The sequence below is a fragment of the Botryllus schlosseri genome, chromosome 3, assembly GCF_051294905.1.
Source record: "Botryllus schlosseri isolate E-star chromosome 3, Bs_hap1, whole genome shotgun sequence".
NCBI lineage: Eukaryota > Metazoa > Chordata > Ascidiacea > Stolidobranchia > Styelidae > Botryllus > Botryllus schlosseri.
Genome location: NC_137238.1, coordinates 16,572,088 through 16,860,445, shown reverse-complemented (window position 1 = coordinate 16,860,445; position 288,358 = coordinate 16,572,088). Strand labels below are relative to the sequence as shown.

The 288,358-nt window shown below is 40.5% G+C and overlaps 5 protein-coding genes and 4 long non-coding RNA genes across 15 annotated transcripts; 5 read left to right on the top strand and 4 right to left on the bottom strand.

Moving 5' to 3' along the window:
- Positions 1-58,864: 58,864 nt before the first annotated feature.
- Positions 58,865-249,714, bottom strand: LOC145434972 (uncharacterized). Its single transcript, XR_013913655.1, has 2 exons — positions 249,162-249,714; positions 58,865-59,453 (listed from the first exon to the last, which is right to left on the bottom strand). It is a non-coding gene; the product is annotated as an uncharacterized LOC145434972 (long non-coding RNA).
- Positions 74,212-75,447, bottom strand: LOC145434959 (uncharacterized). The gene is made up of 3 exons (XM_080312200.1): positions 74,598-75,447; positions 74,416-74,542; positions 74,212-74,348 (listed from the first exon to the last, which is right to left on the bottom strand). The coding sequence occupies exons 1-2, from the start codon at positions 74,806-74,808 to the stop codon at positions 74,448-74,450; spliced, it is 306 nt and encodes a 101-aa protein (XP_080168326.1). The 5' UTR covers positions 74,809-75,447; the 3' UTR covers positions 74,212-74,348; positions 74,416-74,447.
- Positions 77,086-117,620, bottom strand: LOC145435880 (uncharacterized). Of its 3 annotated transcripts, none has more exons than XM_080313143.1 (33): positions 116,592-117,620; positions 115,506-115,616; positions 114,300-114,401; positions 113,640-113,838; positions 111,948-112,129; positions 109,630-109,707; positions 109,437-109,567; positions 108,963-109,064; positions 106,724-106,883; positions 105,701-105,812; positions 103,791-103,914; positions 102,752-102,914; positions 100,711-100,866; positions 100,210-100,347; positions 99,161-99,293; positions 99,000-99,104; positions 96,751-96,928; positions 96,036-96,184; positions 95,189-95,307; positions 95,049-95,134; positions 93,937-94,011; positions 93,012-93,165; positions 92,837-92,959; positions 90,537-90,657; positions 88,761-88,985; positions 87,956-88,097; positions 85,915-86,063; positions 84,731-85,117; positions 83,131-83,216; positions 82,916-83,073; positions 80,931-81,102; positions 78,882-79,040; positions 77,086-77,457 (listed from the first exon to the last, which is right to left on the bottom strand). In XM_080313143.1, the coding sequence occupies exons 1-33, from the start codon at positions 116,610-116,612 to the stop codon at positions 77,191-77,193; spliced, it is 4,767 nt and encodes a 1,588-aa protein (XP_080169269.1). In that variant the 5' UTR covers positions 116,613-117,620; the 3' UTR covers positions 77,086-77,190. The 3 variants fall into 3 exon arrangements, with proteins under 3 accessions (XP_080169269.1, XP_080169270.1, XP_080169271.1); XM_080313144.1 differs by having other exon boundaries at positions 99,090-99,104; XM_080313145.1 differs by lacking the exon at positions 99,000-99,104.
- On the top strand, positions 103,820-105,923 carry LOC145435882 (uncharacterized). Its single transcript, XR_013914087.1, has 2 exons — positions 103,820-103,953; positions 105,720-105,923. It is a non-coding gene; the product is annotated as an uncharacterized LOC145435882 (long non-coding RNA).
- LOC145434961 (uncharacterized) lies at positions 168,252-176,257 on the top strand. The gene is made up of 4 exons (XM_080312201.1): positions 168,252-168,384; positions 171,501-171,614; positions 172,470-172,574; positions 174,954-176,257. The coding sequence occupies exons 1-3, from the start codon at positions 168,280-168,282 to the stop codon at positions 172,551-172,553; spliced, it is 303 nt and encodes a 100-aa protein (XP_080168327.1). The 5' UTR covers positions 168,252-168,279; the 3' UTR covers positions 172,554-172,574; positions 174,954-176,257.
- On the top strand, positions 215,820-273,410 carry LOC145434939 (serine/threonine-protein kinase stk11-like). 5 transcript variants are annotated; one of them, XM_080312163.1, is made up of 11 exons: positions 215,820-215,998; positions 234,033-234,083; positions 235,904-235,954; positions 237,771-237,821; positions 240,989-241,039; positions 254,021-254,071; positions 257,950-258,000; positions 262,416-262,466; positions 265,875-265,919; positions 269,943-270,816; positions 273,131-273,270. In XM_080312163.1, the coding sequence occupies exons 1-10, from the start codon at positions 215,920-215,922 to the stop codon at positions 270,794-270,796; spliced, it is 1,335 nt and encodes a 444-aa protein (XP_080168289.1). In that variant the 5' UTR covers positions 215,820-215,919; the 3' UTR covers positions 270,797-270,816; positions 273,131-273,270. The 5 variants fall into 5 exon arrangements, with proteins under 5 accessions (XP_080168289.1, XP_080168285.1, XP_080168286.1 ...); XM_080312159.1 differs by having other exon boundaries at positions 215,821-215,998; positions 269,943-270,788; positions 273,131-273,410; XM_080312160.1 differs by lacking the exon at positions 234,033-234,083 and having other exon boundaries at positions 215,821-215,998; positions 269,943-270,788; positions 273,131-273,410.
- LOC145434974 (uncharacterized) lies at positions 216,014-229,800 on the top strand. The gene is made up of 2 exons (XR_013913657.1): positions 216,014-225,194; positions 225,262-229,800. It is a non-coding gene; the product is annotated as an uncharacterized LOC145434974 (long non-coding RNA).
- Positions 241,046-248,971, top strand: LOC145434973 (uncharacterized). The gene is made up of 2 exons (XR_013913656.1): positions 241,046-248,705; positions 248,752-248,971. It is a non-coding gene; the product is annotated as an uncharacterized LOC145434973 (long non-coding RNA).
- Positions 273,411-280,973: 7,563 nt separating the features above from the next.
- LOC145436509 (uncharacterized) lies at positions 280,974-281,531 on the bottom strand. The gene has a single exon (XM_080313873.1). It carries the CDS (start codon positions 281,529-281,531, stop codon positions 280,974-280,976), a length of 558 nt encoding a protein of 185 aa, XP_080169999.1.
- Positions 281,532-288,358: the final 6,827 nt, after the last annotated feature.

The following is a 288,358-nucleotide window of genomic DNA, read 5'->3' as shown; positions in this document are numbered from 1 at the left end:
CACTCCGAAAGTTACATCGAATGAGCCTATCGGCGTATTCCTAGGTATTGTAGTTTAGGAGATATTGACAGATTTATACATTTTTGGGGGTATGAAAATTTCTGAAAAGTTCAATTCGACCAAGATTTTTCTATGTTCCCGAAGGCCTACAGCTACAACTCCGCTACCAGATTGTAGCACTCCGAAAGTTACATCGAATGAGCCTATCGGCGTATTCCTAGGTATTGTAGTTTGGGAGATATTGACAGATTTAGACATTTTTGGGGGTATGAAAATTTCTGAAAAGTTCAATTCGACCAAGATTTTTCTATGTTCCCGAAGGCCTACAGCTACAACTCCGCTACCAGATTGTGGCACTCCGAAAGTTACATCGAATGAGCATATCGGCGTATTCCTAGGTATTGTAGTTTAGGAGATATTGACAGATTTAGACATTTTGGGGGGTATGAAAATTTCTGAAAAGTTCAATTCGACCAAGATTTTTCTATGTTCCCGAAAGCCTACAGCTACAACTCCGCTACCAGATTGTAGCACTCCGAAAGTTACATCGAATGAGCCTATCGGCGTATTCCTAGGTATTGTAGTTTAGGAGATATTGACAGATTTATACATTTTTGGGGGTATGAAAATTTCTGAAAAGTTCAATTCGACCAAGATTTTTCTATGTTCCCGAAGGCCTACAGCTACAACTCCGCTACCAGATTGTAGCACTCCGAAAGTTACATCGAATGAGCCTATCGGCGTATTCCTAGGTATTGTAGTTTAGGAGATATTGACAGATTTATACATTTTTGGGGGTATGAAAATTTCTGAAAAGTTCAATTCGACCAAGATTTTTCTATGTTCCCGAAGGCCTACAGCTACAACTCCGCTACCAGATTGTAGCACTCCGAAAGTTACATCGAATGAGCCTATCGGCGTATTCCTAGGTATTGTAGTTTGGGAGATATTGACAGATTTAGACATTTTTGGGGGTATGAAAATTTCTGAAAAGTTCAATTCGACCAAGATTTTTCGATGTTCTAGAAGGCCTACAGCTACAACTCCGCTACCAGATTGTAGCACTCCGAAAGTTACATCGAATGAGCCTATCGGCGTATTCCTAGGTAGTGTAGTTTAGGAGATATTGTCAGATTTAGAAATTTTTGGGGGTATGAAAATTTCTGAAAAGTTCAATTCGACCAAGATTTTTCTATGTTCCCGAAGGCCTACAGCTACAACTCCGCTACCAGATTGTAGCACTCCAAAAGTTACATCGAATGAGCCTATCGGCGTATTCCTAGGTATTGTAGTTTAGGAGATATTGACAGATTTAGACATTTTTGGGGGTATGAAAATTTCTGAAAAGTTCAATTCGACCAAGATTTTTCTATGTTCCCGAAGGCCTACAGCTACAACTCCGCTACCAGATTGTAGCACTCCGAAAGTTACATCGAATGAGCCTATCGGCGTATTCCTAGGTATTGTAGTTTAGGAGATATTGACAGATTTAGACATTTTTGGGGGTATGAAAATTTCTGAAAAGTTCAATTCGACCAAGATTTTTCTATGTTCCCGAAGGCCTACAGCTACAACTCCGCTACCAGATTGTAGCACTCCGAAAGTTACATCGAATGAGCCTATCGGCGTATTCCTAGGTATTGTAGTTTAGGAGATATTGACAGATTTAGACATTTTTGGGGGTATGAAAATTTCTGAAAAGTTCAATTCGACCAAGATTTTTCTATGTTCCCGAAGGCCTACAGCTACAATTCCGCTACCAGATTGTAGCACTCCGAAAGTTACATCGAATGAGCCTATCGGCGTATTCCTAGGTATTGTAGTTTAGGAGGTATTGACAGATTTAGACATTTTGGGGGGTATGAAAATTTCTGAAAAGTTCAATTCGACCAAGATTTTTCTATGTTCCCAAAGGCCTACAGCTACAACTCCGCTACCAGATTGTAGCACTCCGAAAGTTACATCGAATGAGCCTATCGGCGTATTCCTAGGTATTGTAGTTTAGGAGATATTGACAGATTTATACATTTTTGGGGGTATGAAAATTTCTGAAAAGTTCAATTCGACCAAGATTTTTCTATGTTCCCGAAGGCCTACAGCTACAACTCCGCTACCAGATTGTAGCACTCCGAAAGTTACATCGAATGAGCCTATCGGCGTATTCCTAGGTATTGTAGTTTAGGAGATATTGACAGATTTAGACATTTTTGGGGGTATGAAAATTTCTGAAAAGTTCAATTCGACCAAGATTTTTCTATGTTCCCGAAGGCCTACAGCTACAACTCCGCTACCAGATTGTAGCACTCCGAAAGTTACATCGAATGAGCCTATCGGCGTATTCCTAGGTATTGTACTTTAGGAGATATTGACAGATTTAGACATTTTTGGGGGTATGAAAATTTCTGAAAAGTTCAATTCGACCAAGATTTTTCTATGTTCCCAAAGGCCTACAGCTACAACTCCGCTACCAGATTGTAGCACTCCGAAAGTTACATCGAATGAGCCTATCGGCGTATTCCTAGGTATTGTAGTTTAGTAGATATTGACAGATTTAGACATTTTTTGGGGTATGAAAATTTCTGAAAAGTTCAATTCGACCAAGATTTTTCTATGTTCCCGAAGGCCTACAGCTACAACTCCGCTACCAGATTGTAGCACTCCGAAAGTTACATCGAATGAGCCTATCGGCGTATTCCTAGGTATTGTAGTTTAGGAGATATTGACAGATTTAGACATTTTTGGGGGTATGAAAATTTCTGAAAAGTTCAATTCGACCAAGATTTTTCTATGTTCCCGAAGGCCTACAGCTACAACTCCGCTACCAGATTGTAGCACTCCGAAAGTTACATCGAATGAGCCTATCGGCGTATTCCTAGGTATTGTAGTTTAGGAGATATTGACAGATTTAGACATTTTTGGGGGTATGAAAATTTCTGAAAAGTTCAATTCGACCAAGATTTTTCTATGTTCCCGAAGGCCTACAGCTACAACTCCGCTACCAGATTGTAGCACTCCGAAAGTTACATCGAATGAGCCTATCGGCGTATTCCTAGGTATTGTAGTTTAGGAGATATTGACAGATTTAGACATTTTTGGGGGTATGAAAATTTCTGAAAAGTTCAATTCGACCAAGATTTTTCTATGTTCCCGAAGGCCTACAGCTACAACTCCGCTACCAGATTGTAGCACTCCGAAAGTTACATCGAATGAGCCTATCGGCGTATTTCTAGGTATTGTAGTTTAGGAGATATTGACAGATTTAGACATTTTTGGGGGTATGAAAATTTCTGAAAAGGTCAATTCGACCAAGATTTTTCTATGTTCCCGAAGGCCTACAGCTACAATTCCGCTACCAGATTGTAGCACTCCGAAAGTTACATCGAATGAGCCTATCGGCGTATTCCTAGGTATTGTAGTTTAGGAGATATTGACAGATGTCGACATTTTTGGGGGTATGAAAATTTCTGAAAAGTTCAATTCGACCAAGATTTTTCTATGTTCCCGAAGGCCTACAGCTACAACTCCGCTACCAGATTGTAGCACACCGAAAGTTACATCGAATGAGCCTATCGGCGTATTCCTAGGTATTGTAGTTTAGGAGATATTGACAGATTTAGACATTTTTGGGGGTATGAAAATTTCTGAAAAGTTCAATTCGACCAAGATTTTTCTATGTTCCCGAAGGCCTACAGCTACAACTCCGCTACCAGATTGTAGCACTCCGAAAGTTACATCGAATGAGCCTATCGGCGTATTCCTAGGTATTGTAGTTTAGTAGATATTGACAGATTTAGACATTTTTTGGGGTATGAAAATTTCTGAAAAGGTCAATTCGACCAAGATTTTTCTATGTTCCCGAAGGCCTACAGCTACAATTCCGCTACCAGATTGTAGCACTCCGAAAGTTACATCGAATGAGCCTATCGGCGTATTCCTAGGTATTGTAGTTTAGGAGATATTGACAGATGTAGACATTTTTGGGGGTATGAAAATTTCTGAAAAGTTCAATTCGACCAAGATTTTTCTATGTTCCCGAAGGCCTACAGCTACAACTCCGCTACCAGATTGTAGCACACCGAAAGTTACATCGAATGAGCCTATCGGCGTATTCCTAGGTATTGTAGTTTAGGAGATATTGACAGATTTAGACATTTTTGGGGGTATGAAAATTTCTGAAAAGTTCAATTCGACCAAGATTTTTCTATGTTCCCGAAGGCCTACAGCTACAACTCCGCTACCAGATTGTAGCACTCCGAAAGTTACATCGAATGAGCCTATCGGCGTATTCCTAGGTATTGTAGTTTAGTAGATATTGACAGATTTAGACATTTTTTGGGGTATGAAAATTTCTGAAAAGTTCAATTCGACCAAGATTTTTCTATGTTCCCGAAGGCCTACAGCTACAACTCCGCTACCAGATTGTAGCACTCCGAAAGTTACATCGAATGAGCCTATCGGCGTATTCCTAGGTATTGTAGTTTAGGAGATATTGACAGATTTAGACATTTTTGGGGGTATGGAAATTTCTGAAAAGTTCAATTCGACCAAGATTTTTCTATGTTCCCGAAGGCCTACAGCTACAACTCCGCTACCAGATTGTAGCACTCCGAAAGTTACATCGAATGAGCCTATCGGCGTATTCCTAGGTATTGTAGTTTAGGAGATATTGACAGATTTAGACATTTTTGGGGGTATGAAAATTTCTGAAAAGTTCAATTCGACCAAGATTTTTCTATGTTCCCGAAGGCCTACAGCTACAACTCCGCTACCAGATTGTAGCACTCCGAAAGTTACATCGAATGAGCCTATCGGTGTATTCCTAGGTATTGTAGTTTAGGAGATATTGACAGATTTAGACATTTTTGGGGGTATGAAAATTTCTGAAAAGTTCAATTCGACCAAGATTTTTCTATGTTCCCGAAGGCCTACAGCTACAACTCCGCTACCAGATTGTAGCACTCCGAAAGTTACATCGAATGAGCCTATCGGCGTATTTCTAGGTATTGTAGTTTAGGAGATATTGACAGATTTAGACATTTTTGGGGGTATGAAAATTTCTGAAAAGGTCAATTCGACCAAGATTTTTCTATGTTCCCGAAGGCCTACAGCTACAATTCCGCTACCAGATTGTAGCACTCCGAAAGTTACATCGAATGAGCCTATCGGCGTATTCCTAGGTATTGTAGTTTAGGAGATATTGACAGATGTAGACATTTTTGGGGGTATGAAAATTTCTGAAAAGTTCAATTCGACCAAGATTTTTCTATGTTCCCGAAGGCCTACAGCTACAACTCCGCTACCAGATTGTAGCACACCGAAAGTTACATCGAATGAGCCTATCGGCGTATTCCTAGGTATTGTAGTTTAGGAGATATTGACAGATTTAGACATTTTTGGGGGTATGAAAATTTCTGAAAAGTTCAATTCGACCAAGATTTTTCTATGTTCCCGAAGGCCTACAGCTACAACTCCGCTACCAGATTGTAGCACTCCGAAAGTTACATCGAATGAGCCTATCGGCGTATTCCTAGGTATTGTAGTTTAGGAGATATTGACAGATTTATACATTTTTGGGGGTATGAAAATTTCTGAAAAGTTCAATTCGACCAAGATTTTTCCATGTTCCCGAAGGCCTACAGCTACAACTCCGCTACCAGATTGTAGCACTCCGAAAGTTACATCGAATGAGCCTATCGGCGTATTCCTAGGTATTGTAGTTTGGGAGATATTGACAGATTTAGACATTTTTGGGGGTATGAAAATTTCTGAAAAGTTCAATTCGACCAAGATTTTTCGATTTTCCCGAAGGCCTACAGCTACAACTCCGCTACCAGATTGTAGCACTCCGAAAGTTACATCGAATGAGCCTATCGGCGTATTCCTAGGTAGTGTAGTTTAAGAGATATTGCCAGATTTAGACATTTTTGGGGTATGAAAATTTCTGAAAAGTTCAATTCGACCAAGATTTTTCTATGTTCCCGAAGGCCTACAGCTACAACTCCGCTACCAGATTGTAGCACTCCGAAAGTTACATCGAATGAGCCTATCGGCGTATTTCTAGGTATTGTAGTTTAGGAGATATTGACAGATTTAGACATTTTTGGGGGTATGAAAATTTCTGAAAAGTTCAATTCGACCAAGATTTTTCTATGTTCCCGAAGGCCTACAGCTACAATTCCGCTACCAGATTGTAGCACTCCGAAAGTTACATCGAATGAGCCTATCGGCGTATTCCTAGGTATTGTAGTTTAGGAGATATTGACAGATGTAGACATTTTTGGGGGTATGAAAATTTCTGAAAAGTTCAATTCGACCAAGATTTTTCTATGTTCCCGAAGGCCTACAGCTACAACTCCGCTACCAGATTGTAGCACTCCGAAAGTTACATCGAATGAGCCTATCGGCGTATTCCTAGGTATTGTAGTTTAGGAGATATTGACAGATTTAGACATTTTTGGGGGTATGAAAATTTCTGAAAAGTTCAATTCGACCAAGATTTTTCTATGTTCCCGAAGGCCTACAGCTACAACTCCGCTACCAGATTGTAGCACTCCGAAAGTTACATCGAATGAGCCTATCGGCGTATTCCTAGGTATTGTAGTTTAGGAGATATTGACAGATTTAGACATTTTTGGGGGTATGAAAATTTCTGAAAAGTTCAATTCGACCAAGATTTTTCTATGTTCCCGAAGGCCTACAGCTACAACTCCGCTACCAGATTGTAGCACTCCGAAAGTTACATCGAATGAGCCTATCGGCGTATTTCTAGGTATTGTAGTTTAGGAGATATTGACAGATTTAGACATTTTTGGGGGTATGAAAATTTCTGAAAAGGTCAATTCGACCAAGATTTTTCTATGTTCCCGAAGGCCTACAGCTACAATTCCGCTACCAGATTGTAGCACTCCGAAAGTTACATCGAATGAGCCTATCGGCGTATTCCTAGGTATTGTAGTTTAGGAGATATTGACAGATGTAGACATTTTTGGGGGTATGAAAATTTCTGAAAAGTTCAATTCGACCAAGATTTTTCTATGTTCCCGAAGGCCTACAGCTACAACTCCGCTACCAGATTGTAGCACACCGAAAGTTACATCGAATGAGCCTATCGGCGTATTCCTAGGTATTGTAGTTTAGGAGATATTGACAGATTTAGACATTTTTGGGGGTATGAAAATTTCTGAAAAGTTCAATTCGACCAAGATTTTTCTATGTTCCCGAAGGCCTACAGCTACAACTCCGCTACCAGATTGTAGCACTCCGAAAGTTACATCGAATGAGCCTATCGGCGTATTCCTAGGTATTGTAGTTTAGGAGATATTGACAGATTTATACATTTTTGGGGGTATGAAAATTTCTGAAAAGTTCAATTCGACCAAGATTTTTCCATGTTCCCGAAGGCCTACAGCTACAACTCCGCTACCAGATTGTAGCACTCCGAAAGTTACATCGAATGAGCCTATCGGCGTATTCCTAGGTATTGTAGTTTGGGAGATATTGACAGATTTAGACATTTTTGGGGGTATGAAAATTTCTGAAAAGTTCAATTCGACCAAGATTTTTCGATTTTCCCGAAGGCCTACAGCTACAACTCCGCTACCAGATTGTAGCACTCCGAAAGTTACATCGAATGAGCCTATCGGCGTATTCCTAGGTAGTGTAGTTTAAGAGATATTGCCAGATTTAGACATTTTTGGGGTATGAAAATTTCTGAAAAGTTCAATTCGACCAAGATTTTTCTATGTTCCCGAAGGCCTACAGCTACAACTCCGCTACCAGATTGTAGCACTCCGAAAGTTACATCGAATGAGCCTATCGGCGTATTTCTAGGTATTGTAGTTTAGGAGATATTGACAGATTTAGACATTTTTGGGGGTATGAAAATTTCTGAAAAGTTCAATTCGACCAAGATTTTTCTATGTTCCCGAAGGCCTACAGCTACGATTCCGCTACCAGATTGTAGCACTCCGAAAGTTACATCGAATGAGCCTATCGGCGTATTCCTAGGTATTGTAGTTTAGGAGATATTGACAGATGTAGACATTTTTGGGGGTATGAAAATTTCTGAAAAGTTCAATTCGACCAAGATTTTTCTATGTTCCCGAAGGCCTACAGCTACAACTCCGCTACCAGATTGTAGCACACCGAAAGTTACATCGAATGAGCCTATCGGCGTATTCCTAGGTATTGTAGTTTAGGAGATATTGACAGATTTAGACATTTTTGGGGGTATGAAAATTTCTGAAAAGTTCAATTCGACCAAGATTTTTCTATGTTCCCGAAGGCCTACAGCTACAACTCCGCTACCAGATTGTAGCACTCCGAAAGTTACATCGAATGAGCCTATCGGCGTATTCCTAGGTATTGTAGTTTAGGAGATATTGACAGATTTATACATTTTTGGGGGTATGAAAATTTCTGAAAAGTTCAATTCGACCAAGATTTTTCCATGTTCCCGAAGGCCTACAGCTACAACTCCGCTACCAGATTGTAGCACTCCGAAAGTTACATCGAATGAGCCTATCGGCGTATTCCTAGGTATTGTAGTTTGGGAGATATTGACAGATTTAGACATTTTTGGGGGTATGAAAATTTCTGAAAAGTTCAATTCGACCAAGATTTTTCGATTTTCCCGAAGGCCTACAGCTACAACTCCGCTACCAGATTGTAGCACTCCGAAAGTTACATCGAATGAGCCTATCGGCGTATTCCTAGGTAGTGTAGTTTAAGAGATATTGCCAGATTTAGACATTTTTGGGGTATGAAAATTTCTGAAAAGTTCAATTCGACCAAGATTTTTCTATGTTCCCGAAGGCCTACAGCTACAACTCCGCTACCAGATTGTAGCACTCCAAAAGTTACATCGAATGAGCCTATCGGCGTATTCCTAGGTATTGTAGTTTAGGAGATATTGACAGATTTAGACATTTTTGGGGGTATGAAAATTTCTGAAAAGTTCAATTCGACCAAGATTTTTCTATGTTCCCGAAGGCCTACAGCTACAACTCCGCTACCAGATTGTAGCACTCCGAAAGTTACATCGAATGAGCCTATCGGCGTATTCCTAGGTATTGTAGTTTAGGAGATATTGACAGATTTAGACATTTTTGGGGGTATGAAAATTTCTGAAAAGTTCAATTCGACCAAGATTTTTCTATGTTCCCGAAGGCCTACAGCTACAACTCCGCTACCAGATTGTAGCACTCCGAAAGTTACATCGAATGAGCCTATCGGCGTATTCCTAGGTATTGTAGTTTAGGAGATATTGACAGATTTAGACATTTTTGGGGGTATGAAAATTTCTGAAAAGTTCAATTCGACCAAGATTTTTCTATGTTCCCGAAGGCCTACAGCTACAACTCCGCTACCAGATTGTAGCACTCCGAAAGTTACATCGAATGAGCCTATCGGCGTATTCCTAGGTATTGTAGTTTAGGAGATATTGACAGATTTATACATTTTTGGGGGTATGAAAATTTCTGAAAAGTTCAATTCGACCAAGATTTTTCTATGTTCCCGAAGGCCTACAGCTACAACTCCGCTACCAGATTGTAGCACTCCGAAAGTTACATCGAATGAGCCTATCGGCGTATTCCTAGGTATTGTAGTTTAGGAGATATTGACAGATTTAGACATTTTTGGGGGTATGAAAATTTCTGAAAAGTTCAATTCGACCAAGATTTTTCTATGTTCCCGAAGGCCTACAGCTACAACTCCGCTACCAGATTGTAGCACTCCGAAAGTTACATCGAATGAGCCTATCGGCGTATTCCTAGGTATTGTAGTTTAGGAGATATTGACAGATTTATACATTTTTGGGGGTATGAAAATTTCTGAAAAGTTCAATTCGACCAAGATTTTTCTATGTTCCCGAAGGCCTACAGCTACAACTCCGCTACCAGATTGTAGCACTCCGAAAGTTACATCGAATGAGCCTATCGGCGTATTCCTAGGTAGTGTAGTTTAAGAGATATTGCCAGATTTAGACATTTTTGGGGGTATGAAAATTTCTGAAAAGTTCAATTCGACCAAGATTTTTCTAGGTTCCCGAAGGCCTACAGCTACAACTCCGCTACCAGATTGTAGCACTCCAAAAGTTACATCGAATGAGCCTATCGGCGTATTCCTAGGTATTGTAGTTTAGGAGATATTGACAGATTTAGACATTTTTGGGGGTATGAAAATTTCTGAAAAGTTCAATTCGACCAAGATTTTTCTATGTTCCCGAAGGCCTACAGCTACAACTCCGCTACCAGATTGTAGCACTCCGAAAGTTACATCGAATGAGCCTATCGGCGTATTCCTAGGTATTGTAGTTTGGGAGATATTGACAGATTTAGACATTTTTGGGGGTATGAAAATTTCTGAAAAGTTCAATTCGACCAAGATTTTTCGATTTTCCCGAAGGCCTACAGCTACAACTCCGCTACCAGATTGTAGCACTCCGAAAGTTACATCGAATGAGCCTATCGGCGTATTCCTAGGTAGTGTAGTTTAAGAGATATTGCCAGATTTAGACATTTTTGGGGGTATGAAAATTTCTGAAAAGTTCAATTCGACCAAGATTTTTCTATGTTCCCGAAGGCCTACAGCTACAACTCCGCTACCAGATTGTAGCACTCCAAAAGTTACATCGAATGAGCCTATCGGCGTATTCCTAGGTATTGTAGTTTAGGAGATATTGACAGATTTAGACATTTTTGGGGGTATGAAAATTTCTGAAAAGTTCAATTCGACCAAGATTTTTCTATGTTCCCGAAGGCCTACAGCTACAACTCCGCTACCAGATTGTAGCACTCCGAAAGTTACATCGAATGAGCCTATCGGCGTATTCCTAGGTATTGTAGTTTAGGAGATATTGACAGATTTAGACATTTTTGGGGGTATGAAAATTTCTGAAAAGTTCAATTCGACCATGATTTTTCTATGTTCCCGAAGGCCTACAGCTACAACTCCGCTACCAGATTGTAGCACTCCGAAAGTTACATCGAATGAGCCTATCGGCGTATTCCTAGGTATTGTAGTTTGGGAGATATTGACAGATTTGGACATTTTTGGGGGTATGAAAATTTCTGAAAAGTTCAATTCGACCAAGATTTTTCTATGTTCCCGAAGGCCTACAGCTACAACTCCGCTACCAGATTGTAGCACTCCGAAAGTTACATCGAATGAGCCTATCGGCGTATTCCTAGGTATTGTAGTTTAGGAGATATTGACAGATTTAGATATTTTTGGGGGTATGAAAATTTCTGAAAAGTTCAATTCGACCAAGATTTTTCTATGTTCCCGAAGGCCTACAGCTACAACTCCGCTACCAGATTGTAGCACTCCGAAAGTTACATCGAATGAGCCTATCGGCGTATTCCTAGGTATTGTAGTTTAGGAGATATTGACAGATTTAGACATTTTTGGGGGTATGAAAATTTCTGAAAAGTTCAATTCCACCAAGATTTTTCTATGTTCCCGAAGGCCTACAGCTACAACTCCGCTACCAGATTGTAGCACTCCAAAAGGTACATCGAATGAGCCTATCGGCGTATTCCTAGGTATTGTAGTTTAGGAGATATTGACAGATTTAGACATTTTTGGGGGTATGAAAATTTCTGAAAAGTTCAATCCATCAAGATTTTTCTATGTTCCCAAAGCCCTACAGCTACAACTCCGCTACCAGATTGTAGCACTCCGAAAGTTACATCGAATGAGCCTATCGGCGTATTCCTAGGTATTGTAGTTTAGGAGATATTGACAGATTTAGACATTTTTGGGGGTATGAAAATTTCTGAAAAGTTCAATTCGACCAAGATTTTTCTATGTTCCCGAAGGCCTACAGCTACAACTCCGCTACCAGATTGTAGCACTCCGAAAGTTACATCGAATGAGCCTATCGGCGTATTCCTAGGTATTGTAGTTTAGGAGATATTGACAGATTTAGACATTTTTGGGGGTATGAAAATTTCTGAAAAGTTCAATTAGACCAAGATTTTTCTATGTTCCCGAAGGCCTACAGCTACAACTCTGCTACCAGATTGTAGCACTCCGAAAGTTACATCGAATGAGCCTATCGGCGTATTCCTAGGTATTGTAGTTTAGGAGATATTGACAGATTTATACATTTTTGGGGGTATGAAAATTTCTGAAAAGTTCAATTCGACCAAGATTTTTCTATGTTCCCGAAGGCCTACAGCTACAACTCCGCTACCAGATTGTAGCACTCCGAAAGTTACATCGAATGAGCCTATCGGCGTATTCCTAGGTATTGTAGTTTGGGAGATATTGACAGATTTAGACATTTTTGGGGGTATGAAAATTTCTGAAAAGTTCAATTCGACCAAGATTTTTCGATTTTCCCGAAGGCCTACAGCTACAACTCCGCTACCAGATTGTAGCACTCCGAAAGTTACATCGAATGAGCCTATCGGCGTATTCCTAGGTAGTGTAGTTTAAGAGATATTGCCAGATTTAGACATTTTTGGGGGTATGAAAATTTCTGAAAAGTTCAATTCGACCAAGATTTTTCTATGTTCCCGAAGGCCTACAGCTACAACTCCGCTACCAGATTGTAGCACTCCAAAAGTTACATCGAATGAGCCTATCGGCGTATTCCAAGGTATTGTAGTTTAGGAGATATTGACAGATTTAGACATTTTTGGGGGTATGAAAATTTCTGAAAAGTTCAATTCGACCAAGATTTTTCTATGTTCCCGAAGGCCTACAGCTACAACTCCGCTACCAGATTGTAGCACTCCGAAAGTTACATCGAATGAGCCTATCGGCGTATTCCTAGGTATTGTAGTTTAGGAGATATTGACAGATTTAGACATTTTTGGGGGTATGAAAATTTCTGAAAAGTTCAATTCGACCAAGATTTTTCTATGTTCCCGAAGGCCTACAGCTACAACTCAACTACCAGATTGTAGCACTCCGAAAGTAACATCGAATGAGCCTATCGGCGTATTCCTAGGTATTGTAGTTTAGGAGATATTGACAGATTTAGACATTTTTGGGGGTATGAAAATTTCTGAAAAGTTCAATTCGACCAAGATTTTTCTATGTTCCCGAAGGCCTACAGCTACAACACTGCTACCAGATTGTAGCACTCCGAAAGTTACATCGAATGAGCCTATCGGCGTATTCCTAGGTATTGTAGTTTAGGAGATATTGACAGATTTAGACATTTTTGGGGGTATGAAAATTTCTGAAAAGTTCAATTCGACCAAGATTTTTCTATGTTCCCGAAGGCCTACAGCTACAACTCCGCTACCAGATTGTAGCACTCCGAAAGTTACATCGAATGAGCCTATCGGCGTATTCCTAGGTATTGTAGTTTAGGAGATATTGACAGATTTAGACATTTTTGGGGGTATGAAAATTTCTGAAAAGTTCAATTCCACCAAGATTTTTCTATGTTCCCGAAGGCCTACAGCTACAACTCCGCTACCAGATTGTAGCACTCCAAAAGGTACATCGAATGAGCCTATCGGCGTATTCCTAGGTATTGTAGTTTAGGAGATATTGACAGATTTAGACATTTTTGGGGGTATGAAAATTTCTGAAAAGTTCAATCCATCAATATTTTTCTATGTTCCCAAAGCCCTACAGCTACAACTCCGCTACCAGATTGTAGCACTCCGAAAGTTACATCGAATGAGCCTATCGGCGTATTCCTAGGTATTGTAGTTTAGGAGATATTGACAGATTTAGACATTTTTGGGGGTATGAAAATTCCTGAAAAGTTCAATTCGACCAAGATTTTTCTATGTTCCCGAAGGCCTACAGCTACAACTCCGCTACCAGATTGTAGCACTCCAAAAGTTACATCGAATGAGCCTATCGGCGTATTCCTAGGTATTGTAGTTTAGGAGATATTGACAGATTTAGACATTTTTGGGGGTATGAAAATTTCTGAGAAGTTCAATCCATCAAGATTTTTCTATGTTCCCAAAGCCCTACAGCTACAACTCCGCTACCAGATTGTAGCACTCCGAAAGTTACATCGAATGAGCCTATCGGCGTATTCCTAGGTATTGTAGTTTAGGAGATATTGACAGATTTAGACATTTTTGGGGGTATGAAAATTTCTGAAAAGTTCAATTCGACCAAGATTTTTCTATGTTCCCGAAGGCCTACAGCTACAACTCCGCTACCAGATTGTAGCACTCCGAAAGTTACATCGAATGAGCCTATCGGCGTATTCCTAGGTATTGTAGTTTAGGAGATATTGACAGATTTAGACATTTTTGGGGGTATGAAAATTTCTGAAAAGTTCAATTCGACCAAGATTTTTCTATGTTCCCGAAGGCCTACAGCTACAACTCCGCTACCAGATTGTAGCACTCCAAAAGGTACATCGAATGAGCCTATCGGCGTATTCCTAGGTATTGTAGTTTAGGAGATATTGACAGATTTAGACATTTTTGGGGGTATGAAAATTTCTGAAAAGTTCAATCCATCAAGATTTTTCTATGTTCCCAAAGCCCTACAGCTACAACTCCGCTACCAGATTGTAGCACTCCGAAAGTTACATCGAATGAGCCTATCGGCGTATTCCTAGGTATTGTAGTTTAGCCCTTTGTAACCGGCCGGCCTACTGACCAAAATTTTACTGCATCCACAAAAAATAACGATAAAATGTCATCCATATGGCTTAAATCGACGCCCAATATATTGCCGTAAACCTGAAGTAGCCGCCTAGCGGTCTGAGATACTCTCACGGCTCAGACGCTAGAGGGAATAACGTTATGCGAGAAAATGTTTGTGATTTTATTGAAAATAAAATATAATTTTGTTCTTCTATATCTCCTGACGTCATACCTAGGCCCTCTTTTGGTATATGGCCACCTGATTGCCTTCCGCATGAATCTCTACGTTCTAATGATACATTACACGCTACTATAGCGCTTCATAGCCCAGCGCTACGATCTTGGAAAGGTAGGGATGATAAGCACAATCACGCGGCCGCCGCCGATGAGTAATCGATTACGTAATCTCGTATTCTCGCTGAAGGCAACGCGCGTGCAGCTCTACATAACATAGTAACTGCCTGCGCAATTTTCCCTTAGATCGTATATATCTCCATGCTATTGAAGTGTTATCCAACCCCAGTTGCTTGTTATATGTAACTTGCAACTGCATAATAGATCCGTAAGTATACACATATTGCCTTATTCGGCACTGCCCAGCGCCCATATACGCTCGAAAAGTCATTTCACGTGTTACATTATTGCTTTATTTCACATCAATTTGAACTGTATTCTACACGGCTAGTGTTCCATGTATGATCAACAGTATTCATAGAAGCCAACAGTAACTTCGTGTGTCATCTAAGACTGATATATAACTGCCTCTATATGATGTTGTTATTACAGGCTCGGGTACCAAAATAGCCTAACTCGCACGCTTATTTGTGTAGTGTTAGGGCTGGTGTTGGCTTTCTTATACAAAACTAAGCTTCATGATAGGGATATTGATGAATATGTCAGGATAATGGCTAACCATACGTACAATTTGCTATTGCATGAAGCAATTGTACATCTGTTTGAAACTGCAGCGAGTCGGGTGATCTTACGCAGCCATGATTTTCACGTAATAAGCTATGCTTCTTTCACGTCAATTTGAAACATCTTCTACGTGCTAATCTTCGATATAAGGACTTTCATAGAATAGTATGACCAACAACAAGTCATAGAAGATAATTGTAATTGGTTATATCACATCTAGAACGGAAGATACAATGGTTTATATTTCAGGCGGTCATTAACGCGAACATCATTATAAATTCAATTTTGCGGGAAACGTTTTTGCGTGTTTTATCTGCATTTCAAGCAGGATATACATTGCAATAATAGGTTATACATAGTCTGATGTATGCGTATTTATAAGAGCTATCCATACAAACCGATTGCAATAGTTTATGACCAATACAGGTCTAGCTATCTTCGATTAAATACCGACTCTTCTGTGTTAAACAGTCGCGGTCTAGTATACTAGACCGCCGGTCGCAAAGGGTTAGGAGATATTGACAGATTTAGACATTTTTGGGGGTATGAAAATTCCTGAAAAGTTCAATTCGACCAAGATTTTTCTATGTTCCCGAAGGCCTACAGCTACAACTCCGCTACCAGATTGTAGCACTCCAAAAGTTACATCGAATGAGCCTATCGGCGTATTCCTAGGTATTGTAGTTTAGGAGATATTGACAGATTTAGACATTTTTGGGGGTATGAAAATTTCTGAAAAGTTCAATCCATCAAGATTTTTCTATGTTCCCAAAGCCCTACAGCTACAACTCCGCTACCAGATTGTAGCACTCCGAAAGTTACATCGAATGAGCCTATCGGCGTATTCCTAGGTATTGTAGTTTAGGAGATATTGACAGATTTAGACATTTTTGGGGGTATGAAAATTTCTGAAAAGTTCAATTCGACCAAGATTTTTCTATGTTCCCGAAGGCCTACAGCTACAACTCCGCTACCAGATTGTAGCACTCCGAAAGTTACATCGAATGAGCCTATCGGCGTATTCCTAGGTATTGTAGTTTAGGAGATATTGACAGATTTAGACATTTTTGGGGGTATGAAAATTTCTGAAAAGTTCAATTCGACCAAGATTTTTCTATGTTCCCGAAGGCCTACAGCTACAACTCAGCTACCAGATTGTAGCACTCCGAAAGTAACATCGAATGAGCCTATCGGCGTATTCCTAGGTATTGTAGTTTAGGAGATATTGACAGATTTAGACATTTTTGGGGGTATGAAAATTTCTGAAAAGTTCAATTCGACCAAGATTTTTCTATGTTCCCGAAGGCCTACAGCTACAACTCTGCTACCAGATTGTAGCACTCCGAAAGTTACATCGAATGAGCCTATCGGCGTATTCCTAGGTATTGTAGTTTAGGAGATATTGACAGATTTAGACATTTTTGGCGGTATGAAAATTTCTGAAAAGTTCAATTCGACCAAGATTTTTCTATGTTCCCGAAGGCCTACAGCTACAACTCCGCTACCAGATTGTAGCACTCCGAAAGTTACATCGAATGAGCCTATCGGCGTATTCCTAGGTATTGTAGTTTAGGAGATATTGACAGATTTAGACATTTTTGGGGGTATGAAAATTTCTGAAAAGTTCAATTCCACCAAGATTTTTCTATGTTCCCGAAGGCCTACAGCTACAACTCCGCTACCAGATTGTAGCACTCCAAAAGGTACATCGAATGAGCCTATCGGCGTATTCCTAGGTATTGTAGTTTAGGAGATATTGACAGATTTAGACATTTTTGGGGGTATGAAAATTTCTGAAAAGTTCAATCCATCAAGCTTTTTCTATGTTCCCAAAGCCCTACAGCTACAACTCCGCTACCAGATTGTAGCACTCCGAAAGTTACATCGAATGAGCCTATCGGCGTATTCCTAGGTATTGTAGTTTAGGAGATATTGACAGATTTAGACATTTTTGGGGGTATGAAAATTTCTGAAAAGTTCAATTCGACCAAGATTTTTCTATGTTCCCGAAGGCCTACAGCTACAACTCCGCTACCAGATTGTAGCACTCCGAAAGTTACATCGAATGAGCCTATCGGCGTATTCCTAGGTATTGTAGTTTAGGAGATATTGACAGATTTAGACATTTTTGGGGTATGAAAATTTCTGAAAAGTTCAATTCGACCAAGATTTTTCTATGTTCCCGAAGGCCTACAGCTACAACTCTGCTACCAGATTGTAGCACTCCGAAAGTTACATCGAATGAGCCTATCGGCGTATTCCTAGGTATTGTAGTTTAGGAGATATTGACAGATTTATACATTTTTGGGGGTATGAAAATTTCTGAAAAGTTCAATTCGACCAAGATTTTTATATGTTCCCGAAGGCCTACAGCTACAACTCCGCTACCAGATTGTAGCACTCCGAAAGTTACATCGAATGAGCCTATCGGCGTATTCCTAGGTATTGTAGTTTGGGAGATATTGACAGATTTAGACATTTTTGGGGGTATGAAAATTTCTGAAAAGTTCAATTCGACCAAGATTTTTCGATTTTCCCGAAGGCCTACAGCTACAACTCCGCTACCAGATTGTAGCACTCCGAAAGTTACATCGAATGAGCCTATCGGCGTATTCCTAGGTAGTGTAGTTTAAGAGATATTGCCAGATTTAGACATTTTTGGGGGTATGAAAATTTCTGAAAAGTTCAATTCGACCAAGATTTTTCTATGTTCCCGAAGGCCTACAGCTACAACTCCGCTACCAGATTGTAGCACTCCAAAAGTTACATCGAATGAGCCTATCGGCGTATTCCTAGGTATTGTAGTTTAGGAGATATTGACAGATTTAGACATTTTTGGGGGTATGAAAATTTCTGAAAAGTTCAATCCATCAAGATTTTTCTATGTTCCCAAAGCCCTACAGCTACAACTCCGCTACCAGATTGTAGCACTCCGAAAGTTACATCGAATGAGCCTATCGGCGTATTCCTAGGTATTGTAGTTTAGGAGATATTGACAGATTTAGACATTTTTGGGGGTATGAAAATTTCTGAAAAGTTCAATTCGACCAAGATTTTTCTATGTTCCCGAAGGCCTACAGCTACAACTCCGCTACCAGATTGTAGCACTCCGAAAGTTACATCGAATGAGCCTATCGGCGTATTCCTAGGTATTGTAGTTTAGGAGATATTGACAGATTTAGACATTTTTGGGGGTATGAAAATTTCTGAAAAGTTCAATTCGACCAAGATTTTTCTATGTTCCCGAAGGCCTACAGCTACAACTTAACTACCAGAATGTAGCACTCCGAAAGTAACATCGAATGAGCCTATCGGCGTATTCCTAGGTATTGTAGTTTAGGAGATATTGACAGATTTAGACATTTTTGGGGGTATGAAAATTTCTGAAAAGTTCAATTCGACCAAGATTTTTCTATGTTCCCGAAGGCCTACAGCTACAACTCTGCTACCAGATTGTAGCACTCCGAAAGTTACATCGAATGAGCCTATCGGCGTATTCCTAGGTATTGTAGTTTAGGAGATATTGACAGATTTAGACATTTTTGGGGGTATGAAAATTTCTGAAAAGTTCTATTCGACCAAGATTTTTCTATGTTCCCGAAGGCCTACAGCTACAACTCCGCTACCAGATTGTAGCACTCCGAAAGTTACATCGAATGAGCCTATCGGCGTATTCCTAGGTATTGTAGTTTAGGAGATATTGACAGATTTAGACATTTTTGGGGGTATGAAAATTTCTGAAAAGTTCAATTCCACCAAGATTTTTCTATGTTCCCGAAGGCCTACAGCTACAACTCCGCTACCAGATTGTAGCACTCCAAAAGGTACATCGAATGAGCCTATCGGCGTATTCCTAGGTATTGTAGTTTAGGAGATATTGACAGATTTAGACATTTTTGGGGGTATGAAAATTTCTGAAAAGTTCAATCCATCAAGATTTTTCTATGTTCCCAAAGCCCTACAGCTACAACTCCGCTACCAGATTGTAGCACTCCGAAAGTTACATCGAATGAGCCTATCGGCGTATTCCTAGGTATTGTAGTTTAGGAGATATTGACAGATTTAGACATTTTTGGGGGTATGAAAATTTCTGAAAAGTTCAATTCGACCAAGATTTTTCTATGTTCCCGAAGGCCTACAGCTACAACTCCGCTACCAGATTGTAGCACTCCGAAAGTTACATCGAATGAGCCTATCGGCGTATTCCTAGGTATTGTAGTTTAGGAGATATTGACAGATTTAGACATTTTTGGGGGTATGAAAATTTCTGAAAAGTTCAATTCGACCAAGATTTTTCTATGTTCCCGAAGGCCTACAGCTACAACTCAACTACCAGAATGTAGCACTCCGAAAGTAACATCGAATGAGCCTATCGGCGTATTCCTAGGTATTGTAGTTTAGGAGATATTGACAGATTTAGACATTTTTGGGGGTATGAAAATTTCTGAAAAGTTCAATTCGACCAAGATTTTTCTATGTTCCCGAAGGCCTACAGCTACAACTCTGCTACCAGATTGTAGCACTCCGAAAGTTACATCGAATGAGCCTATCGGCGTATTCCTAGGTATTGTAGTTTAGGAGATATTGACAGATTTAGACATTTTTGGGGGTATGAAAATTTCTGAAAAGTTCAATTCGACCAAGATTTTTCTATGTTCCCGAAGGCCTACAGCTACAACTCCGCTACCAGATTGTAGCACTCCGAAAGTTACATCGAATGAGCCTATCGGCGTATTCCTAGGTATTGTAGTTTAGGAGATATTGACAGATTTAGACATTTTTGGTGGTATGAAAATTTCTGAAAAGTTCAATTCCACCAAGATTTTTCTATGTTCCCAAAGCCCTACAGCTACAACTCCGCTACCAGATTGTAGCACTCCGAAAGTTACATCGAATGAGCCTATCGGCGTATTCCTAGGTATTGTAGTTTAGGAGATATTGACAGATTTAGACATTTTTGGGGGTATGAAAATTTCTGAAAAGTTCAATTCGACCAAGGTTTTTCTATGTTCCCGAAGGCCTACAGCTACAACTCCGCTACCAGATTGTAGCACTCCGAAAGTTACATCGAATGAGCCTATCGGCGTATTCCTAGGTATTGTAGTTTAGGAGATATTGACAGATTTAGACATTTTTGGGGGTATGAAAATTTCTGAAAAGTTCAATTCGACCAAGATTTTTCTATGTTCCCGAAGGCCTACAGCTACAACTCCGCTACCAGATTGTAGCACTCCGAAAGTTACATCGAATGAGCCTATCGGCGTATTCCTAGGTATTGTAGTTTAGGAGATATTGACAGATTTAGACATTTTTGGAGGTATGAAAATTTCTGAAAAGTTCAATTCGACCAAGATTTTTCTATGTTCCCGAAGGCCTACAGCTACAACTCCGCTACCAGATTGTAGCACTCCGAAAGTTACATCGAATGAGCCTATCGGCGTATTCCTAGGTATTGTAGTTTAGGAGATATTGACAGATTTAGACATTTTTGGGGGTATGAAAATTTCTGAAAAGTTCAATTCGACCAAGATTTTTCTATGTTCCCGAAGGCCTACAGCTACAACTCCGCTACCAGATTGTAGCACTCCGAAAGTTACATCGAATGAGCCTATCGGCGTATTCCTAGGTATTGTAGTTTAGGAGATATTGACAGATTTAGACATTTTTGGGGGTATGAAAATTTCTGAAAAGTTCAATTCGACCAAGATTTTTCTATGTTCCCGAAGGCCTACAGCTACAACTCCGCTACCAGATTGTAGCACTCCGAAAGTTACCTCGAATGAGCCTATCGGCGTATTCCTAGGTATTGTAGTTTAGGAGATATTGACAGATTTATACATTTTTGGGGGTATGAAAATTTCTGAAAAGTTCAATTCGACCAAGATTTTTCTATGTTCCCGAAGGCCTACAGCTACAACTCCGCTACCAGATTGTAGCACTCCGAAAGTTACATCGAATGAGCCTATCGGCGTATTCCTAGGTATTGTAGTTTGGGAGATATTGACAGATTTAGACATTTTTGGGGGTATGAAAATTTCTGAAAAGTTCAATTCGACCAAGATTTTTCGATTTTCCCGAAGGCCTACAGCTACAACTCCGCTACCAGATTGTAGCACTCCGAAAGTTACATCGAATGAGCCTATCGGCGTATTCCTAGGTAGTTTAGTTTAAGAGATATTGCCAGATTTAGACATTTTTGGGGGTATGAAAATTTCTGAAAAGTTCAATTCGACCAAGATTTTTCTATGTTCCCGAAGGCCTACAGCTACAACTCCGCTACCAGATTGTAGCACTCCAAAAGTTACATCGAATGAGCCTATCGGCGTATTCCTAGGTATTGTAGTTTAGGAGATATTGACAGATTTAGACATTTTTGGGGGTATGAAAATTTCTGAAAAGTTCAATTCGACCAAGATTTTTCTATGTTCCCGAAGGCCTACAGCTACAACTCCGCTACCAGATTGTAGCACTCCGAAAGTTACATCGAATGAGCCTATCGGCGTATTCCTAGGTATTGTAGTTTAGGAGATATTGACAGATTTAGACATTTTTGGGGGTATGAAAATTTCTGAAAAGTTCAATTCGACCAAGATTTTTCTATGTTCCCGAAGGCCTACAGCTACAACTCCGCTACCAGATTGTAGCACTCCGAAAGTTACATCGAATGAGCCTATCGGCGTATTCCTAGGTATTGTAGTTTAGGAGATATTGACAGATTTAGACATTTTTGGGGGTATGAAAATTTCTGAAAAGTTCAATTCCACCAAGATTTTTCTATGTTCCCGAAGGCCTACAGCTACAACTCCGCTACCAGATTGTAGCACTCCAAAAGGTACATCGAATGAGCCTATCGGCGTATTCCTAGGTATTGTAGTTTAGGAGATATTGACAGATTTAGACATTTTTGGGGGTATGAAAATTTCTGAAAAGTTCAATCCATCAAGATTTTTCTATGTTCCCAAAGCCCTACAGCTACAACTCCGCTACCAGATTGTAGCACTCCGAAAGTTACATCGAATGAGCCTATCGGCGTATTCCTAGGTATTGTAGTTTAGGAGATATTGACAGATTTAGACATTTTTGGGGGTATGAAAATTTCTGAAAAGTTCAATTCGACCAAGATTTTTCTATGTTCCCGAAGGCCTACAGCTACAACTCCGCTACCAGATTGTAGCACTCCGAAAGTTACATCGAATGAGCCTATCGGCGTATTCCTAGGTATTGTAGTTTAGGAGATATTGACAGATTTAGACATTTTTGGGGGTATGAAAATTTCTGAAAAGTTCAATTCGACCAAGATTTTTCTATGTTCCCGAAGGCCTACAGCTACAACTCCGCTACCAGATTGTAGCACTCCGAAAGTTACATCGAATGAGCCTATCGGCGTATTCCTAGGTATTGTAGTTTAGGAGATATTGACAGATTTAGACATTTTTGGAGGTATGAAAATTTCTGAAAAGTTCAATTCGACCAAGATTTTTCTATGTTCCCGAAGGCCTACAGCTACAACTCCGCTACCAGATTGTAGCACTCCGAAAGTTACATCGAATGAGCCTATCGGCGTATTCCTAGGTATTGTAGTTTAGGAGATATTGACAGATTTAGACATTTTTGGGGGTATGAAAATTTCTGAAAAGTTCAATTCGACCAAGATTTTTCTATGTTCCCGAAGGCCTACAGCTACAACTCCGCTACCAGATTGTAGCACTCCGAAAGTTACATCGAATGAGCCTATCGGCGTATTCCTAGGTATTGTAGTTTAGGAGATATTGACAGATTTAGACATTTTTGGGGGTATGAAAATTTCTGAAAAGTTCAATTCGACCAAGATTTTTCTATGTTCCCGAAGGCCTACAGCTACAACTCCGCTACCAGATTGTAGCACTCCGAAAGTTACCTCGAATGAGCCTATCGGCGTATTCCTAGGTATTGTAGTTTAGGAGATATTGACAGATTTATACATTTTTGGGGGTATGAAAATTTCTGAAAAGTTCAATTCGACCAAGATTTTTCTATGTTCCCGAAGGCCTACAGCTACAACTCCGCTACCAGATTGTAGCACTCCGAAAGTTACATCGAATGAGCCTATCGGCGTATTCCTAGGTATTGTAGTTTGGGAGATATTGACAGATTTAGACATTTTTGGGGGTATGAAAATTTCTGAAAAGTTCAATTCGACCAAGATTTTTCGATTTTCCCGAAGGCCTACAGCTACAACTCCGCTACCAGATTGTAGCACTCCGAAAGTTACATCGAATGAGCCTATCGGCGTATTCCTAGGTAGTGTAGTTTAAGAGATATTGCCAGATTTAGACATTTTTGGGGGTATGAAAATTTCTGAAAAGTTCAATTCGACCAAGATTTTTCTATGTTCCCGAAGGCCTACAGCTACAACTCCGCTACCAGATTGTAGCACTCCAAAAGTTACATCGAATGAGCCTATCGGCGTATTCCTAGGTATTGTAGTTTAGGAGATATTGACAGATTTAGACATTTTTGGGGGTATGAAAATTTCTGAAAAGTTCAATTCGACCAAGATTTTTCTATGTTCCCGAAGGCCTACAGCTACAACTCCGCTACCAGATTGTAGCACTCCGAAAGTTACATCGAATGAGCCTATCGGCGTATTCCTAGGTATTGTAGTTTAGGAGATATTGACAGATTTAGACATTTTTGGGGGTATGAAAATTTCTGAAAAGTTCAATTCGACCAAGATTTTTCTATGTTCCCGAAGGCCTACAGCTACAACTCCGCTACCAGATTGTAGCACTCCGAAAGTTACATCGAATGAGCCTATCGGCGTATTCCTAGGTATTGTAGTTTAGGAGATATTGACAGATTTAGACATTTTTGGAGGTATGAAAATTTCTGAAAAGTTCAATTCGACCAAGATTTTTCTATGTTCCCGAAGGCCTACAGCTACAACTCCGCTACCAGATTGTAGCACTCCGAAAGTTACATCGAATGAGCCTATCGGCGTATTCCTAGGTATTGTAGTTTAGGAGATATTGACAGATTTAGACATTTTTGGGGGTATGAAAATTTCTGAAAAGTTCAATTCGACCAAGATTTTTCTATGTTCCCGAAGGCCTACAGCTACAACTCCGCTACCAGATTGTAGCACTCCGAAAGTTACATCGAATGAGCCTATCGGCGTATTCCTAGGTATTGTAGTTTAGGAGATATTGACAGATTTAGACATTTTTGGGGGTATGAAAATTTCTGAAAAGTTCAATTCGACCAAGATTTTTCTATGTTCCCGAAGGCCTACAGCTACAACTCCGCTACCAGATTGTAGCACTCCGAAAGTTACCTCGAATGAGCCTATCGGCGTATTCCTAGGTATTGTAGTTTAGGAGATATTGACAGATTTATACATTTTTGGGGGTATGAAAATTTCTGAAAAGTTCAATTCGACCAAGATTTTTCTATGTTCCCGAAGGCCTACAGCTACAACTCCGCTACCAGATTGTAGCACTCCGAAAGTTACATCGAATGAGCCTATCGGCGTATTCCTAGGTATTGTAGTTTGGGAGATATTGACAGATTTAGACATTTTGGGGGGTATGAAAATTTCTGAAAAGTTCAATTCGACCAAGATTTTTCGATTTTCCCGAAGGCCTACAGCTACAACTCCGCTACCAGATTGTAGCACTCCGAAAGTTACATCGAATGAGCCTATCGGCGTATTCCTAGGTAGTGTAGTTTAAGAGATATTGCCAGATTTAGACATTTTTGGGGGTATGAAAATTTCTGAAAAGTTCAATTCGACCAAGATTTTTCTATGTTCCCGAAGGCCTACAGCTACAACTCCGCTACCAGATTGTAGCACTCCAAAAGTTACATCGAATGAGCCTATCGGCGTATTCCTAGGTATTGTAGTTTAGGAGATATTGACAGATTTAGACATATTTGGGGGTATGAAAATTTCTGAAAAGTTCAATTCGACCAAGATTTTTCTATGTTCCCGAAGGCCTACAGCTACAACTCCGCTACCAAATTGTAGCACTCCGAAAGTTACATCGAATGAGGCTATCGGCGTATTCCTAGGTATTGTAGTTTAGGAGATATTGACAGATTTAGACATTTTTGGGGGTATGAAAATTTCTGAAAAGTTCAATTCGACCAAGATTTTTCTATGTTCCCGAAGGCCTACAGCTACAACTCCGCTACCAGATTGTAGCACTCCGAAAGTTACATCGAATGAGCCTATTGGCGTATTCCTAGGTATTGTAGTTTAGGAGATATTGGCAGATTTAGACATTTTTGGGGGTATGAAAATTTATGAAAAGTTCAATTCGACCAAGATTTTTCTATGTTCCCGAAGGCCTACAGCTACAACTCCGCTACCAGATTGTAGCACTCCGAAAGTTACATCGAATGAGCCTATCGGCGTATTCCTAGGTATTGTAGTTTAGGAGATATTGGCAGATTTAGACATTTTTGGGGGTATGAAAATTTATGAAAAGTTCAATTCGACCAAGATTTTTCTATGTTCCCGAAGGCCTACAGCTACAACTCCGCTACCAGATTGTAGCACTCCGAAAGTTACATCGAATGAGCCTATCGGCGTATTCCTAGGTATTGTAGTTTAGGATATATTGGCAGATTTAGACATTTTTGGGGGTATGAAAATTTATGAAAAGTTCAATTCGACCAAGATTTTTCTATGTTCCCGAAGGCCTACAGCTACAACTCCGCTACCAGATTGTAGCACTCCGAAAGTTACATCGAATGAGCCTATTGGCGTATTCCTAGGTATTGTAGTTTAGGAGATATTGGCAGATTTAGACATTTTTGGGGGTATGAAAATTTATGAAAAGTTCAATTCGACCAAGATTTTTCTATGTTCCCGAAGGTCTACAGCTACAACTCCGCTACCAGATTGTAGCACTCCAAAAGGTACATCGAATGAGCCTATCGGCGTATTCCTAGGTATTGTAGTTTAGGAGATATTGGCAGATTTAGACATTTTTTGGGGTATGAAAATTTATGAAAAGTTCAATTCGACCAAGATTTTTCTATGTTCCCGAAGGCCTACTACTACAACTTCGCTACCAGATTGTAGCACTCCGAAAGTTACATCGAATGAGCCTATCGGCGTATTCCTAGGTATTGTAGTTTAGGAGATATTGACAGATTTAGACATTTTTGGGGGTATGAAAATTTCTGAAAAGTTCAATTCGACCAAGATTTTTCTATGTTCCCGAAGGCCTACAGCTACAACTCCGCTACCAGATTGTAGCACTCCGAAAGTTACCTCGAATGAGCCTATCGGCGTATTCCTAGGTATTGTAGTTTAGGAGATATTGACAGATTTATACATTTTTGGGGGTATGAAAATTTCTGAAAAGTTCAATTCGACCAAGATTTTTCTATGTTCCCGAAGGCCTACAGCTACAACTCCGCTACCAGATTGTAGCACTCCGAAAGTTACATCGAATGAGCCTATCGGCGTATTCCTAGGTATTGTAGTTTGGGAGATATTGACAGATTTAGACATTTTTGGGGGTATGAAAATTTCTGAAAAGTTCAATTCGACCAAGATTTTTCGATTTTCCCGAAGGCCTACAGCTACAACTCCGCTACCAGATTGTAGCACTCCGAAAGTTACATCGAATGAGCCTATCGGCGTATTCCTAGGTAGTGTAGTTTAAGAGATATTGCCAGATTTAGACATTTTTGGGGGTATGAAAATTTCTGAAAAGTTCAATTCGACCAAGATTTTTCTATGTTCCCGAAGGCCTACAGCTACAACTCCGCTACCAGATTGTAGCACTCCAAAAGTTACATCGAATGAGCCTATCGGCGTATTCCTAGGTATTGTAGTTTAGGAGATATTGACAGATTTAGACATTTTTGGGGGTATGAAAATTTCTGAAAAGTTCAATTCGACCAAGATTTTTCTATGTTCCCGAAGGCCTACAGCTACAACTCCGCTACCAGATTGTAGCACTCCGAAAGTTACATCGAATGAGCCTATCGGCGTATTCCTAGGTATTGTAGTTTAGGAGATATTGACAGATTTAGACATTTTTGGGGGTATGAAAATTTCTGAAAAGTTCAATTCGACCAAGATTTTTCTATGTTCCCGAAGGCCTACAGCTACAACTCCGCTACCAGATTGTAGCACTCCGAAAGTTACATCGAATGAGCCTATCGGCGTATTCCTAGGTATTGTAGTTTAGGAGATATTGACAGATTTAGACATTTTTGGAGGTATGAAAATTTCTGAAAAGTTCAATTCGACCAAGATTTTTCTATGTTCCCGAAGGCCTACAGCTACAACTCCGCTACCAGATTGTAGCACTCCGAAAGTTACATCGAATGAGCCTATCGGCGTATTCCTAGGTATTGTAGTTTAGGAGATATTGACAGATTTAGACATTTTTGGGGGTATGAAAATTTCTGAAAAGTTCAATTCGACCAAGATTTTTCTATGTTCCCGAAGGCCTACAGCTACAACTCCGCTACCAGATTGTAGCACTCCGAAAGTTACATCGAATGAGCCTATCGGCGTATTCCTAGGTATTGTAGTTTAGGAGATATTGACAGATTTAGACATTTTTGGGGGTATGAAAATTTCTGAAAAGTTCAATTCGACCAAGATTTTTCTATGTTCCCGAAGGCCTACAGCTACAACTCCGCTACCAGATTGTAGCACTCCGAAAGTTACCTCGAATGAGCCTATCGGCGTATTCCTAGGTATTGTAGTTTAGGAGATATTGACAGATTTATACATTTTTGGGGGTATGAAAATTTCTGAAAAGTTCAATTCGACCAAGATTTTTCTATGTTCCCGAAGGCCTACAGCTACAACTCCGCTACCAGATTGTAGCACTCCGAAAGTTACATCGAATGAGCCTATCGGCGTATTCCTAGGTATTGTAGTTTAGGAGATATTGACAGATTTAGACATTTTTGGGGGTATGAAAATTTCTGAAAAGTTCAATTCGACCAAGATTTTTCTATGTTCCCGAAGGCCTACAGCTACAACTCCGCTACCAGATTGTAGCACTCCGAAAGTTACCTCGAATGAGCCTATCGGCGTATTCCTAGGTATTGTAGTTTAGGAGATATTGACAGATTTATACATTTTTGGGGGTATGAAAATTTCTGAAAAGTTCAATTCGACCAAGATTTTTCTATGTTCCCGAAGGCCTACAGCTACAACTCCGCTACCAGATTGTAGCACTCCGAAAGTTACATCGAATGAGCCTATCGGCGTATTCCTAGGTATTGTAGTTTGGGAGATATTGACAGATTTAGACATTTTGGGGGGTATGAAAATTTCTGAAAAGTTCAATTCGACCAAGATTTTTCGATTTTCCCGAAGGCCTACAGCTACAACTCCGCTACCAGATTGTAGCACTCCGAAAGTTACATCGAATGAGCCTATCGGCGTATTCCTAGGTAGTGTAGTTTAAGAGATATTGCCAGATTTAGACATTTTTGGGGGTATGAAAATTTCTGAAAAGTTCAATTCGACCAAGATTTTTCTATGTTCCCGAAGGCCTACAGCTACAACTCCGCTACCAGATTGTAGCACTCCAAAAGTTACATCGAATGAGCCTATCGGCGTATTCCTAGGTATTGTAGTTTAGGAGATATTGACAGATTTAGACATATTTGGGGGTATGAAAATTTCTGAAAAGTTCAATTCGACCAAGATTTTTCTATGTTCCCGAAGGCCTACAGCTACAACTCCGCTACCAAATTGTAGCACTCCGAAAGTTACATCGAATGAGGCTATCGGCGTATTCCTAGGTATTGTAGTTTAGGAGATATTGACAGATTTAGACATTTTTGGGGGTATGAAAATTTCTGAAAAGTTCAATTCGACCAAGATTTTTCTATGTTCCCGAAGGCCTACAGCTACAACTCCGCTACCAGATTGTAGCACTCCGAAAGTTACATCGAATGAGCCTATTGGCGTATTCCTAGGTATTGTAGTTTAGGAGATATTGGCAGATTTAGACATTTTTGGGGGTATGAAAATTTATGAAAAGTTCAATTCGACCAAGATTTTTCTATGTTCCCGAAGGCCTACAGCTACAACTCCGCTACCAGATTGTAGCACTCCGAAAGTTACATCGAATGAGCCTATCGGCGTATTCCTAGGTATTGTAGTTTAGGAGATATTGGCAGATTTAGACATTTTTGGGGGTATGAAAATTTATGAAAAGTTCAATTCGACCAAGATTTTTCTATGTTCCCGAAGGCCTACAGCTACAACTCCGCTACCAGATTGTAGCACTCCGAAAGTTACATCGAATGAGCCTATCGGCGTATTCCTAGGTATTGTAGTTTAGGATATATTGGCAGATTTAGACATTTTTGGGGGTATGAAAATTTATGAAAAGTTCAATTCGACCAAGATTTTTCTATGTTCCCGAAGGCCTACAGCTACAACTCCGCTACCAGATTGTAGCACTCCGAAAGTTACATCGAATGAGCCTATTGGCGTATTCCTAGGTATTGTAGTTTAGGAGATATTGGCAGATTTAGACATTTTTGGGGGTATGAAAATTTATGAAAAGTTCAATTCGACCAAGATTTTTCTATGTTCCCGAAGGTCTACAGCTACAACTCCGCTACCAGATTGTAGCACTCCAAAAGGTACATCGAATGAGCCTATCGGCGTATTCCTAGGTATTGTAGTTTAGGAGATATTGGCAGATTTAGACATTTTTTGGGGTATGAAAATTTATGAAAAGTTCAATTCGACCAAGATTTTTCTATGTTCCCGAAGGCCTACTACTACAACTTCGCTACCAGATTGTAGCACTCCGAAAGTTACATCGAATGAGCCTATCGGCGTATTCCTAGGTATTGTAGTTTAGGAGATATTGACAGATTTAGACATTTTTGGGGGTATGAAAATTTCTGAAAAGTTCAATTCGACCAAGATTTTTCTATGTTCCCGAAGGCCTACAGCTACAACTCCGCTACCAGATTGTAGCACTCCGAAAGTTACCTCGAATGAGCCTATCGGCGTATTCCTAGGTATTGTAGTTTAGGAGATATTGACAGATTTATACATTTTTGGGGGTATGAAAATTTCTGAAAAGTTCAATTCGACCAAGATTTTTCTATGTTCCCGAAGGCCTACAGCTACAACTCCGCTACCAGATTGTAGCACTCCGAAAGTTACATCGAATGAGCCTATCGGCGTATTCCTAGGTATTGTAGTTTGGGAGATATTGACAGATTTAGACATTTTTGGGGGTATGAAAATTTCTGAAAAGTTCAATTCGACCAAGATTTTTCGATTTTCCCGAAGGCCTACAGCTACAACTCCGCTACCAGATTGTAGCACTCCGAAAGTTACATCGAATGAGCCTATCGGCGTATTCCTAGGTAGTGTAGTTTAAGAGATATTGCCAGATTTAGACATTTTTGGGGGTATGAAAATTTCTGAAAAGTTCAATTCGACCAAGATTTTTCTATGTTCCCGAAGGCCTACAGCTACAACTCCGCTACCAGATTGTAGCACTCCAAAAGTTACATCGAATGAGCCTATCGGCGTATTCCTAGGTATTGTAGTTTAGGAGATATTGACAGATTTAGACATTTTTGGGGGTATGAAAATTTCTGAAAAGTTCAATTCGACCAAGATTTTTCTATGTTCCCGAAGGCCTACAGCTACAACTCCGCTACCAGATTGTAGCACTCCGAAAGTTACATCGAATGAGCCTATCGGCGTATTCCTAGGTATTGTAGTTTAGGAGATATTGACAGATTTAGACATTTTTGGGGGTATGAAAATTTCTGAAAAGTTCAATTCGACCAAGATTTTTCTATGTTCCCGAAGGCCTACAGCTACAACTCCGCTACCAGATTGTAGCACTCCGAAAGTTACATCGAATGAGCCTATCGGCGTATTCCTAGGTATTGTAGTTTAGGAGATATTGACAGATTTAGACATTTTTGGAGGTATGAAAATTTCTGAAAAGTTCAATTCGACCAAGATTTTTCTATGTTCCCGAAGGCCTACAGCTACAACTCCGCTACCAGATTGTAGCACTCCGAAAGTTACATCGAATGAGCCTATCGGCGTATTCCTAGGTATTGTAGTTTAGGAGATATTGACAGATTTAGACATTTTTGGGGGTATGAAAATTTCTGAAAAGTTCAATTCGACCAAGATTTTTCTATGTTCCCGAAGGCCTACAGCTACAACTCCGCTACCAGATTGTAGCACTCCGAAAGTTACATCGAATGAGCCTATCGGCGTATTCCTAGGTATTGTAGTTTAGGAGATATTGACAGATTTAGACATTTTTGGGGGTATGAAAATTTCTGAAAAGTTCAATTCGACCAAGATTTTTCTATGTTCCCGAAGGCCTACAGCTACAACTCCGCTACCAGATTGTAGCACTCCGAAAGTTACCTCGAATGAGCCTATCGGCGTATTCCTAGGTATTGTAGTTTAGGAGATATTGACAGATTTATACATTTTTGGGGGTATGAAAATTTCTGAAAAGTTCAATTCGACCAAGATTTTTCTATGTTCCCGAAGGCCTACAGCTACAACTCCGCTACCAGATTGTAGCACTCCGAAAGTTACATCGAATGAGCCTATCGGCGTATTCCTAGGTATTGTAGTTTGGGAGATATTGACAGATTTAGACATTTTGGGGGGTATGAAAATTTCTGAAAAGTTCAATTCGACCAAGATTTTTCGATTTTCCCGAAGGCCTACAGCTACAACTCCGCTACCAGATTGTAGCACTCCGAAAGTTACATCGAATGAGCCTATCGGCGTATTCCTAGGTAGTGTAGTTTAAGAGATATTGCCAGATTTAGACATTTTTGGGGGTATGAAAATTTCTGAAAAGTTCAATTCGACCAAGATTTTTCTATGTTCCCGAAGGCCTACAGCTACAACTCCGCTACCAGATTGTAGCACTCCAAAAGTTACATCGAATGAGCCTATCGGCGTATTCCTAGGTATTGTAGTTTAGGAGATATTGACAGATTTAGACATATTTGGGGGTATGAAAATTTCTGAAAAGTTCAATTCGACCAAGATTTTTCTATGTTCCCGAAGGCCTACAGCTACAACTCCGCTACCAAATTGTAGCACTCCGAAAGTTACATCGAATGAGGCTATCGGCGTATTCCTAGGTATTGTAGTTTAGGAGATATTGACAGATTTAGACATTTTTGGGGGTATGAAAATTTCTGAAAAGTTCAATTCGACCAAGATTTTTCTATGTTCCCGAAGGCCTACAGCTACAACTCCGCTACCAGATTGTAGCACTCCGAAAGTTACATCGAATGAGCCTATTGGCGTATTCCTAGGTATTGTAGTTTAGGAGATATTGGCAGATTTAGACATTTTTGGGGGTATGAAAATTTATGAAAAGTTCAATTCGACCAAGATTTTTCTATGTTCCCGAAGGCCTACAGCTACAACTCCGCTACCAGATTGTAGCACTCCGAAAGTTACATCGAATGAGCCTATCGGCGTATTCCTAGGTATTGTAGTTTAGGAGATATTGGCAGATTTAGACATTTTTGGGGGTATGAAAATTTCTGAAAAGTTCAATTCGACCAAGATTTTTCTATGTTCCCGAAGGCCTACAGCTACAACTCCGCTACCAGATTGTAGCACTCCGAAAGTTACATCGAATGAGCCTATCGGCGTATTCCTAGGTATTGTAGTTTAGGAGATATTGACAGATTTAGACATTTTTGGGGGTATGAAAATTTCTGAAAAGTTCAATTCGACCAAGATTTTTCTATGTTCCCGAAGGCCTACAGCTACAACTCCGCTACCAGATTGTAGCACTCCGAAAGTTACATCGAATGAGCCTATCGGCGTATTCCTAGGTATTGTAGTTTAGGAGATATTGACAGATTTAGACATTTTTGGAGGTATGAAAATTTCTGAAAAGTTCAATTCGACCAAGATTTTTCTATGTTCCCGAAGGCCTACAGCTACAACTCCGCTACCAGATTGTAGCACTCCGAAAGTTACATCGAATGAGCCTATCGGCGTATTCCTAGGTATTGTAGTTTAGGAGATATTGACAGATTTAGACATTTTTGGGGGTATGAAAATTTCTGAAAAGTTCAATTCGACCAAGATTTTTCTATGTTCCCGAAGGCCTACAGCTACAACTCCGCTACCAGATTGTAGCACTCCGAAAGTTACATCGAATGAGCCTATCGGCGTATTCCTAGGTATTGTAGTTTAGGAGATATTGACAGATTTAGACATTTTTGGGGGTATGAAAATTTCTGAAAAGTTCAATTCGACCAAGATTTTTCTATGTTCCCGAAGGCCTACAGCTACAACTCCGCTACCAGATTGTAGCACTCCGAAAGTTACCTCGAATGAGCCTATCGGCGTATTCCTAGGTATTGTAGTTTAGGAGATATTGACAGATTTATACATTTTTGGGGGTATGAAAATTTCTGAAAAGTTCAATTCGACCAAGATTTTTCTATGTTCCCGAAGGCCTACAGCTACAACTCCGCTACCAGATTGTAGCACTCCGAAAGTTACATCGAATGAGCCTATCGGCGTATTCCTAGGTATTGTAGTTTGGGAGATATTGACAGATTTAGACATTTTGGGGGGTATGAAAATTTCTGAAAAGTTCAATTCGACCAAGATTTTTCGATTTTCCCGAAGGCCTACAGCTACAACTCCGCTACCAGATTGTAGCACTCCGAAAGTTACATCGAATGAGCCTATCGGCGTATTCCTAGGTAGTGTAGTTTAAGAGATATTGCCAGATTTAGACATTTTTGGGGGTATGAAAATTTCTGAAAAGTTCAATTCGACCAAGATTTTTCTATGTTCCCGAAGGCCTACAGCTACAACTCCGCTACCAGATTGTAGCACTCCAAAAGTTACATCGAATGAGCCTATCGGCGTATTCCTAGGTATTGTAGTTTAGGAGATATTGACAGATTTAGACATATTTGGGGGTATGAAAATTTCTGAAAAGTTCAATTCGACCAAGATTTTTCTATGTTCCCGAAGGCCTACAGCTACAACTCCGCTACCAAATTGTAGCACTCCGAAAGTTACATCGAATGAGGCTATCGGCGTATTCCTAGGTATTGTAGTTTTGGAGATATTGACAGATTTAGACATTTTTGGGGGTATGAAAATTTCTGAAAAGTTCAATTCGACCAAGATTTTTCTATGTTCCCGAAGGCCTACAGCTACAACTCCGCTACCAGATTGTAGCACTCCGAAAGTTACATCGAATGAGCCTATTGGCGTATTCCTAGGTATTGTAGTTTAGGAGATATTGGCAGATTTAGACATTTTTGGGGGTATGAAAATTTATGAAAAGTTCAATTCGACCAAGATTTTTCTATGTTCCCGAAGGCCTACAGCTACAACTCCGCTACCAGATTGTAGCACTCCGAAAGTTACATCGAATGAGCCTATCGGCGTATTCCTAGGTATTGTAGTTTAGGAGATATTGGCAGATTTAGACATTTTTGGGGGTATGAAAATTTATGAAAAGTTCAATTCGACCAAGATTTTTCTATGTTCCCGAAGGCCTACAGCTACAACTCCGCTACCAGATTGTAGCACTCCGAAAGTTACATCGAATGAGCCTATCGGCGTATTCCTAGGTATTGTAGTTTAGGATATATTGGCAGATTTAGACATTTTTGGGGGTATGAAAATTTATGAAAAGTTCAATTCGACCAAGATTTTTCTATGTTCCCGAAGGCCTACAGCTACAACTCCGCTACCAGATTGTAGCACTCCGAAAGTTACATCGAATGAGCCTATTGGCGTATTCCTAGGTATTGTAGTTTAGGAGATATTGGCAGATTTAGACATTTTTGGGGGTATGAAAATTTATGAAAAGTTCAATTCGACCAAGATTTTTCTATGTTCCCGAAGGTCTACAGCTACAACTCCGCTACCAGATTGTAGCACTCCAAAAGGTACATCGAATGAGCCTATCGGCGTATTCCTAGGTATTGTAGTTTAGGAGATATTGGCAGATTTAGACATTTTTTGGGGTATGAAAATTTATGAAAAGTTCAATTCGACCAAGATTTTTCTATGTTCCCGAAGGCCTACTACTACAACTTCGCTACCAGATTGTAGCACTCCGAAAGTTACATCGAATGAGCCTATCGGCGTATTCCTAGGTATTGTAGTTTAGGAGATATTGGCAGATTTAGACATTTTTGGGGGTATGAAAATTTATGAAAAGTTCAATTCGACCAAGATTTTTCTATGTTCCCGAAGGCCTACAGCTACAACTTCGCTACCAGATTGTAGCACTCCGAAAGTTACATCGAATGAGCCTATCGGCGTATTCCTAGGTATTGTAGTTTAGGAGATATTGGCAGATTTAGGCATTTTTGGGGGTATGAAAATTTATGACAAGTTCAATTCGACCAAGATTTTTCCATGTTCCCGAAGGCCTACAGCTACAACTCCGCTACCAGATTGTAGCACTCCGAAAGTTACATCGAATGAGCCTATCGGCGTATTCCTAGGTATTGTAGTTTAGGAGATATTGGCAGATTTAGACATTTTTTGGGGTATGAAAATTTATGAAAAGTTCAATTCGACCAAGATTTTTCTATGTTCCCGAAGGCCTACAGCTACAACTCCGCTACCAGATTGTAGCACTCCGAAAGTTACATCGAATGAGCCTATTGGCGTATTCCTAGGTATTGTAGTTTAGGAGATATTGGCAGATTTAGACATTTTTGGGGGTATGAAAATTTATGAAAAGTTCAATTCGACCTAGATTTTTCTATGTTCCCGAAGGCCTACAGCTACAACTCCGCTACCAGATTGTAGCACTCCGAAAGTTACATCGAATGAGCCTATCGGCGTATTCCTAGGTATTGTAGTTTAGGAGATATTGGCAGATTAGACATTTTTGGGGGTATGAAAATTTATGAAAAGTTCAATTCGACCAAGATTTTTCCATGTTCCCGAAAATCTACAGCTACAACTCCGCTACCAGATTGTAGCACTCAAAAAGGTACATCGAATGAGCCTATCGGCGTATTCCTAGGTATTGTAGTTTAGGAGATATTGGCAGATTTATACATTTTTGGGGGTATGAAAATTTATGAAAAGTTCAATTCGACCAAGATTTTTCTATGTTCCCGAAGGCCTACAGCTACAACTTCGCTACCAGATTGTAGCACTCCGAAAGTTACATCGAATGAGCCTATCGGCGTATTCCTAGGTATTGTAGTTTAGGATATATTGGCAGATTTAGACATTTTGGGGGGTATGAAAATTTATGAAAAGTTCAATTCGACCTAGATTTTTCTATGTTCCCGAAGGCCTACAGCTACAACTCCGCTACCAGATTGTAGCACTCCGAAAGTTACATCGAATGAGCCTATCGGCGTATTCCTAGGTATTGTAGTTTAGGAGATATTGGCAGATTTAGACATTTTTGGGGGTATGAAAATTTATGAAAAGTTCGATTCGACCAAGATTTTTCTATGTTCCCGAAGGCCTACAGCTACAATTCCGCTACCAGATTGTAGCACTCCGAAAGTTACATCGAATGAGCCTATTGGCGTATTGCTAGGTATTGTAGTTTAGGAGATATTGGCAGATTTAGACATTTTTGGGGGTATGAAAATTAATGAAAAGTTCAATTCGACCTAGATTTTTCTATGTTCCCGAAGGCCTACAGCTACAACTCCGCTACCAGATTGTAGCACTCCGAAAGTTACATCGAATGAGCCTATCGGCGTATTCCTAGGTATTGTAGTTTAGGAGATATTGGCAGATTTAGACATTTTTGGGGGTATGAAAATTTATGAAAAGTTCAATTCGACCAAGATTTTTCCATGTTCCCGAAAATCTACAGCTACAACTCCGCTACCAGATTGTAGCACTCAAAAAGGTACATCGAATGAGCCTATCGGCGTATTCCTAGGTATTGTAGTTTAGGAGATATTGGCAGATTTATACATTTTTGGGGGTATGAAAATTTATGAAAAGTTCAATTCGACTAAGATTTTTCTATGTTCCCGAAGGCCTACAGCTACAACTCCGCTACCAGATTGTAGCACTCCGAAAGTTACATCGAATGAGCCTACTGGCGTATTCCTAGGTATTGTAGTTTAGGAGATATTGGCAGATTTAGACATTTTTGGGGGTATGAAAATTTATGAAAAGTTCAATTCGACCTAGATTTTTCTATGTTCCCGAAGGCCTACAGCTACAACTCCGCTACCAGATTGTAGCACTCCGAAAGTTACATCGAATGAGCCTATCGGCGTATTCCTAGGTATTGTAGTTTAGGAGATATTGGCAGATTTAGACATTTTTTGGGGTATGAAAATTTATGAAAAGTTCAATTCGACCAAGATTTTTCTATGTTCCCGAAGGCCTACAGCTACAACTCCGCTACCAGATTGTAGCACTCCGAAAGTTACATCGAATGAGCCTATTGGCGTATTCCTAGGTATTGTAGTTTAGGAGATATTGGCAGATTTAGACATTTTTGGGGGTATGAAAATTTATGAAAAGTTCAATTCGACCTAGATTTTTCTATGTTCCCGAAGGCCTACAGCTACAACTCCGCTACCAGATTGTATCACTCCGAAAGTTACATCGAATGAGCCTATCGGCGTATTCCTAGGTATTGTAGTTTAGGAGATATTGGCAGATTAGACATTTTTGGGGGTATGAAAATTTATGAAAAGTTCAATTCGACCAAGATTTTTCCATGTTCCCGAAAATCTACAGCTACAACTCCGCTACCAGATTGTAGCACTCAAAAAGGTACATCGAATGAGCCTATCGGCGTATTCCTAGGTATTGTAGTTTAGGAGATATTGGCAGATTTATACATTTTTGGGGGTATGAAAATTTATGAAAAGTTCAATTCGACCAAGATTTTTCTATGTTCCCGAAGGCCTACAGCTACAACTTCGCTACCAGATTGTAGCACTCCGAAAGTTACATCGAATGAGCCTATCGGCGTATTCCTAGGTATTGTAGTTTAGGATATATTGGCAGATTTAGACATTTTGGGGGGTATGAAAATTTATGAAAAGTTCAATTCGACCTAGATTTTTCTATGTTCCCGAAGGCCTACAGCTACAACTCCGCTACCAGATTGTAGCACTCCGAAAGTTACATCGAATGAGCCTATCGGCGTATTCCTAGGTATTGTAGTTTAGGAGATATTGGCAGATTTAGACATTTTTGGGGGTATGAAAATTTATGAAAAGTTCAATTCGACCAAGATTTTTCTATGTTCCCGAAGGCCCACAGCTACAATTCCGCTACCAGATTGTAGCACTCCGAAAGTTACATCGAATGAGCCTATTGGCGTATTGCTAGGTATTGTAGTTTAGGAGATATTGGCAGATTTAGACATTTTTGGGGGTATGAAAATTAATGAAAAGTTCAATTCGACCTAGATTTTTCTATGTTCCCGAAGGCCTACAGCTACAACTCCGCTACCAGATTGTAGCACTCCGAAAGTTACATCGAATGAGCCTATCGGCGTATTCCTAGGTATTGTAGTTTAGGAGATATTGGCAGATTTAGACATTTTTGGGGGTATGAAAATTTATGAAAAGTTCAATTCGACCAAGATTTTTCCATGTTCCCGAAAATCTACAGCTACAACTCCGCTACCAGATTGTAGCACTCAAAAAGGTACATCGAATGAGCCTATCGGCGTATTCCTAGGTATTGTAGTTTAGGAGATATTGGCAGATTTATACATTTTTGGGGGTATGAAAATTTATGAAAAGTTCAATTCGACTAAGATTTTTCTATGTTCCCGAAGGCCTACAGCTACAACTCCGCTACCAGATTGTAGCACTCCGAAAGTTACATCGAATGAGCCTACTGGCGTATTCCTAGGTATTGTAGTTTAGGAGATATTGGCAGATTTAGACATTTTTGGGGGTATGAAAATTTATGAAAAGTTCAATTCGACCTAGATTTTTCGATGTTCCCGAAGGCCTACAGCTACAACTCCGCTACCAGATTGTAGCACTCCGAAAGTTACATCGAATGAGCCTATCGGCGTATTCCTAGGTATTGTAGTTTAGGAGATATTGGCAGATTTAGACATTTTTGGGGGTATGAAAATTTATGAAAAGTTCAATTCTACCAAGATTTTTCCATGTTCCCGAAAATCTACAGCTACAACTCCGCTACCAGATTGTAGCACTCCAAAAGGCATATCGAATGAGCCTATCGGCGTATTCCTAGGTATTGTAGTTTAGGAGATATTGGCAGATTTATACATTTTTGGGGGTATGAAAATTTATGAAAAGTTCATTTCGACCAAGATTTTTCTATGTTCCCGAAGGCCTACAGCTACAACTTCGCTACCAGATTGTAGCACTCCGAAAGTTATATCGAATGAGCCTATCGGCGTATTCCTAGGTATTGTAGTTTAGGAGATATTGGCAGATTTAGACATTTTTGGGGGTATGAAAATTTATGAAAAGTTCAATTCGACCAAGATTTTTCTATGTTCCCGAAGGCCTACAGCTACAACTCCGCTACCAGATTGTAGCACTCCGAAAGTTACATCGAATGAGCCTATCGGCGTATTCCTAGGTATTGTAGTTTAGGAGAGAGGCTATTGGCAGATTTAGACATTTTCGGGGGTATGGAAATTCATGAAAAGTTCAATTCGACCAAGATTTTTCTATGTTCCCGAAGGCCTACAGCTACAACTCCGCTACCAGATTGTAGCACTCCGAAAGTTACATCGAATGAGCCTATTGGCGTATTCCTAGGTATTGTAGTTTAGGAGATATTGGCAGATTTAGACATTTTTGTGGGTATGAAAATTTATATAAAGTTCAATTCGACCAAGATTTTTCTATGTTCCCGAAGGCCTACAGCTACAACTCCGCTACCAGATTGTAGCACTCCGAAAGTTACATCGAATGAGCCTATCGGCGTATTCCTAGGTATTGTAGTTTAGGAGATATTGGCAGATTTAGACATTTTTGGGGGTATGAAAATTTATGAAAAGTTCAATTCGACCAAGATTTTTCTACGTTCCCGAAGGCCTACAGCTACAACTCCGCTACCAGATTGTAGCACTCCGAAAGTTACATCGAATGAGCCCATCAGCGTATTCCTAGGTATTGTAGTTTAGGAGATATTGGCAGATTTAGACATTTTCGGGGGTTTGAAAATTTATGAAAAGTTCAATTCGACCAAGATTTTTCCATGTTTCCGAAGGTCTACAGCTACAACTTCGCTACCAGATTGTAGCACTTCAAAAGGTACATCGAATGAGCCTATCGGCGTATTCCTAGGTATTGTAGTTTAGGAGATATTGGCAGATTTAGACATTTTTGGGGGTATGAAAATTTATGAAAAGTTCAATTCGACCAAGATTTTTCTATGTTCCCGAAGGCCTACAGCTACAAATTCGCTACCAGATTGTAGCACTCCGAAAGTTACATCGAATGAGCCTATCGGCGTATTCCTAGGTATTGTAGTTTAGGAGATATTGGCAGATTTAGACATTTTTGGGGGTATGAAAATTTATGAAAAGTTCAATTCGACCCAGATTTTTCTATGTTCCCGAAGGCCTACAGCTACAACTTCGCTACCAGATTGTAGCACTCCGAAAGTTACATCGAATGAGCCTATCGGCGTATTCCTAGGTATTGTAGTTTAGGAGAGAGGCTATTGGCAGATTTAGACATTTTTGGGGGTATGGAAATTCATGAAAAGTTCAATTCGACCAAGATTTTTCTATGTTCCCGAAGGCCTACAGCTACAACTCCGCTACCAGATTGTAGCACTCAGAAAGTTACATCGAATGAGCCTATCGGCGTATTCCTAGGTATTGTAGTATAGGAGATATTGGCAGATTTAGACATTTTTGTGGGTATGAAAATTTCTGAAAAGTTCAATTCGACCAAGATTTTTCTATGTTCCCGAAGGCCTACAGCTACAACTCCGCTACCAGATTGTAGCACTCCGAAAGTTACATCGAATGAGCCTATCGGCGTATTCCTAGGTATTGTAGTTTAGGAGATATTGGCAGATTTAGACATTTTTGGGGGTATGAAAATTTATGAAAAGTTCAATTCGACCAAGATTTTTCTATGTTCCCGAAGGCCTACAGCTACAACTCCGCTACCAGATTGTAGCACTCCGAAAGTTACATCGAATGAGCCTATTGGCGTATTCCTAGGTATTGTAGTTTAGGAGATATTGGCAGATTTAGACATTTTTGGGGGTATGAAAATTTATGAAAAGTTCAGTTCAACCAGGATTTTTCTATGTTCCCGAAGGCCTACAGCTACAACTTCGCTACCAGATTGTAGTACTCCGAAAGTTACATCGAGTGAGCCTATCGGCGTATTCCTAGGTATTGTAGTTTAGGAGATATTGGCAGATTTAGACATTTTTGGGGGTATGAAAATTTATGAAAAGTTCAATTCGACCAAGATTTTTCTATGTTCCCGAAGGCCTACAGCTACAACTCCGCTACCAGATTGTAGCACTCCGAAAGTTACATCGAATGAGCCTATCGGCGTATTCCTAGGTATTGTAGTTTAGGATATATTGGCAGATTTAGACATTTTTGGGGGTATGAAAATTTATGAAAAGTTCAATTCGACCAAGATTTTTCTATGTTCCCGAAGGCCTACAGCTACAACTCCGCTACCAGATTGTAGCACTCCGAAAGTTACATCGAATGAGCCTATTGGCGTATTCCTAGGTATTGTAGTTTAGGAGATATTGGCAGATTTAGACATTTTCGGGGGTATGAAAATTTATGAAAAGTTCAATTCGACCAAGATTTTTCCATGTTCCCGAAGGTCTACAGCTACAACTCCGCTACCAGATTGTAGCACTCCGAAAGTTACATCGAATGAGCCTATCGGCGTATTCCTAGGTATTGTAGTTTAGGAGATATTGGCAGATTTAGACATTTTTGGGGGTATGAAAATTTAGGAAAAGTTCAATTCGACCAAGATTTTTCTATGTTCCCAAAGGCCTACAGCTACAACTTCGCTACCAGATTGTAGCACTCCGAAAGTTACATCGAATGAGCCTATCGGCGTATTCCTAGGTATTGTAGTTTAGGAGATATTGGCAGATTTAGGCATTTTTGGGGGTATGAAAATTTATGACAAGTTCAATTCGACCAAGATTTTTCCATGTTCCCGAAGGCCTACAGCTACAACTCCGCTACCAGATTGTAGCACTCCGAAAGTTACATCGAATGAGCCTATCGGCGTATTCCTAGGTATTGTAGTTTAGGAGATATTGGCAGATTTAGACATTTTTGGGGGTATGAAAATTTATGAAAAGTTCAATTCGACCAAGATTTTTCTATGTTCCCGAAGGCCTACAGCTACAACTCCGCTACCAGATTGTAGCACTCCGAAAGTTACATCGAATGAGCCTATCGGCGTATTCCTAGGTATTGTAGTTTAGGATATATTGGCAGATTTAGACATTTTTGGGGGTATGAAAATTTATGAAAAGTTCAATTCGACCAAGATTTTTCTATGTTCCCGAAGGCCTACAGCTACAACTCCGCTACCAGATTGTAGCACTCCGAAAGTTACATCGAATGAGCCTATTGGCGTATTCCTAGGTATTGTAGTTTAGGAGATATTGGCAGATTTAGACATTTTCGGGGGTATGAAAATTTATGAAAAGTTCAATTCGACCAAGATTTTTCCATGTTCCCGAAGGTCTACAGCTACAACTCCGCTACCAGATTGTAGCACTCCAAAAGGTACATCGAATGCGCCTATCGGCGTATTCCTAGGTATTGTAGTTTAGGAGATATTGGCAGGTTTAGACATTTTTGGGGGTATGAAAATTTATGAAAAGTTCAATTCGACCAAGATTTTTCTATGTTCCCGAAGGCCTACAGCTACAACTTCGCTACCAGATTGTAGCACTCCGAAAGTTACATCGAATGAGCCTATCGGCGTATTCCTAGGTATTGTAGTTTAGGAGATATTGGCAGATTTAGACATTTTTGGGGGTATGAAAATTTAGGAAAAGTTCAATTCGACCAAGATTTTTCTATGTTCCCGAAGGCCTACAGCTACAACTTCGCTACCAGATTGTAGCACTCCGAAAGTTACATCGCATGAGCCTATCGGCGTATTCCTAGGTATTGTAGTTTAGGAGATATTGGCAGATTTAGGCATTTTTGGGGGTATGAAAATTTATGACAAGTTCAATTCGACCAAGATTTTTCCATGTTCCCGAAGGCCTACAGCTACAACTCCGCTACCAGATTGTAGCACTCCGAAAGTTACATCGAATGAGCCTATCGGCGTATTCCTAGGTATTGTAGTTTAGGAGATATTGGCAGATTTAGACATTTTTGGGGGTATGAAAATTTATGAAAAGTTCAATTCGACCAAGATTTTTCTATGTTCCCGAAGGCCTACAGCTACAACTCCGCTACCAGATTGTAGCACTCCGAAAGTTACATCGAATGAGCCTATTGGCGTATTCCTAGGTATTGAAGTTTAGGAGATATTGGCAGATTTAGACATTTTTGGGGGTATGAAAATTTATGAAAAGTTCAATTCGACCTAGATTTTTCTATGTTCCCGAAGGCCTACAGCTACAACTCCGCTACCAGATTGTAGCACTCCGAAAGTTACATCGAATGAGCCTATCGGCGTATTCCTAGATATTGTAGTTTAGGAGATATTGGCAGATTTAGACATTTTTGGGGATATGAAAATTTATGAAAAGTTCAATTCGACCAAGATTTTTCCATGTTCCCGAAAATCTACAGCTACAACTCCGCTACCAGATTGTAGCACTCAAAAAGGTACATCGAATGAGCCTATCGGCGTATTCCTAGGTATTGTAGTTTAGGAGATATTGGCAGATTTATACATTTTTGGGGGTATGAAAATTTATGAAAAGTTCAATTCGACCAAGATTTTTCTATGTTCCCGAAGGCCTACAGCTACAACTTCGCTACCAGATTGTAGCACTCCGAAAGTTACATCGAATGAGCCTATCGGCGTATTCCTAGGTATTGTAGTTTAGGAGATATTGGCAGATTTAGACATTTTTGGGGGTATGAAAATTTATGAAAAGTTCAATTCGACCAAGATTTTTCTATGTTCCCGAAGGCCTACAGCTACAACTCCGCTACCAGATTGTAGCACTCCGAAAGTTACATCGAATGAGCCTATCGGCGTATTCCTAGGTATTGTAGTTTAGGAGAGAGGCTATTGGCAGATTTAGACATTTTTGGGGGTATGGAAATTCATGAAAAGTTCAATTCGACCAAGATTTTTCTATGTTCCCGAAGGCCTACAGCTACAACTCCGCTACCAGATTGTAGCACTCCGAAAGTTACATCGAATGAGCCTATTGGCGTATTCCTAGGTATTGTAGTTTAGGAGATATTGGCAGATTTAGACATTTTTGTGGGTATGAAAATTTATATAAAGTTCAATTCGACCAAGATTTTTCTATGTTCCCGAAGGCTTACAGCTACAACTCCGCTACCAGATTGTAGCACTCCGAAAGTTACATCGAATGAGCCTATCGGCGTATTCCTAGGTATTGTAGTTCAGGAGATATTGGCAGATTTAGACATTTTTGGGGATATGAAAATTTATGAAAAGTTCAATTCGACCAAGATTTTTCCATGTTCCCGAAAATCTACAGCTACAACTCCGCTACCAGATTGTAGCACTCAAAAAGGTACATCGAATGAGCCTATCGGCGTATTCCTAGGTATTGTAGTTTAGGAGATATTGGCAGATTTATACATTTTTGGGGGTATGAAAATTTATGAAAAGTTCAATTCGACCAAGATTTTTCTATGTTCCCGAAGGCCTACAGCTACAACTTCGCTACCAGATTGTAGCACTCCGAAAGTTACATCGAATGAGCCTATTGGCGTATTCCTAGGTATTGTAGTTTAGGATATATTGGCAGATTTAGACATTTTTGGGGGTATGAAAATTTATATAAAGTTCAATTCGACCAAGATTTTTCTATGTTCCCGAAGGCCTACAGCTACAATTCCGCTACCAGATTGTAGCACTCCGAAAGTTACATCGAATGAGCCTATCGGCGTATTCCTAGGTATTGTAGTTTAGGAGATATTGGCAGATTTACACATTTTTGGGGGTATGAAAATTTATGAAAAGTTCAATTCGACCAAGATTATTCTACGTTCCCGAAGGCCTACAGCTACAACTCCGCTACCAGATTGTAGCACTCCGAAAGTTACATCGAATGAGCCTATCGGCGTATTCCTAGGTATTGTAGTTTAGGAGAGAGGCTATTGGCAGATTTAGACATTTTTGGGGGTATGGAAATTCATGAAAAGTTCAATTCGACCAAGATTTTTCTATGTTCCCGAAGGCCTACAGCTACAACTTCGCTACCAGATTGTAGCACTCCGAAAGTTACATCGAATGAGCCTATTGGCGTATTCCTAGGTATTGTAGTTTAGGATATATTGGCAGATTTAGACATTTTTGGGGGTATGAAAATTTATATAAAGTTCAATTCGACCAAGATTTTTCTATGTTCCCGAAGGCCTACAGCTACAATTCCGCTACCAGATTGTAGCACTCCGAAAGTTACATCGAATGAGCCTATCGGCGTATTCCTAGGTATTGTAGTTTAGGAGATATTGGCAGATTTAGACATTTTTGGGGGTATGAAAATTTATGAAAAGTTCAATTCGACCAAGATTATTCTACGTTCCCGAAGGCCTACAGCTACAACTCCGCTACCAGATTGTAGCACTCCGAAAGTTACATCGAATGAGCCTATCGGCGTATTCCTAGGTATTGTAGTTTAGGAGAGAGGCTATTGGCAGATTTAGACATTTTTGGGGGTATGGAAATTCATGAAAAGTTCAATTCGACCAAGATTTTTCTATGTTCCCGAAGGCCTACAGCTACAACTCCGCTACCAGATTGTAGCACTCCGAAAGTTACATCGAATGAGCCTATCGGCGCATTCCTAGGTATTGTAGTTTAGGAGATATTGGCAGATTTAGACATTTTTGGGGGTATGAAAATTTATGAAAAGTTCAATTCGACCAAGATTTTTCCATGTTCCCGAAAATCTACAGCTACAACTCCGCTACCAGATTGTAGCACTCAAAAAGGTACATCGAATGAGCCTATCGGCGTATTCCTAGGTATTGTAGTTTAGGAGATATTGGCAGATTTATACATTTTTGGGGGTATGAAAATTTATGAAAAGTTCAATTCGACCAAGATTTTTCTATGTTCCCGAAGGCCTACAGCTACAACTTCGCTACCAGATTGTAGCACTCCGAAAGTTACATCGAATGAGCCTATCGGCGTATTCCTAGGTATTGTAGTTTAGGAGATATTGGCAGATTTAGACATTTTTGGGGGTATGAAAATTTATGAAAAGTTCAATTCGACCAAGATTTTTCTATGTTCCCGAAGGCCTACAGCTACAACTCCGCTACCAGATTGTAGCACTCCGAAAGTTACATCGAATGAGCCTATCGGCGTATTCCTAGGTATTGTAGTTTAGGATATATTGGCAGATTTAGACATTTTTGGGGGTATGAAAATTTATGAAAAGTTCAATTCGACCAAGATTTTTCTATGTTCCCGAAGGCCTACAGCTACAACTCCGCTACCAGATTGTAGCACTCCGAAAGTTACATCGAATGAGCCTATTGGCGTATTCCTAGGTATTGTAGTTTAGGAGATATTGGCAGATTTAGACATTTTCGGGGGTATGAAAATTTATGAAAAGTTCAATTCGACCAAGATTTTTCCATGTTCCCGAAGGTCTACAGCTACAACTCCGCTACCAGATTGTAGCACTCCGAAAGTTACATCGAATGAGCCTATCGGCGTATTCCTAGGTATTGTAGTTTAGGAGATATTGGCAGATTTAGACATTTTTGGGGGTATGAAAATTTAGGAAAAGTTCAATTCGACCAAGATTTTTCTATGTTCCCAAAGGCCTACAGCTACAACTTCGCTACCAGATTGTAGCACTCCGAAAGTTACATCGAATGAGCCTATCGGCGTATTCCTAGGTATTGTAGTTTAGGAGATATTGGCAGATTTAGGCATTTTTGGGGGTATGAAAATTTATGACAAGTTCAATTCGACCAAGATTTTTCCATGTTCCCGAAGGCCTACAGCTACAACTCCGCTACCAGATTGTAGCACTCCGAAAGTTACATCGAATGAGCCTATCGGCGTATTCCTAGGTATTGTAGTTTAGGAGATATTGGCAGATTTAGACATTTTTGGGGGTATGAAAATTTATGAAAAGTTCAATTCGACCAAGATTTTTCTATGTTCCCGAAGGCCTACAGCTACAACTCCGCTACCAGATTGTAGCACTCCGAAAGTTACATCGAATGAGCCTATCGGCGTATTCCTAGGTATTGTAGTTTAGGATATATTGGCAGATTTAGACATTTTTGGGGGTATGAAAATTTATGAAAAGTTCAATTCGACCAAGATTTTTCTATGTTCCCGAAGGCCTACAGCTACAACTCCGCTACCAGATTGTAGCACTCCGAAAGTTACATCGAATGAGCCTATTGGCGTATTCCTAGGTATTGTAGTTTAGGAGATATTGGCAGATTTAGACATTTTCGGGGGTATGAAAATTTATGAAAAGTTCAATTCGACCAAGATTTTTCCATGTTCCCGAAGGTCTACAGCTACAACTCCGCTACCAGATTGTAGCACTCCAAAAGGTACATCGAATGCGCCTATCGGCGTATTCCTAGGTATTGTAGTTTAGGAGATATTGGCAGGTTTAGACATTTTTGGGGGTATGAAAATTTATGAAAAGTTCAATTCGACCAAGATTTTTCTATGTTCCCGAAGGCCTACAGCTACAACTTCGCTACCAGATTGTAGCACTCCGAAAGTTACATCGAATGAGCCTATCGGCGTATTCCTAGGTATTGTAGTTTAGGAGATATTGGCAGATTTAGACATTTTTGGGGGTATGAAAATTTAGGAAAAGTTCAATTCGACCAAGATTTTTCTATGTTCCCGAAGGCCTACAGCTACAACTTCGCTACCAGATTGTAGCACTCCGAAAGTTACATCGCATGAGCCTATCGGCGTATTCCTAGGTATTGTAGTTTAGGAGATATTGGCAGATTTAGGCATTTTTGGGGGTATGAAAATTTATGACAAGTTCAATTCGACCAAGATTTTTCCATGTTCCCGAAGGCCTACAGCTACAACTCCGCTACCAGATTGTAGCACTCCGAAAGTTACATCGAATGAGCCTATCGGCGTATTCCTAGGTATTGTAGTTTAGGAGATATTGGCAGATTTAGACATTTTTGGGGGTATGAAAATTTATGAAAAGTTCAATTCGACCAAGATTTTTCTATGTTCCCGAAGGCCTACAGCTACAACTCCGCTACCAGATTGTAGCACTCCGAAAGTTACATCGAATGAGCCTATTGGCGTATTCCTAGGTATTGAAGTTTAGGAGATATTGGCAGATTTAGACATTTTTGGGGGTATGAAAATTTATGAAAAGTTCAATTCGACCTAGATTTTTCTATGTTCCCGAAGGCCTACAGCTACAACTCCGCTACCAGATTGTAGCACTCCGAAAGTTACATCGAATGAGCCTATCGGCGTATTCCTAGATATTGTAGTTTAGGAGATATTGGCAGATTTAGACATTTTTGGGGATATGAAAATTTATGAAAAGTTCAATTCGACCAAGATTTTTCCATGTTCCCGAAAATCTACAGCTACAACTCCGCTACCAGATTGTAGCACTCAAAAAGGTACATCGAATGAGCCTATCGGCGTATTCCTAGGTATTGTAGTTTAGGAGATATTGGCAGATTTATACATTTTTGGGGGTATGAAAATTTATGAAAAGTTCAATTCGACCAAGATTTTTCTATGTTCCCGAAGGCCTACAGCTACAACTTCGCTACCAGATTGTAGCACTCCGAAAGTTACATCGAATGAGCCTATCGGCGTATTCCTAGGTATTGTAGTTTAGGAGATATTGGCAGATTTAGACATTTTTGGGGGTATGAAAATTTATGAAAAGTTCAATTCGACCAAGATTTTTCTATGTTCCCGAAGGCCTACAGCTACAACTCCGCTACCAGATTGTAGCACTCCGAAAGTTACATCGAATGAGCCTATCGGCGTATTCCTAGGTATTGTAGTTTAGGAGAGAGGCTATTGGCAGATTTAGACATTTTTGGGGGTATGGAAATTCATGAAAAGTTCAATTCGACCAAGATTTTTCTATGTTCCCGAAGGCCTACAGCTACAACTCCGCTACCAGATTGTAGCACTCCGAAAGTTACATCGAATGAGCCTATTGGCGTATTCCTAGGTATTGTAGTTTAGGAGATATTGGCAGATTTAGACATTTTTGTGGGTATGAAAATTTATATAAAGTTCAATTCGACCAAGATTTTTCTATGTTCCCGAAGGCTTACAGCTACAACTCCGCTACCAGATTGTAGCACTCCGAAAGTTACATCGAATGAGCCTATCGGCGTATTCCTAGGTATTGTAGTTCAGGAGATATTGGCAGATTTAGACATTTTTGGGGATATGAAAATTTATGAAAAGTTCAATTCGACCAAGATTTTTCCATGTTCCCGAAAATCTACAGCTACAACTCCGCTACCAGATTGTAGCACTCAAAAAGGTACATCGAATGAGCCTATCGGCGTATTCCTAGGTATTGTAGTTTAGGAGATATTGGCAGATTTATACATTTTTGGGGGTATGAAAATTTATGAAAAGTTCAATTCGACCAAGATTTTTCTATGTTCCCGAAGGCCTACAGCTACAACTTCGCTACCAGATTGTAGCACTCCGAAAGTTACATCGAATGAGCCTATTGGCGTATTCCTAGGTATTGTAGTTTAGGATATATTGGCAGATTTAGACATTTTTGGGGGTATGAAAATTTATATAAAGTTCAATTCGACCAAGATTTTTCTATGTTCCCGAAGGCCTACAGCTACAATTCCGCTACCAGATTGTAGCACTCCGAAAGTTACATCGAATGAGCCTATCGGCGTATTCCTAGGTATTGTAGTTTAGGAGATATTGGCAGATTTAGACATTTTTGGGGGTATGAAAATTTATGAAAAGTTCAATTCGACCAAGATTATTCTACGTTCCCGAAGGCCTACAGCTACAACTCCGCTACCAGATTGTAGCACTCCGAAAGTTACATCGAATGAGCCTATCGGCGTATTCCTAGGTATTGTAGTTTAGGAGAGAGGCTATTGGCAGATTTAGACATTTTTGGGGGTATGGAAATTCATGAAAAGTTCAATTCGACCAAGATTTTTCTATGTTCCCGAAGGCCTACAGCTACAACTTCGCTACCAGATTGTAGCACTCCGAAAGTTACATCGAATGAGCCTATTGGCGTATTCCTAGGTATTGTAGTTTAGGATATATTGGCAGATTTAGACATTTTTGGGGGTATGAAAATTTATATAAAGTTCAATTCGACCAAGATTTTTCTATGTTCCCGAAGGCCTACAGCTACAATTCCGCTACCAGATTGTAGCACTCCGAAAGTTACATCGAATGAGCCTATCGGCGTATTCCTAGGTATTGTAGTTTAGGAGATATTGGCAGATTTAGACATTTTTGGGGGTATGAAAATTTATGAAAAGTTCAATTCGACCAAGATTATTCTACGTTCCCGAAGGCCTACAGCTACAACTCCGCTACCAGATTGTAGCACTCCGAAAGTTACATCGAATGAGCCTATCGGCGTATTCCTAGGTATTGTAGTTTAGGAGAGAGGCTATTGGCAGATTTAGACATTTTTGGGGGTATGGAAATTCATGAAAAGTTCAATTCGACCAAGATTTTTCTATGTTCCCGAAGGCCTACAGCTACAACTCCGCTACCAGATTGTAGCACTCCGAAAGTTACATCGAATGAGCCTATCGGCGCATTCCTAGGTATTGTAGTTTAGGAGATATTGGCAGATTTAGACATTTTTGGGGGTATGAAAATTTATGAAAAGTTCAATTCGACCAAGATTTTTCCATGTTCCCGAAAATCTACAGCTACAACTCCGCTACCAGATTGTAGCACTCAAAAAGGTACATCGAATGAGCCTATCGGCGTATTCCTAGGTATTGTAGTTTAGGAGATATTGGCAGATTTATACATTTTTGGGGGTATGAAAATTTATGAAAAGTTCAATTCGACCAAGATTTTTCTATGTTCCCGAAGGCCTACAGCTACAACTTCGCTACCAGATTGTAGCACTCCGAAAGTTACATCGAATGAGCCTATCGGCGTATTCCTAGGTATTGTAGTTTAGGATATATTGGCAGATTTAGACATTTTGGGGGGTATGAAAATTTATGAAAAGTTCAATTCGACCAAGATTTTTCCATGTTCCCGAAGGTCTACAGCTACAACTCCGCTACCAGATTGTAGCACTCCGAAAGTTACATCGAATGAGCCTATTGGCGTATTCCTAGGTATTGTAGTTTAGGAGATATTGGCAGATTTAGACATTTTTGGGGTATGAAAATTTATGAAAAGTTCAATTCGACCAAGATTTTTCTATGTTCCCGAAGGCCTACAGCTACAACTTCGCTACCAGATTGTAGCACTCCGAAAGTTACATCGAATGAGCCTATCGGCGTATTCCTAGGTATTGTAGTTTAGGAGATATTGGCAGATTTAGACATTTTTGGGGGTATGAAAATTTATGAAAAGTTCAATTCGACCAAGATTTTTCTATGTTCCCGAAGGCCTACAGCTACAACTCCGCTACCAGATTGTAGCACTCCGAAAGTTACATCGAATGAGCCTATCGGCGTATTCCTAGGTATTGTAGTTTAGGAGAGAGGCTATTGGCAGATTTAGACATTTTTGGGGGTATGGAAATTCATGAAAAGTTCAATTCGACCAAGATTTTTCTATGTTCCCGAAGGCCTACAGCTACAACTCCGCTACCAGATTGTAGCACTCCGAAAGTTACATCGAATGAGCCTATTGGCGTATTCCTAGGTATTGTAGTTTAGGAGATATTGGCAGATTTAGACATTTTTGGGGGTATGGAAATTTATGAAAAGTTCAATTCGACCAAGATTTTTCTATGTTCCCGAAGGCCTACAGCTACAACTCCGCTACCAGATTGTAGCACTCCGAAAGTTACATCGAATGAGCCTGTTGGCGTATTCCTAGGTATTGTAGTTTAGGAGATATTGGCAGATTTAGACATTTTTGGGGGTATGAAAATTTATGAAAAGTTCAATTCGACCAAGATTTTTCTACGTTCCCGAAGGCCTACAGCTACAACTCCGCTACCAGATTGTAGCACTCCGAAAGTTACATCGAATGAGCCTATCGGCGTATTCCTAGGTATTGTAGTTTAGGAGATATTGGCAGATTTAGACATTTTTGGGAGTATGAAAATTTATGAAAAGTTCAATTCGACGAAGATTTTTCTATGTTCCCGAAGGCCTACAGCTACAACTCCGCTACCAGATTGTAGCACTCCGAAAGTTACATCGAATGAGCCTATTGGCGTATTCCTAGGTATTGTTGTTTAGGAGATATTGGCAGATTTAGACATTTTTGGGGGTATGAAAATTTATGAAAAGTTCAATTCGACCAAGATTTTTTTATGTTCCCGAAGGCCTACAGCTACAACTCCGCTACCAGATTGTAGCACTCCGAAAGTTACATCGAATGAGCCTATCGGCGTATTCCTAGGTATTGTAGTTTAGGAGATATTGGCAGATTTAGACATTTTTGGGGGTATGAAAATTTATGAAAAGTTCAATTCGACCAAGATTTTTCCATGTTCCCGAAGGTATACAGCTACAACTCCGCCACCAGATTGTAGCACTCCAAAAGGTACATCGAATGAGCCTATCGGCGTATTCCTAGGTATTGTAGTTTAGGAGATATTTGCAGATTTATACATTTTTGGGGGTATGAAAATTTATGAAAAGTTCAATTCGACCAAGATTTTTCTATGTTCCCGAAGGCCTACAGCTACAACTCCGCTACCAGATTGTAGCACTCCGAAAGTTACATCGAATGAGCCTATCGGCGTATTCCTAGGTATTGTAGTTTAGGAGAGAGGCTATTGGCAGATTTAGACATTTTTGGGGGTATGGAAATTCATGAAAAGTTCAATTCGACCAAGATTTTTCTATGTTCCCGAAGGCCTACAGCTACAACTCCGCTGCCAGATTGTAGCACTCCGAAAGTTACATCGAATGAGCCTATTGGCGTATTCCTAGGTATTGTAGTTTAGGAGATATTGGCAGATTTAGACATTTTTGGGGGTACGAAAATTTCTGAAAAGTTCAATTCGAACAAGATTTTTCTATGTTCCCGAAGGCCTACAGCTACAACTCCGCTACCAGATTGTAGCACTCCGAAAGTTACATCGAATGAGCCTATCGGCGTATTCCTAGGTATTGTAGTTTAGGAGATATTGGCAGATTTAGACATTTTTGGGGGTATGAAAATTTATGAAAAGTTCAATTCGACGAAGATTTTTCTATGTTCCCGAAGGCCTACAACTACAACTCCGCTACCAGATTGTAGCACTCCGAAAGTTACATCGAATGAGCCTATTGGCGTATTCCTAGGTATTGTAGTTTAGGAGATATTGGCAGATTTAGACATTTTTGGGGGTATGAAAATTTATGAAAAGTTCAATTCGACCAAGATTTTTTTATGTTCCCGAAGGCCTACAGCTACAACTCCGCTACCAGATTGTAGCACTCCGAAAGTTACATTGAATGAGCCTATCGGCGTATTCCTAGGTATTGTAGTTTAGGAGATATTGGCAGATTTAGACATTTTTGGGGGTATGAAAATTTATGAAAAGTTCAATTCGACCAAGATTTTTCCATGTTCCCGAAGGTATACAGCTACAACTCCGCTACCAGATTGTAGCACTCCAAAAGGTACATCGAATGAGCCTATCGGCGTATTCCTAGGTATTGTAGTTTAGGAGATATTTGCAGATTTAGACATTTTTGGGGGTATGAAAATTTATGAAAAGTTCAATTCGACCAAGATTTTTCTATGTTCCCGAAGGCCTACAGCTACAACTCCGCTACCAGATTGTAGCACACCGAAAGTTACATCGAATGAGCCTATCGGCGTATTCCTAGGTATTGTAGTTTAGGAGAGAGGCTATTGGCAGATTTAGACATTTTTGGGGGTATGGAAATTCATGAAAAGTTCAATTCGACCAAGATTTTTCTATGTTCCCGAAGGCCTACAGCTACAACTCCGCTACCAGATTGTAGCACTCCGAAAGTTACCTCGAATGAGCCTATCGGCGTATTCCTAGGTATTGTAGTTTAGGAGATATTGGCAGATTTAGACATTTTTGTGGGTATGAAAATTTATGAAAAGTTCAATTCGACCAAGATTTTCCTATGTTCCCGAAGGCCTACAGCTACAACTCCGCTACCAGATTGTAGCACTCCAAAAGTTACATCGAATGAGCCTATCGGCGTATTCCTAGGTATTGTAGTTTAGGAGATATTGGCAGATTTAGACATTTTTTGGGGTATGAAAATTTATGAAAAGTTCAATTCGACCAAGATTTTTCTATGTTCCCGAAGGCCTACAGCTACAACTCCGCTACCAGATTGTAGCACTCCGAAAGTTACATCGAATGAGCCTATTGGCGTATTCCTAGGTATTGTAGTTTAGGAGATATTGGCAGATTTAGACATTTTTGGGGGTATGAAAATTTATGAAAAGTTCAATTCGACCAAGATTTTTCTATGTTCCCGAAGGCCTACAGCTACAACTCCGCTACCAGAAAGCTAACGAAGAATACTATGTGGGTCTATTTTTAGAAACTAAGCATGATTCCACTGCAACCTGGAAAAATATCAATAAACTAATTATGCACCGGAAGAATAGTAACAATGATTCCAAGCAATATCTCAAATAGAGTTAGAGAATGATTCAACTGCCAGACACCCTGACATCATTGCAATTCGTCTAAACAGTTTGTTCACCTCAATAGGCTCAGAACTGTCTAGCCATTTACCCAGCACGGTCCCAAAATATCAATATTCGTCTCCTAGCCAAGATAACTCAATATTCCTTACTGATTGTGATGAATTTGAAATGTCTGCAACTAATTTGTCCTTAAGAAGGAGCAAGTCATCTGGTATTGATACCCTTTCCACATCACTCCTTCAACACTTAACACCCATTTTATCAAATCCACTTTGTGTTTTTTTTCAACTTCGTGATTGCTAACGGCATGTTTCCTACCCACCTAAAACAAGCAAAGTATATACCGATCCATAAAAGCGGATCAAAGAATTCTGTTGGGAACTACAGATCTATCTCTGTGCTGAATTGTATAGCTACGAAAAATTGCTTTGCCAGAGAATTTTAGACTTTTCTAAAAAACAGCCAATTTGGATTTACAGCCAACATGAATACTACTCATGCACTCTTAGATATGACAAGCAAAATCTACAAAGCCAATGATAATAATCAACCATCTTGCTGCATCTTTCTTGATATAAAAAAGGCATTCGACTCTGTAAATCATACTGTTCTGATCAAAAAACTTTCTTTATGTGGCATCCGAGGTACTGCCCTTGACCTAATATCTGACTACCTACAGGATCGTACACAGAGAGTCTATATCAGTGGTTCTTAACCTTTTTTTCCTCCAGCGCCCCCTTTCAAAAATTATCTTGCTCCAGCGCCCCCCAACTTCATATTGTGAGGAATGTAATAAAGACAATGAGTAAGAGGGAGGGCCGTAACAGCACTTCGTCAACCCCCCTATAAACGATTGCCTTGCGCACCCATAGCGTGATAAACTAAACTTCTGAGGGCTTCGCCCCCACGAACCCCATAGCGTGATTTCGATGGTCAGCAAAGTTTGTGTGGCCTGGTCGCCCTAGGTACAAAAATTTCACTAATTAATGATTGAAATTGGTCAGTATGATCGGGAATTGCATGTAAATTGAGATCAATTTTTACTCTCTCTCTGCTCACGTAAACAGATTTACCCGTAGAGCTGAGTGATGTGTGTTTAAAAAGGGAGGACCCCTCAATAATAATTATACATCTTCGGGCGTATACCCGTTGGCAGGAACGAAACATCACTTAGTCAGGCCCCCGAAAAAACTTGGGTCTTGGGCCCCCATAGGGTGATAAACCGACCGCCCTTCCCCCCTCACGTTGTTCGCTTTTGCCACGGAATCAGCTGTACTGTTTAGCGAGCCAGTGCGATGCGCGAAAACTTTCGATAATTCATGCTAAAATCGGTCAGTAAGACCGGGGGTTGCAAATATATTGCTATCAATTTCTTGTCCTCTCTGCTCACGTTACCAGATTTACCGGTAGAGCTGAGTGAGATGCAATGTTCCCTCAAAGCTGCGCACGTGCGCAGTGCTGACACCGTCTCTGCGCACAGAAAATCTACGTTGCTCACAACAAATCCGAAGTTATGACCTTTTATTAGTCGTTACGCACTGTTGTCCAAGGGTCAGCGCAGTGAGTTGTTGAGTGTGCGCAGACTCATCAAAACTTGAAGCGAACATTGTGAGGTGTCTTGGAAACTGTAGGGCCCGTAACTAATAGTTAAACATATTCGGGCGGGCGAACCCGTTAATATGACTTCGTTGCATGATGTTATTTCGTGACCTCCTGTCTGCAATATCAAAAAATATAGAATCGCCCAACAGGGATATCGCCCAACAGGAATATCCCTGTCGCTCAATCGTACTAAACTAAGAGACACACACGATTTCAAATTGGTATTTCTTCACTGGCATGTACTTTTTCCCTGCCAGATGGAATTCGTGTTCTGGGGTTCAGATGATTGCCAAGACAGGAACATTCGGTGCCAGTCATTTAGGCGCCCATGGACAATTAAACCTATATGTATTTTGAAGGCTATATATAACGAAGTTTTCGGTGTTAATTTGCTCTGAATACTCATTAAGGATATGTCCTATCACCACATCATCTACTGCGAAGCCATTTTTCTCCAGCGCCCCCCATACCGCCCCCCTGAGCCCAGCGCCCCCCATATCGCCCTCGGAGCGTTTCCGCCTCCTTCAAAATCGCCAGCGCCCCCTGGGGGGCGCTGGGAGCAAGGTTAAGAACCACTGGTCTATATCAATGGAACCTTCTCTGATGAAAGAGTCTTGACTTGTAGTGTACCTCAGGGGTCTGTCCATGGACCCATCTTGTTTTTGTTATACCTTAATGAACTTGCAGGGGCTTCTAAATTGGACTGTACAATGTACATTATTTGCGGACAATGATTGCTTCACAGCTAGTGCAAATTCCACTACCGATCTCCGTTTGCTGCTGAATAAGGAACTCCCAAAAATTTGTAGCTGGATGACTTGTAACAAACTTACAGTAAACCCTAAAAAAAACTCAAATTATCCTCTTCGACCGATCACGAAGCAATTCTAGCAAGGAGTTTTCTGTTACCATTTCCAACAGCGAGATCAAACCAGTAGAATCTGTAAAATATTTGGGAGTTATGATGGACCTCAGACTGTCATGGAAACCTCATATTGATGCTCTCTGTACCAAACTGTCTTGTGCTGTGGGTGTCTTATATAGATTGAGAAAACTAATGCTTTGTCACGTTCTGCGGCTAGTATATTTTGCTATATTCCATAGTCATATGCAATTTGTGTATGGGGCTCCGCATGTAAATCCTATCTTAGACCTCTAGAAGTTTTGCAAAACCATGCTGTTAGAGCCATCTGTGGATTTTGTCGACGTGAACGATTGTCACCAGGCTATAAAAAAACTTGGCATTCTAAAACTGAATGAGCTATATCACTACGAGCTAGCCAAAATGATTATAACGCAGAGCGAATGTTTGTACATGCTATATTTGTGGTTTATCTGACTCCAGAAGGTTAAGTTTACAATTCGCTGCGTGTTTCTTCTTTTGACGGACCGGCGTAACCGCGCCGTACGGCCTTGTTGGCTGACGTACCACGACATGTCTATTGCACACTTATTCGATGGATCACACTGACGAATATATTTTATTTCGGTATCCACGACTGGTAACTTTATTGAATCACGTACGGCAATGCAATAGACTTCCGAATCAGCGAATAATGAATGAATGAATATCTCTCCGTGGTATTACCTACGCATATCTCTCATAGCCACGAAAGAGAGTAGGGGAGATGTGGTACCGATGGATCACTGGGACCGAAAATACTTGAAAAATTCTCCATAGCCTCTCATAGCCACGAGACAGAGTACATGCACAAAACATCGTACGATTTCATATTTTGTTATCTACGTTCACACGACAAAATATACGACTCACAAAGGTCTTATCGGGTCTCAGTTCTACAACCCTGTCCAAAGCCCTGACGTGCAATACGTGAGAGAGAGAGACAGTTTTTATTGAGCAAAAAATTACATTCAAAAACAAAATACATGTTGCAGCGATACGGTTCCTTAGGGACCATCTAGTCAGCTGCAGCGATGGAGTACAAAAATCGTCTTTTAATAGAGTCTCGCGTCAAGAATAAATTAAAAACAGGTAGAACAGTAGTAAGTTGGAACAACAACAGAGTAACAGGCAACAATAATAAAGAAGTAAACTAAAGAATGAAATGCAATGAAAACAAAAAATAAATAGAAGGTGGATAAATGTACAGAGTTGTCAGTTCAAATTCTAAAAAAGAAACAATTTGGCAACGTAAGATTATCAAATCCAATATACGGCAATTACAATGCAAATCTAACTAACTTCAATATGACAAGAGTAAATGAGATTTAAATTCGCGACAAAAGGCTGAAAAAGACATTTCCCTCATGGCTAAAGGAATGTCATTCCATATTTTTGGACCATGATATATGATTGATCTGCGGCACTTACTATTCGTCACACGAGATACAAATAATTTTTTGGAAGTCGATGACCGAGTACGGTGTGTATGTACGACACTAGATGGCGTGAACATATCACTATAGAGACTGTAGGATCATAGTGTCCTATATGGTGTCGACACAAGCAAATCTCACGGTTCAATGAAATTGTATCACGTCACAGTTTCCATTTGGCTACAGGCAATTTGACGGTCATTTTTGACCGGCTCGCCGAGCATTAAATTTGGTGAAACGGGTATCAATCGAAAGCTGACTCTGCACTGATTACGAAAATATAAATTTTATTCCGCTCGCGGCCCTGGAACCCTCACAATCAGCCTCTAATTTTTCATTGTTATGGAGATTGGCATTGGGACGCAACAATGCTGTCTGGCGAAACGAGAGACGCAACAATGCTGTCTGGCTGCTTTTTTCTTGAGCTACACTTTCGTTTCGCCAGACAGCATTGTTGCGTCACACTGCCAATCTACTCGACAATGAATAATTTGGGGCTGATTGTGGGGGTTCCAGGGCCATGAGTGGAATAAAATTTATATTTTCGCAAGCAGTACAGCGTCAGCTTTCGATTGATACCCGATTCATCAAATTTAATGCTCGGCAAGCCGGTTAAAAATCACCGTTAAATTGCCTGTAGCCAAATGGAAACTGTGACGTGATACAATTTCATTGAACCGTGAGATTTGCTTGTGTCTACACTAGAGCCCGACCGATTATCGGCTCGCCGATAATATCGAGTCGATATCACGCTTGGAGAGAAATATCGGTATCGGCCATTGAAGGTAAAAAAATATCGGCCATTTTCGTGACGTCACAACATGGTGGCAGGGAGTCAGAGAAGTCGATTGGAGACGTGAGGACGGTAAATTATAAAAATAAATGGCCAAGCTGCATGTAGTGCATACTGCATACAGGGTAGTAGGCGTGCCTATCTGAAAAATATTACAGATAACTAACCACCGTTATGCCCCACTGACTTCATGGGATTCCCCCTGTAGTAATCGATCACCAAAGGCAGAGAGCAGCTGGATGGATAGTTGTCTGCAGAAGAGTTCGATCAATAAGAGAAATGAGAACTTCAATCATGCTGCACTGACCCTCGTGATGATAGAGGAAAGCGTCGCGTCGAAACATTTTTCTGAAGATAGTGCTATTGGTTCGGTACCAACAAAGCTAATTATACCAGTGTTGTATGAAGTCGTCTGACTGAGGCCTGCGGCCGGCTGCGGGGCCACCATGATAGGAAATATGCGAGCATAGAGGTCAAGAAAATCAAGCAAACGTGGAGTAAAGCCAATAATTGATACGAAAATTATTTATTCCATGATGACATTGGCCAATTCTGACAGAAGAGCGTAAAATATTGATCAATTGATTGTTGAAGTGCTGGTCATGGTCAAGGCCCAAGGGGGATGGGTGGAGCAGTTGCAGACGTGGACAATTTGAGTTGTTTTGCATATTCTCTTCAGCTATTTGTTAATGATGTGCTGAAGGTTCCAGGTTCACTGCCAGAAGAATATCAATATTAATATCAATATTTGGTGAAACCATTGAAGGAAAGATCCCCTGCAAGGGAGCGGTGGAACCGAAATGAAGAAAGATTTCCAATTCTTGCTGTGCCACTAACTATGGTACCAAGTGAAAGACTGCTCACTGTGTTTAGTACTATATACATCATTTATGGAAGACCACAGAAGTTCACTCCTTGGAGAAAGGGCCGAGAAATTGTGCTTCATGAACTGTAATCTGCAACTGCTGGATTGGTGCTTTTGATATATTTTTATAGCCCCTAGATCATTTTTTTCATGTTCAAGCATATCAATGGCTGTAAAGTTGTTGAAATAAATGCTCTAAGGTGTTAAATATGGGCCTTGAGCTAGATTCCATATCTTTTGAATATCGGCTGAATATATCGGTGTTATCGGTGGAGGTACTGGATATCGGTCTTATCGGTATCGGCTCAGAAATCCAATATCGGTCGGGCTCTAGTCTACACCATATAGGACACTATGGTAGGATGGAGTGACGACTGATTTAAATGCCTAATTAATATTCATCCGCAACATATTTTGTTTGCGTGGTTTTTCAGCAATTATCTTGTAAAAATGGATATTTATGGTATTTTTGCCCATAATACTATAAATATGAGATATTATACCGGTATTAGTGCATTGATATACCGAGTTATCTATATAAGTTGAACTACTCTATTTACACTGCGCGCAATAATATTTTCAACTCCCTTTAGATAGGTCACGCTCCGCTTTGCGGAGGGAGCTACCCATTGTTACGTGTACCATTAATAATCCCACATGGAATTCAGACGGTGGAAAGTTGAGTGTTTGGTTGGTTTAATGCAGGGGTCGGCAACCTTTTGCTAGTCGCGGGCCAAATTTCAGGTGCACAACATTTTGGCGGGCCGGACCGGAATTTTTCTTTATACTATAGTTAACAGTCACGTCGGTATATATTACCCTACAATGCTGCAATCTCAATCATACAAATCACAAAAAGAGCAATACACATATATTTACGCTTCAACAACGCATGATAAATGTGACACTTTGCGCAGCTTGCTTTGTGATAGATTTTCAACTTCTGGCAACAAGTCAGATGAAGCTAGAATCAGGCCATATTCAGAATGTGCGTTGGGATACGTGATCTTAGCTTGCTCTTCGTGAATTTCATTGTTGAAAACTATTGTTCACATGCGCACGTGCTACCAAAAGTTGATGCTATTTCTTTTGCATTGTTGGTCAAGCTGAGATGAAGACCCATTTCAAGAACGTACTCTTTGTCAAAGTCAATCAGCGATATGCTCTTTGTATGAAATTTGTCATTCAATTCAATTGCATGGCATTTCAAATGGGCCCATTTGAAATTTTCTGGCAATGGTATTGGCGCCCACATTAACCGGAGTACTGGGTAGTCAGAATTTATTTTGTACAGAACGAATGTCGGAAAAGTGGATGGAAATTCATTAATTAAATTTGGTATATCACAGTTACAAATGTATAGTGCTGGTAGGTTTACTCTCCTCCAGTATAGGAAAGTGAGCTTATTTAGTTGTTTCCCCCTGAAGTTGCAAATTCAATTTGTTTAGATGTGACGGTAAAAGTTCTACGAAAGCAAGATTAGATACCCATTTTCGATGACAAGATTATGAGTCGGCGATGTTTGTATTTTCAAGGAAAGTTGCTATTTCATTTCTCAGTTCATACACTCGTGCAAGCATCTCGACGTGACAAAGCATGTCCCCGTTTTGCCAGTGACACTTGCAACCGACGGGTTTGCCCAAGACACAGAAAACTTCAGAAGAACGCATATTGCTTGGAATGCCGAACAGCTTCTTGTAGTAGAAGTGCTATATGTTTCGTTGTTCTTGTGTTTGAAATATACGTGACAAAGCAATGCTTATTGGGGTAGGCCTATCTTTACTATTGCTTTTGGGTCTGCATTCATTACAGTGGAACATATTGACTCAAAGGCTTTTCGCGTGCGCCTTGTCAGGAGTTGGCGACACAAGAGGAGCTTACTGAAATATAGACATACGAAAACCAAATTGGCAAAATATGACGTAACAATGCAATGATAAAAAGGATCGCTAACAGCTGTACCGGTACTCCGGTAGTCATAACAAAGTGACAAGAGAAAATCAAATCATACAAAACACAGACAATTAGCGGTATTTTAATTAATATTTTAGGATTGCATATATAGGCCTACTCTTTGTGCTTGTTATTGTGCCGTTAACTCATTGAAGCGGGCACACGGGGGATCTTTGAGGTGATGGATTCTGCTGTGGTGAATGTGGTTCTGAGAGAAATAGTCCAGTTCAGTACCACCAGTAACATTTGAGGTATCTCTGTGTTTCTCTGAGAGCTATTAAGGTGATTAACATTTAAAAAGTGGTATTCTGCGACTCACGCAGCAGCCTGATTCTAAAATCGGAATATGACGAACCCGGACCAGTACGGGGCTCGTTCACTTTCGGACCAAAAACCCTTTTCCTCCGTAACGCTGTACTGAGTTTGGTCCGAAAGTGAACGAGCCCCCTAGGTGCGTGAATTACATGTTCCGGAATCATCATCCGTAAGTGGAAGAAAACATTATAAATTTTGACATTTTTCGAAGCAGTGCTGCATTGCAGATTGGAACTCATTACGAAACGGCGGGCCGTATTCTTGTGGTAGCTAATCATTTCGTCGCGGGCCGGACGATTTCGCTTGGCGGGCCGGATCCGGCCCGCGGGCCGTAGGTTGCCGACCCTTGGTTTAATGCATGCTTATCGATGGGAATGAGTCGGAGTATTTGAGGTTGAATACTTATAACGGACTCTGTGACTAATTGGACGTCTTAATATGTTTGGCCTGATTAGTGAATATCTTGGATACTTGCGTGACGGTCTTGCGTTTGTTGCCGTACGAAGCGATGAATATACCGGTATATAATCGCTGCACAATGCGCACGGTCGGTGAATACCAGCCATGATTTATGATATAATAGCTATTATAGTGGCGTATTATATGATTATAGAAGATAACAATAATAGGGCAGGCGATGAAAATGAAACGGCATTTCGTTGCAGGCGAAGTGGGTATTATGGGAAGGTGTGTCGTCTGATAACCTGCTGGAGTTGTAACCTGAGTCCCACGTATTGTGTGGCTGGGTAGATATACTTAGCTCTTTTCGTAGCAGACGCACGTCCCTGCGTTTAGTCCTTGATCTGACAACTTCAACGTGAATGCAACGACAGGATTGCCTCAGATAGATATATTGGTCGAATATGCATGGAATATATACAGTAGGATATCGCAGATGAGTCTAGCTTGTAAAATGAGATGCACGAGCTGATAAATGGCAAGTCACGTGGTAGCGAGAAGAAAGATATAAGTCACGTGATATACAGATATGGGCGATGTTCCGATGTACCATAATGATGTTGTATCTTACAAAGTGTATGAACCGTGAGAGGGCGCAGGGCGTCCCACATCGCCTCCTGCTAAAAAGGCGTGATTATAGCGACAATACAAAATGAAATTTACATGCATTGGATAGCAGTACAATTACGAGACGTAATAATTGCAACGGATATCACATAGTGTGTGGTTTAACGTGGTAAGGCCGAAGTGTGTAGTTAATAAAGTATTGGTAGAAAGGCGATAACACCAGTTTAAAATGCAATATTGTAGCCTGATGTTGCAATATTTATACAACATGATAGCAATGAAACCATATATGAGATAGTGTATTGATAACACGTTAAGGGTTAGATTAAATATAGTCAAAATGGCGAATTGGTCATATCTGAGGCAATTTTTGTGTTTTATTAAAAGAACAATAAACGAAAGAAGAAAAAAATATGTACACAAAGGAATTGACATTAGGTCTGTGTAGTATTATCACTAAGCTTCTAGCTGTCTACTTAGACAGATACTTTTACAAGTCGGACTCGAAGTGTATTCCCCCAGACCACATGCTTGTCTGTCATCAAAACAATCCGGAAACCCATCGCATGATCAATCAAGCATATCATAACACCACATCTCCCTTTTTTAGGGGAAGAGACATCAACACTACTTACATTATATACAAGTCACAATACAGCAGCGATAACAATATATACAAGGTGACACTACCCCTGCAAGGTTAGCAAGAGCAGGGCATTTGCACTTAACAGACAGAGTCACCAGGGAGGTAGACTACTCCCAAGGTGTACAACAGGTTAGGGGATTATTCTGCCCCTGATCTTGAAACCTGTGTGTGATCAATATTGCTCAATAAATCGTTGTGGCGGATTTCTAATTCTCGAGGATCGTCTCGCGGGATTCTCTCCGGTAGGTTCAGATGAACCGTTGGCTTCTTGACGGTGTCCTGGTTTCTTCGACGCTACAAGACAATATTCAACCGGTTTATTCTGATGCGGAACAGATGGTTTGGGTTCCTCCGGAGGGTTGTACTTCCGTAAGTGTTTTCGGTTACGCCTCATTAGTCCATTGTTCGTCTCAACGATGATCGCTCTAGGATTTTCATGCATCTCCTTGATGATACCCATCCTTTCGCAATCAGGAATGTATACATGGTCTCCAATTCCGAATCTATCATTCTCAACCACACGATGTCTTTTATTGTAACTCGCAGCCATTTTCTGTCTATACTCCGTCTCCCTTTTTCGAAGATCTTCGACATCAACAGTCTGTGGCCGTAGCTGGTCAGGATGACAAATCACCTTTGTCTTCAATCTGCGTCCCATGCTCAATTGGGCGGGCGATAAGCCGGAGTGCAAGGGCGTGTTCCTATAGTTCAGTAGCGTCAGATAGACATCATCTGTTTTCTTGAGCAGGGCCTTTATAGTTTGTACTCCTCTCTCGATGAAGCCATTGCCCTGGCTATATTTTGGAGAAGAGGTGAGGTGCTGAAAATTCCAGGCTCTGGAGAACTGAGAAAATTCAGAGGAAACGAAGACCGAAGCATTGTCCGTAAGCAAGACATCACAGATGCCATGATGAGAGAACACATTCTTGAAGTGAGAAATTGTGTCCCGTGACGAGATCGTTTTCTTTACTGAGAACAGTTCTATGTCTCTGGAATAGTAATCCATGATCAAAAGGTAGTACTTGTCCTCCAGTTGGAAAAAATCAGCAGCAATTCTAGCCCATGGGCGTGTCGGAAATTCGGTCCCCATCATCGGTTCAGTTCGATCTCGTCGATGCTTTTCACAGCGGTTGCAGTTGAGTACTGCATGTTCAATGTCTTTTGAATAACCCGGCCACCAGCAAGCTTGTGCTGCAAGTTGTCTGGTCTTGGTTACTCCAAGGTGCGATTGGTGAAGGTGCTTCAGAACATCTTCGCGCAACGGCGGTGGTATGACGAGTCTGTTGCTTTTTAGCAAGAGATTGTCATGTACTGTTAACACGTCTCTGAGATTCCAGAAGATACGCACCGGTCCATTTAAAGTTTCTTTGTTCTTTGGCCATCCTCCAACAACATATGTCATAACAGTCGACAGTGTCTTGTCTTCTTTAAGAGCATTCTTTATTTCTTCCAGGCGTCGGTCAGTAGCAGACAGCCCGCTGACCAGCGCACGCACACATGCTTCCGCTTCCTTGTGAAGATCGGTGTCTTCGATGCCATCCGTTGTCGGCAAAGGGCATCGTGATAGCGCGTCTGCTGTGTACATCGACTTTCCTGGCGTGTGGAAAATTGCAAAGTTATAGGACATCAGCCTAATTTTGAATCTTTGAATTCTGACAGGTAATTCGTCAAGCGATTTCGTTGAGAGCAGAGGCACTAGTGGCTTGTGGTCAGTTTCAACTTTCAGATCTTCAATACCCAGTAAGAGTTCTCTCCAGTGCTCCATTGCCCAAGTGATTGCCAAGGCCTCTTTTTCTATCTGGGCGTACCGTTGTTCAGTGTCGCTCATTGATCTGCTGGCATATGCGACCGGGCGAAGGTTATTGTCATCTTGTCTTTGCATCAGAACGGCACCAAGGCCGTAACTGCTGGAGTCAGCTGAGAGCACAGTTTCCCTGTCTGGGCAATACATAGCTAATGTAACATCGGAAGACAGATCGCGTTTCACTCTTGCAAACGATTCCTCTTGTGACGGGCCCCAGTACCACTCAACCTTCTTCGCCAACAATTCTCGTAACGGCTTGGTCAGTTCCGCTAGGTTGGAGCTAAACTTCATGAGCTGGTTTGCCATTCCCAAGAACCTGCGAAGTTCAGTCTTATCAGTAGGAGCAGCATAATTCACAATAGCCTGCACCTTCTTTGGATCTTTGCTGATACCATCTTGGCCGATGACCTGACCGAGATATTCAAGTTCAGTTGCAGCAACGATGCATTTCTTCTCATTTAGAGTCATGCCAGAGCATTTTAGACGGTCCAATACAGCCTTCAGCGTCTCATCGTGCGTAGTTTGAGTGCCAACTACTAGGATGTCATCCATATGGCAAATCACGTTTGGGATTCCTTGCAGGATTTCACTGATACGTTTTTGGAACGCTTCCGGTGCGCTCGAGATGCCAAATGGTAAGCGACGAAATCGATATCTCCCAAACGGTGTGATAAACGTTGTCAACTTTCGACTTTCAGGGGCGAGCTCAATTTGATAAAATCCAGAGTTTGCGTCCAGCTTAGTGAAGACCGTCCCCTTTGACAGTTGCCCCAAAGTGCTTTCGACTGTAGGCATAGGGTACAGCTCCCTTTTTACCCCATTATTGAGCTTGGTTAGGTCTACACACAGTCGCACCTTTCCGTCTGGTTTGGCTACGACTACGATTGGAGCACACCAATCTGTAGGTCCCGTCACTTCTTCTATGATACCGAGCTCTTCAAGCTTATCTATCTCCTCTTTGAGTTTCTGGCGCAATGGGGTTGGCACACGACGTGGCAAATTCAAACAGAAGGGCTCAACGCCGTCTTTCATGTGAATAGTAAACGGCTCTCCCAGTTTGCCAATGCCTTTAAATAGCTCTGGGTATGCTTTCTTGACGTCATCTTTGCTCCGCAAACGACTCTCAGGGGTAAGTTTGACTGCCCTGATGGATACTTGAACATCCTGGCACTCTTGAAGAAGTCCAAGTTCCAGTATAGCAGGAGCGCCAAGGAGTAGCTTATCCGCATCCGATACAATGTAGACTTTCTCTGTTAACGCCTTGAAGTCGGAGCTGAGTTTCATCCGTACAAAACCAACAGTATTGAGAGGTTGTCGATTAACTCCAATGAGCCGTCTATCAGATTTCTGTATAGGCCCATATTGTCTCTTGTACAATCGCCGCGGCATGACAGACACTTCTGCTCCAGAGTCAACAATCCATTTCAGAGTGTTGTTAACGACTCTCAACATGATAGTCCACTGGATAGTCTTAGTAGCCTGTGCTGAACCTACCGATGCTTCTGCTTCCTGGGTTTCGCCCACACTTCCACACATTGCGTCTGGAAGTTCTTCCTCGTCATAACACTCAGCGCTTGGTTCTTCCTCAATCGTTTCGCTATCCAGCACGCGTACATTTCTACTTCTGCACCTTTCCTTATAATGGCCCGTTCTACCACATCTGTAGCATTTTACTGAGGCTGCTGGACAGAACCCTATGCCTCTTTTGTGTCGTCGACCGCAAAATGTGCAGTTTATTACAGGCACACTTTCAACTGCAGGCTTCTTAAAAGTTTGAGGTCTCGCTTTGTTGGCCACCGCTTCTATTGCTGTAGGTGCAGATCTCCGATCAGCATAGCTCCGTCTCGTCTCCTGTGTAGTCACAACGTCGATAATCTTCTGAGACGTTAGCTTGTCAAAGTCGATTTCCGATAGCTTGTACAACATCTCAGAATCATCTACGCACCCGACAATAAGTTTAGCCCGAACGGTTGCGTCGTACACTGCTGGAGGAAATTGGCATTTTCGTGCAGCCTTTCTGACTGCATGTACCCAAGATGCAAATGATTCACCCTCTTTGCGTTGTAAGAAATGGAAGAATTGAAGGTGTGCTTCAAACCTGCCATCCCGAAACTTGAAACGTTCATCAAACTTCTTCAAGACGGTATCAAGGTCAGTTTTGTCTTCTGCTGCAACTGCTTCCACACCGTCTGATTCTGCGACTGCTTCAGCAAACACGAAATCCTCGTATATTTCCTTTCCTTCTTTTCCTATGAATTGCCGTAATAATCCAACTTTCTGGCGCCCAGGTGATTCAGCATGACCTGCTGCATCGATAAAGATCAGGAATTTCTTTTTCCATTCCAGCCAGGCTTCTGCCTCATTCACGGCGCCTATTATTGTGAGATCCCCCGGACCTAATACAACGGCCGCCATAATCTAGTTATTAGGCTAGTTCGAAGTTATCCGCTTCCACCATGTAGTATTATCACTAAGCTTCTAGCTGTCTACTTAGACAGATACTTTTACAAGTCGGACTCGAAGTGTATTCCCCCAGACCACATGCTTGTCTGTCATCAAAACAATCCGGAAACCCATCGCATGATCAATCAAGCATATCATAACACCACAGTCTGGCGAATGCGTCATACGCTAGAACAAATTGGTGGTAAATCGTAAATCGAAAATGAGTGTCTGTTATTTGTAAATGCAATATCTTATAAGCGGAATGTAGTGTATGGTGTGGGAGTATGTTAAAGTCAAAACTACTTTTGAAATCAATCGAAACACGTGGTATTAGAAGATAGGAAGTAAAGAAAGTAGGAAACTGATGTCTGGGTTTTCTAGCGACCAGAGACTGCTTTTATGAGTCAATGGAGTTGAATAGAAAAAATTACTCAAATGATGGTCTGGTAGTCGAACCGCTTAAAATGGCGAGATTTGTGGGAAATTTCCTGAACCATTAAGATTAATGACCAACGGAATAGTCACAAAGACCGGGGCCCGAAATTATGCGAGCCGTATATATTTTCGGCAAGAACAGTCGTATTGACGGATTCGCTAATGGGTAGCATATATGAATGAATTTCAAAATGCTAATAAGTCCGCATGGGAGAGATAGATAAAAGTACATGAATCATAATCGCGTATATAGGGATTACGAAATTCGCCGCGTTTGAAAAGTGAACAGTCCATCAGTCTTTCGGAAGACCGAACAATTATTTATATAAAGTTAAGCCATGCACCGTGGGCCGCGAACCTGCCTGGAATAATTAACAGTCAATGCTCATTGCTCATTAAGGATTGTATTCAGATCCAATTAGTTCACTCCGCCAAGGTTAAAACGCGTATCGCCTGGTGTGCGAATATTCTTCACAACTGTTCAAGTCGGCTTTAAAATGCGTATAATACGTGGTTTTACCAAAGCGCCATACGGAACTTGAAATTCCCGTAATGTCTGATAGGGCGGCGTCGGGTTAGCGGAGGTTGTTGTGTAGTAGAGTGCATTTCGGCGGTTCGCGATAGACCCGTGGGCAGACGACGACGAATCTGGGATGCAAAAGCAATATCGGCAGCAAGATGATATTTCACAAGGTGGTAATTAGCATAATATCATAGCAATAATGGCGATGACAAATTGAAAGAAAGTAAAATACAAAAACACATCGTTTGTCAGTGAACCAGATATGAGGTGGTGAAAATCTGCACCGATATAGGGAGTATACGCTATAATGTAAGCGTAAGTATTAAGTATTGAATCGATTCCATACGTGACGGAGCGACGCAAGGCGGTTGTACAAGCCTTGTGAGTAATTTGAGCTTTCAAGTAGAAATGATAAAAATTAACGGAATCTCGAAGTGAAATGGGATTATGTCGGGTTATCCGGGTGTTTTGATCAGATCAAAAGTATAGTAATGGAATATTAGCATCAAAGCATGTCAAGATGAATGTAATCGTGGCGTAACGCGGGGACTTCGTCATAAATTACGAAGTAACGTCGTGAAAGTAGAATGTACAAAATGTAAAGAGAGGAAATAGCAATAGCTTAAGTAATGACAAATGTGTGTATTGTTAGGTAGCCTAATGGCATTGTTAGTGTTTAGTGCTGCGAACCGAAGTCAGGTCGAAAAAAAGTCCCTAGCGATGTACATTGTACACAGCATGGTATACAACAAATCCATACACATTGATGAATCTGCGCGCCATATGCTATCCAGATATATAAAAAGGTTTCCGGAAATAAATTGGCGTGATTTAATCAAGAATTTGGTCCACTAACGGATCGAAAGAAGGGATAAAAATAGTAATTAATCATCACTGCACGCCACTTAACATATCGCAAGTGTATGAATGTGCGCCCGCTACTTCAATAATGTGCTTCGAAGACTTACACATGGCAATGCCTAATGACGTATCGACCGGTAAGATACATCTAAAAAAACAGTAAGTATTAGGTCAAATTCCCTAATACCGGATAAATAATTCATCCAACCGTATATACACTAATAGTGTCCGATCGTGGATCATTTCGATAAAAAAAGCGTACGGGCGAGACGCGAGTCGACCGAACTTCACCTCAACTTCGTTATGTAATGACGGAAGTTTATAGCATGAGTTAAAATCGCATGTTTACAACCCATAGATTCCCCGGCCGGTAGAATCGCTGAGTCACGCACAAGCAATTCCCATGTCTAAAAACGATTTGGCGAGATAACATGGCCAAACCCACTCATTACACACGATCCTAGGAGCAAAAGTGAAATCGTAGACCCGGTACTTCGACCATAACCTTAATTAACGAGTTCCCCGTGTAGCGATAATATGGGCAACGTGATATTCAAAATTTAACAGATTCGTGACTAAACAAACGTTTCACGGATAGGTGACAAGATGTCAGTAATAGGTGGCCATGCCATGAAATGTACAATGTACAATGTATAAAGGTAAAAGATATGTATAGCTAACCGCATGTAACTATAGGTTGCAAAATCTGAGTATGTTCAGATGACATTATCGCGGGTAAGTATATAAGGACGTAAATTACGGGAAAAAAAATGACAATTTGTCACCGTGTTAAAGCGACCTTATTTAAGTATAGGTAATTAGAAGTAAGCGAAAATGTCAAAGACCTAGTATAAAGAAAGTAAGGAAGTCAATGTTGGAAGAAAATAGGGAAGTAACTTCCGTATTTATTAATTCCAGCAAAGCGCTGAGTTAGAAGTAACGCTAATATGTGATTAAAATCGAATTATGATTATGGGTAATTGTAGCAAAAGCGAGGTTATGCGAATACGTGTAGTGAGATAAGATGAAGTTGCGTTATGCAGAGTTAAGTTAGTTATAAAATCCCCCTTCCCAGTGATACTGGTATATTTCAATAGTTAAGCCGAAATCTAAATTGTCGGTTAAAAAGAGCCGATTTTGCCGCGGAACATCATATAGAATCCCGATGGAATGCTATATGCTATAGTCCGGCGAAAAGCCGCGTCACTATTTTTATCGAAGTAACATTGACGGTATATAGTTACGGTAGTTAAAAAGGGTAGCGCTTAAATACGCGCGGAAGTCAATGTCGCATGAATGACATATGAAATCACAAAAAATAATATCCTGGAATTAGTAGTTATGTTCCACGGAGATGCCGTGAATTAAAAAAAAAACGAACAAAAAATAGATTTGTAAATAACTAGGGTGGTTGGAAGTGATTTACGCGGTAATATGAAGGTAGGAAAAACCGCAAAATTTATAAGCAGAATCGAAATGGGGGTGTTAAACAATCAAACAACTGTAAGCAAATGGTATGTTACACGACTAAGGTAGGCTATTCGTGCGAAAGTGACGTTGTAGATATGGAAATAGTGAATAGTGAAACGGTAGTAATTATTCGATTTCACGGGAGAGAGAAGCAATTTTACCGGGCGATCGAGAGTGTAATTCCCGACGAGGAATGGATGTGATACTTTCGTTAGAAAGCAAAACGCTAAGATTCAAATAATAGTTTTTAAGGCCGTAATATAAAAACGAAACCAATGCACAATGTTCTGTCAGTGTCAGAGTATCACTCAAATCTGGTTCTCTGAATGTCATGGCGATGAATATAGGAACACAAACAACGAACATAATTATATGGAAAGCACGAATCGAGCAATAACGAGGAAATTTGCTGCTAGCCGATAAAGCCAAGTGAGATAAATCATTCTCACTGCAAAATGCATTCCCGAAATTCGAAGTCAAATAAACGGATTTACCGTGTAAGGTTGGAAAAGTCCTGGATGGCTCCATAGCAGTTGTTAGTCCAATTGTGTAGGAGGCGATTCGTCCTTCGTTGAAGCTGAAATCATCTCACGAGCGTGCACCATATGGGAAGGTGTGTCGTCTGATAACCTGCTGGAGTTGTAACCTGAGTCCCACGTATTGTGTGGCTGGGTAGATATACTTAGCTCTTTTCGTAGCAGACGCACGTCCCTGCGTTTAGTCCTTGATCTGACAACTTCAACGTGAATGCAACGACAGGATTGCCTCAGATAGATATATTGGTCGAATATGCATGGAATATATACAGTAGGATATCGCAGATGAGTCTAGCTTGTAAAATGAGATGCACGAGCTGATAAATGGCAAGTCACGTGGTAGCGAGAAGAAAGATATAAGTCACGTGATATACAGATATGGGCGATGTTCCGATGTACCATAATGATGTTGTATCTTACAAAGTGTATGAACCGTGAGAGGGCGCAGGGCGTCCCACAGTATGCCATATCAAGGTCCTTCTGGAAGGCGTCATTCAGCAGAATCTGTTTTAACTTGCCGACGAGAAAATATGAGTCAATGCACTTACCGTACTATTGGAGGACATTGCTAGAATTAGCGAGCTATCTTCATGTACTGTTCCGGTATGGTAATTGTTATTTGATTAGCAAAACGGAAATAAAATTCTGAGTATTATGCTTTCACAGAAATTTTGATTCCTTTATAACCGATACTTTTTCGTAAAAGTTATGGCCGAAGAATCATTGTGGGAGGATTGGGAATCCATCACCGAGGAGGAAATTTCCCAATGCTTTGAAGGATTGGATGAGTGGAGTGGAATAAGTTGTGACGTCTGTGAAGCCATATTTCCCACCGTAAGGGAACTCAAGAAGCACGGGAAAGTGCATAAGCTCCCGTCACCAACTGAGCAAATTGACATCGACCGAATAATGGACATTTTGAAGATTGCTTGCCGTAATTGTCATTCTATTTCCAGGTGTGGACCACGATTTGAGGAATTGGATTTAAATCTTATTGTTCCACTTGTCAAACGCTTGAATGCTGTGTTCTGTGACGTCGGTACTGATGGTATTTATCAATACTACTCCAACATTTGCCAGCAGGCAAGCAAACTTCTTGGACTGCAGCATCAGCTTCTTGCTGCATCTTTGCTCGTGAAGATTGTTGGTGCACTTGTTCACCAAGCTGAGGAAAAAGTTTCCACTGCAAGAATGTCTGGTATCAATAGCAGGGAATCGGGTATGGTATATTGTACCAAATCTGGAATATTTTTGTGCCTCACTGTCTCTGGCAACTCTTTTCTTGGAAAAGGTATCTTCCTTTCTTTCTATATGAATAAATATATCAATTGGAATCGTTTGGTGCATTGGTTTCTTGATCTGAGTGAGAGATACCTTTATGATTGTGCTACATCTTTCAGGCAAATTTAGCTTAGGCAGAGCTCCCACTTTGAGTTGCTTTCTGGTTTTGAGCTGACGAATGATGTCGCTCTCCTCAAAATCATTTTCGCAGATTGCGGCTCTATTATAAATTACACTGTTAATTCTGTTGAAGTTGAGACAGCTGCTTTACTTACGTCTCCTTATGGAGCAACGTCTTGATACGATCTCCTTTTGAGGGTCCCTGATGGAAAGAAGGAGGCTGGCCATTGCTGCGTGCTGCTTCTGGGCCGCTTCATTCCTTAACAGCTCTGGTCTTCGTACCGTTAATAAGGACCTCTTACGAGATTGATCACTACGCGGAATGTTCACATAGGTACATCCAGGGATAGCGCAGTTTTTGGCCATAATTGCCGCGGAGGATCTATTATTTTTAACTGCTAAAGACGCGAAATGTACAACGGGATATAAGACAATGCGATGTAGCCTAGTGAACAGAAAAGAAGATGTCAAAACGAACAAGTACAGTCTTCCAATGTAACATAGGCCTAATGCCCGATGAAACAGTGTACGATATTGATCTTTTGGATGTAGTGATAATCTTTTCGTCGCTCTTTTTCATCCGCTTTCCGTGTAGTCTATTCGTTTTTTTCATCGGTTGCTTATGCACAGAAAATAGTTTGGGCAGTTTTGTATCGGTATCAGCGGCTTTCAGCGGCCACTCAGTTACCGCATAAAGCCTTATCAATTATAGCATTGTCTACGAGTTTACGGGATTCGGCCGCGGAGAGTTTATCGCTGAATAAGGCATTGCGGGAAATTGATTTTAAACGTGTTCTGGGTGGAGGCCAGTTGTGAAATTTTTATAGTGAGAACATATTGATGCTTCCTCGTAACTTGCAAAATTTGAAACGTCTAGCTAGAATATTTCCACCCTTTCTCGGCGGTCAAATTCGTCCATGTATTTCCGAAATCGCCTATACTTTTACATGTAAAATAGGACAATCGGACTCTCGCGAATGGAATTTTACTCCGCAAAGTCAAGCGTGACGGATCTAAACATAGAACAATGGGTCGTCGCTCCATCCTACAGTCTCTATAATATCACTAAACAAACTTGGGAGATCACCTCGATCATACTTATACATCAATTTAGCAACCTCTAGAGTGCAGAGGTCCTTTACTGTCAAGATGTTCAGGGATTTATATTTGGGGGAGAGTCGTTCCCGTTCTTTCATACCACTGATGTATGTAATTGCCAAATTTTGAAGTACTTCGATTTTCGAATAGTACGTTTTGCAGCTAAGTCCCCAGAAGACTATGCCATAACTGAGCTGACTATGAAAGAGTGAGAAATATAAATTTCTAAGCACAGGTCTTGGGAGACTGTGTCTTGGACGAGAAAAAATCCCTACAACCCTGGAAAGTTTAGTAGTAATTTTATCGATATGGGATTTCCATGATAAATTATCGTCAATGTGAATTCCAAGGTACTTGACACAGAAGATGGGGTTCACATTTGTATTATTCAGATTCAAAAATGGAGAGAAGAATGTAACAGGACTAGGCTTTTGGTTAATGATTAGAATTTGTGTTTTAGACGGATTTATGAGTAGCTTGTTCGCATTCATCCAGGAACTTATTCGATGCATTTGGGTGTGAACTAATTCTTGCAAGATTGGAAGCCGAGACATACAAGCATGTGTCATCCGCAAAAAGTGTCGTGTGAAAAGGAGAGCATGCGATCAAGTCGTTCAAGTATATATTGAACAGTAACGGTCCAAGGACCGATCCTTGTGGGATGCCACAGGTAACTAACGATGAAGCAGACTTGACAGAAGATAGATCATCAACATATTGCATGCGGTTTGATAGATAAGATTTTAATAGATTGTGCTGAGAGCCTCTCACCCCATATCGAAATAGTTTATCGAGTAAAAGACTGTGGTTTACTGTGTCAAAAGCTTTTTGAAGGTCCAGAAAAATACTACAGCCAATTTCATTTTTAGATATTATTGAATAATATTGAAGAAGGTTGAGTACTGCTTGGTTAGTATTGCAGTTGGTACGAAAGCCAAATTGGTTAGGATACAGTAGAGGTTCAAAGTACTTATATAGACGTGTATGGATGAGCTTCTCAAACACTATAGCCATGCAAGATAAGACGGATATAGGCCTATAGTTAGACATATCACTTTTGTCCCCTTTTTTATGAACTGGAACCACCCTTGCAATTTTAAGTGAGTTAGGGAAAATTCCATTTTCTACACACTGATTGAAGAAGTGGCAGATGTAGGGTGTAATAGCTGGTGTTATTACTTTGAGCAGCTCAACTGGTAACTTATCGTAACCCTCTGCCTTCCCACCCTTCATATTTCTAATTATATCATGAATTTCTGGTTCATTGGTAGGCACCATGAACATGCTGTTAGTATTGCTCTGGAATGGAGGCAAGATGCATCTGTTGTGCGAATTTTTACACTTCAAAGCAAGATTTGGACCAATTGATGTAAAATATTTGTTGAAAGTGCATGCTATTGATGCCGGATCAGATATCACCAGCCCATTTTCATCGATAATTTGGGATGGTTTGGTTGATTTACGTGGACTGTTCTTCTCTCGCTGAATGACAGGGGGTAGACTGTCACATCACTATTCAGAAAAAAACACCGCACTCTCCAGAAATAAAGACTCGACAGAATTTATTACACCACGCGAAAGAAGCAATCGGCAAAAAATGTCACAGTGAAAGCAAAAGCGCGAAGGGACGAACCCCGATTGCGGATGACTTCATCCATTGACCGAGTAGGCTTTGTAGACCTCGTGAAGCTTCGATCGGAACCTCGCCTCGAGTTCGTCACATCGTTTCCGAACGAGGTAGTTGGCGAAATCTCGTTTTCCCATCGAAGCCGCGAAGCTTTCCGGCAACCGGGCATCGGGATACGGACATCCAGAGACGGACTCACGCTGACAGGAGGGCGTCGCGCCCGGTTTCACTTTCCGTTTCGCTGGTTTCCCAAATTTCTCCTCCCCAGTTTTTGAAAGCTTCATCTCGGCCTGCCAAGGGAAGGGAACGTTAGTCGGGGTTGTGATGACTCGAACCCGACTTGAGATTTTTTTGTGGCTCGACTTGACTTGAGTTAATTTCATCATTGTAACCAAGTCACAAGTCAATCTAATTATTCAACGGTTTGATTCGAGTCAAGTCGAGTCATTTTCAATTCACCACCGAGTCAAGTCCAAGTCAGCGAGGAGAGGGTCGAGTCCGAGTCATGGTATCATGACTTGAGTTCGAGTCAAAGTCATTGCGTTGACTGCTCAGTTTCCAGTTATACCCACTTTTCACAACTCTTCTTGGTGATATCTAGGGCAAGCTTTTGCTACTTTTGCAATTTTTTTTTACAGCTTCCGGCAGCTTCCTAAATATTCTTAAGATATGTAGAATGCTGTTTTAAGCTGTTTGAAGGAAGCTTACAGTGCAAATTTTTGCAACTTTTGTCCATATTTTTCATGCAACTTTTTGCAACTTTCTCGATTTTTCATGAAAGTATTTTCGATTTTGGTGAAATACACGGCCAAATTCGACTGAAACACCATAAATCAGCACCGAAGTAAGGCTTTTACGGGTATTTCGGGAGCTGAGCCGGAAAATTGACCTTTTTTTTTAGTCAGTCAAGCAAAATGTGGTCAAAATGCAATTTCTGCAACTTTTTTCGAAAATAAACGATGAATATATGCAACTTTCCACGGATTTACCTGCAACAAAAACTTGCCCTAGTGATATCGTATGATTCGCAGTTAAAATACACTAATTTTCTCACTTTTAGCGGTTTCTGGTCGCATTTTCAAGTACCAGTCCCAATAGATGAAATCCCAATGGTGCGGTTACTTTACTTATTTTTCGAAATTACAATGAAATGTCTCACTTGACCGTCTGAGTCTTGAGTCATAGGACTCGGTTCGAGTCATGCGAAAAGACACGAGTCCAAGTCGAGTCATCAGAAAATCGCGACTCGAGTCATCACAACCCTGGTTATTTTCCTAAAATATGAAAAATGAGTTGACTCGACCTGAGTCCATTTATGTATTGACTCGACTTGGACGCGAGTCATTGCGCATCACAGGAGCAAGACATATAAAAGACGTTGTTACTTCGAGGAATACTAGAGCTACCACATTATTCGTTATTTCGTCTATCAGTAGAGCCACTGGAAAATAGGGCCACAAACTCCTAAGAGTGAGGAAACTAGTGAATTAATATTGCGAGGCATTCGATAACACCCAAGCAGATTTGGTTGGTCACGATCTGAACTGGAAAGTGAACAGTGTACATAATGACTTTGACTCCCCAACTCAGGGTGGACTCGTTGATTAATTGCAAATGACTCCACTTGAGTCAAGTGAAAACGAAAAAAGTGAGATTTGCTCGTGACTAAGAACCTCGCGACTTAGTTACGATAACGTTTTCGTATTCCGGGCACCTGGGGCTGGAGGAGGTTTTTGTGCCACCATTTCGCATGGATCACCGAACGGCGATACTCGTGCTTGATTGAATTCAGTCTACGAGCCAGCTGCTTGATGCCGCGTTCCTCTTCGGAGCTTAGGTGCTGTTCGCTCATCCACGACGAGAGAAGGATCACCTGAACACTCAAGTAGTTAATGATTTTTATGACTAATATTTTTTTATATTTCCATTAATTTTTTTTTCATAGAAATTCACGTCTGAGCAACAAAATTTCAAAACATCAATGGCGCCCTATTATTTTAAACCTTTGGATTAGACTCGAAAATTTTCGTTGTCTCGAGTAAATTTGTGTATTGAGTCGATTAGTACTCCCGTAATTTCGCATGACTCGACTAAGCTGGGTTGTACCCAAGTCACAAGCTTACGAGTCACAAGTCAATCTAATTTTATAGTTTTGACTCGAGTCAAGTCACCAAGCAGATGGTCGAGTCCGAGTCATGGTATTATTTATCGAGCCCGAGTCCAAGTCATTGTGTTGACTGCTCAGTTTCCAGTTACAGTCTTGTTAAAACCACTTTTTATATTATGTTTGGTGATACTGAATGGTTCGCATTTATAATATACTAATTTCTGTCACTATTAGCAGTTTCTGGTCACATTTTCAAGTAACAGTACCAACAGACGAAATCCCAACAGTGTGGTTACTTTACTATTCTTCGAAATTACAATGCAATGTCGGTCTGAGTCTCGAGTCATATGACTTGATTAGAGTCATTGAGTCCAAGTCGAGTCAACAGAAAATCGTTATTCGAGACGTTCTCGAGTCGAGTCATTACAACCCTGCGATCAAATCATATGACTCACATTCATCACATTCTACATGGCTTCAAAGTCTCGTCTATCAGGACCGACAATTGAAAAATATATCCTGAAAATGTCTTTATCTGTTTGAATGAACATGCTTCGAGTGAGAAAAATGAGGATATTATGAATCCGAGGCTCGAGTTGCGATTTTTTGCTGACTCGACTTTTTTTCAAATGCGTAAAATGACTCGACTCGAGACCATTTTTGTATTGACTCGACTCGAAACTAGGACGGCCAAGACAGACGTTTCATTGTAACTTCGATGAATAGTTTAGTCCCCACATGATTGGTATTCGTCTATCAGTCCTGATACTAGTAATGATAGAGCCAGAAACTGTTAAGACTGAGGAAAATTACTATATCATGAATGGGAGCCATTCTATTTCACAATAGCCGGGTTGGAAAAGTGGGTTGAACCTCATTGAACTGAAAACAGAACGGGGAACACAATGACTTGGACTCGAGTCAAAACTCTGACTCAAACCTCTACTAGATGACTTAGACTCGGACTTGACTCGATGGTGAGTTGAAAATGACTCTTTTTGACTCGAGTCTAAACTATAAAAGTGAAATTGACTTGTGACTCGGGACTTTGTGGCTTGGATACAACCCTGGATATATCAAAACCACATTTGTACAAATTTCCATACAGACACAATCAGTGAAAACAATTGCAAAATAAGTGTCACTGAATAATTAGTCTATTAGTTGTTTGATTTATTGTTTGGTAATTTAGAGAACTATAAACTTATCTATTCTCTCAAACAGTGTCCAGCAGTCCATACAAACCATGTTTACTCTCAGCTCCTCAAAATCGTCCAATTTGTAGCTAGCGGCCCCCTTTGAGGTCGTTGACGCCCCCAGGGGAAAGGGGCGCTGGCGCTCATTTTGGGATTCATTGGTTTATTTAGACAGCTTAACAATTTCATGGAGCCGTGACTTATATTTTAAAAAACAAATCTAATTTTTCATTATTAAATTGAACGCTTTCCAAGTCCAATAGCTTTGCTTCCAGACATTGGAATTGAACCAAATTTGATGTCGAGCGTTTTTAACCAACCAAAAAATTTGATCAACTAAGCAGTAAAATTTGAAAAAAACGTACTTTAGAACAAACCGACAATTCACGCCAAATAATTTCACTTTGCGTCATAGCTATAGACCGGATACGTGGGTCGCCCCTCTCCAAAACTGGCTCACCTCCTTCCTGGGCAGCACTAACGGAGCGATTGTCTGCAGTGAAACTTTGTCGCGATTGGTCGACTCTTTGGGAGGTCGGCCCAAGGAAGCAACGTCAAGCCGTTCCAGGACTTCCTGCTCACGGTGCAGACAGAGAGACACAAAGACTTGCAGACTCGCGATCAGCAGCGTTCTGAGTTAGAATTGAAAAATGTTGAAATGGCATGACTCGAGTCAACATCAACGGAGACTCGAAATAACTTATGACTAGGGCGATTTTTTTTTGACCTAAAAAACTGAAGATTTTGACCTAAAAAATCTAAATTTTGACTTTTTTTGACCTAAAAAAACTGAAATTTGACAAAATTTTGACCTCACGTATGCAAATTAGGTGTTTTCGCACATAATGTTAAAATTGTACTACTTATCTTCATTTCTGGTTGGAACTGTCTGTCCTTACAAAGTAGATTGGCCTGAAAGAACGTTTTTGGCTCAAAAACTGACAAATTTTTACATGAAAAAACTAGTATTTTAACGAAATCTGGCCCTATGAAGAATTGCAGTAGTTACATTACGTATTATGGTGGAATAATTAAAATTTGTTGTAGTACAACGAAAGATACTTTCCTACATTCTCGGGTAGAAAGTGTTTGTTTTGTTTGTTTGTTTTGTGGTATTCATGGTGTTTGTCAACTACTATGGTCATTTACACCAGGCCGATATTCTTCATTATTTTCTGTAACTGCCAACATATAGCACGGCCCACTTCTAGGCTTTTTTGTAAGACACCGCTTACGCGGATGAGGTGGCGAGGAGGAGCCTAGGTAAACCTCCAACACTTAGCTATCGGAATTATGAAGTCGACCTCGGTCGGAATCGAACCCACACCCATTGGTGTTGCAGCCCCGGATTATACCACTGCGCTATCTCGGGTAGAAAGTGTCTGTTCTTACTAAGTAGCTTGTCAAGAATGGAGAAAGAACGTTCAACAGCAGCAGTTGTTAGCTGACAACACTGAAGTTGTGTGCACACTGCTTGCTGGTGATGCACCGTGTTGCTTCATTCTGACAATGTTGTCTATATCACAATTTTTCAGCTTGCGCTTCTTGCTGTAAGAACCATGCAATGCCCAAGCAGTCTTGCTTCAGTTAGGATATTGCAGTACGTTGACCATAAAACCATGTCACTATTTGTTGCATTTGACCGTTTATGATTCACAATGAGCAGACGATGGGCCGTTTACAACGGTAGGCCTATAAAGTAGGCTACAGGCTGTAAATTATCAAATGATAAGTTCACAGACAGCGCAAAATCTACGATACAAACTAAATGTAGAGGTCAAAAAATGTTTGATTTTGGAAACAATTTTGACAAATTTTGACCTAACGCTACAATTTTGACCTAATTTTGACTTTTTTTGACATGTCAAAAAAAAATCGCCCTACTTATGACCTTAAACAATTACGTGATTCGACTACAGGATTGTATTGACTCGATTTTTTGGTGACTCGAGCATAGTTGAAAAAAGTCGGTACAACAGGATTTGAACTCGAAACAGAACAGTGAACACAAAGAGTTTGACTCGGACTCGAGTCACAACACTATTAATTCGGACTCGACCCTCTACCCACTGACTTGGAATTGACTCGGTGGCGAAATAAAATGACTCGACGGGACTCGAGTCAAAACAATAAAAGTGGGATTGATTTGTGACTCGGAAACTTGTGACTTGGTTACAACCCTGGTCGACTCGAGTCAAAATTTAGAGCCACTTGAATAGCAGTGACTTTGAATATATGCGTAACCGGAATTGAAAATTTTTGAAATGACTCGATTTGACTAGGGTTAAAGTTGACTGTTACTAGAAATGACTCATGACTTGAGGGCAGCGACCCTGACAATTTGCGTGACTTAAAATTGAAAAATTCATAAATTTCATGACTCGAGTCAGCTTGAACGACTCGAAATAACTTGCGACTCAAATCGAAGCGTGTCGCGTACGCCACCTGTTCGTAGAAGTCTTGTAGAACACGATGAGGTCGTGTATCTGCATAAAGCCGATTTGCAAGAGGTATCGACGGACGTGTCTGTTCCCCCAAACGTTACGAACGGCGACGTCTTGCGTTCCGAGCTGCACGTCTGGCGTATGTCTCGTCACGGACAACTGAAAAACGTCCTAGGTCACGCCGAGTTGACCGGGGTACGTAATTAGCAAAGTCACCAAATCGATCAGCGAGCAGAGGAGAGCCTGCGAAAGTGGGAGGGTCTTCGACAGACACCGGAGAGTCTCCTCGTTCGAACATAGATCTGAAATCAATTATATCGACGCCAGTTATTTTGTTGACTTAAAAAGGGAACATTATGTACTAAAGATGAAAATTTTGACATTTTTTGACATTATAAAACTTCATTTTGACATAATTTTACCCTCGAGTATTTAAATTAGGCAGTGTGGCACATAATTTTCAACATGAAGAGCTTCTTGGAGGAACAGAAATTCAATATACAATTGAATAGTATATTCATATTGAAATGAGCCCGAATATTTTCGGCTGACACTCGTCAGGGATAATCGTCAGCTGACGAGTGTCAGCCGAAAATATTCGGGTTCATTTCACCATGAATATACAATTCGATTTTAAACTTGTATTGCGTTTCTCAATCTCTCGTTGCAACAGTCTGCCCTCACGAAGTAGCTTGGCAAGAAGAGATAAAGAACGTTCAGCAGAAGTAGTTGTTTGCTGGCAACATTAAAGTCCCTTGTATACTGCTGGAGTGCTAGTGGCACACCTGCTGCTTCATACTGAAAATGTTGTCTACAACGTGTGTTTTACACCGCAACCCATATCTGACTTAACATATCTCGAATGGAGTTAGAAGAAATAGCATTTCTGTAAAGTCGTGAACTCGTGATCCCACGACAGCAGAGTTTATGGCTGCGACTGCGTGTTTATGGTGAAACATGTGTTGATAGTATCGATCGAATTAGTTGATCAAAAGCGGTCACTCATGGCTTGTTTGAAAGAAGAGACCTCTGTCGCAGTGAATTCGCACTAGGTATACGTTGTGGAGCCAATAATAGGGTTACCTTAGTCCTCTTTTGGGAGTATTTGTCCTCTTTTTGGAAACTATACTTGGAGGACGCCCAAAGGTCCAATTTTTTGAGATTTTTTCGTTAAATATAAGGCAAAATTCGACTGAGACACATTAAATCAGCACTGTAGTAACGCTGCGGCGGCTATTTCGGGAGCTGAGCGGGAAAGTTGACCTTTTTATATTTATTTCAGTCAACCGACCACGAGGTGTGAAAAATTTATCATTTTTTCAGGATTTTACTCTGGTATTGTAAGTCTGAAAATTTCGAAAAAGTGTCCTCTTTTCATATATCCAGAATATGGTAAGCCTACTCTATAAGTAAACCAAACTCCATTTTTACAAGGTTTTCCCGTTTTCTTGCTTATATACACGCTCGGTTTCCCTAATCTCATGTAGCTTCGTGGCGTAGTTAGTTACGCGTTGACATTCTGAATCCGACGATATATTACTTGTCGGTTTCGTATCCCATTGAGGTCGTGTTTCACAGTTTTGAAAAGTGAAGCAAAATTTTTCGGAGAAAACGCCAGTGACAGCAGGTTAATGTGATGTAGAACTAGCTTTATATTCTGTATGGTCGCATAAAAGATACATATTTGAACTGCCCAAATCATCTACACTGTTATGACGTCATATTCTCGGATATTCGAATCGAATAGTAACACTGAATTCAGAATGGAAAATCACTAATGCTCTCAGTTTTGACCATACTCGTCATCCCGCGTTACCTTGCAATCCCGTGAGCGCCTGATGAGTCGGCAGCAACATCCCGTCCTTATTCCAATGCGGAAAAACCACCGCGGTCGACTCTTCACTGGGGGTTAAAGGTGAAGGGTCAAAGGTGTCATCGGGAGGCACTGGGGCATCGACAGGTTGAAAATCAAAACCAAGTTCTTGGAGAAGCTGCGACGACCCTCTCGCTTTCGATACGATATCGGGGAGGAACACAATCGGACGGTCCGTGTTGGAATCGGCCGTCAGCCGATCCATCGATTCTTCCAAGAGTTCCATCAGAGCCCCCACGACGTCACGCTTGGAAGAATGAGACGCAAGACAGCCGGCCAACCGAGAGAAACGCGACTGCAGTTTTGATAACGCAGACTCCGGACTCACGACTATAAAGAAATATTGCGAGCCAATTTAAGGGGGCTAGCAGGTTAAAAACCTAATTCCGCTATGCTAGATACAAAAAAAATGGTCCCACTCCGCAGATTGTGGATTTGCAGGAGCAAAAAATGCACCGACACGGAAAATGCAAAGTCTCAAAATTTTGAAGCTCTTTTTCTGATGTAACGCCTTTTTTAGGAAGTACTAGGACAGTGCAGCGCTACACTAAAATTTTAAGTTTTATGTGCTACCCATTTTGTAGAAATTCCATTTCGAAAATAAAAAAATCAAATTTTTGCCATAAATTTGTTGTAAGTATGCTGTGAAGTTCTGTAACTGTTAAGCATGGTGGACTAATGTCAAAAACTTTTAGCATAGCACGTGCCTGAATGCCAGCTTTCCGAAGAACCTTGTGCGAATCATTTAGGACAAATATTTCATACGAATGTTTGCTTTACCATGATGCGACGTAACAAAATTTTATAATTGAGAAAAACGCTAACAAACATTTGCAAACTAAAAAGTCGCCATATATTTTACAGGATATCGGACGAATCTTGTGATCTTTTTGTAGGAGCTTGGGATAAAAAATATCCCTCCCCTCTTTATCAAAGGAAAAAAATGCCAAATAAAATTGGAATTTTGAAATTTTCAGTTATTGTTTGGGTGAAAAAAGGCCACAAGGTCATAGCAGAGATACAATGTTAATATTACCAAACAGAAAAAACTGAAAAGTTGGATTTTTTTGTAACTTTTCGACTTGCTAGTGCCCTTAACATATCCAAATTGACCTTTAAACACAAACCTTCATCGACAGTGGGTTTCAAATGCAGGTCCGTGGCTCCTGCGATGTCCAACGAAGCATGAAGCTGCGACCTCCGCACCTCTGACAGATCCACTGTGACGTCACAACCAACGGCCACGAAACACGACCAATAAACTGGGTCCGAGTACCTGCACATAATTTACGATTAAAATTGAAATTTTTTTCACTTTTTCACTTTTAGTTTAAACTTAATTTTATTTAATTTCTCCAACGCTTCCAAACCATAACCCTTTGGGGCCATGGTCCCTTTCAAAATACGGTACCGTGAAAAAAATATGAACACCCCCGTTTATCATCTGTAAATCTACTTCACTGCAACCGCACAGACCAGTTTATTCATTGAAAATGACATTTCTCACATTTTTACAAAATTTGAAAACAATAGCAGGCCCAGGTTTTCAAAGAAAGCCAAGGTGTAAAAATGGTTGGCAAACCCTTGTTACAGTGGGCAATCCATGTTTCTTAAGGCGGTTCAATAATCGAAGAGCCATATTTGTATACGCTAGAGGGTGCATGCTTGACTACATTTCTTGGTCAAGCCCAATGAATATTCTGGATATATCTATCATAGGGTGCTGTATGTATCAATAGTAATCAGCCCACCACACGTTCCCCACTGTATTTACCGATCTTGTTGGGTGTTCGACTGTCTTGTTCGTTATACTGCTATATTGCATTGTCATTTGGTTATAAGGAAAATAAAAAAGGTCGAATTTCAAAAATTGGTCTTGATATGTTATGTCAAATATCAAATAAATAACTTCTATCAAAATTTTGGGATGATGCACCCTTATATGGTCAAGCAATTTCACCGAACGAGCTGAAAATAGCTAACCGCTCACACTAGAGAACTGGAGAAGCCCAATTGTCCAAGTAACAGGACTGACTGACGAAATACCTATACTGTGGTGACTATACTATTCTTCGAAGCTACAATGGAATATCTGTCTTGGCCGTCCTAGTCGAGTCAATACAAAAATTGACCCGAGTCAGGTCATTTTACGCATTTGAAAACATGACTCAAGTCAAGTCGCCTCATTACAACCCTGCCGAGCAGTCACATCGTTTTGTCATGTCAAGGGCGACTTTTTTGTCAGGTCAAAAAAAGTCAAAATATGGTCAATATTGTAGCGTTAGGTCAGAAAATGTCAAAATTGTTTACGAAGACAAAATCTTTTTGCAACCACCATTTTTTTGGTATCGTAGATTTTGCACTGTCAGTGAACTTATCATTTGACATTTTACAGCTTGTAGCTTACTTTATAGGCCTGCCTTTGTAGACGGCCCATTGTCTGCTCATTGTGGATCATGAAAATTGAAATGAGACAATTAGGTTGACATGGTGTTATGCTCAGCGTACCGCAATATCCTAACTGAATCAAGACTGCGTGTGCATTGCCTGGTTCTTATATCAAGAAACGCATGATGAAAAATTGTGATGCAGACAACATTGTCAGAATGAAGCAACACGGTGTGTCACCAGCAGTGTACGCAAAACTTCAGTGTTGTCAGCCAGCAACTGCTGTTGTTGAACGTTCTCTCTTCATTATTGGCAAGCTACTTAGTAAGGACAGATACTTTCTACCCGAGAATGTAGGAAAGCATCTTTCGTTGCACTGCAATAAATTTCAATTATTTCTACTATAATACATGATGTCACTACTGGAATTCTTCATAGGACCAGATTTCTTCAAAATGAAGTTTTTCATGTAACATTTGTCAGTTTTTGAGTCAAAAAAGTTTTTTCAGGCCAAACTACTTCGTCAGGACAGACAGTTCCAACCAGAAATTAAGATAAGTAGTACAATTGTAACCTTATGTGGTAAAACACCTAATTTGCATACGTTTGGTCAAAATTTGGTCAAAATTTGTTTTTTCAAGGTCAAAATATGTCAAAATTTTGATTTTTCAGGTCAAAATCTTTCTTTTTTAGGTCAAAATGATTGCCCCAGTCATGCCAATTCCACTTACAATACTAAAAGTGCGTCCTACTTTCCAAAACCATTACGAAAGAACGAACCGTTCTCTGAGAAACTTTTTCGCGCGGACAACGGCCCTCGAGACTTTCTCTCCTTTCTGCAGCGCGTCGTAGAAATGGAAGAAGAAAAGATCTTTCACCGTTTCCGGAACGTTCCAGAGTTGACTCACGACGATCGAAGCTCCTTGAAAGAGGTTCGGTTAACTCGATTGTTTTACCATCCACAATTTGACAGCTTTTCCAAATAGAGAACAATTAGAATTCGAAACAGGGTTGTAATGACACGAGTCATGACTCGACTCAAGATTTTTCGGTGACTCGACTTGAATGGAGTCAATTTTTGTATTGACTCGACTTGTATTTGAGTCATTATGCATGATTCGAACCAAGTCATGTGACTCGAGACTAGGACGGTCAAGACTGACATTACATTGTAATTTCATAGAATAGGAAAGTTACCATATTATTGCATCATTGCACGTGATTATTTTTGACAAATTATTCGACTGAAAAAGAGTTCGCATAAGGCACGATTTACTTTCAACTCACAAGGATTATTGCTCCGTGTGCAGCCCGAATATCATATTTCAGAAGTCTATTGACAGTCATATAACCTTCCATGACATCAAACTATGCTTTTTAATATTTTTTGATATGACGAAAAGATAGGGGCGATATTTTTCACGGTCATCAAGGGGGTGTAAGTTTGAGAACCACTGCATTAGAGTCATGTTGACATGGTTCAAGATTGGGTAAATTTTGATTTTTGAAGGTGCGCCATTCCGCAAGGTCAAGAAGATTTGATCTGACAACTAGAAATAGCTATTTGTCAATGTATGCTACCGACCTGCGGCGAGAAACATATCGGCAAGAAAATTCGTGGTCTGCGCGTTTGTCTCTTTGTCCCCATCCTGTGGACAGTCCGGCCAACCGTGCCCGCACGACAGAACCAGCAGCCGGAGGTCGCCGTCAAATTGAACATTTTCGAAATCCTCCGAACCAAACAGATAACTCGACTCCGAAGTTACGCCGTTGTGCGATGGGAGTTCGTCGGGAGAGAACGCCAAAATTCCTGCCGATGGAAGCTCAAGCTGTTGGAGGGTCAAAAGCGGACCTTCACAAATTGCCAATCCAGTTGGCTGACGGTCAACTAACTACTGGTGTTAGGAGTAGCTCTTGTTTTAGTTGAGTAATTTGAAAATTGAGAAGTTCTAGTTCTAGTTGGGAATTTTGAAATGTGAGTAGTTCTAGTTCTAGTCGCAGATATTAATAAGTAAGTAATTCTAGTTCTCTTTCTAGTTACAAATTTTTGAGAAGTGAGAAGTTTTAGTTCTAGTTCTACTTCTAGTTGTAGATTTTGAAAAGTGAGAAGTTCTAGTTCTAGTTCCAGTTGAAGACTTTTTTTAAAAAGCGAGTAGTTCCATTTCTCTTTCTAGTTGCAGATTTAGAAAAATGAGAAGTTCTAGCTCTAGTTCCAGTTACAGATTTTGAAAAGTGAGTAGTTCTAATTCCAGTCCTAGTTAGCATCATCATCATCATTGGTTTATTAGCAATTTTATCAGTTCAATACACCACAAAAAATGCGATACAATGAAAAGAAAGGAAGATGTCGAAGCGACAAGGAGTTCTCTATTGAATCGGACACCCACCTTGGCCTAGGCGATGTAAAGAGGAGGCATGCACACTGAATGAAAGTAAAGAAGATTGTATAGAAAAAGGAAGCGACAAGAAATAGGGCGGCATGTCATGGGAAGCGAGATCGATAGGTCAGTCGTGATCCGGTAATTTTGAGGATGGACTGTATTTATTTAATAGTAATTGCTTGTATTTCGACTTGAATGTGGACATGCTCGTCGACTGCCGGATGGCCGGCGGGATACTGTTCCACACATCAGGTCCGGCATATTTGATACAGCGATGATCTTTTCGGTCGATCATATGATATTTGGACGACGTGGACGCGCGTGTGTTGTACTTGTGCGCTTCTGATTCAGAGGTAAAGAAGTCATTGAAGTAGACAAGTGATTAGGTCTAATTCCTGTTCTAGTTGCAGATTTTGAAAAGTGAGAAGTTCTAATTCCAGTTCTAGTTAGCAGACAAGTGATTAGGTCTAATTCTAGTTCTCAACTCACACAACTCACTATTTGCATTTCAAATCAAAACTTGATATTTGTGTCTATGACATCATAGAGTACGCGACTTCGGAATCTAGAATTTCTCATTCCCTATGATGTCATAATATGCATTGAACATATCTAAGCATTGCTCTTTTTGCGTTACTTTCGCTTTGACACCTGATGAAGGAGCAGCGCTCTGAAAGCTCGTGTAACTAATAAAGTTATAGGCTATTCATTCGCAAGTGGACGTTAAATAGTGTGTGAAAACTACCAAGGTCTTGCATTTTGAAATGTGAGTAGTTCTAGTAGTTTCAGCTGCCCTTTCAAAATAAACCAGTTGTCGATGCCCTAGAAAACACCTAGTTAAACTCCAGTGTTGTAAGGTCTTAGAGGTCAACTTTGGTGAATTACATGATGTCAACGAGGAAGAATCAAGTGTCACTTTCGAACTCCCTCCGCTATCACTCGGCGGCCAAGGCTGTCCCAAGAAAGAGCATCAATTTTACCTTTCGCCAAATCTGCAAATGTGGCCACGTGAAGCACGGTCGAACTCCGCAATTGCTCGGCGAATTCCCTCTTTGTGGCCTCCTCCCCGACGGTTGCCGTGACATTGAAATATTCCGCGACCTGCCACGAGTCAAATGTCGAGTCAATGTTCAACTGCGACTGACCCATTAGGGCTGGGCAGAATCAAGTATCTGAGTCGAGAATTAGAGTATCGCTTGTTATGATGCTGGTATCAAAGATGTGGAAAGTTTAAACAGGCGTCTTTCAGGATACCACAAAGAGTACAATACCAGTTCCCTATCACAAGGCAATTTTTAATTTTTCAACTACACTTATCCATAATTGCACTTTGTGACAATGCAGTTGGCTGTTCACGACAGATATGCCATTGCAGTGTAAAATTCTCGATTTGGAAATAATAGTATCTGCGGTGACATTAGGGTTAGTTCGGATATCAATAATTTTCACTATCCGGATAACGGATATATCCGGATATTTTGGAATTTATCTAACCGGTTAACCGGATAATAACTGCTAAAAGACAATCGATTTCATTAGGTCTGCATGTAAAACGGATCGCAAAATCATTACACAGTGTTATTGTAGAGTACCTACCTACGCGCGCAGTATGAGCGAATACGAGAAAAACCACGCAAATTTAATGTTCACTGCTTCTGCAATGCCCTCTCTATAAAGCACAGATGCATCAATTGTGGGATCCTGTAGCCGGGACCGGAATTTTGTAACAAAGAGTCCACGTTCATTGAATGCTTTTTCAGCTTCCACAGAAGTGGGCTGAATAGAAAGCAGCGCTTCGTAGAGAGTCAAAAGGTTGGCAGGTCGTACGCCGGAAACTTCAACGGCTTTACATCCTTTTGACCATCCTTATGTTTAGGTTTGGAGTACTAGAAAGACGACTAGCTGATACTGGAATTGATGCCGACATGATACCTCGCTCTAATTCACGTGATCAGGCACGCAGCCAGCCGAAAATGTAGGGGGATTGAAATAAAATCAGGGGGTTTCGATCTTTTTTTTCGAATTAATCATCAGCGGAAATCAATTACGCTTGCACGCACGCACATTTTTGCGAACATTCGATGTCATTCAGTTTCGCGGTGTCACTCTCAGAATCACTAATTAGAATACACTTAACGGCATATCGTCAACAAGCCACGGAGAGATAGGAGGCAATGCATGCTGGGTCCGAGATGGTTAGGCCAGCGATTATATCGTTCGTAGGCCTATTGCAGATGCGATTGTGTAGGTCAACGATAATATCGTGAGCACCAAGCCAATCAAGATGCGATTGTGCAGGCCAGCGATGGAATAGTGTGTACACTGCACATGGCCTATTGCAGATGCGATTCTTCAATCCAGTGGAACTATCGGCTTGTTGAAGGCGCGATAAATCAGGCCAGATACGATAGCCGAGCGCGCGGCAATCAATGACCTAATTTAACGATCTTCTCAGCAGGAGATCGCGTCACATTACATTGTGCAATGTGTACCGACGCATCTCGCTAATTGGCAACACGCTTCTCGTTAATCGGCCGCGCCAACACTGAATACGACTTATTGAAGCTTACTAAAACGTGTAAAATGCATTAGCAACGATTCTTTTTTATCCGGTTAACCGGCAGAAAAATATCCGGATATCAGATAGTGAAAATACCTGCGGTTAACCGGTTAACCGGTTAACCGTTATCCGGATAATCCAACCCTAGGTGACATGTTCTTTCATCATTTATTATAGATCAGCCAACCGTAAATACTATGACTTGAAATCCTGTGTAGCTTTGTAGGCCTACTACATGATTCCTATCGGATATTGAGATACGAACAATCGAAGTTTACATCTTTCCACCGTGAAAACTAGTAGCAAATCTACTTCTTGTTAATAAATTAATTCTTTAATTAATAATAAATATATATTAATAATAATAAAATTAATTCTTCCTCTTAACGCTCTCTCTTTCATGCTGGTGACGTCATATTTTGTGATACGATTGTGGATGTACAGTGTTCTTTCCAATTCTCTACTAGTTGCTGACGATTACCCCTGACGAGTGTCAGCCGAAAATATCCGGGTTTATTTCAATATGAATATACTACTTAATTGTACATTGAAGTTCTGTACCTCCAAGAAGCCCTTCAATTAATTCTTAGTAACAAGGGACTTATAGCATCGATACTCGAAAAATTCAACTCTGACTTGTCAAATCAAACCATTGTAATTAATACTTAATTCAGATTGGAACACTCATTTTGTCCAGCACTAAAACCGATCGTCACCTACCCTTTTACACTCGTGCAAGGCGTGCGGCAAACGCGAGGGTGGTGACCAGCTGCACCCCTCGTATTGTAGCGAACTCGGGAACGACGGGCTCCCCACCACCGAACACTTTTGTTGCCTGGCAACCTGGAAATACGCAAATCAGGGGGTGTTGTGTTTTAACGTCTTTCCAGCGCACCTGCTTGTATGGAGGGGGGTAGCGGGCGCAAGTGAGAATGTTGGTGCCAGTCGCGGTTTCCGTGACGAGTTTCGATGTCTCGGAGGCGAAACCGGCGATTTCAAGCGATTCGATTTCCTCTGGCTTTGAGTAGGACTTCAACATTTCGCTTTTTCTGGAAACGAAAAATATTTTGCAATCATTAGATAGTAGAGTTGTTTTTTTATAAATGTGTGTTGTGATTCGTATACTCTTTTGTATTGAAGCAATCGTGCATCATGTAATCATTGCTTTTCTAATCATTAGTTTCCAACTCCTCTGTTACTTAAATCGCTACTGTTAGTGTTACTGTTCTATTTGATGCCGAGATTTAAGTTAGTAAAAGCCAACGAAACAAGAGTCTTCTGTTTACTGGTACGACAATGTGTAACTCAGACAGACATGGTCAAAATAGTACAGTACTATTCAAATACAGTTCGACCATGCAGATGCGTGTATTCTTATTTGATAAAAGTACACCACAAAACAGTGGGAATGTAAAGCAAAAAGCTTTGAACCGGGCTGAAAATCATATTGTTAACAACGTAAACTACGCTACCAACGTAAACTGACACAATGCTACTGTTGATTTGTACCATTATGCGACTGCATGGATCATCATTATTTTATTGTGATCACTCAATGACAAAGTAATGCATATTGTGCTGTAACCTAACGACATCAAATGCAAACCTGCCTCCGAATGACGCGTGGAGCAATATTTTTATTATAGGTATTATAATACAATTTGATAATTACATTTTTGGAAGATACAGTCAATAAATATGGTACCGTATGTTAATATAGTATTATAATATATAATTTGATAATCAACTAAATATGGTATCTTTTTTTCTGTAAATGCAGTCATGGTCAATCACATCAATTTCACGAACACATATTTCACCTGAAATCTTCAATTTTGTCGAATTTTGGTCGCGGAGACTTTGGAGCCGGTCCAGCCACATTTCGGGGGGTTGAACTGGAAAACATGTGACATGAGTCGCTTATAAGCACTATTTCAGTTTTGGTGATGGGCGATTTAGGACGCAATTGTCCCGCGGATCTCAGTGAAATTTGGTATGAAGGGAGTTCTAGTGCGACTGTTACAACTTGTGGGAGGTAAAAGGTTCGCTACAGGAATGGTTGGTAATCTGTGGTCCTTGAGATCATTGTCTAGATCTACAAGACAATAGATTCGGGCGCAATTTTTCGTTGACTTGTGACTCGGAACCTTGTAACTTGGCAACAAGCCAGCGTATCGCAGCATACAAAACATGTAATAAAAAGTATATACAGACAAACATACACACATATACACACTAGGGGTATTTAAAAATGACTTTTTTTTCTCAAATCATACTGGCTACTTGATAAAATTGTTAGGTTACCTAATTTAAGCCTACACACCAAATTTGGTTCAATTCCAACCAGTGGAAGCGGAGTTATTGCCGTCAAAAAATTTTGATTTGAATAAAATAGTATTTACGGTGAGCACAAGTATGATAATTAATTAAAGAATCGGTCACCGTAAATACTATTTTAATCAAATCCAAAAATTTTCGACGGCAATAACTCCACTTTCACTGGTTGGAATTGAACAAAATTTGGTGAACATCGTTCCTATAGACAACGTAACACTTTAATGGGGTGAACAGAAAATTTTTAATTATTTTAATTATTGATTTTTATATAATAAATCGAAACTTTCTTCTCCTGTAGCAATGCGGCTACTGGCTTGAATTGAACCAAATTTGGTGTGTAGACTTAAATTAGGTAACCTAACAATTTTATCAAGTAGCCAGTATGATTTGAGAAAAAAAGTCATTTTTGAATACCCCTACTACACACATGTACCTTAGTGGAAATTACGTATTTGTGAAGCCCAGAGCATTGTAAAAAATGCAATAAAATAGGTAGGGGCAAAAATGCAAAATAATCTCCGATGTGATGTAGAATAGGCATTATATTCTTTGTCGGTTTTGCTCAGATCTATAGGTATAGAAAAGAAATTCGAACCTCAGCAGCGAGAAATTCATCGTGACGTTGAAGATCTCTCCGAAGAGTTTACCCGTCGTCGGATTGGTGAGAGAATCGAACGGAATCTGCAACGACAAACGTTAGATTGACAGACATTTTACGAAGAGCATCATCATCACTTGTTTCAGCAATCCGTCTGCGACAACGACAATGTTTTCTCCTTCTTTCGGGAAAACATCCTCCATCGGATGAATCAGTACCGAGTACAATTCCTCCAGGGTCGATAATTGTGCTTTCTCTGAAACAACGGTTTGTTTAAAAAATCAGTAATTCCCTGACAACTTCTTTCTGTTAATTATAAGACAAAGTTCTATGAAAGTGCGATATAAACATTGTACTCCTGCATCTTTCAAGACCAAAACCAGATTGGCAAAGTAAGCTATTCTAGGCTCGTTTGGTGAAATTGCACAACAACTAGAGGCTGCACGAAACCAAAATCATGATATAATATAGTATAATACGGTATAGTAAATATACTATGAGCCTATGTATAACACGCACCCTTGAAATGGCGTGTAATTTCTGGGAAAAAGCATTTACAGATGTATAGTACGCACCCTGCATTCGCAGTACATGGATAGTTATGTTTTAGTATTCGATGTCATTTTGTTTTGGAAAACCAACTCAGCAGGAGATTGCTTGCTGCTATGCAGCGCAGTCGCTAATTGGCAGCGCGCAACTCTGATGTTACGAATTAATGGGCAGGATGGCTGAAAGCGATGCGCCATTAAAACAATCGTGAAGAAAGGTGTGATTTCAGATTATATTTCGAGGCAGGTTTTTTTCAAGGCTTGTTGTGCCAATGCATAATACGCACCCCCCGATTTTAGGACAAAAAGTCTGCAAAATTTTGCGCATTATACATGGAAAATTACGGTAACTGCGTAGTTCAAATCAGTAACAGAAAAGCTCAAAATTTTCTAATTGCGAAACTATGCCACAAAGATCGTGACGTGATCGACGCACCTCCCCGCATCGGCCCCTCCCCGGCCCCGCACTCCCCGCGATGTGTGACTTTCGGTGAGTCTCCCGATGCCAAGTTTTTCCGTGTCGCGCTTGATTTTTCAAAGGCCGGCAGACGGACTTTCGCTCTTCGCCGCTGGGACGGCAGATTTCTGCAAAGATTTCACTACTTTAATCAAAATACGCCAAGTCTGTGTCTACATGAGGAATTCGTGTATCATTTAAAAATAGTACATTAAGCATAAGCTCTCTTTTTTCCTCGATTATTCGAAATTTCATGCCGGTGACGTCATATTTTGTGATATGATCGTTGATATACAATGTTCTTTCCAATTCCCAACTAGTTACTGACGATTACCCTGGCGAGTGTCAGCCGAAAATATTGGTTCATTTCAATATGAATATATTATTCAATTGTATATTGAAGTCCTGTACCTCCAAGAAGCTCTTCCATATAGTTAAACAGATAAGAGAGTTCAAGAGCTTATTTTCACAACTATCGGTCCTTATGAAACTTGAATGAGTCATATAGAATGTTTCGAGTCATATGACTCGGGTACAAGTCGAGACAATACAACAAAATGTGTCGAGTCGAGTCATTTTCCATTTTTAATAAAATGACTCGAGTCAAGTCGAGTCCACGAAAAATTGCGACCCTGCTGAGCATTTTGATCAGCTGTTTGTCACAATGGCGACTATATCGGGTATAAAAACAGACCTCGGTTCTGAATTGTAGAAGTTGCATAGATGCGAAGCCTCTTTGTTTCTGGACGATATTTTCGGCAATTTGTCGACGAGCGTCTCTATTCTTGGTCGTGTCTCGTAAGGCTTGGCGTCAAATTGAGAAGACAAGTAACTTTTCCGCACGCCGTCTCGGACCGCTTGAATCAGCAATCCTAAAAACAGGAGGGGCATAGTATGGTATTGTATGGAATGGGATAGTTCCATACCCCATAGCTGACTCATTTGTTCCTTAACATCTAGTTACAATTTTCGATACCATAGCAACATTCTTTCATACCATATTTGCAAAGCTTCTTGGAGGTACAGAACTTCAATATACAATTGAGTACAATATTCATATTGAAATGAACCTGAATATTTTCGGCTGACACTCGTCAGGGGTAGTTGCTGACGATTACCCATGACGAGTGTCAGCCGAAAATATTCGGGTACATTTCAATATGAATATACTATTCAATCATACCATTTTTGATGGATTTTCATACTTGCTGAGTTGCCAAACATGTCAGATGCTATTCTATTTTTGATGTTTGGAAAATCTACGCCATTTCATACTAATTAATTATTTTAGGTTCTCAAGTATATTGGAGCTCGGATCCCAAAACTTTTTGAACAGGTGTCCGATTCCGAGAGAATATAAATATTCGAACTTCATAAACACGGTGGTCACCGGCGCGGAATAAAAATTAATCCAATTTGGCAGAAACTGTGTAGATATAGTTTCAGCTCTAATTTAGATAATCTAAATCAGGGGCGGGCAACATACGGCCCCCGGACAGTTTCCTGTCTTACATGATAATGTGACTCGCGGCCCCGATCTGCCGCGATTACCCACTTCTTGCTTAAACGTCAAATTTTTGTGACTGTATGTTATTATATAGCCTTAGTGTGTGCGCACCGTGCAGGAGTAGAGCTTACGGAATAGTTCGTCGAAGCGACAAGACTTGCATTATCGGCATTTACCATGTAGTCAACCCTAATGAATTGATATCTTGGTAAATTTGCGGTACCGGAAGGAAAGGAAAGGACGTAGTTTATTTTTGTCCTCGATGTTTTTGCGACATATACACCGACTCATGATACACATACACACGATCTGCGCATAAGCATACCATGAGTGCATGATGTGCATATGCCGCTTGACAAGGAAGTGCAGATATAGCCTTTACGGCTTTCCAAGTCATGCACCACCCCTCCATGCTATCCCAGTAATGCATGAGCGCCAAGCAGGGAAGCCATGGATACCAGTGTTACTAATCAGGTCTTTGGTCTGACCCGGCCGGGAATCGAACCCACGACCTACCGATCAAGAAGCCGGACGCTTAACCATTACGCTATCTTGTCGGGCTTATCGAACGCCTTGAAATCTTAATGAAGGATTGCACCATAGTGTCCTGCATTGTGTGGACACAAGCAAATCTCACGGCTCAGTGCAATTGGTTTACGTCACACTTTTCATTAGGCTAAAGGCAATTTGGCGGTAATTTTTGACCGGCTTGCAGAGCATTTAATTTGATAAAACTGGTATCAATCAAAAGTTAACTCGGTACTGATTGCGAAAATCTAAATTTTTCATCTGCTCGTGGCCTTGGATGAAACAAAAATCGCCTCGAATGTTGCATTGTAACAGGATTTCATATTGCGACGCAACCATGCCGTCTGCGCAGCTCAGGAGCAAGTGCGCACGAGAGTGACAGTGTGAATGCTGAATCGGTTGAACCGCAACCCTTGGCCAGTACGCTTGCGGTTTGCGATGCTCTCACTTGCTCCCAGAGCGCATGGTTGCGTCACAATACCAAACTTCGTTACAATGCGACATTCGAGGCTGATTTCGGGGGGTTCCGGGGTCACGAGCGGAATAAAATTTATTTTTTCGCAATCAGTAGCGCGGTAGCTTTCGTACCCGGCAAATTTGATTGCACCGTATGTGTTGATTGATCAGAGAGAAGCAGACATGTCGGCGTCTTTATGACAATGCCGTTCTCAAATCTGCATTGTCTTCGTCATTATTGGCGAGAAATGGCTTTGAAGTGACATTGCTGTCGTTCAAATAGGCTAGATTCGTTAAATGCGATTTATTCACTGTATATGTGGATGAATGGGCGAATAATGTATCGATTCAGCAATCCGGCCCCTCGACTGGAGAAGTAGCATGTCCCTGATCTAAATCCAACTCTGATACTATATGGGAGAGCATAAAAATAAAAATGATAGCGTACGAACCTTCTGTACATAATGTGAACGTAAGCACGAGAGCTCGAGAAATCTCAGGCAAGAAGGAATTCGATTTCGAGACGACCAACTCACACATACTCGAATCTTGGACTTCTGAGAATTCAGAAAACTGTAGACCGAGAAAACGAGAATGGAAGAAAAGAATCTACTTTCTTCCTCCGAAGTGACCCCGACATCTGGTATTTTTGGCGGTTCCCCTCTCATCAGACGTAACTTACGTCTGCGCCACGCTTCACCGAATGCGACAGACAGTTTTGCGTCGCCCAATTTGTGGAAAATAACCTGAATTGAAAGTTTTCATTTCATTTTATCGGTCACGGACGCAGTACCTCACTTTTTCAGAACACTTATTATTAAATAGGGCAATTTTTTTCACATCTCGAAATAAGTCAAAATTTGTCAAAATTGTAGCGTTTGGTCAAAAAATTGCAGTATCGGTGAACTTATCACTTGACATTTTACAGCTTGTAGGCTATTTTACAGGCTAACCGATGTAGACGGCCCAATGTCTGCTCATTGTGAATCACAAACGGTATAGGTTGACATGGTGTTATGGTCAACGTGCCGCATTATCCTAACTGAGGCACGACTACGTGGGCATTGCCTGGTTCTTATATCAAGAAACGCATGATGAAAAATTGTGATGTAGACGCCATTGTCAGAATGACAAAACTTTTCGTTTTTTCGTGTCATTTTGCCAGTTTTTGAGTCAAAAAAGTTTTTCAGGTAAAAATACTTCGTAAGGCCAGACAGTTCCAACCAAAAATGAATATAAGTTGTGCAATTCTAACATTATGCGGGAAAACACCTAATTTGCATATGTTGGGTCAAAATTATGTCTTTTACGGTCAAAAAATGTCAAAATGTCGACTTTATAGGTCAAAATTTCCTGATTTTTAGGTAAAAAAAATTCGCCCTAATAATAACCAATATGCTTGTCAAGATATATACGGTACCATTTGTTATATCAGCTATGATACAAAGATCACGCCCGTTTGATGATGAAGCCAAACTACAATGCCAACCAAACTACAATGCGCTTACAGAATCACCGCCTGTTGACAGACTCTTTGAGCAACTAATCAGAAAGCTAGTAAGCTCATTAACGTTTTTATCCATAATGCATAGAATGAGACAGCGAGACGCATCAATTTTGAGATTTTCCAAATTTTGGATAACCCTGAAGTCAAAGTTTTACCTGCATCGCGACGTAGCACTTCTTCAACATCTCTTCTTCCTCGTGGAAATACCGACAGCCGTTGCGACGATGCAAAAATATGTGACTTTCTTGAAACCGGATCGTTTCGTACAAGATTTCCGAGGCTTTTCGAAGTTCCTTTAAAACACAAGTTGCACATGAGACACTGAGACAGGGGGCGTAATGTTAGAATGACCAGAGAGATATATTTAATCACCAAGGCCAAAAAAGGCACGTGAAGAAGGTTTATTATGCATATGACGCGAAAAAAAGGTCAACTCAATGGAAAGGAGATGCGGAAACCGGTTTTCTGAGCACCTACTCGTAAAAATCACCTCTCTTTTTTAGTCAATTCACCCGCGATCAGAGTTGGGTGAAAATATTTTCTGCTTTAATGTTCTCTTTTACGAATCTGTAAATATGGGGGGCGAAAATATGGGGGAAATGAGTCGATGAAGGTGGAGAACTGGTGGTCTAACAAGACATCTAGAACTATCCAACCTTGTCAGACATCGAGTGTTGGTAGTAAAGAGCCAGTTCGAATTGAACTTTCATCTGCACGGACTTTTTGTTGCATTTGCTCGCTAGCGCCACCGCCTGTTCGCAGTAGTACGCGGCGTGAGTGAATCGGTTTTCCGCAGCGAACACGCTCGAGATCTGAGAATAGAGACATACAAGATCAAAACTAGTAGCTGACGATTAGTGCTTGTTTAGATTAGAATTAGAATTACAGCTACAATTTACTGCTGTCAGTAATTGTTACGATACGAGGCAGTGAAGACCAACGTGATTTTTACAACAACGCAACCGCTCCCTGCAACGCATAAAGACGTTCTTCCTGCACTTCAAAGAAGTAACGTAGTTTACGAACATAAGAGCCACTGTGACTGTGGCTATGTGGGAAGAATGTGAAAACGTTTGCAGGAACGCATAGAACGGCATATCCCTAAATTTATTAGAGAACGCGCAACACGATAGGTGAAAAGATCACCTTGGACTCATCTACTCAAGATGATGCTGAACAATTACAGGCGAAAAATTCTGCCGTTGGCAAACGTCTGTTGGTAAGCCCGCTTGTTCGAAAAATTATCGAGACGACAGATTTAACGTCGTTGGGAGGGGAGTTACACTTTCATTTGTATGCCTTAAAGTCAGCTTTTATCAAAATAAACCAGCCAAGCCTGTGACAACAAAATGAGTTTGTGTACCATCAAAAAATAGTACATTAAACGCTCCCTTATTCGAAATTTCATGCCGGTGACGTCATGTCTTGTGATACCATTGTTGATATACAATGTTCTTTCCAATTCTCTACGAGTTACTGACGAGTACCCCTGACGAGTGTCAGCCAAAAATATTCGGGTTCATTTCAAGATGAATATACTATTCAATTGTAAATTAGAGTAGAATTAGTATTATAGCTACACAATAAAAATTACAGCCAAACAGCTTTTTTCCAAATTAAAACACAATTAGAATTACTGAATTCGCGAATACTTGAAAATTGAATTGAGTTCGGTTAATTTCAAATCATAATCCATTCCTATGAGCGTAAGGTTAGCAAACGCCTGTACAGCAAGCTTGACTCGTTTTGCGCTACGGTATACAGTTTTCCTGTAGCATTTACAGAACATCCAGGAATTAGATCAGAATTGAAATCAGAGAACAGAAACATTACACAAATTAGATACAATTAGAGCTATGAAACATTTCGTTTCAATTGACCTACTAAGACAATTAGAACTGGCTAGTTTTCGAAGTCTGTTGACAATGGTCAGCCGAAAATATTTGGGTAGGCTATATTTCAATATAAATATAGGCCTATTACCCACTGAAATATGAAAAATTAGGACTTTAGGCAGCAGCCGAATATTCTAAGTAGAGGTCGACCGATATTGATTTTTACAGGCCGATACCGATACCGATATATCGGCTCACTCACAAGGCCGATACCGATATCATAGGCCGATATTAATATGGAAGGAGCAGAGATCAATTTCACCAAAAATACAATATATTAGGCAAGATGGCAGTTGTGCATGCCACAGAAAGCTGAACAACAAACGAGAAAACTGAAATTGAAAAGAATTATTCCTCGATTGTGCACATTCGATGAAATTTGGGATAACCCAAAAAGCAAAATATGATACAGAATTGCAGATCAGTCCAGAATAGGTAGATTGTAATGCAGGAAGCATTGTTTCTCTGCATGCTCACCCAGCTAAACTCGTCCTGCAAGGGTAAATCTGTCATATATCGCCCTTTGCGTCGTCGATTTCTTGAGGTTGAGAACACAGGGCATTGAATTTCAGAAATTTTTGAATTTTTTTTAAATATAAAATAGCGGCCGCGATATCGGCCTTCATAGGCCGATATCTATAATAGGAAAAGCTCTAATTATCGGCCTCGATAATCGGTCGACCTCCAATTACAAGTCTAAATTTCGAATTTCCCAGGATTTTAGGTGACAGCCCCAGCTTGATAGATTCAAGTTCCAAAGTCGGTTATATCGAATGAGAACGGAACTAAAGCGTCGCAATACCTTCCACATGCACATGCACTCCGGCTCGAGATCGTCCAATGAGCGACTCAGCTTGTGGGCATACTCGAACGCTTTTCGAGCTTCGTCTATTCGCCGCAGCCCGAGAAGGGCCTCCCCCCTCGACAAGGCAGTTTCCATGATCAGCTGTGGTACTTTCGTACGCCTGCAAACGCATTTTCAATAAGCGTCAAGTAATAGTGTCAGAGTTCAGACATGTAGGCCAACAAACCATTGGATTTAAAAAAAATACGCAACCAGAACTAAAATTAGAACCACACACTTTTCGAAACTCGCAACTAGAACTAGAATTAGAACTAACGACATTTAAAAAAAACTTCAATCCGTAATTAACAAACTCAAACAAAACTAGTTAGATTCAATTCTGAAACAACTCATTACAAACAACTCGGCACATGGACATCAGTACCGGTATGAACTTTCGACAACCACTTTGGGGCTACTTGTGCAAACTACTCATTTAGCTAATTGACGGTCAATAACTAATCGTTTTATGAGTAGTGCTAGTTCTAGCTGCGATGACACGTGCTTTCTGATTCTTCTGTAGGTAATTTTAGAACTAGAACTGGAACCACTCAGCGCATCTAGAACTAGAACTAGAACTACTCACAAATTTGAAGCTAGAACAAGAACTAGATGCGCTCACTTTTTAAAATTCGCACCTAGGACTAGAACTACATTTATATAGCTTATTTTTCAATTCTGCCACACTATTACGTCACACCTTTGCTAGGGTTACTATATTTTGAGACCCGAAAAATAATACATGGTTTGACTAAAAAAAGGTCATATATGGTAACCCTACCCTTCGTGACGTCATCGAGCCCGCACACGTACGGAAAATCAGCATCCGCAGCCGACTACTCACTTTTCAATACCTAGAGCTAGCAATAGAGCTACTCACTTTTCAGAATCCACATTTAGAATTAAAACTAGAAATACTCATAAAACCATTAGCTAGTTAACCGTCAACTATTTAGATTGTTAGTTTGTACAGGCCAGTCATAGTTTGAAAACTTACTTTGCGAGTGCAGCTTGCTTTTGGAAGCAGTCAAGCGCGGCAGCGTAATCCCCTCTCTTCAACCAGACGCTGCCTTGGCACGAGAGAGCCGATGCAGAATCGAGCAGATACGTGTTTTCTAAACCTGCCAAATCAATCCGGCGATCAAATTGAAGTGCTGTTTGTAAGTAGCTGAGTGATTCGATTCTCAATCGATGATTACGTTGCCAGTCAAGTCGAGTATTAGAAGGTCACAACAGGATGAAGGACGTGTGAAGTTCAAATAGTCACCTTCTATGCAACCACACAAAATAATAGCACTTCTACATCAGATAAAGACAATATGGTATTCTTCTGACTATAGTGGGACCGATTTCATATTGAACTTTGTGACAATGCTGTAGTTTGATTATGACTTCACAGAAATGTAACCTCGACTGACACGCATAGCTTTGTTTGACGTGATACCTTCAATCCAGATTTAAAGGGTTCCACAGAAGAAAATAGTATAAATTGCTAAACTACGGATAGATACGATTACGCTTGGTCAAGCAGTGTCTCTTATTGCTGAGCAATTTAAAAGTAGCGCATCCTGTAGTGCTGTAGCTGGCGACTCGAGAGTTAAAATTCAATATAATTGGTCGCAGTTGAAAGCAAGTGTCGCACTGGAGCGACCCCTAAACAATCCTCAAAGTCTGAAAGGCATTGCTTCAACAATGGCGGCGCCGCAACACCATGAACAAAATAAGCGATTGTTGGGAACAATGACGATTTTCAAACTCTGAGGGCTGGTTGGTTCCATTGGCCTCACAAGATTCTAATTTGTAGGTCTATATTGGGAATCAGTGCGACACTCGCTTTTGATTACGACCAGTTAATAAATTCCAACGCTCGGGTCGCGAGCTATAGCACTACTAATTACGCTGCTTTTAGATTGCTCAGCAATAAGAGAGACTGCTTGCCCAAGCGTAACGACGGGATTTGCAGGAGTTGCGTATCTATCGATAGGTTTGTAATCTATAAAAATAGCGTCGAAATTATAATTACTGTGTATAAATAAACTCTTAGTGACTAGGAACATATAATTTCAGCATTCAATAAATCACCTCACACTACTTAACTCGAATGATTAGAATCAATACTCGATCCAGATTGGAATACTCCAAACATTGTGTCCAGCTATAGCAGGGCCGGCCAACCCGTGGCCCGCGGGCCACATGTGGGCCGCGAGAAGGTTTTGAGTGGCCCGCGAGGTAATTTCCGAAATTTCTAATATCATCAAAAATGGATTGCACAGATTGTGAACTTGCAAGGCCAACCAAAAATTTGATTAGTCTGGCCGCAACACTTGAGATGTGATGACTAAAATATCAGTTTCGACTCATTGACAGATCCATCAACCATTCACATATTGGTAGCTTATATCTTCGTACACTACAATAAAGCAGAATAATTTGCGGTAGATTTATCAAAGGTAAAATTTTTCTACAAGCTTGGCGCAACATGTTGTCACTCGTTTTTAATATTGTTGCCCTTTTGTGAAAATGGAAGAACACCCAATGTATCAGATTGAGTGTAACTATATTCGCGATTATGAGACAAAGTTTCGTTCAACATATGCGACCTTGGGTTTTCGCTCGCAGTAAGACCGTCGACTATGAAACCTAGGCACGAAATGATTGACGCATGTTGGTCGCAGCTTTTTATAACGATATGTCCATGCGCCGAATAGCCCAGCCCTCGCAAACTTGGCCCAACGATATACAGCAGGCCCGCAATGTAGTCAAGTGACAATATTATTGAACTATGAACTTCAAAAATTTTTCGCGCTTCGCGCGGATAGTGGCCCGCGCAAAAGTTCGTCAATCGAATGTGGCCCTTTGGCTGAAAAGGTTGGCCAGCCCTGAGCTATAGTAACAAGTTTGACTCACCCCCAGATTGATTTTGCAGAGCCTCGCTCAAGCGCAACCACTCCTTGTAACGCTGCAGGGCTTTGTTGAGGTCGTCGCAAAGCTCGTGGAGATCGCCCAGGATGAATTGAGACTGACAAGAGGATAATGATTTACGTTTTGACATCACCAAGATTCTGATTTGATGTCGCCGGAAGAAAAATATTATTTGCGATTCGAATTCAATTAAATTGTGGTTAGATTATATCAGTCGGTTGCAAACCTGTGGGTCGCGAGTCACAGGGGGTCGTTGGGATTTGCTCTGGGTATCGCGGAGAAGACAATTAAATACCAGCGACTACTACAAGAATGTGAATTCACTGGGCAGTATCGGTAGCCATTTCTGAAGAATTTTAGATTATTTTTCAAAAAAGGCAAAACAAATTTGAGGGATGCAAGCCTGGCAAACAAGATATCAGTTGAAGCATGACTTCAAAGCACCACCTACTATAACGTAAGAATGGTGACGAGCTACTACTATGAAGATTATGGCGAGAAATCCCTGATGGCAAATAGAAAAACTTTAGTGTTCTCCATAAGCCCAAATAGATATATCTGGTGATAAATACATTGCAGAAATCAGTAGGGCGAGGATTTGTCTTTCCAGGAAAAGTAACCGACAGGTTTTTGTTGTTTTGATACCTATGGCGTTTTGAAAACTATGGTCCATTACACCTGGCTATTAATTCTTATTATTATTCCTGATCCGCCGACCTGTAGCATGGCCCACTTTCGTTCTAGGCTTTTCGTAAGACACCGCGACCCACAAACGAACAAGATACAAAACTTGATATCACTTGTGCTGATTTGTGAATGAATTGTATAAATGAGCATGTGCTTCAACAGAGTGGCAACATAATTGCTGTTACCGAGAACATAGTCGCCAACTTCCCACATTTATATTTTGATCTCAATTAGATTAGATGAGATTGTGATAAGATTAGATAACATTTAGATTAGATCAGATGAAGACTAGGTTAGATTAGAATTGCATCGTGGGATCACCTGAAGCATCCCGGACACGTCTGACGATCTCTGGCCGAAGATAGGTTCGGAAAATCCGAGCGTTGGAACCGACCTAGCGCGAAATCCATCTTCGTGATTGAAAGAGTTTGGAACTGGGCTGGGTGGCGACATCTCGACGTTCCTGATGACTTTTTCGTATCTAAACGAATGCAAAATGTTGTGGGATTCGATTTTGAATCGGACATTAGAGTAGAGTTGAAAAAATTTTGAATTTCAAAAATTGTCTTGCTATGTGATGCCAACTATCAAATAACAACCTTTTGTCAGCACTACCGACGATTTGTATACCGGTACTGCTAAATGATTTGTATCCTGTGATAGGATCAACCTAGGTTTACAGACTTCTACAGTCAAAAATACTATAAAAACTATGAATCTCGTTACTAAATTAACTGTATGTGGCAAGGAAGGCATGATTTTAGGAATAGGAATAGGACGTAGGCCTACTATATTTTTCCCCTTGTTTTTTTGCGGCATATACACCAACTCATGCTATACACACGCAAGATCTGTCCATATGCATACCATGAGGGCATGCTGTGCATATGCCGCTGGACAAGGAAGGTGCAGATACTGCCTTGTAAGGCTTTCTAAATCTTGCACCAACCCTCCACGTTATCCGGGCAATGCTGAGTGCCAAGCCAGGAAGCCATGGGTACCAGTGTTAATAGTAAGCTCTTCGGTCTGACCCAGCCTGGGATCGAACCCAAGACCTAAAGATCAAGAAGCGGAACGCTCCACCATTACGTTATCTTTACGGTCGGTTTTTGAGTACTCAAAAAAAATCATCAATTACTACTCAACTCGAACCATTAGAATTATTACTTGATTAAGATTTGAGTACCGTAAACCGGGGTAACATTGGACAATTTTCAACAATTCCACTCTGTATCTTGGAAATGCTGGGGTGTAGGGGAGGCAAGTTTTGTGTTTTTCATGGGTCATGGAGCAAAGATTAGAATTACCTAATCCAAAATCTTCATGGTCATGAATAAATACCTTATTTTCGTAAATTATCCGTGTCCAAAGTTACCCCTGCATGTGGGGTAACTTTGGACAATGTACTTTTCTGTATGCCTTTACACTCTATTGTTTATGAAACCTCGTAAATAAGGCTTATTTGGCAAGAGTTGATGAGTGAAGTGGCTAAAACTGAAACAAAATAGTTTATGTCTGGCCTATTGCATGATTATTACCTAATCCACCCCCGCCCCCGCCCCCCCCCCCCCAAAAAAAAATTAGGTACCGTAGTTTATGAAGGGTAATGCTCCCTTATTCATCCCTTATCTCAATTTTCCCTCATGCCTTCACCAATTGGGACTTATAAATAACATATATATGGTGATGAGGGGTATCCCACTGGCAGTGTCAGCAACTGACAGCAAACATTAAGAATGTTACCGTGAATTATTGCTGATTTCAAATATGTTACTGTTCTTTAAAAGAATCACTTTCCCTTTATTATGTCCTCTGATGGATATATTTGTCATGATTTACGATATCCCATATTCAGCAGGCACGTCTTTAGGAGTATGTGATAAGTTTTTGAAGTAGCTTGCTCCCGATTACAATCTCTCAACTCATTGCCTACCCATTTTTCATATTTTGGCAAACTCTTAATTTGTTGACCGTCTCATTACATTTTAAAAAGCCATCAGGCCAGTCATAATGACTATAGTTGACGATACACTTTGACACAGATGAAGCAGCCACTTTCCAGAGCTCTCAATATCACATTTTCCACTGTCCAAAGTTGCCCCGTTCTGATGAAATTTGACGGGGCAACTTTGGACATCACATTTTCTTGTATTGATCCAAGGGTGAGCCCACTGAGATTTTTTCCATGGATTAAGACTACTTAGAGGTATCTGCTGCCAAGTTTTGAATCTATGAATCACATGCTATCTATGTTTGGTTGTTAGAAGTTTAATGGCCATCAATTTTGATGAAATTGACCCCCGCCATTAATTTATCAATGTTGGGTCAACTTTAACTTGTAGTGAAATGAATCCATCTTTTATTGAGACTACTTGTGGTACTCTTGCCTCATGAAAAAGAATTGGACATCCAGCGGCGACCATTTTCCATCAATAACCATTTAGATCTTTTACTGCTTAGTGTCCAAAGTTACCCTTAAGTCCAAAGTTACCCCGGTTTACGGTACTCCATTCACTGTGCTCAGCCCTAATCGCAAGTACGCGGTCGCTACGGAATTCACCTTTCGGCCATTCCGATGGCTTCGTCGTAAAGTCGCATCGACTTAAACGAGATGCAGAGGTTCAGCAAGATGTTCGCCTCCATGTCCACCGACCAATGTTCTCTGAAAACACACACAGGTCAGTTGTTATGTATCAGACGGAAGTAAATTTGAAAAGTTTGAAACAGCTGTCATTATAATTATTACCTCAATTTTTATTACAAATTGTCTTACATTACAATTTTCAAGTACCGGTGATTATTAGGCGAATTTTTTTCCATCTAAAAATCGGAAGATTTTGACCGAAAAATTTTTTGACATTTTTTGACCTTAAAAAACTAATATAATTACAACAAAATTTTGCTCTTAGGTAAGTAAATTAGGCGTATTCGCACATAATGTTAGAATCGAACTACTTATTTTCTTTACTGGTTGAAACTATTACTCAAAACATCGTGACTCGAGTCATTTACAACCCTGGTGGATCAGCAGCACCTGAACTTTTCTTCGTCTCCGCCCACAGCAGAGAGAATATCTTGTCCGACGGCGAGCAGTCGCAGAAAATACGAAGCAGCCTCTGGATGACGATCTTGATCCAGACACAGCGACGACAAGCTGAGATAAATCTGACAAAGTTGAAACAAAATTTAGCGTTTGCGAACGAACAATCGCAACAAGCAGACCCGACCTTCGTCTCACACGAAATATCCCCCACTCTGAGAGCGTAACTCAAACTGGACCTGAAACTTTCAATCGCTTCTTCAAACTGAAAAGATATAAAACACGTCTCAGTATCGAGTCAAATTATTGAAATCTACAGCAGTGATCAGCAAAACAAAGAAAATTATCTCTGCATTTTCTAATTAATCAAATATATCCTGCCTAATTGCACTACGTAGCCTACTCAAGGGGTTGTGTTTTGATAGTAGGCTACTTCTAGTTGACAGATTTCGATGCAAAACTAATGGCTTTTGGGACTTTGGATTCTGTAATGTTTGTGAAAAGTTTACATCGCTTTTATAAATTCAATAGTATATTCATATTGAAATGAACCCGAATAATTTCAACTGATACTCATCCTGGGTAATCGTCAGCAATTAGTAGAGAATTGAAAGAACATTGTATATCAACAATATTATAACCAAATATGACATCACCCACATGAAATTTTGAATAATCGGGGCGCGAAGAGAGAGCTTAAGCTTAATATGCTATGGTACACAAACTCCATCTGTAGGCACAGACATCGTTGGTGTATTTTGATAAAAAAGCAGCAATACTGAGACTAAACCTGCCTCCAGAAATCTAGTCACGGTACTGAGTTCTCGAAATGCTATTCTACATCGCAAGAATGAATTAAATACCGTAATTTTCAGAATATGGTGCGCCCCCATGTAAAATACGCACCCTTAAAATGACGTGTATATTCTGGGAAAAAGCCTGTACCCATGTATCGTACGCACCCTGCATTCGCAGTACATGAGTACATGAATACTGAATAGTTGTGGTTTACTAGTCGATGTTGTTCTGTTTTGCGATGTCACTGTTGAACAAGTATGACATAACCATCGCTAATCATAATACAATTAACGGAATTGTCTCTAAACTAGAGCAGACAGTAGCCAAAGCCTGCGAGGTCGGCGACGTGATAGTTCAGACTAGCGACACACGACACCTTGCGCAAGAGGCCTATTACAATTACAGATGCGATTGCTCAGGCCAACGGTTATGTCAGCCGCACCAGTCCTGTTGGAGATGCGACTGATTACGCAAGCATTAATATCTTGCGCACATGGCTCTTGTGTATGCTAATATCAAGGCCTGTCGTTGACGCGATGAATCAACAAGGATTGCCGCGCAAGGTTGTAGCAATCAGCGACCTGATTTCGCTCGCGTACAAACGACAAAACCACTCAGCAAGAGATCGCGTGCTTTGCAGACGACTCTCGTTAATTAGAAACACGCTTTTCGTTAATTGGCTACACACTTCTCTATTTGGCAGCGCGTTACACTCTATGATACGAATTACGGGGCCCAATGGCTAGAGGTGATGAGCGATTTAAACAAACATGAATAAAGGTGTGATTTCAAGTTTTTGATGGCGGGATTTTTTTTCAAGGCTTGCTGTACCCATGTATAATACGCACCCTCCTATTTTAGAGCAAAAAATCGGTAAAATTTTGCGCATTATACATGGAAAATTATGGTACATTACTTTCCCTACCAACACCGTCCGTATTCTACAGCGATTGACGAAAAAAATACACTTGAATAGGTCTAGATAGAAATTTTGGGTTAGTCCTAGTGATACATTTTGCAAATTCGGAAGTGGCTACTTAAGCAGAGCAAGGACCGGAGCCGGACTGGATATGCGGCCGGATTTTCTCATTTTTAACCGGAACCGGATCAGTACTTTTTGTGAGACTACTGGAGTCGGATCTGAGCCGAATCAGTACTTTTTACTAAGAATATGACAGCCTTACTCTCTTCCAAACTCCACCAAACAGTTGAAGTGAAACGTCCATGGAAATAAACCACATGCTAAGTCCAAGTTCACATAATTACTTCAGATAAGGGCTGAGTTTGATCATTCAGTTTTTAATGTCCTGTTTGCATTGTTTCAATCAATACTCGATACTGTCCTGTGAGTAGACAATTATTATTGGAGTTTTTTGGACTTCGGATCACGGTTATATCTAGAATCCGGCCTTAGGAGCCAGACCGCAGTCGGGACAGAGCATTAAAACAACAGGATCGTAGTAGGACTCGAGAATTTGTCAATCCGCTCAGCAGTGTTAGATCTAGTGGCTACCACCGATTAACTACTAACACTATGGGGCACCCTTGACCAATTCTTGATTTTCAATCTAGTATTACTTTTCTATTTAAACTTGAAGTAGTAATGACCAGGGTTATAATGACTCGACTCGAGACAGACTCGAGTCTCTATTTTTTGCTGACTCGTGTCATTTTCTCAGATGCGTAAAATGACCACTGGAAACCCACCTTCTCGATTCCTTGCTGGCTCTGACCGAGAACGAAGAGAATTCTCATTTTGAGATCTTCGTCGACCTGCACGTCGCCTTGTTCGCAAATGAGAAGCGCGACTTTCATCGAACGAATGGCCAGCGTGAATTGAATCTCTCGTTGTAGACTCTCGCCGAGAACGTACAGTTGCGTCACAACGTCTGCCAACAAGTTGTGAAAGTTAGACGGTAGCAAAGTAGACCAGCGAGCACTGAGCAGGGTTGGAACCAAGTCAAAAGGTTCCGAGTAACAAGACTATGTCACTTTTATAGTTTTGACTCGAGTCAAGTCGAGTCATTTTCAATTCACCACCGAGTCAAGTCCGAGTCCAAGTAAGTGAGTGGAGGGTCAAGTCCGAGTCCAAGACATTGTGTTCACGGTTCAGTTTGGAGTTCAAACCGGTTCAACCCACTTTTTTCAACTTTGCTCGAGTAATATAGAATAGAACAGCCCTCATTTATAATAAACCGGTAGTAATTTACCTCAGTCTTAACGGTTTCTAGCGCTATTTGCAAAGTATCAGGACTGATTGACGAAATACCAATAAAGTGGTGATTGTACAATTCATCGAAGCTTCAATGTCTGTCCTGGCCGTCCTAGTCTCGAGTCATATGACTTGGTTCGAGTCATGCACAATGACTCGAGTACAAGCCAAGTCAATACAAAAATTGTCCACACCTATTGGAGTGTACGTATGACTAATTCCATTATAATTTATTTGTTGTTTTTTTGAATTCTGGATCCATTAGAAAAAATTAAATTGAAAAATTTCCAGCGATTCAAAATTCTCTTGTCACTAGGTGGCGCTGCATGCAAACAAGTTTAAAATCCATATTTTCTGCTTTAATCATGGTGGAGAATCAATTAAAATGTCCAATTATACAATTCTGGGGCCAAGGAATTGAAAAATAATCAACTTTTTCGCTCTAAACTCAAAGGAAAAAAGGTAATGGACTAAAAAAAATTGGGGGGGAAGTGCGGACTTGAAAATCCATGTAGGATTTCGTTCACACAAAAAAAAATTATTGCAAAATTTACTTTGAAGCAGTATGATCGATAAAGAATTGGATTTTCAAATTAATCTCTATTCCACAAGAAAATCACAAAAAAATTTGTCTTTGCATTGCGTTATTGGTCATAATAGTAGTTGTGGTGGGCAGCATTGCATTTTAAAGATTTTTGCATGCAGCGCCACCTAGTGACATGAGAATTTTGAATCGTCTTATCTTTTGAACGGCTGGAAATTTTTCAATTTAATTTTTTTTTAATGTAGCCTACCCAGAATTCAAATTAAAACAACATTTTATAATAGGCCTATTGGACAACTCTGAGGGTATGCATTACAGCCTTTGTTAAGTTATAATGGAATTAGCCGTATGAGTTCCGTGTATGTTCTGACCTCCAGCGGAACCACTGGGACTGGCTCATAGAACCCTGGTTCAGAACCGTTAGTTTGAGAATACCGTAAAGTGACTGTCACATTGGACAAATTCATTGCATATAGGCTACTAGAGTACGGAGGGATAAGTTATGTTTTTCTGAGATTACGAATCAAGGATTAAAATTAGCTAATCCCCAATCGACCTGGCGATCAATGAACATCATATTTTTTAAATAGCAAGCGACATTTTCAAAACAACTGGCAAAACAATATTCGTGCTGAAATCCTACCGCGTTCTGAGATGTCTTCGGGAAGCTCCGCGATTGGTCGAGCCGATCTGATGATGTCATCGAGGCACTTCCTGGCGACCTCGGGCAAGCTGATGTGCGTTTCGCTGAGTCGCATGATCTCGAGGGAGTCGAAATAACAAAAAATTGCCTCGTCGTAACGACCGTGAATCTGATGCAGCGCTCCGCGAAGCAGGTAGCCCTGAAATGACAAATTTTGGGTTGATAGAAAACGGTGTTTTTTAATTTAAATTGCGGCTGGTTTTCAAAACATACCATTTGGGTGGCTGTCAGTAACAAGACACTGATAGCAGCACATGAGAAATAGATAATGACTTTCAAAGCACTTTCCACGAGATTAAAATTTTAGTGCATTTCATAGTATCAAGTAGAAGTAACGTCACCAATTTCTACTCAAACACAGGTAGAATGGATTCAGGAGTAAGTAAAAACGGAAGTATTGTAAGTAGGGTTGTAGCCAAGTCACAAGGTTCAGAGTAACAAGTCAATATGACTTTTATAGTTTTGACTCGATGACCAATGAAGTTACAAATAGGTGTCGTTTTTGATAGGCCCATGGTAATATTTTGTTCCTTTTTTACGACAATTTCAATGGAGTCGTTCTAACTCTGCTTTCAAGAGTAAATGAAAAGAAGAAGCAACCTTGTAGCTATCCGGAGACATCTTCACCACCATGTCAGCATCGTGCATTGCTTCTGTGTCTCGGTTCAGATGTTGAAGGCAGTCGCACCGACGAATGAACCACTGTATGAAAAGAATAGTCCAGCATTTCTGAAATATTTGTATGATTTAATTTTAATCCAATTTCTGGTTTTCCTGAAAATGCTAGGCCTACATGAGAGCTGTAAAGTTAAATACGAGCCACACTTAGTGTAAAGACATTTTCCATGCTATGCTTCTTATGCCGGTATATATAAATTACTTACAGGCTACAGTCATTGCAGTGTAATTTAGTAACTCAAAGTAACTCACTTTACGTGCTCCCCTTATCGAGAGTCAACGGCACAATAAGAAGTATACCGTTATAGAAAGAGATTGAAACGAAAAATGAACTGGCAAAGTATGATGTACCGTAATTTTAAGATTCCATAGCAACTCATTCTGCAGGCAAAAATCAGGAATGGTAAATATTATGATAGTTGACTCAAATGCACACAAATGGAAAAAAGATCAACATTTGGCAATCACAGTGAACATACTGTCATTGTAATGACTGGCACAAATTGGATAGTTGATTACATGTTGACTCATTCATGATTTCATTGCCTTAACCTGGTTATAGGAACTGCAGTCGCTCACTTCCCTACGCCGACGAATAAGCGCTGAATGCTCGATAGGTTTATCGACCGACCTAATCGATTTGGGCACATGCCGCTTCACCAGTGCACACTGCTTATCAGAATGGACATTTATTGAATACCAACTGCACCTTTGTTGCATTATGTTCTAATTCGGCATTTCAATCAATTTCCAAGTTTTTGCGAATTCAGTAGGCCTACTGCTAACCTATCTTGAGAGAGAGAGAGAGAGATATGATATTCTTTTTTGCCTGCACCATTGAGATGCTTTGACGACGGAGTTGCGATACGGTCATCGAGTCTGAGCCCCCGTTATTTTCCTCCTCCATGCTATCCGTGATTGCTGAGCGCCTAGCAGGATAGCTGCGAATACCAATTTTCAAGTCTTTGGTATGACCCAGCCGGGGATCAAACCCACGACCTACCGATCGAGATGCCGGACGCATAACCATTACACTACCTCGCTTTTTTCTAGTTTAGCTTATTTCTAGTTATCCAGTCATACAGGGATATTCTTGAATATAGGTCCTATACATAGGCTTTAGGCTACCTCCACATCCTTTTCCTGGGAGCTTTCCACAAGTTCCGAAAAGTAGTTTGCGGCTTCTTCGAAGTCTCGACGTTCATACGAATCATTTGCGTGCTTCAAAAGCTTGGCTTTCTGAAACGTAAAAAGATTTCATGCTGAATTACTGAATCTTTTCCAGTGGTTGAGCATCGGTAGTCCCGGTACTTATCCGAAGTACTCAAGCCTACAGGTTTAACCTATTCTCTGTCCCTAACCGGTTGTGATTTCAGGTTATTTCCACTTCCGTCGATCAATTTTCATTTTTCGGCCAGATTTATAATACTTTCTGTTACATGAGCTGCTTGTAATTTGCTAGTTCTATTCCAGGGGTCGCTAACTCAAAACAGGTCGCGATTAACTTTTAAAATTTCTTAGAAGGCAGCATGAATTCAATATAGAGAATAAAATAGACCCACAGTGTAACAAATGCGCTTTTAAAACATTAAGTCGGTACAACGCTGTGCTCTCTGTCTCGGGCGACGGACATAGTTACCACAAAGGAAATGATAGTTCAATAAAAAAAAAATACAAATAGACTGCAGAGGTTCTTGGAGGTACAGAACTTCAATAGGCCTATAAAATTAAATAGTAGCTTATATTCATGATATTGAAATGAACCCAAATATTTTTGTCTGACACTTGTCTTGATTAATAGCCTACAAGAAATATCATGATCAACACTGCCGTTCTGTTTTGAACTAAGAGCTGCTCACGATATCTGACAACACTTTTCAGAAACTAAAGAATCGATATTGGGGTTAGCCAGATACGGTAGGGCTATTTATTGTAAAATCATGTTCGCATAGAGCTAGATCTTGTTGGCAAGCCGCGAGTCAATTTTTAGTCGTCTCGGTCTTGCTAGTGTCTGGGCCATCGCCACAACAACAACTATATTTTTAAACTGACATCAATTTCAGCCTTGTAAAATCTCAAATCAGGTCGCGAGGCGCAAAATATGAACTCGCGGGCCGCGTGTTGGTGCCCTTGTTCTACTCTTGATTGAGTAGAACATTACATTATTTCTACTTTTGCTTGAAAACCACAAATGGCAAGCATTTTTGAACTCACCTCGCTGTTATCTCCAGACATCTGACTTTCAACAATTCCGATAAGATTTAACTGTGGTAATGAACTATCATCTGTGAAAACATCACTTGAATATCTAGACAAAAAAATGACTCAGTTAGCAACTTCATTAGCTTATATGACAAATGATTCTACTGTTGTAATCCTACAAAAACTGTTACTGGACCTACATGGTTGCAATGCATCAGATGGATCTACCACTGTACAATTACTAGTAGTTTACGAATCAAAATGCATGAGAAAGGGCTTTTAATATCCCGAATCGTGAACTCATGGAAATTATTTCATTATAAGAACAGGGGTAGGGCTGATTTGGGCTGTGTGCTAACCAGGATTATAAGCTAATTTAGGGTATATTGTAAGATAATCGATAATGTCCTTTGATGCGGCCCCTCACCAGTAGGCCTAGTATGAAAATAAAGTAGTCCACTGTTATTACTGATTAGTTGACAAGCCTTGACTACGTAACCCAACTAAATTTGCCAGGTTGAGTGAGATCTGAGATGTAATTAATGTGTAAGCGCAGGAAGACATGCATCGGCATGCGACTGCGAGGCATAGTAGGCTACGAGAAGTAGGCCTACAAAATATAAAAATAACGTGCACCATGCTTCCAATAAATATAGCAACGAAATTCATTCTGCCGATCAAGATAGCGTAATGGTTAAGCGTCCGGCTTCTTGATCGGTAGGTCGTGGGTTCGATTCCCGGCCGGGTCAGACCAAAGACCTGATTAGTAACACTGGTATCCATAGCTTCCCTGCTTGGCGCTCATGCATTACTGGGATAGCATGGAGGGGTGGTGCATGACTTAGAAAGTCGTAAAGGCTATATCTGCACTTCCTTGTCCAGCGGCATATGCACATCATGCACTCATGGTACGCATATGCGCAGATCGTGTGTATGTATATCATGAGTCGGTGTATATGCCGCAAAAACATCAAGGACAAAAATAAACTACGTCCTTTCCTTTAATTCTATCAAAAACTCACGATAGATATATTACAGCATAAGTGCGGTATGCAAAATACGGGTAAACGATGCAGAAGCAGGAGTTGTTTACAGCTCAGTATGCAAGAAGCCATGTCGCGCTAGCAACAAGAGCTCTTGCCATATTATGGCAACAAAGACAATCAGCTGTTGTGTTTTTTTAACTTACCTGAATTTTACATCACGAACAAAAAGCTTGCTGTGATACTTTTACAATTATTTGGGCAAATATTCAAGTAGCCATATTCTCATAGGTGTCCGTTCAATACCGAGAATGTTATTACCGAGAAGGACAATACCGAGAATGGACAATGGACATTACCAAGAATGGACACCACCGAAAATTGACATTACCGAGAATGAAATATATGCAATGCAGACATGTTATGCATATGAACAGGTCGTGGGTGTGCATCTCGGCGTTGCGACATTCGGTATCGATTCCCAGGTATAAATTTCTCGACAACGTCCGTTGCATTGAGCTAGATCAGGGCTGGCCAACCCTTGACCAACATTTGGCCCGCGAGAAGGTTTTGAGTGGCCCACTAGGCATTTTCCTAAATTAGTCATATCATCCAAAATGGATTGCACAGATTGTGAACTTGCAAGGTCAACCGAAAATTTTATTAGTCTAGGGTTGCCATATTACCTGGGAATTTATTTTTGTAAAAAGAGGACACTTTTTCCGAAATTTGCAAGATGCAAAACCGGAGTAGAATTCTCAAAAACAGGTGAATTTTTGCCCACTTTGTGAAAAAAAGGTCATCACTTCTGCTCAGAGCTCAAAATACCGTTTTTCTCTCCACGTTGCCGGGTGCTGGATGACTAAAAAAAGGTCAACTTTTCGCTCAGAGCTAAATTCACCGTTTTTCACTCCGAAATACCCGCCGGAGCTTCACTTCCGTGCTGATTTGCGGCATATCCCTCGCAATTCCCTCGGCCCCTCGTCGTCTTCCAGTCTATATACTGCAATATTTGTTTCGTATACTTCTTTATTTATTGATGTGACGAATAAAAGACTATCTATCTATCTATCTAAAATTTGCTCTGAGTCTGACCTAAATTTTCAAAAAATAGGACAAAATCTCAAAAAAGAGGACAAAAGGGCGTCCTCCGAGGACACTTTCAAAAAAGTCAAAAAATAGGACAAATCCTCTTAGGGGCACTGCGCTCTAAAAATGATGTGGTCTCAAATTGAAGGTAAAAACGAACAAAAATCTTTGGCCGCGGCCATTTCCTTCAGAACGCCACCGTAATGGAGCTGCAATTTATTGAAATTTCTACAAGACCAGCTGCCGCGGCTGCTTAACCCGTTACATGGCACGATATCTTCACCGTCGGACTTGCTCGACGCGATTAGGCAGTCACGCAGAGAACGAATTTTGGATTGTTGTCAACCGATGTTATGAAGGAAATGTGTCTAAGTTTCGTTCTCTGCGTGACTGCCTTATCGCGTCGAGCAAGTGCGACGATGAAGACATTGTGCCATGTAACGGGTTAAGCAGCCGCGGCAGCTGATCTTGTAGAAATTTCAATAAATTGCAGCTCCATTACGGTGGCGTTCTGAAGGAAATGACTGCGGCCAAAAATTTTTGTTCGTTTTTACCTTCAATTTGAGACCACATCATTTTTAGAGCGCAGTGCCCCTTTAAAAGAGGACGTATGGTAAGCCTAGGTTAGAACACATAGCGATACCGATATAGCACTTATCAGATAAGTGTATATAACCAATGTCAAGACCGAAAACCGGTTCTGTGATATCGTCATTACAACCTCACGAGCGAAAGCATGTATTGTGACACTAGATCTAGCTCTCAAAGTAAAATAACATTACCTCAAGTGTCTAAGAAATTGTCACAAAACAGCAGTTTCAACTTCAAGGGTGCCAAGGTCTGGAATAACCTTACAGAAGAATATAGATCGATGCAGTTCAACCAGTTCAAGATCAAATACCGCAATTTTCTTGTTGAAAAATACTGAAATAGGTATAATTTGTAATGACGGTGATGTAGGGGAGATGTGGTACCGATGGATCACTGGGACCGAAAATACTTTGGAAATTCTCTATAATAATTCTATGATTACACTCCGTGAACTTGTCTACAATTGCATGCAGGCAACATCTTTCCTCACATACAAAAAAATCGACGTGCGTGAACTATGGGGTCTCTCACAGATGTTTTTTGTTTTGGGGGGTGTAAAGTAAATTTAGATCGACATATACATTTTTCTTTGTAACCTTCAACACGAACAAACCAGCAATCATTTTTATTGTGAAGTGTAGGGCTTGTATCAGGCTATATAATGGAACATATTATTTTTTTCAGTACTTTCCTTGAGTGGAATTTTTTTCGATTCATGTACAAAATTAGTAGGGTGGGGACCGATGATACAATAGCCAAATCAAGGAAAATAAACAAGCATACTAATCATGAAACTAATGAAACATGACTACGTACAGAAAATCTTTATGTAATAATTGCATATGATGTTTTATCGCTATAACGAGGTCTTTGAAAGTCACACTGTCGATTTTCGGGCAATATGTATGTACCCTCAAATTTATAAGTCCGAGCCTAAATCGAAACGTGATTTTATGACAACATTTGAGTCAATATTTAATCTATTATTTGACGGTTGCAACCGAAAATTCTTCGTTGGCTTGCTGTAGCTTAGATTATAATACTGAGCAAGAAAAGTTGTTACATCTGAGTTTTTTTAGGGTATATGTGTCATAGGTCCCCGGGTCGTGTGCCATTGGACCCACCGGGTGGGGACCGATGACACGTTCGAGCAACAAATTTTAAACGTCCATAAATATTTTTTGAAAAGACGGATATTCATGTATATGTGCGCGATAGGTAGAGCTTGTATCAAAGTGCTGAGCCAGCAAAAGATCTGCTGTTTTTGGCTGAACATTTTGGGGCCAGCGATCATTTTCCAATTTTTGATCCATCGGTACCACATCTCCCCTAGTAATACTGTTCCACTTTTGCTACACCTTCGTCTGTTGTTGTTGTTGTTGAAAAATACTGTCATGGTCCATGATTTGCATAGACTATGATGTTATAATATAAAAATTAAACATGGTATAGCGTGCTCTGTCGTGGGCGCGCGTTCTTCTTGGTCCGCGGCTCGATAAATCAAAGTAGACAAGTCAGCATTGCTCTTTTAATAACACAACTAAAACATGACGATGCTCGTCCGACGGATACTAAAAGACGACTGGCTCGGACGGTGACTGAAAGCAACTGCATAAAAAAGAGTACAACACAACAAGACGTAGCAGTAACGTAATCAGTCATCAGCGAGGGTAATTATGGGTTAAACATGGAGCGGTACGCTACAAGGGCCCCCCTGGTTGGTAAAAGCTTCAGGATATAATATGGACACTACATCAGTCAACGATATAACTACGAATGAAGGACCCTACCAGCATGACACGGTAGTGATTACAGATTAGGTTTCGAATACGAGTTTAATTCTAAATGTTCTAACGTTAATGAAAGTGAGATGGGCGTAGTGGTGAAGCTATAAACGACACAATTATTCGTTTAGCGATAATGATGCACTTTACAATGAGAAAGGCTCAAGACACGATTTATAGAACATACAGGAGATGAAGGAGCCTGTTGCGAAAAATACAAGTGATGGCGGAAAAGTGAATGAGTAACACACCAAATATCCATTTTAAATACTGGTGACAACACAAAATCATTCAAGTGATGTGGAGTACGAATATTACGGCCGCTGGCCGACACAGTATTTGTTCGTGAAATATCAACTTGCGGTGGCGTCAATTCGTCGAGACGCTCGATGGGAAGTCTGCCAGGTATAAGCTTGTCGGTTGAGGCGTCATACGGACCCTTATTCGTTTGAATTGTGAAACATTTATGAGTGCGTTTTAAAACTTGATGTGGTCCAGAATAAACCGGATCGAGTGATCTACGATGACCATCTATCCGCAAGAAAACGTGCGTGCAATTATCCAAATCTTTCGGGACATGTGATTTTTGATTCGAATGAAACTTAGTCGGCATCTCACCCACGGCTGAGAAAAAGCGTTTTAATTCACCGACGTAGTTGAAATCATTGGCGTTATTACCACTGGAGGAGGGATTGACTAATTGACCGGGTAATCGAAGGGAAGTGCCATACACAAGCTCTGCTGGTGAATAACCGAGATCTTCCGTGACAGAACATCGCAGCCCTAAAACAATTAAGCCTAAATGATGATACCAATTATGAGGACTTTCTAATGCGCGGAGGGAGGCTTTCAAAGTTCTGTTATAGCGTTCGACAAGAGAATTTTGCTCCGGCTTATACGCCAAGGTTTTGATGTGGAAAATACCCAAGAATTGCATATACTGAGTCCATTCAAGCGAGGTAAACTGACTTCCTCGGTCGGTTATTACTTTACGGGGTGAGCCGAAATTCGACACCCAGCCAAAACTAAACGCATCAATAACAGTTTGGGCACGAATGTCCAACATTGGAACACATACAGGCCAGCGAGTATAGCGATCAACACACATCAGAATATACGAGTAACCGCAACTATTCGGGAGTGACAAAATGTCCACGTTAACCGTGTGAAAGCGTTCGGAAGGGACGGGAAGATTGGTAATTGCAGTTCGAGTATGCCTATGAATCTTCGATCGTTGACACTGCTGACAATGACGGACGAAATCGTTCACATGTCGTTTCATACCAGGCCATACATAACGTTCAGCTATTAATTTAGTGGTCGCGCGTATACCGGGGTGCGAAATGTCGTGCACACTGTGCATCACAGTCTCTCGAAGTGGCGCAGGAACGTAGGGACGTTCTCTACCAGGTAACGATTTGTCGAAGATGATAGGATCGTTCAACTCTTCGAAATGTACTTCCGCGAGATCCAACGAATGGTCACCAGCGTTAGCGAGGAGTTCTTTGAGCTCATCGTCGCCTTTCTGAGCGTCTAGAAATGCTTCCGCTGTGATGGGAACAGTGTTCGGAAAAATCGCGTTCACCTCGAGCCTGGAGAGAGTATCCGCAGCCGTGTTCAGAGTCCCTTTGATGTGTCTAACGTCGTCGGTATATTCCGTGATAAATTCCAACTGTCTTGCTTGACGATCTAGAAGTCTGTCGGTTGGATTCCTTAACGATTGTACAAGGCCGTCATTATCGGTAATGAGTTGAAATTTTCTACCCTTTAGTTGGACATAAAAATGCTTGATTGCTGAATAAGCCGCTAAAAGCTCGCGATCAAATGCGGAGTACTTACGCTGTGTCGGGTTCAAGGCTTTCGAGAAGAATGCTAAGGGGGACCACGAATCATCACTTTTCTGTTGCAAAACAGCTCCAATTCCGACTTGACTAGCGTCAACCACGAGTGACAGTTCAGCATCGTGAATCGGGTGGGATAATATGACATTACCGGACAGTTCGGTCTTGATGCGTTCGAAAGCTGTGTTAGCACTATCTGTCCATTTTACAAGATCGCGCTTATTCGATGCTGCATTGGCCACGTCATACAGTGGCTTCAAAATCTCGGCACACTTTTTGACAAAACGGTGGTAATAGCAGACTAGTCCAAGGAATGAACGAAGTTGTTTTACATTTTCGGGACGAGGATAGTTAGAGATTACTTCAACCTTAGACGGCAAGGGACAAATTCCCCTTGCATTAACAAGGTGACCTAAAAATTCGATTTCTTCCTTACCGAAACTGCACTTATCAACATTTATGACCAGTCCGAACTTACGAAACCTTGAAAACAATTTCGACAATGTTGCCATGTGCTCTTCTTCAGTCCGAGTCGCAATTAAAATGTCGTCTAAAAACACGAAAATATTCTCCAGTCCTTCGGTTACTTCGGATATAAAACGGCTAAAAGTACTACAAGCGTTGGTCAAGCCGAACATCATCGTCGTTGGTTGAAATAGTCCTTCGGGACAAATAAAAGCAGCCTTCTCTTGATCGTCCGGATGAAGAGGAATTTGATGGTACGCCTTCGCTAAGTCAACTTTGCTAAAAACATTACAGTTCGACAGTTCATTGGTAAAATCACGTAAAAATGGGACAGGCCAGCGATCCTTGACCGTTTGATTGTTTAATTTCCTATAGTCGACACAGATTCTAATATCGTCTAACCCCTTTGGTACGACAGTAATAGGAGAGGCGAAAGGCGATTTTGAGCGAATGATTACACCGGACTTCAACATATCTTGCAATCGATTCTTCACCTTCTGTTTCAAATGGGGCGGCAATGGGCGACAGCGAGATCGAGTGGGACATCCATTAGTAATAATTCGATGTACAGTACCGTGATTAGCTCGTCCTGCTGCATTCCGTGGGATAGTAATGTCGCTGAAGCTCGACAAAAGATCTACATATGGCGTATTGTGATCAGGCGCTATAAAGTTCAAACCGCGAACTACTGGCAGAGATGGAAGCGGGCCGGGTGAGCCGGACCCAAACCCGGCCCGAACCCGACAAGTTCAGCCCGAACCCGGCCCGAACCCGACGGTCGAGTTTTGAGCCCGTTTCGGCCCGAAACCAAGTTCAAATAGCAATTTTCAACTGTTGCGAGCAAATAAGCTGATATACGATTCAAATTTCGAGTTTTTCAACGCTTTTAATGCTCTCACTTTGTTTTCTTTCGATAGCAATCTTGCATATGGCAAGAGAACTTAATATATCTGAATGAGAATACGCTGAAAACAGCCCCACTGTTAACTTAGTTCCACCATCCTTTTTGCAAAATGTTAACTGTATTAAATGGTTCAATATTAAACTAAATTAAAGAAATAAAGGAATGAAATTGGCCAAGATGAGAAAAAATAGTGTGTTCGAAATACAAGTCAACTGTCATCCATACGAAGGGCGTTGCATTCACACGTTATACGAGGAATTGATTATTTCAATAGCCTCAACAGTTACTGGATACAGTCGGGTTCGTCTCTCAATTTGTAAATGGGTAATGTATTGCATCTTATCAATTCGTTCTCAATCAATTCTCTATTTTCTATTTTGGCTGGTGACTATCAACGTAGTTTACCAGTTCTACGTATATGTGAGCGATACAGCGCCTTCTTGCGTGTATATTCAACTCTATATTCGTTTAGCGGTTCAGAATCAGGGATCACTCAATATGTATTTCACACAGCTAGCAAAATGCAATGATGCAATCATGCCTCATACTTCGAAATGCCAACTTGACTTGAATTGTGACTTGACTCGTGACTTGACTTGACTTGACTCGACTTAACTCGAGTCACGTCCAACGAGTGACTTGACTTGACTCGAGTCAGCTTTGAAAATCGATTGACTTGACTTGACTCGAGTCTAAATGCGCAATGACTCGAAGGTAGTGACTTGATCCCAACACTGCTATATAACAATACTACCGCTGTCACATAGCCTAATACAATATGAGTTAGTTTCCGTATAGACCTAAAGCAATTCACCATGGACGACAAAATCACTATGGCGCATATAAAAGCTTTCTTTAATAAATATTAACACCGCCGTAACACATCTATCGATCAATTCTGCTGTGCCACAACGGAAGCCGTCGTCTCATCACCTGCTTCTAGCTGCTCAGTTCAGCATGCCTCATCGAAATAAAAACTAAATTGATTGGTAGTAATCCAGGCTCCAACATGGTAATCCATCCATCCGTAAGTCATGTTTTCGTCACAATGTGGCCTGAACAATGATCAATGTCTGGCGTATTTGGGACACTTGTTTACTATTTGGCTGACATTGTTTCATTATTCAATCATAGTCTTCGGGCCGTCTTATAATGAAGTTTATCTGGGTTCGTACCTCGTATAAAATTTATTCACAGATATTGCCATACTTATACGTGATACGGTATTGGTGTATCTTATATGTAATTGTGCCAGTTTCGAACTAAATTGCAAATCAAATTTGTATAGGAAGTCAATGCTTTTCGTAGTGACTATTCGGCCCGATTCAATCCCGATAATTTTTATAACTTTGGGCCCGAACCCGGCCCGAGCCCGGCCCGAACCCGGCCCGAACCCGAAAAGCCCGGCCCGACTTCCATCTCTGTACTGGATTACACTTCCAGCCAGGAATGAAACCTCCTGAAACAGTATCAATCAGACGATTGCCCCTCAAATCAACGACGAGAGAAAATCGCTTAATGAAATCAGCCCCCAATATGGCAATGTGTGTATCGGCAACATAGAATCGAAATCCATACTTGTGTCTATCGGAGAACTCGATCCGTAAATATCTCGTTCCAAACGTCGCAATTTTTGATCCATTTGTAGCGTACAGATTTGGTCCTGGTTTATTCTTGAAAACGTTACTTGAAGTCGGTAAAACAGATACGGATGCTCCTGTATCGACGAGGAAAATCTGCCCTGAAATCGAATCTCGTACATGCAATAAAGGGTTTTCACGTTCTGGGTTCACTGTTGAAAATTGTTGCGATCCCTCACGAGGCCTCCGTCTAAAAAAGGGCGATTTGAGGAGTAGGAACAGGGTGGACGGCAATTTCGAGCTCGATCACCGAATTTATCATGATAAAAGCACCACTGATTCGTACCACGCAGATGAGCAAATTGAGTTACCTCAACCACGTGTCTCTGAACGGTTTGACTGCGTCCGAAAAGCTGGTCGATCACCTCTAAAGGGTTCAGGACGGGGAGCGGAACTACGATACAAATCACGTGATCGTTGTCCGTCAGATACAGATACTTGTCGTGTCGAAGGTATCGCTTTCAATTCCCTGACCTCTCGAGCTATCGATTGAACAGTTCGTTGCAATTCATCCAATTGATTAGTCTGATGATAACCGTAATGATTTGAAACCACACGAGGAGAAGCGCGAGTGTATACACTATCAGCTCGCAGGGCAAGCTGTTCCACGGTATCGTCTACATGTGACGACAATATCCCAGCAATATGATCTGGCAAATGGTGAAGGAACGTTTCCTTTAAATAACAGTCAGAACCTGGTGTGTTTGATAGATCCCCCATTGCATTTCGCAATTTTTTCAGAAGTTCAGAGGGTTTTAAAACTCTACAGCGATCACTATAAAGCTCCTTAACACGGTCTCGCAAGGGAATAGCGTACTCGCGCATCAGAAGATGACGCAATACTTCGTAACAGTCGTCGTTTTCTGGGCCAGGCAACATCAGACGAATCGATTCGAGCTGGTTACCGTCTGAACATCTCAGGACATGGAAATACTTCGACGCAGAGTCGTTAACACCATAACTGGAAAATCCGGCTTCCATCGAAACAAACCACGACTCTGGCGAATGGGACCAGAAATTGACCACCGGTGGCGGCATCCTCGGGGTACCAATGAAATTCGCTAAGCTCGCAATATCGTCTATCGATTGTTGTCGTCGTCGAGAAGACATTTCATGTACAGATGAGCAAGGAGTCGCGTCGGAAATCGTGTCGGCTAGCAAGATCACGTCGGGGTCACCAAAATATAGCGTGCCCTGTCGTGGGCGCGCGTTCTTCTTGGTCCGCGGCTCGATAAATCAAAGTAGACAAGTCAGCATTGCTCTTTTAATAAAACAACTAAAACATGACGATGCTCGTCCGACGGATACTAAAAGACGACTGGCTCGGACGGTGACTGAAAGCAACTGCATAAAAAAGAGTACAACACAACAAGACGTAGCAGTAACGTAATCAGTCATCAGCGAGGGTAATTATGGGTTAAACATGGAGCGGTACGCTACAATGGCACGGCAACGACCGATTTTGCAGTTTCGTTCCGCTTCGCCGGGGCTGGAGTGGAAATTGTTTTGCGTACAAGCGACTGTAGGATTTCTGGCAATTCAAAAGCTATCTTCCCGGGCGCAGAAATTATTGAATCTGGTCTTGATCGAAAGCTACTGTTGCGCCGATTCCGAAAATATAAATCAAAATAATTACCAGGCACTGATCCACCTAGAATCCATCCTCGTAGTCTGAAATACCGGTATTGTTCGAACAATCGGAGAGTCGCAACAGGTCATTGTTATGGTCATTTTGTTGTGGTTACCCGATTGTTCTAAACAATGCCGATATTTCAGACTTGAAGGACAGATTCTACGTGGATCAGTGCCCGATCAATATTTTAATTTATATTTTCGGAATCGGTGCAACAGTAGCTTTCGATCGTCAAGACCAGATTCAATAATTTCTGCGCTCGGGAAGATAGCTTTTGGATTGCCAGAAATCCTACAGTCGTTTACGCAAAACAATTCTCCACTCCAGCCCCGGCGAAGCGGAACGAAGCTGCAAAATCGGTCGTTGCCATTCCATGTTTAATTTCTATAGTTATACTGTTCCACTTGGTTCGTCTTCATTGTTCTTGCTTTGCTGCATATTTTTGCTATGCACACTGTGTATTGTATACCAGTATTATACTTGGATGCTTGCTGCTGATTTTCCATGACTTTTATCTTTTGTTTATTTTTATGTCCATTGGTTAACTGTCACAATCGTTAGTATTGATCTTGCCATATTTACTCATTTATAACTCCGCTGGTTGGCGACTGAATCTAACACCTAACGGTCCCCCGTCGTCTCCCAATCCATACCAATTTACATGTGTTTGTTGGTGAGATGAATTAAAGCATACTGACTGACGAATTTAATACCGATTCATTATAACCTGACAACCGAAAGCCAACCTCAGCACCGATCCCAATGTCTGTAACGACTAACATTGTCTAACTAGCAGGCCGGTAACTACCGCACCCAAACCCCGAAGTCGGTCATTATCGATAGTAACGACGCACCAACATGTTAACAATGACGTTTCAGCCAACATGCGACTCTACGAAGTGTGCTTCCAAAAATGTACACGCGGCGAAGAGACCTTTTGCTGAAAAAGACGACCTCGTACTGGCCGAAACCGATATCGAATTTTCCCTTGTCCATAAGCGCCTGCTGGTGCCTAATATGTTTGTTCCGGCAATCTGAGCCCCACATTACGAATGCAACCCGTATTATGGGCTCCGTGAAGGTATGCCACTTTGGAATTATGTGCTTCGCACGGAAGACTTACGAAATCTTTTGATTATACCCTATTATAACAGACGGTTGGAGACGAGATTACAATACACAACTGAGTAGCCTAATTGATAACAACGGGACCACCCGCAGATGTATCTCCCCCGCAAACCTTGATTCTATTATTGTTTTTCGCGCGTCCAGACAGCAATGGTTCGCTGACCACTGATAACAAGAAACCATTATTCTGAAAATATACGACGCACTGCTGTTCGCAGCGTTCGCACTGTTCGCGCCCTTCGCACTATTTTGTTTATGATGTGCAGAAACTGCGAAGTCGGCGGATTAACTCAGGATGAAAGCAGACAGCATCGAAAAATCTTTGGAACTGCGATCGTATGCGTCCAGTCAACTGCTAGTGCGAAAATTTCATTCAACCAACTGTGGAACAATTCATAAGCAAAAGTATAAATCGCATTGCAACACTCGCTGAGATCATTTACCGTTTGTGAATGGTTGAGATAATATTGGACAGATTATTAGGATGATATTTATGTACAACTATCGCAAGGGATTTTATTAATTTGATATCACAGCATAGAGGAAGGTATACCAGAGTAAGTTAGCAAGTTGAAATTATAAGCGTATATGACTTGGAGTTTTATTTACGCTATTGTCAAAGCACGATGTTGAAGACCATATCGTCACTTCATTGCATCGTTGAATATGCGATTGAGTGTCATTCCCTGGTCGCTCTTAGCAAATAGAGTGTGTATTCACAACCGAAGGCTGAAAAAGGTGGTACACGAAAACAGATCCTATCTCAGAATTATATTGCGGTCATAAATTGTACGTGCCTATACGTGGATTCCTTCCTATACGTTCCTACGTCCATGCATAATCCGGATTAAAATGTTGTACTCGATTTATACCGCGGTTACGTCTGAGGTAGGTCATGGTTTCATGTGACTTAGTTGTATTATATTCACAACCGTATATCAGGGGTGGTACACAGGTGGAAATATAGCCTACACTGTATTTATAGCGTCATAAAATAATTCAAGTAATAAATGGTTTCGTCATTAATCTATAATTTTGAGAACCAGGTGAGCGTGTATGTAAATCAGAGATTGAGTGAGCCACCATACTAAAATACAATCCGTAATCAACTTTCCCGTCTTTGTAGTGGATGCCGGGCTAGATAGTTATGGTTTCGAAAGGAATTTGCTTGGCTTGAATTCTCAGCAGCTATGACATTTCGCATAAGATACGATCGTGTCGTTCACTGCAGGTCTATTTTGGGGCATTTTCACGGGCACACATCGCATATTGAATGCTTTCCTTCAATGCCGCGGTAACGTATTTAAGCAAAGCATGCACTACTTACACAGGTGGATATGCCTTAGACCAGGGGCTTCGAAAATGCAGCCAGCTAAGCAATTTTGAGTTGTACAATGCCTTTATTAACCAGCACATTCCTAACGAATGTCGAGAATTTTAGCAAGAAATGATGATCTCACAAAACAGTAAATCTCGAGTATGTTTATAGGTGGCATTATAACCACCCGATGCAAGGTGTGGTGGTTTCATAATAGGTACAAGTCACTGACATAGACGCCTTGTTACGAGGAGGCGAAAAAGTGCGCGCTGAGTTCAGAGTTTTATGGAAAATTGAACGAAGAAGTATAAACATACGCAAGGCTAACGTCATATTACGACTAAAACAAAAGGACAATAGAAATATGACAACTCATATCGTCGTGACAGCCACTGTTTTAGCGGTATATAACCGCATTCGACTGACCAACCGTATTTTTGTCAATTCCGTGCTTGCGTATAAAGGTGTGGCTAGAATACAACTCTGAATCGTGATATAATGTAATATACTATCATGTGTACAAGCTTGAAAATAAAATGAAAAACAAGTGCATGAATTTTGAGGTAACAATTTTGATCATTTGAATGGCCCGCGAGCGACCTGAATCCGACCCACGACGCATGAGTTTGACAACTCTGCTTTAGACTATTTTCACTACTGCTTGAGCAATTGAGCAGTTTGGGATAAAATTATATACCTTTCACACTTCAGGATTTGGGACTATAGAAAGATCAGCGGCGATAAACATTTGCCAAAATTAATGACAGACCCTTGGTTGGCCAAAACCTTAGACATTGATATGCCCGGCTGTTGAAATAGTCGGCACAGAATAGTCCCTTCCTTGTAATTCGAGTGCACAGTAGTACAAATGCAGTACAAATGCGACACACGGAGAAAATATACGCACCATCATTTGAAATGGCGCGCGTCAGATATTTTAGTAAATATGCGTTACGTACAACGGTTGTGCGCGCGTTCTCTATATCATACATACCAGTGTAAACGCAGCATACTAGTAATACAAAGTGGTAATTTTGTTTGTGTGGCCTGGGCCGCGAGATGCCATTTAAACTCAGATTTGGATCGCGGTCGAAAAAGTTTAAGAACCACTGTTCTAATCCTTTCTATTCTCTAATACAGTGCTCTTCAACCTTTTTCGACGTGGTACACCCTTTTAACGTTTGCTCAAAACTCGTACACCCCTGTTCATTAGGGGTCTTCAAAAATTTCCCAAACCGTACTGGCTACCTGATAAAATTGTTAGGTTACCTAACTTAAGCCTACACACCAAATGTGGTTCAATTCTAACCAGTACCCGCCTTGCTACGGGAGAAGAAAGTTTATATTTATTATATAAAATTAAATAACGAAAAATTTGAAACTTTTATGTTCACACCATGAAAGTATTAAGTAGTCTATAAAAACGATGTTCTTCAAATTTGGTTCAATTCCGACCAGTAGAAGTGGAGTTATTGCCGTCAAAAAATTTGGATTTGAATAAAATAGTATTTGGTCACAGAGTCTATTCGCAGCCAGTTAGGCCGCCCGCCACGCAAATTGGAATTTATTTCGTGTCAGAGCAAAAACAGCATGACATTACGAACGATAATCAACCTAAATGTAACAGTATTGGGGAGAGAGTAGGTAAAGCTACTGCTGCAGAAGCGGTAATTCAGATCAACGATGATAGCAGGCGCACCAGCCTACTCCGTATCAAGCCTGTCCCACACCACACACAGTCGATAGTAGCACATGGGCTGCAAGAGATGTCAGTAATCTCAGATCGTATGCCGCTATACACAGTCTATTGTCGCTATTTTACATCACTAACAACAAAATACTAAATTGCAAATGTATGGCGAAATATTGGACATGCAATCGGCATTTTAAAACAAAAGGGTTTCGATTTCAACATGGAAACTGTTTCGACCCTGACTGGCTACGTCACTTCATTTATGTGCATTGCGGTATTTATTAACGTCGGGTAGGAAGTATAGATTCAAAAAGTCTGAGGTATCGCGGCGGTTTCCTCAAAAATCACTAAAAGGCAAATGACCAGCTGAACACATGTTTGTTAACTGTAGGCTTACCACACGTCCTCTTTTTCGACTTTTTTGAAAGTGTCCTCGGATGACGCCCTTTTGTCCTCTTTTTTGAGATTTTGTCCTCTTTTTTGAAAATTTAGGTCAGATTTAGAGCAAATTGCGAGTGATATGCCGCAAATTAGCACAGAAGTGAAGCTCCGGCGGGTATTTTGGAGTGAAAAACGGTGATTTTAGCTCTGAGCGAAAAGATGACCTTTTTTCAGTCATCCACCTGACAATGTGGAGAGAAAAACGGTATTTTGAGCTTTGAGCGGAAAAGATGACTTTTTTTAGTCATCCACCTGGAAATGTCGAGAGAAAAACGGTATTTTGAGCTCTGAGCGCGAAAGATGACCTTTCTTTTAGTCAGCCGATCACAAAGTGGGAAAAATTCACCGGTTTTTGAGAATTCTACTCCGGTTTTGCAAGTTGCAAATTTCTGAAAAAGTGTCCTCTTTTTAGATTTCCAAAATATGCTAAGCCTAGTTATAACTGCATACTATCCAACACCAAACGGAACCATTGGTCTATCGCAGACGGCTAAATGAATAGAAAAAATATTTGCTTATGACATAACAATCAAGCGGTGCACAGTATTACACTATAGATAACTAACCTACGGATACGGAGGTTAGTTATCTATAATTACACTTGAGATAACATCGTACCATATTGGTCATTAACCTGTGCGCCAACCTGTACTGACCCATAAACCTGTCTTTGTGATAGCTAGCCATCGGCTCATTGTAATTCCGATCTGGTACACCCCTGTACACCCTATCCGAGTGGTACACCCTTTGCAAATTCTGGTAAACCCTAGGGTGTACGACCACCCCGGTTGAAGAGCACTGCTCTAATATATTCGACCAAATTGCACGTCAATACATGACACTATTTGCCCTGTCGTAATGAAATATTAAATGCAATCGCGTAAAACCAATATTGTTTCCGTATCCAGGCAACCGGAATTTCAATTCGAATCGTTTCGTTTGTAGGATAATAGGACAGAGGTGGTCAAAGTAGTCACCGTCGCTACTCAAGTAGAAGTAGAAGTAACGCCGAAATTTCTACTCAAGTAGAAGTAGAAGTGGCGGTTGACAAGTAAGTAAGTAAGTAGGTATTCCACGCCTATTTTAGCCTAAACAACTGAAAACTGTCAAGTAGAAGTAGAAGTAGTATAAAATCAAAACTACTTAATAAGTAGTGCGAGCCGACAAAATCTACTTCAAGTAGTTCAAAAAGTAGAAGTACTTCGTTACTGACCACCTCTGTAATAGGATATATACTTTATGTTATACAGTACCTTCATTACTTCTCCAATTAATTATAATGCATGGCATTGCAAGATCGCTGATACAACATGAAAATATAGAGCAGAGATCGCCAACTCCAAACGGGTCGCGGGCCACTTTTCAAATTTCGTAGGGGCCGTGGGCTGCACAAATGCAATATCAGTATAAAGTATGCAACTACGTTTTGAAATTCTACGTCAGTACAACGCTGTGCTGCCTAACATAGGTGATGGGTATAGCGACCACAAAAGAAGCAATCCTTTATTAAAGGAATTAAAAATACAACAAAGGATCACTGTCATCAATTTCATTTTATTTTGGACTCTGAGCTGTGCACGATACCTGGAAACGCTTTTGGGGCTAGCGAGATACGTTACTAGCTGAAAGACCACCTCCACGTAAAGCTTGATCGTGTTACGAAGCCCTAATTCAGTGGTTCTCAAACCTTTTTAGAGATGCCCCCTTCATGATACTGAAAAATTTCACGGCCCTTTATCGTCATATTGCAAAATGCATCCGTAATGCTAGCAATCCCAACGGAAATTTTGATGAAATGGAAGGTTATGAACGTTGATGAGAGAATTCTATAATATGAATTCCGGATTAGGCACAGAGCAATAACTATAACTATGAACTCGAGACAAAACGCACGGAGCGCGAAAATATTTTCAGTTGACCCCATTTCCGCGCCCCCTTTAGACGCTTTCACGCCCCCACAAGGGGAGTGCACCACAAGTTTCAGAACCACTGCCCTAAATCGTTGTCTCGATCTTGGCAGTATTTGGTCCATTGCGCGTCAATTTCCGCATTTCAGAATGTTTTCTTAGCTTTCTTCCGAAATCTCAAATCAAGTCGCGGGCCGAAAAATATAACCTTGCGGGCTGCGTGTTGGTGACCGGTGATATAGAGCTATACCGGAACAGGGGATCATTGCTATTCAGGGACTCGATTCCTACCCAATACTTGATATGTTGTATCTGGTAAAATCCATGCGACTAGCAATTAGCATGACGTATTTCTTATAGAATTGACATAATTATATGATAACTGTGATATAATATATACATTTGTCAGATATTGTTGGTATCCTAAATCTGCGAATTTGAAGGATCACGATCAAAATCGACCGAGTCATACGATATGAAGAATGAACACAGCCGTTCCTACAGAAGGGGGAATTCTCGTGATGGACAAGGGGAAAATATTGCCAGAGATGCGGATGTGAAAAAGCGCAAGAAACTTCAGGTCGCAGATAGGAAACACGCGTGTGAGGTCTGTGGAAGAGAATTTCAGAAGATGTTGCTTTTGAGAACACATTCAGAAATTCACGGCGGTGTCAAAAAACATCGTTGCGAAATATGCGGCAGGGAGTTTCATTTCCGAGGTAGCTTGAAAAGGCACTGCCTTATTATTCATTCGGATGTGAAAAAATATAAATGTGAAGTATGTGGGAAGGAGTATCGTACAAAGAATCATCTAAAGTTGCATATATATTACCACACTGATGATCAACCATATCGATGTGAAGTATGTAACTTGGGCTGCCGCGACCGATACATATTCAAACAACATATGCTACGTCACCTACGTATCAAAAACTTCTCCTGCGAAATCTGTGCAAAGGAATTTAGTAGCAATACAGCTGTGAAGAATCACATGAAACTTCACACTTATAGCCTCAAAAACTATAAATGTGATGTGTGCGGGATAGAGTTTTGGCGACAAAGCGGTTTGGAAAAGCACTGGAATTGTCACAGTGATAACAAACAGCACCAATACCACGCACGAGTTTTGTAACCAAGGCAATGGAAAAAGACACCTACTTATTCATTCGCACGTCAAATAATATAAATTTGAAGTACGCTGGACGGTGTTTTGTACAGACTTCTGACTAAAATTTCGCAACGATATCCACCGCGAGCTCAATCAATATCGATGTCATGAATGGAAAGTAGCCCTTTCGCGGCCATAACCAGCATCAACTATATTATTTTCAGAATTAACTACTTCATGTCGGCATCAAAAGATGATCATGCGAATTATGTACAAAACAATTTAGTCAAAATGCGGATATGAATATATGAGGAACCATCCACATTATCATCGAAGAATATAAATGTGAAATATTGAGCAAGGAGTGTAATTACTATCAAAGTATAAAATGTCATAGTCATATGCTAATTCATTTCGGTGTTCTTGAATATAAATGTGTCATATTCCATAATGAATCTCGTACAGGAATTTTATGAACAGGTGAAGCCACACCAAAACTAGCATGGTTGCGACAGCCTATATGCAACATGAAATTTCGTCGTAATATTAATTCAATATGCCAAAGGCTACGACATTCCGCTATAAAACAATTTGATTACGAAATGTGTGAAACATTTTTCCTCTAGAAAGGTCGCTTAAAAATACACATTTCTATCAATAAGGAAAAGTAGCTGCTATGCGTGCGTTATTTCTTGTGTAAAATTAGAAAATTCAAATGCAGATTTATTTATTGATATTGTTCACTGCATTCTATATTGCAAGTCTGACAATAGTGGGATCTGTTTTGGCAAAGAGCACTTTACTAATTCGTCTGGTCAAATTACATAAGTAGGACCGACGAAACATTTCAGCTACCTTCCGAAATAGGTAGCCAATAGCAGGGTTGTAATGACTCGAGTCATGACTCGACTCGAGTCACGATTTTTTTTGTGACTCGACTCGACTCGACTCGAGTCAATATTTGGATTGACTCGACTTGTACTCGAGTCATTAAGCATGACTCGACCCAAGTCATTGACTTGGCTTATTTTATCTGACTTGAGGATGAAGAAATTTGCGAATCGTAATGGCTAGATCAACGCATCTGACGAATTCTGCCGATTTCGCTATTTGTCACCACTGCTTTCGTTGCACTCGTCTGATATCAGATATGCCGCCATAAAAACAACAGACAATGGTACATAGTAGCACACTAGCAATGCATTGTAGAAAATCATCCAGTGATGAAGAGATAATGAATCCCCCGCAATCAAAGTAGTCAAGACTTTTCAATTATACGAGCAAACAATCGAAGCATAGTTCAATTAGAGCCGATGCAATGACTCAGATGGTGAAGGACTTGGAAGAGACTGATAAGCTCATGTGTAGATTTGAAGGCGATGACTCTTTGCATTCGTGGGCGACTAGAAAGAATGAGTATCCCATGCTCTTCAGTGATGTTCAAAAATGCTTGTCAATTCCCGCATCTAGTGCATCAGTGGAATGTGTATTCGGTAGATGTGGATTTATTCTAAGACCATGCCGTTTTAATATATCTGAGGATCTCATGTCCACGTTGGAATTTTGAAGTGTAACTCATCATTGATTTCATCGGCAGTCTGTGAAAACACACAATTCCCTCCGTCCATTTGACGTTTTGTTAGGTATGTGCATTGTGCACGTGAGTAATAATGAATGGCTAATGCTGTGTGATAGGGCTGTTCAAAAATAACTTCTTCTTTATTTTACTGGGTGGCAACTACATAAAATTGATATGTTGCATTAAAAGAAGACTGAATCCGGCCAAATTTTAAAAAGTAGAATCACTGATACGAGAGGAGAAAATTTTTGATTTGAAAATTATTGTGGAGTATTTTTAGTGAGAAATTCTTTCATATAATATAATTACATACTAGTAGTAAGCCGATTATTTTTTTAAATCCAAAATATTCTATTCTAATAACTTCGCTTCTTATAGTTGGAATCGAGCCGAATTTGCTATGAATCATATTTTCACACAATCTAACACAGGGGTGGGCAAACTTTTGAGCTCGCGGGCCGTATTCAACATCTAAATCCATTGGCGGGCCGCACTATATAAAATTGGGATTATATACCAAAACGCAATATTGGTATTAGATAATATAACGAGGACATGGAGATAATATATGTGCTTATTTAAAACAAACAAAACATTGCTTTGATAATATCGTACTCGCGTCAGAAACATAGTGGCGAGATTTCATTGGCTGGTCGACCTCTATAACCAATTTGTCAAAGCTATAGAGATGAAAGTCGTTTAGAACCGGATTGAAATTTAAGTCTGTGAACAGCGATCTGTTCATAGATTTACTAATTCCACGTTTGGTGCAGTTCCAGGACACACAATGCTGACAGCATCATAACCTTAGCTTCAAATACACTTCCACTATGTGTAGATAAAATATAAATACCCCAATTAAAGAATACAGTATAGAAAAAGAAAGCGACAAGAAATAGGGCGGCATGTCATGGGAAGCGAGATCGATAGGTCAGTCGTGGTCCGGTAATCTTGAGGATGGACTGTATTTATTTAGTAGTAATTGCTTGTATTTCGACTTGAATGTGGACATGCTCGTCGACTGTCGGATGGCCGGCGGGATACTGTTCCACACATCAGGTCCGGCATATTTGATGGAGCGATGATCTTTTCGGTCGATCATATGATATTTGGACGACGTGGACGCGCGTGTGTTGTACTTGTGCGCTTTTGATTCAGAGGTAAAGAAGTCATTGAAATATTCGGGGCAACGACCGCAGTGAAACTGATACATAAACTTGGCGATTTCTAGTTTCCGCATATCTTCTATGTTTAGGACGCCGAATCTCTTCAGCAGCGACTTATTGGATGGGCAGCCAGGCCCCTTTGGGGCCCCAGCTATGATTCGGAGCACTTTATGCTGTAGTTTCTGCAGTGGCTTGAGTGCAGTTTTACTGGCAGCCCCCCAACAGAGGATGCCATAATGTAACTTCGGTTGGATTAAGGATTTAAAGAGTATCAGGAGAACCCATGCTGGCATGAAGCGCCCAAGGCTGTAGAACAGGCCGCACTTCGGTGATAATTTAGTTTCTAGGGACTGAATATGACTCTTCCAGGACATGTTCGAGTCCAGTAAAACTCCGAGATATTTGGCATTATCTGTGTTGGAAACGGGCTGACCAGCGATATTAACGGTTAGGTTATTTTTTGAATTGACTGTCAGCAATTGCGATTTCGAGGCGTTTATGCAAAGGTTGTTCTGGGCCGTCCACTCATGGACTTTGGGCATTTGGTCACCAGTCAGGGCATCCAGCTCTGCCGTCGAAGATGCGGAAGAGAGGAGGTGAGTATCATCAGCGAACAGTATGGTGTTCAATGAGGAGGTTTCAAAAATGTCGTTGACATATAAGGTGAAAAGGACCGGTCCAAGTACTGAGCCCTGGGGCACACCACAGGTCACCGGGTGAGGAGAGGACAGGGTGTCTGAGATCGCAACCATTTGTTGGCGTCCAGTGAGGTAACTTTTCATGAGCTCAAGTTGTGGGCCCCGAAGTCCGTAACGCGCCAATTTCGAGATGAGAATTTTATGATCTACGCAGTCAAACGCTTTTTTTAGGTCGAGAAAAATGCTACATCCCACATTTCGCTTCTCTGAGATATCATAGTACTGTTCGGCCACTGTTAGGAGGGCATGAGCGGTTTGGTGTTTGTTTCGGAAGCCAAATTGTTGAGGGGAAATGACAGACATTTTGGCGAGGAATGAGGACAGGCGGGAGAGGAGCAACTTTTCGAATACAATCCCGATGCATGGGAGAACAGATATCGGACGGTAGTTGGTGACATTAGTTCTATCCCCAGCTTTGTGTACAGGGACTACTCTGGCTTTTTTTAGATAGCTTGGGTAGACTCCATTTTCTATCATGAAGTTGAAAAAATGGGCCATATATTGACCGATATGCAGGCTTATCATTTTTAAAAACCATGATGGGATTTGGTCATAGCCGTCGGCCTTGTGCGATTTCAGTTTGTGGATGGCTACTTCTTTTTCGTATTTGGTCGTAGGTTCAAGCACAATTGACTGGGATAACGATCTCACCTCTGACCTGGCCGACACAGGTTTTGTAATAGAAGAAGCAATATTTGGGCCTACGTTACAGAAATATTCATTGAAGTGATTCGCGATGGCCGCCGGGTCTGAAAGTTTGTTTCCGGTATCCGAATTCACAATTTCCGAAACAGACTTATGGCCTTTTTTTCGATGTAGGAGAGAGTTAAGTCCTGACCATGTTTTTCGAGTGTCCTTTATGTGTCTGTTGAAAAATCTCTCATTGTACTTTGCTTTTGCCTTGGAAATGAGATGCACGGTGCGATTCCTGAAACGTCGAAATCTTTCTCGTTCATGTTCTGGGCAGTTCTTGGTGTCTATTCGGTTATGCCACCGGTTACGTTTACGGATAAGTTGAATCAGCTTTGTGGTCATCCACGGATTTCGCTTCAATTTTCTTTGACTTCTCGAAAGGCGCTGTAGAGGTGCAAATTGTTCCAGCAGTGATTTGATAGCAGACATAAACTCTACAAATTTTTCGTCAAAGTTGTTTACCGAGATGTAGGGGATGGCTGATGTTTTAAATTGATTGAATGCGGCATCATCGAGCGCTTCTTCGTCCACTAACTCTCGTCGTCTGCAGAGGTGATATGTTTCGGGGGGTGTCCTTTGTTGTTCTTGTGATAGAAAACCAATATGGTTGTGGTCACTGATTTTTTCCGAAATGACAAATGGAATGATTTCCATGTCGCGCGAGTTGGTATATATGTGGTCGATCAAAGTCTTTGACTTTTCGGTTATGCGAGTAGTATAGTCGATCGCTCGTGAGCGGCTATGGGTTCTTATGGGCGGGGTGGTGACCTGCCTGAAAACCCGGGGTGATGACCCCACCCTTTTAGACCCCCCTTGCGGTGGTGACCTGCCATTGTTTCTTATGGGTGCGGTGATGATACCACCCTTTCAGGTATAGGCTGCGGTGGTGACCTGCCTGAAAACCCGGGGTGATGACCCCACCCTTTTAGACCCCCCTTGCGGTGGTGACCTGCCATTGTTTCTTATGGGTGCGGTGATGATACCACCCTTCCAGGTATAGGCTGCGGTGATGATATACCTTGAAAACTCGTGTTGGTGACCCCACCCTTTCGGTATATGCTGCGGCGATGACCTGCCATCTGGTATTCGAGGGAATTCCAGCGTTTACGGTGAGTGCGACAATGACATATCGTTATTCTTATGGACGCGGCGGTGACTCGTATTGAAAACTCGTGGTCGTGATTCGTACTTTCGGGTATACGTGCGGCGACATGCTAACGATGGTAAATGTGTCTATCGTGTATTCTTACGGGATCTGTGGTGACTCGCCATGTGTTCTTATGGGTGCGGTCGTGATGCGCCATTGCGGCTTATGGGCTGGGAAACCGGGGGTGGCATGCGGCTCTTATTTCTTATGGCGGGGGTGGCATGCGGCTATTGCGTCTTATGGCGGGGGTGGCATGCGGCTCTTATTTCTTATGGGCGGGGTGGCATGTGGCTGGGAAACCGGGGGTGGCATGCGGCTATTTCGTCTTATGGGCGGGGTGGTGACCTGCCTGAAAACCCGGGGTGATGACCCCACCCTTTTAGACCCCCCTTGCGGTGGTGACCTGCCATTGTTTCTTATGGGTGCGGTGATGATACCACCCTTTCAGGTATAGGCTGCGGTGATGATATACCTTGAAAACTTGTGTTGGTGACCCCACCCTTTCGGTATATGCTGCGGCGATGACCTGCCATTTGTTATTCGAGGGAATTCCAACGTTTACGGTGAGTGCGACAATGATATATCGTTATTCTTATGGACGCGGCGGTGAGCGGCTCTCATTTCTTATGGCGGCGGTGGCAAGCGGCTATTGTGTCTTGTGGTCGCACGGTAACCCTTTTCAGCATAGACAGCGGTCGCGAACGGCTATTGGTTCTTATGGGTGCGGCGGTGACGCGCCTGGAAACTCGTGGTGGTGATGCGCCTTTTTAGACCCCCCTCTCGGCGGTGATGCGCCATGTGTTCTTATGGATGCGGTCGTGATTCGCACTTTCGGTATAGGCTGCGGCGGTGATTCGCCGTGAAAACTCGTGGTCGTGACTCGCCTTTTTTGCTATAGGCTGCGGCGGTGATGCGCCATGTATTCTTACGAGATCTGTGGTGACTCGCCATGTGTTCTTATGGGCGCGGTCGTGATTCGTACTTTCAGGCATCTCTAGTGCGGTGTTGAATATGTACGAGTCACCAACAATAACCGCACAAACGGAAACGCGGTTTGTTGTGAGGATTAAGCAGTGCGACCTATATTTCGAATGACCTGCGCGCTGAATTGTTTCACGGCCAACCGCGTGCTACTATCGAATATTACACTATTCCATTCAGTGCGAAATAGTTTGCTAAATCTAGGAGTCACTTCCAAGGTAATATTTTGGTAATTAGTTTACCACAGAGCCGGCGTAGACGGCGATTCGAATATCAACAATAACCGCATTCACAAACTAACACTTCAAAAATGTGTGAAATAGTTTGCAAAACCCCGCGATCGCTGACAAGATAATGTCCCAGACATAACCATCATTCGTGACTTGATGTTACATACATACCAATCGCTCACAAGGTAATATTTTGATAGTTTGGTACGGAACTTGATTTCACTCGTAAGATTTATTAAGTAACGAATAACAGACCGCCAGTGTCGGTAACTTGAATAGCGACAAATTGTCACTTATTTCCGCTCTAACCCTAATCCTTTGTGAAGTGAACGCTTATTCAAAAGGGTGTGATATAATTTTAAAATCCAACGACCACTCACCGGATAATGCTTCAGACATATACCAATCCCTCATACCCGCTCACAAGGTAATATTTCGGTAATAAGTTTGTCACAGAGCCGTCGCAGACGGTGATTCGAAAACCAACAATTTGTCACTCGCCCGCGATCGTTATATGTTTCACGCCTCCAGAATAGTGGCTGACTTTAGTTGCGTGATAAGATCTATGAAAATATTCAATCAATGTGTTAGTTTATCAACTTGAAATGAAACTCACTACACAAATCAAGTCGATTCGTATCTGAATGTTTTATATCGGTACAACTCTAATCCTTTGACAAATCCCTTAACGCGTTTTTGTTGAATCGAACGTAACCCGAATATTACTGACGCCGACTTTCAGCCGCATCGAATTATTCGCACATTCCGCGCCACTGTTTTCACACTTATAGAATCAATACCAACTATAACTCTACAAGAATCAAGAATCACAAGTATGTGCATTACACAGTTATTGTCTTTATTAACTTGAAATCAAACACTTAACAAAAACACGCAACTAATGATTTGGCAACTCTAACATTACCAAAAAATTCCAGTATTGTTGATTGAAAATCCTTGAGTCATTATTATCAAAAATGTTATAGTACCGCATCGGAATCCATTCGCGGGATGTACTAAAGGTAAATCCAGATAATCCAAAATGAAATATTTGGACTTTGACAAACATGACTACCAACTTTGATCCAGTCACATTTCAAGATCATACTTTGAAACAATCCTTGAAACTTACAACTCTATTCACGACTGAGTTTTCCGTTTATCAAATAGAGTTTCAGTAAATACTATCGCGATATTTTAATGTGTTACTACACACAATAGAATCAATCAATGAAATAGCACCTGTTGTAAATATTTCTAACTTGACAACCACTTGTGCATACCGCGATCGACTTGCGACGCGATGAGTTAAATCGGAATATTTCAATCTATTTGTCGAAACCTTGAACAAACTATCAGGTTATTTTTTTTTTGTTGTAATCGAGTGAACGGAAATAGTATTACGTCTCAACATTTTAACATATTCCCATAAACAAAAGAGTAAAATACAAAAAACCTTGTCAAGTCAATCCGTTTTAAACTTACCCAACCAAAGCAAAAAGTATCCTTATGAAAAGTAGACAAGACTACGCGAGTAATCACCACAATCCAAAATCCATAGCAAGTTCGGTTGTATTCATAGTCCACCAACTCGTATTTTTATTCAACTGTAAAAGTCGTTACTACTCTGCAAGACAAAAAAAAATTACTATGTGGTATATTTTGTAAGACAAAAGTAATTACTTCTCGGTGTCGGCGACTTGAGATTAACATATGTTTTGAGTATATGATATTTGAATGTCTGACCAACGTAGTTAAGAATTCATTTCTTACGATCGAACACCGGTATTACATTGAAAGTTATCATGCTGTAAACATAAGGATTGACACATGGATTTGACATATGTAATAGTTGATCATGACTTGATTATTAAATTATTCGCGTTAATTAGACCCGGTGTTGCGGTAAAGGTTATTATGACAGCAACAAACTTTTCACCACCGTGGTTATCAACATATTGATTTGTATAACTATACTTGTCTGAAATGTTCTTGGTTTGAAAGATATTCCGTGTTGGTACAAATCACTCTGTGTATTACGGATATCAGAAAATATTTTTACAAATGTAGTTGTTTCCAGTAACCAAGACTAAAGATGACACAACAATTTCGTTTGGAATATCTTTACTGGACGCATCCTATTCTACTAGACTTGAGTAATACACAAAACTCATAGCATTAACAAAATCGCAATAGGCGCTACACTGAAATCTACAAAATGTGTTTGTATTGTTACTCAAAGTAGTGATCATACATTATCATTTAAATAAGTAATTGTAATCATAAAACCAAACTTGCGAAAGTCATTACCATAACAAAAGAATATTGTAGGTTGCTTGCTAAATGTATGCCGGAAATATTTGTAGAACGCTCACGACCAAAGAAATCGGAAATTTCTCCCCATTGTCATTCGTCAAAGTATATGTTGTCACAATACTCATCCCGTAAAAGATCTTACTTGTATGTGATTGAATCGCCGGTAATTAACTCGCTAAATCAAACCATAAGGAAATTTCACTCAGTCATCGGATTATGATATTAAACAGCGTTGCTTAATCGGCGTAGAGCGTTTTTCTAAATGCAAATCATACCTGACCAACAGAAAACAATTTTCACTCACCTTGTAATGAAACCAAGCGGTGGGCATTCGTTCAATATTTTGTTTGTGTCAAATACTTTGCAATAAACACACACACTGGAGCTGTTGAGCTTTACATCATCAAGCTGTCATCTGTAAATCGAGATCACATCCGACTTGTAACTGTATCGTTTACCTAACCGAGTTGTATGCACAGTTTCATATTTTTATCATTTAGTGATTGCTGAATGTACCAAACGATACACATTCACTTCCGAAATACTGCGTTGATCTCAATTCCCTTTGTCGTGATAACCGAAGTACATTTGTTTCGAATTCGTAACAGCCGACTTTTCTATGACACGATAAATTTTGACAAGTTATGCTTAGAAGATTGGTTGCATATCGCGAAAAATAACATACTGCTCATATTGATACTGTTAATCGGTATTTTCACGCGAGTCGATTTTCAAATGAGTAAAATTTATTACATGAGTTTCTCCGCTTAATGTAAATGAAAACTCAGTCGTCTTTTAACATCACAAAGACATTGATAAAAAGTAAGCAATCAAACACAACACTTTGTACGACACTAATTATTGTTCCACACATCTCATTTCATACTAAGTGTATACGAAAGATATTCATGTTACACGAAAATATTCGCTCATGCTACAAACCTGTACAATGATTGGTGGTGTAAGGCCAGCACAATTGTGGTATCCATAGGAGTTTAGTTAACACAATTTACGACACCGAGGTCGCCCCATCTTTCGTAAGACAACAAACCAAGGCTTCAGGATATGTCCAAGTCATAACAATAAATCAGCTACTCCAACAACAGAGTACATATGTTTTCTAGCACGGTGCTTACATCTTACACACAAATCAACCCACTTTGCTAACGAAAAGTGCTGAGTCATCACAACAATACAACTAAAACATACTATCATACAAAATGGCCGTTATAGCTTGCACACCAACGATACATCGTACAAGTAGCAAGTCTCGAGAATCCAGTTATTCAAAAAACGTGAAAGTGTTTCTACGCCAAGTCGGTATGTTGACGAAAGCATATATTGTAATATCATGATCGATTTACATTCGTTGGTCACAAAATGTCACTACTCTAAATAATTATTTTTCACTCAAAACCTACTTGTCACCATTCGTTTCATCAAGCAGGAGTTCAAGAAACCTGCTACGACATGAATTGTTATTTTTATGTTGTGTAAATAGGTAATAATTAATTTTAGTAACACTATATCAACATCATCGAGTTGCGCGAATAGATTTACATGTGGTCTCGTGGTTTTAATCGAAGTATACAGCACGGTCTAATGTAGAGTCATCTCTACTGTACAGCAACTCGGTAATCGAAATGCATTAAAATTTAAACAACGATCTTGTTTCGTCGCACCAAAAATATGTTTACTATCGCGATACTCTGCACAGGTCGTGTAAATCCTTTTCACACTCGTAATAGTATACCAACAGCTACCGGTGACAACGTTTAACAATACCAACGACACTAAAAAAAAACGATACCTACCCAAATAAAATTACCATTTTCACCTGGAGGTCGGTCGTTACCCGAGTAGAAATACCATTGGCCTTTGGAGATTTATCGTTTACCCAGTGTAACAAACCCCTTATCCTTTGGAAATCTATTTTTTCTCTGGGTAACAAACCTTTTTCACTTGGAAATATATTTTTTCTCTGGTTAACAAACCTTTTTCACTTGGAAATATATTTTTTCTCTGGGTAACAAACCTTTTTCACTTGGAAATATATTTTTTCCCTGGGTAACAAACCTTTTTCCCTGAGCAACAAACCATTTTCACTTGGTGGTCCATCGTTTACCCGAGTAAAAATATCATTTTCTTTTGGAGGTCCGGCGTTTACCCAGTGTAACAATACATTTTCACTTGGAAAAATACTTTTACCTAGAGTAACTAATCATTTTCTCCTGGGTAACAAACCCTTTTCGTCTGGAAACTATCATTTACCTGAGTACCAATACAGTTTTCACTTGGAAATCTACCTTCTCCCTGGGTAACAATATCATTTTCGTTTTGAAAACTGACAACCACACCGGACTATTTGATATTTTTGTATATTGTTACAACGGGCAGCGACAAAATATACACCAACAACGACTCCGATACATTTGTCTAATCAAATATTCACTTGCTCTGATGCATCCCATCAAAATCATTGGTTACTCACATACAATAACAATGAGCTGTTGTACATCGACATGTATGTTTTCGGAATTGGCGAATAAAGGGGTTTCCGATATGTCCGTGATGTCCGGGTTCGTGCTTTGGATTTTCCAGAGTCAAAATGCCTGAATAAAACACCTCCTCGACTTTGGTAGCTGGTTGATACACGGATAATGGTATTCGGAAAACGGATGAATTTATGTTCCCCATCGCGCCAACAACTCCGGGTTACTTGTGAGTTTCCTCGGGTCTGTTTACTATATTGTGTCTTTACTGGTCAATACATGTCGCTCCAGTCAGCTGAAACCGGATCACTAATACGAGAAAGTGTGTGGGGGCCTGATCCGGATATTCACTCATGAACCAACGACCGATATTCAAGTAAACATGTTACAGACAGTGTTTTGTCTCCATGAAAAATACCAACCATCACATACAAGTAACGTCGCGATTGTTCACAAGTATTCGCGTAAACGAGGTGTACAAACAATGTGTCGGTGTACAAACATCATGGAAAACAAATTCATGTTCTCAAGTCTCATCATGCGACGACTCTGTACATTCAATATGGACATAGATGACTTGGAGACAGGCAAGCAGCCATATTTGGACGTAACATGGTCTTAGTTTGAACCGACCTCCACCCAACTTGTGAAAAATCAATCTCACACGAGTACAGCCCTTTCACGGATTCACACCTTGATTTTGCAAGATTGTTCGGATTCTCAGGTAGACTTGTATCGTGATCCAGACTTCGACATAATCGGGTTGCGTAACTCGCTCAATCCCTCCGCGTATTGTTCGTCCTAACCTGCGAACTTTTTTGCTGAGGCCGCAGTGTTTCACATGGTATAATGTATTTGGTGATCACCATCGTTATCAATCTTTCACGCGCTGAATATATCAGATGTCGCTACTCCCACATAACGACTACAGATAAACATCGTGAGCAGTGACTCCGGATTTGAATCGTAAACAGGGACTCTGTGTGTGTGTGTGAATCTCGAGTTCGATTACGATTAGATAATGTAATCCAAGGTGTGTCTCTGCGAGTTGAAGGCTTATTTCGTGTTGATCACACCGCAAGAGGGAGCTATCTCGTAATTCTATAGGTCGTTATAAAACGAGGTTGGAAACTTTCGGTCTAGTTGATCCAGCTACGTATTCAAACGGTGCACCCACACAGACCATTGACAAAACGTTGTCGTAACCTAACCATATCCACGAGTAAATATGGGACTACGCGTAACTGTCCATAGATTCCTCTGGCCCCACACCGTGGTTTTACGACACAGGCAAGATGCGGTAGTGGAAATATTAAAAATGAAAAACGATACCTTGGTGACATTTGATTTGGATTTTACACCTGATGAACCATACACTCGATTGATACATTGGGAGGACAACTCTATCGTCAAGGTTGAGGGAAAAGAAATGTACAGATTTGTTGGTGTTGTGGATATTCAGCGAAAATCAGGGTATATGATTGTGTATGGTTCGCATATTTGACTGAGAATATATCAACAGGCATAATGCGCTGTCAATTGTGTCATGTCGTGTGTCATCTATGCCCACATTGAATGTACAGAGTCGTCGCATGATGAGACTTGAGAACATGAATTTGTTTTCCATGATGTTTGTACACCGACACATTGTTTGTACACCTCGTTTACGCGAATACTTGTGAATAGAGCCCGACCGATTATCGGCTCGCCGATAATATCGAGTCGATATCACGCTTGGAGAGAAATATCGGTATCGGCCATTGAAGGTAAAAAAATATCGGCCATTTTCGTGACGTCACAACATGGTGGCAGGGAGTCCGAGAAGTCGATAGAAGACGTGAGGACGGTAAATTATAAAAATAAATGGCCAAGCTGCATATAGTGCATACTGCATACAGGGCAGTAGGCGTGCCTATCTGAAAAATATTATAGATAACTAACCACCGTTATGCCCCACTGACTTCGGGGGAATCCCCCTGCAGTAATCGATCACCAACGACAGAGAGCAGCTGGATGGATAGTTGTCTGCAGAAGATTTCAATCGGTAAGAGAAATGAGAACTTCAATCATGCTGGACTGACCCTCGTAATGACAGAGAAAAGCGTCGCGTCGAAACATATCTCGGTTCGGTACCAACAGAGCTAATTATTCCAGTAATGTTTGAAGTCGTCTGACTGAGGCCTGCGGGGCCACCATGATAGGAAATATGCAAGCATGAGGGCAAGAAAATCAAGCAAACGTGGAGTAAAGCCAATAATTGATACCAAAATTTTTGATGCCATGATGACATTGGCCAATTCTGACACAAGAGCGTAAAATGTTGATTGTTGAAATGCTGGTCATGGTCAAGGCCCAAGGGGCCGGATGGAGCAGTTGCAGACTTGGACAATTTGAGTTGTTTTGCACATTCTCTTCAGCTATTTGTTAATGATTTGCTGAAGGCTCCAGGTGCATTGCCAGAAGAATATCAATATTAATATCAATATATGGTGAAACCATTGAAGGAAAGATCCCCCGCATGGGGGCGGTGGAACCGTAAGGAAGAAAGATATCCAATTCTTGCTGTGCCACTAACTATGGTACCAAGTGATAGACTGCTCAATGTGTTTAGTACTATATACATCATCTATGGAAGACCACAGAAGTTCACTCCGAGAAATTGTGCTTCGTGAACTGTAATCTGCAATTGCTGGATTGGTGCTTTTGATATATTTTTATAGTTCCTGTATTATTTATTTCATGTTCAAGCATATCAATGGCTGTAAAGTTGTTGAAAGAAATACTCTGATGTGTTAAATATGGACCTTGAGGTAGATTCCATATCTTTTGAATATCGGCTGAATATATCGGTGTTATCGGTGGAGGTACTGGATATCGGTCTTATCGGTATCGGCTCAGAAATCCAATATCGGTCGGGCTCTACTTGTGAACAATCGCGACGTTACTTGTATGTGATGGTTGGTATTTTTCATGGAGACAAAACACTGTCTGTAACATGTTTACTTGAATATCGGTCGTTGGTTCATGAGTGAATATCCGGATCAGGCCCCCACACACTTTCTCGTATTAGTGATCCGGTTTCAGCTGACTGGAGCGACATGTATTGACCAGTAAAGACACAATATAGTAAACAGACCCGAGGAAACTCACAAGTAACCCGGAGTTGTTGGCGCGATGGGGAACATAAATTCATCCGTTTTCCGAATACCATTATCCGTGTATCAACCAGCTACCAAAGTCGAGGAGGTGTTTTATTCAGGCATTTTGACTCTGGAAAATCCAAAGCACGAACCCGGACATCACGGACATATCGGAAACCCCTTTATTCGCCAATTCCGAAAACATACATGTCGATGTACAACAGCTCATTGTTATTGTATGTGAGTAACCAATGATTTTGATGGGATGCATCAGAGCAAGTGAATATTTGATTAGACAAATGTATCGGAGTCGTTGTTGGTGTATATTTTGTCGCTGCCCGTTGTAACAATATACAAAAATATCAAATAGTCCGGTGTGGTTGTCAGTTTTCAAAACGAAAATGATATTGTTACCCAGGGAGAAGGTAGATTTCCAAGTGAAAACTGTATTGGTACTCAGGTAAATGATAGTTTCCAGACGAAAAGGGTTTGTTGCCCAGGAGAAAATGATTAGTTACTCTAGGTAAAAGTATTTTTCCAAGTGAAAATGTATTGTTACACTGGGTAAACGCCGGACCTCCAAAAGAAAATGATATTTTTACTCGGGTAAACGATGGACCACCAAGTGAAAATGGTTTGTTGCTCAGGGAAAAAGGTTCGTTACCCAGGGAAAAAATATATTTCCAAGTGAAAAAGGTTTGTTACCCAGAGAAAAAATATATTTCCAAGTGAAAAAGGTTTGTTAACCAGAGAAAAAATATATTTCCAAGTGAAAAAGGTTTGTTACCCAGAGAAAAAATAGATTTCCAAAGGATAAGGGGTTTGTTACACTGGGTAAACGATAAATCTCCAAAGGCCAATGGTATTTCTACTCGGGTAACGACCGACCTCCAGGTGAAAATGGTAATTTTATTTGGGTAGGTATCGTTTTTTTTTAGTGTCGTTGGTATTGTTAAACGTTGTCACCGGTAGCTGTTGGTATACTATTACGAGTGTGAAAAGGATTTACACGACCTGTGCAGAGTATCGCGATAGTAAACATATTTTTGGTGCGACGAAACAAGATCGTTGTTTAAATTTTAATGCATTTCGATTACCGAGTTGCTGTACAGTAGAGATGACTCTACATTAGACCGTGCTGTATACTTCGATTAAAACCACGAGACCACATGTAAATCTATTCGCGCAACTCGATGATGTTGATATAGTGTTACTAAAATTAATTATTACCTATTTACACAACATAAAAATAACAATTCATGTCGTAACAGGTTTCTTGAACTCCTGCTTGATGAAACGAATGGTGACAAGTAGGTTTTGAGTGAAAAATAATTATTTAGAGTAGTGACATTTTGTGACCAACGAATGTAAATCGATCATGATATTACAATATATGCTTTCGTCAACATACCGACTTGGCGTAGAAACACTTTCACGTTTTTTGAATAACTGGATTCTCGAGACTTGCTACTTGTACGATGTATCGTTGGTGTGCAAACTATAACGGCCATTTTGTATGATAGTATGTTTTAGTTGTATTGTTGTGATGACTCAGCACTTTTCGTTAGCAAAGTGGGTTGATTTGTGTGTAAGATGTAAGCACCGTGCTAGAAAACATATGTACTCTGTTGTTGGAGTAGCTGATTTATTGTTATGACATGGACATATCCTGAAGCCTTGGTTTGTTGTCTTACGAAAGATGGGGCGACCTCGGTGTCGTAAATTGTGTTAACTAAACTCCTATGGATACCACAATTGTGCTGGCCTTACACCACCAATCATTGTACAGGTTTGTAGCATGAGCGAATATTTTCGTGTAACATGAATATCTTTCGTATACACTTAGTATGAAATGAGATGTGTGGAACAATAATTAGTGTCGTACAAAGTGTTGTGTTTGATTGCTTACTTTTTATCAATGTCTTTGTGATGTTAAAAGACGACTGAGTTTTCATTTACATTAAGCGGAGAAACTCATGTAATAAATTTTACTCATTTGAAAATCGACTCGCGTGAAAATACCGATTAACAGTATCAATATGAGCAGTATGTTATTTTTCGCGATATGCAACCAATCTTCTAAGCATAACAAGTATAGTTATACAAATCAATATGTTGATAACCACGGTGGTGAAAAGTTTGTTGCTGTCATAATAACCTTTACCGCAACACCGGGTCTAATTAACGCGAATAATTTAATAATCAAGTCATGATCAACTATTACATATGTCAAATCCATGTGTCAATCCTTATGTTTACAGCATGATAACTTTCAATGTAATACCGGTGTTCGATCGTAAGAAATGAATTCTTAACTACGTTGGTCAGACATTCAAATATCATATACTCAAAACATATGTTAATCTCAAGTCGCCGACACCGAGAAGTAATTACTTTTGTCTTACAAAATATACCACATAGTAATTTTTTTTTGTCTTGCAGAGTAGTAACGACTTTTACAGTTGAATAAAAATACGAGTTGGTGGACTATGAATACAACCGAACTTGCTATGGATTTTGGATTGTGGTGATTACTCGCGTAGTCTTGTCTACTTTTCATAAGGATACTTTTTGCTTTGGTTGGGTAAGTTTAAAACGGATTGACTTGACAAGGTTTTTTGTATTTTACTCTTTTGTTTATGGGAATATGTTAAAATGTTGAGACGTAATACTATTTCCGTTCACTCGATTACAACAAAAAAAAAATAACCTGATAGTTTGTTCAAGGTTTCGACAAATAGATTGAAATATTCCGATTTAACTCATCGCGTCGCAAGTCGATCGCGGTATGCACAAGTGGTTGTCAAGTTAGAAATATTTACAACAGGTGCTATTTCATTGATTGATTCTATTGTGTGTAGTAACACATTAAAATATCGCGATAGTATTTACTGAAACTCTATTTGATAAACGGAAAACTCAGTCGTGAATAGAGTTGTAAGTTTCAAGGATTGTTTCAAAGTATGATCTTGAAATGTGACTGGATCAAAGTTGGTAGTCATGTTTGTCAAAGTCCAAATATTTCATTTTGGATTATCTGGATTTACCTTTAGTACATCCCGCGAATGGATTCCGATGCGGTACTATAACATTTTTGATAATAATGACTCAAGGATTTTCAATCAACAATACTGGAATTTTTTGGTAATGTTAGAGTTGCCAAATCATTAGTTGCGTGTTTTTGTTAAGTGTTTGATTTCAAGTTAATAAAGACAATAACTGTGTAATGCACATACTTGTGATTCTTGATTCTTGTAGAGTTATAGTTGGTATTGATTCTATAAGTGTGAAAACAGTGGCGCGGAATGTGCGAATAATTCGATGCGGCTGAAAGTCGGCGTCAGTAATATTCGGGTTACGTTCGATTCAACAAAAACGCGTTAAGGGATTTGTCAAAGGATTAGAGTTGTACCGATATAAAACATTCAGATACGAATCGACTTGATTTGTGTAGTGAGTTTCATTTCAAGTTGATAAACTAACACATTGATTGAATATTTTCATAGATCTTATCACGCAACTAAAGTCAGCCACTATTCTGGAGGCGTGAAACATATAACGATCGCGGGCGAGTGACAAATTGTTGGTTTTCGAATCACCGTCTGCGACGGCTCTGTGACAAACTTATTACCGAAATATTACCTTGTGAGCGGGTATGAGGGATTGGTATATGTCTGAAGCATTATCCGGTGAGTGGTCGTTGGATTTTAAAATTATATCACACCCTTTTGAATAAGCGTTCACTTCACAAAGGATTAGGGTTAGAGCGGAAATAAGTGACAATTTGTCGCTATTCAAGTTACCGACACTGGCGGTCTGTTATTCGTTACTTAATAAATCTTACGAGTGAAATCAAGTTCCGTACCAAACTATCAAAATATTACCTTGTGAGCGATTGGTATGTATGTAACATCAAGTCACGAATGATGGTTATGTCTGGGACATTATCTTGTCAGCGATCGCGGGGTTTTGCAAACTATTTCACACATTTTTGAAGTGTTAGTTTGTGAATGCGGTTATTGTTGATATTCGAATCGCCGTCTACGCCGGCTCTGTGGTAAACTAATTACCAAAATATTACCTTGGAAGTGACTCCTAGATTTAGCAAACTATTTCGCACTGAATGGAATAGTGTAATATTCGATAGTAGCACGCGGTTGGCCGTGAAACAATTCAGCGCGCAGGTCATTCGAAATATAGGTCGCACTGCTTAATCCTCACAACAAACCGCGTTTCCGTTTGTGCGGTTATTGTTGGTGACTCGTACATATTCAACACCGCACTAGAGATGCCTGAAAGTACGAATCACGACCGCGCCCATAAGAACACATGGCGAGTCACCACAGATCTCGTAAGAATACATGGCGCATCACCGCCGCAGCCTATAGCAAAAAAGGCGAGTCACGACCACGAGTTTTCACGGCGAATCACCGCCGCAGCCTATACCGAAAGTGCGAATCACGACCGCATCCATAAGAACACATGGCGCATCACCGCCGAGAGGGGGGTCTAAAAAGGCGCATCACCACCACGAGTTTCCAGGCGCGTCACCGCCGCACCCATAAGAACCAATAGCCGTTCGCGACCGCTGTCTATGCTGAAAAGGGTTACCGTGCGACCACAAGACACAATAGCCGCTTGCCACCGCCGCCATAAGAAATGAGAGCCGCTCACCGCCGCGTCCATAAGAATAACGATATATCATTGTCGCACTCACCGTAAACGTTGGAATGGGAGACATTCACAAACCACTTGGGGCGCCAACACCACGCCCTATCGTCCGTAGTAAACAAACAAAACTTATAGCTATATTCGCTAGAAACCAGGTCAGCCACTGCTTGTTGGATTCGGGTAACAGAATTAATGTCTTGTATGTACGGAGTTTGAACATATTTACGACTGATGATTGAGTTCAGTGCAATTTATGAATTGTCAGGTTACTTCGTGTACCGGTATTTCATTCCAGAGAGTGACGTTTGAATATTAGCTGAGTGACATATATATTTCATTTTAATAGACTGTATTATCATCTATCTACATTGCCGCGACAGAAATAATCTCTTGTATGTATGGCATATAAACATATTTACGCCTGATGCATCTTAGAGCTAGTTGAGTTCAGTGCAATTTATGAATTACCAGGTTACTTCACGTACCGGTATTTCATTTCAAGAAAGTGACATTTGAATATTAGCTGAGGCTGAGTGACATATATTTCAGTTTATAGACTGTATTATCATCGATCTACGTTATAACATGCCACGATATTGCTGTGTACCTGGCTGCAAGAGTCGGAGAGGTGGCCATTTATTTCCTACGTCACCAGTGCAGCTGAGGAAATGGACAGTAGCAGTTAAGAGATCTGACCCAAAAACGAAACAACTTTGGACGCCTGATTTGAGTAAAGAGATTGTTTGCTATGGTCATTTTCTTCCGAGCGATTATGAGCCGAAAATGAAACTTAGAAGACTGAAAAAGGAGGCAGTGCCAAGTGTCTTTGAACATGATAAAAAAGCACCACTTAAAACTGCCAGGAAGACGAACAATTCAAACCCATTTAAACCAGAGCCTGCTGAAATAATTTATACCGGAACACATAGCGACCAGGAATTGACAACAGACTCGGAACATGTGGGCATTCAGTGCCAACTGGGTGCTTCGATGCCAACTTTCAGTTTACAAAATATCAAGGATGACCAGAAAGCAGTGCAGTACTTCACTGGATTTGATGACATCGAACAGTTTCTGTTTTTCAAGGACATTGTAATGTACGATTTGCATCGATTGGAGTACACCTGTACATTGCTTTCAAATGAAGAACAAGTTTTTATGACACTGATCAAGTTACGACAAGCTCTTGATCATCAACTGCTTGGCTACATGTTTCATGTCTCAGAAGCAACAGTTTCCCGCATCATTAATGCTTGGATCAAGCATATGTACAGTCTATTGTCAAAGTTACCAATTTGGCCTTCAAAACAAGTGATTTTGGATACCATGCCAGATGATTTTAAAAAACTCTATCCATCAACGAGAGTAATTATTGACTCGACAGAAATCCCAATTGAGAAGCCATCTGACATCCATGCACAGTCCATTACATTCTCAACTTACAAGAATAGGAATACCATGAAAGTATTAATAGGTATTACACCCAAGGGTGCTGTTTCCTTCATAAGTGACTGCTATGGTGGATCCGTTAGTGACCGCAGCATTATTGAGCAATCTGATTTGCTGGCCGACGCCAGAACAATGTTTGAAAAAGGCGACAGTATCATGGCTGATAAAGGATTCCTAGTGCAAGATTTGTTTGCACCCTTCGATGTAAAAATCAACACCCCTACTTTGATGAAAGGCATGACTCGGCTCTCTCAGGAACAGCGGCTAGATGATTGCGCGATCTCCTCAAAACGTGTGCATGTTGAAAGGGTTATTGGTTATGCAAAGACATTCAAAATAATTTATAATGTATTGCCTTACAATCTCCTGCATTTGGGAAATGAAATAGTCTTTATCTGCTTCATGATAGTAAATTTTAGGAAAGGCATAGTTTGATATAACAGCGTTTGATGCTTTTATTAATTTGTGTTTGATTAAGTAGATTTGGTCAGTGTTGATGATTGTTTACTCTCAGTAATGCATGGATGTTCTTATTTCCACTTTAAAATTAGATCCCGCCATAATAAACCTAAATATCACTCTTTTGGATATGATGACTGCACTGAGCGCGTATTACTACCTAGACGCAAGTTGGATTTTAATTTACTAAACGAGATACAAGAAAACTCCCAATATATAGGTAATTAAAATGTAGCCTACATAATCATCACAAAGTATCATGGAATTTGGAAATAACAATAATCAACACAACGGCAGAAACAGCTTTAGCTCGGAAAAATATTTTATCAATGCCACATTGCATTCAGCAGTTTTTCATCTTGCGGTGATGCAATCTTGACCACCAAAAAAGGACGCCAATACATTTCGTAGAAATTTTGCAGCTTGGGAATCATAAATTTGGTAACAAATTCTGGGTCAAACTTTATATACTCAATGTGGACATCACGAAATGTATATATTACAAAATAACATAGTTTTTTCTCAGCGCAAGCCATTTGGCCTTGTACTTGGGCATACCATTTATGATTTTTCTTCAAATGATAGCCATCTGCAGCAGTCACCAAATATGGAAAATTCTTTCCGGGTGTTATTAGCTCATCCCTTGCCGTGTAGGGGCACTTGACCTCCAACACACTATCAGGGAGAACCATACCATCAGGTGTTGCTGCAATATATGGAAATTCTGGATGTATTATGAGTCCAGACCTCGAGGTTTTTCGACCGGACAAATGGGAGAAGGCATCTATCGCGGCTGTTTCATACAAACTCCCATGTATAATGGCATCTGATCTTAAATCACTATTGTTGTACATCGATTCGCACAATTTCCACATGTCACGTCGATCAGTAGCGGATAGAATTTCTCCAAATCTTGATGCTGTTAAGCGCCACTTTCTTTCAAAATGCCACCGAGGGGATTGACGTTGCTTGATTGTCGCCTCAAATATTTCTGCAGCTTTCTCTGGTGGGCACTTAAAAAATTTATCAACATAATTGGGATTAAGCATTGACGTGAGAAATATCATACTTACAGCAAGAGCTTGATCAATCCAGTACTCCCCGAATGGCCTTTCTAAATAATGGTGATCAATCATTGCAGCATGCATGTCTGCTCTCTCAAATATATATTTGAAAGATATCGCTGTTCCTGAGGTCTTGCAATGATTGATTGTCTTGCTACGTACAAAGTCGGTGAATTTGCTATCGGAAGAGTTTTCATTTTCATTCGGCGAAATCGAGTTCCCAAAAATGTCACTGATTTTGTAAGTTTTACCTAAATGAAAACATATGAAAGTTATCAACCTTCATGTATATAAACTATAAAGTAATACCTGAACTTCTTTGAGAAGGATGATGGAACGTTTGCAATGTTTCTGTGCATGCCTTTGAAATTTGAACAGTCTTCGACTGCTTATAGTCCAGCAACATCAGAGCAAGACATGATAAATGCTTGCAAGTTGCATTTGGACCGCTTCCTCCTGGGCATTCACATTCACTGAACAGGAGTTCCCCACTGTTCTTACAACATATCTTGCTCCAATAACTGACATGCCTCTTCATCGATGCTTTAACAATGGCAGTGAAATAGTGTAAAGTCTCAACAATAAAGCTGAGCAGGCCTTCACGCACATCCCTTCTAACATCACTTTTCCTTTGTCCAACGATTTCACTGTCTTCGATCCTTCCTTTCTCCCAAATTTAATAAAATACGCCTCAATAGAGCATCCTGAGAGTGGTGGAATCAATTCAAAATTCACTGGTTCATAACCAAATTTGGGCCACTCTAGTAACTCTGTACTCCTGACATACGACGTTCTACCAAAATCATCATTCCTGTCATAAGCGAGCAGCCTGCAATGCAAAAAGTAACATTGATCCAGAGTGTCATTACCAGTTGGAAAATACATAGCTTCTCAACTTACGTAGCAGCCTCTAGAGGCAAGCTCACATGCTACACCTTAGTTCGGTCTTAATCTGCACTTTTTCAAATATAGTTGCGTATTGCACCATGTAACTAAATGAACTTAGATTGTACCATTCTCACGGCGTCATATCTGATCGAAACTGGCTCTATATACAACCACATGTATAAATAAATGACTTTCATAACTACCTTTCTATAAGTTCCGCTTTCCTGCCACATGTCCGAGCATTCCTACTGCCCAGCTCTTTTTTGAGATCGTGCACCGTCCATGAAGAATAATCCGTCGACATTTTCTATTGCAATAGCCACAAGCTAGCTAGGATATCAAAATACAACAAATGAAGACGACGTTTATATTGGTATCCACTGTAAACAGTGGATCACTAGGACGAGGTTCTGGCGCCCCCAAGTGTATGAATGTCTCCCATTCCCTCGAATAACAGATGGCAGGTCATCGCCGCAGCATATACCGAAAGGGTGGGGTCACCAACACAAGTTTTCAAGGTATATCATCACCGCAGCCTATACCTGAAAGGGTGGTATCATCACCGCACCCATAAGAAACAATGGCAGGTCACCACCGCAAGGGGGGTCTAAAAGGGTGGGGTCATCACCCCGGGTTTTCAGGCAGGTACCCACCGCAGCCTATACCTGAAAGGGTGGTATCATCACCGCACCCATAAGAAACAATGGCAGGTCACCACCGCAAGGGGGGTCTAAAAGGGTGGGGTCATCACCCCGGGTTTTCAGGCAGGTCACCACCCCGCCCATAAGAACCCATAGCCGCTCACGAGCGATCGACTATACTACTTATGCGTGTAGGCTCGGTGATCATTTGGTAAAGACCGGCGGATTTGACGGCGTTGGAGTATGCGTTGCCTTTGTGTTTTAGAAGGTTTATATTAATATCTCCCGCAACGAAACACATCTTTTTGTCGCTGTTGACTTTGTCCAGTGATCGCTCCAACGATTTTGCGAATTGGTTCATGTTTTTCGTGGGATGACGGTATAATACCGCCACAAGAAAAGATTTGTGAATTCCAATTGGGTGATCAACTTCCAGCCATAGCTCTTCGCAATCTTTGACATTCAGATCGTAGTCCGTGCAAATTTCGCAGAATTTACTGAATCTGGTCTTGATCGAAAGCTACTGTCATACTGACACCGAAAATTTGAATGAAAATATAATCAGGCACTGTACCACTTAGAATTCGCCCTCTAAGTCTGAATTATAGGCATTGTCCGAACAATCGAAGAGCCGCAATGGGTCATTGATATGGTCATTGTTTTGCGGTCATCCGATTGTTCTGAACAATGCAGATTTTAGATGTTGAGGGTGATTTTTCATCCAAGTACGGAGCCTGACCATATTTTGATTGAGATTTTCGTAATCAGTGCGATAGTAGCTTTCGATCAAGACCAGATGCAGTCAATTCTGAGCTCTGCAAGACAACTTTTGGATTGCCAGAAATCCTACAGTAGCTGCCGTAAAATATGTCTGAGTAAAGCTTCAGTGAAGCGGAACGAAGCTGCCAAATTGGTCGTTGCCACTCGATGTTTACATTCTATACTGATAGAATCTTTCCTCACATGCAAAAAAATTCGACCTGCGTGAGTTCTTGGATCTGTGACGAATGATTTACGTTTTAGGGGGTATAAAGTAAATTTGGATGGACATTTGCATTTATCTATATCACCAGACTAACAAACCCGCCATAATTTTTGATGTGGATTAGGGCTTGTATCAGGGTATAATAATATAATGGGACATATTTTCTGAATCAAAACCCATCCTCGAGTGGACTATTTTCGAGTCAATTACAATTAGGGCTGGGCACAATGATTCGAATCTGAATCGAGTATTAAATTTGATGATTCATGAGAATTATAGTTTCGATGCTATTTTTCAATATTGAAGCCTTGAAACATTGATTGGCGGTACCGTAGCATACGAAACATATGTTACAAAGTTACGAAGGTTACTGGACGTAGCACATTTCCGAAATCATGATTATCCCGCAACATTGTCACCAAGTGGAATGAAATCGGTATGGTCGAAAAATACCAAAGAATCTTTTATGAGATGGATAACTGTCATTAGATATTTGTTGTGGCATAAACCGTACATATTACGTATTATATTCCGCTATGGCGTCATAATGAGTGATACTCGATTACTCGACTCGAAGCATATTACGTGTTTCAGAATCGAATCACTCAGGTACTCGATTTTGCCCAGCCCTAATTACAATAATTATGGGGTGGGGGACCTATGGTACCATAGCTAAATCAAGCAAAATAGATAGACCAACTAATCACGTACCAACAGAAACTCGCCTACATATATATAGGCGGTAAATCATAGTTACCCGTGGTGTTTTATCGCTATTACGAGGTATTTGAAAGTCCAAATGTCGATTTGCGGGTAATATGTATCTGGCATTAATTTTGTAAGTTTAGGCGTAAATCAAAACATGATTTTATGCCAACATTTGAGTTGATATAATCAATTTTATTCTTGAAGGTCGCGATGACTAAACATTCTTCATTGGCTTGCGTAGCTTATAGCTTATAATACACAACAAAACAAGTTAACAAATCTGAGTTTTTGAGCGTATGTCTCATAGGTCCCATGGTCGCGTGCCTTTGGACCCACCGGGTGGGGACCGATGACACGTTCGAGCCACAAACTTTAAACATTTATAAATAATTTTTGAAAAGGCGGATATTCATGTAAATGTCCGCGATAGGTAGAGCTTTTATCGAAGTGTTGAGACAGCAAAATATCTGCTATTCTCGGCTGAAGATTTGAGGGCCAGAGATCATATTGCGATTTTTGATCCATCGGTACCACCATCTCCCCTACGTCCCGATTCTTATAAAAGGATGGAGATTCGAATTTTGAGCAGTGATCTGTTGAAAGATTTGCTGATTTTACTTTCGGTACAACTCCAGTAATCAGTATTCACAATGCTGACAGCAGTGTCATAACCATACGGTAGCTTCATATACTCTATCACTAAAATATATAGATTTTATAAATATAAATACTTCGGCACGTAGAGGAGATGTGGTACCCATGGATCAAAAATTGAAAAATGATCTCTGGCCCGCACATCTTCAGCCGAGAATAGCGGATCTTTTGCTGTCTCAACAGTATGATACAAGCTCTAACTATCGCGGGCATTTACATGGATATCCACCTTTTAAAAAGATATTTATAAACGTTTAAAATTTGTTGCTTGAACGTGTCATCGGTCCCCACCCGGTGGGCCAAATAGCACACGACCATGGGATGAGACATACGCTCAAAACTCAAAATTCTCAACTTGTTATGTTGTGTACTCGTTGTGTACTCGTCGCCACGTACAAGAGTAAAATATAATATATCAACTCAAATGTTGGGATAAAATCACGTTTAGATTTCCGCCGAAACTTACAAAATTAAAGCAACATGCATATCACTGAAAAATCTACCTTTTGACTCTCAAATACCTCCTAATAGCGATAAAACACCACAGGTAACTATGATTTACAGCAGACCTGGGCAAAGTGCGGCCCGCGGTCCAAACGCGGTCCGCGAAGCTATTTTGTGCGGCCCGCGAAAGGTTGTTTGTAATTCAAAACATAAAACGTGCATTTGAATGACTAAAACCATAGACTGTATTAAATGAACAGGAAATGAACTTTGAATTGAAGCCTGTTCAGTGTTCATTAATATGCCACGATTACGTTTTCTACGTATCCGGCATGCGTAATCCAGATTCAAAATAAAGGCATGTGGCAAAGTATCAGTAGCTATTGAAGTCAGAAGAAATCACTATTACCATATAGTTTAGTTCGAACCTTCTTTGTTGACATTGCCACAGCCAACATTACGCATTATATACGGGAGCCTATGTGTTTCAATTTGTGACTTGATATGTCTCCAAATCCATAATTCGTAAAACATGGCAATCAGTGCTCGCGATTACTATATGACTCATCATATCTATCACCCATAAAGGATTAACGGACATGCCAAAAAAAATAAAGCAGAAAACCGAAATTAAGAGAAGGTTTAGGTTTTGAATTTAGACCAGTGGTTCTCAACCTTGTCCCCAGAGCCCCCGGGGACGATTTGGATTTTGACGGGGGGAAACACTCAGGGGCGAAATGGCGGGCGCTGGGATCAGGGGGCGGTGTGGGGGACGCTGAGGAAAAATGGTCTCGCAGTAGATGATGCAGTAAGGACATGTGATAATATTGTAGAACCACAGCTCTATATATCCATGAGTTCTCATTGCAAACTAACATTCGAAAAAATCCGTTAAATCAAAGCGTTTTTCGTTCCGCTAATCGCGCAATATCCACCGACGATATTTCCATGAATGCAGTGGTTTACTTTAATTCATGTAAAATGAATTTGACGTAATTTTGGATTGCTAATTCATCGTTAAAACACTCACGCTAGCTACTCCAAGTCATTTCGACACCTTCCTATCTTTTCATTGTATCGCTATTTTGTGGTGTTTTTAAATCGCGATTACTAAACTGATACTTATACTGATAGCTCGGATTATTTTCCGCAAAATTTTTGAACTAGATCTTGTATCCCGCAGCGCACTGCGTGTCGATATCGAAAAGGCACTGTAGGCTACTGTGCAACTTTTGAGAGTGATGCACTTTGTACATTGAAGATGTTTTAAAGCTTTTTGGCCAAAATATATGACTAAATATACCTGCATTTGAGAGCTACAAATTAAATCCTCAGATTATTTCTTCATTTTATCACAAAGGATGATACTGCTTAGTGTTGTTACCCCCATTCCTGTTCATTTTGTTCAAGTTAAGAGCTATAACAACTTGGATTTGATCCCGAAAGTAGCACATACAATTATACCGTTAACTCGTCGAGTGGTCTAATAGTGAACCGGAATTCGACCGCTTACCCCTTGTTTTTTACTACACTCCTTAAAATAGGGGGGCGCCAGACCCAGGCAATTTTTTAAAGGGGGCGCTGGTTAAAAAAAGGTTAAGAACCACTGATTTAGTGCATCCTTATAGTTTTTGCTGATCATGTCTCCGAGATTAAGGATTTTGATTCAAGGCGAACAGGCGAATAACGGTGTTGATAAGACACATTCTCCCGGATAAGGTAACTTTATGATATTCGCACTATCTTTTATGGCGTGCATAAACTGTGAAGTCGGTGGATTATCTCAAGATGAAGAGAGAGAGAGAGCATCGACAAATCTTTGGAGCTGCGATATGCTTCCTTATATTTCTTCAGCCAGCTGTTGGTGCGAAAATGTCTATTGCATTCAACCAACTGCGAACAATTGATAGGCAAAAGTATAAATCGCATTACAACACTCGGTGAGATCATTTACCGTTTGCGGATAGTTGAGGCAATATTGCGCAGATGAATATAATGATATTTATTTACAGATACCGCAAAGAATTTTATTAATATCATACCGCAGCACACATAGTAGTATATTATGGATAATAGAACGTTGAAAGTACAAGCGTGTGGAACGTAAGCGTATGTAGCGTTGAGTTTTAATACGCCATTGTCGAAGCAGGGTGTTGATGATAATATCGCTTTATTACATCGTTGAATGAGCGTCGGCGTATCATTATTAATTCTCAGCGAAAAGAATGTCGAGTCACATCGCAAGGCAGGAAAGGCTGGTAGCTGTACACGAAAACGTAACGTAACTAAGAATTATATCGCGATCATAGATCATACGTGCGCACTTGCCCTAAGATCCCGAATATTTCAGGCTGATACTCGTCAAGGGTAATCGTAAGAAACTAGTAGAGAATTGGAAAGAACATTGTATATCAGCAATCGTATCATAACATACATAACACATTGTTCTTTCCAATCTCTACTATACTTGCTGACGATTATCCCTGACGAGTGTCAGCCGAAAATATGCAGGTTCATTTCAATATGAATATATGCCATTCCCTTCTCCATTGAAGTTCTGTACCGGCAGAAAGCTATTTAAATAGGATAGCAGTTGTTGTTGTTGTTGTTACTGGTCGATAATAATAGGATATATCCGATATCCATGTGCCTTCATGACCTTTTTAGTTGATTCTAATGCGGGACACTGCAACATCGCTGATACAGCATGAGAGTAGGCTACAAGAGTAAAAGATAATTACAGTTCAGGGACTTGAATCTTGCCAAAAATACTTGGTGTGTTTTACATCTTTTACATGTGATTAGCAACATTATGCCTTTTTTCAGAATTGTCACAATTATATGATAACTTTGCCATAATATATAAAATTGCGAGATATTGTTGGTATCCCGAATCAGAGTATTTAAAGGATCGCTATCAAAATCGATCGTGTCATACGATATGAAGACTGCACAGAGCCGTAGGTATACAGGAGAGAATTCTCGTGGTGGATGGAGGAAGAATAATACCGGTGATGCGGATGTGAAAAAGCGGAAGAAACTTCGGAGGACTGATAGAAAAAATGCGTGTGAGGTGTGCGGAAAAGAATTTCACAAGAAGAGGCTTTTGAGAAGTCATTCAGCGATTCACGACGACGTCAAAAAATATCGCTGCGAAATATGCAGTAAGGAGTTTCATGCACGCTGTAACTTGAAAAGGCACTGCCTTATTCATTCGGATGTGAAGGAATATAAATGTGAAATATGCGGGAAGGAGTATCGAACGAAGTACCAGCTAAAGTTGCACGTATATGTCCACAGTGGGGAACAACCGTATCGATGTGATGTTTGTAACTTGAGCTTCCTCGACCAATACCGTTTTAAACAGCATCTTCTTGTTCACCTCGGTATCAAAAACTTCTCCTGCGAAATCTGTGCCAAGGAATTTATTAGAAATGCAGATATGAGGAATCACATGAAAATCCACACTGGCCTGAAATATTATATATGTCATGTTTGCGGGATAGAGTTTTGGCGGAAAAGCGGTTTAGATACGCACTTGAATAGTCACAGTGACATAAAACAGTATCAATGCCACGCAGAAGTTTCGTAACCAAGACAATGGAAAAAGACTCCTACTTATTCATTCGGCCGTCCAATAATTAAAATGGGAATCACGAGGGATGGTGTTTCGTAACAAGTAGGCTTACCGGCTAAAATTTCGCCACGATATCCACGCCAATCTCAATCAGTATCGATTTCATATGGAAGATAGCCTTTTCAAAGCCATTTCCAGCAACAAATATATTGCAAATATCGACTTATTCATATCGATATCAAAAAATTAGCATGCGAAATCTGTGCAAAAGAATTTGGTTGGAATGCGGATAGGAATATTCACCGAACAATCAACATTAGCATCGAAGAATATAAATGTGAAATATGTAGCAATGAATTTCATTACAACAAAAGTTTGAAATGACATAGGCCTATGCTGATTCATTTCGCTGTCCATGAATATAAATGTGGCATATGCGGTAAGGAATTTCGTACATGAATTTTAAAAATCACAAATGGGAAGCCGCGCCGAAACTAAGCAGCATGGTTTCGATATATCCAACATGGAATTACGTCAAAATACTAATTCAAGATATCAAAGGCTAGGCCATTACGCCATAAAACAATTTGATCACGAAATATGTGAAACATTCTTCCTCTAGAAAGGTTGCTTAAGAAGACACATCTTCTGTCAACAAGGGATAATGGCTGCAATAAATGTGTTAAAATTATTTTAAATTGAAAACTCCAAACACAGATTTATTGCTTTAAGGTTGCCCACTGCATTCTATGGATATCCTGCCGTTATTGAAATATGTGTTGGTCACTAATAATTTACTAATTCGTTTGGCCAATTAACAAAAGTAAGACTCACTAAAAATGTCAGTTACCTTCCGAAATAGTAGCTGAGCTGTTGTGCATAGCTAAATGGGAAGGATTCTAACTGTCAAATTAATTTTAATGTCTCGAAGTCGTTCGAACAATAAATGTATTCCTCATTAACTGCGGTGTATTTCACGTGTCATTAATATCATATCTCTATTCAGATATCATAGCTCCATTTTGCATGGAACTGTCATGTTACAACTATTGCACAGTGTCGCATTTACCAGCACCATTCATTTACACTTACATATTGTGACCTGATGAAGTCCCTCTCAGCCACAAAACTGAATCCTCCAAGACACCAGACAGTCTCGAAGGAAGTCACAGAGCATAAAACAGATTGTTCATTGTGTGGCCGGCCTGATTTTGGACACAGCGACTTCGTCCGCACTCTGTAATGAGTTATGTGTTTTCATCGCTGAATTATTTACTACACTGTAAATTCACAGCGTTGAATGAGACACAACATTGTGCATAGGTATATACAATATTTGGCTGACACATATTATCGGCTGAGATCTGACATCGAGAATCCGCCATGTTGTGTGCACGTCCACACATCATCAGTGAATGTCATAAGATGTGCGTTAATGCTCATATGATGTGTCTATGAGCTCACATGCATATCAGTATAGTAATTCCGGACAAATTTCCTGTGGTGTCAAACATTCATACCGGATATCAATTGAGAGGGAGTTTCTGAGGTCGCTTGCTAATCTTCACTCTGAAACTTCACGAGGTTACTATTGACGTGATACATCATCCCAGGCAGCCTAAAGCGCGGTAATATTGACACACGTCGAAAAGCCTCGCAAAATGTGATTTGATCGGTATGTCCTAAGCTATAGATTTTTCTTCAGGCTGCAGTGTTTAATTAACAATATTATTACAGTTATAAATAACCAAGATTATAACCGACAGTGGTACCGGGCTTCAAGCAAATAGGTTGGTGATCAGATATTATGGTCGTGCTGTACCAATACCTGACTGACGACTCGCTGTCTTGAGGTTTGCTCTGATCTGACTTTACATACCTACGATAGTCACGTTAATCCTTATAGTTAATCGCTTGTTACTCATTTCAGTTTATTATAAACAAATTATCAGATCAACATACTAAGAGATTGCGATAAAATAAAAGGTTGATCATATTATTTCCCTACCGAACTTACTGAAGAAATTTGTCATACAAATATGTATGAAACACCCCGACGTTGAACATTTTACTCGTATCGGGTACCGCTGTCATTGCCAACAGTATAGCAATCATTCAGTTATTAGTAGTACCCTTTGTATTTTATCATTGATGAACTGTCTCTTCTTTACGCATGACTTACTGAGTCACGTGACTGTATGACGCAATCCTGAGACAATCGATCGTTGCCACGCAGGACCAGAGTGAGTGAGATATACCGTGAATATGTCGGTCTTTCTTACGTGAATCTAAATAGCATATAGCGAGGGAATGGAGATGTTTTTAGTTCAAAACGGAATGGAGAGGGAGCACATTGATTTACTGCAAGGTAATTCGTTTATGTAACTTTTCAACATCATCTGTAAATAATGTTATGTTCATGTTATCGAGTTTCAAATACAGCACCAGCGCCCAGCGGTATGAGTAGATATAGATTACCTATTTTCGATCTAGCAGCTTGATGCGCCTTAAGAGCGGACCATGAAAATGGGAGCTAATGCTGTTCAATAATTTCATCTGAATATATATAGACCTAGTGATGAAACCTCATTTGCAGATGAAGATATGTACATCTTTCTTTGCACTTGACCTGTTTCAATTACTTAATATGGTTTGGTAGAATGTCTAATGGAAAGTGTTGGTTGTGCCCTTTTATCGGAACTACCGATTTGCTGTCTACACATTTATTGTCACAGACAACATCCGAGTGTTATCATGTCATGCAGGATCTGTAGCATAGTGTATTCAAAATATGAAGATCTCTGTAGCCATTGTAAAAGGAGACACAAAAATATGAAGACACTGGACTTGTTTTGCTATGACCTACTGCCCGAATCCTATCCGAATTCAATATATTAAAGTGCATTCATGATCAAATGCTTTTCAGTATTACTTCTCGAAAAAACTGTCGCAAAAGTTGAGGAATCTCAGACAAAAGACAAAGGCATCTGGTACGTCTTCATGGAGAGCGCATGCTTTGTGTCCAGGCTCATCAGGTGATTGGGATGATTGTTATTCTTTTTTTTTTATAATTTATAAGTTTCATGTTATTCAAAAGGTCACCCTAATATAACGATTGATTGAAGATGCCAGGGTGCAGTTGGAAACAGAGTTCAACAGACCTGGCGCCAATTGGCTGAATGTCATCACTCTCATGAAGTACACTCATCACAACAGACGTAATCAGTTGAAGGTGCTAGAATTTGGTGGCGTTGCTGAAATTTTGAAGAGCTTTCCAATGCTGCAAGATATTAGACTGGTGAGTTCTTTCGTTCCTTACAGATGACTTCAATTTGCAGTCATAATCTCGAAAATCAGTAAAATGAAATTGTTTGTGTGCCTCGGCAAATTAAGCAATTATATTGCCTATGTATCTTCCTATTGCATTAATATACACTGTTTTCCTATTACACAACATGTGTACAGTGTACACTGTACCAGGCTTGGACAACGAGTAGATTTTCAGCTTTTCCAAATTTAATTAGATTAGAACAGGGGTGTCAAACATACGGCCCGCGGGCCACATCCGGCCCGCCAGATAATTTCATCCGGCCCGTGAAGCAATTTTTAGTAGATTGAAATATTCTTCTATTTTCCAGCACATTTGTAACAAATGTTGAGATTTTTTGCAGGAAATACTTCCATGTTCATAGGCCCTAGTATAACCAGTAAGAACCTGACTACGGCGTTGTGGTTTCACTTGTTACCATTACCAAAACGGTGAAATTGATACCCGATTTCAAGAAGGCACAAAGTACACACCAAGTTATGGAGAAGTGGACCAAAAAGTAGTTATTCACAGAAGCGAAAACGCCAATGCGGAACCTTTATATGCAGTTTGCATGGAAAATATATTAGTTGTACAAATATATAATTGAAATATCTATGGTCGCAGTGCTATATCACTTTCGATCCAATAGATTCCCAGACCTAAGAGAAACCCAGCTCGCGGTTTAATAATAAACCAAATTCCAACGTTGGCGTTTCCAATTAAATATCTTGTATTCCTTATAACGCATATGCAGGACTAATGCCAGATTACGACTAAATCAAAGGGATCACTGAACGTGCCTACTTATATCGTCGTTAACGCGATTGTTTTAGCGCAGTGGCGCCCCCCTTGGGGGGTGAAAGCATCTGAAGGGGGGCGCGAAGAAGCGGTCAACTGAAAAAATTTTCGCCCTATGCGCGATTTGCCTCCAATTCACGCGTTTCTCTATATATAGACCGATTTTCATATTTTCGAATTCTCTCATCAACCTTCCATGCCATCAAACAATGTGTTGGGGTTGCTAGCATCCCCGTTGGATTTTGTGATATGACGATAGGGGAGCGCGAAATTTTTCCCCATCATAAAGGGGGTGTGTCTTAAAAAAGGTTGGGAACCACGGTTTTAGCGGTTCTTAGCTGTATTCAACCGGACAATCATCGTACTTTCGCCAATTCCATTGCTCGCGAATAAAGATATTTCGACTTGCTATTTTAAAAACCCTGTGATCCGTGTATTATCTAAATATGCTCTTAAGGCATTCAGGTGAAAAGCAAGAGGACTAGGTAACATTTTGGAATCAGTTGACTGGTCCGGCCCGCGACCGATTTGAAGGCTTGAATCCGGCCCGCGACGCAATTTGAGTTTGACACCCCTGGATTAGAATTAAAGTGCAGTTTTTTCCAAATTAGATTACAATTAGAATTACTCAATTTGCAAAAACTTGAAAATTGACAGAAATTATGAATGACAAGGGAATCCAGTCAAATTCAAGCTTAGTTCATAGGAACGAGCATGAGATTGGTTAGCGCAGAGGTCTCAAACTCAAATGTGTTCGCGGGCCAATTTTCCAGTTTTGACGACGCCGCGGGCCGCACCATGAACAGGGGTAATCCATGTCTTTTAAAGTAGGCCGTATTTGACGGGATGAAATTGTCCTATTGAAATCGGGCCAATCCAACAGACGACATTGAACTCTCATCATAAAAATGGGATTTACTCTTGTATCAATTTAGGCCTGGTATGAAAAAAATTATCACATTTATAACTATTTGAATAGATTGTTGTTGTATATGATATATATTAATTATTAGATATAGACGCCATGTGAGCGGACAAATATATAGTGTTATCGTAAAAGCTATCATGGTATAATTTTGCAGCTACTATGAATATTTTGAATTTAACAGATTGATAATAGAGATTGATCTGCTATCACAGCATTTGGGGTTTAGCAGTGTAGCCCAATCCAGGATTTGGAATGGGCTATTTGATAAGCGGGTTATTAAGCTCACGGTCAAATACCTTCGACTATTGGAGCAGAAAAATTACAATATAAATATACTAGTGAATGTGTCATGGTCGTAGAACGCAGAACAACATCGATACATCGTTGGAGCGTACCACTCCGGTATACTAGGTACCTTTAAGTGGCATTAATAACATGGTCTAGCGACCCAAGATGTAACTAACAGATTGCCATTGGTTGCATAACTACTTGCTTAGTTAGCGAAATGCCAAGCTGCGACCTTCTGATCGGTTACTGTTTCCATGACACGCGAATAGTTTGTTGCGTTCATGGTTCTAACCAATTCACGGCTTTCCGAGTCCATCCGAGTTCACTCCGGTCATTTTCATTTGGCCATCGAGTCAGCCCGAGTCTGAGTAATTCTAATAAAGGTCGTGTCCAAGTTCAACTCAAAAATTTCAGTCACGAATCGTCTAAGCATAGTGCTGTAAACGACTATCGTCGAAGGGTCAGGGTTTATCATAATGAATTGGAAATGTGGCGAAATAGAGAATCTCTACTGCATGGTCGCGGATAGTGAAGTTGGATGAATAGTTTTAGGCTATCGGAGCAATTAAAGAGGGAATTTTCCCTTTGCAACTTGAAAATATATATATGTGGCACTTATATGTTGTAAAATTAATGAAAATCTGAAATGTCGTCGCGGGCCGCATGAAATACTCTGGCGGGCCGCGTGTTTGAGACCTCTGGGTTAGCGTCTGTGCAACATAGCTGAAAAGTTGGACGTGATGTTGCACGAGACGGATATTTTTATTAGCTCACTACCAAATACCATAGTCAATTAGGCATTTTCAGAAGAACTATGAATATGATCAGAATTGAAAGAATATGGAAACATTCAACTAATTGGGTTAGAATTAGATTGATGAGCTTTCGTGATACCATGTGCTAAAAATAATTCAATTGTGATGATTAAATAAAGAAAATCTAATTATGTTCATATCAAGATAAGTTAGTGAATAACTATGTATTTTAAAATAAATAATATGGATGAATTTACTCACTCTAACTAACCTGTTTAAGTGATATGCATATTCATGACTAACAGCTCTGAGTAACGCGTTGTTATTCCCAATAGATCAGACATGAGTTTCAACTGCTTGTTGATAGAAGTGTTGAAGAAATGCATGAGAAGTACATGGAAATGCTTCTCATTCTTGATAAAGTTTTTGGAGAGCAGACTGATCAAGAGGTTGGTATTATGTTAGATAATTAACAGTGCTACAGTCATAGGCGCCGACTTTTATTTTTGCATGGGGTGGCGGCAGAAGCGTAGCCAGGGGATGTCGAAATCCCTCTTTTTGAAACGCAAAACAACGATCTTTTGAAACCCCATTCTGACTCTAATATGCAGTTGCAATTCAACAAGTCGTATTATCGGTGTTACGCGTGGCCGGGGCCGCGACCAATTAGCGATATTCGTCTGTGCACGCATATCGCACAATGCTACGCGACGCGATTCCCCGCTGAAATATTTCGAACGCGGCTTGCGGCCCTCATTGATACAAATAATGCACTTTAATTTGTAGAAGGTGTATTTGTTCGTCAAATCGCGAAGGATAGGATAGGAGATGGTGTTTCTCAGAGCGCGCGATGAAATCTACGTTTCTAACGATGAGGTCGAATTTGTACATCTAATAAGGAAATCAGCATAGAATGTTGTCGTTTAAACTAATCGAATAAATTAAGAATTTGCGCCATCGAGAATCTCGTGCTGCATCAATTTTTGACAACGTAATTCAACCCCGTGTACTGCACAATGTGCAGTATTAATAACAAATCAAACACTGACAAGTGACACCTAGGGGATACGAGTGTATAAAGCAGACAAGAATTAGTAGCCTTCAGATGATAGCAAACTAGATAGCGCGCATCTAATCAGTAATTCCACAACTTGCGTACAGCGCTAATGCCCAAACTTGCCTTTATCTGAAATGGAATGTGATGGCTAGAATGGAAACTTTTGAATTGCAGGAATGCTCCTCGTCTGTCTATTATGGTTCTTGTTAGTTTTTCACCTGCCTATTATGATTCTAATTGTTTGCAGGGAAATGAAGACGATGAAATTCTTATCCTGCTCGAACTGCAGAAGGCTCTCACAGACAAGGAAATAAAGTCGAACCATGGTTAGAGTGCGATATGTCCTTGTCAGGTAAGATCTGCTACCTGTCTGGTATGGATCTGCTTCAGTTTAGATATAGGCCTACATAGAAGTTCTATAAAATAGAATCCTTATATATGATCGAAATTCTTGAACCGTCCCAAAACGAAGGTATATTATGCTATGCTAAACACTGCGCTCGACGCAATGGAGCTGCAAAATTTCGTATTAAGACCAACTGACGTGGCTGCGCGTCATCGATTCTTAACCCGTTGCGAAAATATGCGATGGTGAAGTCAACGCACTAAAAAGGCGGAAGCTCGAGGCTCGTGCGTAACGGGTCTTATCTAAAATTCATTTAATTTATGTTTATCATATTTTGGAATCGGGAAAGGAGGATTTTCACACTAACAGTACTGGAGTTGCCAAAAAGGAAGACATTTGGGCGTCCTAGGACGACAATTTCAAAAACCTGAAAAAGGAGGACAAATCCTCCTAAAGGAGGTCGTATGTTAGCCCTAATTTAATTGCAGCACTATTACGGTGGCTTTCTGAAGACAATGTCAGCCTGCGAGTTGATTTGAGACCACAACCTTTTTATAGCGCAGTGCCCCTCTAAGATTAAGCAGCTAACAAGTTATGATCGAACGAGGTCCGAGGTTCATTGGTACCCCTTAAAATTCTGATGATGTAGAGAAATTTATGCATCTGAACACAATTGGCGCATCAATTAATGCTTCAATTTATAATCGAATCATAACAACTTATAATCAATTTGCCCTTTGGAGCTAAGCTTGTTAACGGTGCACTGCACTCTAAAAACTATGTGGTCTCCAATTCAAGGGCGAAACGAGAAAATTTTTCAGGCCGCAGCCATTTTCTTATGAACGCCACCGTAATGGAGCTGCAATTTATTGAATTTTCCACAGGGGAATCATACTCTAGCAGTCACGCAGAAATCGAACTTTATATAGTTGTCAGCCGATGCTATGAAGGAAATATGTCGTACACGCCCTATGTCCCCAAAAAAAGAATACACTAGGCCCGATTTTGACATAAATCTCCTGACTGAACATCTTCCGTTGAACGCGGTATCTAAGCCACCTTTACGTGTACGACATATTTCCTTCATAATAACATCGGCTGACAACGATATAAAGTTCGATTTCTGCGTGACTGCTGTTGATGGAGCATGATTCTGATGAGGAAAATTCAATAAATTGCAGCTTCTTTACGGTGGCGTTCTGAAGAAAATGGCTGCGGCCTAAAAAAATTTCTCGTTTCGCCCTTCAATTTGAGACGACATGATTTTTAGAGTGCAGTGCCCCTTTAAACTATTCGCCGATTCAACTACACTTAAATCTTTAGTATGAGAAGCAGTGTGGTATCCAAGTCGCACGGCTCCGAGTCACAACTCAATCTCGCTTTTTATAGGATTGACTCGAGTCAAGTCGAGTCATTTTCAATTCACCACCCAGTCAAGTCCAAGTCAACAAGTAGAGGTTCGAGTCCGATTCATGGTGTTATGACTAGAGCCCTACCGATTATCGGTTCGCCGATAATATCGAGTCGATGTTTCGCTTTGAAAGAATTATCGGTTTCGGCCATTGGAGCTGAAAAAATATCGGCTATTTTCGTGACGTCACAACATGAGGGTAGGAAGTCGGTGAACTATAATTCTTGACCGCTAGACTGAGAATGTTGCTATATTTCGTATAGATTACACTTTCAAAGGGCCCAGATGCATCCTTTCTAGTCTATTTCATGGTCAAGTATGACAGTGGCTGTAAAGTTGTTCAAATAAATGCTCTGAAGTTTTGAAAATGCGCCTTTTGAGGTAGATTCTCCTTATTTGAATATCGGCTGAATATATCGGTGAAGATGTTAGATATCGGTATCGGCTCCAAATCCAATATCGGTCGGACTCTAGTTATGACTCGAGTCCAAGTCATCGTGTTTACTGCTCAAGTTTCCAGTTGAAGTCCTGTTAAACCCACTTTTTATGACTGTTTGTTGATATCGAATGGTTCGCATTTATAATACACTAATTTTCCTTACTTTTTAGTAGTTTCTGGTAGCATTTTAAAGTGCCAGCACCAATAGAAGAAATGCCAATAGTGTGGTTATTTTAGTATTCTTCGAAATTACGATGAAATGTCTTTCTTGGCCATCTGAGTTTCGAGTCATATGACTTCCTTCGAGTCATGCGTAACGACTCAAGTCGAGTCAATACACAGATTGTGTTGAATCGAGTCAATTTTGTGTTTTGAGAAAATGACTCGAGTCATGAGAAAGTCATTACTCGAGTCATTACATCCCTGATGAGAAGTCTCCTATAAGCATTTCTAGCTGAAGCTGGTCATGTGCTCTGGATATGCACGTGAATATTTAGCAAAAGAATTAAAAGCTAACATGTTGTTTTAATTCCAGGCACATACAGTCGATTTACCGACTTCAAAGTTGACTCCTCATCTTTTGATTGCACGTCATGAGAATGGAGATGAACAATCGTGGATGGCGGCCAATGGCATCACCATCAAGCACAGATCCGAAAACCAAAGAAGACCGTTTGAGATGATAATTGATCTCGTAGCATGCTACTACTCATGAGATCTTAGTTATCCCAAGGTCTTTCAAATAATGTCATTTATTCAATGTGTCCTTCTTGGTGATAAAAATTGGCGATTTCAGTCGAACAAGTTTGTCATTCTTGGAAAAAATATCAAAATGCCCAGCAATCGATTGAAAAAATGTAGGTTAATTAATCTCCCTTGCTTCAAGTACTTGTGCTGTGAGTACTGCTTTCGTTTGGTATAGAATGTACCTGTACATAGTGGATTTTGTTATTTTTTGCATTTGCAAAATAATTTGTCTTTTTTGTGGCTAGACTTTTGCTATGCTTTCAATTAGTAAACTTTTCGTTGTTAGTGGCACTGTATATTAGGGCTGTTCCAAAATAACATACTGTTAAGCCAAAATTGGTTTACTACGGATTTTTGGCAATTCAATCAATCATTTGATCATGAAACTAGTCAATATGTGAGAAACAATATTTATTGACGACATTACTGTACATACAACTTGCTTTCGTTCCGAATCCAGTTCTTTTATACTGTTAATACTGTTGAATAGTATAATAATATTGAAATGAACCCGAATATTTTCGGTCGACACTCGCCAGCAAATCTAGTAGAGAATTGGAAAGAACATTGTATATCAACAATTGTATCACAAAGAGAAAGCATTCAATCCCCTATTCCCAGCTGGTACACGAACTCCTGTTGACAGAGTTTCGGCTGGTGTATTTTATATCTTATCAAAATGCACCAGCCGAAACTCTGTCAACAGAAGGAGTTCGTGTACCACCTGCATGGGAATAGTGCATTGAACGCTGACTCTCTCGAAATTTCATGCTGGTGAGGGCATATTTTTAGATACGATTGTTGATATACAATGTTCTTTCCAATTCTCCACTAGTTGCTGACGATTACATCTGACGAGTGTCATCCGAAAATATTTTAGTTCATTTAAATATGAACATATACTATTCAATTGTGTATTGAAGTTCTGTAACTCCAAGAAGCTCTGTTATTACTGTATAAAATCCTGTCTTACTGTGTCAAAAGATTGTTATGTTTTCAATTTGTATTGTCATATTTAATGGCAACTTACACTGTTTCTTTTATTGCACATTCTACAACCGATTCTTTTGAAATAAAATATTTTTTCGATAAGAGCATGTGGAGGTTTTTCAGGTACATAATTTCGAGCTCTGCAGCGATAGGTACGGACATGCCACTTCAGACCACACAATATTATGACATACATCGCTACCACACAATGTGGCATCTAAAAAAAAATTCGAATATTGTGTGTTTTTTAGGTGCATAAATGCACGCGTTTAAGCTTACAGTGTATTTCTTGTTAATGTGGTGCCCTGCATGCCCATTTTTAACATATTTTATCATGTTCTGCTTCTGGTGACTTGTGATTTTCAACTACGGATAGTTTTATGTTAAGAACTCTGCGTCAAATAGTAGGTTGCTGTTTTATGGAGCAACTATATGGTATGGAAACTAAACAATAAAAGTCGTTCGACCGGACGAGTTGTGATATTCATGAATATTCATCTTCAATATGTCGCTATATTAACGAGCTTGGAAAGCCGCATGCCGCGGAAGTAGTCAAAGTTGCAAAACGCATTGCAGTAAACGTTGCACTGTGAAATCTTACCATACGGCACAATCATTACACGTTATACGGATTGTTAAATTCGACGATCGTCCTGTTCAATTGGACAATATCATGATATAATCGATGATGTTGTCGCTTCATTACCGAATTTCAGCTATGTGTCAGGGGTGGGTAAACATTTTCAGTAGGGGTCTCAGCTTTCCCGTGGCCACTTACTGGCCACAGATATTTTTTTGGCCGGCCACGAATATTTCGTGGCCGGCCATGAAAATGCGTTGTCTCGTGGCCGGCCACAGTGAATTTCATGGCCGGCCATAAGAATTCATCGTGGCCGGCCACGAGTTCATGGCCAGTTCGTGATTTTGGCACATCTAGTTGGATCAAAATCCGCCCTATGCATCCAATTTGAGAATAGTCAAGTAGATCTTCTTCATTTGCAATACGAACTTGCTGGTGGCAAGGTTTGTATAGACGACTTCCACTATATTATCGCACGTACCTAAGTTAAATTACCACTTTATTGAGTAGTTTAGGGATGGGTTCAAAATTTGCACGGCTTTACACGTGTTACCTTCTCTGTTCGCTGTAGAAATGAATTTAATTCCCACTGACTATTGAAAAAGTACTCTGGGACGCGTTGTAAACTAACACCGAAACATAGGCTACGTTCCTTGAACGTTCTAGAATCTAGATAAATATTTGATAGAGTAATGTATGAGCGTACTGCGTACATATTATTGCTCGGTCAGACAAACGTCTTTACATTAAAACTGGTGTTCACATAGATTTCATGCCAGGCGATCAACACAATGGGATTGCGTGGAAAGATAAAACCGTGGTGCAGACTCGATAGCCTCGCAGTTTCTTCGCATCTCCATAGCCCACGCCCATTAGTGATGCAAACGTAGATAATCTGACTCCCTGCCCCTCTTTCGTTTTCTACATAAAGAAACCGTCATATTTTGCTACAAAAAGTTTGTTTATTCGGTTACCAATTTCACAAGATCTGAAGCAATTGAAGATATGATTACAATCATTCACAATTCATATACAAGTAGTTGCATGAATGCAATGTGTCCAGTACACGCTTTTCACAGAAAACACCCAGCAGGGGCACGAGAGATCTGATACACTTTACACGGCGATAAGTATTTGCACTGCATTCAAATGTCGAATTATAATGAACGATTGGGACTTGTCTGTGTCATCAAGATTGTTCGCTGAATTGCACATTGTTCCCTTCATCAACAACAAATATATCATGCCTATTGGTCAATTCGCGGGCTTGGCATGGACATTTTTTTCATAGATCGATGGCGCTGCATTTGATGTTGCATCGATCGATGATGCTGCTTTGGATGACGAAAAGTATCAGAAGTTATCTATTATTATAACAGTAATTTAATTATATAGCAGGCACATTTACGTCCTATGCCCACCACATCGGTTAGCAGCTTGATCTAACAACGACATATGTGATACAAAACGACCCTTGCACCCAAGTAATCAAGTATCCTCTGGCATACACGGCATCTTTAGTGACTGCGACATGCATCTCATTCGTACATTATTTGCTTCGACCTGGAAGATTGGCACCTAGTTGGATATACAATATACATTATACATACAAATTATATAGGATCGGAAACGTGACCAAAATCAAATTTCTGGGAACAAAGCCACACATTTTACCAGTATTACCGGACAGTTAGGCTACATCGTTGCCTTTATTCTACATCTACAGCACATCTACAGTGTGTCAAGTTCACGTGCTGCTACAGCATAGAAATATTCTTAGATTCATCGACACAACTCTCATCGTGCAAATGAGTGCAAGCTCCATTTATGCTGATGATCTCGAACGTCGTATGTATTGTATAGCAGTACGATAATCAAATATGTATATAGCCGTATATCGCGGACTCGTCATAGACCTGATACAGAAAGGAAGGATTGCATCAGCGTGGCATTATCCAATTCACAGCAATTGAGCTATACGAAAGATCACAAACTATGGAATTGTTTGCAACTAAGACATATCAGATCGGAGGAAGCACCGGCCACAGCGAGCTGCTCTGTGGCCGGCCACAGAATGTAATGTGGATTTCACAGCTTTTCTGGAACTTGAAACAGTATTTTCCACATATTCTTGGTTCTTTGATTCCGTAATTGTTTCGTTCGGGTACTTTCATTACGCTATTTAGTATTGAAAACAAGAAAACAGGTAAAATGACGGCATATTGACCGATCCAGTATCTCGATGGAACAGATTATGCATTCAAGGAGGTATATAGTCGAGTCTACTTAAGCGTAAATCGAAAATCGGCAGTGAATTAAGACAAATTCCCAGTACAGTATTGTATTCTTCATAAATTCATCAGGGCAATCCACGAAAGATTTTAAATTGCCCCTACAAACATCCTTAAACTGCATGATCAAATATATATGTATTACTTATTCGCACCGCAGACTCATCATAAACGATAAACATGGTTGAAAAATGAAGGGCCTTATCATCATCATATTGTTAATCGTAGGTTTGCATATTTACAAAATAAAACTACCTATACAATCGATTGCAATTGCAACTGCAACTGCACAATGCACATTGCACATCTTACGGTTGAAAATCAATATTAGAACGGGGGAAGCACCGGCCACAGCGAGCTCTTATCTGTTCTGTGGCCGGCCACAGAATGTCATGTGAATCTCACAGCTTTTGGGGAACTTATAGAGATTTTCTGACGGATATCTGGTATACATTGTTTTTTCCAATTCTATGCAGTTGCATACGATTAGCTGTGACGAGTTTCAGCCGAATATTTAGTCTATTTCTATAAAAAAAAAGATACAAATTAACACTTACCATCAGTTACCAGTTTTGATAATGTCTTCATCGCCTCTATCTTTCTATACCATTATTTCCTGTTTCATTTAGCGGATATTCTCCTTTTTAATGCATTCTTTACATACTTTTTGTGTTTCTAATTGATATATAGAGACGATCTCAGATCGTTTGATCTTCTTCTCATCTTTTCATTGTATCGCTATTCTTCTGGTATTTCGGGTGAAAATGCATATAAACTGAGCTAAAATGTCGCTCTCACCTAGTTCGATTTACTGTACGCCCATAATAGAACATAATTGATCATGCATTCGACCACGATTGGGTCACATACAGTGATAATAACTTGATATATTTCAGCCGACCATGAAATTTGGCTATGGCCGGCCATGAAATTTAGTCATGGCCGGCCATGAGAATGAGTTTGACATGGCCGGCCACGGAAATTTCACGGCCGGCCATACTGAAATTTCATGGCCGGCCATGAAAATCACCATGGCCGGCCACAGAATAGCACTTTTCATGGCCGGCCATGGAATATCTGTGGCCGGCCACGAAATTATCCGTGGCCAGTAAGTGGCCACGGGAATGCTGAAAGTCCGTCTCAACATTTTAGCTCTCGGGCCGCAGCCCACAACTTGATCCATTCGCGGGCTACACTATATAGAATCGGGATTAGAAATCAAAATGCAAAATTGGTATTTGATTATATATAGTGAGGATAAGGAAAATATAACCAATCAATAATTTGATAATATTGTACAGGCGTCAAAAGTATTGGCGAGATTACATAAGTTGGTCAACCTCAATAAACAATTGAGGTGAGAAAGTCGGTTGCTCCGATCCTTTGAACAGGATGGAGAGTTGAATGTGTGAGCAGTGATCTCCTTACAGATTTGCTGAATGTACCTTTGATTGAATTCCAGGACACACAATGCTAACAGCGTCATAAGCATGTTAGCTTTTGAACATATTATAGCAGACGGGATGTGACGACATAACAATACACAACTGATTAATTGATAACAACGGGCCCACCGGCAGATGTAAACATAATAATTACGGGTGCTAAATTTTAATAAGACACCACTTCCGTTAGTAATAACGGTAGATCTGAGCACGTGTGCTGAGAGCAGTTTAAAATTTGACGATAATATATTCAATTCAAATCACATTGACTGAATTTGACCGTGAGTATGTTATTATTTTTCGCCTCTCGCGCGTCCAGACAACAATAGTTCGCTGACCACTGATAACAAAAATCCATTATTGTGGAAACACACTATTTTAGTTTATGATGTGCAGAAACTGCGAAGTCTGCGGACTATTTCAGGATGATAGCAAACACAATCGATAAATCTTTGATAGTCCGGTCGTATGCGTCCAGACAGCTGTTAGTGCTAGAATGTCCATTTCATTCAACCAATTGAAAACGAGTGATAGGCATGAGCAATTGAGCATATATCGCCTTGCAACACACGCTGAGATCATTTACCGTTTGCGGGTGGTTGAGCTAACATTGCACAGATGATACGTATGATATTTGTATACAGCTATCGCAAGAGATATTCATTAATATGGTATCACAGCATATAAAGAAGCATACCAGAGCAAGTTTGCATGTTGAAAGTATAGGCGTGTGTAACGTGGAGTTTTATTTACGCTATTGTCAAAGCACGGTGTTGATGAATAAAATATAGCTTCATTGTATCGTTGAATATGCTGATGGGTATCATTGTTCACTCTTAAAAAAAATGTGTGTATTCACAATCGAATCCTGAAAAAGCTGGTACAAGAAAACATATACGAACTCAGAATTATATTGCGATCATAAATCCTACGTTAAAATTAAATTAAACTTCCGTACTCGATTTATACCGCTGTATACGTCTGTTGTAAGTTCTGCTTTCATGTGACATAGGTGTATATTCACACCCGTATATCAGGGGCGGTACACAGGTGAAAATATACTACACTGTTTTAATAGCGTCATAAATTAATTGAAGTAATAATGTTTTCGCGATTAATATATCATTATGAGAACCAGTTGTGCTTGAATGTAAATCAGAGATTGAGTGAGCGGCCATACTAAAATACAATTCGTAATCAACTTACCCGTCTTCGTAGTGGATGCCGGGCTAGATAGTTATGGCTTCGAACGGAATTTGCTTGGCTTGATTGTCAGCAGCTATGACATTTTGCATATGATACGATCGTGTCTTTCACTGCAGGTCTATGTTTGGGCATTTTCACCGGCACACGTCGCATATTGAATGCTTTCCTTCAATGCCGCGATAACGTATTGAAGTGAAGCTTGCACTACTTAAACGAGTGGATATGCCTTAGCCCAGGGGCTTCGGACATGCGGTAATAGCTATGCATTTCGGAGTTGTACACTGCTTTTATTATCCATCGCTTTTATTTGATCACATAAATTCTACGAGTAAAATTAATCCTGAGGTAAAAATAGTAGATACAGATAAGGGATAAAGGTAATGGGTTCTACGCTAGAAATTTATATCACACGCCGTGAGGAATTGAGTACTCTAGCAACGGAAATTTAAGTTCACTTCGGTGTGACAAACGGTCAATTCTAAACAGTTCAAATCACATTGACGAAGAAAAGCACGGTAGGGGTTTTAAAGCTCAATGTTCGAGGAACCAACAGGGATCGCATAATACCTAGAAAAATTTCTATGTTCCTCTATATGTGGATTTCTCATGTTTCAAGATGCTTTGATTACAAAAACTCAACAGGTAAAACTCCCCCGAGTTCAAATTGATAGGTACAATGAGAAGATAGACATATTGCAATCTACCTGGGATTGGTATGGATGGAAATCCCGCTTGCTTTCGATGTGGGTCACATGTTACTAACTCCTTCCGTTCTGCCACCCCACCTAACCACTTAAATTCCACTTGGATACCAAGTGGGCGTGCTAGCTGGGTTGCACCCCGTACATTAAGTTCAGTAACATCAATTCATCGTCAGGTCTTCTTCAGTCGAATTACTGACGATTTCCTTTCACGCACTTTTCCACCATCAGTCTCTCCCGTTTTTCGTGCGTTCGCAACTTGAGTCATATCTGCCGGCTTTTGGCTCGGCTCACCTTCATTCTGGTTTTTTTCATACACTGCAATCGCAGCGAGGTTAACGATGAGGAGCCCGACCTTTTGTTAATAATGTCTACTTTTAATTCAGTAAAAGTTTACGGCAATAAAATCTACTGGTACATGAGTAGCAATACTGATTTATTTGATCAATTTTGTAACGCCTACCAAATTATGATTTTGAATTTATAACCCACACGATTTTGTGTAGCTGACAGAATCGTGGATTTACAATGCTGTGGACGTCAAATCTCTTTTACGCTATGGTATGGCGTAAGAATTCAATGGAATCTGAACTGTGTAGTAATGAATAGTCTGATTATCATATATGCATTCTTAGCGACTATAACGTGTATTTCCGCACTCGCATAGCACCCCGAATATACAGGTGTGAATACACATTCATGACCAATGTTCCCTCTGATGTCCTCAGTGCGGAATTGCGCAGTGCTGACACGGCTCTGCGCAGATAAAATCTACGCTGCACACAAACAAATCCGCACTATCTGATTTGGAATCTATCTACATTAGATCGTTGGGTCAATTCACTTCTTCAGCCATCACCCATTTTCGAAGAGTGGGATTATCATGAAACTTTGTTACATTTTCATAAATTCCGCTCCCTCATTGTCGTTGAGATGACAAGATCTGGCGAGTTGCCAGCAGAGTTACTATATCCATCAGAAAAATATCAGGTTTTTAAAATGATCATATGTAAATGCGTCACAATAGCTAGCACGCGGCAGTAACTTCTCAGCGAGCTTTCATTACCAAATATTTTTCGTGGTGGATGGATAGTAGTTCAATTTTAACAGATATCCGAATCGGTTGTTCTAATCGGCCGCTCATATTTCATTCTACGGCAGCAGGTTTTCCACCCCTGCTTTAGACCATATTATAGCAGACGGGGGTGACGAGACAACAATACACAACTGAATAATTGATAACAACGGACCCACCCTAAGATGTAAAACATCAATTGCGGGCTGTAAATCTTAATACTACACCGCTTCCGTCAGTACTGACGGTACATCCCTAGACGTGGGCTGAGATTAGTTTAAAATTTGACAATATATATGCAATTCAATTCTCATTGACGGAATTTGACCTTGAATATAGTATTGTTTTCGCGCCTCGCGTGTCCAGACAACTAGAGTTCGCTGACCACTGACAACAAGAAACTATTATTGTGAAAATATACGACGCAGTGGTCGCACTCTTCGCAGTATTTTAGTTAATGATGTGCAGAAACTGCGAAGTCGGCGGATTATCTCAGGATGAAAGCAACAAATCGACAAATCTTAGAAACTGCGATCGTATGCGTCCAGCCAGCTGTTAGTGCGAAAATGTCCTTTTCATTCAACCAAGTGTGAAGACTTGGTAGGAAAAAGTATAAATCGCCATGCAACGCTCGTTGAGATCATTTACCGTTTGCAGATGGTTGAGGTGATGTTGAATAAGTGATTGAGAGGATATTTATACAGCTATAGCAAGGGATTTTATTAATTTGAAATTACAACATATAGAGAAATATACTAGAGTAAGTTAGCACGTTGGAAGTACAAGTGTGTGCAACGTAGAGTTTTATTTGCGCTATTGCCTAAGCCGGTGTGGAAGACAATATCGCTTCATTGCATCGTTGAATATGCGACTGGTTATCATTGTTCAGAATGTTCACTCTTAGCGAAAAGAGTGTGTATTCATACCTAAAGGGTCGATATGGGTGGTAGGCTACATGAAAATATAACCTAACTTAGAATTATATCGCGGTCATAATTCCCACGTGCCTATACGCAGTGTTGGGATGACTCGAGTCACTTTTTCGTATGACTTGACTTGACTCGGCCTGTCAGAAATGTGGATCGACTCGTGACTCGGAGCAAAATTCACGAGTCAATTTCAAGTCATCAAGTAGACTAATCGGTGCCGATAAAAATCACTGTATCTTGCATATGTTCGGATTGTTCGCGCAACGCTGGTGTAACCCGCGAGAGCGACCAATCATTCAATGATCGTGCGTTTTACTGAGCCTTCATTATTCTCCCACAAATATCTTGATCGCAGACGAAGTGATCGAAGCTTAACAGCCTACGTTGTCGTAAAGTAAACTAATTTAATAGCAAAATGTCTATTTCTGTTTTATGTGTTCTTAACTTAACCAAACCTCTTGTTTTATTGAAGTTGAATTCGAAAATAGTAGTTTATATAGTCCTCACGCATTGGTGCAGGCTCGAATTGTATCATATCAATCTGCAAAAGGGTAATGTATTGCATCTTATCAATTCGTTTCTCTATTCTCTATTTTGGCTGGTAACTATAAACTGAGGCTGTGCAATTATACTTACGTAGGTTATTACTTCTACTTATATGTGAGCGATACAACGCCTCACTTGCGTGTATATTTAACTCTATATTCGTTCATCGGTTCAAAATCAATGACCACTCAATCTGTATTTCAGACAGCTAGCAAAATACAATGACGTAATCACGCCTCATACCTCGAAAGGGCAATTTGACTTGAATTGTGACTTCACTCGTGACTTGACGTTCACTTGACTTGACTCGACTTGACTCGAGTCACGTCCAAAAATCGACTGACTTGACTTGACTCGAGTCACCTTCGAAAATCGATTGACTTGATTTGACTCGAGTCAAAATGTGCAATGACTCGAAATGACTCGTGACTCGAAGGTAGTGATTTGATCCCAACACTGCCTATACGTTGATTCCTTCCTACGTTACTATATGCGCAATATGCGCATGCATAATTTGGATAAATATGTTGCAGGGTACTTTATTTATTCCGCGGTATATTTCTGAGGTAGGCTATTATTATGGTTATAGCCAGCGGCGGTAACGTCTCAGCGAGCTTTCAATTCGAAATAATTTTCATGGTAATTTCGATTTCAACAGATATCCGAATCGGTTGTTATAATGCACGGGTTCTTACAGTAAATGCCGAGAAGGGATTTTGGATTGCAACAGCACCAGTTCGATCTATTACTATTTGTGTAAAATTTCTTGAATTTCTTGCAACAAAATTTTCTTCGCGCGACTTTCTGCATACAGTATGTGGGCCTACATGTCCGAGGTCACTTTGTTGGGTATATTAGCCAACAAGCCAGACACGTGAAAAGTTGTTACTAAGATATGGCTTGATTGTGAAACTGTGTCGACCTTTATAGCACTCAACTTGGAATGTATACATGATAAGATTTGCCCAACATTGGTTTGTATGTAAAACACCGTTGGAAACCGTTGGGATACTTTCGTCTAGGGGTGTGAAGCGACCAGGTGCATGAACAATGTGCAGTGGTACTTCGAGGCCAACCCTTCGGTACTGGGACACATGAACGCACGACGTTTTGGCGGTAATACGGCTGGGCAGAGATAGCGCTTAAAAGGTTAGCGGCGATAAAAGCTTTGCCACATTTGACAGTCACATGATTGGCCAAACCTGGCTTAGATATTCATATGCCCTGTCGTCGAAATAGTCAGTACAGAATAGTCCCTTCCTTGCAATTTGAGGGGAAAGTAGTACAAATGCCGTATAAATGCGGAGAAAAAAATGCACCACAATTTGAAATCGCGTTCGTCAGATGTTGAACAAATATGCGTTGCGTAAAACAGTTGTGTGCGGGATCTGTATGTCATACATGCCCGTGCAAACGCAGCATACTAGTAATAATAAGTATTATTTGTAATGTCTGTGGCTTGGGTCGCGAGATGCCATATACACTCAGATTTGGGTCCAGTCTAAAATTTTAAGAACCACTGTCCTAATCCTTTCAATTTTTCAATATACTTGACTAATGTGCATGTCAATGCATGACAATATTGTCCTTTCGTAATGAAATATGAAATGCACTCGGGTAAAACCAATATAGTTTCCGCACCAAGGCAACCAGTCACTTCAATTGGAATCGTTTATAGCAGGTGCCACCAACCAATTTGCAACCAAGAGCTACTTCTTGGGTACTGATTGAAGCGACGGGCTACCATTTACCCCCGCCGTTTACCCGTACTATACTGAATCTACGCTTGGATATTCATAGCACTGAGCAGGAATAACATTGCGTTAAGACTTCTAAAAGTGTCTTTTAAATCAAAATATCTCATTTCAACTAGTCAACCACTAATATTTTTTAGGAAATCATAAATGACTTCTCACCATGTTTGTATAAATTCTTATACAAGAACAGTCAACTCAAATTTTAAAATAAATCATGTCACACTTTAGACATGACATCATGTTATCTGTTTCTGTATCAGTCAGTGAGAAGCCAGCCATTGCATGCTGTCAACTAGTGCAATGTACTCTGGTATGTAACTTGACACTGCAACTCTGAGTGAGTGTTCAAGATGTGCTTTAGTGAGGCGTGTTCTATGTTTGTTTTTGATGAAGTTCGTGTCCGAAAAGGCTGATGCACAACGATAAGTTGAACCAAACACGCTTGCAACCTTCATAGCTGATGCGCATACAACACTGTACTTTTCCGTGTCGACGAGGCACCAAAGGTTTGCTGCAGCTTGGTGGGCTTGAGGTGGAGATCATTTTGCCGTGTTACAATTTCAATCTCTAACTGCGCAGCATCCACACATGACATATATCAATATAGCCTACAGCACAGCAACAGCGATTACTGAAAGCTAGAAACATGGTACTAAACTGCGTTGAGCGTAAGAGAAACAAGCTGTGTGAAACTTTGCAATATGTAATAGGGATACAGATATTGAAAATCTTCGAGTACTTCACGGCTATCTGCTACTGAATAGCAATTTTGTTTACTAATTTGGCATTGGCCTTGACGTCGAGCTACCATAACGGACTCCCCCGCCATTTCAAGAAGACCGTGGATGACATTCCGTCATGTCGCCTGTATAGGCAGTGTGTCGTATCCTACGTCTTCGATATCTTGTGATTCTATTACATGTTGGTATATTACTATAATTGTAATTGAGGATATTTGATATCATCCTAGAATGTGCTTATATATATCAGTGGCGGCTCGTCCTATAGGGCAACTGGGACATTGCCCCACCTAAAATTCTGTTCAATAACAATTCAACCATTTATAGACGCACAGCAATCAGTATATACCGAGATCACGGCGAAACCCGCATTATTCTGGTGCTTTCGCTAACAAATGCCCATACATAGCGAAGTCTCTGCGAAAATCGAATTCTCTTCTGTGTTTTCGCTTTGTGAATGCCTAGCCGGGGCTTGCCCCGGTAGCGCTCATAACAAGCTTTCACTATCTATTCTCTCAAAGCCGCGCACAATAAAGAAACGGTGATTTCCTCTCTCCTATTCGTAAAATGGCCGAGCAAGTGGGGCAACTATGCCTGTCGCCCTAAAGGTGTGATGTAACAATCGTATCTATATCTGAACTCGGTTACCGTGATATGCGTTGACTCGACCTTTGCTGGTATATGTCGATTTTGACGGTGTTTCGCACCATGATAATTCTTGAAACTTGGTACGATATGTCGTGAAGGTAGTATTTAGCACTGCTCCAAGTTTCAGGCTTGCTACTCAAAGATAAGGGTGGTAATTTCGTTTCCGAAGTTCAGTGTGTGCTGATCTATCATGTACATTGTACAGCAACCAGATTTTACTCAAAAGCCGGTATTGGTCTCCATTGATTTTGACGATGTTCCATACCGAGATCGGTCATGATATTTGGCACAGTAAGTCCTAATGTTAGTATCGACCGCTGTAATAAGTTTTAAGTTTGTCACTGAACTATGTGGGTGGTAATTTCGTTTCCAAAGTCGAGTGAGAGCTGACTCTTCATTTATCGCTAACAGATTTACGCAAAAGCCGTTATTGGTCTCTATTGATTTTAACGATGTTCCATACCTAGATCTGTCATGAGCTTTTGCACGGTATGTCTTGATTTTAGTATCGAACGCGGTGCCAAGTCTTAAAGTTGACGCTCAATGATTGAGGCAGTTATTTCGTTTTCGAGGTCGAGTATGGTAGAGATGCGCGCTGATCTGATACTTAGCCTACCTACATCATTGCGGATCTCACGGAAAAGCCGGTGTCTGTCTGTGCTAATCTAGTCTGCGTTCCATAACGAGATCGGTGATGATATTTCCAATGGTATATCTCGATGATCGCATGAAACAGCTAACTAAGATTCTCGGTTTGCATTCAAATATTCACATAATTTTATGTTCGCCAATGCGCATTTCACTGTGAAATTGTGGCCTTCAAACCATTTGCTTACAATCCCCTGTCAAATGCGATAGCTATTTCATTTTCGATGTCGGCTAACAGCTGATCATTCGATCAGCCTATTCCTCGATCTATTTTACTCAAAGTTCGGTGTTCGTCTGTTTGTATTGATTTTGACAGTGTACCATGCCGGAATGGGTTATGAGATTGCGAATGCTACTTCTCGATGATTTCATGTAACAGTATACTAAGTTTACGGCTTTCATTCATGTATTTATTGATTAATATATTTTCCAACGGCGATTTGGCAGCAGACAGCAAGCCGTATGTGTTGCGTCACAATCTCCAGTTTCAAGGCCAAAATGTACTATGTTGTTCCGAGACCGAAGTTCCGAGGCTGCTGTCCTTAGTTCTTCAAAGACCATTCAAATTGATGTTCTGGATTCAATATGACAGGCCCAATCTATGAGATAATAATTGCGTATGTGTCCGAAGTCGTTGACCTTTGCAGTTAGGCTTACGCAATCTCTCGAGTTCTAGTCATTGGAATTAGTCTGGTCAAGTCAAGTGCGAACATGAATCGTATTGAATCTTTGCTCCGTACGTAGGCTAGTTTACGCAGTTGCCTTTAGAGCGAAAATTAAAGGTCTAGAAGACTACTCCTTGTCGCTTCGAAATATTCCTGTCTTTTCATTGTATCGCATTTTTGTGGTGTATTGAACTGATAAAATTGCTAATAAACCAATGATGATGATGATAGAAATTGTCCAGTCCATTGATCCAATCGTACGCCGGGTACCTCCGCTTTGGTTGCCTATCACCTGGTCGTAACTCGTAACCACCAGCTCAGTGGTCGTAACACACCAGGATCGTGTACGAAACACTTTCGGACGGCCTATCGATTTGCGTAATCTCTAACTCTACCATGAAATCATAACGCATGCTACTAAGGATGATCTGATAATTGATTCGTGGCATAGGGACGATTCTTAGTTCACGTACATTATGTAAAATAATCCTTTGATTAAAAAAAAATGAATAAAACATTTGTTACCACACTTCAAGTCACGGCTCACCGGCAAACCTCTCGCGGCACCTACGTTAAAATCACTGTTGTCGGGAAATTCATGTGACCATCATATTAAAGTTACTTTTTTACGTTGGAAAACGCCATTGTGACGTCATGTTGATAAAAGTCGCTCGCAGCCCTTGCCCCACCACCCGATATTGTCACGAGCCGCCACTGATATATATGTAATGTTATTTGGAAGGTTCTTGTTAGTGTGATTTAAACAAGAATAATTAAATAAATAAATCTATATATTTAAAAGCTCACTGGTAATAAGCTGAGGATTATTGGTAAATGCTGCTATTCGATCTATTTTCAAACAAGCTCGCGGGCTGCCATGTGCCCACGGGCACCGCATTGGTGACCACTGCTATATATCAAGCAACCATTTTGCAGAAGAAAAGCGCCTGGATTTACGAAACACCCCATTTTTCAAAACACTGTTTTCGCGGGCACTGCGTTGGTAACCCCTGGTTTATAAGATACTAGTGGTTGTTATTTGTCATTATTAAGATAGATCAGTTATACAGTACCTTTCATTACTTCTTCAATTAATTATAATGCTGGTCATTGCAAGAACGCTGATACAACTTGAGAATAGGGCTACCGGAACAGACGATAATCGCAATTCAGAGACTTGATTGTTACCGAATACCCAGTGTTTGTTACATCTTGGAAGACCCACGTGATTAGCAATATGGCTTAATTTATTTTTTCATTTTTTAGTATAAACACAATTATATGATAACTGTTATATAGTATATACATTTGCAAGAGCTTGTGGACATTCTGCATCTGAGCATTCAAATAATCGCTATCAAAATCGAACGTGCCATACGATATGAAGAATGCACAGAGACGTAGCTACAAAGGAGGGAATTCTCATGATGGACGGAAGAAAAATATCGCCAGAGATGCGGATGTGAAAAAGCACAAGAAACTTCGGGGGGCAGCTAGTAAACATGCATGTGAGGTGTGCGGGAAAGAATTTCACAAGAAGCTGCTTTTGAAAACACATTCAGCAATTAACCGCGACGTCAAAAAACACCGTTGCGAAATATGCGGCAGGGAGTTTCATTTCCGCGGTAGCTTGAAAAGGCACTGCCTTATTCATTCGGATGTGAAAAAATATAAATGTGAAGTATGCGGGAAGGAGCATCGTACAAAGTACCAGCTAAAGTTGCACATTTATGTCCACACTGGGGACCAACCATATAGATGTGAAGTATGCAACTTAGGCTGCCTCGACCAATACCGATTCAAACAACATATGCTAAGTCATCTACGCATCAAAAAGTTCTCCTGCGAAATCTGTGCAAAGCAATTTAGTAGCAATGCAGGCGCGAAGAATCACATGAAACTTCACACTAGCCTCAAAAACTATAAATGTGATGTGTGCGGAATAGAGTTTTGGCGACAAAGCGGTTTAGAAAAGCACTGGAATTGTCACAGTGATAACAAACAGCACCAATACCACTCATGGGTTTTGTAACCAAGACAATGGAAAAATACACCTACTTATTCATTCGAACGTCAAATAATATAAATGTGAAGTACCCTGGACGGTGTTTCGTACAAACTGCCGGCTAAAATTTCGCAACAATATCCACAGCGAGCTCTATCACTATCGATGTCATGTATGGAAGGTATACCCCTTTCGCTGCCATAACCAACTATTAAATTAACAATTAACTAGTACATGTCGGTATCAAAAAATTATCATGCGAATTATGTACAAAACAATTTAGTCGAAATGCGGATATGAATATACGAGGAACAATCCACATTAGCATCGAAGAATATATATGTGAAATATTGAGCAAGGAGTGTAATTACTATCAAAGTATAAAATGTCATATTCCTATGCTAATTCATTTCGGTGTTCTTGAATATAAATGTGTCATATTCTATAGTGAATCTCGTACAGGAATTTTATAACCACACCAAAACTAAGTAGCATGGTTGCGATAGCCTATATGCAACATGCAATTTCGTCGTAATATCAATTCAATATTTCAAAGGCTACGACATTCCGCTATAAAACAATTTGATACGAATTATGTGAAACATTATTCCTCTAGAAAGGTCGCTTAAAAATACACATTTCTGTCAGTAAGGAAAAGTGGCTGCTATGCATGCGTTATTTCTTGTGTAAAATTAGAAAATTCAAATGCAGATCTATTGCTGTAATATTGCTCACTGCATTCTATATTGCAAGTCTGACAATAGTGGAATGTGTTTTGGCAAAGAGCAATTTACTAATTCGCCTGGTCAAATAACATAAGTAGGACCGACGAAACATTTCAGCTACCTTCCGAAATAGGTAGCCAATAGCCATGTTGTTGTACATGGCTAAAATTGGATGGACTCGAGCTTCGGACAATAAATGTGTGTTATTGCATTGTCCTATGTTACCGTCGCATCAGCAGCACTATTTGTTCACACTTGGGCCTACATATTGTGACCTAATGAAGTCACGCCCATTCTGCCACCAAACTGATTCATTCAAAACACCAGACATTCGCGAAAGAAGTTATAAAGCATGAAACAGGTTGCTCATTGTGTGGCCTGACCGATTTTTGACATGGCAGCTTCGTCTGCACTCTGTAATGAAATATGTTTTTTCATCTCTGAACTATTTACTATTTCTTGTTGATGTGGCACCGTGCAGGCCTATTTGTAATAGGTTCGATGTTGTTCTACTTTTGGTAACTTGTGATTTTCAACTACGGATAGTTTTATCTTATGGACTCTGCTTTTAATACTAGGTTGCTGTTTTATGGAGCAACTATATGGTGTGAAAACTAAACAATAAAACTCTTTCGACCAGATGACTTGTGATGTTTATGAATATTCATCTTCAATATGTCGCTATATTATCGAGGTTAGAAATCCACACGCCGCGGAAGTCGTCAAAGTTACACTTCGCATTGCAGTAAACGTTACACTGTGAAATCTTACCATACCGCACAAGCATTACACGTTATATGGATTGTGGAATTCGACGAACGTCGTGTTCAATTTTACAATATCATGATGTAATCCAGGGGTCGGCAACCTTTTGCTAGTCACGGGCCGAATGTCGAGTGCAGAACTCGTTGGCGGGCCGGACTTTTCATACTATAATTCACACTCACTGCAGTATATTACGCTACATTTTTTGCGATCTCAATCATACTAACCACAAAAAGATAAAATGTATTTACGCTTCATGATTCGAGTCGAGTAGTAAAAGACGAATTTTTCGAGTATTGAAATTAATTGCTCCTCGCCACTGAAGGTTAATTTATCAACGAGGATTATAGTTTCGATACTAATTTTCACTGGTGAAGCCTTGAAACGTTGATTGGCCATATTGTAGCATACGAAATATATAGCATAAAGCTAGGACCGTTACTGGAAATAGCACACTTCCGAAGTCATGATCATTCCACAATAATGTCACCAAGTGCAATGATGCTGCTTTCTTTTTGAAAGTTTTTCCAACATGTGGTACCAAATCAGATGAATCAAGAAACTGATCATTTTCTTAAATGGGCGTCGGAGATGCGCGATCCTTAGTTTGCTCTGCGTGAATTTCATTATTGAAAACAATTGTTCACATGTGTAGCCTATTTGCTACCAAACATAGCTGCCATCTCTTTTGCATGTTTGGTCAAGCTGGGACCACTTTCAATGAGGTACTTTTTGTAATCGTCAAGCCGCGATATGCCCCTTGTGTGGAATATTTCCTCCGTCCCTGCCTTGCATTTCAATAAGGTGGAAAGGTGCATTTGAAATTTTGTGGAAATGTTATTGACGTCCACATCAAACGGAGTACTGAAAAGCCTGAATGTATTTTCTAGATAACGAATGTCGGAAACGCGTGAGGAAAGTTTAGTAACTCAATTTCGTATCGCAGTGACAAATAAAGTGTTGCAAATAGGTTTGCTCTCTTCCATCAGTGTACGGAAGTGAGCGTGATTTTTTTGTCCAATTTGCGTCCCATTTACATGCCCATAGTCACAGTTTTGTGTCAAATGCTAGTATTTCTCGCCACATCTCATGCATCATTAGTTTCTTCCCCTAAAGTGGCATATTCAATTTGTTCAGAGTGACGTTAAATCTACTAACAAAACCAAGTTTAGGATACCTATTCCGCATCACGAAATTCTGTGGCGTCAATGTTTATATTTTCAAGGAAACTCGCTATTTCATTTCTAAACTTACACACTCATGCAACCATAACTCCTCGACTTAGCCAGCGAACATCGCAGACATATAGAACATCGCAATATAGGTTTTCTGCTTCTAGTATGATGTGCGAAAATGTACTTGATTCAGTTTTTGTGGAACATACTACAAGAAGGCCGATACCGGCTACGCACCAGTTTTATGCCGTAACAATAGACAATATGCTTATATCGTGACAATGCTACAATTTTCCTACACAGTGCTAACTCAATTCAATAAGAAACAACTGACCGTATTCTCGTGATAATTAATCATGATGCCACGGGCCGGACGATTTCATATGGCGGGCCGCATCCGGCCCGCGGGCCGTAGGTTGCCGATCCTTGATGTAATCGATGATGTTGTCGCCTAACTTTATCAAATAGAGATTAGAAACCAAAACACAATATTGGTATTTGATTAAATGATTATATATTGAGTATATGGAAATAATAACCAACCAACCATTAATTTGATGATATCGTGCAAGCGTCAGAAACATTATCGAGATTTCATGAGCTGGTCAACCCCAATAACCAATTTTCAAAACGATTAGGCAAGAAAGTCGGTTTTCCGATCATTTGAACAGGATGGAGAGTTGAATCTGTGAGCAGTGATTTCTTTATAGTTTTGCTGATTCTACAAGGGGGCGAAAGGAAAGGAAAAGACGTAGTTTATTTTGGTCCTTGATGTTTTTGCAGCATATACACCGACTCATGATACACAATTACACATACACACGATCTGTGCATATGCATACCATGAGTGTATGATGTGAATATGCCGCTGGACAAGGAAGTGCAGATAATAGCCTTTACGGCTTTCTAAGTCATGCTTCACTCCTCCATGCTATCCCAGTAATGCATGAGCGCCAAGCAGGGAAGTCATGGATACCGGTGTTACTAATCAGGTCTTTGGTCTGACCCGGCCGGGGATCGAACCCACGACCTACCGATCAAGAAGCCGGACGCTTCACCATTACGCTATCTTGTCGGTGTCGGTGTCGAAAATACCAAAGGAAGTGACAGGGGGCGATGGGCTGAAAATGTTAGGACTTCCACTAAGATATATTTAAATAACATGACCAAAATGCACGTGAAGGCGGCTTATTCTGATTTTGGTGCGAAAAAAGGTCAACTCAACGGAGAGTAGACGCGAAAACCGGTTTCCCAAGCACCTACCATCTAGGAAAATGGATTTTTAAATAAATTTACCAGTAATCAAAGTTAATTTATTAAATTTCCTATCTATATTTACTCTTTTTCGGATCCATAAATATGGAGGGGGGGGGGGGCGATGAGTCGAAAAAGGCTGGGACCACTGATTAAGACCATACTATGGCAGACGGGAGGTGCCAAGATTTTTATGCACAACTGAGTAATTGCTAACAACGGGCCCACCCGCAGATGTAAAAATATTAATTACTGGTCCTCAATTTTAATAAGACACTATTTCCGTCAGTACTGACGGTAAATCTGAGCACGTTGGCCGATAGTAGTTTAAAATTTGACAATAATATATCCAATTCAAATCGCATTGACTGAATTTGACCTTGAGTATATTATTGTTTTATGTGCGTCGCGCGTCCAGACAAGGTGACCACTGACAGCAAGAAACCATTATTGTGAAAATGACGGCGCAATGTTCGCAGTTTACGCACTCTTCGCACTGTTTTAGTTTATGATATGTAGAAACTGCGAAGTCGGCAGATTATCTCAGGATGAATGCAAACATCATCGTCAAATCTTTGAATTTGCGATCGTATTCGCCAAGCCAGCTAGGGCGAAAATGTCCATTTGATTCAACCAACTGTGAATCGTGATAGGCAAAAGTATAAATCGTATCGCAACCCTCTCTGAGATCATTTACTGTTTGCGGATGGTTGATGCAATATTGCGCATATGATTAGGATGATTTGTATACGGCTATCGCAAGGGATTTCATTAGTATGATACAACAGCATAGAGAAGCATACCAGAGTAAGTGAGCACGTTGAAACTATAATCGCATGTAACGTAGAGTTTTCTTCACGCTATTGCCAAAACACGGTGTTGAAGGCAATATCTCTTCATTGCAACGTTAAATGAATGAAAAGAATGTGCCTTCACTTCACACCCGATTGACCGAAAAGGGTGGTAAACGAAAACATGACCTGATTCAGAATTATATCGCGGTCGTAAATCTTTCGTGCCTACACGTAGATTCCTTTCTAGGTGCCTACTTGCATGCATAATTTGGATTAAAATGTTGTACTCGACTTATATCGGGGTATATGAAATTGTTGCGCTGTCTTCAAAAACGATGCAAAACAAATTTGACTCGATTCCAGTCCGTAGAAGCGGAGTTATTTGGTTTTTCGATGATAATTCTCGGATTATCCCTCGATCACTGTATAAGTATATTCCCAACCTTATATCAGGGGTGATACACGGCCGAAAACACACTGTTTTCGCTAAGAGTCTTTAATGTATAACGGCATAATAGACTAATAAAGTTTCGTGATTAGTATTAATATAGGATTTTGAGAACTAGGTGTGCGTGTATGGAAATCAGAGATTGAATGAGCCAACATATTGAAATACAATTTGGAACTAACTTATCTAAAGTTCACAATGGAAGCCGACCTAGATAGTTGAGGCATCGAAAGAAATTTGTGTGGCTTGTATTGTCAGCAGCTATGACATTTCATCATGTCTTCAGGTGTAGGTCTATGTTGGCCGGAATTTTTCACGGGCACACATACCAGGGGTGGCATTTTCATGAAACTTTATTGTTACATTTTCGTAAATTCCGATCCCTCACCGTCGTGGAGCTGACATGATTTGGAAAGTTGGCAGTAGAGTGACCTATCCAAGACAATATCACGTTTCTCAAAGTGGTAAATCCTGATCATCTGAAAATTCGTTTTAATGATAGCTAGCAAGTGGCAGTAACGTCTCAGCGAGCTTTCACTTCGAAATAATTTTCGTGGTGGTTTCGATTTCAACAGATATCCAAATAGGTTTTTCTAATCAAGGGGTTCTTACAGATACAGTATGATTCGCGAAGGGTATAATTTAGAGTTGCGACAGCACCTGTTCGATCTTTTGATGTGTATGTAATATTTGAATTTATCCGAACATAAAATTTCTTCGCGCTATTATCTACGGTAGTCTGAACATGTCCGAGGTCACTTTATTGAGTATACAATAGCCAATGAGCCAGATATGCAAGAAGTCGTTACTAAGATATGGATTGATCATGAAAATGTGACGGCCTTTATATAACTCAGATTGGAATGAATTTATAATAGGATTCTCCCGGCATTGGATTGTATGGGAAACATAGTTGCAACTTTACTAATATTGAATATTTCGCGCTCGAATCGCGCCCAAGGACAACTCGACTAATTAAGGATATACTATAACTGTATGTGCTATATTCGGCAACAAATCAAGGTTAATATAAAAACCATTAGTAACGAGCTCACACAATCTGGTTCGAGCCCGATGCACACATCCCGAATTCATCTCTGTAATTGACAATAGGGGGAAGTTAGTTGCATTAGGTTTTGTTTTACTGCTTCGTGAGACAAGTAAATCAACTGAGAATAGTCGAGATCTTTGATCACATTGAATTTCGTAATGCAGCCGGTTAATAATTTTACCATGAATGTATTTCAATCCATATTTTATAATCGTGGTGGGTTTGCCGTTGTGCTAGCGATGCTTAACCCGATTATAAATTGACGCATTTTATCGCGTATTAACAATATGCGTAATGACTTCCTATTGTTTCTTCCCTCGTGGTTTACGCTATAGACTTGTAAAATTTAGGACAATTTGGCCCTATAGGGTTAGAAATTTGCAATTGAACTCCCGAATCGAGTTCACATAAACGTTTCACCGCAACAATGGATGCCTGGTCAGCAATCAATCATAAATCATTATGTTCAACAATGGAGTTGATAAATATTACTCCGGCGCAGGTCACATTCATTTCCGGGCTAGCGATGATGAATACAGCTCTTTCATTTGCATTGTAAAGGCCAGCAATAACTGCAGAGTTTGGCCATGAAAATGTCGTCGAGTTGTTGTTATTATTACACATCAATGACTGTCGGCAGTGTCGGGCCATCGCCTGTCCAGGCCTTGTGCGCTACGACAGTACCATTTCTTAAAGTTCAGTGTATTTGGTTGTGGTAATGATGACGACTTTTCTTGCGCGCACACTCGCACTCACTTCATTCTCTCTTGCTTTCGTGAGTTCACATTCATGTCCCTGCGGCCGACTTTGGAACTCGGCTCACACTTCCCCTGGGCTTTTCAAATCGCAGCGAGGAGCCCAGACAAACTTCCGACACATCGTTACATGGCAGTTCCGAAACTCGAACCAGCCACCATTGTTGCAGTGGCGGTGTCGCTTAGCACACTGTGCCAGTCGATTGTCCGAGTTACCACCCGCTTTGCACCCAGAGCGTTTCCACCCCTTCAATATCCAAATCGCTGGAGCACAGGTGAACAACCCCTGGTTTATAGCATGACAGTTGTTGTGACTGATCATTAGGCCTAAGATGATCTATCTGTTATACAGTGCCTTCATTACTCGTTTAATTATTTCTAATGCCAGGCATTGCTAGGTCGCTGGTACAACACTAGACTTGATCCATACCAAATAAGTGTGTGTTTTACATCCTGAAAAACTCGCGCGATTGGCAACATGGCTTATTTATTGTTTAATTTTCATTTCAGAATTATCACAATTATATCATGACCGTATTATAATATATACATTTGCAAGAGCTTATTAGCATTCTGAATCGGGGTATTTAAAGTATCACGATAAAAAACGACCGTTACATGCGAAATGAAGAATGCACACATACGTGGTTACACAGGGGGTGTTCTCATGATGAATGGAGGGAAAATATCGCCCGTGATGCGGATGTCCAAAAGCGCAAGAAACGTCGGGTGGCAGATAACAAACATGTATGTGAGGTGTGTGGAAAGAATTTCACAAGAACTGGCTTTTGAGAACACATTCAGCAATTCACGACGACGTCAAAAAACATCGTTGCGAAATATGCAGCAAGGAATTTCATGTCTGCTATAACCAATCCTATCGATGTGATGTTTGCAACGTGGGCTTCCACAACCAGCGAGCCAGTTTCGGGGGAGGTGGGGTCAGTTGTTTTTAATTAATTTGTTGAAGCATGTTGTTATTTCGTGATCCAACGAAAAGAAATATCCTTTCGGGAGACGCAAACAATTCCACATTCCCATTTTCTTACGGCGTGCATTATTTTCGCCGGATGGGCGACTTATATTTCGGCTCATATTGGCTGAAATGGCCTATATTGTTGTGTATACTTGTGCAGAAATAGCTGACCCGTGAAAAATTGAATATATCAATGATGTGCAGTCCTGGGCGGCAAGTGAGTCAATGTACACGTGAAACACAGCCTATAGTCAAACCTTACCTGGAATAGATATAATCATTGTAAACAACTAAGAATATATTATAACTGGTATTTGGCAAATGCTATTGTTACATTGATTCCGAATATCCAAACATTAAAAAAATTCAGAGCATCAGAACCACGCACAATCTCCGACCCGTGTTGTTTTGTTCCGTACCACGACATGGTATCGAAACAATACGAGGTAAGGCACAGACTAATTTGCCTCACCGATTCTTTGTTGAAAAGCAGACAATCGCAGCACACTAAAACAATGCGCTATGATGTGTAATTTTAGCCTCTCAACGGTGAAGTAATAATTGTGAAGTTGCGACGGCCAACATGAATAAACTGATTGTATGTATGTGTCCTTAAAAATCCCAATTGAAAATGTAAGGCCAATATGGCTACGATCACGAAGAATATTATTGACTACTGTTTTGAACGCAACAAACAATATCCTTGGCCTGGTCTACACCGTCATGTAGCATTTTACGGTCGGTGGTCATACCATCAGAACATTCATCCATTCTAGTGATATTTATCCTGCTGTAACTGTTGACCCGATGACTATTTCAAGTCGTCCAAAATCTCTTACTACAAGTTTTTTCGATAATATTTACACACTTATGACATAATATTACAACTGTTGAATAAGAAACATTTTTAATGATATTTGTTTAAAGCAGTGGTTCTCAACCTTTTTCACCTCGCGGACCGGTAAAATTCCAAAAGATATTTGGCGGACCGGTGGACCTTAAAAAATTGAAATCAACCCCAAATGTGATGTATGCAGCCGTTTTCTGCAATATGATACTAGAGCAGGGGTGTGCAACCTTTTTGCTATTCACGGCCGCATTTCTGTTACTTATATGGCCTACGGCCGCATTCCATGACACTCCATACCCATGGTAAACTGTTCATGTCCATTGTCCATTTCTGGTGAGCTCTGCACTAATCTACTTTTTCATCTCGTCTTGCACCAAAATCGCTACACAGTGGTAATGCTATGAATATTTAGTGGGATCGATTATGGTCTTACGAATGAATTTCGTCATAGATATTCGTAGTTTCACATATTGCTATCGAATATTTATCCTTTTTCGGCAAAAGCGATCAGATTCATCGGTAAAATTGATGGAGGTAGTGTTTTTGAAAATTTAGGGCAAGTTATAAATGATGCTGTATCTTCGGCTGGGCGAATTGTTAGTATAGTCACTTAGTGGCGTGTGTTAATTCTGACCTCCCATCAGGATTTCCGGTATTGTGGAAAAATATCGGAATCTCCCGAACGTACCAGAAACAAAGTTCTTTCGTGAGGAGCGCATGATCCCAAGCTGGTATTTCTATATGGGGTGCATCATTTTCCTCCGCTGTTTGCATCGGTACTGTGGAGCTCAGATAGGGCGCTACGACTATATTAAAATAGAAAAATGTATTCGCATTGAATCGAGAGAAGCGCGAAAAAAAAAATCAAGATTAATCGATATATCTCAAATATTCGGGAGTCAATTCGTAAATTAAATTTTCATGTCGATGGCCGACAGCACATACTAATGAATTACGTGTCCACGGCTGCACAAACTTCCTTCTACGGCCGTAAGTCGGTCACCCCTGTACTAGAGAGTGACATTTTGAAGGTTTTGTACGCTATTGAATATGTTTATGATATGGTATGCGTCTGATTTTATGATAGTGTCTGCTGAGTGCCGAGTCGAGATAAAATTGACTTGCCCAGAAAAAGATAGGCTAATTTCGCGCCGCAATCCATGGATTAATCGACCGCGCCAAATGGAATAATATTCCTCTCTTCGACAATATCCAGAGAAGAAGCGTATTGTAGTGGAACCAAGTACCTTGTCGGGCCATTTTGATCATTTCCCACTACTATCATTGGTTGCCTACTACGAGTGCAATGCGCCACACGAAAACACATGGCAACAGCGATATCTGGCCATCCCACAAATTGATGAATCGAAAACGAATGATCGTACGAATTGCGCGGTTTAGCGAGTCAGCTGGCACTTGGCGAGTCGCTCGCATGTCGTCAACGGAGACAGCTTGAAGTTTGAGTCAAATCGAACATGTTTCCGCGCCTAATCTTACCTCACGAAGTTCTGCATCAGTTTAAAATTAGACGTTTAATTTATTTTGCCAATGGACAATCCTTCAACAACTTGCATCTTGAAATTAAGGTATAACATCTTAATATACCTCACGAACAGGGCTGTGGAGTCGGTAACCTTTACCACCGACTCCGGCTCCGACTCCGACTCCACACATTTTCAATATACCGACTCCGACTCCGACTCTGACTCCTGCGTTCTTAAACGTACCGACTCCGACTCCGACTCCGACTCCTGGATCTTTAAACGAACCGACTCCGACTCCGACTCCCGACTCCGACTCCAGCATTATTACCAATTTACTTCGAAAATTATAAGCCACATTGTCGGTTGAATGACTATCATACAACCATTAAACATATGCAAACATATCATTAACTGTGGCATGCTAAATTGTTTCATTGTGGCACAGCTCGAATTATCCACTATGCAATTAACATGAAATATTTTTAATTTTGTCAAGTGGGGAGCATCGTTTGGTCATATCTACATCATTTTTACAATTTTACAAAACCAGCCGATGCATTTTCTCTGTCACAGTATCAGGGTATAATTCCAAAAATTGCATCAATTTTGACTGCATCGCGAAAACGCATATTACGATTTTCTTACCCTCTGCAACTGAGTTGTAATTTGCAAGTAATGTCTTATTTTATCTATATCAGGGGTGGGCAACTTTTTCGACGAAAGGGACACCTGTGATTTACGAGCCATTGCGCGGGCAACTGGAATGTTGATAACCTTTTTGTAGTCGTCGATAGGAGCGAACCGAATTAGGTAACATTGCATACAAGACTTATATTAATACGCTCTAAAATTGATAACAATATGTCATGCAACTGTGCAGTGCGCAATCAGGCCCTGGTCGCGCGAAGTGCGAAATTTTTTTGTAAGATAACGACTGAAATAGGCTATAGCTATATCAATAAATATGTCGCTAACATACATTGGGGGTCGCATCTGTATACCACTGGGCTCATTTGGCAAGGACAAGATTATTCGACGTTTAGACATAGCAAAATCGATGGTATCAGTGAACATGCCTCTATCATTTTGTGCAAATGTTTAGTCGACGATCTCGCTGCGAGTGCACAAGCGAAGCCGCATCTCCTAATTGCGAATACAGTTAGACTCAATTCTGTGAATAATATGTATTTATAATTTTCAGAAGGGGGCTCAAATACTGAATGCAAGAAATCTAGTGACAATGAATCATGCGAAGTACCGAGAAAAATTTCAAGTCCAATAAATCTGCTATGAAATATTCTACTTCATGGTCATATACGAAGATCTGGGATAAATGTGGCTGGCCCCTGGATACGTCAATGCGTCAGAACTGTTGTTTTAGTCATCATGAAATTTCGCGGTCATGCTAATCAAATTTTGGTTGGCCTTGCAATTGTACCTGATGTCATAAATAATTTTGAGAATCACCTCGCAGGCCACACCTAACCTTCTCGTGTGCCAAATTTGGCCTTCGTGCCACGGGCTGGCCGCACCTGATCTGTATGGTTAATAATAACAGTGGTTGGTGGTACATAAAAATTCTATTGAAAATTCTTTGAAAGCAAATGTTTTCGTATTAGAGAAGTTGGAGTCGGAGTCGGAGTCGAAGTCATAGTCATTCTTACAAACTCCGACTCCGAATCCAGTCAGTATTTTCCCACCGACTCCGACTCCGAATCCGACTCCAGCTATTATAGTTCCCACGACTCCGACTCCGACTCCATCAAGCGACAATTACCCCGACTCCGACTCCGACTCCACCGACTCCGACTCCGACTCCACAGCCCTGCTCACGAACCGGCAGAAAAGTCGTTGCGGACCGGCGGTTGAGAACCACTGGTTTAAAGCACTGTTTAAAATATGTGTTACACAAAATGTCTTAAAACGCCTATTATTTTAAGTGCAACCCTAGGTAATTGTGATGTTTTGTAGCCACATTCAATGCTACATGAATTTTACATACCTATCGTCATTTACCGATGGAGCAGCTGAGGAAAAAGTGAGGGTTGCCCTGTTGATACTTTCTATAGACCAGTGGTTCTCAACCGGGTCCGCGAAACCTCTAAATTCATAGACAGAATGATGACCTATTTCTTTTAATTAGGGAAAGCATGAGACAGTTTCGCTTCATAATAGGTAAAACTATAGGACTCACGACATTAAAATGGTGGTCAGAGATGAACTGTCTCACTGTGCAAACTCATTTCAATTGTCAAATTGCCAATAGCCTGCTGATGCAAACATATATTTATTTAGATATGTTTTGCTGGGGTTTGTGAAAAAATGAAATGTTGGAGATACCAAGGTCAAACAAGGTGACTTCGAAATGTTTCCGCCAACATTTTGAATTTGGAGTTGTCAGTCTCAGCAATTTAGTAAACAGTCATTTGAAATAGAAAATCCTGAATTTTTTCCGAATCTGTCCCAATGAAGGAATAGATACCGCGCCATGAAATCCATTTTCTCCTATAATATGACCAGTGACCACTGAATAACTTCAAGATGAGATGCTAGATAAAAATGACTAGGCTGGACGAGTGGAAGTGATATGATCATTGAAAACTCACATCAAGAGCTGTCGTCGCAAGCTTTGCGCGTTAATATCACATTCGCCACCTCCCATATTGGTGGAAATGGATTTTCGGAACTCATTCATATGAAATCGAAGACGCGGATTTTCAAGACAATAAAGACATCTGCAAAATTCACTTTAAATTGATTAAAGTCCATCCAATTTCTACATATAGTGTGATGTTCAAGAAAAGTCATTTTGTGGCTGTTTATCATCAGCCTAAAAAAATATTTGCATAAGACAGGTGACGGTTGCACTATAATAGAGCTAATTTTAAACGAAAACTTGAGGGGATCCGTGACGGTCCAAAAGGGGTCCGCGAAGGCAAAACGGTTGAGATCACATTACCTTAACTTGTAAAGCTGGGACTTGGTGCACGGAATGCATCGCCCTACGAATGACCGCGAATCACCCATAGAAAGTATCAGCAGCACAACTTTTAGCGGCGATGTGATTGCACTTCGAACCGCAAGCTCATTCATTGCCTATTGCCGCGTCGCCGACTGAGCAGTGAGCACACTTACTCTTGCAGCGCAGCCGCTCACTTGCTCCTTGAGGCTTATTGTCCGGGTTCTAGGGCCATGAGGGTAATTAAATATATAATTTCGTAATCAGTACAACGGCAGCTTTCGATTGATACCCATTTTACCAATATTTGCGCTCGGCGAGACCATAAAAAATAATCGTAAAATTGCCTTTGGTCAAACGATGAGTACGACGTAACCCAATCGCAGTTTGCCGTGGGATATGGCAGTGTCTACACTCTACATATGTGGTTCTCAAACTGTGGGGGTGGGAGGGGATGGGCCATGAAGCTGCAGTTAATTAAACATTTTTTCGTAGTTCACGCGATTTACCTACATTATATGCTTGTTGCTCTGTGTGTTGTCCTAATTTCATTTTTGAGAATTCTTTCCTCAATAGCTATAACCTACCATGCCATCAAACTATCCGTTGGGAATGCTAGTATTCTGGTTGCTCTCTTTAATACTTTGTGATGTCACCATAAGGAGCGCGCGGAATTTTTCAATATTAATATTATTATTATTATAGGATACGACAGTGGTGCTTTTAGATAGGTTAAGGCCTTGTGCTCCACGACATTGCAATTACACGGGCAGTACACAATGAATTTCATTTTTTTCGGGTCTTTGAAGTTCTTCCACTCTCGCTTTATCGTCGTATCTTTGCTTCACTTTTTCATTCTTCTTGCACTCTCTCACGCACACTTCATCAGTTGATAATCGTCTCTGTTGCTACCGTGCTGTGCTCGGCTCACTGTAGCTGGGCTTTTAATGTCACTGACTAGTAGTGAGGTCGGCGATGAGGAGCCCATACAACCCCCGACACATAGTAATTAGTCCGAACCGGGATTCGAACCACCACCATTGGTGTCGTGACGCAGGCGCTTAACCTACTGCGCCACTCGCTTCCCAATTTTTCAATATCAAGTGGGTCGATTGATTCCGCAAATGAATTCACTGCGACGGGGGGCGCTAGTGAGCGTTGTTTCTACGCCAATCTAAAAACCCAATCAAGGCGTCACAATGTTTCATCTAGACACCAGCAGCGAATATCCAGCATCCCGTATATAGTATAGAAATGTGACTATTTAAAAATGTGATGTTGACGGTGGCCACGTATTTTCATAGTCTTATGTTTTATAGAGAGAGATACCAGATCAACCATCGATGTGCTTTGACGATGGAGATGCGATAAGGTTGTCTAATCTGCATCGCTATGATTCTTCTCCTGTAAACTATCCTTGAATGCTAAGCGCGGAGCAAGAAAGACACGGATACCAGTTTTCAAGGCTTCGGGCTGGCGCGTCTGTGGATTCAATCCACAATATCGAGAAGCCGGGCACATCACCATTACGCATCTCGCTCGGTAGATATCGCTAATTTGTCGTGTAATTTGAAGCAATTCCATAGACGATATTCGCCAATACAACATGTTGCCTATTGAAATCGCAGCAGCCCCAAATGCAAAATAAGCTTGTAGAGATTGTAAGATAACGCAATCGGTCTGGAGAGTTCACGTTGCAGCGCAATATATCATACCACTGGTACAAAGTCCATCCGGATTGAACTTCTCTACACCAAAGATCGAGCAACGATTTGTCAAGGCCTATCAAAAACCAACTCTTAGGTTTCATTCAATCATTAAACAATCCGGTGCAGAAGTTGCACGCCGAACGTTTCGCACATTGAACTTCGCCCCCTTAACTCAGTGCACCAAACGCGCGAATCTACATTCTTTTGATTGTCGTAAAAAGTACTTCCCGGAATAACTAGGAATGAATATATGCCATGCTATCAAGAACCAGTGTTTGAAACAAATAACTATCTTCGAGTCACCAGTCACATCAAGTCATTGAGCATTTTCCCTAAAGTCAAGTTTGGCACTATAGATTAATGAAGCTTACGAGCTTATAGTCAAGTCAATCGATTCGTGAAGTTGATTCGAATCAAGTCAATCCAAGATCAATTTTTAAGTACGAGGCGTGATTCAATTTGCAAAGTGATTGAGGTACATATTGAGTGAATATTTTATTGCAGAGCTTGGTATGCTATGAAATTGAATAGGAAATATCCACATTCCATTCACTATAAATTTGAGGCAGCTATTGACTAAAATATAATCGTCGTAAATGTAGATCACAAGAACTGTGAGGTACATCGATAAATTGGGCATGTTTTGATGATATGTTCGATGCCTGATTATATCGCAAAAATTCCGGTAATTTTGTGACAAGAACGGGATTATATTACGTATAATAGCAATCAGATGATATATAGCGTCATAACAGTGTAGCAAAGGGCTCTTTGAAAATAGAATTGATCGTCGGCCCGCATCAAGTTCATGTACAGATAATATTTCAGTACCTGATAACCATAAAATACCTCGCCACCTCATCCGCGTAAGCGGTGTCTTACAAAAAGCCAAGAGGCGGGCCGTGCTATATAAGTCGGCAGTTACGGAAAATAAAAAAGAGTATCGGCCTGGTGTAATTGACCATAGTAGTCGAGGAACACCATGGATACAAAAAAACATAAAATAGGTTCTGGCCTAATCTCGTAAGCATATTCAAGGCGACTTGGCGTTTCAAGCAACCTCAATATTAATAAAGGTTATCAAAAAATCTCCATTTAGGCTAATACATTCATAAAACAAGCTAGTTACAGTCCCACTCTCGATGTCATTTCCGAAGGATAAAAGTTTGTTGATTATGTATTTCAATATACGCACCCCCAGCGATAGTTCTCGGCCCCTTTTCCTAACCCCAGATATAACAGTATTGTGTCTCCTCTGTAGCAAGGGATCTTAATCGCTTTATGCACAGGAAATGGGGTGCGAGCATGTGCTGTCTCAAGAGCTTCATGAATTGTTTCCACCTTAGCTCTCATAAATGAATACTCACATTTCGAATTCATTCCATCATATTGAAAAGCTGATTATTTCACCATGTGAAACACAGATGTCTGATGGAATTATAGTCCGATTGTCGGTGAGCTTGAACACAGTACTGATTGAGATTGAAACTTCCATTAAAACAAATTGGTCCACTACGTGCTCAAAAACGCATAACCTTTTTCCAAGGCTATGTTTGAGATCTACAATATAAGCCACTATGATGCAATTTATGCCGAAATAAATGGATGTCCGACGGGCCATATGACCTTTACGACACCCATTATTACTGTGAATTTGGTGAAAACTGATATTTTACAATCTTTTAAATGCCTGTATCCTAACAAAATGTTTAAATTGTATACTCTCCAACTTGAAAAAGGCTGTTAGAGAAAGAATAAGTTCGTTGTCGATGGTGAAAACGACGAGCAGATATCTACGTTCGATGTGACTACTATTTACATTGTGGAGTTCAATCTTGCTTGACTATCTCTGTTCTTTGACATGAGAAAAATGTACTACTGTCAGTGAGAGCAGTATAATGATCTGTGACACACATACAACGGTTTTCTGGAACCATGTAATATATAATGCAAACTAAAATAACCTTTTCAGTTATTGGAATTATTTATAAAATTATTCCAGTCCGTCCAATTATTCGATTGACACAGTGTTTTGATTTCTCATGCTATCAAATATTCCTAATGATTTATTTTCGTCCGTCATATCAGAATTCTTCTATACTCTGAGGAGATTTGAAGATTACGTCACTGTCCGCAAAATTATAATTACCAAATGTGAACTTAAAGTTTGCAGCGATCTTGAGTTGACAGATGACGCAATATTGCACCGATAATCCACCAATGATGTACATTCAGCAAAAAAATGAATGAAAAAAATAAATATTGACTTGTTTCGTGATCACAAAATGAAGTTGACAAATGACACAGCACCCCTATCCCCACCTTCTTTCCTGCTCTGTTTTATGAAAATACAGTGTGAATTGGTGAGATAATTAAATAAACATTGAACGTAGTTGAGTTCATTCATATAACTTTCTGCCTCCAGTACAAATATTATTCATCCCATACCTCACACGTTGTATCTACATGACAATATGCCTATGGGCTATTCACCTGTTTGAATGAGTAAGCTAAAAATAATTATAAACTCTAAAATGTCAGTATTTTGGAGTATTAGATGACTTGACCTGCAATTGCCTCCTTGCTGCTGCAATGCATTATACTAAAATAATGGCGAGTAACCAAGGCATTTAAACCTGATTTGGGTATTTAAAAAGTGGCTATTGAGCAAACTTTACGAATTCAACTATATGCCGGTCTACAGTAATTCAGATATGACTCACCCCGAAAAAAGTATACTTTTGCTCATTCCGGTATGTATTGTATTTTATGATAACTTTGTTGGAGAGCTCACAGGGTATGGCATTTTGTGCACAATACAAGGATTTAGGTTTGGTCTGGTAATATCGTATTCCGCAATGTCATAGAAATGAGTGCAGGGTATTTTCATCTCCCCCGTCAATTACAGATGTGACTTCTGTGCAAGGTTCTCAATCATGTGCATTATGCAATGTTCATTTGCACACGAGGAAGAAGGAATTTCAGGCCAGACTCTCCTTCGAACATATTTACGTGTGTGCCTTTCCAAAACACTTCCGAAAATATCGTTAATCGGTTCTTAACCTTTACTAACCCGCGGAACACTTACGCTAATCTGCAAGCCTTTGCCGAACCCCAAATTATCGCTGTGTCATAAAAACAAAAATCTAGCACCATACATATCTAAGACATCCCTATAGATTGTTGGTGAGCAAAATGAACTGTGCATCAACAAAATGTAAAGAGAACAAAACCTCCCAAATACCAGTTCTAAATGAGAGCTTGACCTTGGAAAGTGTCATTGTATTGTTCGGTCGAAACGCGAGCGTTATGGCAATTGCTTGATTATAAATAGGGTTGCATTTAGAACAAACGGTGTTTTAAACCACTTTGCTTAAAACATGTTTTAAAAAGTGTTTTAAACAAATGCCTTTTAGAAAAATAAATTGTGTTTATAAACATTGTATAATTAAGGCATAATTGTGTAAATACTTTCGAAAAACACGTGGTATGAGCCGACGGACGATCTGCACCAAATATAATCGATGTATACGATATGGAGTTGCTGGAACACTCGAAATCGACCCTAATTATGAATGATATTGAAAACTTTGTAGCTCGAAATATCATTTCAGATAGACTTGGCTTCGAGTTCAAATACCAACCTCCCCTGCGTCATCTACGACATCGCAAACGACGTATCCCCATAACGGTCACAATTAGACTGCTGAGCGAGCCTAAATGTCTGCAACCAATGAGGGCCAAGATGGGCGTGTCATCACGAATCATATGTATGAGTAGAGTATGTGCGTTGACCTCTATAGAGAGCCCCTGTGATTAGGAAGGAAACACCTACCTCTCCATAGAACACTAGATAAAAACCACTATAATAAATATGGGTGATGGAATCGGCATTTTAAAAGGACGGGGTTTAGATTTTAAACCCAAACATACCTCGTGATGTTTTGTCTTTAAATTGTAACATTATGTTCAAGGGGTACGCCGTAGATACAGATAGTTCGAATGGTTACGCAGTTGAACAAAATTTGAGAAGCTATTTGTTTGGCTATAATCGTCGTTCATGGAACTGTCGACATAAAATTAATTCAACTAATCGACTCTTTACTAATCACTGGTTGTGAGGCCGACGACCAATTACTTTCAGCGTATTCGAGGTATCACTTATTTGGCCAACCTATTCCACGTCACTGTTTGTTGTTCATCATGCAGGTTGCTATATGTATAAGTAGAAACTGATAACAATATTTGAACGTTCGTCGGGGATTGTGTTGTTCATCATGCAGGTTGCTATATGTATAAGTAGAAACTGATAACAACATTTGAACGTTCGTCGGGGATTGTTGACTTTTTCGCACTTACCATTATTATCTATACAAGTCGCTCTTAAACTCTTTAGACCGCGACCCAAATCAGACGTTTATTAGCTTCTCGCGACCCAACCCTCGCCTATCGAAATGGATTCATTCGTATTGTTAGTATACCGCGATTTCAGATGGAGTGAATTAATTTTCTTTGTTGGTCGCATTTTTACTGCCGGGCTCAGATTTCAAGGGCGGGACTATTTGGTGCTGATCATTTCGACGACCGTTTAATGTCAAAAGTTTCGTCAAACAAGCAATGGTAACGACATACTGTTAATCCACAATTGGGAATACAGCTAGATCCATTTCTGCAAATTATCCGCATACACGTATTCGAAAAAAAGGGATGTGGCTGTTACGGCATCGCTCATTCCCTTTATCTTTCCTGAGTATTACCTGGGCAGGATAGAGCTTCCCGGAGAGACCAATGTCTCGCACATGTTATGATGACATCAAATCAATTTGTGCAATACAAAGGTCGGCTCGTTTTCATGTTCAAGCCATAGTTTCCTAACCACTTCAAGTCAAGCATACTTATTTTTGACATTGGCCAATGTCCCATGTATGCCATGTTCATACCACCCGGTTCAGAGAATTCATGTGGCTCCCGAAATGCCTGTGATTGATAGTACAGCAGGATGACATGTGCCTACACTAAGGCAGTGGTCAGTAAGTGGTTCAGTAGGTAAAGGACGAGCTCATCACAGATCTACGAATGCGGGATTCGCCAACTATTGCTATAGCGCGCATAGAAAATTCTGGATTCTATTTCGCCTAACATGCAACAGTTTAATTTCTGGTACTGTCGTCACCAGAGCCATGCCAGCTGTAGGTCAAGCATCAAGACTGAATTTAAAGTAGAGCGTCATAAAAGTTTGATCAACGTCTAGTTTCAAAGAATTTAGATCATGTCTGTTCACCTCTTTAGAATATGATCATCGTCCAAAGCAGTTATTGGTAAGTTGACAGACGAAAGGCGACTTGTTGGCGACTGGAAGTATACAAATAATATTAGTAAACTTGTCTCGTCGATTGAGTGCATTGTCATGCAATGGGAAGAACAAATTCGGCTCTTCACTAAAATGCTACAATGCTATCTGCCCTTTGATTTGCTCTTTATATGGTATACACCTTGCCGCCTGTATGCCCAACATTAATTACAAATACCAATAAGATTGTCCCACCGTACTTCGCATTTTACCAAGCGAGGAGCACGTTTGATCGACGTGTCAGTGAAACGTCGGAATTATCACTGTGTGATAATATTTATCAATACTCTAATAATATTTGAACTTTCCCGTAGTTTCACGACTTTGCCCTATCAGGTGACCATGGTATTTACATAGGTCTGCACTAGAATGCTTTAAAGCAGGGGTGACCAACCTGCAGCCGTACGGCCGCACGCCACCGTAGAAGTGAATTTGTGCGGCCATCGAACGTACTTCTATAAGTATATGTTGGCGGCCGTCGACATGAAAATTAAATTTACAAACTGTCTCCCGAATATTTGAGATATTTTAAATATTCCTAGAATTTTGTTCCCACTAGGCGTGATTCAATGCAGCTTCTTTATTCGATTGTAATATGGTAGGGCCATTTGCAATCTGAGCCCCATACAGTACATATGCGAACAGCAGATGAAAATTATGCGCCCCTACAGAAATACCAAATTGGAATAGTGTTCTCCTCACGAAAGAAATTTGTTTCCGGCACGTTTGGGCGATTCCAATATATTTCAACTATACCGAAAATCCTGATGGGAGGTCAAGAAATAACAACATGCAACAAAGCAACCAATAACAATTGGCACTCCCGTAGATGCAACATCATTTATGACACGCCCTCAATTTTTGAAAACACTTCCTCCGTCAACTGGATCAGTGAATCTGATCACATGGGTTGAGAAAGGATAAATATTTGATAGTAATACATGACACTACTAATATTTAATTGATTCGTGAATCGGAACTTTTTTCGCGCATGACGTGACCGCATAGCGGAATCTGGTGTCTGATCACTGATCAGTGATCATCGATTCATAGTGTGGCCAGTGACCACTCGCGATTTCGGTACGCATGGTGAGTCGACATGAATGAGTAGATATGGCCGTTGTTCACCGCAAATGGACATGGACAGTTTACCAGGTTGGCGCCCAGCTAGTTCCTTACGAATATGCCTTGGAATGCGGCCGTAGGCTACATAAGTAAATAGCAGAAAGGTTGACCATCCCTCTTTAAAGCAATCAATGATGCAATTCAACGAATTCTATGCCAACAATTCCGTTCGTATGTGCTAACAAGGAAAGGGTAGAGTTTACGCAAATGACTCTGAACTGTTGTGCAACCAAAACGCCAATTGCTTTCATCACATTGTGTACCTCTCAGAGCGATACCTATACAATATAAGGCAGAGGCTAGTAGTGGATCATTATTTAAAATCGTTTGCAGCTGGCAGATTAGACGTTTGTCAATATAGCTAGTATCTATTATAATAAATGTTTGAAGAGCTTCTTGGAAGTACAGAACTTCAATATACAATTATATAGTATATTCATATTGAAATGAACCCGAATATTTTCGGCTGACACTCGTCAGGGGTAATCGTCAGCAACTAGTAGAGTATTGGAAGGAACATTCTATATCATTGTATATCATACGTTTGTTGATATACAATGTTCTCTCCAATTCTCTACTAATTGCTGACGATTACAATATACCCCCTACAACAGTGATTCCCAACCGCGGCCCCCAGCTAGCCTTTCTGCGGCCCCCACAAAAATATTGAGAAATCGATTTAAGAAAAAAAATATTTATAAAATACTCTTGCTTGGCTTGGAGTCAAGAGTTTTCAATTAGGATTGCAGGAAAGTTGTGAGTAGACTGCTGTTTCAATGCAATGTGCCCTAACTTTCCAGTTGAACGAGCAGTACCTATAGATATAGATGTAGGTATTGACAGGGCCGTAACCGCCACACCCCAAGCCCCCAATTGGGGGAACGAGCTCGAAGGGGGCCCAAAATTATTTAGTGAATTAGCATGAATTATAGAGTATTTTATGAAATTTTATGAAAAAAAAAATCAAAAATTTTTCGCGCTGCGCGCGATTTCAAGTTTCAAAGTACCTTCATTATTGGATACTCTTCCACCAAGATAAATTACGCAAGATTTATAGAAGTGGGCATATCGGCGTTGACCATACCGCGTCACGACGCACGAAGACGTATAAAGTTTTAGGCCATATAACATGCGACTCCGAGAAGCGTGTCATAACGATCGACAGCGAGAAAACCTTGGCCGAAAAGGACTGCCCTTACGCTGACCGGAAACTTCGTTATGTATATACAGAATACATATAAGTATAATTGACCATTGGCTCCTAAATGACTGGCGCCGAATATTCCTGTCTTGGCAATCTGAACCTTACGAGAAAAATAGGCTACCACCCCGCAGGGAAGAATTATATGCCAGTGAAGAACTACCAATTTAAAATCGCGTGCATCTTTTAGTTTAGTACGTTTGGGCGATTCTATTTTTTGTGATATAGCAGACTGGAGGTCACAAAATAACATCATGTAACGAAGTCGTGCGAACGGGCTCGCCCGTCCAAATATGTTTAATTATTATTTACGGGCCCTACAGTTTCCAAGACACCTCACTCAGCTCCACCGGTAAATTTAATTACGTGAGCAGAGAGTTGATAGCAATATATATGCAATTCCCGATCTTATTGACCTATTTTATTTTGAATTATCGAAAATTTTCGCGCTCCACTCCGGCTCACTAAACGGTGATCCTGATTTCGTGACAGAAGCGAACAACGTTACGGGGGTTGGTTTATCACCCTATGCTAGCTCAATACCTAAGTGTTTTGAAGGCCTGACGAAGTGCTGTTTCGTTCCTGCCAACGGATATACGCCCGAAGATGTTTAATTATTATTGAGTGATCCTACCTTTTCAAACACAACTCACTCGGCTCAACCGGTCAATCTGATTACGTGAGGAGAGAGAGGATAAAAATTGATACCAATATATTTTCAATTCCCGATAATATTGACCGATTCAATCATGAATTATGGAAATTTTTCGCGCTTGGTGCGATTACTCGAGAGAAGCTGCCTAAAACGGAGACCCGGTCTTAGATGATAAATATCGGTAAACAGCCATCTAGCCTGGAGCCACGTTTGGGGGGGCTCACGAAGTGCTGTTACGGCCCTGGGTATTGATAACTAATTTACGGATAGATGTACAACAAGTGACTCACGATTAAATACGTCGAGATGCGTAGGATACTGCTTAGCCGGCAAAAAAACAGCATAATTGGTAGTCCTATTGCTCGCGACCCAAGCGTCCGAATAATTTGATATGACGATGTTTATCGAAAGGAGGTGGCGCACTGATTCCAAAAATACGAATTGAAATCTCGCCAGGGCAATAAAACTACTCCGAAATAGCCAGCAAAGGTTGATTGTTCTGAACAACGGGAGTGCGGCAACACCGTGGCCAATGGCGTCAAGCGAATGATCGGAACAATGCGATTTTTATATTTTGGTGACTATTTTGGGTTCCTTTCATTGCCCTGGTATTCGTGCGGCCCCGACCGTACTCTGAAATTCTAAATTTGGCCCTGCCACTGAAAAAGGTTGGGAACCACTGCCCTACAATATACCACTACGCTACGCGTCAGTCAGGGTATTCGAGGTGCTTGTACCGCGAACTATATTTCTTCTATCAGAGGGTGCACCGAGTTGAAAAAGATTGATAACCACGGCATAAGCAATCGTTTTCACGAGCCACGCACGATGCAGTATTAATTGTGCAGTTACGACCACCAACATGTAGTGCAGAGGAAATATTTTCTCTTACTGTTATCTATATTCCATATAACTCAATTGTGGATATGTAGTACTTTCTTACGTATCCCGAGAGTGAAGTGTGCTAATGTGACAAGGTCAAGCCACAAGTCGCAAATTGAATAACCTACCTTTTTTTTCATTTGATGGTTAATCTGAATCTAAAGGAGGTCAATTTATTAGTGGCAGTCTTTGTCATGAACTTAATCACATGTCACTATAGTGCTTGTATACAGGACATGCAAAATTGCGATTAGAGTTCATCGATGTAAATGTCATACCTATTCTATTTTTTTAGAATGATACATTTGATACGATTTCGAAAAATCTGATGCTAATGTTTATTTAACCTTAAATATTAGCATTTATCAGTATGGCTCCTCCTGTCGCAGCAGTTGTTATCGGTGGAGGTGTTGCGTTGGCTGCTGGGATATTCGGATCTGTTGTGGGAAGTAAGTGAACTACACTTAGACTGTTGTAAAATCACCTGTAACTTCAGACGGTGATGCCGTTGTGGCGACGGGTATTATTGGAGTGTTATAGAAATAAAGTGGACTCGAATCTCCAACGTTATTTCACGATAACCTATATGACGACACTTTATACCTGAATTCAACATCACATATAATTATTGAAACATGATGTCTTTTCAAAAACGTACGGCTGAAATTATTGATACAATCGGTGCGCACATATTTGTTTGGACAAGTTTAAAAGTCAAAATCACGCAAACTATTCCTTCATACTAACGAAACGTAATTAATTGAATGCAAGTTTTCGACGTAAAGTAATTGCCGTGCGTTGATTAACCTTAACTACCAACTTTTGATGGATATTTAGCGGAAACTTGATTAAATTGTTGAGGTTATGAAGTTTCGTGATACACAATATCGAACCATGTATTCTCTAATAAAAGAGCGGGCATCCAACAAATTGCTAATGAAGTACATATAGTTTTGCATGGAAGAGGACTGATATACAACGACGCCAGATTTGAATATGCTAATGCTTTTGTTGCTTGATAACAAAATGTAAAGGGCTACCGCACTCTTAATATGATGTGGTTTCGAATTAAAGCTAAAATCGGGAAATAATTTTTGGCCGCAGCCATTTTCTTCAGAAAGCCACCGTACAATGGAATAGTATATTCACAATGGAATAAACCAAAATATTTTCAGCAACTACTTAACGAGGTGGGAATACAATATCGAGTTCGCGTCGAAAAACTCGGTCGAACAAGTGCAACAGTGAACAAATCGTGCCAGCAATTTCGCAACGGGTTAAGCAGCGAAGCAGCGGCAGCATATAGAGTTTTATATTGCAGATATAGAGTGGAACGGGATGTATCGGAATAATCCGTTAGCTGCACTTCCGTTGTGATGGCTTTCTTAAGAAAATGACTGCGGCTATGACTTCACCCCATATTTCATCTTCAATCATCCACATAACATTTGAAGCGCAATGCCCCTTTGACATTCAGATACATGTCAGTTTTAATCATGAATCAGATTTGTCTTATTCATCTAAATAAGCAATCATGATTTGGAAGCAATCGTAACTTTAGATTATCTCTTGTGAAAAGTTGGTACGGAATTTCGGTGCGGTTTGATTGAAATGAATTTTAATCATTTCACTGGGGAACACAATTTCTAGTTGACTTTTATCGGACAATTGTTATTCACTGGCTTTGGGGAGCTGAATGCAAAAATGACTTCCGTTTTCCCCTATCACGTCAAGTTTTTGGATTAGGCACCTACCATATTGTCTCAAAACCCACATAGAAGTACCATTTATAATATTTTTTGTTGTTGTGTAAAACGTTTAGGAAACCACAAGCAGACGAAAGTAACTCAATAGTCTTCAAATAAACATTTGTACTGCTCTCTTGATGGACTTAAACTGATATTACTTCTGCAACACAAATGAGGTGCGAGTTTCAGGTTACAAATTTGTGCTAATAACTCAATTCGGTGGGTTGTCTCGCTTGATGCTCGAGGAATAATCACACTCATATATTGGGGGACAATTTCTCTTTGCTCATCGCTGACCACACCACTTCCGAGAAATTAGCGAGATGGCTACGCCGACATGTTTTGTATTTTGATGTTTGCTTATGTTACAGACGAGTTCGCTGGAGTTGAGAACCTATAGTTCTTTGCCAAATATTTATATTTTTGTAATGAATTGATCAATATTGTAGTAACTTGTTGATAAATTTTCATAACGGCCAGAAAAATTCTTCTATTGGCATTATAAACATAAGCAATAAGCATGTCTTTGAAAAGTAATGACTATGCGGTCGTCAGAGTTGCGAGCTCGGATCCCCCACCCGTTTTCAAAATCCTCAATTTTAAGTTACTGTAGTACCGGCGATCAATATCCCTCGCGAATCCGACGTACCAGACTCGAAATCTTAGATTGCATGATGCCTCGATTGATCAAAGAGAATGGTAGACATGGCGACGTCCATATGACAACTAAGTTTTCAAATGCACATTGCCTTCTTGATATACGGCACGAAAAAAACTGCAGTGAAAGTGATATTCACAACTACAAACTCTAATTACAGACAACGACACAGCTATCCACGTTCTTGATTGGCAAGTAGCTCTGTAGTACTGGCGATAAAATGTAAGCGTATAGCGCAACGTTATATATTACCGCCGAATACTTTAGTACTTGATCATTCGATAAGTATATAGATTTTAGGATCCAGCGCGACAGGTAGGCTACATTCAATTAATATATGTCATAATAAATTCTAAGCTATTTACGGTAATGGTGAAACTTGGGTGGTCTGTGCCTTACCTCTCGTTTCGCGCTTCATTTTCGAACCATAAATATGCAAAATGTGTGATTTCTGGAGAAAAATGTTTTCAATATAGCCATTCATGAAAATCAATGGAAAATATCAATAGCAATAGAAGGTTTCACAATTTTAGTCCACTTATCGTTAAGACAGGTGTGGCACTGCCTCATGCACTTTGCCTCCCCTGATCTCACGCCACTGAGGCATCACACCTTAGAGTGGGTGGGGTACATACTGCTGCAGTGACAATGTTTGGCTCCACCTTGACTTGTGATCATGGATTCTCGCATTTAAAAGGAGCATCACGACGAACCTACGTTCTCGTTACTCAAGTTTTGCATGTTCCAATAAGGCAAACAACATGGCTAATACGAGTTTTTACAGTGTGGAAATGTGGCACACACGACGAATCGCATGCAGTGTGTTCGGATTAGTCCTACCACAACGTCACGAATTTTCAATTGTGACGTAACAGTTGATTGACATGTATGGCTGTTTGTGACTTAAATTTACGATTTTAATAAATGATGCTCTGTGAATGTGTTGATGTTAGGTAATTAGAAAGTGGCATTTAATTCTATTAAGACTCTAAAACAGTGGTTCCCAAATATTGTTTAGGCACGCCTCCTTCTATGAAAGTGAAAAATATCGCCCCACCCCCCTTATCATGCCATCACAAAATATTAAAAAGTGCAACCAAAATGCTAGCAATCCCAACGGATAGGCATAAAAGGAGATGGCTGTTGATGGAAGAATTCTGAAAATATAGAAGTCGGACAATACACAGAGCAACAACTAAAAGCTGACGGTTAATCGCGCAGAGCGAGAAAAGATTTTCATTAAACCTCGGCTTCGCGCCCCCTTCGGATGCTTTCACGCCCCCCCCCCCCTAGTTGGAGAACAACTGCACTGAAATGTATATGCATTGGTACAAAGCTTATTTTCTTGGTCGCTGCCTCCCGAGCAGTGTGCAGCTTAGATGGCCTTGATGTCGAGCGAAGCTTGCAGTTTTTCTGAATTTGCCCTCCTTTGACCGAGTGTTTCGTGTTTTTGTCATAAGACCGACTTCAATTAAAATCCCTAATTTCGGCGACATGCTCGGCAAAAACTAAAAGGACGGGTTTACCCCTGACTACAGTATACAAATATTTAGTGCTCTAAAGCAGTGCTTCCCGACCTTTTTCAGTTCGCGTCCCACTTTTCATCCAAATTTCATTGCGCGGCCCACCAGACACCCATTTCGCGACAAACGTTCAAACCACTGCTCCTGGGCGCCAGTTTTTATGTTTTCAGTGCGGTACAGTAATCTCGTCGCGCTTAGTAGTACAAAAACACCATGAATACCACAGACAAAAACAGACAACAAAGCGAATATCCAATCAGCAATTCGTCTATTACGTCGATTATGAGGAACGTGATTTGCGGTAATTGGGCTGGATTGCTGCATTTCCCGATCAACGTTCGCAAAGACTTTGAAGAAAGAATGAATTTCAATCTCACGCATACACAATAACGCACTGTCGGATTTCACGCTCCAATCAATATGATTGTGACGAAAATCTGACTCCATAATTGTGAGCACGGCGACGTAGGTTGAGGCACAAAACAATTTAATTTGGAGCAGGAGAATGTGAAATTACTTTTCTAATCTTGAGAATATAAAGTGTTTGGAATATTTGGAAGTTTGATAAGGGGCCCACGAAAATTATTTGAGGTAAAAAATTCAACAGCAATCAATGTAGTTCTGAAAGCACTGTTCAAGTTCAGTACCGCCAGTCACATATTCGAGGTATCTCAGCATTTCTCTGAGAGCTATAAACAGGGTTGCCATCGACATGGACCCAAAAATAAGGACAGTCGAAAAAATTAGATTAGCATGAAAAAGTGTTTTTGTACATACTTCGTATTTATACGAGCCGTGGCCTATCACATTCCATACTTTTCGCCAGAAACAATCTGCTCCAGCAACTCCTTGTTATTAGAAAGTGCTTCATGGATCTCACGACAGCTCAGGTTTAGGTTTACCTTTACTCAGGGCCGAAACACCCCCTTCCCCCCAAAAAACGTTGGTCTCGCCCATAGGTCTTGCCCCTCCATAGAGTGATAAACCAAACTTCTTCAACTCGTTTTGATTAGAGGCGTCAACCAAGATGGGAAAAGGCCGTACAACAAGCTTAGACAAAATCATTTTTTGAGCGTATGGAGCAAGAATTCCAGTAACAATGCTTGTAGTCTTGGTTCTGGACGAAGAAAACTTATTTGCGATGTTGGAATCGGGGAATATTGCTTTGAACAATTGCGATGTGCAATCGTTGGCGAGCAATGATTGCTGGTGTTTGACTGTATGGCATGCCCAGGTACGCTCTGCAGCAGCTGTCTGTGGCCGTTGGTGCTGTTCGACTTGTGAAAATATTATTCATCGATTGGCTCAAATTAATTCTATTGACAGGCTTCTTGTGTTTCGGGGTACCAATGTGAGTTGAAATAGTGGTCTTTCTTATGGCCTCCAGGTTAATGACACAATTGCAGATGTTGCAATGTGCGAACCACTCGCCCTTCAAGCTTCGTTAGATGCCTTTGAATACTATCTCGTAATCGTCACGAAAAACGTTTTTACGCCTGCTCATTTTAACTAATCAGATTTTGCCTTATTAGTAGCTGAAACTACATGGGCAAGTGCAATATAGTTTAGATAAATTTATCAATGATTTATAGCTTTACTACTGTTTAACCAATGTGTCGACTGCACTGCGCCTTTTTTGACTATTACGCAATAAATGCTGCCTTCCTCACAGCTTGTGCTTATTCTGCTTTAGACCAAACAGCAGGAATCTGGTACTGCTGTTTACCGCTAAAATGACGTCCGCTGCGGTAGCTTGGTTCAGACGAATCTGCTATATACCACCACTCACTGGCCTAGCTATCTCATCACTTGGAAGCCAAATCTTGTGGTGTGTACGTCACGAGAGTTCCTTGCATTTATGATGTCATGAAATCTCGACGCAAGAACATTGTAGAATAATATGCAATACAGATACCAGAGGAAAACGATGGAAAACGATGTATAGTGGTTTAAAATAAGACAAAATGAGGACGCAAGTCGAAAATAAGGACATTTCTTAGAAATAAGGACAGTTGAGTTTTCTAAGACGTGACCTTTCAAAATAAGGACAAATCTGAGAAATAAGGACGGTATGGCAACCCTGGCTATAAAGGTGACTAGCATTTAAAAACTGGTATTTTGCGAATCACGCACCCTAATTCCCATATCTAAATTTGACGAAACCGGACTAGTACGGGGCTCATGCACTTTCGGACCAAAAACACATTTTCGCCGCAAGGCTTTAGTGCAGGGGTTCTCAACCTGGGGGGCGCGCCCCCCTTGGGGGGCGTGGGAGGCTCTCAGGGGGGGCGCGAGAAATTGACAAAGTCAGTATAAATTGTACGTGTCTGAACATGTGTTTCACATCCAATATGAGAAGACGATTAATGAAGATGAAATTTATTCCATATTCCAGAAAGCTTGCAAAATTCAAACTCTAGCAACAGCGCTCAACTGAGTATAGCAGCTCCTGTTAGTAGCTTGCGAACTGCACTGCCTAAGACAGACTTAGATGCAACATAGGTTGCCCGGTTTCGCCCTCAATTAGGCTATAAATCAACACAATTAATTCATTTCGAAAACTGATCAGATTTAGCCTGGCAGGACAGAACGACGCCTTGCTCTCTGTACTCACTACCAGCATCAGGATTAGTCTCAGGGTGACCTACATTAAAATTAATTAATGGATGTCTTGTTCAATGTTTTTTGTTATTTTCAAACAAATTTGAAGAAATTTGTCAGCAATGTAAAAGACTCAACAACTGGAATGCAGATTCAAAATTGGCGTAAGATATACCTTATGTATACTATTAGATCAGGGGTGGACAGCCTGCAGCCGTAGAAGGGAATTTGAGCGGCCGTCGACGCCTAATTCAATTAGTATGCGTTGGCGGCTGTAGACATGCAAATTGCAATTACGAATTCACTCCCGCATTTTCGAGAGATTTTAATTAATCTTGAAATTTTCTTCCCCCTCCGCGCAATTCAACAAGACTGCATTTTTCTATTTTAATGCAGTAGCGCCCTTCTTAATCTGAGCCGGAATGGGAATTGGCAAGAAATAGCAATTCGTTCGCGGCCCTGAAAAATTTTCGCGCTCCGCGCGACAATATGCACCTCCCGGCAACTATTCATAACATTGCCACTCGCGATTTCGGTGCGTACAATAGGCCATTGAGAAAAGTAGAATAGTCCGGAGTTCACCGGGAATGGATATGGACAGCTTACCGTAGGAATTTTGCGTCCAGATCGTTCATTGCCGCTATGCCCTGGAATGCGGCCTTACGCTACATAAGCAATCGAAATGCGGTGATGATTATCAAAAACGTTGCCCACCTCTGTATTGGATGATGTGCTCTTTTTGACATGACGAAAAATGCAAGGGAGGTCAGGGGGGGGGGCGCGAGTTTTTTGACCATCTCCAAGGGGGGCGCGTGTCAAAAAAGGTTGAGAACCACTGCTTTAGTGAGTATGGTCCGAAAGTGCACGAGCCCCGCAGGTCCGTCAATTACATGGTCCGGAATCATCATCCGAAAGTGGAAAAAAAAGTTTAAAATTTTGACATTTTTCGTTAATTTTCGACTTGCGTGTAGGGTTGGGACTTCGGGATCAAGTTTGAAAACCCGGGATCGGGATTACCTGGGATTTGCGCTTCTCATTCTCGGGATTTCCCGGGATTAGCAAAGTAGTAAAATACACATACAAGCTACACAGACAACATTTATTCCTTGTAGTATTGTTGCAAAAACATGCTCCCGTGAATACGAATGAAACCCAGCGACCGAAGGCCACCCGGACAATGAGCGTTTAAATTCAAGTACCGCCTGTTTCGGGTAGAAGTTTATTCGTCAAACTTGACCGAAAAACGTCCAATGTTGTGTTTCATTGCTATAAGCTCTTCTTCCCCACACTTACGGATTTATTTGCTGTACTCGATCACCAAGTCACGAACCCGTTTGCGACATCTTGACAAGTCATAGCCATAAGCCTTGAAGGCCCGACGAATTCACTCACTTTGGGTAATTGAATAAATGTTAACCCGTCCACAGCAGTTAACTGATGGTTAGGAAGTTCATCGAGGCGAGTCTTATGCGATTTATTTTATAGGAATCGACTTCCTCATTTTCATTTTTGGCTGATCTTCCTTTGACGTGTCCGATTGTATCATGCATGATTTAATTACCATCATTTGTACGGACCTTAAATGCGTTATCAGACCCTTTGTGCTAGACACTGAAGCTTTCAAAACGTCTTGACACAAGTTGCATTTGGCTTTTTCTGTAGATTTATAAAACAAACAGTTTCGCCAAACATGTGATTATCTCTTCGCATTGACAACTTCGAAATTCGCTATTATTCGACCTGCATTTCACCTCCACAGCACCGTCCTTGTGACTTTCCGATACTCAGTTACACTGCTACGATTCGTAGACTACGACGGAAGTGATTGTGTAGTTCATTGTTATGCCATAGTTGGCTTTAATATCAAATAATTGTGAATTGATTTAGACCAGTGATTCCCAACCGCGGCCCCGAGGGAAGGGGGGGGGGGTCGAGCTCGAAGGGGGCTCAAAATTATATCGTTAATAAGCATAAGTTATAGAGTATTTTCTGAAAATTTATGCATCTTTTTACTCTAGACGTGACTTCATGCTGACAAATATCTTGAATTTTGGGTACTCATCCCCCCAAAAAAATTATTTTTCGAAATATGCATATCGGCGTTTGCCATTACCGTGCCACGACGCACCTAGACATATTAAGCTTTATGCCATGTAACATGCGACTCCAAGAAGTGTGTCAGCACGATTGGCAGCGAGAATACCTTGGCCGAAAAGGACTGCCCTTATGCTGACCGAAGTTTGGTTATATATAGAAAAGACTGTCTTGGCAATCTGAACTTTACAAGACACATATCATCCCGCAGCGACAAATTATATTCCAGTGAAGAAATACCAATTTGAAATAGTGTGCCTCTCCTAGTTTAGTTGCCTGCGTTTGGGCGATTCTATATTTTTTGATATAGCAGACAGTAGGTCACGAGATAACATCATGACGGGGTCATACAAACGGGTTCTACAGTGTCCAAGACACCTCACTTAGCTCTAACGGTAAATCTGATTACGTGAGCAGCGAGGACAATAAATTGATAGCAATATATATGCAATTCCCGATAATATTGACCGATTTTATCATAAAATATCGAAAATTTCGCGCTTCGCGCTAGGCCCACTTAACGGTAGCGCTAATTTCGTGGTAAAAGCGAACAAGGTGATAGGGGTAGCTTTTTCACCCTATGGGAGCCCAAGACCAAAGTTTTATTCGGTGGAGGGGGGCTCACGAAGTGCTCTTTCGTTCCTGCCAACGGATATACTCCCGGAGATGTTTAATTATTATTGAGGGGTCCTACCTTTTCAAACACACCTTCCTCGGCTCTACCTGTAAAACTGACTACGTGAGCAGAGAGAGAATAAAAATTGATAGCAATATATATGCGATTCCCGAGCATATTCACCGATTCAATTATGAATTACAAAAAATTTTCGCGCTTCGCGCGTTTAGGAAATAAAAGCTGACTCACTAAACGGCCCCGAAAGCAGCATAATTAGTAGTCCTACACTTCAAGACCCAAGCGTTCGAATAATTTAAAACCTACTGTCGTACTGATTCCAAAAATACGAATTGAAATCTCGTCAGGGCAATAAAACTGCTCCGAAATAGCCACCAAAGGTCGATTGTTCTGAACAATGGGAGCGTATAGCAACACAACGACCATAACAATGGCCAATGTCTTCGATTGATAGATAGGGAACAATGCCAATTTTCATATTTTGATGACTATTTTGGGTTCGTTCCATTGCCCTGATTTTCGTGCGGCCCCGACCGTACTCTGAAATTCTAAATTCGGCCCCGACACCGAAAAAGGTTGGGAACCACAGACGATCAGCAGAGTTTGTAACATTGCTTTATTATCAAAATAAGAGATATGGCTCTACGTAAACCTTGGAAAATGCTGTTTACAAATCCCGGGATTTCATTGGGATTAATCCCAGGATAGGGATTGCTTCAAATTCCGGGATCCCGGGTTTGGGATTTCCCGGGGTCCCAACGCTACTTGCGTGGTAGCGAACAGACTTACAAATTTGGATCTTTAATCCTTTCTTAAAATGTCTTCGCGGCCCACCTGAAATAGCTTCGCGGTCCATCGGTTGAGAAGCACTGCTCTAAAGTCTAAACCTTCTTTGAATTTCAGTTTTCAGCTATCTTTTTTGGCATGCCCGTTAATCCTTTGTTGTTGTTGTTTTTGGGGTATTCATGGCGTTTGTCGACTACTATGGTCATTCACACCAGGCCGATATTCTTTGTATTTTCCGTAACTGCCGACTTATAGCACGGCCCACCTCTAGGCTTTTGCAAGACACCGCTGACGCGGATGAGGTGGCGAGGAGGAGCCTAGGTAAACCTCCAACACTTAGGTATCGGACCGTTAATCCTTTAAGGGTGATAGATATGATAAGTCATATAGTAATCGCGAGCACTGATTGACTTGTTTTACAAATTAGGGATTTGGAAACACATCACGTAACAATTTGAAACACATACCATATATTGCGTAATGTGACAATGGCAACAAAGAAGGTTTGAAGTAAACTATATAGAAAGACTGATTTTTGTGACTTTAATTGGTACTCATACTTTGCCACATTGCCTTTTTTAAAATCTGGATTGCGCTTCAAAGTGAACGAATTTTCTGTTCAGTTGGTACAGTATATGGTTTTAGTCATTCACAAAACAAGTTTTATGTTTTGAAGTCCAAGCAACCATTCGCGGTATGCATTTGGCCCGCGGGTCGCACTTTGCCCAGGTCTGATGTAGGGCCTGGAACATAATTATCTCTCTTAACAAGTGGCTCATGTAAAATATTGCGATCAACAAATTCACGGTCAAACCTCGGAAGCCAGCAGTTACTCATCACCTAGTACTTTTTTGGATGTCTGATATCCCAATACACATACAGCAATGACACATGTGCATCAGGGTTAATGTGAGTAGTCTAAGTAAGCGATGGTGATATGCTAATATAATAAATAAACAAAGACACCGAAAATAAAAAAAAACAGCATTTTGAGGTGCTTGGTGGGCTAAAAGCGGCACGTATCGTTTCTTGAAATATAATAAATAAACCAAACACCGGAAATTCAGAAATGCGTGCTGTGATGGTTCGTGGTACGCGAGTTGCGTATTTCGTCGAACTAATGACTCTATGTATGGCGTTGTTTCGGTCACAATAAATCTTAATTGGTGTGAATATCCGTGCATATGGCTGATTTTACACGTGCAGATTTTGAAAACCGGTGTTCGAAGCGCGCAGTGACCTAAATATTATGTTCAACAAATGTCTCTGACATCCTGCCGAGTCCAATAAATACCCGTGGTAAATGTCATACGAGGAATCAGCGTTTCACAAGCTGCATGTAGGATTAACCATGCACACGTTAACATGCGTTAAGTAGACATGATAAATCTACAATCGCTCAACACCCAACTGACTCTATATGACAATATTTTTACGCGTGGACATAAAATCACTGTGTTAATTTTCCTATCCGACCACAAGATGATTTTATCTCAAGCGAATCCATGTGTTATATTGCAAGATATCGTGATGTTGTATTGCAGAATGGTATGGCGTGATTATCAGCTAATATTTCACAAACCTAATCGTTTACACCAGTGGTTCCCAACCTTTTTCCATCCGCGTACCATTTCAAGGTTTTATGCAGTGCTCGCGTACCACCTGCATAAGGTACGTGCGCCGAAGGCGATCAAGAATGTTCCTACCGAGTTGAGCTTCCGAAGGCGGCGAAACAGAAAATAAACTGCCCATTTTTAGGTCCAGTATATGATTTCTGTAGTGGGTGGATCCATTTGTGATTATAGAGGTCAAATATATTAAAACGGAATTTGGTTAGGTATGAATCCCAATGCTTTATGACTAGATCTCTTCCACGTAGGCCAGGGTTGGCCAACCCTTTTGCCATTCACGGCCGCATTTCAACTACTTATGTAGCCCACGGCCGCATTCCCCGGCATAGTCGTAATTTACTATAGGTCGACGGCAAATGCCCACGTTAGAGTGTGTCTATGTCCAGTTCTGGTGAACTACGGACTAATCTATTTATTCATATAGGCTTGCTATACGCATCGAAATCGCACTGGTGATGTTAAGAGGCATTGACGCCGCGCGAAGCGTGAATTTTTTTCAGGTTTACTAATGAATTTCGTGATTCATATTCGTAGTTTTACATATCACTATCAAATATTTACCTTCCTCAGCCTATGGATGTGGTCATATTCACCGGTAGAGTTGTTGGAGGGGTGTTTTCGAAAATTAAGGCAGGTTATAAATGATGATGCATCTTCGGGTGGGCCAATTGTTATTAGTCACTTTGATGCATGCTGTTGTTTCTTGACCTCTCATCAGGATTGTCGGTATAGTGAGGTGTAAACGATTACTAGTTGGAATTTCTATACAGGGCGCATCATTTTCCTTTACTTTTCGAGTCTCAAATGTAGGGCTCTAATTGCAATGGGCCCTACTGTATTAAAATTTAAAATGAAGACACATTCAATCGCGCCCAGCGCGAAGAAAATTTCAAGATTAATCAAAATCTCTAATTAAAATCTATCAAGAAATCGGGAGTCAATTCGTAAATTCAAATTGCATGGCGACTGCCGCCAACACATACTAATTAAATTACGTTTCCACGGCCGCACAGAGTCCCTTCTACGGCCGCAGTTTGGCCACTTCTGCCGTAGGGCGTCATCGGTGGGATTGTCTCAACCCACGACGACTATCGCTTCAAAAAACTCAAAATCAACCCCGCGTACCACCTGGAAGACCTTCGCGTACCACTAGTGGTACGCGTACCACAGGTTGGGAACCACTGGTTTACACCAATCAAGGCTTCAAGTGATCAAACAGCAGTATCAAGGGTTGAAACCATGCCGCTCGATCAGTGATCCGTTTTTTTTCCTGTGTCAAAATTGAGTTTCTGGAAATAGTATCACCTTTGCGTCCCAATATGTCGACATGTTACAACCCAACAGAGTCAATTACTGAAATATCAGACGCAACTTACTTGACTAACTCAAACAGTGTGTGTATGATAAGAAGAAAAAGTTGCGTGAGCATAAATCACTGTAACCAGCAACCTAAATAAATCCTGGTTGTATTTATGTTCCAACGACCTGTCGTTTTTATTCAACTGTAAAAGGATTTTATATTCTGTTGGGCAAATGACTCGGGTATCCTGTCGAGTCCAATGATTCACTATGGTAGTTATATCGTAAATGTAATATGAAGAATAAACGTTTCGCAAGCTGGATATCGGATCAATCGCTCACCGTTAAGTAAGCATGATAAATACAATATGGATACTGACCAGCCTCGCTTCGTTGGTGTGGATCTATATCATAGATACAAAATTATATTGTTGTCCGCGAAAGCGATTTTTACTCACTTGGCTGATATCTGTGTGATTTTGCATGCCACCGATTGATTATTACTTCATTCCGTGTGCTACCCAGTGTGCTAAAGTTAAAAAGAAAACACTTTGATCATCACGAAAGCAAATTGAAATATGTTTACAACGTCGAGCCTAGTCGGATAGATTTGAGTTATATGTAGAATGCCGAACATCAAATAAATCGCAATATGGACCACTCCAAAATCCAGTTAATGTGTCTTATATTGCTGTTCATTAGCTATTGATACAAACTTCTCCGTCTCTATCCACAAAATTATTTGTTATCACAAAACTCGATCCACCGATACATACTACTTTTTCCATTTCTATCTACGAAAATATTTACCATCGCAAAATTCGACCCAATAAAAGAACTTGATTTCGTAACATTAATTCGATTATTTTAGCAACTTGTTGTATCCAGCCCCGCGACGTGATTTGAGCGCCCTGCGGACAGTTTCCTGTCTTGCCTGATAATGTGCATGGATTTGCGTGAAACATTTTCGACCATAAACAATAACAAGACGCAGGGTTATAACCAAATCACTAGGCTCCGAGTCACAAGTCAATCTCACTTTTTCAGTTTTGACTCGTGTCAAGTCGAGTCATTTTCAATTCGCCACCGAGTCAAGTCCAAGTACAAGTCATCGAGAAGAGGTTCGAGTCCGAATAATGTTATTATGACCCGAGTCCGAGTCCAAGTCATTGTGTTAACTGCTCAGTTTCCATATAAAGTCTTGTTAAACCCACTGCTATAATTCTGTTTGATGATATCGAATGGTTCGCATTTACAATATAATAATTTCCTCACTTTTAATAGTTTCTGGCCGTATTTTCAAGTACCAGTACCTATAGAAGAACTCATAATAAGGTGGTTATACTTTACTTCTCTTCGAAATTACAATGAAACGTCGCTCTAGGCCGTCTGAGTCTCGAGTCATATGACTTGGTTAGAGTCATGCGTAATGACTCGAGTCCAAGTCGAGTCAATACACATTGTGACTCGAGTCGAGTCGAGTCATTTCCGTATTTTGAAAAAAATGACTCGAGTCAAGTCGAGTCATCAGAAAATCGTGACTCGAGTCTGACTCGAGTCGAGTCATGACTCGAGTCATTACAACCCTGACAAAACGTCCCAATCTAACTTATCTTCGCATGCAGTCTTTAACTAAGGGTTTGAGCGTCGAACATGTAGCCTGAGTTCAAAGAACTTGTGGATAAATACGCGATTGATGTATCATGTCAGGAATCCGGCCCGTGCAGTACTTCGTTTTCCCATATCCGACCCGAAGATTGGAAAAGTTGCCCTGTCTTACCCGATGGTTGTTATAACATCCTGGATTTGATCCGAAAATAGCACATACAATTATACCGTTAATGAGTTGAGATGTCTAATAGTGAAGTCCCAACCAAAAACCGGACTTCGACCACTTACCCATTGTTTTTACTACAGTCCTCAATATAGGGGGCGCCAGAAACAGGCAATTCTTGAAAGGGGCGCTGGAGAAAAAAGGTTAAGAACCACTGGTCTATACCTAAAGCACATGTAAACGAATGACCTAAGTTATAGCTTGTTAGAATTTTAGTTTCGCGATGTCGTTGGTAATACAATTCATGTTTTTGTATGACATTGAATTATTTCGGATCGAGGTAAGCGCGTTGGAAATGACTAAAATACAAAACACTCTCTATGGCTAACACTATCCTCCGTATTCGAATGTGGTCAATGCATACTTCATGTATTCGGATTCATTTCGAAATGGTTAAACATTCAACTGCATCAGATACGAATTTTCACACGCAACTGATTTTATATCAAGTGGTTATTTAGGCCACAACAACCATGGTACAGAAAACTGTATGTCTGTCTAAATAATTGAGTATACCATATATTATAATATTGCAAAACCGTCGCTTGGTTGGTTATAGGGCTCATCCGCAAACCTTTATCCATTCTCGTTTGACAACTATCTTGTCCCCATATAATTAATATGTTCACTCTCCTGATAAATCAAATCAACACTCTGCGTAAGACACGCAAATCTTGCCACTCACAATAGTATTTCATACTAACGACAACTATATCTTACGCGACTCGATGAGTTGAAAACACTGTAGCCTATACCAGGACCTGTGATCCTACAAAATTTAGTTATCGTAATATATAATTTCCATGGGGTATTTTGAAGTATGATTTTTGTGTGGATAAACTAATACCGACAACCATGATATGCACCTTCACGAAAAATGTGGTGTTTCAGGTTTAGCGCGATGCATAACATTCACGTGAATGGTCTTAAAAATTATCATTTTGCACTCACGTTGGTATTGAGGTTCATTTCTTTTGCATTGCTTTAGACCAGGGGTCACGCACGCGGCCCGCGAGGTCATATTTTGCGGCCCACGATCTGATTTGAAATTCCGGAAGAACGCTTAGTAAAGTATTTTGAAATGCTGAAATTGTTTTCGGTTTAAACATATTGTTGTTGTTGTTTAAAGTAATCTATTCTCCCGTGCCCAATATCACTGTTCCTCACTAGCTGATATGAATTTGTTGATATGACCATGACCATTCATATTGCCTTCACGTGCAATGGCCCACCACTACCGAGACCGAGTCGCTTGGAAAACGACTTCGGGATCTCCAAAAGATCAAGCTTTACGAGGAGATAGTTTTCCAGCAAGAATCGTGTTTAATAGGCCATCTGCAGCCAATCTGCGACTGTAGAAGGGAACTTCTGCGGCCATCGACACAATTCGATTAGGATGTGTTAGCGGCCCGTCAATACGCAAATGAAATTTACGAATTGACTCCCTAATTGTTGATAGATTTGAATTATTCTTGAAATTATCTCCGCGCGGCGCGCGGTTCATTGCGACTTGATTTTCGATTCTAATATGGCATAGTGTCCTTTGTTATATGAGCCTCACAATACAGATGCGAACAGCAGAGGAAATCGATGCGCCACATAAAGAATTGCCCATTAGTAATCGTATTCCCCTCATCACGAAGGAAATTTGTTTCTGGTAGGCCTACGTTTGGGCACATGCAATATATTTCAACTGTACAATCCTTATGGGAGGTCAAGAAATAGCAGCATGTAACAAAAGGGAATAATAATAATTAGTCCACCCAAAGATGCAACACAGCATTGATAACTTCGCTAAATTTTTGAAGACACCGCCTGCATCAACTCTACTGGCGGATCTGATCACATGGGATGAAAAGGATAAATATTTGATAAAGATAGATGAAACTATATTGATATTTTCGACGAGATTTCTCACGGATACGGAAAAAATTTCGCGCTTTGCGCGTTAAGAAAACGGAATCCCTCTGGCTATTTATAACATAACTACTCACGATTTCGGTGCGCATAGTAAGCCTATATAAGTAAATAGATTAGTCTGGAGTTCATCGGCAATGGACTATGGCGATTTAACTGCGTTCCTTATTATTATCTCGATATTGAATTCATGCGGCCCGCGGCCTCTGCGAATTTTGAAAAGTGGCCCGCGACCCATTTTGAGTTGGCGACCCCTGCTTTAGACCGAACGCGTAATATACACATTTGCATTTGGATAACGATCTTCATTCATCACATGAACAATATGTTCCGTGTTCACCCACGCGATAAAGCAAATCAGTACTCCACATAAGGCTTGCAAGTTGCAAAGCTCTCTAACACTAATAATAGTATACTAACGGCAACTATAGTCGACAATATAATACAGGTTTCGATGTGATCAGCAGACCAATAATAAATCGCGCATAGCACTCACATTCAGCGCAATAATTGGCTTCAGGTGTTTGGTAGGTATCTCATTACGACGGAAGCATGTGAACCGAATTTTTAGTCGTGATTGGTAGTGACCTAGCGGTAAAATATTTTTGTGTGTTGTGTGTGTGCCAGACATCAGGTTGTTATAACAACCATCGGGTAAGACAGGGGATCGGGCAACTTTTCCAGTCTTCGGGCCGGATATGGGAAAACGAAGTACTGCCCGGGCCGGATTCCTGACTTGATACATTAATCGCGTATTTATCCACCTCGGAATAAATCGCATTTAATGCAAACTATAAGTTTAGATCATATAGAGACCAAAAACAGTATTTAATGAATTAGTTAACTTAATGGACTTCAATAGATGCTGGAATCAACGAGACATGGTGACATGGAGACTGTGTTCGATCAAAGTTGTCAACAAGTTCTTTGAATTCGGTTGCATGTCGGATGTAGAAACCGTTAGTAAAGAGTGCACGTGAACATCAGTTATATTCGGACGCAGCAGCCTTGTCTTGTTAATGGTCAAACGTGTTATTTTCGGGGAGAGGGGTACCTGGGGTAACCTTTCGGGGAGAGGACTCTAGCCACAATAAATCGCGCGAAGAAAATTTGAATCAAGTTGGGTAATCGCGGCATATTAATGAACAGGCTTCAAAGTTTCCGTTACGGCTCAGTGTATACAGCGTATGGCTTTATTCCACTCGACAATACTCAAAAGTACGTTTTTGTTTTGAATTCCAGGAAACGGGCATGCGGGTCGCTCAGAATAGCTCTGCGAGCCGCACTTTGCCTAGGTCTGTAATAGATAGCTGATAGATTACCACTTGAATAGTATCTTTTCACGGAAAACTATAGGAGGAAAGAAGCAGGAATTATCTGCATTTGTTTCCTACTTGCAATCCAGCGGCGAATCTTCAATGTGAGATCCCAAACAAGCCGATTTTAATCGTGCAACCAATACAAGATTCCAATGAACATGATAGAGAGGTTGTGAAGAGCAAAACGGAGATGCATGTGGTCTTTATAGGACTGCATTTAAGTGCAATTTTGAAAACATATCTATTTTATTGCAATATAGCTTTTGTGACGGTCGTCGACTTATTCGTCTTTTATACGATGACGAATTGGAAAACAATGTTAGCTCTAGCTAGGTCATCTCTCACAAGAATTCGGTATGGAATTTAGGTGCGACTTTCTCGAAATGAATTCTAATCATGATCAGTGCGATATATTTTAAATATTCCGCATTTTTTTCAGAGAAAGTTGCTTACCAAAAGTATCTGGATGAATTTGATAGGTTATGGAAAGGTGGGTTCGTTAAACATTACAATGAATAAACTGCAGTCCAGCAATACTCGGAAGCAAAAGTAAATTAAATTCAGAGAATCATCATTGCTTGCATTCTCTGAATCTGCTATAGCTTGTTGATTGGATTATTCATCCACGACATGATAATAGGATGTTCCTTTGTGGCAGAGGCGGCCAACCCGTGGCCCGCGGGCCATTTCTCAATATTAGATAAAATATCAAATAATAAATTACCCAGCAAATTTATTGTGAAATTACAGGGCCGAACACAAATTTGAATCACCTGACCGCGACATTTGGGATATTGATGACTGAAATACCAGTTGCGACGCATTGGTGTACAGTGTACACGCCAGGGGCCAGCTACAATTTTCGTAGATCTTCGTTCATGACCATAAAGTAGAATATTTTGTGGTAGATATATTTCACCAGATAATTGTCTTAGCGCTTCGCGCGATTTATTGTCACTATTTTTTTAGCTTTTAGTACTATCTCCTCAAAATTAAAAATTGAAATTACGCCGAATTTCCTGAATTGAGTCTGACCATATTCGCAATTATGAAAGAACGTGTCGTCGAACATCCGACTTCACGTCTGCACTCGCAGAAATATGGTCGGCGATGAAACCGTTGCACAAATTGATAGACGGATATTCGCCGGAATCTTAGATATTTATATGTGCAAGCGTCAAATAACCATGTCCTTGGCAAATCAGCCAGCGGTACATAGATGCGACATATGCCAGTGACATTAGTATTAGCCGAACTCAATCATTTACTTTGAACGATTTTCGCGCTTCGAGCGGTTAGGACGTTAGGTAGTGGGTTGATCATGTACAGTTGCACACTCACTTTTCATGGCAGAATTGTTGTCGATTTTAATTCGTAGTAATGTAAGATTTGTTTTCATCGTTACCTTATCTGGTTCGCTGCTATCGGACGACTAAAAAAGTCATCAACATTCAAGTGGCGCGGACAATGATTCGCAAATCTAATGCGACCTTTGACCGAAAAGGTTGGCCACCTTGTTTATCGAAAAAGCATGAGTAATATGAAGGTTTTAAACCAGTGGTGCTCAATGCATGACCCGCGGGCAAGGTACGATACGATTCGGAGTAAATCATGAATTGTTTGAAGCCTATTATTCAACATATTTTTAACAAAAGTGGAGATATTTAGTGAGAAATTGGTTCACGGAAATAATTCCCTCGAGACAGCAAATATCGCATACGTCCCATTGTTTATAAGCTACATTATAACCAACCGAAGGCTGTGTTGAATTTTCACTGTATAGTCGCTATCACCATAAGTATAAATAGTGAGCTGTTAATTATGAATTACACTATCACGGGTGAGGCTTGGCCCGTCTGTGCCTCACCTGATTTTTCGAGCCTTATTTATAAACTATAAATGTGCAAATTCACCGATTTTCGGTGTTCAAATGTTAAAAATGCAATCATGCAATAATAAAACGATAGAAAATACGCATATTCGTTTTATCATCATTCAACGTGTTTCAACTTTCTTTTACTCATCCTGACTACAGCAGAGATACTGCCTCACTTTCCTCCCCTGACCGCACGTTACAGATGTCAATGCCACTGCCGCCTGATGAGAGAGTTGACATCGATACAAACGCAGGTTGAAACCGTCGATCACATTTTCCTAAGTCATCTAAATAAGCAATTACGATTTGGAAACAATATTAAATTTAAGTCATCTCTTGCAAATAGTGGGTACGGAATTCAGGTGCGATTTACTTGAAACGAACTTTTATCATTATCAGGACTATAATTTTGACATTTTATGCATTTCCTTCAGAGATTGCAACTTGCCGAACGCATCTGGCGGAATTGCGTTTGATGGAGATAGGTGAGCTCGTTCACTTTTACAATAAATAAATTGCACTCCGGGAAGCAATTGTATATGAAAATCAAAGCATAATTTATGCTTGCCTTCTCTGATAATGTTATAATTTGTGAGGTGGATTATCCATCCACGACATGATAATAGGATGATCGTGTATCGTAACGGTATCAGTAATATGTATAGGTTTCAAAACAGGACTTACAAATACATGGCCTGCGGGCTGCCTATGACGCAATCCTGAGTCAACGGTAAATTGCTTGATGCCTATTACTCAACATATATCTAACAAAAGTTGAGACTATTAGTGAGAAATTCTTTCACGCAAGTAATTCCCTCAAGACCAGGGGTTCCCAATGGGTGGGCCATGGCCCACTGGTGGGCCATAGGAATAATTTGAGGTGGGCCACAGATCTATTTGGAAACTTGTAGAATTAGTGAATATTTAGTTATATTTGTTAAGTTCATATATTCAAACTTATTCATATTATCAAAATATACGTATAGGCTATATAAAGCTTTTAATCCAACTCTCGTGATTTGTAGTTGCACGTATGGAGTCACAATGTACAAGTCCAAAATGGGGGGGGGGGGCGTTTTTTGTCCGCCGGCTATGACAACCGACCAACACCAACGAAAATAATTTCGAATATATAATAACTTGAAGTTAATGCTGAAATAAGCAAGTATTCCGGCGATGTGATTGTCGTATACCCTTGAAAAGGGTGTGCATTAAACTCAGACTGAAATGCATTTGATGTTGATTTGCGTTTGCTCGGCAGGTCGTATTATTGTAACATAAAAATAGCAACAATTGCAATTTATTATCAATATCAACTTCCTGTGGAAGTATACAGCACCATCGCTACGAATTGTAATACATGGAAGATTTAGCGCAGCACATTATAATCTTTGGAGTCGGACTAAAAATGTCCGGTCGTGAAGTCATTGCACATAATGTAGGAGTAACATGAATTGATTGCATCATTGGATTTAAAGTTCTGACATCGCAACTTCAATAAGTAGAAGACATACTAAGCACATTGTAAAGCTGGCATATTAAATTCTTTCCCAACTTCTCTGTAATATCCCATTCACCAAGGAATTGTTTGAAGCGGGCCCAGCATGGTTATATTACGCCGCACCATAATGGAATTAAAACACCAATCACACAGTGGATGTGGGGAGTGGATTGTTGGATCTGGCGACGTGAGTGTAACTTCAGAAGTACACAAGAGTTATGCGATCTTCCAGGGCCTTAATTCTCGCATCTCAAACCCCCGATTGGTGGGAGGTCGAAGGGCCCAAAATTATTCCGTTCGTTGTTTGTCGGAGGAGATTTATTCAACTTGAATATTTTCGTAGCGCTTCACGCGATTTCATATCTAGGCCTGCCCTTAAATATTATTAGTAAGGGGATCGTGTGCATATTTTATAGAAATAGGCATATTGGCGTCGTTGATTACCACACTACCTAAAGTAAACCTTACTAATTTATATACAAAGGCAGTATTTCCAGCAAAACGCTATTGGAATGTCGACAAAACATCATAATTCTATGTACGTAGAAAGACGACTACTGTAAACCATGGACGAAGTTAAGTATGCTATTGCTACTGCTGCCTGATGAGAGAGTTTACTTCCAGACACAGTTCGCATTTGACTTATTCGACTAATATGCGATTACGAATTGGAAAACAATGTTAACTCTAGCTAGGTGATCTCTCGCAAAAAGTCGGTATGGAATTTAGGTGCGACATCCTAGAAATGAATTCTGATAATAATCGGTGCAATATATTTTACATATTCCGCATTTTTTCAGAGAAAGTAGATGACCAAAAGCTTCTGCAGGAAGTTGACATATTAAAGAAAGGTGAGTCTGTGAAACATTACAATGATTAAATTGCTATGTAGCAATCCAGGGAAACAAAAGTAAATCAAATTGCTTGCATTCTCTGATACTGTTATAGCTTGTGAGTAACATGTACACCATCCATCCACGACATAACAGAATATTCACGATAATAGAATCTTCTTTTGTGGCAGAGGCGGCCAACCCATAGCCCGCGGGCCACTTCTCAAAATTAGATAAAATATCAAATAATAAATTACCCAACTATTTTATTGTGAACTTGCAAAGTCAACCAAAAATTCGAATCACCTGATCGCAAAATTTGGGATATTGATGACTGAAATATCAGTTCCGACGGATTGGCGTCCTACGCCAGGGGCCATCTACAATTTTCGTGGATCTTCGTTCATGACCATAAAGTAGAATATTTTGTGGTAGATATATTTCACTAGATTATTGTCTTAGCATTTGCGCGATTTATTGTCACTCAATTTTCAGCTTTTAGTACTCTCTTCTCAAAATTAAAAATACACCCAATTTCCTGAATTTAGTATGAGTAATATTGATTAATTTATAATAAATTGATTAATATTCGCAATTATGCGAGAACGTGATGTCTAACATCCGACTTCACGTCTGCACTCGCAGAAAGATGGTCGGCGATGAAACCTGTGTACAAATTTATAGACGCATATTCGCCCAAATTAACGATAGCGATATGTCCAAGCATCGAATAACCATGTCCTTGACAAATCAGCCTGGTGGTACATAGATGCGACATATGCAAGTGACATTAGGATTAGCCGATTTCAATCATTACCTTTGAGAAATCTTTTCGCGCTTGGCGCGGTTAGGTGGTGAGTTAATTATGTACAGTCGCACACTCACTTTTCACGACACAATTGTTATCTATTCTAATTCGTAGTAATATAAGAGTTGTTTTCATCGTTACCTTATATCCGCCTCAATCCGATCGGATGACTAACAAAACTCATCAGCATTCAAGTGGCCCGAGCAATGGCTTGCAAATCTCATGTGGCCCTTTAACCGAAAAGGTTGGCCGCCCTGTTTATCGGAAAAGCATCAGTAATATGTAAGTTTTAAGTCAGGGGTGGTAAATACAAGGCCAGCGGGCCACCTACGGCACAATTCGGTGTAAATGATGAATTGTTTGAAGCCTATTATTCAACATATTTTTTACCAAAAGTTGAGAAAGTTAGTGAGAAATTGCTTCACGAAAATAATTCCCTCGAAACAGCAAACATCGCATATGTCCAATAGTTTATAGGCCACATTATAACCAACTTAAGGCTGTGTTGAATTTCATTCTAGTCGCTATCACCAGTAGGAAAAAGTCAAAGAAACTGACACGAAATTCCAAAACGGCAAAAATTGCACAGACACACAAGCGCCTGAAAAATAGCTATTCACCGTGTTGAAACGACATTGTGCAACTGTATTGTATGTATGTAACATTGAACATATGATAGTTACGCGAAGTATTTCATTCAAATATCTGTGGTCGTAATGTTGTATATACCTATTGACTCAAAACGTTCTGATCTCCAGATAAACCTGGATCGTGAGGTAATTGTATTGAACCAAATTCCAACGTTCGCATTTACCGTTACATCTTTTATATGCCTCACAAAGCATACGCATGGTCAACGCCGCGTCACGACGAATAGAAAGGTGACTTACAAATGTGCGAATTCATATCGTCGCTAAAGCAATAGGCTAGAATTGGATATGAAGTTTATCGAATAGCAATAGACTATCTTAAAATTCGAGCAACCGATTCTCTGTCGACAAAAGGACCGACGGGATCTATTTTTTATCCAATGCTGTTGCGTCTTTACCTACAAATCATGGTCGATTTGTATTTGTTTTACTGCTTGCGTCCTTACCACTCATGTTTTGTGAATCTCTGTGATTGTTGTTTGTATACCATTCTCACGTCAAACTAAATGTTTATTTGATCTTCGAATTTCGAATTTCAATCACTGAGATGTGTGTCAGTTAAAAAGCATGAAGCAAATACATTGCAAATATTAATGTATTGTTCGTTGCAATAGTCAAATTCTGCACCCCGAGAAACTAGTTGCCATTTTATAACTGTATAGTATACAGTGTTCGGAAAGTATGAGTTGCTCGCCTTCATAGTTACATTCGCAATCAATCGCTAAAAGATTATCGGAAGCCCGTGTCATACATTGTGCACGAGGTAGCGTAGTGGTATAATACGCAGCTGCAATTTCAATGGGTTGCGGGTTCGAGTACGACCGAGGTCGACTCCGGAATTCCGACCCAAGTGTTGGATATTTATCTAGGCTAGCCTACTTCTCGCCATATCATCCGCGCTCGCGATGTCTTGTAAAAGTCTACGAGTCGGCAGCTGCACGGAATAAAAAATGAGGAAAATTGGCCTGGTGTAATTGACGACAGTAGTCGACCCTGAATACCGCCGCCGCCACCACCACCAACAACGACAATTACAACAACAACAACAACAACAACAGCTTCTATTATTAATGTATGACATAATCACCGGCCCAAGTGTCTTGCTTTATCGAGGTCACTCCGTCTGTTTTGCATCCACCTGTTTTAAATTCTGAAACGGCAGAAGACGTGTGGTCCCAAACTGATGTTCAGAGACAGCATAACGATGGCTGAAGAACGTAAAACTGTAGTTTACAAAGATAATTTCACCTATGTCAATATTTGCATATTATTAACACGTTTTGAAACAAAAATAAGGAATATCTCAAATAATAGAGCAAATCCGGAAAAACTAATTTCATTTTTGGATTCAGCGACATGAAAATACCCTAAAGCCGTTGCAACTTTCTTGGCACCAAAATGTGTGTTGACTAGTAAATCATTCAACACGTTTCAATTTTCTTTTACTCATCCTGACGGAAGGAGAGGCATTGCCTGGCCTTCCTCTCCTGACCACACGTTACAGATGTTAACGCTACTGTTGCCTGACGAGAAAGTTGACATCGATACAAATGCAGGTTGAAACCATCCATCACATTTGCCTAAGTCATTTAAATAAGCAGTTACGACTTGGAAACAATGTTAACTTTAGGTCATCTCTCGCAATAAGTGCAATTAGGTGCGATTCCTTGAAATGATCTTTCATCATAAACGGGGTAATAATTTGGCATTTTTTGCATTTATTTCAGAGACTGCAACTTGCCGTGATCATCTCGAGAAAGTCCGTCCGGATGAGCTAGGTGAGTTAGATCACTTTTACGATTAATAAATTGCAATCAAGGGGAGCAAAAGTATATGTAGCTACGAAAATTACTTGCAGCCTATTATTCAACATATTTCTAACATTAGTTGAGATTTTTAGTAAGAAATTATTCCACGTGAATAATTCACTCAAAACAGCAAATGTGAAGTACGCTTAACTTCTGTAGGTAACATTACAAACAACTGATGCCATGGTTTAGTTTTCAGCTGGACCGTAACTGCAGTACCAAAAACTCCTTTAATTGAGGGAGGAGACTAGCACGAAATGGGCCTAAAATTCTTTCGAGAATGAACATAAATTAGAGAGAATGTTTCCAATATTTTTGCAGCTTTCTTCAATTTTTTTCGCGCTAGGTGCGATCTAGTGTTGATGGAATCGTTCACATAGGCATTTTGGCGTCGACCATTATCGCTCCGCGCCGCACCAAGACATCTAAAGTTTAGGCCAACATGGTACGACGAGAAGTGTACCAAAATGTTCTGCGACGAGAAAACTTTATCTGTAAAGGACTGCACTTATGTTGACCGAAAATTGCAATATACAGATGTCAAATTGTTTTAATTTAGTGGTTATATTACTCCTCACCATAATGGAACTAGAACCCCAATCACACAGTGGATGTGGAGATTGGATTGGTTGATTTCGCAACGTGTGTGGACCAGAAGAAGTACGCCAGAGTTATACGATCTTCCAGGGCCGTAACTGTCTCTCCTCAAACCCCCGATTGGTTTGAGGTCGAAGGGCCCCAAATTATTCCGTTTGTTGTTTGTTGGAGGAGATTTATTGAACTTGAATATTTTTGTAGCGCTTGGCGTGATTTCATATCTATTCCTGCCCTTAAATATGATTAATAATAGGTAAATGTGTCTATTTTATATAGGCTTACCATATTTTGGAAATCAAAAAAGAGGACACTTTTTCAGAAATTTTCAACTTGCAAAACCGGAGTAAAATTCTCAAAAACCGGTTAATTTTTCCCACTTTGTGATCGGTTGACTAAAAAAAAAAAAAAAAAAGGGCATCTTTTCGCTCAGAGCTAAAATCACCGTTTTAAACTCCGAAACACCAGCCGGAACTTCACTTCTGTGCTAATATACGGCATATCACTCGCAATTTGCTCTAAATCTGCCTAAATTTTCAAAAAAGAGGACAAAAGGGCGTCCTCCGAGGACACTTTCAAAAAAGCCAAAAAAGAGGACAAATCCTCTTAATAGAGGACGTATGGTAAGCCTATTTTATATAAATATGCATATTGGCGGCGGCGACTACCACACTAAAGGCCGTATCAGACGAGGCGATGCCGGCGATGTCGGCCGATAATTTCTCTACTATCATGTGAGAGATCGTTGCACTTGATTAGTTTCAGAAGGCGTTGACCCGTTGCATTTAAACCTGCTCGGGGATGATTGACATCTGCGAATCGGTTTTTTGTTTAGTAAGGGCATTTTATGAAATATTTCACAAATCTGTGAACTATATTGTTACCAAACAATTTCTTCACCAATATGTCTGTCAAGGTCTCTGATAACATGTGTTAAAATGTTGAAGTTAAACTCTTGTGGGAAACCCACAAAAAAAGCTGTTGAATTTGACAAATTTGAAAAAATAAAATAAAAAAATGAAGAAATATCTTTATCGGCTATAAGTAACTAAGGATGGGTTTAATAATGGTTTTTCATGTTTCCTAATTGATTGTTAAAATTTACATTTTACTACAAGATGTTTTGGGGAAATATATGTAAAAGTAATGGCACAGATGGCAAAGTTATCTAGTCATAAGTACACCGTTCAGTAATTCGATACCGAACGATTCAACAAATTTCAGTGATTCAGTAATTCCTTAAATACAGTTATAAGCCATGCAGCAAGGTCTAAAACGGTATTTTCTGTATCATTCCGTTCTATAAGATGGACGCAATTGTATCGAAGTACAAAAGCGGCTATGAATCCACCACGGCCTTGTGTGAGTTCATTGTCAATTGTTACTGAATGGTTAGTCGCTGTTTCACCATAATTTCTGATCCTTGGCATATGGATCAGCTTGGATCAGACGCTCATCTATCCAGACAACACACTATGAGCAGTGGTTTGGGTTAATAAAGCCAACGATCCTGCGTTTCAACATTCCAACTGGAATGGCTGGATGAAGAGAATCAATGGTAATGATGCAAAACAGCGCGCACAGATCGAGTTCCTTCCAGTTATTGAAGGAGACCCCGATGACCTCAAAACCTTCTTCCCCAGTCTTAAAGAGTTCACACAGCGCGTTGGGGCAGCTATAGTGACCGTCGATCTTCCGATTCGACTGAAGGCTATATATATAATGCAGCAGACAAATTTTAACAGTCATTCCAAGGTTGAGTAGTTTTCACCAATTGAAATCTTATCTTGGACCAATTGGTGACAGCATGGAATATTCTGCGCTATTAGATGTGGTCCAGTTGATCTATGCTGGAAGCACAACAACCATCCACATCATGGATGGAGGATGTTTTGACAAGGCAATCCCTCCTCACCTCCTCGCCGATGCAGCTATCTATGAACATACCATGGAAATTGCCTTAACTGAGGATAAACGTGGTGACATGAAGTCCTTCATGGAAAAGGTGACTGGTGGGGAAATGGGATCCAGACACTGTGACCCAGTATTGCGAGTATTTGAGCGAAGGTTTGAAGAATCGTTGAATCAATTTGCAAAAAGAGGAAGAACACCTGCACTCTGGGTGGAGTAGGCTACCAATACATGGTAGATATATGCCCAATGTCTTTATCAGAACCGAGTGACTCGCAGACCACAATGGGAATATTTCCTGCATTGTTACCAAGATGCCTCACACCTGCAGGCCATCATCAGTGGTTCTCAAACTTTTTTCGGCACGCCCATTGATAAAAAATTTCGCCCCCCTCTTATCGTCATATCAAAAAGTGTTAAAAAGAGCAACCAATGTTGCAACCCCAATGCATTGTTTGGTGGCACTGTAGATATTATGGCTGTTGAGACACTTCTCAAATATGTAGTTGCAGTTGAATAATTTATTAAACGTAACCATATGCATGTGCAATGATGACATGTAGCACATAGATATTTTAGCGATTTTGGTGCCCAACCCCTTCTATTACCCCCTTGATCTTAGCTCGAACGGACCTGACCACAACGTGAATCAAAAATTAATGGCAGCTACCCGCATTTACCAGTTACACTTCATTCAGGGACATCTTCTGATTAGTGCAAGATTCGCATCACTCAAAATCTAACACCGGTGTGTGGATGGTACGGCGGGATTATGACATTTCAAATCGAAAGGCCTAATTAGGATTATTTCCATTGTTGAAACTGGAGGTTTCAGCACAAATTAAGCTCATTCCGAATTCGAGAAAATCATTTCTCTCAGGCAGCCTCGCGTCGCCCCTCAGATGCCTCCACGACCCCCCACCCCCAGTTTGAGAACCACTGCATTAGAACGTCTGCCGCCCATGGGAACCATGTTGGTGAACCCGCAGAGGAAGAATGAGCAACGGCTTTTCTGGCCACAGATGTTGGGTGCCCAACTGCCCACTCTCAGTCATCTGACAGATGTCTACCGGCGAATGGAGGAGGACGTCAGTAGACATGTACCCGTTCACAGAGAGCTTATCAAGACACAGATGAAGCGAGATGCAGGGGCCATTGAGCTTGTCCTAATGGATTGAAGAAATGAAGCCATTCGTCAACGATGGATAAAATGGGTTGCGCAGGTATTTCTCAACTGGATTCACAAGTATACAGTTGATGCCGTAGTCGAAATACTGAGGGAGCAGCTGAATTTAGGATGGCCATTGGCCATGCAGATCAACCTGGATGAAAAGTCAGTGACGCCGACCATGGTTGTCATGTCAAAGGTGAAAGCAGGGTTTTACTGACTCGAGTCACGATTTTTTTATGACTCGACTTGACTCGAGTCATTTTCTAAAAATATGGATCTGTGTATTGACTCGACTTCTCGAGTCATTGCGCATGACTCGAACCAAGTCATATGACTGTACCTCAGACGGCCAAGACCAACATTTTATGGTAATTTCGAACAATAGTAAAGTAACTAAACTACTGGGATTTCGTCTAATAATAAGTGTACTTGAAAATGCGACCAAAAACTGCTAAAAGTGAGGAAAACTAGTATATTATAAATGCGAACCATTCGATATCACCAAACAGAGTTATAAAAAAGAGGATTTAACATGGCTTTAACTGGAAACTGAGCAGTATCAACACAATGACTTGGACTCGTACTTGAGCCTTAATACCATGACTCGAACTCAACCCTCTGCTCGCTGACTTGGACTCGGACTTGACTCGGTGGTGAATTGAAAATGAATCGACTTGACCCGAGTCAAAACTATAAAATTGATATTGACTTGTGACTCGGAGCCTTATGAGTTGGTTACAATCCTGTGCAAAAGCCCTGTCATCGCAATGAAAATGTCCTAAGGTTTACTAGTAAAACATTCACATTGACTCATTAAAGTTGTTCAACCGACTGATCAGTTTCACCCAGCGGGATATGGATGTTGCGACAAGCTTACAGTATATGTACAGTCCTTTCCTGCTGTCTCTGTTCAGCAATAAAAATCAGAAGATGAACAAGGCTACCAAGGCAAAATGTTCGAATACAACCTTGTAGGCCTTAACTGAACCACTTGCATTGACTACAACCATGCTGGACCCTCATAATTGATGGTGGATGGCTTCTGTACATGGTGAAGTGGCGTCAACGTCAGACATGATAGGGAATTGCCAACAATTACCCAAGCTACGTGCAGTAGGTATCTGGGCCGTTACTTTCAGAATGTCATTGTGGTCTTTGGTGGTTACAGCAGTTCACCAAAACATACAACATGTTCTCAAGGAAGACAGCGACAGGAGTGATAAAATCACAGACACTAGCTCTAACAGAGGGTGCAGCTCCATAACGTTCACTCCGTGAGTACCTGCAGACCCGGGATTTGATTCTTTTACAGAACTTGTCTCCGAACCCTAGCGATTACGGATGGACAATAAGCGTGCATAGATATGAGCCTGATGAGCTATTGCAGTTCAGAAGCTATAGTTGTCATAAAGATTGCAACAACCGAATATACAGCTGCAAGAAGAATGAGGTCACGTGCATTTCAGCCTGTGGAGTATGTAAAGACCCTATTATGCAATAATTGCATTGACGATGATGTTGAGTCCGAAGAAGGCATAGGCAATGCCTGTTGAAATGTCTTATATTGTGCATGTGAAATAGGCTACCTCTTCAGTGAACATGGCTATGCGAAATAAAGGCGATTTAGTGCATGAATATAAAAGTGGGTGTGGCGTTTTTTACAAAGCAGGCCTGTAGTGAATTATAAGTGTTAACAATTAATTGAGAATCATGGAAAACCAATATTAAACACGTCCTAAGTTACTTATGGGCGATAAAGATTTTTTATTGTATTTTATTTCTTAATTCGTCAAATTCACAAAGCCGAGCATGTAGTGAATAATAAGTGTTAACAATCAATTGAGAATCATGGAAAACCATTATTAAACACGTCCTAAGCTACTTATGGGCGATAAAGATTTTTTTATTTTTTTTTTATTTTTTTTTTAATTTGTCAAATTTAACAGCTTTTTTTTGGGGGGGGGTTTCCCACAAGAGTTGAACTTCAACATTTTAACATATGTTATTACACACCTTAACAAACATATTGGTGAAGAAATTGTTTGGTAACAATATAGTTCAAAGATTTTCATAAGTTTCCCTTACTAGTTGTTGTACAGGTCAGGTACACTGTACAGTGTACATTGTACAATGTACTGTTCACACTACCGTACCGTATTATGATCAGTGATGGGCGGATAGTGATTTCTGAGAATCCGAATCCATCCGACAGCTCAAAGCTCTGAGAAGCAATCCTTCCGAATACGAACAATCTCATCCAAATACCCATGCAAATCCGAAAAATCTTGTCAATAATCCAGAAAATCCGAACAGAATAAATATTCCGAAGAATCCCAATTGTGCAGCGGAGCTAGATACATTTAGGGCCTAGAGTTGGCTGGTTTATATTTGCTTGGACCTTTGACAGAACAACTTTAGAGTGCTACCAGTCCTATAACAAGGGGTACATTGTCCGTTTTGTTTGTCGAGCTGACGATTTTTTTCTTTCGACTTGAAGTCAAAAGTCACGTCTGGTCAAAATTATCCAGAAACAAAGTAACAACTAGCCGAAAATATTCGAAACTAATTCTGCAATATGGTTATGATGCCTGTCGTGTCCAATGTGTTCATGTTGCAATGTCTTGTCGAATGAAACCTTCTCGGAACCATGGTAGTATAGTATTTGTAAGGGTAGGTCAAAAAAGTTGAAAGTAGCACGAGTTTTGACTGCCATGATAGCTGCAGAAGAATGTGCGCGTGCTGGTGCTACTCGAAGGTGGTGGGTGCATCCGATTTTGCAACGCCGGCCTATACTGGATAAGGGAAGCAGCTCAATAATTTGGTACTACATCGCTGCAATTCGTTTCGCAATGCCTCGCCAGAAGGTCCGTCCGCCAAACGGCTTGAGCAAAAGTGACACTATTCAAGTCTCGACACTCGTTTATATATGGATACGCATGAGCGCGTTTCCCACTTCTCTCATCGCCGGCGATGTCGCCGAGTTAATTGACACTGTCAATTAAAATCGGCGGCGATTCGGCCGATGACAGCGATGATAAAACAAACACTAACACGCTCCGCTGACATCGCCTCGTCTGATACGGCCTTAACTAAACTTAACGAATAGGCTATTTGCAGGACTTGGATCAATTGACCCGTATCGCATAGCAACCACAAACTGGTTAGCAAGCTACTTTCTCGCGCACCTGCTTCAGTGCTAAATATCGCTTAGTGTACTGTTGATTTCTGGTTGTAAACGTTTCGGAAATTTGTCGTCACAGTGATGAAAGATTTACCTGTGACAGATGTCACTCCTTCAGAGATGATTTAAAATGATTTCGTCCATATAACGCAGAAATTTCTGGGTAACGTAGCCGTATATTATCGTTTTAGGGTTGTAAACGTTCCATAATAGTGTCATGGAAAAGCGCAAGGCTTCAAATGTGTTGGATATCTTAGCTTCAAGAACTATGTAAACTCCTTGTGTCAAAATGATTGATTTTGTAGCCGTTATTTGGCAGTCAACTATATGATTTTATGACACAAAATTCAACATTGCAGGAGATTGGCTGCTTGATATTTGTTGCAGCATTAAGTTAGGTGTGTATAGTATACTATACTATAGTTGTAGTGTAGTGGCAGTTGGTAACCATTGCAGTATTTTGAGAATTGTTGTCGATTGCAATATATAGAGCAGTGCTCTTCAACCGGGGTTGTCGTACACCCTAGGGTGTACCAGAATTTGCAAAGGGTGTACCACTCGAATGGGGTGTACAGGGGTGTACCAGATCCGAATTATAATGAGCCGATGGCTAGCTATCACAAAGACAGGTTTATGGGTCAGTACAGGTTGACGCACAGGTTAATGAGCAATATGGTACGATGTTATCTCAAGTGTAATACTGTACACCGCTTGATTGTGATGTCATAAGCAAATATTTCTCCTATTCATTTAGCCGTCGGCAATAGACCACTGGTTCCGTTTGGTGTTGGAAAGTATGCAGTTAACAAACATGTGTTCAGCTAGTGCTAGTCATTTGTCTTTTAGTGATTTTTGAGGAAACCGCCGCGATAGCTCAGACTTCTTGAATCGGTACTTCCTACCCGACGTTAATAAAAACCGCAATGCACATAAATGAAGTGACGTAGCCAGCCAGGGTTGAAACAGCTTCCATGTTGAAATCGAAACCCTTTTGTTTTAAAATGCCGATTTTATGTCCAATATTTCGCCATACATTTGCAATTTAGTATTTTGTTATTAGTGATGCAAATTAGCGACATTATAGACTGCGTATAGCGGCATACGATCTGAGGTTACTGACATCCCATGTGCTATTATCGACTGTGTGTGGTGTGGGGCAGGCCTGATACGCAGAAGGCTGGTGCGCCTGCTATCATCGCTGATCAGAATTACCGCTTCTGCAGCAGTGGCTTTACCTACTCCAGTGGTTCCCAACCTTTTTCGACTCATCGCCCCCTTTTGAAGGTCCACACCGATCATCGCCCCCCAAATATTGAGAACCAAAAAACAGCACTTCGTCACCCCTTAAAACGTTGGTCTTTGGTCCGATAGGGTGATAAACCACCTCAGACCCCCTGTCAGCCAGTGGTTTTTTTTCGCTACATATCAGCTATACCCTATTCATGTAGGCCTACTGTTTGTTTGGTCAGTCACCGTATTTCACCTAAACGCGCGAAGTGCCACAAATTTATATAATTCATGTATGAGTCGGTCAATATAGTCGGGAATTGCATATATATTGCTATCAATTTTTTCATCCTCTTTCTGCTCACGTAATCAGATTTACCGGTAGATCTAAGTGTGGTGTGCTGGAAAAGGTAGGGCACCCCTAAATAATAATTAAACATCTTCGGCCGTATACCCGTTGGCAGGAATGAAACAGCACTTCGTCAGACCACCAAAAAACTTTGGTCTTGGGCTCCCATAGGGTGATAAACCGACCCCCATCACGTTTTTCGCTTTGCCACGAAATTAGGCGGAAACGTTGTTATATTGACATCGTTACATGATGCTATCTCGTGACCTCCTATATCTGGTATGTCAGCAGATATGGAAATCGTCAAAACGTACCAAACTAAAAGACGAAGTTGATTTCAAATTGGTGTTTCTTAACTGGCAAATAATTTTTTCTTTGTGGGATGTCATTTGTCCTGATAGGGTTAAGGTCGCCAGGACAGTAACATTAGGCTTACCATATTTTGGAAATCTAAAAAGAGGACACTTTTTCAAAAATTTGCAACTTGCAAAACCGGAGTAGAATTCTCAAAAAAAAAAAAGGTAATCTTTTCCGCTCAGACCTCAAAATAACGTTTTTCTCTCCACATTGCCAGGTGGATGACTAAAAAAAAAGAAGGTCATCGTTTCGCTCAGAGCTAAAATCACCGTTTTTCACTCCGAAATACCCGCCGGAGCGTCACTTCTGTGCTAATTTGCGGCATATCGCTCGCAATTTGCTCTAAATCTGACCTAAATTTTCAAAAAAGAGGACAAAATCTCAAAAAAAGAGGACGAAAGGGCGTCCTCCGAGGACACTTTCAAAAAAGTCAAAAAAGAGGACAAATCCTCTTAAAAGAGGACGTATGGTAAGCCTAAGTAACATCCGACGCCAGCCATTGAGGCACATATGGACAATTAAACATTTATGTATGAGTATACATATCGAAGTTTTCGGTCAGCACAAGGGCATTCCTTTTCGGTCAAGGTCTTCTCGCTGCTGATCGGTCTGGCACACTTTTCGGAGTCGCATGTTACATGACCTCTAACTTCATATGTCTTGGTGCGTCGTGGCGCAGTAATGGCTGACGCCAAAGTCTCCCATTTCCATAAATCATGTGTATTTTTGTTGGGGGACGGGTACCCCCAAGTCAAAACATATGAAAATATTAAATCGCGCGAAGCGCGGAAATTTTTGGGAAAAGTTCCATGAATTTCTAAAAAAATACACTACAATTTTTGTTAATTCACGAAATATTTTTTGCCTCCAATTGGGGGTTTGGGGTGCGGTAGTTACGGTCCCGACTCTGATATAGCCGTCTTAACGCGCCATCGCCCCCTTCGTCCGTTTTCGCCCCCCTATCACCCCCTTCGTTATTTTCGCCCCCCTAGACCGCCAAATCGCCCCCTGGGGGGCGATATCGCCCACGTTGGGAACCACTGACCTACTCTCTCCCCAATACTGTTACATTTAGGTTTATTATCGTTCGTAATGTCATGCTGTTTTGGGGTTGACACGAAATAAATTCCAATTTGCGTGGCGGGCGGCCTAACTGGCTGCGAATAGACTCTGTGACCAAATACTATTTTATTCAAATCCAAATTTTTTGACGGCAATAACTCCGCTTCTACTGGTTGGAATTGAACCAAATTTGAAGAACAACTTTTTTATAGACAACCTAATACTTTCATGGGGTGAACAGAAAAATTTCACATTTTTTGTTATTTATTTTTAGAAACTTTCTTCTTCCGCAGCCATGCGGCTACTGGTTGGAATTGAACCAAATTTGGTGTGTAGGCTTAAGTTAGGTAACATAACAATTTTATCAAGTAGCCAGTACGATTTGAGGAAAAAAGTCATTTTTAAGGCCCCTAATGAACAGGGGTGTACGAGTTTTGAGCAAACGTTAAAAGGGTGTACCACGTCGAAAAAGGTTGAAGAGCACTGATATAGAGGATACCGCTATCTTTAAGCCTGAAAAGACAATGACTGCCAGTACGTTGACGTGTTAGGAATTCAGGCAATGTGCTACATACAGTATATATATATTGAACATCTTGTGCTATTGTATGGATTCTCAGTCGACCCATTCAAAATATTAAGATATATACCTATATTACAAGTTCTTGATCATTCTGTCATGCTGCCAAGTGCCACAACCGAAAGAAAAATGAGCATCAGCTCCAAGTGATGATGCAACAAATTATCTCAAGGCCTGGATTACTTGATTGATTGCCTGGATTGGATTACTTTACTGTTTGGCACATTGTAATATCTTGGGTTTCAAGACAACATGGCTTTACCACATGCATGCGAATTAATGATCTGATGGAATATCCCAAGAGAGAACTTGATGAGGCCCTCGTCAAGAATTCAGCCTGGACCCAATTATGATCACCACATAAAATTTGGTCATACGGCAAAAGGCAGCGTGGTTTCATGCCAACAGAAAATGTCAGCAGATGATCCGACCACTGAATAACTGTCCTGAACTTCTTTCCCGATGCTGATGTCCGCTTCGAAAATGATACTTCATTTTGCCTACACCAAGAAAACCGCACTTCCGTAGATTCTGTGAATCTGTCTAAACAAGTGGACATGGAGGTAGAGGAAACGGTATGGGCAATGGGCATAAAGTCTCAGAAGTTATTGAACCTGATAAGGTTGACATGCATTTCTCTTCAACAATATCTTATGATATGGGTATCGAATGCAAAACGAAAATTAATAAATTGCACTTCTCTCCATGTTTATTTGTAAATTCAATGAATAAAAGAATGTAATTAGTTCCGAACATTACGAAGTCAATGAAAAAACGAACAATTTTTGTCGCAAGTTGGTTGAACCAATATTCAGAGAGAGTCAGTAACGAAGTGCTATTTTACATGAGTACTCGGATCATTATGCGTTGGGGCTACTCCCACTTCTACTTGACAATTTTAAGGCAGTACTTTTTGTCAGTTGTAAAGTAGAAAGTAGCTTTGGCGCATGATTGCATCCCCTTGCGTGAGGTTGTCATAACAACTGGGGAAAATAGCCCTAGTACCACGGTAACTAAATCAATTTTTGAAAATTGCACTCATTCGCAGTGCCATTACTCTTTTGAATAATTCTTTGAACCGATAGCAGACGATATAGATAATATTAGGATCTTGGTTGCTTTCACACCCTATTTAGCGTCCACTTGCAACATCATAATTTTATTTATTACACGAGCTTTCGGAGCTCCGCTCCTTCTTCAGGTGTTACTCTTTTGCGCAGATCAATATATACAGTGCAATGTTACCAGTTGTCACCTGGCATTATTTTCTAAAACTGAGTGACCATTGACGAAATCTACTTCATGTAACGAATTTCTTGACTGCTTTTCAGAAATTCATTTCTACTTTCACTTGAAGTACTTTTGACATCTGGAAGTAATTATTTCTACTTGTACTGGAGTAGAAATGACGGCGCTACTTCTACTTCTCGGTTACCAACAATGACTGCGTTGACCACCTCTGGGTATAGGATGACCGATCGTCTCACTGCGTTGACTTGCTCTAAGATCTATTGGATAATTAATTCCCATATAGTTCGCTAAATAACGCACATGCGACATCAACTATTATTTTCCAAATCCACTTCAACCGCAGTTCTGAAGTAGTGCTAACAAAATCAGCATTGTATAACACAACAATGAAGAGCCCTGCTTTGTTTAGTCTTGATGGCAGGATCTCCCAAAAGATACTTTCGATGTTTTCAGCGACATTGTTTTATGTCAGCACGCCTGCAACCAAAATCAGCAGTAGCAGACAGTATATCCTGATCCTTGTGTGTCCCAGCAGCTTCAGTCATATCTTCAATCCAAAATCAGGCTCCACAACAGACAAATAGCCTAGTACTACTTAACAAGCAAATACTCTTACCACAATTTAAACAATTGCTCTACTTCAAATGCATGAATTTAAGTACATATAATCAAAGTCAAGTACTGTAATATGAGTACGTCACCGATAGATTTCTGCGTAATTATGACGGTATCATTCTCAATGCTTTGTACAGGATTGACACCTAGCATAGTTAAATCTCTGATGACTTCTACAACAAATTTTCGAAACGTTTACAACCAGAGATCAACAGTACACTAAGCGATATTTAGCACTGAAGCAGGTGCGCGAGAAAGTAGCTTGCTAACCAATTTGTGGTTGCTATGCGCTACGGGTCACGTGATCAAGTCCTGCAAATAGCCTATTGAAATACAAATGCAGTATATCCAAAAAATCTCTATTGAAATTTCGACGAAAAATCATAATTCTATTTACGTAGCAAGACGACTTCTGTACACCATTGACGAAGCTAAGTGCGTTAATGCTACTGCTGCCTGATGAGAGAGAGACATACAGACACAGCTCGCATTTGACTTCTTCGTCTAATATGCGATTACGATTTGGAAAACAATGTTAACTCCAGCGAGGTCACCTCTCGCAAAAAGTCGGTATGGAATTTAGATGCGACCTGCTAGAACTGAATTCTAATCGTGATTAGTGCAGTATTTTTACTCATTCCGCGTTTTTTCAGAGAAGGTAACTGGCCGAATGCTTCGGGAGGAAGTTGATATGTTAGAGGAAGGTGAGTTCGTTAAACATGACAATGAATAAATCCAGCAATCCAGCGATACAAAAGTTAATTAAATTCAGAGCATCATCATTGCTTGCATTATCTGAAACTGCTATAGCTTGTGAGTAACATGTAAACCATCCATCCACGACATGATAATAGGATTTTCCTTTATGGCAGAGGCATCCAACCCGGCGGGCCACTTCTAAAAGTTAGATAAAATATAAAAGAATGAATTACCCAGCTATTTTATTGTGAACTTGCAAGGCCAACCAAATCTTTGAATCAGCTGACTGCAAAATTTGGGATATTGATAACTAAAATATCAGGTCCGACGCATTGGCGTATACGCGCCAGGGGCTAGCTACAATTTTCGTAGATCTTTGTTCATGACCATTAAGTAGAATAGCGAGGTCATATTTTGCGGCCCGCGACCTGATTTGAAATTTTGTAAGAGCGCTTATTAAAGCATTTTGAAATGCTGAAATATATTTCACTTCAAAGATCGCGTTGTTGTTCAAAGTACGATATTCTCCTGTGCCCTATATCACTATTCCTCCCTAGCTGATACCGCTTCGGCGATGTTAATATCATTCAAAGGTGGTAGAATTTGCTGATATGAATGGGCATATTGCCTTGACGTGCAATGGCCCATCACTGCCAAACCGAGACGCTTTAAAAACGACTTCATGCTCCCCAAAACACCAAGCTTTACGAGGAGATAGATTTCCACCAAATACGTATCTAGCTAACCCCATGTAACTAATGAGAGGTTTGGATTATTCTAGAAATTGTCTTCGCGCTATACGCGGTTGATTTTTGATTTTAATGTAGAAGTGTCCTTATTGTAATCTGAGCCCCATAACGATATACTAATTTGTTTCTGGTAGGCCTACGTTTGGGCGAATCCAATATCTTTCCACTATACCGACAATCCTGATGGGAGGTCAAGAAATAACAGCATAAAACAAAGGGGACTACTTAACTTTGGCCCATCCAAAGATGCAGCACTTTCCTAGATTTTCGAAGACATCCGCTGCATCAACTCAACCGGTGAATCTGATCACATGGGTCGATAAAGGATAAATATTTGACAGCGATATGTGAAACTATACTAATAATGCCGAAATTCACTCTTGAATATGAAAAAAATTTCGCGCATGGCGCGACTACAGAACGGATCTCTGTGCTCGCTCATAACATGACTAATTGACTATGCTCACGATTTTGGTGAGCATAATACGCCGATATGATTAAATAGAGACTGGCCCGTCGCCCATGACAGAGGGCACAACATTGCATCGACGTAGACTTATCAAAACGTGGTTGTCAAACTGCGTTGCCTATTTTTTCGCGATATTGAGGTCATGCGGCCCGCGGCCTTCACGAAGTTTGAAAAGTGGCCCGCGTCCCATTTTGAGTAGTAGACCCCTGCACTAAATCGAACTCACTACACGGGATTCATCGTGTGGGCCACATTTCCACTGAAAAAACTCGAACTCATCGTGCTGGTTGCCTTACTTGAACATGCGAAACTTGAGTTAAGAGAACGTAGGTTCACCGTGATGCTCCTTTAAAATGCGAGAACGCATGATCACATGCGTAGGTGGAGCAATACATGGTCACTAACAGCAATCCATATAAGCTCTAAAGCTGTTAAAGGAAATTTTGAAACATTCAATTATTATTGGTATTTTATATTGATGTTTATAAATGACTAGATTTTGAACATTTTTTCCCAAATTCACACAGTTTTCATTTTATTGCTCGAAAATGAAGCGCGAAACGAGAGGGAAAACGCACAGATGCAGCATTGATAACGCAGTTCATCGTAAATAGCTTAGAAGTTATTATAACTGATATTAATGCAATGGAGCTGTCGCGATAATTTCGGATATCTAAATACTGATCGACATCTCATTTCCCAAAGTATTTGGCGGTAAAATATAATGTTGCGCTACAAGCCTATTTTACCGCCAGTACAGCTACTTGCCAAACAAGAACGTGGGTTGTGGGTAGCTATGGCGTTGTCTGTAATTGTGAATGTCACGTCCACGGCAGTTCATTTCACGCCGTAGACCAGGAAGACAACGTGTATTTGAAAACTGCGTTGTCATATTGGTGTTCCCATGTCTGCTATTGTCCTTAACCAATCAAGGTATCGCGCAATTAAAAATTTCGAGTAGGGCCGGCTCCATCGAATACGCGAGTGATATTGGTCGCCGGCGCGAAAGTAACTTAAATTTGAGGATTTTGAAAAGAGTTCGAGCCCCTAAACCTGAAGACGGCATTATGTCTTTACCTCTACTCGAAGACATGTTTATACTGCCACGGGAATAATTATTCTGGTCATGATAAAAGATACTACCAAGTCGCTGCAATATTGATCAATTCAGTACAAAAATATATATTTGTCAAAGAGCCATATCTTCTACCTAAAAGAGCCATATGTTCCAGACCACTGGACCAGATAATGGTCTTAGTACTTCGCGCCATTTATTGTCACTCATTTTTTAGCTTTTAGCACTATCTCCTCAAAATTAAAAATAAAAATTACGTCCGATTTCCAGAATTGAGTCTGAGTATATTCTCAATTATGAAAGAACGTGTCGTCTAAAATTCGACTTCACATCTGCACTCGCAGAAAGATATTCAGCGATAAAACCTTTGTACAAATTGATGAGTGCATATTCGTCGAAATATTCGATATTTATATGTCCAAGCGTCAAATAACCATGTCCTTGACAAATCAGCCCAGCGGTACATAGATGCGACTGATCGCGCTTTGCACGGTTAGGTAGTTATTTATGTACAGTTGCAAACTCACTTTTCATGACACAGTTGTCATCGATTCAAATTCGTAGTAACATAAGAGTTCTTTTCATCGTTACCTTATCCGGCTCGCTCCTATCGGACGACTGAAAAAAGTTAACAGCATTCAAGTGTCCCTAGAAATAGTTCGCAAATCTCTTGTGGCCCTTAACCGAAAAGGTTGGAAGCCCTGTCGGAAAAGCATTTTCAGATTATCCTTGATTGGTGGATAATCGATAGGATTATCAACGAAAAACTGAAATAACTCCGCTTCTACTGGTTGGAATTGAGTCAAATTTGTTATGCATCGTCTTTGAAGACAGCGGTACAATTACATGGGGTTGGCGGAAAAATTAATTTTTATTTCATTTTACCTAATAAATTAAAAAATCTAATTAGACCTGTGGAGTCCTATCCTTGTTAGAATTGAATCAAATTTGATGTGCAGCGTTTTTTAGGGTGACCTGACAATTTAATCAGCGAATGGCTGGAATCGGGGGGGAAGTTATTTGTGAAAAACCCTTGTGGTCATTAGATTATCTCGTGTTCAGACACAGCTTAATGATGGCCTAAGATCGTAAAACGTAGTTCACAAAGATAATTTCACCTATATCAAAATTTGCCTATTATTAACATTTTTGAAACCAAAACATGGAGTAGGCTATCTCAAATAACAGAGCCACTAATTTCATTTTTGGATTCAGCGAAATAAAAATACCCCAAGTCGTGGAAACTGTCTTGGCACCAAAATGTGTGTTGACTAATGAATCATTCAATACGTTTCAATTTTCTTTTACTCATCCTGACGATAGGAGAGGCATTGCCACACCTTCCTCCCAAGACCGCACGTTACAGATGGTAATGCTACTGCCGCCTGGTGAGAAAGTTGACATCGATACAAACGCAGGTTGCGACCATCGATCACATTTGCCTAAGTCGTTTAAATAAGCAGTTACGATTCGAAAACAATGTTAACTTTAGGACATCACCCGCAAAAAGTGCGATTAGGTGCGATTTCTCGAAATGGTCTTTGATCATGAACGGGGAATTAATTTTGAAATTTTCTGCATTTATTTCAGAGATTGCAACTTACCTTGATCACCGTGAGAGAGACCGTAGGAATGAGATTGGTGGGTTCGATCACTTTTACAATTATTGAATTGCAATACAGGCGAGCAAAAGCAAATGTAACTCGAAACATCGTCATTGCTTGCATTCTCCGATACTGCTGTAACTTGTGAGGGGTGTTATAATTTCACTATATCATAATATGATGATCGTTATCCTTACGGTATCAGTAATATGAATGTTTTATAACAGGGCTGTCAAATAGCCTACATCAGAGGTCTCAAACACGAGGCCCGCGGGCCGCATGCGGCCCGCCATAGCAGTTTGTGCGGCCCGCGACGACATTTTAGATTTTTATTAATTTGGCAATATATAAGTGTCACATATATATTTTCAGGTTATAAAGTGAATATTCCCTCTTAAATTGCCCCGAAAGCCTGAATCTATTCATCAAGCATCATAATCACATCAATAGCAAACGTTGCCGCAGTGGAAGATTCACTATTTCGCCACATTTCCAATTCATGATGACAAAACCTGATCCTTAGACGATTCGTGACTGAAATTTGTGAGTTGCACTTGGACGCGACCTTTTTTAGAATTGCACAGACTCGGGCTAACTCGATGGCAAAATGAATATGACTCGAGTGGACTCGGAATACCGTGAATTTGTTAGAACCACGGACGCAACAAACTAGTCGCGTACAAGGGAGATAGTAATAGATCAGAAGGTCGCAGCTTGGTATTTCGCTAACTAAGCAAGTAGTTTTGGCAACCATTGGCAATCTGTTAGTTACATCTTTGGTCGCTTAACCATGTTATTAGGGTCACTCAAAGGTTCCGATAGTACCGTAGTGGTACGCTCCAACGAAGTAACAACAATGTGCCGCTCGGCGTTCCGAAATTTCAAGCACTAGGACACATTCATCAATATATTTATATTATATTTATATTTTTTTCTGCTCCTATTATTGAAGATATTTGGCCATGAGATTAATAGCCTACTTATCAGAAGGATAGCCTACCCGAATCCTGGATTGGAATTACAATGATCAACCTAAAAATGTTTTGATATCAGATCAGTCTCTATTATCAATCTGTTAACTTCAAAATATTCACAGTAGCTGCAAAATTATAACCCGATAGCTTTTATGATGGCATCATACGTTTGTCCGTCCGTGTCTATATCTTATAAATAATATATATTATGTTTAATCGTGGAGTTGAGTACAACAACAATTCTATTCAAATAGTTATAAATCTGATGATTCTTTTCGTGTCAGGCCTAAATTGAAACAAGAGTAAATCACATTTTGACGATGTGTGTTTACTGTCAGTCTGGTGGATCGGCTCACTTTAGATAGGACAATTCATTCCCGCCAAATAAGGCCTACTTGGAAAGACATAGAATACCCGATGCGACCCGCGGCGTCGTCAAAATTGGAAAACTGGCCCGCGAGCACATTTGAGTTTGAGACCTCTGGCCTACATGGTCCACGTGCCGCCTACGAAAATTATTTGCAGCGTTTTATTCAACATATTTCTACCATTAGTTAAAATTCTTAGTAAGAAATTATATCACGTAAATAATTCCTTCAAGACAGCAAATGTGGAATATGTTTAATCTTTGTAGATCAAATTATAAACAACTGACCGCAGTGTTTAGTTCTTTACCAGGACCGTAACTGCGGCATTAAAAAACCCTCAATTGGGAGAAGACGAGCTTTAAGGGGGCCAAAAATTATTTTGTGAATGAACATAAATTAGAGAGTATTTTGTCAAGATTTGTTCTACTTTCTTCAATTTATTTCGTGCTGAACGCGATTTTGTGTAGATGGAATTGTACAAATAGGCATTTTGGCGTCGACCATTATCGCTCCGCGCCGAACCAAGACATCTAAAGTTTATGCCAACATGGTACGACGAGAAGTCTGCCAAAATGTTATGCAGCGAGAAAACCTTGGCTGTAAAGGACTGCATTTATGTTGACCGATTACTGGGATATACAGATATCAAATTGTTCATTAGCGCCTACATGCCTGGTGCCGAATCTTTATGTCCTGGCAATCTGAATCTTACAAGGCAAATGCCATTCCAGAGGGAAACATTAGCAGCGAAGAAACACCAATTTCTAATCGTGATCATCTTTAGTTTTTTACATATGGGTGATTTCAATATATTTTCACATAGCAAATAGAAGGTAATGAAATTAGAACATGTAAAGAAGCAACTAACTAACGAGCCCGCTTCAATGTGTTTAAATATTATTGCGGGTCTTCAATTTTTCATGACATCACCTCTTCAGCTCTGCCGTTAATCTAGTGTTACAACATTTTTGTAACACAAATTCCGGACGCCTTTTAGCACCTATACTAGCGTATTTCAAAATGAGGTATGAGCACATTGTCAATCAATGTGACGTCACCCTAGCAAAGCTTTGTCTGTCGGCCAGAGGTGGTTACGATCCGGTTCAGGAGTACGTGGTTGTGTGTTGTAAGTTGTAACCAGGGCCGAAGTCCCATTTTTTATCTCTTTTTCGCCGTAATAAACATTGATCCGGGGTCCAACGTCGATCCACCATCGATGCAACTTCTAGGGCTTACTATATGCATCGGCTTTTTATTTGCATCTGGTCAGTAAATGATTTGAATGAATTATGTCAATAATATTGGTTCTTTCATATATTACTATATAATTTGATCCTCGCTCCACCTACGTTACCAGCGTTAGCGGTAGAGCTGGTGGAGGACTATGACTTCGAAAATACGAGGAGCGTAATTGCATGTAGGCTACATCGTTAAGTCATGTTCATGTCACACCGATAAGATTATTTATGATCCTAATGCCTGTGCGCTCTCCACCATTGAGCTATATAAACACCGCAAACCCGGTGGTTTCTAAACTTTTGTGGTCGAAACTCCATTTCCACTTTGAAAATGCTCCGTGGCCCACCTCAAAATTTGATAATCTGATTACTAATTAAATGTCGGCACATTTGCTCAGACTCACCCACGGGCTATTTTAGAAGCGGATTTGATTACGTACAAAATCTTCATTGAACCCCAGAATAAAGGCAAATTACTCACAGGTTAAGAACCACTATCTTTGAATAAGTCATCCAAACGGCTTAAACCGACTCTATGACTTTACCGTTATCTTGTAATTGCGATTCCAATTACACTTATTTCTGTAAATTAATTTAATTTTATTTATTTTTGAACGCAGTTTTTGCAAGGTTGGTAGTATTAAAAGCAACGTTTGTGATACTAAATCCCGCGTAGCGTGAAGAAAATTTCGTTTAGCGTAAATCTGCCTAAAAATAATACTGTTTATGTTTATTTAGGAAAAAATTATGAGCTTACATCAAAATTCCGGACATTTAGGCATATTTTAGAACTTCCTCCCGGACGCAGTTTTAACAGTGAAATTCCGGACATGTCCGGCAAATTCCAGACGTATGGCAATACTACGTTAATCTGACTATGTGGACTGAGAGACGATAAAAGATTCTAGCGATATATGTGCAATCAACAACGTTATTGACTGATTCAATAATGAATTATGGAAAATTTTGCCGCTTCACGCGATTACTCCAGATAAAGAGACTCATTACCGAGTATAAGAAAATTTGCTCACAAATAGGGTCAAAAATGAATAGGCATTTAAACGAGGTCTGCGGTGAACCCAATATATGTTTGTTTAATAACCATTTGAGGGCCCGAAACCAATGTTTTTGGGGCCGCCTGGCAAAGTGCTGTTTCGTCCCAGGTTTTCACAGCAGTCATTATCATCATTAAGAATTGTACGTTGATATTGACATGAAAATACGTAGGGAAATAAAGTGCACTGACAGAGTTCAGACGATACTGGAAAAGTGGTGGGAAAATAGCTATTCACCGAGGGAGAAACGCCAATACGCAACTATATTTTATGTAAGGTGAACGAAGCCTAATAGTTACACAAATTATATAATTCAAATATATGTGTTCGCACTGATAAGCATAAACCGGGACCTGTTAATGATGAATTACACTATAAAGGCGGACGCTTGGCTCGTCTGTGCCTCCCCTGGTTTTTCGCGTCATATTTATAAACTATAAATGTGCAATTTCCCTGGTTTTCGGTGTTAAAATGTTAAAAATTCAATCATGCAACATTATAACGATAGAAAATACGCATATTGGTTTCATAATCATTCAACGCGTTTCAATTTTCTTCTCCTCATCCTGACAACAGGAAAGGCATTGCCTCACCTTCCTCCCCAGACCGCACGTTACAGATATTACAGGTACTGCTACCTTATGTGAAAGTTGACATCGATACATTTGCCTAAGTCATTTAAATAAGCAGTTGCGATTTGGCAACAATGGTAACTTTAGGACATTTCTCGCAAAAATTGCGATTAGGTGCAATTCTTGGAAATGATCTTTGATCCTGAACGTGGCAATAATTTTGACAGTTTCTGCATTTATTTCAGAGATTGAAACTGACTGTGATCATCTTGAGAGAGTCCCCAGGAATGAGATAGGTGGGTTCGATCACTTTTACAATTAATGAATTGCATTCCAGGGGAGCAAAAGTGAATGTAACTCGAAACATCGACATTGCTTGCATTCTCCGATACTGCTATAACTTGTGAGGTGGATTATCATTTCACTACATAATAATGATCGTTATCGTTACGGTATCAGTAATATGTAGGTTTCAAAACAGGGCTGTCAAATACATGGCCCGCGGGCCGCCTACGCAAATTATACTTGCAGCGTAATATTCAACAGATTTCTATCATTAGTTGAGATTTTTTGTAAGAAATTATTTCACGTAAATAATTCCCTCAAGACAGCAAATGTGGAATATGTTCAATTTTTGTAGGTCACATTATAAACAACTGACGGCAGTGATTAGTTTTCACCAGGACCGTAACTGCAGCACCCAAAACCCCTCAATTGTAGGAGGCGGGCTCGAAGGGGGCCCAATATTATTTCGTGAATAAACATAAATCAGAGACTACTTTTTCAGTATTTGTGCAATTTTCTTCAATTTTTTCGGGCTAGGCGCGATTTAGTGTTGATGGAATTGTACAAATAGGCATTTTGGCGTCGACCATTATCGCTTCGCGCCGCACCAAGACATCCAAAGTTTAAGCCAACATGGTACGACGAGAAGTCCACCAAAATGTTCTGCATCGCTAAAACCTCGGCTGCAAAGGACTGCACTTATGTTGACCGAAAGTTGCGATATACAGAAGTCGAATTGTTTATTAGCGCCTACATGCCTGGTGTCGAAACTTCATGTCCTGGCAATATGAATCCAACAACACAAATGCCATTCAAGAGAGAAAAATTAGCAGCGAAGAAACACTAATTTCTAATCGTGCGCATCTTTTGGTTTTTTTTTCGTGTGGGTGATTTCAATATATTTTCACATAGCAACTAGGAGATATGGAAATTGCAACATGTAAAGAAGCAAATAAGTGACGAGCCCGCTCGAATATGTTATAATTACGGCCCTTCGATTTTGCATGACAACACCTCATCATCTCTGCCGTTAATTTAGGACTACCATATTTTGGTAACACAAATTCCGGACGCCTTTCAGTGCCTGCTAGTGTATTTCAAAATGAGGTATGAGCACATCGTCTATCAATATGACGTCACACTAGCAAAGCTTTGACTATCGACTAGAGGTGGTCACGATCACGATTCGGTTCAGGAGTACGTGGTTGTATGTTGTAAGTTGTAATCAGGGCTGAAGTCAAATTTTTCATCCCTTTTCCACCATAATAAACATTGATATTGTGCCACCGTAGGGTAATCGCTGCAACTTCTGGGGCTTACTATATGCATCGGGTTTTTATCGGCATCTGGTCGTTAAATTATTTGAATGACCCATATCAATAATATTGGTTCTTCCATATATTATTACATAATTTGAGGCTCTCTCCACCTACTTGATCAGAGTTAGCGGTAGAGCTGGTGGGGACTATGAGTTCGAAAATGTAAGGAGCGTAATTGCGAGTACATCGTTAAGTCATGTTCATGTCACACCGATAAGATTATTTATCAGCCTGATGCCTCTGCGCTCTCCACCATTGAGCTATATAAACACCGCAAATCCGGTGGTTTCCAAACTTTTATGGTCGTAACTCCATTTCCACTTTGAAAATGCTCCATGGCCCACCACAAAATTTCATAAGATGATTACTAATTAAATGTCGGCACATTTGCTCAGACTTACTCACAGCCTATTTACAAGCTGATTTGATTACGTTCTTACATCTTCGCGAACCCTAGAATAAAGGCAAACTACCCTTAGGTTTACAACCACTATCTTTGAATAAAGCATCCAAACGGCCAAAACCGACTTTCTGAATATACCGTTATCTTGTAATTGCGATCATAATTAGACTTATTTCTGTAAATGAAAATAATTTTTATTTATTTTCGAACGCAGTTTTTGCGAAGGTGGTAGTATTAAAACCAACGTATGTGATACTAAATCCCGCGTAGCGCAAATAAAATTTCATTTAGCGTAAATCTGCCCAAAAATAATATTGTTTATGTTTATTTATGAAATAATTCTGAGCTTACTTCAAAATTCCGGACATTTACGCATATTTTGGAACTTCTTCCGGACGCAGTTTTAACAGTGAAATTCCGGACATGTCCGGCAAATTCCAGACGTATGGCAACCCTACGTTAATCCGACTATGTAGTGCAGACTGAGAGAGGATAAAAGATTCTAGCAATATATGTGCAATCAACAATATTATTGGCTGATTCTATCATGAATTATGGAAAATTTTGCCGCTTCACGCCATTACTTCAGATAAAGAGACTCGACCGAGTGTAAGAAATTTTGCTCACAAGTAGGGTCAATAATAAATAGGCCCTTAAACGAGGTCTAGGGCGAACCTGTGTGTGTTTGTTTTATCACCATAGGTGGGCCTGAAACCAATGTTTTTGGGGAGGCCTGGCGAAGTGCTGTTTCGGCCCTGGTTTTCACAGTAGTCATTATCATCATGGGGTATTGTTCGGTGATATTGACATGAAACTACGTAGGGCAAAAGGTGCACATACAGAGTTCAGACGTTTCTCGAATAGTAGCTGCATAATAGCTATTCACCGAGGGAATAACGCCAATAGGCCACTATATTTTATGTGAGGTAAACGAAGCCTAATAATTATACAAATTATATAATTGAAATATCTGTGTTTGCACTAGTGTATAAGTATAAACTGTGACCTATTAATGATGAATTACACTATCACGGGTGACGCTTGACTCGTCTGTGTCTCGTCTGGTTTTTCGCGTCATAAACTATAAATGTGTAAATTCCTTGATTTTCAGTGTTAAAATGTTAAATAACTCAATTATGCATTAATATAACAATATATAAAATACGCATATTGGTTTTAAATCATTCATCGTGTTTCAATTTTCTTTTACTCATCTTGACGACAGGAGAGGTACTGCCTCACTTTCCTCCCCAGACCGCACGTTACAGATGTTAACGCTACTGCTTCCTAGAGAAAAAAGTGGACGTCGATACTAACGCTGGTTGAAAACCGTCGATCACATTTGCCTAAGTCAGTGGCTCTCACCGGGACATAGTTTGAACATATCTGAATTCTGAATCTGTTTGGCCATATACAGTCAACAAATGGTTGTTCGTTTAAAAGCACCGTTTTTAGTCACATGCAACTTTTTCATAGCGGGTAATTTTAGCTTAAATATCGGTCAAGGGGTCCACGAGACGAAAAAGGATGGGAACCACTGGCCTAACTCATCAAAACAAGCAAGGACGATTTGAAAACAGTGTTATATTTAGTCATCTATTCCAAATACTAGGTACGGAATTCAGGTTCGATTTACTTGAAACGAATTTTTATCATTATCAGGACAATAAGTTTGACATTTTTTTCATTTATTTCAGAGATTGAAACTCACCGAGAGCATCTGGCCGAATTAATGGAGATAGGTGGGTTTGTTCACTTTTACAATAAAGAAATCGCACTCTATGAAGCAATTGTATATGAAATTCGAAGCATCATCGTTTCTTGCCTTCTCTGATACTGTTATAATTTGTGAGGTGGATCATCCTGCCACGAAATGATAATAGGATGATAGGATGACCAAAATCTTTCCTGAAGTGTCCAAATTTTGAAGAAATGTCAATTTCTCTAATCTTTGATTTCACTCATAATTGCTCCGTAATAATCACTAAAATTATTGATTGGGGGTAATAAAACGCTAATGAAAAAGTTAATATGAACAAATATAGCTTATTCATGCATCAAGTAACAAATCAAGACTTTAAAACTCGTCAGAAATGGTTTTGTTTGCGTGTATTGCGTTTGTGAAATGAGAATCCTCTCTTATTATGGACCAAAAATACCACCATGTACCGAAATTCATTGAGGGAAATATCACTTTTTGTGATTTCTAGTTTTACTTAAAATTGCCCTGTAATAATACGCATAATACCTTATTGGATGTACAAATCCACTAACAAAACGAAGGAATGTGCAGAAATTGTGGATAGATTATAAAAGGATAGAAACACTTCATAAATTTTTCCCAAGTGGTTTTGTTGCATGATTTGGGTCTATAAACTCAGAAATCTGCTGGTATTACGGAATACCGTGAAAATCTTGGCGAAGGACATCCTTTCCTAGTTTCAACCTTGGAGTCAGAATTTTCGCATTTAATTAAGTGATTCCTGACAAAATCATCAAGTTCGTGTTGGTTCGAATGTGTGGTTGGGATTTATATCTATATAGGAAATGTTGAAGTCGTTATCGGAGTCATTTTTTGTATCTTTAAGCCCTGTCGAGTCTTCTGGAGCTTTTTTTGCCTGATAGTTTTGGCAGTGTAAACTTACTGCAATACGAAACAGATGCAAGTGGATGGCATAGAAGGGATGTGCAATATCAAGTCATTGTTTAGTTATTCTGAGCTTTGGACGAATGTCACCCATACAAAAAATAACAATCCTCTATAAGTTTTCGAATTTCCCTTCAGTTTCTTCAATAAAAAATGACATTGAATGCCGATCTTCCTTTAGACATCCGTCCATATGCTCCCACCATGTTTCGCAGATTAGATGAAATTCCCGGGTTTTTATCATTGTCCCCAATCTTCATGCCAAAGTAAAGTTAATGAGCATATTATAAACCGTACTTCCAGCTATATTTTATGCATAACTTGTTTCAGACTGATATACCGACCAGAGATATATCAAAATCGGCCTGCAGGCCGATTACATTTGTGATGTTGACATTAATGATGAGATTATACTCAATAGATCAGGAGTGGGCAAACCTTCTGGGCTCGCGGGCCGCATTCAACATCTGAATCCATTCGCTGGCCGCACTATATAAAATTGGGATTAAAACCAAATTGCAATATTGGTATTTGATTATATAGTGAGGACAGGGAGATAATAATATGTGCCAAACATTGCGTTTGATGACATCGTACACGCGTCAGAAACATAGTGGCGAGACTTCATAGACTGGTCGGCATGAATAACCAATTTGTCAAAACTTTCGAGATGAAAAGTCGGTTGTCCCGATTCTTAGAACAGGATTTAAATTTAAATCTGTGAGCACTGAGCAGCGATCTGTTCATAGATTTACTAATTCCAATTTTGGTTCAGTTTCAGGACACACAAGCTAACAGCATCATACCCATCTTCAAACACGCTTCTACTATGTGTAGATAAAATATTAATACCCCAATTCTTCGCCTACTGAAACAAATCTACATAAGACACGCGCTAATCGTTTTTTCTTCATAAGCAATTCACTGAAGTGGACAATTCACTGGAGTGGACAATCTGAAATCACACTCGTGAATCGAATTATGTCAATCTCCTATAGGATTTCTGTGATGTTTAGCAGTTGAAACCTTTCAAACTGCGTGGGCCTTGAAATCGGGCTGTTGCGCTACAAATTAAACATAAACCATAATATAGGAAGTATTTTACCTTAGAATAGTGGTTCTCAAACTTCGGACATGCCCTCCTTATGATGTTGAATGATTTGGCGCCCCCTTATCGTCATATCACAAAACGCAACCAGGATGCTAGCAAACCTAACTGATAGTTTGATGGCATGGGAAAGTTACGACTGTGGATAATATATTTTTAAATCAGAAATTCCGACTATATACAGAGCAATAATCGTGAATTGAATGTAAATCGCGGCGAGCACAAAATTATTTTTCAGTTGAGCTCAGCTTCGCACCCTCGTCAGATGCTTTCACGCCACCAAGGTGGGCGCGCCCGCACAGTTTGAGAACCACTGCCTTAGAATTACCATGGTGAAATATACTAAGAAAAAGTTTAACTCAAAGTCCCTGCATTACTTCGATTTTTAGAACGCATTTTATCAATATTTTTAATAAGTTTCATTAGACTCTCGCGGGCCGCACAGAACGGTGTTGCGGGCTGCATGCGGGGCGCGGGCCGTAGTTTGCCCACCCCTGCACTAGATCCTCAATCAGAACAAAACGAAAAGGAATTTAAGCTTGCTTGCTGTAGTCAATACTGATTAACTGAGACTGAGAAGATGCTTGTTGCCAACAACCAACTATTATGAATTGAATGATGGATCAGTATGACGTCACTGTAAGTAGGGATATCAATACAGGAGCTAGAAAAACATGGTGTGGGCAGCTTTAAAAGCTTAAAATAACAATTTTAAACGACACTTGAGGCAAATAAATACCAGAAACATGTTTTACTAAGAAATATGGTATAGTAATATAAGGTATATGGTTATGTATTTTGGTTGGATGAAATAGAGACTCTCTCTCTCTCTCTCTCTCTCTCTTCTCTCTCTCTCTCGTCTCTCTCTCTCTCTCTCTCTCTCTCTCCTCTCTCTCTCTCTCTCTCTCTCTCTCTCTCTCTCTCTCTCTCTCTCTCTCTCTCTCTCTCTCTCTCTCTCTCTCTCGACATGGATATTGATACTATCGTAATGGTAATGTGGCCAAAGGGCCACATGAGATTATCAAACCATTGCGCATTGGCATCTTATTAGTCGTCCGATGGCATCGAACCGCATTGGGTAACGGTGCAAACAAGACTATCTCACCACGCATCAAATTCGACAACAATTATGTCAGTGCACATTATTGTTCTGGCCGCGCTAAGCGCGAGAATTTGGCAAAGATAACAAATGGATACGGTCAATAATATTATTGCTTGCATATATTCCGTGTTGCCTCTGTATACCGCTTGGTTGATTTGGCAAGGACAGGGTTTTTACGCTTGAACAAATGGAGATATCAATATTGATGGTTCCGGCGGAAATGCGTCTATCATTTTGTGCCAAGGTTTCATCGCCGATGATCTTTCTTTGAGTGCACAGTGCACACGCAAAGTCGCATATTCGAAGACATGATTGCGAATATAGTTAGATTCAACTCTGGAGAGGACACAAATACTAAAACTATGAAATCTAGTGACAATAAATAACGCTAAAAGTCTAGATAAATTTCAAGTCAAATAATATCTGCCGTGAGATATTCTACTTCATGATAATATACGACTACGATAATTTGTCGGAACTGATATTTCAGCAGCTGTCACGGTTAGACTAATCCATTTTTGGTTGCCTTGCAAGTTCACAATAAATTATATGGATGAATATTTTTTTGATAGTATAAGTAATTTTGAAAATTACCTCGGGGGTCATTCGAAAGGTTCTCGCGGGTCAGGGGTTGGCCGCCCCTGCTCTAATAGGAGACGCAACTCACCACGATACTCATTGAAGACGTTTTTCGTCACAATGCCACTCTTTCACAATGTAAAATGCGGGACTGCATGGGTTACATAACCAGGAGAGCAAAATAAGGGTCTGTAGAGTGAGTTGGTGAGTGTGCGCACACTTGTCAAAATTAGGGGGAAATTTCTTCCCACGGTAATGGCGACGAATCAGCACGATTACTTATATAGATTCGAATTACGAATTCAAATTTCTGCATTTTCGTTTTCTAGACGTCATGTGGTTAAAAGAGGAGCAGTACATGGTATTTTTGGACGATGCCGAGGCGTTGAATAAGCGATGTAATGTTCGAAAAGGACGAGAATTTCTCTCTGGTGGTCTGTTCCAGGAAATCGCTGTAAAAATTATGAAGAAATCCGATCACACACAGAAGGAGCTTGCTGTTCTGCAGAAACTGGATCATGAAAACATCGTGAAATTCATCGATTTTGATGAGATTGAGACGAAGTTAATGGGCCCGCATCTGTACATTGTTATGGAACTATGCGAATGTAATCTGAAAAAGTTCATGCAAAAGCGCAAGGACCGATACCTGTCAATTGAAACGTTCAGTCTTATATCCAAACAACTGCTCGGTGGACTTGAATACATACATAGAAACGGGTTGATTCACAGAGATATCAAACCGGATAACATTCTCGTAATCCAGGACAAAACATTCAAATATTCTGATTTCGGAATAACCAAAGAGATTCCCGAAGGAGAGGCGGAGGTTATTCAGACGGGAAGTGGAATAGGATCAGATGGATACCGTGCACCAGAAACGTATCGCGATGGTAATGTTAGAATAAGCAAATCCGTTGATATCTTTTCCCTTGCCATCGTCCTGGCCCAACTCATCAGCAAAGGCCAACATCCTTACGGTAGTGATTGGAACTTTTGGAGAGCCAATATTATTCGCGGTGAAATGCTGGATCTTTCAAACGTCGGTGTAGGAATTCGCGAGAAAAAAGACCAGCTGATTGATGTACTTACTCAAATGCTATCGAAAGATGCGGGAGATCGACCATCGGTTGAGGATATACGAAACCATAAATTTTTCCTCAATGAAACTCGCGGTATGTAATGCTGGCATCTATACGACAGGTAGTAAACGGTAATATTGTCTGTTGTAGCTATATTTTGGTATGCAGTTGTTGATGTATGACGTTATTTTGAATTCTCTACTATAGTTTCTCACGGTTACCATTGACGAGTGTAATGACGAGTGTAATAATGACGAGCTGAAAATATTCGGGTTCATTTCAATATAAATGTACTATTCCATTGTATATGGAAGCTCTGTTCCTCCAAGAAGCTCTTTTGGTGTATCTATATCAGTGGTTCTCAAACCCGGGTCGGCGGTACTTTTTGGGTCCAGAAGACAATATTTTTTTGACCGCGCGACACCATGCAAAAACTCACATGAGCCAGAAATTTCTTGTATTTTGGAATATAAAAATTTGTATCAGGATGTAATGGTTCCGCTGTAAACAACGTGAACAAACAGGGTCAAGCTGGACGCGAAAGTCGACCACATTGATACTAATATCGAACGTCCTGTTTTCTGTTGATGCCGTAAGGGACCAAGAGTCATTTAACATTGATAAAACTGCGTTTCGTGAATTTATTTAAAATACGATCTATATTATAATAGCTATGATTGCATTTTTTTAAATAAGCAATTCACTTGTTTGGTCGAATAGATTACATTGCTACTCGAACGGTGGATTGGGATTTGTCTGAATTTCATTGGGCTTAGATTTGGCTAAATCATTTTACAATACGCAGATAACTTTGCTCCTGAATGGGAACCCTGATTTGTGGGAAGTCCTGCAGCGCGATAAATTGATACAAACGTAGATATGTACTAATGGTTCCTGACCTTACTTATACCTGTGGATCGTTTTTGCTAACCTGCAAATCCCGAATTTTCAGAGCGTCATAAGAACAAAAATCGACCACAATACATATCTGTTTACAACTCTACATATCTCATTCATGACTGAGACCATAGATTGCCGGTGCATAAAATAAATTGCGCATGAACAGAGTGTTACCAGAACAAAACTATTAAAATGCTATTCTCAGACTAAGCTAAAAACACTGTAATGAATAATAATTGCAAATCAGTATGATATCCACTGTTTCATGTCAGTAATGTCAGTTCATAAATGCAAGACTTCACTTCGAAAATGGCAATCGTATTGTTTACGCTTAGTCCTGTGATTCTCAACCGGGGGTACGCGAAGCATTTTCAGTGGGTCCGCGAAACCTCAAAATAGTTGATAAGCTAAATTTTTATTTTATTTTTAAATACGGAAAATCACGAACCAGTTTCGCTTCATTACTAGTTACCTTATTTCAAGAAATGCAATTGCAGAATTCGCTTTGAAGAAATAGACGTCAACAAGTATAATCTTATTTTCGAGAAAAGTCATTTTGTTGCTGTTCATCAGTAAGCCTACGGTTATTATTTGCACAAGACAGATGACGATTCCACGATAATTGAGCTAAATTTGAACTAAAAGTTTGTTGCGGTCTGCGGGAGTTCGTGACGGTCCGAAAGGTGTCCACGAAGATAAGAATGCTGAAAACCATTGGTTCAGTCGAAGCGCAACATCGTAAATACTAGTTCCTTAATTACACATGGGCTGATAAATAAAAATAATATATATATACAATTGGCATTTCAGAAGTACGGTATTTCTATTTCGAACCCCAACATCTGTTGTGTACGCCACTGCACGCGAAGTACCACCACAAAAATCGCAGTCACAATGCGACTACTGTTTGGATTTATACTTGCAACCAATGATAGCCAAGACGGGCGTATTATCACAAGTCATATGTATGAGTTGAGTATGTGTCTCCACCCCAAAGAAACCCGCCGGACTGACACACATAACCGCTAGTTTTAAAATAAACATCGGTTAAGAACCACTGATATGGAATATATAATAACGGAGCTGGTTAATTCCACACAGAAGACTTGCATATCTCATTTCAAGAGATTCGCAATGGAATGTAATAACCTACTTGATAGAATGGTATGCGACGTCTAGCTGTCGCTACAGAGTCGTTAGTGGCAGTAATAGGGCATATTCAGGCGCCCGCCCGCCACTCAACCTGAGTATACAACCATAACGTCTTATATGGTGTGCCTGTGGACACAAGTAAATCTCACGGCTCAGGGAAATTGGTTCACGGCATATTTTCCATTTGGCTAAAGACAATTTGACTGTAATTTTTGACCAACTTGTCGAGCGCGAAATTCAATAAAAACGGGTATCAATCGAAAGCTACTGCAGTACTGATTGCGATTGTGCATTTACACCATATAGGACACTATGACACAACCCTCTTGGTGTATATCATCAGTTCGACTTCTGTTAACTTACATATATCAATTTACTTTCAGTTGTTTCCGGAGAATGCATCATTTGCTACGGGAACGCAGCGACCACAGCTTTCATTCCATGCGGGCATGTACATGTTTGTCCTGATTGTGCTCCACGTCTCGACGAATGTCCCACATGTCGCGCAAAGATCATACGCCCGATGAGAGTGTATCCGATCTAAGGTCGCGTTCGCGATATGATCTGATTCAGTAATTATTAACTCGATGCCATTGTACTCAAACATGTATCATTTTCTGAAAATATACTGATAAGATTCGTTCAATAAATAAATCAAATATATTTGGGCTCTGTTTGTGAAGGATAAATAATTTCAAGTCACTAGTTTACCGCCATGAAATGTCGGAGGTCACGTTATTCCGTTGGCGTTAGTGAGGATGGTGCGAACGTCATGATTGCATTTTCTGCGCAATCGCCCCGAGGCAATCCTCGGCTCATATTCAATCGGATAATCATAGATAAGCTATCAGTCAGGTAATATTAATTAGAGTTCTCCACGGCTGTGTATTGGTGCAAGCCTCGTGCTGTAGTTTAGTCCTGTGTTAACGCCCAATGGCAGTTGTAACCAGGGCTTCGGAGCAGCGGTAAATGTTGCATTGCTCCATCTCTGGCTCCGGCGCTTTCTTCTATCATAGAATAATTTCAGCTCCGACTCCGTAGCCGCATTATTGCCACTGCTCCGACTCCAGCTCCGGCTCTGAAAACGATTAAATGGGCCTGTTTATTTCAGGGGTTGTTGTTGTTGTTAGTATGGTACATATGGTGTTCCGCTACTATGGCCTTTTACACCAGGTCTCAAGAGTCTGAAGGATCCATTAGCGTCACAACTGTCTGCCGGTGAGGATAACGAATTCAGCCCTTGGTAGTAAAATCCGTGGATCTGATAACAGTTTTGTGAGCTGAAACGGTATGCCTAGATTTCGCCGCTGTCGTCTTCAAGTGATTGCGGTGGTGCGAGTAGCGTTCGCAATGAGTTAAAAAGTTGTCTACCGTCTCGTCAATATCGCACGTATCGCACAAACCCGTGTTGTGACATCCGATTCTGCGAAGGTGCCAGTGGAGTCTGCAGTGGCCCGTTTACAATCTTATCAGAATTGATTAGATTTTTAGTGAGGATATGCTGCAGCTTGGCAAGATTGTTTGCGAAGCGAATATTTCGCGATATTGCGAATAATCATCTGATTCCTTGAATTCATCATTCCATCTTTCCTCACAGTGTTTGGCGATTTGCGATCGTACTTCCTTAATTGACGGTTGCCCGACATATGAGCATGCGACACAATGAAAAACGACAGTTTAGCATGCGACGCTATAGCATGAGGACACATTAGCATGGTAACACATGAGCATAGGGACACATGAGCATGGGGACACATGCGCATGGGGACATATCAGCATGGTGAAACATGAGCAAGGGGACACATGGGCATGGAAACATAATAGCATACGACACTTGAGCATGGTTACACATTAGCATGGGGACTAATCAACATGGTTATTGGTTACATATGGGCATGGTACCAAGTGAGCATGGGGGCACATAACCATTGGGACACTTCAGCATGTTGACACTTGTGCATGGTGATATATGAGCATGGTGACAAGTTAGCATGGTGACAAATGAGCATGCGCACACTTGCGCCTGCGACACTTGCGCGTGCGACACTTGCGCGTGCGACACTTGCGCGTGCGACACTTGAGCGTGCGACACTTGAGCGTGCGACACTTGAGCGTGCGACACTTGAGCATGCGACACTTGAGCATGCGACACTTGAGCATTTGTCATTTCTTAGTGTGTAGTTAACTAGCGTCAAAATCATGGATTTATACCAGTCCGAAAATGATATATCTCCCCTCCTCCAACCCTAATATCCCCCTCCCAACTTTGATACCCATCACCTCAACCCTAATCTTGGGATACCGTAGCCCTAACGCAAAGCCTAATCCTAACCCTAACTCTAACCCTAATCTTGGGATACCTTAACCTTAACCCTAACCCTAACCAACCCTAATATCCCCCCCCCCCCCAACCCTAATACTCATCACCCCCAACCCTAATCTTGGGATACCTTAACCCTAACCCTAACCCTAACCAACCCTAATATCCCCCTCTCCCAACCCTAATACTCATCACCCCCAACCCTAATCTTGCGATACCTTGACTCTAACCCTAACCCTAACCAACCCTAATATCCATCCCCCCAACCCTAATCTTGGGAAACCTTAACCCCAACATGGACCCTAATCATAACCCTAACCTAACCTAACCCTAATCCTAACCCTAATCCTAACCCTAACTTAACCCTAATCATACCCCTAACCCACCTCCAACCCTAATGTTCCCCCTACCCACCCACGGCACGTAAAACTAAAATAATATAACAAGTCCCGTGTCGAAATGCGAATTTGCAATCGCTTTCGTCTCACAAAAGGATATATTCTTTTAGTTCGTCTGATACGTGTAAACGATTCCAATGTATGTGGAGCAATGACAACCTTTATCGCTTTACCGTGATATTTGGAGCTTTTCAGACAAATCTATACGGTCACATGCTCAAGTGTCGCATTCTCAAAAGTCGTTTAAGACACGCAAGTGTCGCATGCTCAAGTGTCGCATGCTCAAGTGTCGCATGCTCAAGTGTCGCATGCTCAAGAGTCGCATGCTCAAGTGTCGCATGCTCAAGTGTCGCATGCCCACATGCTCAAATGTCGCATGCTCAAGTGTCGCATGCTCAAGTGTCTGCATATCCACGTGTCCCATGTCCAAATGTCGTATGCCCAAGTGTCGCATGCTCAAGTGTCTGCATATCCACGTGTCGCATGCTCAAGTGTCTGCATGTAGACGTGTCGCATGCGTACATGACCCCATGCTCATGTGCACCTTTGCTCTTATGTCCCCATGCCCATGTGTCCATATGCGCATGTGTGCCCATGCTCTTGTGTACCCATGCTCATGTGTCGTCAATGCTCATGTATCGCATGCTCATGTGTCACCATGCTCAAGTGGCACTTATTAAATTGTCACCATGTTGATGTGTCCCTATGCTCACATGTATCCATGCTCGTGTGTCCCTATACTTATGTGTCCCCATGCTAATATGTCCTCATGTTAATATGTCCCTGTGCTGATATGTCTACATGCCCACGAGTCGCCATGACCAAAAGTCGCTATGCTCAAGTGTCGCATGCTCAAATGTCGCATGCTCAAATGTCGCATGCTCAAATGTCGCTTGCTATTGTGTCGCATGCTAATATGTCCACGTACCTTAACTGACAGCGAGATTTGTTCGATCTCACGAGCTGGGTTTGGGCACGCAGCGCTTCTGGCTAGCTGATCAGCATGCTCGTTTTGACCCACTCTTCTGTGCCCAGGAATCCATATAATATGCGTAATTATGTTGCTTCGTGGCCCGCGAGGTAACTTCCTAAATTTGTTATATTGTCGAAAATGAGATGCTCAGATTGTGAACTTGCAAGGCCAACCAAAAATTTGATTAGTATGGCCGCAACACTTGGGATGTTGATGACTTGTATATCAGTTCCGACGCATTTGCAGATCCTGGGTCCAGTCACATTTTTAGTAAATCGTCGTACATTACAATGAACTAAAATAGTGGTAAATTTTTTCTTTACGCTTCGCGTGTTTAATTGTCACACGATTTCTTGCTTCGTAGCCTATTCCCCCTGAAAATTAAAAAAACGCCTAATTTACCCTATTGAGTCGAACTATATTCGCAATTACGAGAGAACGTATTTTCGCGTTTGCGCTCGCAGAAAGATCGTCGACGATGAAATGTAGGCAGAAAATGATTGTTGCATATTAGCGGAAACCTTCGATATTGATATGTCCAGATGCCGAGTAGTCCTGTCCGTACAAACTGAGCACAGCGGGCGGTATACCTTAGACCCGCAAGATACTCCAGTAGTTATATTATTGACCTAGTTTATTGATAAACTTTGAAAATTTTACGCGCATGGCGCGGCTAGGGACCGCGCACTCGATCGTCAATTGCATGGGGCCCTATAGCCGAAAAAATTGGCCACCCCTGGTCTATATAGCTTACTAATCTATCCGTAGGTTAGTTACCTATAGTAATCTATAGTCTGTAAGCCGTCACTGTTTCTTGCTGTACATTTATTATGGCTTCCATGTGCCATCAACCAGAGATGAGATAAGAGAAGAAGCGGTCAAGCACGAGTAATGCGGTCATGCACAGTTGGGTAAGGCATGACGTCATACCTTGCTATTTTACAGGGAAGCATCATCATAATAATACATACAATAACCCACGTAACATCCCCTTCTCAAAACATCACAAAATAATAGAAAACGAAGCGAACCGAATTAGGATATAAATTACAGCAACGAATCAAGTTGTAACATAGTCTTGCAAGCATGCTGGTCGAATAACTGTACGGCTTGGCCTGCTGCTACTGGAACCAGATAACGACCCCTTAGTGCCGCTGTTCACTACTGCTGGTCTGGCAATCGAAATGTCGTCAAAGTCAAATGCAACATGCGGGCGAGTTACAGTAGTTCGAATAAACTTTCTGTTGCGTCGGTAGATCGTTCCATCTGTCGCCTTAACAATGTACGATCGATCATTCAGTTGCTTAATCACCACCGCTTCGAGCCACAAGCCATTTTCTGTCCTTTTGAATCGAACCTGTTGACCAGGACTCAACAGGGCGAGGTCTTTTGCACCACGATTGTAATACTTTGCCTGTTTTCTTTTCCGATCCATAAGCGATGGAATGACATCAGAAACAATTTTCGGCTCAAGCAGTTTAGTTGCTATTGGCAACAAGGTCTTGGTGCGTCTTCCAAATAGCCTCTGTGCTGGAGAGCCAGGAACAGTCTCGCCTGGAGTGTTCCTCCAATCCAACGGTACAATATTTATGTCTTTTTTGTCAGTTGTTGCTTTACGAAGTAACGATTTGAAGATTTTGACAGCTGATTCCGCCTTTCCATTCGATTGGCTGTGTCCTGGAGAGCTGGTCACATGTTCAAACTCGTATTCCTTTGCAAATGCCTCGAAGTCATGAGCAGCATAGCATGGACCATTGTCAGTAATCAATTTCTCGCAGATTCCATGACGTGCCATATGTGATTTTAAGCGGCGAATAACTGCTGTAGAAGTCTGTGAGGTTAGTCGATCTACCTCAAAATAATCCGAGTAGTGATCAGCTGTAATCAAATAATGTTGTCCGTCAAATTCACATAAATCGCTACTGATTATTTGCCAAGGACGTCCTGGTACCGGATGTGAAATCAGACTTTCCTTCTGTTGGTTGGGTTGGTGTAAGCCACATGTGGGACAGCTTGATACGAAGTCCGTAATATCGTTAACCATGTTGGGCCAATACAAACATTCACGAGCCCGGCGTACACAACCTTGAACTCCAACATGACTGGCATGAAGTCGCTTCAGAATAGTGCCTTTTATGGACGACGGTATGACAATACGATCACCCTTCAGAACGGTTTGATCCTGAAATGTCAACTCCTCTTTAAAACAGTAGAAATTTCGAATTGATTGGGGTACCAGCTTGGCTTCATTCGGCCACCCATGTTTTATAAAAGAGATTAACGTGTTCATGACAGAATCAGAGATTGTTGCTTGGCTGACCATGCTGAGCGTGGAGCTTGATACCGGTATATCGTTCAACATGTCGATATGTTCAATCTGTTGAAAGATATCAAACACATCGGCAATTTCTGCGTCTTTGGGTGACTTCGGAATGTACGCACGACTCAACGTATCCGCCACAAATAATTGTGATCCAGGCTTGTATATCACCTCGAAGTCATACTTTTGGAGTTGAAGTAACATGCGCTGTAACCGTTTTGGTGCATTAACCAGACTTTTCTTTGTGATCACTTCCAGAGGTTTGTGATCGCTTTCTACTGTTACAAATCTGCCATAGACATATAACTCAAATTTTTCCATGGCAAACAGAATAGCAAGCAATTCTTTTTCGATTTGCGCATAGTTGCACTCCGTTGTTGTCAATGCCCGTGAAGCATAGGCAACAGGGTGAGAGTTTTGCAACACACAGCATCCTAGCCCCTTTGAACTGGCATCACATTGCAGTACCATAGGTGCGTTTTTGTCAAAGTATTGTAAAACTGGCGCGTTGATCAAGGTTTGTTTTATTTTCTCAAAGCATGTCCCATGTAGGATTGGATCCCATATGAACGCGTTGTCTTTTTTAAGGAGTTCGCGGATGGGAGCGGTTATATCTGAAAGCTTAGGGGCAAAACGCTGCAGAAAATTTGTCATCGCTAAAATTCTCTGGACGCCCTGCTTATCTGTTGGAGGGGGCATTTTTATGATGCCTTCAATTTTGCTCGACGAGGGTTTTAAACCATCTTTTGAGATGGTATGGCCTAAGTAGGGCACTTCAGTCTGCAGATAGCGTAGCTTCGCTTTATTCAGTTTAATACCAGTTTGTTGACAGCGTTTCAACAGTTCAAAGAACTTTTTCTTATTGTCCATAGTCGCCTCTTCGACAGTGTCGCCCACACCATAAATCAAGATGTCATCCGCGACGGGCGTGATTCCTTCCAGGCCGTCCAGCGCTATCTTCAGTCTTCTCATGAACTCCTCCGGTGCTGGGCTGATTCCGAAAGGCAGTCGGAGCCATCTGTAACGACCATATGGAGTACCAAATGTAGTTAGATAACTACTAGTATCATCAAGTTCTACATGCCAAAATCCATTTTTTACATCACACAGTGTAAATACTTTGGCCTTGTGCATATATGGTAACACATCATCAACTGTCGGCATTGGATAGTTGTTGCGTTTTAGGGCTTTGTTCAGCGCCAGGGGATCCAGGCACAAGCGGATATCTCAAGATTGCTTTTTTACAGTGACCAGATTAGATATCCAGGGAGTATGGCAATCCACGGGAGCTATTATGTCAGCATCAACCAAACTATCAATTTTCTCCTTCACTTGTGCTTCAAGTGCCAGGGGTATTTTGCGAACAGGCATCTGTACAGGATTGATAGTGTCATCAATTTCCAGATGAAGTTTACCCTCTAGCTTTCCCGTACCATTGAAAACATCCGAAAATTGTTCACATATTTGATCAAACTCCAGTGTAGCAAAATTGGCGAATTCAGGATCCTTCGCTGTAAGAGCTTGTACTGTAGGTTCCTCGATCATTATGTTTTCAAAATTGATCGTAATTAGTTTCATCCTTTGAGCATCGGCAGAACCAATGATGGAAGTGTTCGGCTTCTCAACCACTACAAATTCTAGCAAGTAGTTTTCACCATTCTTTTTATTGGTGATTTCCAACGTTGTTATTCCGAGAGGCCTTATCACTTACTTATTATATATAACCAGTCTCATAGAAGTATGTTTCAAGTTGAGCATTTTTGTGTCACCAGTTACATTCAAGTAATCCCGCCATGAAAAAACATTTACGGTTGCGCCACAATCATTTTGGAATTTTACATACATGTTAACCAGGTATAACAGAGCAAATATTTTCTTAACATAGGATTCCTCCGTAGCACTCACATGTTCAAACGAAAGAACTTCGTCATCCTCTTCTACATCCGACTCAATGCAATCAGCTGATATCATCATCACAGTTGCCTGACATGCCACGGCAAAATGGTCTTTTCCGTTACAGCGTGAACAAGTTTTGCCGTTAGCCGGGCAATATCGCCGACCAAAAACATGCACTTTTCTACAAAACTTGCAGAGTTTGGGGAGCTCTTCCGATTGAGGTGTACTACCATCATATCCTCGATTCATTTGAGAGTCCCTTTCAGCAACTGACCATTTCCTTTGCTTGTACTTATTTTGTATCGCATGAATTGCAACGTCATCTGACGTTAGAGTCATTTTTTTCCATTTGCAGAGCAATTGACTCAAACAATCTGCAGCTCGAAATACAGGAGTCCAATGTAAGTCCTGTCTCTTGTAGGAGTTTTCTTCTCAGAACAACATCGGATATGCCACACACAATTTTGTCTCTGAGGAGCTCATCCTCCAAGGTTTTAAAATCACAGGTTTTTATCAGCCTTCGCAGCTGCTCGAAGTATGTGTTGAATGATTCATTTGAAGCTTGACTGCGACTGAAAAAACAGTACCTCTCGTATATAATGTTGATCTTCCCAACACAGCGCTCCTCCATTTTCTTCAATACGACTGGGTAACTCTTGGCGTCATCTTCTGATAAAGTAATGCCATCATAGACATCACATCCAGCTGGTCCAAGAGCCGCTTTGAGAGCCGCAATACGAATGGAATGTTCCTCTTTATTGAGTTTTGTAGCCACTTCATAATTCTCATAATGGCGCTTCCAGTTCTTCCAGTTGGTGGCCAAATCACCAGAGACAGTTAAAGGACCCGGATGGGGTATCACATATCTTAGATCCATATAGTTAGATAAGATGATAAATCTTTATGTCGAGCTAATGACAGATTTAGAGCTCGCGAGTTCAGTTATCTTCTGACACCATGTTTCTTGCTGTACATTTATTATGGCTTCCATGTGCCATGAACCAGAGATGAGATAAGAGAAGAAGCGGTCAAGCACGAGTAATGCGGTCATGCACAGTTGGGTAAGGCATGACGTCATACCTTGCTATTTTACCGGGAAGCATCATCATAATTATACATACAATAACCCACGTAACAGTCACTACCATCGGATGCAGCAACGAACACATGGGTGCCACCGTGTCGACCTGTGACGTCATAATGAATACTTGTCAATTGTCAAAAACATCAAAGTTTCACTAGAACGCACTTTGCTCTACGCCAGGGTTGGGCAATTATTTTTCTCCGCTGTTCGAATGAGAACCAGAAAATATGTTGCCGGGCCGAGTCAGATATTTTAGCTGAAACACAATGACCTTAACAATCGCAAAGTAAGTCGATCGATTGTTCAGAACAATGCCGATCTTAAGTCTTTCACGGCTCTTTAATGGTGTTTTTACTGCCATGACATGATATTAATTGATGATTTTCGAAATCAGTGCGACATGAAGTTCATTACATTTGAGCGCTCGGCTTGCCAGCTATGGCACTACCAATTATGTTGCTTTCAGCAGGCTCAGCAGGAGACATCTCAGCGCATTCAAGTGTGACGATTGAGTTGCGTATCTACGCGTAGCTTAGTTATCTATAATTATATACACCTAGCCGAGTGCTTGAAACTAAAACTGGTAATACCGGCAGATACGACACGTAAAAACTATCTTCATGTACTATTGACTTACACAAAGGTTAGCTAAAAATGGATAACCCAGCGTAAATTAGTCGAGGAAAACCGGTTTCCATACCTTTGCAGTTATTGCTTTGTCGTCCCACAACCGTCCGTCCGTCTAATCGTGAGAATATAAGGTGTTTCGCATATTCGGCATATTGAACATGAAACCGTGACATTTACAAACCTGTTTGCGACCTATCTGGAGTAGCTTCGCGACCCATCAGGTTGGGAACGCTACAGAATTATTGACTGACAGAACCTAACCAGCAACAGCACCTTACCAGCACGAACCTCTGGAATATCAAAGTCCGCATAGACTGTTGTAAGTTTATTATACAAGATTCTAACACCAGGAATCAGTATCTTCAAGGTAGAAAGGCGTTGGATGCAATGACTAAGAAATAGCTAAGCAACTGGTGAGACGTGAGGTATCGCCGACCATCAAAAGGCCAAACGTTAATTGTAAACTATCATACACTTCATATCAGGATAATACTCTCTGCAATATGCATACCATGCATGCAAGCCGAGCTTCAGAGGCACCAAATGTACGACCTGTCAGGTTGTCACCACCGGGATAATCTCTTTAAAAAACACAAGATTCGCCTGTAGTGACAGACGATATAATTGCTAAGGTCCCAGACTCAATCGATTGGTCGGTGTGAAAATGAGACAAAGTAATGGATGGTGCGTAGCTGAACACTATGACAACCTCCTCATCGTGTGATGCCACAGCGGTCGATTGACACTCTATATTCTCGCACACGCCACGAAATATAAACCATCAAGGTCTATCAACCAAAACTAGTTCAAATCATACCCGCTGTTTCACGAGCTCATGCTGCTTTGCATTCTGTAGGCGACTACTTTGATGTCGATATGCGCGTGGGCGGTAACTCACAAAATGCCTGAGCGTGAATGGTCCATCCTACACGTCGCTCAATCAGGAATCGCAGTAAAGGCCTGGTGTAAAACGACCTATCTATCGCCACACTTCACACTCTCAAAACGTTCTCGTGCATCTATCAACCCGACTAGCGCAGAGGTAAACACTACAGCCTTGCACATATAGTGTTGTCCTTTCGCTATCGTCAATACGTCGCAGATGCGCTCGAAAATTAGGTCGATTGAGAATAATCAATATTCCTTGGATCGCAGCTGGTTACTTGGTATTCATCTCATTCACATTTGCATGAATTGAATACAGATGTATGTGGCGTCATCAATAACTATCACTCGAGTGAATTTATGCATCATCGAGCATCGTTTGGTTTCGTTGGTAAGTAACCGCCTGCCCCAATTATTCTTCGTCAGAAAAAGTAGAAGTTATATAACGATTTTCATTCGCACTGCAATTTTTTTTCATCCGCACAAGTCCGTACGACACCACTCGTTGAAAAGCACTAGAAAAGACGAATTCTGGGAATATAGGGAATTTGCAACAGTTGCTGAAAACAAAACATGCGGATAACTAACTTCAAACAATGATTTTCAAAGCTCGATCAATTTTAAACAATCCCAAAGCGCGGTCAGCTATTTACACAACTATAATACTCGCACGAAAAGAATCTTTAGAAATATAGATACGAGGCGTGCCTAACTGCCGCATTGCCATATTGAAACGAATTCAAAACGGTGGGAGTTATTTCGGATTTTATTTGTTCAGTTTGTCGTTGACACGATCGTGGAACTGCGACGTCGCGCGGCTAATTCCACATTTATTTGAGGGTTCAGCACAGAAAATGGATTCTGGGCAAACACTATTTTGTTCATAGGTTTTGAACCTAAGACATAATGCCTGACGAGATAGCGTAGTGGTGCGTGCTATAGCTGCAACATTAATGGACTGCGAGTTCGAATCCGATCGAGGTCGCATCCAGGCGAATACCAACCAACGTGTTGGAGGTTTTTATCGAGGCAGGCTCCTTCGCGCCATGTGATCAGCATAAACGGTGTCTTACGCAATCCTAAAACGAACGGTGGCTGCTGCAAGCCGGTAGGTCAGGAACCATGATAAGAAATATCGACCGGGTGTAAATGACCATAATAGTCGAAACAACATGAACACCAAAAGCTATACCAACATAAAATTTAGTTCGCGCTACGCGCAATTCACTGCGACTTCGTTGTCGATTTTAATATAGTAGCGCCCTTTGCAATCTGATCCGCACAGTACTGAAACTGATGCAAACCGGAGAGAAATACGAACTTGGAATCGCGTGCTCCTTACGTAAGAAATTTGTTTCCGTTACGGTTGGGCGATTCCAATATCTCTAGTACATAGTATACCGACAATCCTGATGGGAGGTCAAGAAATAACAGCATGGAATAAAATTACTAATAACAATTGGTCCACTCGAAGACGCATCATCATTTATAACTTGCCCTAACCTTTCGAAAACACCCCCTCCATCAACTCTGCCGTTGAATCAGAGCACGTGGGCTCAGAACGGATAAATGTTTGATAGCAGTCTGCTATGCAACTAATATTATTAACTGAATTCAATTGTGCTACTATTTCTTTAACCAATCGCGATTTCGGTGCGATATACATATATATAGGTCTAGCTCTGCCTGCGTTCAGACTAAGAGCACCATCACCGAGGTGACGGAAGTATTCATCGAGATTTCAAATATAAATTAAATTTCGCGTAAAAGTGCTGTTTTTGATAATGTCCTGATGTCGGTGTCGTTCCGATGAAGGAAATTGTTCATCAGCGTTGCAGAGGGTCTTCCTTTTTTGGTTCTCCTTTCATCTTCAAAGGTTATCGACTTCACGACACTGTCATTAGGTTTTCGAATTATATGTGCAAGATATTTAGCTTGGTGGTGATCAATGAATGATGAGAGGTCTGCAGTGCGAGAGATTTTATGAATATTCTCATTACTAATTTTGAAGGCGTGGTCGGTTCTCTTTCGAGAGTATAGTAAGTTAATGTAAATAAATAGATTATTCAGGAGTTCACCGCAAATGGACATGTACAGTTTAACAGTATTTTAAACAAATGCCTTTTAAATGAAAAACTGAATTGTCTTTTATTGAGTTGCGAATAATTATTTTGTGATTGTGTAAATAGTTTAGATGAAAACAGATAGTATGAGGATGAGCCTACGGACAATTTGCACCTAATACAGTCGACGTAAATGATATGGAGTGGTTGTAACCCTCGAAATCGTCATCGATTACCAATTTATAGCACGTAGATATAGGAATGGCTGTTTTATTGATGATGGCGGCCGGCAGTAAAATCCTGCATAACGATCAATATATAGTCTTGGTCAAAGACTATTTGTTGTCTATAAGACAGGCATGGAACCATATTTACCATATAATTTCAATGGCCGAATATAATTCACTGTGGCGTCACAAATACCCGTGACGTAATGGCTAGATAAAAAAATGTTTTGAACATGTTTAGTTGAATTTGATTTTCGTTTTTAATGTAACCTTAGTTATAACAGTAGCCTGCTCCCGGTTTTGGAGCATAAATAAAGCATTGAACCTAGGGCCAATATCATTAAGTTAGCGCTTATCGGGAAGAACACGAATCGTTTGATTCAAATCTGCTAAGCTTGATGACCTGCTTGGCTGGATTCAAAGTTGCACCAGACGACAGGCGAATAACGGTGTTGATAAGACGCATTCTCCCGGATATAAGGTAAGATTATGATATTCGCACTATATTTTATGACGTGGATGAACTGTGAAGTCTGTGGATTATCTCAAGATGAAGAGAAAGAGCTTCGACAAATCTTTGGAGCTGCGATAATATGCGTCCTTATATTTCTCCAGCCAGCTGTTGGTGCGAAAATGTCTATTGCATTCAACCAACTGCGAACAATTGATAGGCAAAAGTATAAATCGCATTACAACACTCGCTGCGATCATTTACAGCAGTGGTTCTTAACTTTGCCCCCAGCGATTTAGAAGGGGGGGCGGAAACGCTCAGGGGGCGATATGGGGGGTGCAGGGCTCAGGGGGGCGCTGGAGAAAAATGGCTTCGCAGTAGATGATGTGGTGATAGGACATATCCTTAATGAGTATTCAGAGCAAATTAACACCGAAAACTTCGTTACATATAGCCTTCAAAATACATATAGGTTTAATTGTCCATGGGCGACTAAATGACTGACACCGAATGTTCCTGTCTTGGCAATATGAACCCCAGAAGACGAATTCCATCTGGCAGGGAAAAATTATATGTCAGTGAAGAAATACCAATCTGAAATCGTGTTCGTCTTCTAGATTAGTACGATTGGGCGACAGGGATATTCCTATTGGGCGATATCCCCGTTGAGCGATTCTATATTTTTTGATATTGCGGTCAGGGGGTCACGAAATAACATCATGCAACGAAGTCATACCAACGGGATCGCCCGCCGGAATATGTTTAATTATTAGTAACGGGCCCTACAGTTTCCAAGAAACCTCACAATGTTCGCTTTAAGTTTTGATGAGTCTGCGGCCTGCGCACACTCAACAACTCACTGCGCTGACACTTGGACAACAGTGCGTAACGACTAAAAAAGGGTAATAACTTCGGATTTGTTGTGCGCCACGTAGATTTTCTGTGCGCAGAGACCGTGTCAGCACTGCGCACGTGCGCAGCTTAGAGGGAACATTGCACCTCACTTAGCTCTACCGGTAAATGTGTTTACGTGAGGATGAAAATTAATCTCAATTTACATGCAATTCCCGATGATATTGACCAATTCAATCATTAATTAGTGAAATTTTTCGCGCTTCGCGCGACTGGGCGAGAATAGCTGCCTCAGTAAATGGACACCCAATGTAGATACCCAATAAGCTATCAGCAAATAGCGGACAGCCAAAGGGGGGTCTGGGAGTGAAGTCCCCCGGAAGTTTGGTTCATCACCTGATGGGGTCCCAGGACCAACGTTTTTTTTTTGGGGGGGGGGCTGACGAAGTGCTGTTACGGCCCTGATAACGAATAATTGTACCTGCGGGCACGCCCGAATATGTTTAATTATTAATTACGTGCCCTTTATTTTCCTATACAACAGCTCACTCAGTGCTACTGATAAGTCTGATTACGTGGGCTGAGAGGATAAAAAGTTTATAGCGACTTATGTATGTAATTACCACTTATTCATTCATGCATTATAGAAAATTTTGGTACCTAGGGCGACCAGGCCACACAAACTTTGCTTACCATCGAAATCGCGATATGGGGTTCGTGGGGGCGAAGCCCTCAGAAGTTCGGTTTATCACGCTATGGGTGCGCAAGGCAATCGCTTTTAGGGGGGTTGACGAAGTGCTGTTACGGCCCTCCCTCTTACTCATTGTCTTTATTACATTCCTTACAATATGAAGTTGGGGAGGGGGGCGCTGGAACACGATAATTTTTGAAAGGGGGCGCTGGAGGAAAAAAGGTTAAGAACTGCTGATTTACAGTTTGCGGATAGCTGAGGCAATATTGCGCAGATGAATGTAATGATATTTATTTATAGATACCGCAAGGAATTTTATTAATATCATACTGCAGCACACATAGTAGTATACTATGGATAATAAAACGTTGAAGGTACAAGCGTATGTATCTTAACCGTATGTAGCGTAGAGTTTTAATACGCCATTGCCGAAGCAGGGTGTTGATGATAGTATCGCTATATTACATAGTCGAATGAGCGTCGGCGTTTCATTATTAATTCTCAGCGAAAAGAATGTGCAGTCACATCGCAAGGCAGGAAAGGCAGGTTGTTGTACACGAAAACGTAACGTAACTCAGAATTATATCGCGATCATAGATCATACGTGCGCACTTGCGCTAAGATTCCGAATATATCAGACTGATACTCGTCAAGGGTAATCGTAAGAGACTAGACGAGAATTGGAAAGAACATTGTATATCAACAAACATATCACAACATACATAACACATTGTTCTTTCCAATCTCTACTATACTTGCTGACGATTATCCCTGAAGAGTGTCAGCCGAAAATATGCAGGTTCATTTCTATATGAATATAT

What these genes read in the sequence shown, in the direction of transcription:
- LOC145434959 (XM_080312200.1), bottom strand. Translation starts at nt 74,808, where the DNA reads ATGGCCAAAAACTGCGCTATCCCTGGATGTACCTATGTGAACATTCCG. An exon ending in ACGTTGCTCCATAAGGAGAC is followed by an intron (nt 74,543 to 74,597) that starts GTAAGTAAAGCA and finishes AATTTATAATAG; the next exon opens with AGCCGCAATCTGCGAAAATG.
- LOC145435880 (XM_080313143.1), bottom strand. Translation starts at nt 116,612, where the DNA reads ATGTCTGGAGATAACAGCGAG. An exon ending in GGAGACGAAGAAAAGTTCAG is followed by an intron (nt 109,065 to 109,436) that starts GTGCTGCTGATC and finishes GTGTGTTTTCAG; the next exon opens with AGAACATTGGTCGGTGGACA. An exon ending in ATTTGCAGATTTGGCGAAAG is followed by an intron (nt 88,986 to 90,536) that starts GTAAAATTGATG and finishes TTCCATCGGCAG; the next exon opens with GAATTTTGGCGTTCTCTCCC.
- LOC145434961 (XM_080312201.1), top strand. Translation starts at nt 168,280, where the DNA reads ATGAAGTACACTCATCACAACAGACGTAATCAGTTGAAGGTGCTAGAA. An exon ending in TGCTGCAAGATATTAGACTG is followed by an intron (nt 168,385 to 171,500) that starts GTGAGTTCTTTC and finishes TATTCCCAATAG; the next exon opens with ATCAGACATGAGTTTCAACT. An exon ending in GAGAGCAGACTGATCAAGAG is followed by an intron (nt 171,615 to 172,469) that starts GTTGGTATTATG and finishes AATTGTTTGCAG; the next exon opens with GGAAATGAAGACGATGAAAT.
- LOC145434939 (XM_080312159.1), top strand. Translation starts at nt 215,920, where the DNA reads ATGGCTCCTCCTGTCGCAGCAGTTGTTATCGGTGGAGGTGTTGCGTTG. An exon ending in ATTGCGTTTGATGGAGATAG is followed by an intron (nt 235,955 to 237,770) that starts GTGAGCTCGTTC and finishes GCATTTTTTCAG; the next exon opens with AGAAAGTAGATGACCAAAAG. An exon ending in TTTCCTCAATGAAACTCGCG is followed by an intron (nt 270,789 to 273,130) that starts GTATGTAATGCT and finishes ATTTACTTTCAG; the next exon opens with TTGTTTCCGGAGAATGCATC.
- LOC145436509 (XM_080313873.1), bottom strand. Translation starts at nt 281,531, where the DNA reads ATGGATCTAAGATATGTGATACCCCATCCGGGTCCTTTAACTGTCTCT.